General features: G+C 40.3%; 17 protein-coding genes and 5 pseudogenes across 20 annotated transcripts in view; 20 read left to right on the top strand and 2 right to left on the bottom strand.

Moving 5' to 3' along the window:
* The window catches only part of LOC122661179 (ammonium transporter 3 member 1-like), a 2,244-nt gene extending 416 nt beyond the window's left edge, over positions 1-1,828 (top strand). Inside the window, exons 1-4 of the mRNA XM_043856518.1 lie at positions 1-288; positions 391-676; positions 1,226-1,757; positions 1,806-1,828. The exon at positions 1-288 is cut by the window's left edge and continues 416 nt beyond it. Coding sequence (XP_043712453.1) covers positions 1-288; positions 391-676; positions 1,226-1,752 — 1,101 coding nt within the window. The 3' untranslated portion in view covers positions 1,753-1,757; positions 1,806-1,828. The remainder of the gene's footprint in view (positions 289-390; positions 677-1,225; positions 1,758-1,805) is intronic.
* Positions 1,829-6,304: 4,476 nt separating this feature from the next.
* On the top strand, positions 6,305-24,692 carry LOC122661391 (L-type lectin-domain containing receptor kinase IV.1-like). Its single transcript, XM_043856774.1, has 2 exons — positions 6,305-6,886; positions 23,158-24,692. The coding sequence occupies exons 1-2, from the start codon at positions 6,343-6,345 to the stop codon at positions 24,690-24,692; spliced, it is 2,079 nt and encodes a 692-aa protein (XP_043712709.1). The 5' UTR covers positions 6,305-6,342.
* Positions 24,693-26,550: 1,858 nt separating this feature from the next.
* On the top strand, positions 26,551-27,135 carry LOC122663375 (L-type lectin-domain containing receptor kinase IV.2-like; the record flags this gene model as incomplete). Its single annotated transcript, XM_043859052.1, has 1 exon — positions 26,551-27,135. A coding segment is annotated over exon 1 (585 nt), but the record flags the coding sequence as incomplete, so codon positions are not given.
* On the top strand, positions 27,121-28,580 carry LOC122661400 (L-type lectin-domain containing receptor kinase IV.2-like). Its single transcript, XM_043856782.1, has one exon. The coding sequence runs from the start codon at positions 27,136-27,138 to the stop codon at positions 28,558-28,560; it is 1,425 nt and encodes a 474-aa protein (XP_043712717.1). The 5' UTR covers positions 27,121-27,135; the 3' UTR covers positions 28,561-28,580.
* A 7,943-nt stretch (positions 28,581-36,523) lies between these two features.
* LOC122661392 (L-type lectin-domain containing receptor kinase IV.1-like) lies at positions 36,524-38,601 on the top strand. The gene has a single exon (XM_043856775.1). It carries the CDS (start codon positions 36,547-36,549, stop codon positions 38,593-38,595), a length of 2,049 nt encoding a protein of 682 aa, XP_043712710.1. The 5' UTR covers positions 36,524-36,546; the 3' UTR covers positions 38,596-38,601.
* A 2,341-nt stretch (positions 38,602-40,942) lies between these two features.
* On the top strand, positions 40,943-42,955 carry LOC122661398 (L-type lectin-domain containing receptor kinase IV.1-like). Its single transcript, XM_043856780.1, has one exon. The coding sequence runs from the start codon at positions 40,951-40,953 to the stop codon at positions 42,946-42,948; it is 1,998 nt and encodes a 665-aa protein (XP_043712715.1). The 5' UTR covers positions 40,943-40,950; the 3' UTR covers positions 42,949-42,955.
* Positions 42,956-55,305: 12,350 nt separating this feature from the next.
* LOC122661399 (L-type lectin-domain containing receptor kinase IV.1-like) lies at positions 55,306-63,720 on the top strand. Its single transcript, XM_043856781.1, has 2 exons — positions 55,306-55,492; positions 61,891-63,720. Exons 1-2 carry the CDS (start codon positions 55,421-55,423, stop codon positions 63,718-63,720), a joined length of 1,902 nt encoding a protein of 633 aa, XP_043712716.1. The 5' UTR covers positions 55,306-55,420.
* Positions 63,721-70,156: 6,436 nt separating this feature from the next.
* LOC122661394 (L-type lectin-domain containing receptor kinase IV.2-like) lies at positions 70,157-101,039 on the top strand. 2 transcript variants are annotated; one of them, XM_043856777.1, is made up of 2 exons: positions 70,157-71,866; positions 100,931-101,039. In XM_043856777.1, the coding sequence occupies exons 1-2, from the start codon at positions 70,185-70,187 to the stop codon at positions 100,971-100,973; spliced, it is 1,725 nt and encodes a 574-aa protein (XP_043712712.1). In that variant the 5' UTR covers positions 70,157-70,184; the 3' UTR covers positions 100,974-101,039. The 2 variants fall into 2 exon arrangements, with proteins under 2 accessions (XP_043712712.1, XP_043712711.1); XM_043856776.1 differs by lacking the exon at positions 100,931-101,039 and having other exon boundaries at positions 70,157-72,306.
* Positions 82,938-101,510, top strand: LOC122661397 (L-type lectin-domain containing receptor kinase SIT2-like). The gene is made up of 3 exons (XM_043856779.1): positions 82,938-84,860; positions 96,620-96,696; positions 101,499-101,510. Coding segments are annotated over exons 1-3 (2,001 nt in total). The 3' UTR covers positions 101,500-101,510.
* LOC122661393 lies at positions 89,063-91,162 on the top strand (annotated as a pseudogene).
* LOC122661395 (L-type lectin-domain containing receptor kinase IV.1-like) lies at positions 99,215-101,291 on the top strand. The gene has a single exon (XM_043856778.1). It carries the CDS (start codon positions 99,256-99,258, stop codon positions 101,281-101,283), a length of 2,028 nt encoding a protein of 675 aa, XP_043712713.1. The 5' UTR covers positions 99,215-99,255; the 3' UTR covers positions 101,284-101,291.
* A 3,812-nt stretch (positions 101,511-105,322) lies between the features above and the next one.
* Positions 105,323-105,817, bottom strand: LOC122663376 (ninja-family protein AFP2-like). The gene has a single exon (XM_043859053.1). The coding sequence runs from the start codon at positions 105,815-105,817 to the stop codon at positions 105,323-105,325; it is 495 nt and encodes a 164-aa protein (XP_043714988.1).
* Positions 105,818-108,166: 2,349 nt separating this feature from the next.
* Positions 108,167-109,253, top strand: LOC122663377 (annotated as a pseudogene).
* A 10,029-nt stretch (positions 109,254-119,282) lies between these two features.
* LOC122663378 (L-type lectin-domain containing receptor kinase IV.1-like) lies at positions 119,283-137,442 on the top strand. The gene is made up of 3 exons (XM_043859055.1): positions 119,283-121,362; positions 123,459-123,470; positions 137,431-137,442. Exon 1 carries the CDS (start codon positions 119,283-119,285, stop codon positions 121,302-121,304), a length of 2,022 nt encoding a protein of 673 aa, XP_043714990.1. The 3' UTR covers positions 121,305-121,362; positions 123,459-123,470; positions 137,431-137,442.
* LOC122661401 lies at positions 136,886-143,157 on the top strand (annotated as a pseudogene).
* A 460-nt stretch (positions 143,158-143,617) lies between these two features.
* LOC122663379 lies at positions 143,618-148,264 on the top strand (annotated as a pseudogene).
* A 1,260-nt stretch (positions 148,265-149,524) lies between these two features.
* Positions 149,525-172,045, top strand: LOC122663380. The gene is made up of 5 exons (XM_043859056.1): positions 149,525-151,272; positions 151,367-151,669; positions 171,142-171,244; positions 171,327-171,447; positions 171,603-172,045. Exons 1-5 carry the CDS (start codon positions 149,525-149,527, stop codon positions 172,043-172,045), a joined length of 2,718 nt encoding a protein of 905 aa, XP_043714991.1.
* A 290-nt stretch (positions 172,046-172,335) lies between these two features.
* Positions 172,336-177,471, top strand: LOC122663381. Its single transcript, XM_043859057.1, has 8 exons — positions 172,336-172,345; positions 172,772-172,867; positions 172,958-173,154; positions 173,279-173,402; positions 173,658-173,800; positions 173,937-174,060; positions 174,191-174,258; positions 177,106-177,471. Exons 1-8 carry the CDS (start codon positions 172,336-172,338, stop codon positions 177,469-177,471), a joined length of 1,128 nt encoding a protein of 375 aa, XP_043714992.1.
* A 5,071-nt stretch (positions 177,472-182,542) lies between these two features.
* LOC122663382 lies at positions 182,543-184,598 on the top strand (annotated as a pseudogene).
* A 2,257-nt stretch (positions 184,599-186,855) lies between these two features.
* On the top strand, positions 186,856-189,430 carry LOC122662414 (G-type lectin S-receptor-like serine/threonine-protein kinase At1g34300). Its single transcript, XM_043858037.1, has one exon. It carries the CDS (start codon positions 186,905-186,907, stop codon positions 189,422-189,424), a length of 2,520 nt encoding a protein of 839 aa, XP_043713972.1. The 5' UTR covers positions 186,856-186,904; the 3' UTR covers positions 189,425-189,430.
* A 963-nt stretch (positions 189,431-190,393) lies between these two features.
* Positions 190,394-198,738, bottom strand: LOC122662415 (probable magnesium transporter NIPA6). Of its 3 annotated transcripts, none has more exons than XM_043858038.1 (9): positions 198,454-198,738; positions 198,291-198,347; positions 198,102-198,192; positions 197,856-198,016; positions 197,631-197,758; positions 197,052-197,189; positions 192,239-192,331; positions 192,018-192,135; positions 190,394-191,075 (listed from the first exon to the last, which is right to left on the bottom strand). In XM_043858038.1, exons 1-9 carry the CDS (start codon positions 198,608-198,610, stop codon positions 190,951-190,953), a joined length of 1,068 nt encoding a protein of 355 aa, XP_043713973.1. In that variant the 5' UTR covers positions 198,611-198,738; the 3' UTR covers positions 190,394-190,950. The 3 variants fall into 3 exon arrangements, with proteins under 3 accessions (XP_043713973.1, XP_043713974.1, XP_043713976.1); XM_043858039.1 differs by lacking the exon at positions 198,454-198,738 and adding an exon at positions 198,417-198,433; XM_043858041.1 differs by lacking the exon at positions 198,454-198,738 and having other exon boundaries at positions 198,102-198,211.
* Positions 198,739-204,264: 5,526 nt separating this feature from the next.
* On the top strand, positions 204,265-216,149 carry LOC122663427 (proteasome subunit beta type-1-like). Its single transcript, XM_043859139.1, has 7 exons — positions 204,265-204,421; positions 204,506-204,613; positions 211,733-211,814; positions 213,380-213,509; positions 213,590-213,732; positions 213,820-213,906; positions 215,845-216,149. Exons 1-7 carry the CDS (start codon positions 204,372-204,374, stop codon positions 215,917-215,919), a joined length of 675 nt encoding a protein of 224 aa, XP_043715074.1. The 5' UTR covers positions 204,265-204,371; the 3' UTR covers positions 215,920-216,149.
* Positions 216,150-218,071: the final 1,922 nt, after the last annotated feature.

Below are 218,071 nucleotides of genomic sequence, written 5' to 3' on the forward strand. Positions count from 1 at the left end.
CTCGAGACGGCGATGGTGGCGCCGTATTATCCGATGGCAACGATGGTGTACTTTCAGTATGTGTTTGCTGCAATTACATTGATTCTCCTCGCTGGTTCTCTCCTGGGGAGAATGAACTTCAGGGCTTGGATGGTGTTTGTTCCCTTGTGGCTTACCTTTTCCTACACCGTCGGTGCTTTCAGTCTATGGGGTGGTGGTTTCTTGTTCCAGTGGGGTGTCATGGACTACTCCGGTGGATATGTGATCCACCTTTCATCTGGAATCGCCGGCTTCACTGCCGCTTACTGGGTTAGTTTTCTGAGTTTTGAGCTTTGACTATTGATCTGACCGGTCAGCGATTCTATGTCGTTGATGAATCAATTTTTGTCTCTTGTGTTTTTTAAATAAAAGGTGGGACCAAGGTTGACTAAGGACAGGGAGAGATTTCCGCCGAACAACGTGTTGCTGATGTTGGCGGGTGCTGGGCTTCTGTGGATGGGCTGGGCCGGGTTCAATGGTGGAGACCCGTATACGGCAAATACCGATTCGTCATTGGCCGTGTTGAACACGAATATCTGTGCGGCAACGAGCTTGCTGGTGTGGACGGTTCTTGATGTGCTCGTGTTCAAAAAGCCATCTGTGATTGGTGCTGTTCAGGGTATGATCACGGGGCTTGTTTGCATCACTCCTGGTGCAGGTAAGAATTTGGCATATTCTCTGCACAAACTTATTGTTCACGGTTGGATGCATTTCAATCAATTGTGGGTCCTATGACTTTCTTGGACCCATGATTGATGGACACAGATTAAAACGGATAGTTCATGATGCATCCAATCACTTGAACAGTCATTATATTTTTCTGTTGCGAGAGTGTTTGCTACCAGTGCAATTTTCCACCAAATGAGGATGGGAAATTGAAACGTTCGGTAGGATTCTGCACAAATTTTTTTTTTTTTCACCAAAAATGGGACCATGCGTCAACCTATCCACGTAAGCATTAATAGGGATGGAATTTTCACATTCTTGAGGGTGAACGGGTCATTTCACCTCCTTGTGTGTCTAGACACAAATTCCACATCACCAAGAAAAGTTATTTTTATTTTTTAGCAATGATGAGTAGTAGTCCATGATATATAAATCTTGACAAAAATCTTTTGAAACAACCATACATAATTAATTGATACCTATTAATTGGTTTAGTCTGGTTCTAAAATTAAACAAAAAAATTACTTTGGTGTGATTTTAGGTCTTGTTCAAGGTTGGGCTGCAATTGTTATGGGAGTGCTGTCAGGCAGTATTCCCTGGTTCACGATGATGGTGATCCACAAGAGATGGAGTTTGCTTCAGAAGGTGGACGACACTCTTGGTGTATTCCACACTCACGCCGTGGCAGGGACTTTAGGGGGTCTTCTCACGGGTATCTTCGCGGAACCAGTGCTGTGTTCGATGTACTTGCCGGTCACCAACAGTAGAGGTGCAATCTATGGAGGGACCGGTGGATTCCAAGTTTTAAAACAGTTCCTCGGAGCCCTTTTCATTATCGGTTGGAATTTAGTTGTAACATCTATCATTTGTTTGGTGATAAGGTTGGTTATACCTCTGCGGATGTCAGAAGATCAACTATTGATAGGAGATGATGCGGTTCATGGAGAAGAAGCTTATGCTTTGTGGGGAGATGGTGAGAAATTTGATTCCAGTAGGCATGGCTGGTACAAAGATGCTATACATTCTACTACATTGGAAATGGCAACTGGTGTCACTCAGGTGGTGTGACTTGAGTTGTGTGTGTGTGTGTGAGAGAGAGAGAGAGAGAGAGAGAGAGAGAGAGAGAGAAGGAGAACATAAATGGATCGAGTTTTCTTGTGCAAGGAACAACAGATTGTTGTTCATATATAGAATGGTGATTCTAATTGTGTGATTTGATCGATCTGAGGGAGATGATGATCGAAGATGTTCTCATTCATACGTGTATCTGTATAAAGAATGCATCAATTCTTTGGAGGAGAGTTTGTTTGTTCATCTTGAGAGATTTTGGGATTGTTGCAATTACCTATACTCGATTTATATGTTGACCCAAAAAAAATAAAATAAAAGAAAAGTCGATTTATATTATTGATGTCTTTTTTTTGGTAAATGAGTATGAGTTTATTAGGATAAAACATGCAAGCTCATGGTGGGGAGAATGAACATATCTCACACAACCATAGAGTGGAAATGGGCCAATCAGTCGTGCATGTTAACGACAGTGCCCTCCTAGCCAAGGAGTCAGCCACGCTGTTAATCTCCCGTGGAATACAAGTAAAACTACAAGATACAAAGAAAAAAGATAAATGTATGATATCTTCAACAATCGTCCGAATGTGTAAGGGAGAAGTTCCACCACCACTTGTAACATACGTAACCAGATTCAGATTATCTGTCTCAATCATGGTTTAAGTATAATCATTTGAGATCAACTCCAACATCGCCATCCGAACTGCAATAGCCTCACCAACCAATACATCTGAAAAGAATATTGAACTTGAGAAGGCAAATAAAGGCGTACCACAGTGATCTCTGCAAATATTTCCAACTCCAGATTTGTTTGTAACTGAGGATAAACTAGCATCACAGTTACATTTAACATAATCAACATGGGGCACCATCCATTAGTGTGACACTAGATGTGTCGATATAGTATTAGATGAACGAGCAGCAATTTGAAGAGACATTTACTCCTGGAACGCCTTCACTATAGCAGCAATAACTTCATTGGGATGCCAAACCTTTCGCCCAAACACCATATCATTACGTGATAACCACAAAAACCAGCAAATAAAACTAGAAAGGGTTATCAATGATCTGCACTCCTTTTTCCCCCTTGTGGAAAAAGATTTCCAACCTTAAATCCAATCAGAAATCGAAAGATGACAAATGGTTGGCGAGATAGAACCTAGAAGACATCCAAACCATACCACTCTGGCATAAGGACAACCCAAGAGAATATGTGAGATAGTTTCTCAATCACCACATCGACCACACAGTGGATCAACATTTACATTCCGTCTTGCAAGAGCATCTCCAGTTGCTAGGCTAGAGGCACAAGCCCTCCATAAAAATCGTTGTATCTTGGGCATGGTTCTACAACTCCAAATGGTTTTCCAAACACTTGAGTCTATTGAACTCCAAGAATGTAATCTGGAAGAAGTTGTACCCAATAAACGATTATCGTACTCCTTATTAGAGAGAAGATGATAGGCACTTCGTACTAAAAAAACACCATTCTTACTCCCCATCCATTTCAATCTGTCCGTTTGAGGAAAGATAGATCGATTAATCTTCATGATCGCACAGATTTCAGCATCATTAAAATAGGTTTGCAGCAGATCATAGCGCCAAGTTCTATTAGTCTGATCAATAAGATCAAAAATCTTCGAAGGTCATGATAAACCTGTTGGAGTTGTAGAGACTTTGTAATCCTTTAGTGTTGGCACCCAAGCATCATGCCAAATATCAATATTGGCACTGTCACCAACCCTCCAACATACATAGACCAGCAAACAAGACCCGCTTCCCCTCCATAATGCTTCTCCATCCCCAACTAGGATGATGACTAGCTGAGGCCCTCAAAAAATCAGTATGAGGAAAGTAGATAACCTTTAAAAAACAAAACAAAAGACTATTGGGAACAAACCATAAGCGCCATGCAGTCTTTGATAGTAAAGCACTGTTGTGAAGTGTAGGGTCACGAAAACCCAAACTACCATTCTCCTTTGATAAACATAGCCGCTCCCAAGATATCCAATGTAATTTAGGCCGTCCATCAGTATCACCCCAGAAAAAATTGGATGCCATTTGCCGCAATGTTTTATGGTATGAAGCTGGAAGTTTAAAATGCATACATGCATAGTTTGACATAGAAAACACCACAGACTTCAATAAGACTTCCTTTCCAGCATGTGTAAGAAGCTTAGACTTCCAACCTTGGACCTTTTGACGCACCCTAGAGGAGAGATCCTTCGAAAGTAGGGTGGGTTACTCCTACATTTTTTTTTTTTAAAATTTTGAAGTTGGTTTTCATTAAGAATGTAAACTGATCGAGCCAAGGCTCGCTTTCACCCTACAAAGAGTTAGACACGTGCCAAAACCAAGCTGAAAAACTACATCACGTGTTCTCGAGTCCGCCCTAACCCTCCCTGAGCCTGGGTCGGGCGGGGTTTCTTATTCACCTGGCCCTGGGTTGAGGCCTTGTGCCCAGCTCGGCCATGTATATACATAAAGAGGATTTAGATGAGAGAATCATGGAGATATTGGTACAAGGAGAAATACAAGGAAAGGTTGGCTATTGAAGATAATCAAATATCCATTAGGGTAAAAATCCTTATCACCTTTCCTTGTGTGAAGAGATTGAGGTTGTCTCAATCTTTGAGGTGTCTCTAGAGCACATAGTTCATGCATGAAGCCCTTGTCTCTTATAATAGGTATTGCACTGTGGACGTAGGAAAACTCGTCAAACCACATAAATATTGCTTGTTGTGGTTGTGTGAACCAGATTGATGTGTTTTTTTTCTTGTATAGTGGGTGTGTCACTCTTGGTAGGTCTTTTACCAAAACAAAAAAAAAAAAAAAAACAAAAAAAACTCTTGGTAGGCCTAACCAACTTTGTTGTAGGCGGGAAGTACACACAAATTGTCACAGGCCAAAATTGGGGTACCCCAGCCATTGGTGTCTACAGGTAGAGATTGATAACATTTTTCGGTTCACAAGATACAACTCAAGGCAACAGGGTGCATGAAGGGTGAGATACTGAGTGTTTGTGGATTGCATTTATTTTAGGTGACTGACAATGAGGGATGAAATTTTGCTGCTACAAGGTTACCAGCCAAAGAAATGGGATCTTAAAGGGTATTTTAGAAAATACTAAAACCTAGGAGGGTATTTATGAACCTAAACAGGAAGTGAATTATTCCATTTCCTTGGCTGCCAGCCTTGTAGCAAGAACACATTAGCAAAATTTTTTCCGTCATTGAGACTGTGTGTTTGAAAATTTTAAAGACTACTGATTCACCCCCTCAGTAGAGAAGCCTGGTTCAACCGCCTAAGAACTTTGGCTATGAGTTTGAGTTCTTTAATGGGGGTTATCTTTTATCTGTTAGAATTTTAATCCTATTGGGTTTAATATTCTAATATTATGGACTAATATTTAATATCCTAAACTCCGGCTAATTATAGTATTGTTCTAATTAAGGAAGTCATTGGGTTATATTAGGAATCCTATGTGGACTGGCTTTAGTGTGGGTAGATGGATTCCTATTGGGACTGTGACGAGTTAGACCCTATAAGAATTACTATATAAAGAGAGCTAGGTCCCCCTTGTACCCATCACAACTAATAATTCTCAATCTCTATTGAGGAGTGCATTCTGGACAGAGAGGGAGATATTCAGTGTTCATCATCCCTGTGCATACGGTATTCTCATCAAGCCAGTTACTTTGGGAATAGAGGGGAAACACTTAGATCTTAATTTGGTCTTTATTTTCTGCTGCAACCATCGTCATTATAGATGCAAAACAAGGTTAGTGGTTCTATCCCTGTTTTCTATTATTTAGTTGATTGTGTTTTTGAATGTCCTATGAAAATCTTGGCTTTTGGGATTTTGTCCCTATTCGGATCAAATTGATCTAACATTATTTATTAGCGGTCTACTACTGTACAGTTCAATTAATTATGTCTATCTCGTTGCTTGATTTTTTATTATTTAGTTGAGGGTCCTTTGTAGTCTTTATGTTAAGTTAGGTTTGCAGTCATGTAAAAGCTCATTAATATTGATTATAAAAGATTCGAAATATTTATTTGACTAATACTAAGTCTTGACATGTAACTGACAGGTACTAATCAACATATAGTTAGAGTACTAGAACCCTATATTATTATATGTTTCTCATCTCGTGGATCAGATAATACAAATTTAGCATGAAAAGGATGGTTAAAAAATTGAATGATTATGGAATTATTTTATAGTGACACCTAATGCAATTATACCTAATCATTTCTTAATAGCATAATAATTCGTTTTAGTAGTTATACTTTAATTAAACTCCAATGCTTTCCCACAACTTTAATCCTTTCTTCCAGATTACATTTATTCAAAGAAACCAAGAAAGTCAGAATACAACATGGAGACTAAAACAACAAATCGTTGTCATCTTCAAATTAAATATTCCATTCGTTCCACTTGGGACCAAGTTTCTAGCAAATTAATTAATTTCATATGTTTATAAGACCGAGTCCTCCTTAGCTTACAAAAATCTGAGAGGATAGTGAGCAAAGTTATATACTAAAACATTAGGATCGAGAAATAAGGAAACATGAAAGTGGCAAACAATGTTCTTCAACAAGTATGCATTACTGTTTCTTCTGTTTTGCAGATTTGTAGCATCACAACAAGAAGAAGAAGTTGTTGATTTCACTTACAATGGATTTGGAGGAGTAAACATGAGCTTGGACGGCTTAGCACAGATTACAGAAAATGGTCTCTTAATGTTGGTAAGAACCACTTTCACACAGGTGGGTCATGCCTTCTACCCTCACCCAATTTGGTTCAAGAATAATAATAATAATTCTTCCAGTGATAATGTTCTCTCCTTCTCTACTACTTTTGTATTCGCCATGTTCTCTGAATTATCAACAGTTGGTGGTCCTGGAATTGTATTGGTGATCTCTCCCTCCCCAGACTTCCCAGGTGCTTTCCCAAGTGGTTATTTGGGACTCTTCAATACAACTAACATTGGCAATTCATCCAACCATCTAATTGGAATCGAGTTGGATTGCCTCCAAAACGAAGAGTTTAATGACATCAATGGTAACCACGTGGGTATTGATATTAACGACTTGAAATCTGTTGAATCAGTTCCGGCATCTTATTTTAGTGATCAACAGAATCGGAATATCGACTTGAACCTCTACGGTGGACAACCCATACAAGTCTGGGTGGAATATGATGGTACAGGGAAGCAACTTAGTGTCACTTTAGCTCCGATTAATATCCCTAAACCAACAATTCCACTTTTGTCCTTGAACATTGATCTCTCCCTGACCATGTTAAATCCTATGTATGTGGGCTTCTCGTCATCTACTTCTGCCTTAGACGTATCTCATTATGTGCTAGGGTGGAGCTTTAAGATGAACGGGCAAGCCAAACAACTCTCTCTCTCCCAACTTCCTAAGCTTCCCCGGAAAAGATCCGAAACAAAATCGAGAATTTTTGAAATTGGATTTCCTGTGATAGGTGGTAGTTTAGTGTTAATTTCGATTTTCATCATCCAATTTATTGTAGCAAGGAAGAAAAAGTTTGCAGAAGTTCTTGAAGACTGGGAACTTGAATATGGACCTCGCAGGTTCAAATATAAAGATCTCTACATCGCAACCAAAGGATTTAGTGAGAAGGAGGTTCTTGGTATAGGTGGGTTCGGTGAGGTGTACAAAGGTGTATTACCAACCTCAAAAGCAGAAGTTGCGGTGAAGAGAGTGTCACATGATTCAAGACAAGGAATGAAAGAATTCATTGCTGAGATCGTGAGTATCGGTAAATTGCAACATCGAAACATAGTAAAACTCTTGGGGTATTGCCGACGTAAAGGAGAGCTCCTTCTAGTCTACGATTTCATGCCCAACGGAAGTCTAGACAGGTTCCTCTTTGATCAATCACCCACCAGAAAGACGAAATTATTGAGTTGGAATCAAAGATTTCAAATAATCAAAAGCGTGGCATCAGCGTTACTATATCTTCATGAAGAATGGGAACAAGTGGTGGTTCACAGAGATGTCAAGTCCAGTAATGTAATGTTAGACGGGGAGCTAAATGGAAGATTGGGAGATTTTGGGCTTGCAAGATTATATGATCACGGAGGCGATTTTAAGACCACCCATGTAGTGGGAACGTTTGGTTATCTTGCACCAGAATTTGCTAGAACTGGGAAAGCAAATCCTAGTGTGGATGTTTTCGCTTTTGGGGTTTTTTTGCTCGAAGTCGCTTGTGGTAGGAGACCTATAGGACCACAACGATCAGAAGATTGTGTGGTGTTGATGGATTGGGTGATCTCATGTTGGAGTAGGGGAACGATTCTTGAAACTGTGGATCCCAAATTGGAAATGAATTATGAGGTTGAGGAAATGGAATTAGTGTTAAAACTTGGATTGCTTTGCTCTCATTTCATTCCAGCTGCAAGGCCGTGCATGCGACAAGTTGTGCGGTATTTGGTGGGAGAGGTTGCGCTACCAGAGTTGCCATCTCTGACTCCAGAAGGTTCCGGTGACGTATCTACTTGGTGCCCTTATCTTGGGAGTACAATGAGTCTATCATCATCGACTGCTGATTCTTTACTCTCTGGAGGACGACGTTGACTTCGTCTAATTGCAGAGCCTTTTCCTTTCTTTCTTGATAGAATGGACTCCGGAGCAAGGTCCTCATGCCAAAGAAGTCCCACGTCTCTCAGCTTTATTTCTTTAATGTCTGTATTGTTAGTGGTCTACTGTTGTGAAGTCAATTTTTTGTTTTCAATGTAAAGTCAGGTTGCAGTCATCTCTTTTTCTTTTTTTCTTTTTTTTTTTTTCTTTTGGTAATGGTTAATAATCAATAGTGATGACTTAAAAATCTTTTTTAAGGTTCTCTTTGCTATCATTTTTATTTTTAATTTTTTGTATAAAAATATTTATTTTTGTATTGTTTGATAAAACTATTCTATCAGGGAAAAAAAAAAAACACAAAAAGGTAAAACCATAATATAGTTAAGACCCATTTATCAATCATGACCAAAATTATTTTTGGCGGATTATGGGGAGACTTTAATCAACACAAGTTCTATCTCAATTTTTGGGAGGATATTCCCACTATCAAGGGGTAAACTCGATGGTATTTTCAGTGTGATCAGAATTGCTGATCAACTACTATTACAGTTCTCCATTTTAGCATGGCGGTACAATTATCTTAATATTTTTTTTTCATCTGACATCCACAGTGGTTTCTATTAGAAATAACCTTTTTTTTTTGAATTTTCACCTTCAGTTTTACATAATGGACAAATAACCTTAAAACCATTAATACTGTGGAGGAATGGAAAGGTAGTGGGGCGACTTCAGGTGTGGTTCGATAGGGGCGGGTGATGGCAGGAACAGGTTGTAGGAGGAGAAGAAGAAGAAGATGTGGGTTGGCGGTGATCGATGGTAGGGAAAGAAGAAGAAGAAGAAGACAGGCAGATTGCTGGTACAGGTTGGGCCTCATTGGAGGGAGAAATGATGATGCTTCAACAACAGCTGAGATCGCCGATCTCAATTCCAGGAGGCGCTGCTCCTCTCGGCGGCGAGCACAGACTTCTCCCGCTTCCGTTAACCCTAGGCAATGTTGGTCTCAACTTGCAGTTTGCCGGAGATGGGTTTGGGCTATGGTTATGTTCTATAAGGGTACAATTGTCCATGGCAAAAATAGAAGGGTAATATAGTCATTTTCAAATGTTTAACTATACCTAACGGTTTAAACTTAGGATCCGATTCCTCTATTTCCAAGGCAGGCAGTACTTTCGTGCGCCCAACTTTGCCCAGCATACAAGGCGGGCGAAAAGTACCGCCTTACCCCCGCTCAGGCAGGGGCAAGTCGGTACTTTTCGCCACCTTGTATATGGGGCAAAGTTGGGCGCACGGAAGTACAGCCCGCCTTGGAAATAGAGAAGTCTCTTCCTTAAACTTAACGGTAAGGATTTATTTGTAAGCCTCCCAATCATCCAAGAGGTACACGTAAAAGGTGAAATTATGGGGAGTGTTTTGTTATTGTTTCAAACACCAGGGATGCATATAATTTGCTCTTAATTTAATACATGAAAAAGGGTTTTGTTTGTATGGTTTGGTAAAACCATTCTATCTGGGAAAAAAAAAAAAAAAAAAAACAAAAAGGTAATACCATAATATAGTTAAGACCCATGATCAATTGATCATGATCAAAAATTATTTTTGATCGATTATGGGGAGACTTTAATGCAATTTGGATCCTCTAATGCCGAGTTGTCCGGTAGGACTGTGTTGTCTACACACGGTGAGGCGTGCAATGATCGCCTTACCCCTGTCCAAGCGCCTTGCCCCAAATGGGGGTAAGGCAGTCATTGTGCGCCTCACCATGTCTGGGCAGCACGGTCCTGCCGGACAGCTCGGCAGTAGAGGATCTGAATCCACTTTAATGAGCACAAGCTCATAAGTCCCAAAATTGAGTAAAATAGTAATTTGCTCTTATTATTAGAAAGACAAAACCCCACTCCCCACCCTGTCCAGCGACCACCACCTCTCCAATGCCTCGTGCACAAGCTGCCCCTATGCATTGCATGTCACGACCCATATCAGCACCAGTCTCCCTTGTGCACCAGCCGCTCCCGATCATGGATCCACACAAAAGAGTGGCATTGGCAAAGAATCAGTTACAGGTGATGGCATTCTACGATCCCGTCACCGGATAAGTAGTCGCCCATCCTGATTCACCGCTATGCAAAGCCTTCATTGCACATGATGGTTTATTAACTAAAATTAATACAATATTCAGTAGAATAGTTTTCAATTGAAATTGAAATCCCTGTTTGGAAAATATATGCAGTTATGCACCGTCCCACCCCGCAATGACATGACATAACACAGCATGGCCGGCTTGCCTAGGCGCATGTGCACGTGTAAACTGACCCTGAACCTCCAACAACAAAGTAATATGGAGTAGTAGCTCTCCTTCCATGGGTTCCTATACATATAATTCCCAACCCTGTATTTGAGCCGGCCACTCTCCTTTTTCTTCCATAAGAATGTGGGATTAAAACAAATCAACCATATTGACTTAGCACAAGCAATTGCATAATGGTTGTGGGTGATAAAATAAAAGAAAAGACAAAAACAAGCTAAGATAGTTTTTTAAATATTTCATTTTGGAAAAAAAGAATACTATTTGATCGTGTAACCTTACATTCAGACACAAGGATAGTGAAATGACCACTTACCCCCATATTGGATGCTTGGTTCACAATCCCATTGGCCCGTGCTGGCCCAGGGACCACACGACCAAAGTGAGCTAGGTGAGCTATCTTCTCTGTCGTCTTATCCACCCAATTGTCTTTGATTCAAAAAGAAGGATTGCCAAATTTAGCATGAACGAATGATTCCAGTATATGCTTTTTTTTTTTTTTTTTTTCTTTTCTAAATTATACATTTTGATTAGCATGAAACGTTAGAATATGTATTCACATAATCATACTATTATTTTATGACGGCTGGTGTCCTGAGGCTGGGAGTGCGACAAGCCCATCGTTGACTCACCGAGCCATGTCATGCGTAAGAGTCTACAACTGTAAAGTCCAATTGGATAAATCATAAAATCAATTTATTCTCCTAGTTTGTTTTATTTTTTTGTTTTTTGTTCAGTTGAGGTCGTTTTTTAGTCTTTGTTGTCAAGTTAGGTATGCAGTCATATAAAAGCATGTTAATATTGATTATGCATTTGATTATAACCCAAGTGTGGCTTAGTTTACATTGAATGAGTATATTATATTGGGCTTCAACTAAAATGATCCAAACTAGCAAGCCAAGGCCTTTCTTGATCGGGTTGACCAAGCCAATCATGCCTAAGCAATACAGCTGTGAGCTTCATTTCTTAGAAAACATTATTTTGTTGTATTTATTAGTAATGTAATGTACGTATTGTTAAGATAATTTGATTATTAAGTATATTTTATCTTTACTTTATATTATTAACTTGAGGATCATTTTATTTCAAGAACAAAGTTTTCCTCTACCCATAGAAAATGTTCACCCACCATCTTAGGGTTCAAAAACCTCTCTTACGGTTTTTGTATGTTCCAAAATACCCTCCCAATACCCATTCCTGCCCTCATGCCCCTCGGTGAATGAGATCCCATTCACCGTGGGTCTTAGAGAGATATTCGGTCCTTATCTCATGCCCCACTTGAATGAGATCCCATTCACATTTGGCAAGCTACTCCTTACTTCATTGCTCAAGTTGTCTCGTGGGAAGCGCTTGACCGCCCTTATTAAAGATTTACATAATTATCTCTTTTGGAGTTTTGGGATTTTTTCATTCCATGTATGTGATTAGTTTTACTGGGTTAGGCCTTTTGTTGATGTCATTGCCGAAGGTGAAAGGTCGAACTTCGGAGAAAGTTTTTTGGCAGTATTCCAGTCTTTTATGTAACATCACATTATTTAAATTAATACTAACTTTGTTGACTTTTTACAGAAAAAAAAAGTGTTGATAAGTGATAATTTGAAATCTTTCTTCTATGATTACTAGGTTCTGCATGCAATCACAACATATAAATTACTTATTTACTTCGATATATTTTTTTATTTTAGAGAAATTGTGTTGAATCCTAATACTTGGAAACATTGAACATTCGAGGTATTAATCAATTGTTAAAAGATTAGAACCAACCAAGTATTAGATGAGTCGTATATATGTTAAAGAAATTTTTTTTTTGTATGCGAGTTGGTCCTCCTAAACCATATAATAAGTTGGTCCCAAACTTTTTTTATATTACCCCACATAGGGGTTGTAAATAAGATTTTTGCAACGTATAAATGTACCAACTAATGAGTTATTTTTATTTTTTGGGTAGAGCTAATGAGTAATTCGAGTAATTACACGATAAATAATAGCGATTATGTATAAATTAGATGTTAGGTTTTGGGTTTAAGCATAAGGTTGCTTAAAGCAATACACCCTGCATATCAAGTTTGGAATAATCAGGTTGCTGCCTCCCGCTATTATTTATAGGAAAAACTAGAATTTTAGTAGACTTATATTAAAACATATAAAAGGGTATAGAATATACCCAACATTAGACATACTTCTAATCATTAAGGTTGGAACTAACGAGTAAGTACAAATTAAACCTTTAGTTTAAGTTGCACTAAGTTTCCAAAAGATGAATTAAATAAGGATATTGAATTATTGATAGAGAGAACGCTCATTCTTCTTTCCCAAATATCTATAAATTAAGAGGACAAATGAATGACAAATTCTCAGGAGAATTCGAATGAAATAGTGATAGAAAAATGTTCTTTGAGTTGGTGGTGTGGTTTCTTCTCCTTGGGAGAACTATTGCTTCACAAAAAGAAGAAGATGTTGGTTTCACCTACAATGGATTCCGAGGAGTTAACATGAGCTTGGATGGCTTAGCCCAGATTACAGACAATGGACTCCTGATGGTAGTAAACACTACTAATCAACAGGTGGGTCATGCTTTCTATCCTCATCCACTCAACTTCAGGAATTCATCCACCGGTAATGCTTTATCCTTCTCCACTACTTTTGTGTTTGCCATTTGGAAGTTACTCAAATATGGTGGCCCTGGAATGGCGTTCGTGATTTCACCCTCAAAACAATTCTCAGGTGCATTGCCAGGAAATTATTTCGGCCTCTTCAATACCACCAACATAGGCAAACAATCCAACCATATCATCGCAATCGAGTTGGATTCTTTCCAAAACAAGGAGTTCAACGACATCAATGGAAACCACATTGGTGTCGATGTGAACGACTTGAAATCTATTGAATCCGCACCGGCCTCTTATTTTAGTGATAAAGAGAATGGATTTGTGAACCTGACCCTCATCGATGGTCAACCCTTGCAACTCTGGGTGGATTATTGTGGTGATGAAAAGCAACTTAATGTGACTTTAGCTCCTCTTAACATCCCTAAACCAACCACTCCACTTCTATCCTTGAAAATTGATCTTTCTCAGAACATCAAGGAACCCATGTTTGTGGGTTTCTCCACAGGTACATATGTCATGCCAGTATCCCATTATGTTTTGGGATGGAGTTTTAAAATGAATGGGGTAACAAGAGAACTCACTCTCTCCCAACTTCCTAAGCTTCCTCATCAAATAACACATAAAAAAGTTTCTCGGCTTTTTATTGTTACAATTTCTGTGATTGGTGCTGCTTTAGTGTTACTCTCGATCTTCTTCATCATCCAATTTATAGTGAACAGGAAGAAAAAGTTTGCCGAAGTGCTTGAAGATTGGGAACTCGATTATAGACCTCACAGGTTCAAATATAAAGATCTCTACATCGCCACCAAAGGGTTCAGGGACAAGGAGCTTCTTGGAAATGGTGGTTTTGGTAGGGTCTATAGAGGTGTATTACCAATATCCAAGACACAAGTTGCAGTGAAACGAGTCTCCCACAATTCTAAACAAGGGGAGAGAGAATTCATTGCTGAGATTGTCAGCAATGGTAAATTGAGGCATCGGAACATAGTAACATTGTTGGGTTATTGCCGACGTAAGAGACAACTCCTTCTAGTCTATGAGTTCATGCCCAACGGGAGTCTAGACAAATTCCTCTTTGATCAAACAACAACAACAAAAACGAGGTTGAGTTGGTGTCAAAGATTTCAAATCATCAAAAGTGTGGCGGCCGCATTATCCTATTTGCACCAAGAATGGGAACAAGTTGTTGTTCATAGAGACATAAAGTCCAGTAATGTGTTATTAGATAGAGAGTTAAATGGAAGAATAGGAGATTTTGGGCTTGCAAGATTATATGAACATGGAACTGACCCTCAAACCACCCATGTAGTAGGGACACTGGGTTATCTTGCACCAGAATTATGTAGAACTGGGAAAGCAAACCCTAGTGTGGATGTGTATGCCTTTGGGGTTCTTTTGCTGGAAGTTGCTTGTGGTAGGAGGCCCATAGAGGCAGAAGAAGCATCTGAAGAGCGTATGGTGCTGGTGGATTGGGTGATCTCCTGTTGGAGTAGGGGCACCATTCTTGATACTGTGGACCCAAAATTGGGGACGAATTATGAAGTGGAGGAAATTGAACTAGTCTTAAAACTTGGATTGCTTTGCTCTCACTACATTCCAGCTGAAAGACCTCCTATGCGACAAGTTATGAGCTATTTGGAGGGAGAGGTTCCTCTAACAGAGCTGACCTTGCTTGGTCTACGAACAGCCCTTGATGACACAACTTTTGTTCCTTCAAATGGTTTTGGTGGTGATGTCTCTATTTGGCGTCCTTATCCAAGTAGCGTAGCGACTTGGTGGTGGTGATTATCTTAATTAATTAGTTTTTATTTATTTATTTGCAAGTGATCCACTGTGATTTTATATAATGAAAGTTTGTTACAGTCATTGTTATGTTTTTTTGAATGAGAAGCCCACCCCCTAGTTTATTTTATTTGATTGTTATCTCGAGGTTCAATTTACTCTTTAGATCAATAATGTTTTGGCCGGGTCATATGTATTGACCGAATAAGATTACAATTTCTTAATTACACGGCCGCTTTGATGACAAGAAGTTGCACCTTACATTAATGTAAGACATTCAAAGGGTCTTTTATCATCCAAACGAGACTCATATATTTTTGTTTAAGAGATCCTTTGAATGGGTCCAGAAGTGGAAAGCTCGAACCTTTCACACTATATATATATATAGAAGATTCCACAAACTTAAATGGTCAGATTTGGATACTTTCGAATCCTCAAAACAAGGAAAGTCAGTGGGAAAGGATTAATGAGGTGTATTCAAATCTGATGTCAGGGAATCGTATCCTCTAATAGTTACCCGCTACTGCTGGATCTCTCCTTCTCTACTACTTTTGTGTTTGCCATGTTCTCTGAATTTACAACAGTAGGAGGTCCTGGAATCGTGTTGGTGATCTCACCCTTCCCAAACTTCCCAGGAGCTAGCTAGCTATTCCAAGCAATTTTCTTGGGCTCTTTAACATGACTAACATCGGCAAATCATCCAATCAAGTAATTGGAGTTGAGCTGGATACCCTACGTACAAAACGAAGAGTTTAATGATATCAATGGTAACCATGTCGGTATTGATCGATATTAACTAACGACTTGATATCTGTTGAATCTGCTCCAGCATCTTATTTTAGCGATCATCATCAGTATGTGAACCTGAACCTCTTCTGTGGACAACCCATACAAGTCTGGGTGGAATATGATGGTACACAGAAGCAACTTAATGTGACTTTAGCTCCGATTACCATCCCTAAACCAAAAATTCCACTATTGTCCTTGAACATTGATCTTTCTCTGATCATGGTAGATCCCATGTTCCTGGGCTTCTCATCGTCTACTTCTTCCATACACTCGTCTCATTATGCATGTGTTGGGATGGAGCTTTAAGATGAACGGCCAACCAAAACAACTCTCTCTCTCCCAACTTCCTAAGCTTCCTCCAACTGGAGCTGGACGACCAGATAGAAACAAAATCTAGAATTTTTAAAATCGTACGTATTTCCTGAGATTGGTGCCAGTTTAGTGTTAATGTCGATCTTCATCATCCAATATATTGTACGAAGGAATAAGATAAAGTTCGCAGAAGTTGTTGAAGATTGGGAACTTGAATATGGACCTTACAGGTTCAAATATTAAGATCTCTACATCGCAACCAATGGATTTAATGAGAAGGAGGTTCTTGGTATAGGTGGGTTTGGTAAGGTCTACAAAGGTATTTTACCCAGCACAAAACAAGAAGTTGCAGTGAAGAGAGTCTCGCATGATTCAAATTAAAACAAGGGGTGAAGGAATTCATCGCAGAGATCGTCAGCATCGGTAAACTACAGCATCGAAACGTAGTGACACTCTTGGGGTACTGCCGACGACAAGGAGAGCTTCTTCTGGTCTATGATTTCATGCCCAACGGGAGTCTAGATAAGTTCCTCTTTCATCATCAATCCACAACCAAGCCAACATTGAGTTGGAATAAAAGATTTCAAATAATCAAAGACATAGATAGGGTCGGCGTTACTATATCTTCACGAAGAATGGGAACTACAAATTGTGGTTCACAGAGATGTGAAGTCCAGTAATGTCATTTAATTAGACAAGGAGCTAAACGGAAGACTGGGAGATTTTGGGCTTGCAAGATTATATGATCATGGAAGTCATCCTAAAACCACCCATGTAGTGGGGACGTTTGGTTATCTTGCACCAGAAATTTTTTGGACTGGCAAAGCAAAACCTAGTGTGGATGTGTTTGCGTTTGGGGTTTTTTTGCTTGAAGTTGCTTGTGGTAGGAGGCCTATAGAGCCACAAGACTCGGGAGAGTGTATTGTATTGGTGGAATGGGTGATGTCAAGTTGGAATACTGGTGTGATTCTTGAAACTGCGGATCCCAAATTGGAAATGAATTATGAAGTGGTGGAAATGGATTTGGTGTTAAAACTTGGATTGATTTGCTCTCAATCCATTCCAGCTGCAAGGCCAAGTATGAGACAAGTTGTTCGCTATTTGGAAGGAGAGATTCCACTACCAGAGCTGCAATCTCTGACTTCAGAAGGTCCTTATAATCTTGGGAGTAGAAGGAATCCGCCATCATCGATTGCAGATTCTCTACTCTCTGGAGGACGTTGACTCTCTCTGATTATAGTTTTGATTTTAGCCCAAGTATTGTTCCCGGCCTAATTTACCATCGCGTGAGTATATTGGATGAATCAAGTTTAAACTTATATGATGCCAACTAGCTAGCAAGCCAAGACCTTTCTGTGTTGCATGGACTGAGCCAAGTCATGCCGAAGGTGAGAGGGGCTGACTACGTTCCTTGTGTTGGCCGGAATTGAAGCCGTTCCCCCTTTCGATTGGATGGTCATCGTCGCCAACAATAGTGAAGCTACTCGTAATGTGTGTCAGGGAATCGATGCAACGATCATCAAGAACTTCATTGGGCCACGTGCATACTGTGACTGTTCCTATCTCCAAGGGTCGTGTCTGGAAAGCAACATAAAAAATGATGTCTTCTTTTTTATTTATTGCTAATGTATTCTTTTTTTATGGTACATTTGTGCATCCGCTTCGTTATGCAAGCTGTGTCTACAACGAGTTTCCTTGGGATGTGGTTGTTACCCATTCCCTCCCCCGATTGGTCCCGCCTATGACATGTATGTCAGGATCATATGTCTCTCCTTGGTTTCTGAACCTTGTCAGTTTTGAAACCTTGTGTATCACATGTCAACTATCAGCGTTATGTTTCTTGTTTTCTTTCTTTTAGCGTTGGGCACACATGAATGAATACCCCTGCTTTCTACCAAATAAAAAGTTCTTTTATTTGTTATTGCTCTACTCAATTTCTACACCTGGTTGAGCCAAGTTCACGTACGAGAACGGCTCAGAGCCATTCAGATGGAATCCACCCTGTGGGACTCACATGGGTTGGATTCCATCTGAACGGCTTTGAATCGTTCTCGTACGTTCACGTACGTGAATGTGAGCCCAACTCCGCCTAGTTTATGTATTGTTGACTTGTGAGTCATTTTTTGGAGTTTGATTCCTCTACATGTACCAACAGGTGAACATACATGCGACCTATCCTATTTTTGCCATTTACAAGGGGAGGAGGGGTTTTTATGAAAACAAAATTAAAATATGGTTGACTTTGAGATGTATATGTTCACCTATTGCTACGTGATGTAACCGACTAGAGTACTAATGAGATTGGACCGTGTCTGTCTACAAGTACCGTCCAAGGCCCGCCACACCACTCACATGGAATCCGGTATGGGACCACTGGATTCCTTTTACTTTAGTTTAAACAATTTAATGAGGGGTATCTTTGGGAATTAAAAATCATTTTCCAAAACAGTCGTATTAATCCGTCTTCTTCCTCACGAGTTCGAGAAACAACCTTGGCAATCCGACACCAGAAGGACTGGCTTTCTCCTCTCAAGTCTTCCTGATGCACTGTTTTTTAAGCTTTAAGTTTGGTGAGATCGGAGGCTGGAGGAGGGGGAATGTTGCAGCCGTAAGGGGTGAGGTAGCGGGGAAGGGGATTTTTGCAGAGGGAGGCGGACGGGCAAGGCCGGCGGAGAGAGAGGGAGAGAGAGAGAGAGCAAAATGTTGTCCAGAATAGTAGAAGAGCCATAACAATGTTGATCCTGATAAAGCCAAGTTCAGGTGAGAGCTATTAACGGAGGACTGCTGCACATGATTGCACAAGAAAGCCAGAGACCAAACGGTGAAAAAACCAAAAAAACCAGAGAGTTGTCTCTGTTTTAGAAAGAAAGGTGTGGTTTCATGCTTTGATGAGTCATGAGGCGTCGGAAAAGAAAGAGACCAACTGATAACCACCACTTGGGTCTTGGGTCGGTCATTGACATTTGAAAGGTATAAAAAAATGTCGGAGTTGGAGTTAAACTGTATTGAGCGAATAAGAGATTCCCCAATATAGAAGCTCTTTATTCAGTTTCCTTCTCCTAATAAATTCCATACTTTATGCAACTTGTATCTCAAGACTCATTAAACCAACAGATTTACTTGGATTGGATTGAGCGGATCATCATAGCAATCGAATCGCATTAAATCCACAACTTACTCAAACCAAGATCCGTGGCACGATGGATACGACATACAAGGCCCTCAAATTCTACCTGTACTGTTTATGAAAATTCCTCCTGCACCAGCTCTCCCCAGGTTTCCTAAAGAGCACCCATACACATTCAGATTTACCCAGCCATCCAACGGCTTGCACCATTGATGAGACCGAAGAATAATAGGAATGTTCAATCACCATGCACACATCAAATCAACAATCCTGCGAATCGATCCTTTGAATTGAGGAACAAAAGGGGTGTGGCAGGGGGGGTTGCAGAGAGGGGTGTGGGGCGAGAGATACGCATAGGGGGTGGTTCATGATAGAGGGGAAGGCAAGAGGTGTAAAATAGAGGGGAAAAGATAAGACGGGAATAAAAAGAAATAATTAAGAAATTAAAAAATTTAAGAAATAAAATAAATTGGAGCCTTACGGACGAAGCCTGATGCCCTGGAAAAATATCATCGCAATTTGTCTACCCATCAATTTCCTCAATTCCCTCTAATAGAGGGAGGTGGACCCCACTCAGATAGTGTGTTCGGGTAGGGGGTAGAGTGGTCATTTCTGCCCCCTATTAGATGGAATGAGAAAATTGAGGAGCAGGCAAATTGAGGTGATAAAGATCTCGTAATTTGGAAATAACCAATCCTCTTTTCTCCATAAAGAAATTGTAGGAACCCAATTCTATCAAGTTTATCTTGCCTTGCTTTCATTTGTTAAATATATAATGTAGAGTTATAAGTAATAAACTAATAACCAACCAAACGATCTGTTAATTATGTTAAATGTAACTGTGATGCTAGTTTATCCTCAGTTACAAACAAATCTGGAGTTGGATATATTTGTAGAGATCACTGTGGTACGCCTTTATTTGTCTTCTCAAGTCCAATATTCTTTTCAGATGTATTGGTTGGTGAGGTTATTGCAGTTCGGATGGCGATGTTGGAGTTGATCTCAAATTATTATACTCATGTCATGATTGAGACAGATAATCTGAATCTGATTACGTATGTTACAAGTGGTGGTGGAACTTCTCCCTTACACATTGGGCGATTGTTGAAGATATCATACATTTATCTTCTTTCTTTGTATCTTGTAGCTTTACTTGTATTCCACGGGAGATTAACAGTGTGGCTGACTCCTTGACTAGGAGGGCACTGTCGTTAACATGCACGATTGATTGGCCCATTTTCACTTCATGATTGCGTGAGATGTGTTCATTCTCCCCGCCAAGAGCTTGCATGTTTTATCCTAATAAATTCATACTTATTTACAAAAAAAAAGAAAAAAAATTCACTTCCTATAATAACGCCACCCACTCCTACATCCACTCTATCTCAATAAAACTAACCACAAACACACAAACAAATAAACACAGGATAGTACAACTACTCCTCATAATTACTCTGTATCCACCTACCACTGGACAAGAGTGTAGGGGAAGGGAATATGAGTAATTTAGGAATTTACAATTAGCAAGGAAGAAAAGTAAAAGTTTGTTTTTCTAAGGTTATCAAAAAAAAAAACTTTTATGTATAGAAGTTTGAGTAAATATCGTAAATTTACGGGAGTGAGAATTTTTCCCTTTAAATTTCAGCATGAATGGTTGATTCCATCATTTCTTTTTTTTAATTATCCATTTGGATGGAAATTACAATATAAAATCAGAAATTCTTGAAGAGTTACATAAGATTGTAAAAAGAAAATTACATGGCCAAACTGTTATTTTATATTTGTTTCCATGTCTTGGTAGTTTAGTGATGCAGTCATCAATTATAAGGATGTCAACGGATATTCGAAAATCTATATTCGATCCGCGTTCTATCTGTTCAGTAGAATTCGAATCCATCTGAAAACTAATCGAATAGGAATATGATAATCCTCCAATTCGATCGATTATTATCCAATTCGTTTAACAATCCGACGGTAATAAAATGTCTGAAATATATCTTTGTGTCCGTCTATCCGATTAAGTTACCTTATTGAATTTTGTTTTCTTATTTTATAATTTTATAAGTTTAGATAATGTGGTTCTTTTTCTAGATTTGCTATTGGTTTATATATATATATTGTTTTATGCATTGTGATACATGGAATCACATATCTATTAAAATAAAGGAAAGTAGTTTTCTGTCCGGGGGTGTGGCCTATGCCATCACTCCCATGTGTCTATCTCTCTCCTCCTCAAAATAAGGGGTAGATGTGTCTTTTCATATGGGGAAGAGAGAGATAGACTCATGGGAGTGCTGGCATAGGCCACACTCCTGGATAGAGAACTTTCTCCCTAAAATAAATTCAAGATAAAATCAAAAGTAAGAAGTGTAAGAAAATCAAAGACTAAGAAGAGTAGAAGAAACCGTAGTTGTTGAACTCTCAAGTCTCAACCCTAACCCTCATCAACAAAATGGTAGAGATGTCAATGAATAGTAGGAAATTCGTATTCGTGTTCATATCCATTTAGGAGAATCCGTATTCAAAAAATCACTATCCGGAAACTATTTGATTAATCCGTCCGAAAACTAATATGATATTACCCGAATCCATTTGAATATAATCAAATACTAATATGATAATGCCACTATTCAACCAAATTCGATCCGTTTACATCCTTAATCAATTATTGCAGATTCCCTACAAGAGGAAGTATATTCTATTGGGTTTTTTTGTTTTAAGAATTGTGGCTTTTATTACAATTATGGCATTGTTTAAATAGAACAAGTTGTTCTTAGACTGGACTTCCACTTAGACTTTCTTGATCGTGTTGCCAATCCCTAGTCTAGATGACCCAGTCAATGACACGTGAATTCGGGTCAATTTTCACTCCTTGGTTTTGGATACCGTTTATCTATACCTTGCGTTCATCATGTTCTCTATCTGTTTTATGTATTTTGTTTTCTTTTGCTTGACATTGGGCACGCATGAATGAATAGTCATCTTTCTACCGAAAAAAAGAAAAACTTTAAATCTTTAATAATTATGTTTTATTTTATTTATTGGTGGTCCAACGTGAATTTAAATTATTGAAGTCTATTTCTACCCTTAGTTTATATTATTAACTTGCGGGTAAAGGTTTGGAGTCATCTAAAAGCTTATTATAATTGATACTTTGGGCATGTGGCATGACGACCTGCCTTCTTAGACCATTTTGACACAAAGACCAAATTAAATTAGGATGTTAAAGAGTGTTAGACCGAAAGAATACCGATTCCTTTTTGGATCACCAAAATATATAAAGGAGGACAATTAAATGAATGAATGAATGAATGAGTCTTAATTCGATCTTATAAAGTGATAGACAATGTTCCTCTGGTTCGTGGTTTCGTTTATTCTCCTTGGGAGATCTGAAGGTTCACAACAAGAAGAAGATGTTGGTTTCACCTACAATGGATTTAGAGGAGTTAATATGAGCTTGGACGGGTTAGCACAGATTACAGACAATGGCCTTCTCATGTTGGTAAACAACACTAATCAACAGGTGAGTCATGCTTTCTATCCACATCCACTTCACTTCAGGAATTCATCCACGGGTAACTCTTTATCCTTCTCCACTACTTTTGTTTTTGCAATTGGGAAAACCAAAATGGGTGGCCCTGGACTGGCATTCGCGATTGGACCTTCGAGAGAATTCCCAGGTGCTTTGCCAGGCAATTATCTCGGCCTTCTCAACATGACCAACAACGGCAAACCATCCAACCATGTCATCGCAATCGAACTGGATTGTCTCCAAAACAAGGAGTTCGACGATATTGATGGAAACCACGTTGGTATCAATATAAATGATTTAAAATCTATTGAATCTGCGCCGGCATCTTATTTTAGTGGTGGTGATCAAGAGAATCGTCGGTATGTGAACCTAAGCCTCGTCGATGGACAGACCTTGCAACTCTGGGTGGAATATAATGGTGATGAGAAGCAACTTAATGTGACTTTAGCTCCTATTAATGTCCCTAAACCAACCATCCCACTCTTGTCCTCCAAAATCGATCTTTCTCAGATCATCATAGATCCCATGTTTGTTGGGTTTTCCTCAGCTTCATACGTCTTGCCAGTATCCTATTATGTGTTGGGATGGAGTTTTAAATTGAATGGTGGGGAAGCAACAGAACTCAATCTCTCCCAACTTCCTAAGCTTCCTCAAAATACAAAGAAAAAGAGCCCTAGACTTTTTATTGTTGCATTTTCTGTAATTGGTGCTACTTTATTGTTAATCTCAATCTTCGTCGTCTTCCAATTTATAGTGAAAAGGAAGAAAAAATTTGCGGAAGTGCTTGAAGATTGGGAACTCGATTATAGACCTCACAGGTTTAAATATAAAGATCTCTACATCGCCACCAAAGGGTTCAAGGACGAGGAGCTTCTTGGGACCGGCGGGTTTGGTAGTGTCTATAGAGGTGTATTACCCAAATCCAAAACAGAAGTTGCAGTGAAGCGAGTCTCCCACAATTCTAGATTAAGGGAGAGAGAATTCATTACTGAGATCATCAGCGTCGGTAAATTGAGGCATCGGAACATAGTTCCACTCTTGGGCTATTGCCGACGTAAGGGAGAGCTCCTTCTAGTCTATGATTTCATGCCCAACGGGAGTCTAGATAATTTCCTCTTTGATCAAACAACAACAACAACAACAACAACAAAGACAAGGCTGAGTTGGTGTCAAAGATTTCAAATCATCAAAAATGTGGCGGCCGCATTATCATATTTACACCAAGAATGGGAACAAGTTGTGGTTCATAGAGACGTAAAATCCAGCAATGTGTTATTAGACAAGGAACTAAACGGAAGATTAGGAGATTTTGGGGTTGCAAGATTATATGAACATGGAGCTGACCCTCAAACTACCCGTGTGGTGGGGACACTTGGTTATCTTGCACCAGAACTTGGTAGAACTGGGAAAGCAAACCCAAGTGTGGATGTGTTTGCATTTGGGGCTTTTTTGCTGGAAGTTGCTTGTGGTAGGAGGCCCATAGAGGCAGAAGAAGCATCTGAAGAGCGTATGGTGCTGGTGGATTGGGTGATCTCCTGTAGGAGTAGGGGCACCATTCTTGATACTGTGGACCCAAAATTGGGGAGGAATTATATAGTGGAGGAAATGGAGTTAGTGTTAAAACTTGGATTGCTTTGCTCTCACTCTATTCCAACTGAAAGGCCACATATGAGACAAGTCATGCGCTATTTGATGGGAGAAGTTCCAGTACCGGAGCCGAAGTTTCTTGGTCTACGAACTGGCATTGAGCATGACACAATTTTTGTGCCTTCAACAGGTTTTTGTGATGTTTCGATTCCCTATCCTAATCTTAGGAGCTGCACAATGACTCGGTCGTCGTCAGTTGCAGAATCTGTACTCTCTCAAGGTCGATGAATCCAATGAATTTTAGTTTTTTTGTAGCAATTAATCCAAGTGAGGATTTTCTTTCTTTCATAGCTAGGTTCTCTTAGTTTTTATTGACAAATTAAGGGGTCCATTGTTAAGTTACATTGTTAAGTTTGTGGCAGTTATTGTTATGCTTTTGTAGTAGTCCCACCCCCAATCAAAATTCCTGCAGTAGGGGTGCAAGTTTGGCCAGGTGAAACCTAACCCACCCAAGGTCGTCCTGAACCCGACAGGGCCTGGATTGGTTTTTTTTTTCAGAGCATAGGCTAGGCTATGGTTGAAATTTCGAGGCCAAGGTTAGGTTCAGGTTGGGCCTTGGGCTGAGCCTGGCTCGGATTGACTCTGTATGTATAAATATATATATATAATATATAATTGAACATAATAATATCATGTGTATGGTCAAAACAGGGTTACCTGACCTTCCCTAGTCTCGAAACGAAAAAACTATGGATTACCACGGTCAATTAGGACCAACCCAACCTAGCTTGGCTCCATCTAGGCCAGACTGAGCCTGAGTTGCAATATCCCATCCTGACCTAGGGTTGGGAGAGGCTTGGGTTGAGCAAAGGAGACCTAGGACTGGGCTGTAGTTTCAAAATCTGCTCCTTGTTGTGGGAGAGAGATAGACATAGAAGGTGCTTGCATACACTACGCAGCCGGCCAGGGAACTCAACTCGATTTTTATTAGTGAGGGAAAGAATAATCATTGGAGCAAAATCTAAAAGAATAGTCTTGATTAGGTAGGGCGGTCGGGCAGTGGATAGGGCGGTCATTGTGCCTCTGCCTTTATGAGGAAACACAAAGGCAAGATGGTCAAGCGGCAGTAGAGGATCCAAATTGGGTTGAAGATTCGAAAATGCCAGCTTTTTTTTTCTTCTTCTGAAACAACCACTTCTCATCCGAAACAGTGTAGCACTCCCTTTATAAAATTCCTAAATATCTCCGATTGGATGGAGTTCATGGTTCGAGGTATCGAAATCGGATTGCTGGTATTAGGTGATACATAACAGTTTTGCTAATTGCCAATCATAGTACCATTCCGACACCGGATCGGCGACATGATATAGGCAAGGGGTAAAACATTTTAAATCCTTTTTTTAAAGAGAATTTAGGAGCAAATTTGTCTAATACGCTCGATCCATGTTGATACAGTATCGGTATCATATCGATTTTACAAGTGATCATAATCTGATCCCATACCATGCACTAAAATCATGTTGAGGTTAACCTTTTGGGATTGGTGTGTGGTTTGTGTGATAAAATGAAATGGTAAACAATATCCTTTTGAATTTTTTTTTTACCCTATGAATGTATCCAGGAGTAGAATGCTCCGACCCCCATGTTACGCGCCCTTAGTTCTGGTTTTGATGTTCTTTCTCGCTGTTTCTATGCTTAGAGGATCTGGATCCGATTTCCTGCTCCCTCCCCACTTGGATTTAATAAAACTTTTTTTCATCAGAAAAAAAAAAATAAAAATCGCAAGTCATTACATTCGGAAGGTGGGTCAACAGAGCTAATTATATATATGGGAATTTTATATATCATAAAACGAGCTAGGGTGTGAATACTTATTTAAGGCATGAATCTGAATGGTTACAGGACCCAGTGACCCAGCAAGTTTCTAATAAACCAAATTAATATTCAATTCATCCGACCTGGTCCCAAATTTCTTCATGAAAGGCTGAGTCGTCCCTCATAATACAGGAGAGGGATCTCTCTCTTACGAATTAGGATGATTTGGCCTATATCTATTCCGTGGTTGATGAAATCTTGTAATTCTACAATTACGAGCTTTCATTCTAATGAATAGACTTTTGATTACCAAAACAAAATAAGGAAAAAGATGAAATGGCAAATTATGTTCTCCAAGTACCTTCTGTTGTTTCTTCTCCTTATTAGCAGATTTGTAGCATCACAACAAGAAGATGTTGCTTTCGCGTACAATGGGTTTCAAGGAGTTAACATGAGTTTGGATGGCTTAGCTCACATTACAGACAATGGTCTCCTAACATTAGCAAACGCCACTTTACAACAGATGAGTCATGCCTTCTACCCCCATCCGATTCACTTCAGGAATTCCTCCACCGGTACTGCTCTCTCCTTCTCTACTACTTTTGTGTTTGCCATGATCTCTGAGATAACAACAACAGGTGGCCCTGGTATCATGTTCGTGATTTCACCCTCCCCAGAGTTCCCAGGAGCTTTGCCCAGCAATTATTTTGGCCTCTTCAACAAGACCAACATCGGCGCATCATCGAACCATATCATCGGAGTCGAGTTGGATAGCATCCAAAACCAGGAGTTTAATGATATCGATAGTAACCACATAGGTATTGATATTAACACCTTGAAATCTATTGAAGCTGCTACGGCATCTTATTTTAGCGATCATCAGTATGTGAACCTGAGCCTCATCAGTGGAGACCCAATGCAACTCTGTGTGGAATATGATGCTTCAAATAAGCAACTTAATGTGACTTTAGCCCCAATTACCATCCCCAAACCAAAAATTCCACTCTTGTCCATAAACATTGATATTCTACAGACAATAGTGGATCCTATGTTCGTGGGTTTCTCATCGTCTACTGATGCCATTATTGTTTCTCATTATGTGTTAGGGTGGAGTTTCAGGGTGAACGGACAAGCGGAAGAACTCTCTCTTTCCCAACTTCCTAAGCTTCCTCCAACAGGATCTAAAACAGAAGCTGGAATTTTTAAAATCGTATTTCCTGTGATTGGTGCTAGTTTATTACTGTTATTTTCTATCTTCCTCATCCTATACATTGTACGAAGGAATAAGATAAAGTTCTCCGAAGTTGTTGAAGACTGGGAACTTGAATATGGACCTTACAGGTTCAAATATAAAGATCTCTACATCGCAACCAAAGGATTTCATGACAAGGAGCTGCTTGGTATAGGGGGGTTTGGTAAGGTCTACAAAGGTATTTTATCCACCACAAAACAAGAAGTTGCAGTGAAGAGAGTCTCGCATGATTCAAAACAAGGGGTGAAGGAATTCATTGCGGAGATCGTCAGCATCGGTAAATTACAGCATCGAAACATAGTGACACTCTTGGGGTATTGCAGACGAAAAGGAGAGCTTCTTCTAGTCTATGATTTCATGCCCAACGGAAGTCTAGACAAGTTCCTCTTTCATCATCAATCCACAAAGAAGGCAACATTGAGTTGGAATAAGAGATTTCAAATAATCAAAGACATAGCCTCGGCGTTACTATATCTTCACGAAGAATGGGACCAAATTGTGGTTCACAGAGATGTGAAGTCCAGTAATGTCATTTTAGACAAGGAGTTAAACGGAAGACTGGGAGATTTTGGGCTTGCAAGATTATATGATCATGGAAGTCACCCCAAAACCACACATGTAGTGGGGACGTTTGGTTATCTTGCACCAGAAAATTTCTGGAGTGGCAAAGCAAAACCTAGTGTGGATGTGTTCGCGTTTGGGGTTTTTTTGCTTGAAGTCGCTTGCGGTAGGAGGCCTATAGAGCCACAAGCATCGGAAGAGTGTATTGTATTGATGGAATGGGTGATTTTATGTTTGAATAAGGGGACGATTCTTGAAACTGTGGATCCCAAATTGGGAATGAATTATGAAATGGAGGAGATGGAATTGGTTTTAAAACTTGGATTGATTTGCTCTCAATCCATTCCAACTGCAAGGCCAAGTATGAGACAAATTGTTCGCTATTTGGAAGGAGAGATTCCACTACCAGAGCTGCCATCTCTGACTTCAGAAGGTAATATTGACGTCTCTATTTGGTGTCCTTATCTTGGGAGTAGAATGAGTCCGCCATTATCGATTGCTGATTCTCTACTCTCTGGAGAACGTTGACTCTATCTGATTATAGTTTTAATTTTTTTCTGGGTTTCATGGACTGAGCCAAGTCATGCATAAGAAGCCTGGCTGTTAGCTTGATTTCTTTAATAAGTTGTCTTTTATTTATCTCTTTTTTGGTAAAAAGTTAGTCTTTTAATTATTATCAGTGATCTACTATTCTAAACTTCAATAAGTAACTTTCTATGCCTGGTTTATTTATTGTTGAGTTGTGGGTAGTTTTTTTGTCTTTGCTGTTAAGTTAGGTTTCCTGTCATATGAAAACCAGTTAATATATATCGATTATTGATGACTTGAAATCTTTCTTTTAATAATGATTTTGACATATGTATTTATGTAACCCAACAGGTATTAATCAATGGTTAGATGACTAGGACCCCTTTTTTTTTTTTTTCCATTTTCGGTAGTGAATGAAAAATTATATTAACGAAAAGGAAACAAAATACAACACATTAGTGACGAAAGCTAGAGAAGGAAAAATCCAAACAAAGAAACAAAACAATCTTCCAAAGGATGATACATCAGAATCAAGGGGGGAAGAAACAACTTCCAACCATAAATTAAGTTTCTCAATATTGCTTGGAGTGAAGATAGTACGAGGCAAATCTTTAGCGGTAACTCCGTCTAGAATTATAGAGGCAATGGCCATCAAAAACATCATCCTTTCCATAGCGCTCCGAAGATGCCTTGGGGTATTACAAAAGGAAGGTTGAAGAAGAAGGCATGATAATCTTTTTCAGATTAGAAATTTTTTTTCTCAAACAATACACATGACTGAATGATATAAATCTTATTTTCAGAGGAAGTAATTACTTTCCACATCATCATGGTTTGTCATTTTAAAAAAGAAGGAGACTATTAGACATTGATGGACCTAGAAGATTCCATCTATCGTTGTCTGATCGTGTAATGCCTACATCAGCATGGGGGGACAATGAGAGCACATGCAGGGACATCAACATAGATGCGATATTTTATTTCATGGAGGGCAAGGCTGTACTGTTGCATGCTACTATGTCTAGGTATTCTTTTCCCCTAAGAATATTTTCCCTTTGGCTCCGTTTGGTTGCAAGGGGAAATAAAGGGAAGGAAAGTGAAATTTTTTAACTAAAACATGAATCTTTTGTAAACATTACCTCATGTGATTATATCACTAAGTCCAAATCATTCCATATTTGGTTATTAAATATCACTTTACTTTGCATCTATTTCCCTTTGGTTTAAAAAGTAAAATAAAAATTACATGTAAAATGTATTATTATAAAATATGGTATAAAATTTAAGTAGTTTATACAATCACATGAGGTAATCATTACAAAAATTTCTTTTTAAGGTTTGAAAATTTTACTTCCCTTCTCTTTAATTTCCCTTGCAACCAAACGTAGCCTTTTATGTTTTTAAAATTTATGATCATTTTTTCGGATAGGCTTGGGAATGCTAGTATGGGACTGGGCTCAGTGTGATCCGGATGACCTTGACGATTTGTTGGTCATCACTAAACACCATTTAATAAATTGGGTTTCTTCAATCGTAAACAAAGTAAGCCCAAGGACAAATCTTTCCTGTTTTTCAAAAACTGTTTCGGGAAAATGGTGAAACAAATCACACTGTTTCAGGGTGCACATTGTAGTTAAATATGGGAGGATGAAAATCTTACGTACCCTCCCGTGGTGTATTTGTGTATATATATATATATTCCTCAGTGACTGATTGGACATCATATCGAGCTCATTTTAATATGAAACAACATTCTGTTCGACGATTTCAGGGTTGTGTGATCAGCTTGAGGCAGCAAATCATGAACATCCATAGGGTTATTTTGCCACAATTTGCATATCAACTAAGCTGTGGAAGCACTAAGTCACTCATCTCCTCTGGTATCCTATCGAGCTACTTGGTTTTTTTGAGGAATGAACTACTTGTTTGTAATTGGAACCGGTGGATGGGAATGATTATATATTGAATTAATTCTTAAGCAACTCTGATGATGATGCTAGTCATGAAGCTTTCATAGCAAACCTGACTACTGCACTATCTAGAAAACTCAAGGTAATCCTCTTCAACTCTCAATTATGATTTAAGAGATGTGAAGGCTTTAATGTGACAAGTTGGGGTCATGCCTGGCCCGAAAATCAAATAATACATTTCTAGTCCCCTGGGCCTGCAGCTGCAATCAGGGGCAGTAGGATGGTAATTTCATATGCTCTTATGTTTAGATGCAATAACCACGTGACTAGGTAGGGTTCTTTTTCCCTGTCAGACATTCACATGGTTTTATCAAGATAGAAATTGAATTCAGTGTCAAATTGAATGACCCTCTTGACCTCCAAAGCAACGGATTTATCGGGCTGCTCATGAGGTGGAGGTATCAAGAAAGGTAGCGGCATCAAGAAAATAATAAATTGGTGAACAGTAAAAAAAACCAAACGGACAAAGAACGTTAACCGATTGGCACGCTTCACATCTAGATACAAATCAATGCCTTTGTGCACACAAAACTATTCAACCGCTACTGAAATTGAAAATCATATCCAACCCATTGCTTTTGTGCGCATTTCTACCATGCTGATGCTAGGGTTAGTGGACTACATGACCGAACCAACTAATTTTAGGGAAATTTTCATGTACCTCCCCTGAGGTATCACTTAATCACAAAAACATCCGTCAATTTTGGGAAATTTCGCATACCTTTTACTTTTCTAAAAAGTTAACACATGCATCCAATCCGTTAGTGTAGGACTAACAACGTTAAAATTAATGGGTAAAATGACAAAAATACCCTTACAAGTTGGGTTTGAAAAAAGGAAAAAATCCTAACTCATCTTCCCCAAATCATTTCCTATGCAATACCTACAACTTATCTTCCGCAACTGATCTTCCCTAAATCGTGACTGAGAACATGGAAACCAAAGCACCTACACTTGGTGCTTACAGCTTATAGGTGTAACCGTTCAGGGCACACACAAAATGGATTTCAACAAGAATTTCTTGAACTGACGGACTAACACTTACAAGGAAAATCCAGCAACCCTCAAATAACGTTTCCAGAAATTTCTCAGGTATGAACACGGTGGCGAATCCAGCAATATTTTCGATAGTTGCATTAGTGTACTTAAATTAAAGTTAGTTTCTCTTCTTAAGCCCACAAAGGAGCACACCAGCTCAACCGGAACAAACACTTACGGAGCACAGATACAGTTTCTATAGGAACTAGGGTTACGAGCCTACAAGAAGGAATCTTGACCATAAACTTAAACCAAATTCATATTACCCAAAACACCATTACCTGCAACATAATAAGCTAAACCTTCTGACGCCCAAATCATCGAATGAGAAGGAAAAGAAAAGAAAAATCTTTGCAAGTTCATAGTCTTCTTAAATGCATAGAACCCGACCACAAACCTAAAGCTCTTTATTTAGTCGTGGATAGCTTAATCTCATGTTAAAAAAACAAAGCTAAATTAACGGAATCCAATCAATTTCGCAATACCAGAGAAGCAAATGCCAACAAGCTTCTTGAAATCTGAGATTTTATTTGTAGAGCAAGGAGCCCTAAACCAAAGCACAAGGGCATTACATGGATTTGGTTTCCATGTTCTTGGTCACGATTTGGGGAAGATGAGTAGTGTTTCCCTCTTTCTTCTTTCTTCTTTTTTTTTTTATTTTATTTTTTTTTTCAAGCCCAACTTATAAGAGCATTTTTGTTATTTTATCTATTAATTTTAACGTTGTTAGTCTTTTATACCAAGGGGATGGATTAATGTAGTAACTTTTTAGAAAAATAGGTGGCACGTATAATTTTCCAAGATTGACAGATGTTTCTATAATTACGTGAAACGTCAGGAGAGGTGCATGAAAATTTCCCTCAATCTTAATGAGGAAAAAACATAATGAAAAGTACAATTTTTTAATGTGACTCATCATTCATTCTGTGTCAGTCATAGATTTAGTGCATGATATCGGATTGGTATCGGCACGAATTGCCTGTATCGGACAAGATCCTTGATTCTCCTTTAAACATGGGTTTTTAATCATTTTACCCCTTGTACGTACCATGTTAAATCAATACAATAACAACATGGTATCGAGATCAATCACTTACAAAACCAATACATATCACCCGACACAGATTATACGATACCAATACCTCAATCCATGGTGTCGGCAACAACAAGGCTGTACGTGTTTGTTTGTCTGTTTTGTAAAGAGAAAGAAAATTTAGAATAGTCTGTACCGTTTACTTCTGCTTAATATTTTTCAACCGTATGAAATGCGCCGAGAGTTGAAAGATTCATTGTTTGAATTTTGAATTTAATTTTCTCTCACCAACACCAAAAATGTCTCGGAAAGAAGAGAAAATTTAGAATAGTCTGTACCGTTTACTTCTGCTTAATATTTTTCAACCATTTGAAATGCGCCGAGAGTGGAAAGATTCATTGTTTGAACTTTGAGTTTAATTTTCTCTCACCAACACCAAAAATGTCTCGTCGGCGAGAAAATAGGTTTTCTCACATGAAAACTACTGAGGGAGGACGGAGGTGAGATGGAGAGAGGAAGGAGTGTGAAGAAAAACAGAGAGCTGCAGGGAGAGAGCGCCCGCCATACAAGAAATTAAGGCTTTTAAAACCCTTATGGCGGTGACCTCTAAAGGTCGTGTCACCAACCACTAGAGGCGAATTTGGTGCATTCCTCGCAGGAAGTCTCTCTTTGTATAGAATCCCTCCCCCCTCCCCACAACACTTTCTATTTTAGTACAGAATGATGCTATGGGGAAGAAATACTTAAGACTGTAATTTTATTATGGTAATTTATAACATATAAGCTCGCTTCTAACCAAAAATAAAAATAAAAATGCACCTCTATGACCCAACTACTGTTATGTGGTAGTATTTTGGGATTTGGGTCCTCTGTAGTGCACCATTCAACGGCCAACAGTGTTTGTGCATGCAATCCAACATACAGGTAGGGTGCTGGGCTGCATGCCCAAGCACTGTGGGTTGTTGGATGTGCGCTACATATCATGTCACACTACAGAGGAGTATTTTGCTATCGGCAGTTCACTAATTCTTTTGTGGCAATAATTTACCATCCCCAAAATGTCACCACCACCTGAACTTGAACCATACCCCTGTCTCGGTCCGTGTTGTCTCGCTACCATTACAAGAAAAAGGCACTTGGCGTAGGAATAGCGGGGATATAGCCATATGCGAAATTTAGTGCGTTAAGTTCCACCTTTAAATGTATTATTTTCTCAGGACAAAGAATGTTGCTCGATCGCATGGCTCGGGTGAGGGCCAACGGGATAGTGCGCCCAACCATTAGACATGGGGGGCAAGGTGGTCATTTTGCCAATCTTGCGTGGTGTAGTAGGAACGTACGACCAAGCAGCGTTCTTTATCCCTATTTTTATTGTATTTCTAACATTAACAAATTAATCATATTTCAACAAAACTTTCAGACTTTATCATGATTCATGGCACATGGACATCTTCAGGTGATCTGAAAATTTTTTACTACTCAGATGGGAAGAGAGGCCTAGTTGTGCGTAAAATTTGGACTTTACCCTCCTTCAAGCAGGGTTTTATAATCATGATAAATTGATGAAATCATCCTGTTGATTCGGATTCCGATTGGATATGAATTGGTTAGAATCGATCTCAAGAACCCTGGAATTGGCTATTTGGTGTGAATGTTTTTATCCAAAATTAAGAAAATCGGGATCAATCTCAACCGATTCTAATACCAATTGACTGATTCCTATTCCAGTTCACAGCTTTTTGAAATCTTGCTTGCTAGGTATCTTTTATAAAGGCCGGATATAGGTTAGCTTTTAGAGCATATTTGGAAAATTGGGTTTTGACTAGGGTGAGTCGTCTGAGTCCAGTCAAATTTTGAAAAATCTGATCAAGAGTCGTGTAGACTAGGCCGGGGGAAAAAAATTACAAGACTGAGTCTTAAATGATCTAAGTCAAATAAGATTCAGTAATTTTACCCGAATCATGACAAAATCGACGAGTTTAATCGTTTTTTAAAAAAATATCATAAAACAAGTTCACTTAGAAATGGAGTTAACTAGATAGTAAATCAATAATCTTTTGTTTGTGAAAATAGTAAATCCATAATCTAAAACAATAAGAAAGCCTCAACTCCTTGACTCCCTTCTCTTGTTCATTGGTATAAACCAAACTGCATTGATATCTGGTTACTTGGTTTTTTTTCCCCATATTTTATGTATTTTAATGAATTTTTAATAATTTATACATATTTATTGTAATATAAAATAAAAAAAACGTGACTCATCTTGACTGGATTTGACAAAACCGAGTCACCAGGTTTTTTTAGAATACGAGTCGAATAAAAAAACTTGATTTTCTAATAATGCTTTAGAATGATATAAAGGATTAGAACGCCCTAATTATTTAGCCACAATTCAATTTCAATTGGCTAATTAATAATACCAACAAATTTTTGGCTAATTAATTATGAACCAAGACCATACCTAGTTGTTTTTACGGTCAAATCCCCCGTCAAACTGTTAGGCTAATGGGTTGTATAAATCCCATAAGATTTGTGTACGGACAGGTCAAATGTTCTGATTGATTTGACTATCCAGGACCTCCAGGTTGGACCTAGTCCTGCTAGCTAGGTTGTGCGTGTGCGCAAGTGCTACGCATTACCAAAACAAATGGGGTTCATTGGACCCAAAAACAAACAAAATGCTTCGCATTACCTCTATTTTTTTTTTTTTTTTTTTTTTTTTTTGCATCGCGTGGCTGGCGTGGCTCTTGCCCCTATCGTATCCCCCTATCCCGCAATACGTATCGGTTTTGTAAATGATCGATCCTGATATCATGTCGGTGACCTGGTAAGGATGAGGGGTAAAATGGTCAAAAAATGCATTTTTAAAGGAGAATCAAGGGCAATTTTTTGTCTAATCCATGCCGATACCGTATCGCTTCCTAGGTTGATTGATACCCACTCCGATATTGTGCACTAAAATCATGTCTGCGCCAATGCACCTAGACACAGAAATGAGCGAAAGTAATACACTGCGCCATGGAAAGGTGAATTCCACGAGGTCGATGCTTGGGCACATGCTCCCATTAGCCAGTGTGTGTGTGTAAGCTCTAGAGGCCGAGATAGAGATCTCTTCCCCCATCCTTTTTTTTAAGGAGAGTGTTCTCTGTGGGGGAGCGCAAGGGCCACGCGTGCACCACAACCAATGAGAGTGCGAGCACGGACATCTCGAGGGCGAGGTGGTCATTAGGCCCCCCCACGCCATTGTGTCATGGCGTGGCCTACACCCCCAAAAAACATTTTCCCCTTTTGTTTTGGGAAAAAGAACTCTGTCCGGGAGTGTGGCTTACGCCACTCCAATAGTCTATCTCTCTCCTCCCTATATGAAAAGACACATTTGCCCCCTTGTTTTGAGGAGAAGAGAGATAGAAGGATTCGGATCCTCTACTGCACACTGCCCCAACTGCGCAGACATAGGGCTGCGCGCAATGACCGCCTTAACCCTGCCCGAGCGCCAACGGTCATTGTGCACGGCCCTGTATCTGTGCGGCAAGGCCGTTGGGACAAGATGCGCCGTAGAGGAATCCGATGGGAGATAAACACATGGGAGTGTTGGACAGAAAACTACTTCCCCTTTTTTTTTTTTTTTTTGTAATGAAAATGAAGTCTAATCCTTCATGTGTGTGTGTGTGTTTTTTTGGTAGAAAAGAGATATTATTCATTCATCAAATAGTACGATCAACCTCTACCCTATGACTGCGTCCAAATCATGGTCAGCCTGCCTACATAGACCATTTATTCGTTTTGATTTTAAATCCTAATTAACGAACCAACTCAATTAGATTAGTATGTAGATAAAGAAAGAAGTCCAATTCCTCTTTCACAAAATTCATTAAATAAAAGAGAGGGATATGTGAACATGATCAGATCTTAATTACGAGAACAGAGAAGAATAACTGTTATACAATGTTCATCATCAAGTTCGCAGTTTTGTTTCTTCTCCTTATTTGGAGATCATCTGTTGTTGTAGCATTACAACAAGAAGATATTGGCTTCACTTACAATGGGTTTCAAGGAGTTAACATGAGCTTGGACGGCTTAGCCCAGATTACCAACAATGGACTTCTTATGTTGGTAAACACCACTAAGCAACAGAAAGGTCATGCCTTCTACCCTCATCCCCTTCAATTCATCAATTCCTCGACAGGTAGTAGTACTGTCTTCTCCTTCTCCACCACTTTTGTATTTTCCATGTTCTCCAAGTTATCTGCAGTAGGTGGCCCTGGAATGGCTTTCGTAATTTCACCCTCCAAAGATTTCTCAGGTGCCTTACCAGGCTCTTATCTAGGCCTCTTCAATACCACCACAATCGGCAATTCATCCAACCATGTCATCGCAGTCGAGTTGGATTCCATTAAAAATATGGAATTCAATGATATTGATGGTAACCATGTCGGTATTGATATAAACGGCTTGAAATCTGTTGAATCTGTTCCAGCTTCTTATTTTAGTGATCAAGAGAATCGACATCTGAACCTGACCCTCTTCGGTGGTCACTCTATGCAAGTTTGGGTGGAATATTCTGGTCCAGAAAGCCAACTTAATGTAACTTTAGCACCATTCGACACCCCCAAACCAACAATCCCTCTCTTGTCCTTGAACGTCAATCTCTCTCAATTCGTCGTAGATTCAATGTTTGTTGGCTTCTCATCTGCTAGTCACGCCTTCGAAGTAAACCATTATGTGTTGGGTTGGAGTTTTAAGATGAATGGGAAAGCAAAAGAGCTAACACTTTCCCAGCTTCCTAAGCTTCCTAGTTTTGGATCCAAAAGGAAATCTAAAATTTTCAGTATTGGAATACCTGTGATTGGTGTTACTTTACTGTTAATTTTGGTCTCCTTAATCCACCTTATAATTAAAAGGAAGAAAAAGTTTGCAGAAGTGGTTGAGGATTGGGAACTGGATTATAGACCTCACAGGTTCAAATATAGAGATCTCTATATCGCTACCAATGGTTTTAAGAACAAGGAGCTTCTAGGAGTCGGCGGCTTTGGTAGTGTCTATAGAGGTGTACTACCCAAATCCAAAGCAGAGGTTGCGGTGAAGAGAGTATCCTACAGTTCTAGACAAGGGGAGAGAGAATTTGTTGCTGAGATCGTCAGTATTGGTAAATTGCGGAATCGTAACATAGTAACACTCTTGGGCTATTGCCGGCGGCGTAAGGGAGAGCTCCTTCTAGTCTATGATTTCATGCCTAATGGGAGTCTAGACAAATTACTCTTTCATCAGACAACAACAGAGATGACATTAAATTGGAGTCAAAGATTTAGAATCATCAAAAACGTTGCGGCGGCATTATTATATCTGCACGAAGAATGGGAAAAAGTTGTGGTTCATAGAGATGTTAAGTCTAGTAATGTGTTATTAGACAAGGAGCTCAATGGAAGATTAGGAGATTTTGGGCTTGCAAGATTATATGATCATGGAACCGACCCTCAAACTACCCATATGGTGGGGACGCTTGGTTATCTTGCACCGGAACTTTGTAAAACAGGGAAAGCAAATCCCAGTGTGGATGTGTTTGCATTTGGGGCTTTTTTGCTCGAAGTTGCTTGTGGCAGGAGACCTATAGAGTCACAAGCATCAGAAGAATGTGTGGTGTTGGTGGATTGGGTGAGATCTTGTTGGAGTAAAGGTACGATTTTTCATACCGTGGATCCAAAACTTGGAATCCATTATGATGTGCAGGAAATGGAGCTAGTGTTGAAACTTGGATTGCTTTGCTCTCACTCAATTCCAGCTGCAAGGCCCCGTATGCGGCAGGTTGTGCGCTATTTGGAGGGGGAACTACACCTATCCGACCTGACATTGCTTGTTCTAAGCAAAATGAATAATGGCACAACTTCAGTGACTCCGAGAGGTTCTGGTGATGTCTCTGTTTGGTGTCCTAATCTTGGGAGCGCAATGACTCGGTCATCATCAGCTGCAGAATCTGTACTCTCTGGAGGCAGATGACTCTATTGAATTACAGTTTGAGTTTGGGTCACAACCCCCAGTGACATTCCAAGTCATTAATATGTTCTCTTTTATTTGTAAGTGATCTACTTGGTCTTATACTTCTTTAGTATTTATCTTGGACACAAATCTAATCTCGAGGCAGAATGTGCATTTGGAAAATTATGGATGGAATGTGACTCTATGGCTGTTGTTCTTGCCATCAAATCAAGGCAGATTTGTGATGTAAGATTGGATTTTTCTTCAATCTCTCTTACATGGCTTCTATTGATTGTAAGATTTCTCACTGCTATATAGAAACTAATCTGACGGCTGATTTCTTGGCTAAGGAGGCAGCTAGCGAGAGTATTCTTTTATGATTGATTTTCCTTCTCACATTAAGTAAGAGAGATTCAGCATAGACTTAGATATAGTTTTTCCAGGTAATCTAGTATATATTTTTGTGGTTTCAATTTTTCCGACTGTTAGCCATGCCGAATGTGGGAATTTCCAGATTCCTTTGTTCATGTATGCATTCGGGTATGCCGTATGCCTGGATGTTTTCTTGTATCGCCTTGTTTTTTCTCTTTTAATATACATTTTTATGATCTGATAGCCAAAAAAAAAAAAAAAAAAGCTAGTCTACCTTTATGTTAATTAAGTTTGTTTCATTTATAAGTTTTTGAGTGTTCTATCCATCCCTCCTTTCTTTTATTTCCTTGTTATGTTTAGGGTAATCTCATTTTGGAGAAAGTTTATCTTAACCTTGGTGAGGGGAATGAGAATCAGAGGACTGGGGTGCTATAATTACTTCCCCTAGGAAGTGAAGACTATTCCAAGAGAGGTGTGTGAGGGTGAGTGACATCTTATCAAATCACATAAATCCTTGTCTTCGTTATATGATTGTTTGGGATTTCCATTCTTTTACTACGTCATTTTAGGTTCTCCCTCGTGTGAGTGAAAAAAAAAGAATATGTGGGTCACAGTCTCCAAAGAATAGTCTTAATTAGCTTTTGAATATGTTCTGTGCCGTTTCCAATGCGAAGTCAATCGTGTTATTTTTTATTTTATTTTTTTTATGGTAAAACAAAAACCTTAGAATTAGATAAACGAAATATGTACATAGTGTTTGGTTTGCGCATATTTAGCCAGGTTAAGCGCAATGGCTATACAAAAATTATCTCGTTTTTTGTCAAAAGAGACATCATGATCTAATTACTAACATATATCAAGTCATTAACGAGATACCAAGGCCAAGGGGATGTTGTTGGAGATGGAAGAACATCAGTGATCTGTTGGTTGGAACACCACACTTCTTTTATCTTCAACCCTATGCTAGTAGCATGATCCAAACCAGCCCTATTACTGAATACTTCAGGTTCCAAAAAAGTGGTAGCTATTATATATCTTGCAGCAATTACCATAAAACCTGTCATCTAGCAAAATAACATATGACCATCCTGCCAAACTTACCACTTCAGATCGTCTACCGTGCAGCTGCCCGTAGCAGTCTGGTGCAGACTAAGCTATGCATGCAATGACCATCTTACCCTTGCTTAGGCAAGGCGTTTGGGCAGGGGTAAGGCGGTCTTTGCGTGTGCGGCTCAGTCTACACCGCATAGGCTACTACGGGCAGCGTGCCGTTGAGGATCTGGATCCCAAACTTACTCTTGGACTCTTGGGCCTGCCATTCAGGGGGACAGGGTGATCATTTCACCCACCCCCATGTGTCTAGACGCAGCATATTTGGCCAAAATTAATAATAAGTAATATGTTTGTGGCAGGGAACCTGAGGAGAAAAATTCAATGTCTGTGAACGAACATGAACGGCAACTCTTGTTCTTTTACAAGGATATGATGATCCGTATTCGTCAAAGACCGCAAAGAATAGTCTTAATAAGCTTTTTGATAGTCTTCGTTAATTTTAACGTCCAAGTAAAATTAATTATCCATTTCAACTCAACCAAATGACACGTATGGTTAACTTTGCATTGGAAACGGCACAGAACAGATTCAAGTAAGATATCATTGCCGGCCACCATTCAATATTTTCTCGAGTCCGAAGTCCAAACTATTGTCTAAATTGGCAACTGCGAAAAACTATTCTACAATGGGGAAGCAGTTTTCTGTACGGCATGTGTCTATCTCTTTCCTCTTTAAAGATAGACATACACATTCCGGAACTAAGAACTTTTTCCTTTTATAATTTCTCCGGTCCAAAGTCCAAAACTATGTTCCATCAAAAACAAAAAGTCCGAAACTATGGTCTAAATCGGATACTGAAGAAGACTTGAGTTTTCCCTCACAATCTTTAGATGAAAGCGAGAGATATTTAATTTCCAAATCAGGGGAGAACAAAATCTAGTGGCAAACAAAATGTTCCCCAAATGGATTCTGCTGTTTCTTTTCTTTAGCAGATTTGTGGCCTCAAAACAACAAGAAGATGTTGATTTCACCTACAATGGCTTTCGTGGAGTCAACATGAGCCTGAACGGCTTAGCCCAGATTACAGAGAATGGCCTTCTAACGTTGGTAAACACCACAAAAGGAAAGGTGGGTCAAGCCTTCTACCCCCAACCGGTTCGCTTCAAGAACACGTCCACTGGTAATGTTCTCTCCTTCTCTACTACTTTTGTATTTGCAATGTTCTCTGAGTTAACAACAGTAGGAGGTCCTGGAATCATGTTGGTGATTTCACCCTCAAAAGAGTTCCCTGGTGCTTTCCCAGGCAGTTATATTGGTCTCTTCAACACCACTAACATCGGCAATTCATCCAACCATGTAATTGGAGTCGAGTTGGATTGCCTCCAAAACCAAGAGTTTAATGATATCAATGACAACCACGTTGGTATTGATATAAACGACTTGAAATCTGTCGAATCTGTTCCGGCTTCTTATTTTAGCGATAAAGAGAATCAGTATCTGAACCTGAGCCTCATCAGTGGAGATCCCATCCAACTCTGGGTGGAATATGATGCAACAAAGCAGCAACTCAATGTGACTTTAGCTCCCATTACTGTCCCTAAACCAATCATCCCACTCTTGTCCATCAACATTGATCTTTCTAAAACCATAGTGGATGATCCCATGTATGTGGGCTTCTCATCATCTTCTTCTGCCTTGGAAGTATCTCATTATATGTTGGGGTGGAGCTTTAGGATGAACGGGCAAGCAAAAGATCTCTCACTCTCCCAACTTCCTAAGCTTCCTCGAAATGGATCTAAAACAAATAAATCTAGAATTTTTGGAATTGGATTTCCTGTGATCGGTGTTAGTTTAGTGTTAATGTCGATCTTCATCATCCTTTTCATTGTTCGAAGGAAGAGAAAGTTCGCAGAAGTTCTTGAAGATTGGGAACTTGAATATGGACCTCACAGGTTCAAATATAAAGATCTCTACATTGCAACCAAAGGATTTAATGAGAAGGAGCTTCTTGGTATAGGTGGGTTTGGTAAGGTTTATAAAGGTATTTTACCAACCTCAAAAGAAGAAGTTGCAGTGAAGAGAGTTTCGCATGATTCAAGACAAGGGATGAGGGAATTCATTGCTGAGATCGTGAGTATCGGTAAATTGCAGCATCGGAACATAGTGACACTCTTGGGGTATTGCCGACGTAAAGGAGAGCTCCTTCTAGTCTACGATTTCATGCGCAACGGAAGTCTAGACAAGTTTCTCTTTGATCAATCAGCAAGAAATTCAAAATTGAGTTGGAATCAAAGATTTCAGATAATCAAAAGCGTGGCATTCGCGTTACTATATCTTCATGAAGAATGCGAACAAGTTGTGGTTCATAGAGACGTCAAGTCAAGTAATGTGATGTTAGACAAGGAATTAAAGGCAAGACTAGGAGATTTTGGACTTGCAAGATTATATGATCATGGAGGTGATCCTAAAAGCACCCATGTGGTGGGGACTTTTGGTTATCTTGCACCAGAACTTTCTAGAACTGGAAAAGTAAACCCTAGTGTGGATGTGTTTGCGTTTGGTGTTTTTTTGCTTGAAGTTGCTTGTGGTAGAAGGCCTCTAGAGCCACAAGGATCAGAAGAGTATTTTGTATTAGTGGAATGGGTGATCTCATGTTGGAGTAGAGGAGCGATTCTTGAAACTGTGGATCCTAAATTGGGAATGAATTATAAAGTGGAGGAAATGGAGTTAGTGTTAAAACTTGGATTGCTTTGCTCTCATTCCATTCCAACTGCAAGGCCATGCATGCGACAAGTTATCCGCTATTTGGAAGGAGAGATTCCACTGCCAGAGCTTCCATCTCTGACTTCAGAGTGTTCTGATGACTTTTCTATTTGGTGTCCTTATCTTGACAGGGCAATGAGTCAGTCGTCATCGATTGCAGATTCTCTACTCTCTGGAGGACGTTGACTCTATTTGATTGTAATCCAAGTATGTTGCCTAATTTGTGTAGGATGAGTACATTTATGTAGGAGTTTTCTTATTCACACCTTTTGTAACTATGTAATTAGATTAATATATATTATAAGATATTTGACTTAGGTGAAATACTTAATGAGATTTTATGTGATCCTTCTTTTATAGTAAACAATCATGCTTGTCATGGAAAGGATTGACATTGACAATTGTTATTTAATGGAACCATTTCTATATATAATGCACGAGACTGAGAATTCCTAAGTACACACCAACAAGGCAGGGCCTTACCTGAAATCAAACTTGTGAGCTATTCCGGCCTTTTGAATACTCGGCAGACCCAATTTGAAGTTCTCCCGGTTGATGTCCATGGCCAGAATCTATAAGGATTTTTTTTTTTTTTTTTTTTTTAAAACAAAAAAGAGAAAAATTCTCATTTTCAGAATCATCATTTTATTAAATTTTATGTTCGAGTTTGAATTTTTCTTTTCAGTAATTACCTTTCCATCATCAAAGAGAGCAAGAGCGATGGCGAGAAACAGATGGGGTGGGCAAGGGCAGGGAGAATGGTGGGGTAGCAAAGAGGGGGAGGGCAAGGCAGGGTTGCAGTGGTTGGAGACGATGGTGATCACGACGGTCAAGGTGGGACTGTGAAAGTGATGTTAATCAGAGGGGTAAAGTTGGAAATAAAATCATTTTGGAATAAAACTAACTTAAGAGGCACCCCAAACCTCCCTTTTCAAAAAACTAGTAAACGTGTATGTGGACATTTATTAGGTGACCAAGAGAGAGAGAGAGAAAGAGAGAGAATGCATACACCTAGAGTCGGGCAATAGGAAAAATTGGTTGGGTTGACAAGGCTCGAATGGCCCAAGGCCGCAATCTCAACCCAACTGAAATTCTTTAAGGCAACAACTGGGCTGTTGTTTGCTCATTCTTAATTATGGACATCAGGTTTTTTCCAGTTTAATTATCTAATCGTAAATTATAACTATAAAAGATGTGGGTAAAAAACTGACCATGCTGAGTAGTTGTAAGCATCAATGAGCATCCGATTAGTCATTCAAAATAGATGCAATTGTGTCATGGTGTAACCTCTCCCAAACCCATATTCGAAACACCCTATGCACGGGAAGTTGATGGCACCAGCTTTCTATATAAGATCATAGTTCAAGAGGGAAAATTTTAAGAATTGGCTTAAAAGACTTGCATGAAATGCATGGTTAGGCCTTTGTAGTCCATTCAAATCGAAACCACCATGACACAAACATTATTAGTGCAATATCTATTGTACCTGGAGAGGGAGAGAGAGAGAGAGAGAGAGAGAGAGATTATTCAAATTGGAGACTGGAACTCATTGTAGAACATACAAATAGGCATAGCTCATTTGAAGGAAATTGGTAATGATTCTAGTTCCAGAAGTATTATTGAAGCCAAACCTCATACCACAAAACTATGAATTTCCACTTGTAGGACAACATTTTTTCAGTGGATCTCCCAAACCGGAGTTGGTATGCCAAGTTGTCCGACCCGTCGGTTGTCCTGTTTGATGCTACTCCTGACTCATTTATTCGTTTTGATAAGGCAAGATCTCAAGTTTGCGAACCGAATTAAAATTATCAAGACACAACTTGAAAGAAGATATAAGGTAGATAGCCCATGAAAGAAGATATAAGGCGGCAGATAGCTCAAGCAGAAGCCAGTACAACCATAGCAAAAGGTGTATCAAATGTGTAAATTAAAAAAAATGTCATTGTCATAACATGCATTGCCCATTTCACAAACTTAGCTACACCAACATCAGATCCATCTTCTAAAATTACAAATTTTCACACAATCCAATAACCTAGTGCTGCTCCTTCAAGGACAATTGCTACCAATAAGGTTATGCATATCTTTACTACATGCAGGAAATGTTGAAAACATATTTCCATAGAATTTAGCATTGGACATCAAGTTTGTTTGCTGATTCAACAATGAGGTGTTCCTCAATAAGAGTATCAACATATAACAAATCATCCTCAATGGTCATCATTATTTGCAACTCCTTTATACCGTATCCAACAGGCACAAGCTTAATTGTAATTGACAACACAAAAGGCAATTAGTTTTCCTAATGTATCTTCCAGAATCTCAAGCACAGTTTAGAGCAACACAGAAAACAATAGGAAAGACTGGACATCGATCTGGATTATGGAACAGAAGGAAACAACATACATGCTCCCCAGGACGTCTGAACAGCTTCTGACTGTTTCTTCAAGTTTTTGCTTGTAGATTTCATCATCCCAGGGCTTTATTTCCGAACAAAACAGAGAATTTTCCAACTGATGACAGGAACATAAGAAAACTTAGTTTAGGTTTTACATACAAAACAACAATCTGTCTAGTTAAAGCTAGCACCCACAGATTTGCATTACCAGATGTTATTCACTTCCCATATATATACATGATTTTAAGCAAATATATTATATACAAATGGGAGAAAGAGTACAAAATTTAACAGTTTTAGTTTCTCAAAGCAAACCAAACATCCAGTAGAAAAAAGGGGGAGTGGGGAGAACTTAAAAGATGAAATAGAAAGGAGGAATTATAACAGACTAATGACTACAACGTATCTCATTCTTCTTCCCAGCTACTTTGATAGCTGTAGCACGTTCTTCAGCAGTTTTTTTCTTCCTCTCCTATCTCTTCCCCAAAGAGATCCACGTCATCATCATTGTCCTCAGCAGCTGGAGCCTGAAAACAAAGTTTCCTTATGTGCCAGAGTATTGTAGAAACTTTTTTTTGCAACTTAAGAAATGGAGTACCAAGTTAGAGATAGAGAGAGAGAGAGAGAGAGAGAGAGAAAGTTATTACAACCTAGTTTTAAAGTTCGAAATAGTTCAGAGGGAGCAAAGAAACCAAAAAATTATCTCTAAAACCGAGTAATTAATTCTTCTCTTTCTCAAACCCTTTCCCTCCCTTATTCCTCTTATCTCATAGGCAAACTCAGTTGTGCCTAAACTAATCGTATAGATAGTACATAAGGTCTAAAGCCAGCCATAGAACTGGGGTGTAGGACATCATGCTCACAAGAAGTATACCATTCCTGATTTTGACGTTTTGTGGCTTCCTCCTCGACTCCTTGTCCTCCCTAGGTTGTGTTCTAGAAAAAACAGAGGATGCCAATGGCGTTAAACCTGGCTACAATTGAGGAGGTGCAAAGAGCCACTTCTAATTGTTGTTGTTTGTGTCTTTTTTTTTTTGAAAAAAAATATTATAACGACCTTGAGTTTTTTTTTTTCGTCGATAAATTTCATATTTATATGCATTTATCTGTAAGTAATTATGATAATGCCTAAATTTTCTTTCTATACCCTGTTGTTCTTTTTCTTTCTTTCTGTCTTTGGCAGTCAAGGGCTTTAGGTCTTCTGCAGGAAGAAAGAAATAGACAGGGATCAGTATGCCTACAAGGTCATTGAGATACTCGATCCAATGCCCTAGAACATTCGAGATATATCTGCACCCTAAAATATATAAAATCCCATATCATCTTCTCCAGAAGCACTGTACGTGTAAAATGCAATTGTATTATTTTAATATAAGATGGACTGGCCTAAATAGGTGCTATTGTAAACTGCAAACTTTTTTCAATTTATCAGCTGAGAAACAAATGGTAGTTCAGAAGGTCTTACAAAACAAAGGCAGGGGTTTAACTAACCAATGTAATTGGAATAAGAGTACATAAGTTGTTCGACAAAATACATAGTAGCATTTACTATTGACCCATTAGTCATTAATTCAGAAAGCTCAATACAAAGCATTGTACGTCATATATCATTAGCATTTACCTGAACAATGTATTAACTCGAAATCCATTTATGTATCAAGACAAGAGGAGGGATTAAAAATATTAATAAAAGATTTGGTCTTCTTTGTGGCTACTTTTAGGCCCTGCCATAGAAGGCTACAAAGAAACATACATTGGTCATTACAATTAGAACACATAGCCATCACATTCTAACCACCTAAGCTGATTACTCAAAAATAGAGATATGTAATAATCAAAGGTTAAAGGAAAGACCCTACCAGCTAGCACACAGGTGGATAAGTAAATTTTACAAAATGGTCCTGTTAAAAAATTTTCAGGTCAAAAATTAAGAAACTTACCTTCCTCTCAAAAAATACAACAAAACATAACGAAGGGACTCCAAATCATCTCACCGGCTTTGCTCTGGATACACAAAATTAGGAATCATATATTTAACTTGAATCAAACTAACAAACCAATCTTTTTACTTACCAATGCCCAGATAAGTCTGTAGCTGGCATAACGGGCAGTCCCACCCATTAAGTTTTTATTTTCCCTATCCAAGCATAAGAAAGGAGAAAGAGAGTTGCTATGTCAATCATGGCCCAGGCATTTGAATCAAAAGAATATTATGGCCACTCCCAGTATCATATATATAGTGTGCGTTGTGAGGTATATAAGTAACATAAGAGAATAAATAACGTCACATTAGTCAATCACATGCCCTTGGACATTAAACACCAGAAAGCTTGAAATTAGAAAAGTTCAATATATAAGAAAAGAGAAACAAAACTAACCATTTTAAATTTCCCCACTAATAGTTTATAAAGGTATTTATTATTAGTCATGAAAAATATTTTTTCAAAAAAATCCATCAATCCATCAACGTACATAAACAAAACAAACAAACTCAGTCTTATCCCAACTTACTGGGGTTGGCTAATCCATCAATGTATATAGATATCTAATAATACATAAACTACTATATATAGTAACAACATCCATTCACGTATAGTTAAACATTAATGTGCAATCCAATAGATTAATTATCTTCAAGAAATGTGGAGAAGGAAGGCCAAAAGCAGCAATAGTCAAAGAAAATATCCATTAATTTTTTTTGAAAATCAAGTAGAAGACTCTCCTCTTGGATCCATTAGGATCTAGTTATTAATTTTAGCCATATTCCAATTGTAAGTTGTCTTTTAAGTTATTGTTACATTATTAATAGTCTAAACTAAAGCTAATCTTATCATTATAGCTCTCCATAGGCATTATTGTTTAGGCAACAAAACTGACCCATTTTGCTTGAATACATGTCAATGGATAGGTTTCTCAGTTACATATCAAACAAAGCAACATCCTGTTAATCACATGTCACTAAGAAAGTTATAAAAGAGATGGAATGAATTAGCTTGTACTGAGGTCCATCTATTTGGATTTTAATTGATGGTAAGAATCTGGCCAAGTCAAGTCTATACAAAGGCTAGTATTTAGGGGGAAAAATGATAAGGGGAAGTCTATTTAAAGTTCTAACTAACAACCCCCCCCAAGAAAACAAAAGGGTCTATAAGCTTGTTGTGTTAGATTAAGTACTGCAGAACAATTACTACAATGTTGCTGTCGTGTGTTCCATTTACATCTCTTGACAGTGAGATGCCCTCAAGGTCTTCTAAGTCTATGTTCAAAGATCTATTAATGTGAATCAAATGGATATATGTATCTTTTCTTCCTTTCTCTGTATCTCAACAAACAAAATTTGATAAAAAAAAAATCCCGTAATTAGCTTAAAATATGCAACAAAAGAATAAAGTGAGAAACCAACCGAACATTGAAATCCAGTCACGATAAAAGCACGATATCTGAAATTTAATCATTGGTGAAAGATAACATATCAGATCATTAAATTCATCATTTTAGATGACCTTAAACCATATTCGACCCACAAAATGGAGGAATTAGAATGAAAAAAAGATGAGAAATGCCAGCTTAAAACTAAAAAGATTGGTGAAAATCTTATCAGATCAGGGGTGAAGAAGATTGAATGTCGGATACAGAGATCGCCAACGGAATCCAACAGAAACCCCTCCAATCATCAATCAATTTTCGCTAACGTGCACCGGCCAAACCATGAAAATCAGTATAAGCTCTGAGGAACTTTCTCAGCTTACAATTTTGCGCTAACACGCACTAAGAGCAAGGGCCAGGTCGTCGTCGTTGTGCGAAGATGCACATTCTCTGTGGAGCATTAGCCTGGGATATCACTACGGTCAATCAGGAACAACCAAACAGAGAGAGGGATGGGCAAGGGATATCATTGTGGTTATTCCTACCTTGTGAGTTGGATGTCCCTCACCTCTTTCAACAGACTCTTTCCATTCTCTGTTTGTTTTTCCTTCTCATCTCTTCTACAAATCAGCCTCCTTTAAACATTAAAAAAAAAAAAACAAAAAAAAAAAAAGAGAGAATAGAATAGGGCAGAGAGAGAAAGAGACTTGTGGCACTTGTGGCCTTAGGGATGAGTGCTAGGGCTTTGGGGATGTTCGTGGGAGCATCTGTCAATCGCTGAGAGAAACCAGGTGGGATGAGTGCTAGGATTTGCAAATGGGAGTGGGAATGTCGGTCCATTGCGAAACCAAAAATGTTTTTGACTAATTTCGTGAAAGAAGATATTAAGAGGTGGGATTTTGTGAGGGAAGGCGACAGATCGTAAGAGGGAGAGAGAGACTGAAGGGTTCTTCTATTTGAGAGAGAGGGAAGGAAGGTGACGGTTTGGCGGGAAATAGGTTTGTGGTGTGTAAGGGTATTTTGGACATTTGAACATATTGACAAAAGATATTGAGTAAGTACTTTTATAGGATACATAAATAGGTATCCAAAACCTATTTTTCACAAATTTAGGCACTTCAGATGTAATTTATCTTTAATTTAATTGTTTATTGTTTAATGTTGCAATGACCAAAAACAGTCTATACTCATTTAAGACACCACTAACTTTTTTATAGATCCCATCCAAAAAAAACACTTTCTTATAGATGTATATCAATTGATTAATTTGGTCAAATGAAAAGGTTCGTAGTTGTGTGACCAATATTACCACATCAACATATGAGATTGGGATAGTTAAGTGCGTTTTACAAAACCACCGGATAACTACCTTAATGACTGAGGTATTGTAGTCTTCCCAAAGTCCCTGATTTCGGTAAGCAACACACAACTCACCATCAAAGAGTCTGATCTGAGTAGAGGTGAAACAGGGCCGGGTTGGGGTGGGTTTTTTAAAACCCCAGCCCAACCCTAAGTCCTCTTAGCTCAGCTCAAGTCCAACCCAGTCTTAGGTTGGGTTGAGATATCTCAGCCCAGGCCCAATTCTATCGGGCTCAGTCCATCCCAGCCCAGCCTGGCCCTGATTGATCCTAATTAGGTTGGGGTAGGCCGAGTTGGTCTTGATTGACCCTATTTTTGTGATCTTAATTGACCCTTCTTTTTTGTTTTTTCCATTTGCGTCCTCCTATGCATTAAAATTTTGAGAAACATGTGATTGGGTTTTGGTTTGTTTCACACTCAATTGACCATTAAATTTTTTTTTTGGGTTAAAAACTTAGTCAATCTTAAAATATTAAATACTTTTATTCAATAGATAATTAGACTTTTATTTTTTTGATAAACCAATAGATAATTAGATATGTAAACACTAAATTGTAAAGCATAACCTGACATAGGGTTGGGTCGGGTCAGGCTTAGCCCGAGGCCTCAACCCTGGCCCAGCCCAACCCTAACTCCGGGCCTCAAAATCCCAATCCTAATCCGTCCTTAGGGTTGAAAAATCCAGCCCAAGCCCTGTTCGGGCTCAGGGCGGGCTCAAACCGATAGAGGCAAACTTACACCACTAGACCTTAGGGGGATCCCTAGATCCTCTATTTCTGAGTTGCCCCTACTTCCGTGCACCCCACACACAGCAAGGAGGAAAGACCGTCTTATCCTAGCTCAGGCAAGGGTAATGCGGTCTTTTTGCCACCTTACTGTGTTTGGGGCACACATGGTAGTAGGGGCAGCTCGGCAGTAGAGGACCCCGACGCGATCTGAGGGACTACCGAGAAACCAAAAGCACTTGGGTCATCATCCCCATCGAACACTGGGTGACATATAATGCAGCTTTGCTGACGTCGACTAATTTTCATTGCACGTCTGCCAATTCAAATTTCCTGCCGGTAACAGCTAGTTTTTGGAATATTAACAAAACTTGCAAAAAACATACATGAAAATGCAAAAAACAATGAAGGCCAAATAGGAATTTCCCCTTTAAATACCTAGAGATTGACATCTAAGTAGTGAGAGTTGAAATTTGATGGAAAATGCAATGGAATCGGAGAGAAGGGGATTCTTTCAATCCTAGCTCTCTATTTGGAATCTTGTTATGAAAACCCAATATATGGGGCCAAATGCTGCGAAACAATGGGATGATTGAGGCCTAGCCAAAAAATGTGCTAGGGTCATTTCCAATTCGCCTCAAGGGTGCTGTTGAGGGTTCCCCTGGTTACCATTTTTCCCAATGTTTTCCATGGAGTCATGAGGATTCTTGGTCGAGACTCGAGAGTCAAGACCCTTCATCGTATTTTATCCTTAATTGGTGGAGCCAAGTGGTTTCTTCTGATTCATTTTTTCGGTATTGTAAAACGGTATTGTTTCAATAAGTCATAGGACTTGTTGGTGGGATCTTTATCTTCTCAGGTTCTTTGTCTGGTACAGTTCGTCCGGTTCCTCTCATAGAGGGCAGAAATGATCATCTTCCTATCCGAACACACTGCCCCTGGTGGGATCTACCCCCCTCTTATTAGAGCCATGGAAAATTTAAGGAGAATATTCTAACTAATAGGTTTCATGTTTTTGCTCCCCAGTGACTCATGTTTTGAGCATCTCAAGAAAAGATCTTAGTCTTTACTAAGAGTCCCTAAGAGAGAAATAAAGAGATTATCTTCTTGTTTTGCAATTTCTTCATTTGTTGTGTAAACTTAAACTCATGCAAAACTGAGCCTAACCTTCTCCAACGTCCTACATTCTTCACGAGTTTTGAAGCCAAGTTTCCTTCTTTTCTTGTTTTTTTACGTCACTCAATTTCATCCATTGTATTGTAAGATATCCTCCGAAAACTGAGGGTATGTCATCGTTGTCTGTTTGTGAGGAAGTTGTGACATGGTGTTCGTATAGTTTACGATGGGGCTTTTTGGTATATTAAGTTAGTGAGTTCGTCTAATTTCCATCTATGACTTTTTGGGATTTTTTTTTATGGCTTTTTCCCTTTTTTTTTTTTTTATTTTTCATGTTCCGTTGACATATTTCACGCTTTTCTTCTTCAATTGTTTTTTTTTTTTTCATTTGATATGGGTCTCTCATGATGTTTTCATGGTTTTTATCTGTGGATTTTTATATTATTCATTTTCATTTGGCTTTTTATGTTTTTTCACTTGTTAATTAGGCTAGAATTGCATATTGGAGTATTTTGATAATTTTCTAAATGCACAATTTTGTTTTTATTTTACCAATGCTCTAATATTCCAAAAATTGTTGAGTAGTGAAAGCCAATTTCCCAACAACTCAGGATTCGCCTGCCTGAACTAATCAATGCTCTAATATTTTGAAAGGGAAGGAGAAAACCACTCGGTTGTGCAGCACACGTCGTTCCTACGCCCTGATACGGACAAGTAAAATGACTGTTGCACCCGCTTGAACCCAGTAAATGACCAGGGGTGCTTGTCATTTCACACATCCCTGTGTCAAGGTTTAGAGGCGGCGTGTCGACCGATTGCATTCTTCTTCCATTTAGAAAATAATATTCCGTTGATTATTGAAAATAATCTGTTGACCAAGGATCCAAACTTAGAAGTCCCGGCCACCAATTTTACCTGACTCACAAGGCATCGTTTGTTGTTTGGTCGTTGTTTCCGTTGCCATCGCCGTCGGCGTCGGCGTCGCAATTCAATTAGATAATTTTAGTAAAAAAAAACATGACCGGAAGTATCTCAAGTCCACCTTCTGAATAGAGAATTTAAGCATGGGTTAGAAAATTCAGTTGCGTCGACGGTCTTAGTTTCCCAAGTTGTTCAAATTTCAAAGTAGTATTATTAGAGTCAAACGAAGACTCAGAATAATGCGGTAATAATTATTGGAACAGATTTAGGTCACAAATCACTCTCACCCTCCCTTCAAAGACCATTCATTCAACTTGATCCTAAATTTTTAAAAATGTTATCCCCTGTTGCGTGTCAAAACCTCTGTCGTCCGGTTCGCCCACGGGTGAGCCTGCAAAAATAGAATGAGCGCAAGAGAGTCGATGTGGCTCCGGCCTAGGATTCTTTGATGCTCAAGTCAGGTCTCCAGTGCAACTGCGTAACAGCTTAGAGAGAAGTGAGATGAGCGTTTGAGTTCCATACCTGAGTATTTATAGAATGGGGTGAGACGGTTGGAGGAGTTCTTGTATGGTAAGAGTCCTCTATTGGTAGGACTCTTCCACGCGGAGCGGAGTGGAGAGTCATTTTCGGGGTCAGACTCTCACTAAGGTAAGAGTCCTTATTGGAGAGCGATTCGGGATCTCGTGGGATCGTGGCTTAATCCTTATCCCGTCATTCTCGGGTTGTGCTGTCGTGGCACCGCGATCCCTGATGGGGCGTTATGGTAGCTTCTATGGAGGGCTCGGCCCTGGGCGGCCATGGCCTCAGTGCTCGACCTCGGGCGGCCGTGACCTCGGTGCTCAACTCCGGGAGGCTGTGGCCTTAGTGCTCGGCCTCAGCCTCGGCGTATGTGGCATGTAAATTTCCTCCGGTCATGCGGGAGCTCGACCGAGTCGTGGCACTCTGTCTATGGCTGACTTGTGTGGGCTCAGCTCAAGGCTTGGCAGGCCTGAGCCTCGGCCACGTTGGGGAGATCGTTTTCTTGCTTTGCGCCCGGTGTAGAGCCGCACACCGCGTGCTCGGCCAGGCGAGAAATGAAATGTCGAATCTCTCCAGGTGAACGGTTCGGCCCGGCCTCGGACGGCTCGGCTCGGACCTGGGATTTGGTCTCAGCACATCCACGTGGTGACCTCTGGTTGGTTAGGAGATCTATGACTCATCACCCCCCCCCCCCCCACCCAAAAAAAAATAAAAAACCAAGTTTCTAAAAAACCAATTAAATCAAGATGTTGGCAGAAAGAATACTGACAAAATTTCTAGAAGGAGATCAATGATATTCTATGTTAATAGTGAAACCTGCAGTAATTATCATGAAATTTTTTTAGGGTAATGAGAGAATGCATTGGGGCATCAATATGGATGAGAGATTTTATTTCACGGGGCAGAGTGGTAAATTTGAGTAATCCTTTTTATTTTTTTTGTAGAAAATTCATGTAATCGTGTGTTTGGACACAAGGGCCAGACAACCAAGCATCATTCTTTTCTCCATTTCTTTTATGGGAGAAAGATTGACACAAGGAGATGCTAGCGTACGCCACACAGCTTGGTAGTGTTCTTTCTCTCTTTTCATGAGAAAAAGAGGGATGCTTGGTCACTTGGATCTTGTGCCCAGATATACGAGTGTGCGAAACTACCACCTTACCCCTACGAGATAAAAAAATCTCATCCATGTTGATGTCTTTATGCGCATTCATTGCCCCCCCCCTCGAGTTGGTGCAAGGGCTATGCAACCAGGTAGCGATCTCTTGCCTTTTTTTTTTTATTTATGTCATGGGAAAGAGAACGCCACCCGGTCATGCAGCACACGCTGCTCTTACACCCAGACACAGGGTACGTGAAATGACCACCGCACCCCTGGTCTTTTCCATCTTTCCAATGGGGTGCGGTGGCCATTTCAAGTGCCATTATGTCTAAGCGCAGGGGTGGTGTGCGTTGCATGATCAGGTGGCATTCTTTCATCTCTAAATAAAGAAAGTCAAGATCAGTTGCGCCCTGTGTTGAAGCTAGTGCAATAGATACTAGCCCCCAAGAAGTTTTAAGTTCGAGACCTCTTGTCCCTCATCTAATCTTGGATTTCTCTCTCCTCACAAAAAAAAAACCTAATTATAAGGAAATGAAATTATTATTATCACAAGGGTTTGTTAGTTATCCAAATGTCACAAGACACCTATTCAGTTACGTGGACAGATAATATGCTCATTCGGATGATTGGATAGAAAAAACATGATCTAAATTAGCCATATATCAAATTTGAGACTTTTGTTTAATCAAATATCCCTCCTTGTATTGGAGACAAATAACCAATAATAAAAAGAAAAAAAAAATACATTTTGTACATTTGATAATATGAAACGGCCATGGGACCACCACCCTCGCTCTGTCCCACACACCAAAGTCACAAATCACTTCAGCAACTTGGTCACAAGTTTCTTTTTAAAGACCAATTAAACAATGATGTTGATTAAAATTTTTTTTTTTTTTTTGATAAGTCAATGATGTTGATTAAATGCCGATTCCACTGTCACAAAAAACCCTTAAAAGGGAATTTGAAATGAATGAATGATTTATAAGTTATCACTCTAAGGCGACTGAAGAAAGACTAAAGTGATAGACGACAATGTTCCTCGAGTTCATGGTGTACTGGTTTCTTCTCCTTCGGAGATCATCATCTGTAGCATCACAACAAGAAGAAGTTGTTGATTTCACCTAAAATGGATTTCGAGGAATTAATATGAGCTTGGACGGCTTAGCCCAGATTACAAACAATGGCATCCTCATGTTGGCAAACACCACTAATCAACAGGTAGGTCATGCTTTCTACCCGGATACAGAAACGGATTTCGGCTATTCATTTACATCCCTACTTTAGTTTAATCAAATACCCATTCCTTGTATTGGAATCAAATAACCAAGAGGGGAAAAAAAAAACATTTTATACATTTGGGAATATGAACAATCATGAGACCATGGACTTGGGTCCTCTGCAGCGCACCATTCAATGGCCTGTAGTGCTTGGGCACGCAGCCTAACACCCTGCCACGCAGTCCAATACACAGGCAGGGTGTTGGGTTGCATGCCCAAGCACTATAGGCCGTTGGATGTGCGCTACACTCCCTGTCACACTACAAAGGAGCCCAACGCATGGGACCACCACCCTCGCTTGTGCCACACACTAAAGTCACAAATCACTTCAGCAACTTGGTCACAAGTTTCTTATTAAAGACTAATTAAACAATGATGTTGATTAAATTTTGTTTTGGGTAAGTCAATGATGTTGATTAAATGCCGATTCCACTTTCACAAAATATCTTAAAATGGAATTTTTGAAATGAAGGAATGACTTATAACTCTTAGGGGACCGAAGAAAGATTAGTTATTATAAAAAAAAAAAACTGAAGAAAGACTAAAGTAAATATCAAAAAAACTGAAGAAAGACTAAAGTGGTAGACGACAATGTTCCTCGAGTTCATGGTGTACTGGTTTCTTCTCCTTTGGAGATCATCATCTGTAGCATCACAACAAGAAGAAGTTGTTGATTTCACCTACAATGGATTCCGAGGAGTTAATATGAGCTTGGACGGCTTAGCCCAGATTACAAACAATGGCATCCTCATGTTGGTAAACACCACTAATCAACATGTGGGTCATGCTTTCTACCACGATCCACTTCACTTCAGGGATTCATCCACCGGTAATATTTTATCCTTCTCCACAACTTTTGTATTTGCCTTCTGGCAATTAGAACAAAAATTTGGTGGTCCAGCAATGGCGTTCGTGATTTCACACTCAAAAGAGTTTCCAGGTGCTTTCCCAGGCAATTATATTGGGCTCTTCAACCCTACCAACATCGGAAATTCATCCAACCATGTCATCGCAATCGAACTGGATTGCCTCAAAAATTGGGAGTTCAACGACATCAATGCAAACCACGTTGGTATCGATATCAATGACTTGAAATCTCTTCAATCTGCACCTGCATCTTATTTTAGTGATGAACAGAATCGGTATGTGAACCTAACCCTCATCTCTGGAAAACCCTTACAACTCTGGGTGGAATATTATGGTGCAGAGAAGCAACTTGATGTGACTTTAGCTCCTATTGATGTCCCTAAACCAACCATCCCACTCTTGTCCTTGAAAATTGATCTTTCTGAGTTCATCATTGATCCCATGTATGTGGGCTTCTCCTCAGGTACATACAACTTGCCAGTATCCCATTATGTTTTGGGTTGGAGTTTTAAATTGAATGGTGGGGAAGCAAGACCACTCAATCTCTCCCAACTTCCTAACCTTCCGTATCATAAAACACATAAAACGACACCTATGCTATTTATTGTTGTATTTTCTGTCATAGGCGCTACGTTATTAGTGTTAATCTCCACCTTCTTCATCAGCCAATTTATAGTGAAAAGGAAGAACAAGTTTGCCGAAGTGCTTGAAGATTGGGAACTTGATTATGGACCTTACAGGTTCAAATATAAAGATCTCTACATCGCCACCAAGGGGTTCAGGGACGAGGAGCTTCTTGGAACTGGTGGATTTGGTAGGGTGTACAGAGGTGTGTTACCCACAACCAAGAAAGAAGTTGCAGTGAAGCGAGTCTCCCACAATTCAAGACAAGGGGAGAGAGAATTCATTGCTGAGATCGTCAGCATCGGTAAATTGAGGCATCGAAGCATAGTAACACTCTTGGGCTATTGTCGTCGTAAGAGAGTGCTCCTCCTAGTCTATGAATTCATGCCCAACGGGAGTCTTGACAAATTCATTTTCGATCGAACAACTACAGAGACGATGCTGAATTGGTGTCAAAGATTTCGAATCATAAAAAACGTGGCATCCGCGTTATTATATTTGCATGAAGATTGGGAACAAGTTGTGATTCATAGAGATGTGAAGTCCAGTAATGTTTTATTAGATAAGGAGCTAAATGGAAGATTAGGAGACTTTGGACTTGCAAGATTATATGATCATGGAACTGACCCTCAAACCACTCATGTAGTGGGGACACTTGGTTATCTTGCACCAGAACTTTGTAGAACTGGGAAAACAAATCCAAGTGTGGATGTGTTTGCATTTGGGGTTTTTTTGCTAGAAGTTGCTTGTGGTAGGAGGCCCATAGAGCCAGAAGAAGAATCTGAAGAGCGTATGGTGCTGGTGGATTGGGTGATCTCCTGTTGGAGTAGGGGAAAGATTCTTGATACTGTGGACCCAAAATTGGGGATGAATTTTGAAATGGAGAAAATGGAATTGGTGTTAAAACTTGGATTGCTCTGTTCTCACTCTATTTCAACTGCAAGGCCTCATATGCTACAAGTTATGCGTTATTTGAAGGGGGAGGTTCCTCTACCAGAGCTGACGTTGCTTGGTCTACAAACAAGTTTTGGTGATGTCTGTATTGGCCATCCTTATCCTAAGAAGAGCACAATGACTCAGTTGTCATCAATTGCAGAATCTAAACTCTCTGGAGGTCGATGAGTCCAATGAATTTTAGTTTTTGTAGCAACCCAAGTAAGGCTTTTCTTTCATAAATTCACTTAGTTTTTACTCATAAGTGGTACCTAGCTCCATTGTTAAGTTTGTCGCAGTCATTGTTATATTTTTGTTTTATTTGAATGTTATCTCAAGGGTAAATTTAATGTTTAGATCAACAAAGTTTAGGGTCATATAAATGCTTGTAACATACTTGAAATTCCTTACTGAATAGCTAGTAACTTTTGGCATATACGTTAGATGGCTAATTGTCCCCGGTGGGGGAGACCGGATCGTGTCTTTGTATAAGTACCGTCCAAGGCCCTCCAAGGGCACTCACATAGAATCCATTTCGCCTGTGGGTCCCACTGTGGATTCCATATACTGGCCCTGGAGGGCCTTGGAGGGTACTTGTACAAAGACACGATCTGCACTCCCCGGTGGGGTGGGGGGGGGATCTTGGGATGCTGATAGACAATTTAATTAATTCTTTGCAACTCCTATAGATTGTAGAATGTAAGAGACCTCAGCAACTATAAATCGGTATTGTTAAACAAACCGCTCTGAATCATCTGTTTCAAGGATATGCCTTTCTTCTCCTTTGACCTTTCTCAACAGTAGAAATCTTTCCTGTGGGAGATAGAAGAGACTCTTGTCCAACACACAGTGTACATGACAGTGTCTGTGTGTTGGTTGTCATTGTTGTCAACACAATGCATGTGTAGTGTTAGTTGTCAATACAATGCATCTTAGTGGAGTATAGGTAGCCGAGGAGCAGTAGATGGCTATGAGTGAGTATAGGCATGTCCAGCAGTGTAATAGTGTAGCAAGACACCTTCAGTGATGTGACACGGATTACAGTGTTATAACCGCGTATGGTCAAAACATGGTTAACTCAATCCTGCGCGGTTCCATCCCTTAGCGGGAGCTGCTCTATTTCTCTCTGAGATTGTGGATTGAATGAATAACCAGATGAAATGAAGCATTAAGCATAAAGAAAGAGCAAAGAATGAAAAAAGGTTGCGTTCTCTTTCCAATATATAATCACGTATGGTCAAAACATGGTTAACCCGACCTTATGTAGGAATAAAATGACCAAAATAGAGTCTGTCAAGTTCAATCAAGGCCAACCCACCCAACAGGGGCCCAATCAGGGTCAATCAAGGTTGGGCTGAGTTGGGTTGTGCCTGGAAGGGCTGTAGTTTCAAAAAATCTGGCCCAGCCCAGCCCAGCCCAATTAGGTTGCACCCATAAGCCGCACTGTCTATGTCTCGTTTGGTATGGTATGGCCTGGGATCTGCATTTATGCATTTATGAATTATGATATGGCCGCACTGTGTATCCCTGTTTCCTGGCTGTGTGATGAGTTAGAGGCAGCAAATCAAGAACTTTCACATGGTCACGTTTCTACAATTAGCACATCAACTACCAGGTTGTGGAGTCACTCACGGATCTCCTCTTGTATTCTCTCGAAATACTTATTTTCTATAGAGACAGGTGGGAATGATTTTCTATTGCTTACCTTCCAGATCCAGGTATGTGCACGAATCACCCCTACGGTTCTCTTTAGAACTTGCTGGTTAGAAATGGTTGAAGCGACCGAGTCATCTTGATATTGACTGGGGCGATTCCAATTAAATCTGATTCTATACATACTGAGTCTGGTCCAGTGTGGATGATTCACGGCAAATCTAATAAATGATTCTTACCAAGTCTTACCAATCCTCAACCCATTTTAGAATCGAATTGGAAGCAATGAAAACAGGTCCTCTGCAACCAGTTTCAAGTTTTAAAAGCATAGCTTTGAATCAAAATTTGATTGGCCAACCTGTATTCCTTTGGAGATTCGAGTTCTTCAAATTTCAAACTAGGTTTTAGGAGTCAAACGAAGAGTCATAATAATCGGATAATAATTATTGTCGCAAAGTCACAAATCACTGTTAGCCTGCGTTCAAGGCCATTCACAACAAAATAGTGCTCTCACCCCTTTTGTTGAAATAGACTCCATCTGGATGGGTCTGAGGTCGATTGCTTTGACCATTAAGTTGCCTAGATTTACAAAATCCATCTGATTAAAGCATTAAACATAGGATTAAATGATTTGATGGTTGGACTTTCCAATATGGTCCAGTTCATAATTGTGTTTTACGCTCAAACTCTTTGAATGATGCTTTTCAGATCTCTAATCTTTTCTGGTTATTCCTTATTAAGGATAGTGATAACTAGGGGTGCAAGTTTGGCCCTATCGACCCGAACCTGCCCTGACCAACCCTGAGTCTAAACAGGGTCTGGGCTGAGATATTTGGTCCTGAGGGCGGGTTAGGGATGAAAATTTCTGACCCTGAATCAGGGTCGGGTTGGGCCAGGGTTGAGGCTTTGGGCTAAGCCTGGCCTAACTCTACCCTCTTTTAAGTTATGCTATAAAATATATATTAATATAATATTAATATATATATATATATATATATATATATATATATTATAAACTTTAAATGGCACCCAAATTTTATTATATAATATACTATATATGAAGATAATAGGTGATATAATACATTTTATTATAGTGTTATTTTACGTAAAATTGATAATTTTCATCCCGATCCATTTTAGCCCATGCATTTCTTTTCCCTCCCCATGATCAGGGCCAATCAGGATCAGCCCGACCGGACCCTAAGGATGGATCAGGGTTGGATTTTTCAGGCCCTAAGTCAGAGTCGGATCGGACTAGGCCCAGCTAAGGAGATTCAGGGTTGAGCTAGGGTTCTATAAAACCCGGCTCAACCCAGCTCTATTGCAACCTTGTGATAACTATCTTAAGATCCAGCTTCACTATCTTATATTGGAAAAAAATACAAAACTAAAAATAGTAAATGTAAAGCTCTAAATAAAAAAGAAAGTTGAATTGTTATTGTCACAAGTGTTTGTTAGTCATTGGAATGTTATGAGGCATCTATTCTGCCACTTGGAATAAATGTTGTATTCATTCTGACCATTGGAATTGAGAAAACGTGTCCAGATTAACCATATGTCTAATTTTAGAGTCTAATTCTTTTTGGTGGATAGTTGACTTCTCAAGTATGGTGCACGGGGGCACTTGCAAGGATAAAAATCTACCTCACCCCATGTGTGTAGATGTAGTCTGTGCCACGTGGGCTGCGGTGCAGAGAACATCGCCCCAAATCAATAATACAGTTGGGAATATGAAAGGGGCATGGGACCACCCACACATGACTATGCGACACCCTAAGTCACTAATTAATGTCGGCTTGCTTTCATTGACCGTTTTTCCAACTTTATCGCTTGTCACAGAAACACTTTTTATTTTTTATATTTTTGGGTAAAGTCTGAAACACTAATTACACGAAGATGTTGATACAAACAATACCGACTCAGACCTTTTTAATTCAACTTGGTCCTAAGTTTCTTAAAATATCAATTAAACAATGATGTTGAGTTCCCACTTCCACAAGAAAAATCATTGAAGGGTGGAAAATGAATCAATGAATGAGTTGCTGAGTTTTAGGAAGACTGAAGAAGAAAAAGTGATAGAAAATGTTCTTCCAGTTCGTGGTGTGGTGGTTACTTCTCCTTGGGAGATCTGCAACTTCACAACAAGAAGAAGGTGTTGATTTCACCTACAATGGATTTCGAGGAGTTAACATGAGCTTGGATGGTTTAGCACAGATTACAGACAATGGTCTCCTGATGGTAGTAAACACCACTAATCAAGAGGTGGGTCATGCTTTCTACCCTCATCCCCTTCACTTCAGAAATTCATCTACCGGTGATGCTTTATCCTTCTCTACTACTTTTGTATTTGCCTTATGGAAATCAACAAGATTTGGTGGCCCTGCAATGGCGTTCGTGATTTCACCCTCAAAAGAATTCCCAGGTGCTTTGCCAGGCAATTATGTTGGTCTCTTCAACACCACCAACATCGGCAATTCATCCAACCATCTCATCGCAATCGAGCTGGATTGCCTCAAAAACACAGAGTTCAATGACATTGATGGAAACCATGTTGGTATCGATATCAATGACTTGAAATCTCTTCAATCTGCACCTGCATCTTACTTTAGTGATAAAGAGAACGGGTATGTGAACCTAACCCTCACGAGTGGACAGCCCTTGCAACTCTGGGTGGATTATTCTGGTGCAGAGAAGCAACTCAATGTGACTTTAGCTCCTATTAACATCCCTAGACCAACAATCCCACTTTTCTCCTTGAAAATTGATCTTTCTCAGATCATTTTGGATCCCATGTATGTGGGCTTCTCCTCAGCTACATACGCCTTGCCAGTATCCCATTATGTTTTGGGATGGAGTTTTAAATTGAATGGTGGAGAAGCAAGAGAAATCAATCTCTCCCAACTTCCTAAGCTTCCTCATCAAAAAGGACATAAAACGAGATCTAGGCTTATTATTGTTGCATTTTCTGTGATTGGTGCTACTTTAGTGTTTGTCTCCATCTTCTTCCTCATCCTATTTATAGTGAAAAGGAAGAACAAGTTTGCCGAAGTGCTCGAAGATTGGGAACTCGATTATGAACCTCACAGGTTCAAATATAAAGATCTATACATCGCCACCAAAGGGTTCAAGGACAAGGAGCTTCTTGGAACTGGTGGATTTGGTAGAGTCTACAAAGGTGTATTGCCCACAACCAAGACAGAGGTTGCAGTGAAGCGAGTCTCCCACACATCAAAACAAGGGGAGAGAGAATTCATTGCTGAGATCGTCAGCATCGGTAAATTGAGGCATCGGAGCATAGTGACACTGTTGGGCTATTGCCGTCGCAAGGGAGAGCTCCTACTAGTCTACGATTTCATGCCCAATGGGAGTCTTGACAAATTCATTTTTGATCAAACAACAACAAAGACACTGAGTTGGTGTCAAAGATTTCGAATCATCAAAAACGTTGCAGCGGCGTTGTTTTATTTGCACGAAGAATGGGAACAAGTTGTGGTTCATAGAGATGTAAAGTCCAGTAATGTCTTATTAGACAAGGATCTCAACGGAAGATTAGGAGACTTTGGACTTGCAAGATTATATGATCATGGAACTGACCCTCAAACAACCCATGTAGTAGGAACACTTGGTTATCTTGCACCTGAATTTTGTAGAACTGGGAAAACAAATCCAAGTGTGGATGTGTTTGCATTTGGGGCTTTTTTGCTTGAAGTTGCTTGTGGTAGGAAACCCATAGAAACAGAAGCATCTGAAGAGTGTATAGTGCTGGTGGATTGGGTGATCTCGTGTTGGAGTAAGGGCACCATTCTTGAAGCTGTTGATCCCAAATTGAGGATGAATTATGAAGTGGAAGAAATGGAGTTGGTGTTAAAACTTGGATTGCTTTGCTCTCACCCCATTCCAACTGAAAGGCCACATATGAGACAAGTCCTGCGCTATTTGGATGGGGAGGTTTCTCTGCCAGAGCTGACGCCGATTGGTCTAAGAACAGCCATTGATGGCACATCTTTTGGTCTTTCAAAAGGTTTTTCTGATGTCTCTGGTTGGAGTTATCTTAGGAGCGGTTATCATCGGTTGCAGAATCTGTCTCTCTAAAGGTCTATGACTCCAACCCGGCAATGAAGTATAGCAATCCAAGTGAGCCTTTCATTCTTTCATAGATTCTCTTAGTTTTTATTGATAGGTAATCCACTGTATAACTAAGTTTGTTGCATTAACTATTGTGTTTTGAGTGTAAAATCTTGTAACATTGATCTGTAATATTTGAAATCCCCTGTTAATGCTCTATTGCCAGGGGAAAAAAATCTTTGGATGGTAATTAATAGACAATTTAATTCTTTGTAATTCGTATAAATTGCAGAATTTAAGAATTTTCAACACCTATAAATGGATATTTTTAAACAAACCGATATGAATCCAAAGATAGGCCTTTCTTCTTCCTCTGTTACGGACCCATACCTACCCATCCTTAGCCCTTCCTCAGTTCCAAAAACCATCTTTACCCATCTTCAACAGAAGTCTTCTTGTGGGAGGTAGAACAGACTCTAAACCAGACGGATTGGCTCCAGTAGACTTAAACAATGTGCTTCCATGAAAATGGTAAAAAGTTTAGCACAGACTCTGTCCTTCATAGGGTTCTATGTCTTCAAACCAGTTGAACCCTCTCAATACCTCTTAGCGGTAAATGATAGTGTCTGCTGTCAAATTTTTTGGGAGATGGTTTGCTACACGGGTAGTGTGCAGTTTCTTTTTCCTTTTTTTTATTTTTTATTTTTTTGTCTTTTTAGGTAAATGCCTTGGAAGAGGAGCATTCAAAATAAGGGTGGCATGAAACATTTTAGAGGGATGCCAGCATGCAATTTTGAAATTAAACTAACGTTGAGCAAATCATTTATCCATTTTTTTTAATTTATTAAAAAATTCTCTTTATTGAAAGCCACATTTCCTAGAGGGAAGGAAGAATCTACTCACCACCAGTGATAGTGATATGACCTTAATGATTGAACTCGTATATCATCATAAACAATTCAACCATCTATTTTGGGACTGATGGTAGTGGTAGTATATTCCTCCGACAAAATAGGTGAAGGAAATTTCAGTAATTTCTATATGATAGAAGGTTCCCTGAAAGGTAGTGTGGCCTTTGCGCCAATGTGGGGGCCAATGGGAACATGCACAGATGCATCAATAGGGGGTAGGATTCCGCCTTTCATGGTGGGGAGGTGGTCATTTCGTGTCTTTCTGTACTTCGGTGTAAGACTACATGCCTTTCAAATTCTTTTCAGGAGTACCCAAAGCACGAGGCTTCTGCCACTATATTGTCTGAGGAGAGTCATAATGTTGGCAACCTTATCCTGATTTCACAAAGAAGTTTTTACTCGACTTGAACCCCGCAACTACTAGGTCACAATGGAGCAACCTTACCGTTGCACCCTCTATTATTAAAGAAAAAGAATGTTACCTGGTCACATGGAGCCTAAGTCCAGACATAGAATGCATGAAATTACCACCCCACCCCTCCCCCCATGAATTAAAAAATAATAATTTCATCCATGTATATGCCCTTGCGTGTGCTCTCATTGGGCCCGACGATGGTGTAGGGGCTATGCCACCAAGAAACAATCTCTTGCCCTTATCATTATTAGGGAAAAAGAAGGCTTCTAGATTGTTGACTCATGCGCTAGTGTGGGGTCCAGTGGGAGTGTGAACATAAGTGTCCAACAAGGGTGGGCTCTCGACTGGAGACGAGGTAGTCATTCCACCCTCCCTGTTCCTAGATGCAGGGGCCATACAATCTGGGGAGAATAACAAGACGTTTATCTATCAGATGGAAAGTAGGGATAGTCGAAACGATGACCTTTCCTTGGACTTTGGCCAGCACTCTACTGCACTGGAAGCTACCAACCACGCCAAGAGGCGCTTCCCAATATCAAACGATTGAACAAAAATATATATAGACAACCAAAAGATGCATGGAAATTCATGAAGAGATATACCATTTACATTTAGGTTACATGGTTAAATTTGGACTTGAAAATTTTGGCATGATGTCCTATCTTTTGTATTGAGACCTTCTGGCATATCTTCTTCTCTTGTGATTGGGTTAAACATATCTGTGCAGCTGGTCCTTTGGGTTTGAGGATAGAATTCATATCATTCTCCTCCTTGAGACATTTCTACATTTCTACCCTCCTAAGTCACAAGCTTGATAGGCCTTCTCTCATTTGGTGTTTTTTTTCTATTTTTATTATTATATGTTATTTTATTTGAAATACTAGAAACAATTGTGTTTTTAATTCTGTTAAGTCTAATCCTTATCTTGTGTTAAGAAGGATAGAACAATGGATGTTAGATCTCAATGTTACCCCCCTCCTTCTAATTTGGATGCACTTTTGCCTACTACCGAGTCTATAACTGATACAACTAGGCTTGATTTACCTACTCTAGACTTTCTTATTTTGTTATGCGCAGGGTTTGATTCTAGAGATATAAGATGTTCTGGATGGGTTTTTGGCATTTTGTTAGGTGGCAAATTCATTTTGTTGACTGCAAGTTCGATTAAAACTAATCATGAATTGGAACCAAAGTTGTTTGAAATCATCAACGATTTTGATTGCACCGCATTGAGAGGTATGAAGCTGAAAGAAGTTTGGTGCTCCAACAAGGTGCTACCTGGACTTCTTCCAACTCCATCCCATTCTCCTCGGCCTTTTGAAATTACTACATATTTTTTGCAGATTTTGGATGGGGTAAAGATGTCCCTTTTCGGCCCGTGACACACCCTATTTTACTACCTGGTTCAGATCTTTTGTTCAATATGCCGGTCGCACTAATGTTCCTTATGTCTTTAAAGAATGTACTGCTTTGCCATCTCTTTAATTAATATCAATCTCTATATTTTCATCAAAAAAAAAAAATTTCTATACCACACAAAAAGTACACAAGACTATAAAATTTTCCTAAACATGCAAGACCATAAAAAATCTTTTTCTAAATTAAATTATAAGCCATAAAATTAAGGAGGCAGTTTCCCGTAATGCCATGCCATACCCATAGTAAATAGAGAATCCATTACCCATGGGTTTTTTGTGTCATGGGATGAATATGGGGAATAGTAAGCAAAAACATTATTGAAGATGACATCTTCAATAAGAGCAAAGTAATAATAACATTAGATATTTAGCTAAGTAGGTGAACCCTATTTATCAATAAAAAAGAGTAGGTGAACTCTACTCCCACTTTCTACTAAATTTATTGGCCACCCCAAAATATTATAAACCATAAAAATTTTTCTTTTGAATTATTAAGTGGGGCTCAAAAAAAAACACAGAATTATTAAGTGGGCCTACCGAAGACCATCCATGACCAAGTTCGATGAGTATGAAAGCCCCCATTTTTCTTAGAAGCCCTACTTACTAGTGGAAACCCTAACTCTTTTTTTTTTGTTAACAGGAAACCCTAACTCTAGTTGTAGCTTTCCAATACTTAAATCACAAAGGCAGGGGGGTGAGTTTATTTTTTCTCTTTTGCCTTGTAAAAGTCTAACATGGCCCTTTTCATCACAAAAAAATAAAAATAAAAAAATTCTAACATGGCCCGTTTGGTGGTTGGAATAGTCACATCAATTTTCTTGGGTGGTTGTCTTGGAAAAAATTTTGCAGCCACTCCAAAAAAAGAAGAAATAATTCATTTTTCTTTTGGTTTCATAAATACCCTTCTAGGATCTAGTATTTTTTAAATCAGTCTTCAATTTTGTTGGGTGGTCGTTTTGGAAAAAAATTTGCTGCTACCCAGGTTGCTGGAATGTTCCTGCTATCTGGATTTGCAGCCAAAAAAACGAAATAGGTCACTTTTCTTTTGGTTTCATAAATATCCTCTTATGTTCTAATATTTTTCAAAGTACTCTTCTAGATTCTGTTTCCTTGGTTGTGAACTGGGTAAGGATGTCAAAACCAAACCAGAATTGAATACCGAATTGAATTTTTGGTTTGGTTTTGGTTCTAGTATACGAGTATTTATTTTGGTTCAGTTTGATTACGGTTTTAGTTCAAAAAAACAAATCGAACCGAATAACCCACTTAAATCCAAAACCTTATATGAGCTTTTGTATTTCCCCTTTATTATTTTACAGTTTCACTTTAACTTATAGTTCAAGTCTTCAAGAGTTTTACTTTTACAACTCTGCGCTAGTAAGGTCAATGTGAGAGTGAAAACGTCTTTGTGTGATTTGCATGTGTTATAGAGTTGTTTTGTGTCACTTGGTCACTCCTTCAATAGTCCAAGACTCCAACTCCTGCCTAATTCGATTGCCTCATTCTGTTATGTTGTGCCGCGAAGTACAAAATTGTACTCAAATCACTACGAAGGTCGTTCTGTATTCTCTAGCTTTCTCTCTGTCTCTGTGCTTGCCTTCTACGATTTTACATTTGTTCTTATCGACTACAACTTCCATCTAATATCAATAAGCCTAATGGAACCGTATTGTAGAATCAAATTGAAACTGTATTGTAGAATTAAATTGGAATTGTAACCAAATCAAACCAAGCAGGTATGGATTCGATTTCCAATACTAGAACCAACTCGATTCTCAATTTGGTTTTGGGTCACACTATCAATCCATGGGACCGAATTGAAACAGAACCAAAATCAAACTGATTGACACTCTTAGAACCGGGTAACAGGAGCATTTCTGCAACCTCGTAGCAGCAAAATTTCGTCCGATCGGCCATCCTATGACAGTGTAACCCAATGTGGCCGCATTGGATTCTTTCCCCCTTTGCTTTTCCATAAATTCATTCATTCCAAAGTATTGCCAAGACTTTTCCTTCTTTTAAATCAAAATAATTTATAGACAATAATCAAAGTCAATTAATCATAGAGAAAGCAATAAGTAAATTTCACGATGGCGGTCGATGCCGGCGTTGATATAGAAAGTTAGAGTTGAAAAAAAAAAAAGAGGAAAGAAAAGGAAGAAAGAACGGTAACCTGTCTCTACCTGATATGGAATTTCTCTACCCCTCCCCCATCCCCATGATTTTAATATTCAGATGGTAAAAGTTGAATGGACCGAGTAAACTCAGAAACAACTGGGGCCAACTCCGATTAAACCTGATTTTATGCTATTGAATCTGACCAAGTTCGACCAATTAAGGGCGGGTCCAAATGATTCCAACCGAACCGATCATCCATAAAAGCTTTTGGCCAATTTTAGAACACCTTGATTTAATCAATGGCGACCCAATTCCAAAATGCTTTAATATAGATCGATGGTGGAGGGATTGAGATTCTCTCCAATGAGTGCCCAATGAGGCATCCAATGGCTGGGCTTGTTACCACACATCCTGGCACACATAGAGCTCCTCTCCAGGGAACCCAGTGCCCAGAGGGCATCCAACCATTGGGTTATGCCGCACACATCCTGATGGCTGATTGGGTGCATGCCGGGATGTGTGCAGTACAGCCCAACCCTTGGATGTCGCTTGGGCTCTCCTGGGTGCTGCGCTCCTTGGAGAGGAACCGGATCCCACCCAATCAGCCAACCTTTGGATGCTCATTCGGCACTCCCTGGGTGAACTCCTCATTGGAGAAGATCCGGATCATCAATAGACCAAACCTTGCACTCTCATCAAAAAAAGGGCGAGAGATACATCCTAGTTGAACAGCACAGTGCTAGTCTGCATTCAATGAATCCAAATTTGACTTTAAGCTTCAAAAGCTGTTGAGCTGTGAAATCCAGTTTTCCTATCTACTTAGGAATTCTTCTCCTGAAATAAATCCATTGATAAAATATTTTGGACATACTATTCCGTGGATTATTGAAAATAATCAATTGAGCACTGGGGACCTGGATTGAGGTATTGGTATCGGATCGGCTAGATGAATTGGATCATATCAGGTATCGGTTGAAGCTGAGACCGATACCTAGCCAATCCTAGATCAAGTATCAGTAAAGAATAAAAAAATCAATTTTTAATGAAAAATAGGGATAAAATTTTCTGATCCAGGCCGATACCAGCCGATCCAAATCGATATCAGTATATCTCAATCCTTGTTGGGGACTCATACTCTGAAGGGTCGGTCACCAATTTTACCCAATTCACAAGTCATCCTGTGTTAATTGATAGAAACTCAGTCAGGTATTTTTAGTCAAAAAAAAACACAAAATTGAAACCAAGTAGTTTTTAGATTTTCTAGTTTAACACGAATCCTTCTTGATTGAGAATTTAAGGTCCCGTTTGATGGTTCAATTGTTACAATCATCCAAAACGATCCAGTGTTATCAGTTGTGGTTTTAAATCAAATGCCATTCCAGATTTGAATTTTTTTTTCAAATTTCATAGTAGTATAGAAGTCAAACCTAAGAGTCAGAATAATGTGGTCACATGACTGTCGCTCCTTAACTCACAAATCACTATCAGCCTGCCTTGGAAGACAACTCATTCAACTTGCTTCTAAAGTTTTTAAGAAAACAATTAAATCGGGATTGACAAAGTTCATAGAACCAAAGAGACCAATAAGTAATGAATTTAGTAGAACAAAGAAAATTGAAGTGGCAAATAATGTTCCTCAAGATGATGATCCTGTTCTTCTTCCTTCTCCTTGGGGGATATGTTGCATCACAACAAGAAGACCTTGGTTTCACCTACAATGGCTTTCAAGGATCTAATATGAGCTTGGACGGCTTAGCCCAGATTACAAACAATGGCCTCCTTAAATTAGCAAACACCTCTATCCAACAGATGGGTCATGCCTTCTACCCTCATCCGATTCACTTCACCAATTCCTCCAACGGTACTGCTCTCTCCTTCTCCACAACTTTTGTATTTGCTATGTTCTCTGAGTTAACAACAGTAGGTGGCCCTGGTATCATGTTCGTGATCGCTCCCTCGCGAGAGTTTCCAGGAGCTTTGCCAAGCCATTATATCGGCCTTTTCAACATGACCAGCAACGGAAAATCATCAAACCATGTGATCGGAGTTGAGCTTGATTGCTTTCAAAACTTGGAGTTCGACGATATCAATGACAACCATGTCGGTATTGATATCAACGGCTTGAAATCTGCTAAATCTGCTCCAGCATCTTATTTTAGCGATCAACAGAACAAGTATGTGAACCTGAGCCTCATCAGTGGAGACCCAATGCAACTATGGGTGGAATATGATGGTACAGAGAAGCAACTGAATGTGACTTTAGCTCCGATTACGGTTTCTAAACCAAAGATCCCACTCTTGTCCTTGAAAATTGATCTTTCTCAGTTCATGGTAGATCCCATGTTCGTGGGCTTCTCATCATCTACTTCTGCCGTGGAAGTATCTCATTATGTGTCGGGATGGAGCTTTAAGATGAATGGGCAAGCAAATGTTCTGTCTCTCTCCCAACTTCCTAAGTTTCCTGCAAGAGCACGATCCAGAACGAACGCAACAATTTTTAATGTTGGATTACCTGTGATCGGTGCGTCTTTGGTGTTTATCTCACTCTTTATTATCCAATTTGTAGTGAGAAGGAAGAAAAAATTTGCAGAGGTTCTTGAGGACTGGGAACTCGATTACAGACCCCACAGGTTCAAATATAAAGATCTGTACATAGCCACCAAGGGGTTCAAGGACAAGGAACTTCTAGGAATTGGTGGCTTTGGTAGAGTCTATAGAGGTGTATTGCCCACATCCAATAAAGTAGTTGCAGTGAAGAAAGTCTCCCATGATTCTAGACAAGGGGAGAAAGAATTCATTGCCGAGATCGTCAGCATAGGTAAATTGCGGCATCGAAACATTGTATCACTCTTGGGCTATTGCCGGCGTAAGGGAGAGCTCCTTCTAGTGTATGATTTCATGCCCAATGGGTCTCTTGACAAGTTCCTCTTCGACCAATCGTCGAACATATCGACGACACTAAGTTGGAGTCAAAGATTTCGAATCATCAAAAGTGTGGCATCTGCATTACTGTATCTACACGAAGAGTGGGAACAAGTTGTAATTCACAGAGACGTCAAGTCCAGTAATGTTTTGCTAGATGAGGAGCTGAATGGAAGATTAGGAGATTTTGGACTCGCAAGATTATATGATCATGGATCTGATCCTAAAAGCACTCATGTGGTGGGGACTTTTGGTTATCTTGCACCAGAACTTTACAGAAGTGGGAAGGCAAACTCTAGTGTTGATACTTTCGCATTTGGGGTTTTTTCTCTCGAAGTTGCTTGTGGTAGGAGGCCTATAGAACCACAAGCATCAGAAGAGTGTCTTGTGTTGGCAGATTGGGTGATCTCAAGTTGGAGTAGGGGCTCCATACTTGAAACTGTGGATCCAAAATTGGGAATGAATTATAAAACAGAGGAAATGGAGTTGGTGTTAAAACTTGGTTTGATTTGCTCTCACCCTATTCCAACTGCAAGGCCAAGCATGCGACAAGTCCTACGCTATTTGGAGGGAGAGGTTCCTCTGCCAGAGTTATCATCTCTTTACCAATCTCATGACTTGAGTTTTGCGACTTCAGAAGGTTCAAGTGATGTCTCTGTTTGGTGTCCTTATCCTGAGAACTCACTGACTCGGTCATCATCCATTGCAGAATCTATACTCTCTGAAGGACGATGAGTTTATTGGATTATTGGTTTGAATGTAATCCAGACTAGCAAGGTAGGGACTTTCTTGATCATGAAGGACCAAGCCAATCCCATCATGCCTTAAGGCTAAGTAGTCCAACTGTAAGCATTAATCCTTTAAATTAGTTCTCTTTTATTGATTAGTGGTCCATTGTTCAGTTAAAATAATTAAATCTTTGTATACCATATATATGTTTCTTTCATTTTACTGTTCATTTGGAATCGTTGTGAATTGGAGGTGATAATTATTGCTTAATTTGTGGGTCATTTGATTTTGTTAAAGTTGGTTTGGGAATCATACATAGAACTCTGTACGATCTAAACACTTCTGATCAACAGCTGGATGTGAACCACTAAAATAGGAACATCTCACTTATGCACACCGTAAACCCACCACTGGTGATGGCAAACAATAAAAGCCAGAACAATCATAAGGACTCATTTAGTCAATTTCTCTGTTCTTCCTACTTTTCTTTTCGTTTTTTTGGTGGGAATTTAGTAATTTGAGTGCAAAGTTTTTTCGGTTTAATTTGATGTTTCAATTGTTGTGGTATATTATTTAAAAGAGAGAGGGTTCTTTGAGCAAGCGGCATACACACACTAATGAGGTGTGATAAAACGATATCATGTGTTAGAAAGGAGCGAGGTCATTTCATATGAAAAGAGATACACACAGAGTTGCTAGCATACTGATGAAGATGTTGGTGGAAGGCATTAAATGCCAACGACCAACAACCATCCACCATCTACCCTCCCCCCATTTCAAACGGCCATTTAAAAAAAAATCCAAAGAGCCCTTGGTTCTCCCTTCACCTTCTCTTAACTGCTCTCATACCCTCCTCCCCCCCCCCCCCCTACCCTCTCCCTTTAAATATGTTATGTATTTGAAAAAAGTATTATTTTTTTTTCTACTATTTTCATATTTGGTTGTACTTGAAGCCCCATTGAGAATGTTAGAAGTCCTCTAGTAGTGAAAGTGTTTCACACTTGGGTTGAGAGAGTCTCCAAGAGACCCGGAGTTGAGTGGTCCTCTTTGACCTTCATTTTCTTGTACTTATTCCTTCACTTTAGTAATACAATCTTTCTTCATTTTCCTCTTTTTGTGCTATTTAAGCGGCATCACATACCCTACCATAACGGTATGCTCTCTCACATGAGGTAATGAAATGATCACCCCACCCCTCTTGGATGCCTGTGTATGTTCTCCCATTAGTCCATTTTTTAAGTAGAAGTCATGAAACCAAGAAAACAAATCAATGTAAATCAATGTACAATTGGAGAGGAAAGGATGAAAAATCCTCATCCACGTCTAATAGAGTATAATAGTCGACAAAGCCAACTTTCTATTTTTTATGTTGATCAAGATAATTTCCACTATTAAGAAGAATGCTCGCATTACAACGGGCTTGGCCTACGAATTCCACCAACTTACCTATACTCCTCCTTCATGCATATTACATGGCCATTAAATCTACACATACTAAAATTAAAATCTTGGAGATACGACGAGAGACAGAGACGGCAGAAAAGGATCCAAAAACCAATGCCAAACACAACGTCAAGAAGTAAATGGTACATTACACCTGAGGTATCCAATGTTTGACAAAGTTATACTTTAAATACTTGAGGTATTTAAAGTAAAGCTTTGTATCTTTTTAGAAAACTGACGTTTAGGCATCTTTTTGGAGTAGTTTTGTTCTAAAACCATTTTTATTTTCCAAAAGTACCCCTTCTCAGCCCCACTCCCACCCCTGACCTAACCACAATCATTACAAGAAAAAGGGTCATTTACGACAGAATTTTTATTGTGGAACTTTTTTTCCGTCCTAATAAGTGTTATTTACAATAGAAATATAATTCCATGGTTACATGTCCCATCTTTCCTGACATTTTTATATTTCTGTGGTTACAAATTTCGTAGTGACGAAATTCGTGGTACCGTGGTGAATATTTATATTATTACCACTGAACGATGGAATTTAATTTTCATGCCAAAAGATGCTACATTTTCGTGGTATATAATATAAATGTCCATCGTATATAAGGTAGTTCTAAAACGACAGCAAACGTAGCAGGTCCCATATAATTTATTATATACCACAGTAATTATATCCGTCGTATATAAGGCTCTTATACCACGGATTTCATAATCCGTCATATCTAATGTTTTTTTATCCCATAGAAAGGAGAGTGTGTGGTATATAATTTTTTGTACCCGACGGAATATTATCCGTCGTATATAGGTAACTTTATACGACAGTACAAGTATGCCGTGGTATATACATGCTAAACTGACATACAACAAATTTCCGTCGTAAAAACTTACGACGGCAGTCCATCCGACGGTTGTGCGACGGATTTTTACCGTCGTAAATACTTTTTTTTGGGACGGAACAAACCTTTTGCCCTGAAAAATTACCGTCGCAAAAACTTTGATTTCTTGTAGTGAATCGTACCCTACTACTACTGCCATTGTTGTTGTCGCCACTGCCACCACCAATACTGTTTCACCCGCCTAACACCTCCTCCCTCTCCCTCCCCAACATTCTCCTCTGTTGAACTTACAATTTCTTGTCTTCAACCTTGAGCGGAAGCTCCCAATCTAGCAAACAACAACAACTAAGACTTATCCCAACTAAATGGGGTCTGCTACATAAATCCGAGTAAAGGCAGAGTATAAATAGTAAAAGGAAAAAGAAATGAACAAAACAACTTCATCAACAACTCAACAAAATCCCACCTACAGGGGGTTCATGGATCATTGCCCTCCACTCAGCTCTATTTGAGGTCATACTTCAGACAAGACCTAGACTATGCATGTCTTTCCTCACTATTTCTCCTAGGGTCATTTTAGGCCTACCCCTAAGGATGTCAATTGGGACGGTTCCCGGTATTTGGGACGGGACGGTACCAGTACCGGTACCAAAAGTGCCAATCCAGTATGGTCCCATTTAGCTAACAGGACCAAACCTAGATCCCAATCCCGATTACTAGCGGGACAGGACGATACCGGTTCTTAAACGATTCTAGGCACTGTAGAAAAATGTAGAAGAAGTTTAATTGTTTCTAATGAGGTGGGTTTATTAGTGTTGTGGAATTTTTTCACTATCATGAAATCTAAGTTGTCTACTGCTTTTTATAAAGCAACTTAAATTATGAAATCATAGTTTTACTTCTTCAACCTCCCTAAGATCACATGTCATAAGCTTCTCATTTTTTAAATCTAAAGAAGTCCTACAAAATGGAAGAATCCTGTTGTGTTTCCTCTTTGATTTTTCCAAACAGAACTCTATTTATCACATATGTCACATGGTAGTATGGTACGAAGTAAGAAATGCAAAAAGGAAGAACCTGGTAAATGTAGTTGATCGAGGGAGGAGGGAGTAGTACTGTAGCAGGTTCTATGAGGAGAGACTTCACGCTAAGGCTGTTGACCTGTTGTTCCTCTTCGTATTCAAAAGGCAATTAGTGAAACCCTAATTAGTCGTAATTCTTATACCTTATTATTATTTTTTTTTAAAAAGATCTTATATACTCTTTCTTTTTAAACGGTACTAGTAGTTTCGGTACCATCCGGTACCTAATTGGTATTTCGATACTGGTACCATTGGGAATCCCGTCTCAAAACCGTACCGTCCCATTTATCATTCGGTACCAAATTCAGATACCAGTACCATCCCATTTACTAATGAGACGGTCCGGTACCGGGTTTTAGCGGGATGGTATTGGGACGGTTCCTAGTTCCAGTCCCAAATTGACACCCTAGCTCTTTTAGTTCTTTCAATAAGAGTCAGATCACTCCTCCGAACTGGTGCATTCCAAGACCTCCTTTGAACATGGCCATGTCATCTCAAACGGCTTTCACGGCGCTTATCATGTATTTTGGTAACTCCCAAATTAGCTCTAATATGGACATTCCTAACTTTATCCTTCCTAGTTTTTCCGCACATCCATCTCAACATCTTCATTTCTGTTACAATTAGTTAATCTATATGACACTTCAAAGATTGACCTTAGATCGATCTGGATACCATCAGCTCGAGTAAAAGTGTTGATATTCCTAAGACCGCCTTTCAAATTAGATATGGTCATTTTGAGTTTTTAGTTATGCCCTTCTGATTGACTAATGCACATGCATCATTATGGATTTGATGAACAAAATTTTCAAACCATTCTTGGATAAATTTTTTTTTATGTTTATTGATGATATTTTGGTTTATTCCAAAAGCTATGAGGAGCATGGGCAACACTTGAGAATCATTTTACAAATTTTGAAGGAGAAAAATTGTTTGCTAAATTTATTAAATATGAATTCTGGCTCAAAACTGTGGCATTGTTATTTATAAGGAAGGAATATCTATTGACACTTCAAAAGTTGAGGCTGTGGTGAATTGGGGAAGGCCAAGCAATGTGACAAAGATTAAAATATTTTTGGGGCTTGCAAGTTATAACAAGAGATCTGTAGAAGGATTTTCTTGCATTGCAACCCCATTAACCCGATGAACTAAAAAGAATATTAGATTTGTTTGGACATATGAAAATGAGAAAAGCTTTCCAGAATTAAAGATTCTCTTGACTGTTGCACCTACTTTGAATATTCCTACAGGTAGTGGAGGATTTGTGACTTTTAGTGATGCCTCACTTAAAGGGTTAGGTTCTGTATTGATGCAACATGGGAAGGTAGTGCATCCAGGCAGCTGAAGAGTTATGAACAAAAATTATTCGACCAATGATCTTAATTAGCCGCAACAGTCTTTGCTTTATACATGTGAACACATTGTTTGAATGGTGAGCAATTTGAGATATACACAGATCATAAAAGTTTGAAAAAATATCTTTTCTTTCAGAAAAAATTAAATATGTATGTGGCAGAGGAGATCGATGGATGTACTTGTTGAAGTACTATAATTGTACGACCCTCTACCATTTGGGTAAAGCAAAGTGGCAGATGCTTTGAGTAGAAAATCTATTAGAGTTTTAGCTCATTTGAGATTAAAAAATGGCGGCCACTGAAAGAAATTAAAGATTGGAGTTTGGAATTTCAGATGAAAGATTTCAATGTTACTATTGCTATCCTGGCTGTGCAACTAACTCTTATTCAGAAAATTAAAGAAGCACAACATAGTGGAATTTTTATCCTGTCCTGTTCCCTGCCCGAACAGGACCGTCCAGTCCCCTCATAGGGGGTGCAAAATGACGACTTAACCTCCCTCGGTCAGTGTGTTCTGGCAGGGGGTTAGGTTGTCATTTCGCACCCCCTATTAAGGGACTGGACGATCCTGTTTAGGCAGGGAACAGGAGACAATAACGATTCCAACATAGTGACCCTCATTTTGACCATTATGGGGTAGGTAGGAAAGGGATTGAAACCAGATTTTAAAATTCATAATGATGACACATTGAGGTTCAGAGGGAGACTTTGTGTCAAGTTAATGTCCCCCTCAAAATCCCACGTACCATGGTTAACCATTTTTTCAATGAATGAATTCAATGTAACTTCTTTTAGGTTCCACCACTTTATCCGAGGGCAAATAAGCTACCTTTACTTTTTTTTTTTTTTTTTTTTTTTTTTTGGTGAATAATAGTTTTATTGCAGAGAACAGGAAACACTCCTCAAAGCCGAAGTAACATCTTCAGACAACTAGGGATCGGAATTAGGCCAAACCATCCTTCCCGAAACGGATAGGGCCCTCCTGGCAAGGCAGTCTGCTAAGGAATTAGTAGCCTTTGGAATATAAGAGAAAATACATTCATTAAAGTAGGAGGAGATATGTCTAATATCCTCCACAAGAGGCAAAATACTAAAATCAGCAAGTTTCGAAGGATCAAAAAGGGAAGAGACAACGCCAAGGTTATCACTCTCCACCGTGATGGTAAGGGTTCCTTCAGAAACAGCTTCCAACAGTCCCTCTCTAATCGCCATCGCCTCTCCAATCAGAATATCATCAAAGGGAATGGGATGAGAAACTGCAATGCAACACCTACTCAGATGGTCCCTGATCACGAACCCAATACTGCTTCTCTTCGAACCTTGTCCAAATGAGGCATCACAATTCAGCTTAAAAGCACCAGGGGGAGGAGGAGACCAAACCGCCTGCGCAGGAATTCGAGAAGGGACTTGAGCGGGCTGGGAGCTATTAGTGGCTTTCAAGAACTCATCACACGCCCTATGAGCAGCCTGAATGATCTCCTCCCCATATCAGACTTTTGCACAAAAAAGGAGGTCATTCCTAGAGGTCCACAGATACCAAAGCACAAAACAACAGAGGGCAGTTATCTCCTTGAAGGTAGCCTTTCCGCGGTCAGCAAGGGAGCTCCAACCTTGAAGGAATTGAAATAAACAAAGATCATCACCACCACGAGCCAATAGAGGATGCAAGTTACAGCCGAACCAGATGGCTCTCGCAAACGTGCAGTGGAGGAGGATATGGTCAACAGATTCCTCATGAGTACCACATCTTCGACAACAAGTATCGACTGGGATTTGGCGGTGGTGGAGAGCCGCAGCTGAAGCCAAACCCCCTGCACACGCCCTCCAGAGAAAGGCTTTAATCTTGGGGAGGGTATTACTCGACCAAATCAACTTCCAAACTGTTTTCGGCACCAAGTCACAAGAATGAACTTTTGCAGAAGAGGGCTTGGAAGAGTCTCTTTCCACTCTTTGGTTGGAGAGGAGGTGATAAGTGCTCTTCACTGAGAAATGCCCATTCTTTGTTGCTCCCCATTGCAAGCAATCACTTCTAGGACAAAGACTCAACTGAATTCTTTTAATAGCTTCTCTATCACTAGGATGAAAGAATTTAGAGAGAACGTCTCCTTCCACTTCCTACAAGAGTGATCAATCAGCTCCTCAACCAACTTAGGCGGATCTGTCTCCATAGGGGGGTACTGGAGACAAAAATTAGGTAGCGAAGGTACCCAATTATCTGACCAAATTTGGATATTTTCACCTCCACCAATTTTCCAAATCAAACCATCGAATAAGACCTTGCGCCCCTCTAGTAAACTCCTCCAGGCCCAAGACGGTTGTGCCCCCAATCTAGCCCCCAATCTAGCTGAAAGGAAGTCTCCCTTGGGAAAATAAATTGCCTTCATGAACCTCCCCCACATTGAATCTGGTTCCCTCCATAATCTCCAAGCCATCCTCGAAAGAAGAGCTTTATTCTGTAGGTCTGGATCTCCAAGCCCCAAACCACCCTGATCTTTAGATCTACATAATCTGCGCCAAGCAATCCACCTAATCTTCTGTTTATCTAAACCATCCCCCCAATAGAAACTCGTGGCCGCCTTATGAATCTGAGAGTGGTGAGAAGCCGGTAGCTTAAAGTGTGAATTAGCATAGTTTCCCATAGAGAGGGCCACAGACTTCAACATGATCTCCTTCCCTGCATGTGATAACAGACGGTTCTTCCAACCTGAGAAACGACGCCCCACCTTATCTGCAAGCTCTTGGAAGAGTACTGCCTTAGACACCCCAAAGTCTGTAGGCAAACTAAGGTATCTAGAAGGCCCCTTAGTGTAAGAAACCCTGAGGATGCGAGAAAACCATCTTCTAAACCGCATAGCCACATTAGGACTAAAGGAAATTGAGGATTTTTTGAGGTTTACAGCTTGACCACTCGCCTTGCAATAGAGATCCACACAGTCTTTCAAGTTGTACACTTCCTCAAGCTTCACTTCTGAGAAGAGACAGCAGTCATCCGCAAAGAGCAAGTGTGTCATAGGCTCAGTTCTATTCTTGACCCTGATTCCTCTAACCAGACCCTGTCGCTTTGAATGGGCTATCACTGCACTTAAAGCCTGCGAACACAGAATAAAGAGAGCTGGGGAGAGAGGATCACCTTGACGAATGCCTCTCGAGGGGACCACCTTCCCCCTGACTGCCCCATTGATAATAAGGCTATAAGAAACCGTTTTAAGGCAGGCCAAAATCATATTCACCCATTGAGTACTGAAGCCTAATTTCAAGAGAACTGCTTCCAGAAAATTTCACTCTACACGGTCATAAGCTTTCTTCATATCCAGCTTCAAAGCCAGAAATCTCTGCTTCCCCTTCTTTTTTTGATTTATGTAGCTGAAAAGTTCATGTGCCATGAGAATGTTGTCGGAGATAGACCGGCTTGGGATAAAGGCAAACTGGTTAGGAGCCACAATCTGGTCCAGAACACCTTTCAATCTAGTAGCCATAATCTTCGTGATGACCTTTACTTACAATCCTTCAAAGTGAGACATATATTCAAGATGTCATTTCGTTTCACTATTGAATTAGTATCTCCCTCAAAGTTCCCAATCTTTCAAGTCGTTCAGAAACCCCTGAAAACTCTTGGGAGAGGGAAATGTCAAAAGAAAACAAGAAAGTGTAGAAACTGGTGAATTACTAATGCCATTATCACTTTTTAAGAGAAATACATTGTTGGTGGGTGTAGGTGTGTTGGTTTGTGTTCTCTTTCCGCATCTAATAAAACAAGGCAAGTTTGATTATCTAATATCAGAGATTAGAACTAGCAGGTCTGAAGGCGCTATTGATTCCCTCAAATAGATTATCAAATTAATTTCTCTAGTCACGGCTAGTTTTTTTTTTTGGTGAAAAGTCTCGGCTAGTCGGTGCACAAAAAATATACAATTTGGTATTAGACCATGTTATAATTATAGTATGGGAAAAAAATCTCTATTTGGTGGTGTTTCATTCACCCTCTCATAGGGCACAGCGAATTCGTGAAATGATGCCTCTGCCCCCTAGGTAGATTTTCAGATGTGCTCCCCATTAGCCCAGACGCTTGTGTAGAGACTATGCGACCATGTAGAGATCTTTTGCCCAGTATAGTATAATGATAATAAACCTAAAACAGTTGACATGAGAGGGATTCAGTATTGGATCCCCCATCCCGACGACTACAACTCAAGTTCACAGGTCCACGTACGTGGAACATCCTTGGGACCCATCTCCACCCACATGGGATCCACTGCCTCCTCTGTGGGTCCTCTGGATCCCATGTGGGTGGAGATGTGTCTCAAGGATAGTCCACGTACGTGGACCTGATGTGGGCTTCTTCGCGGCTGGCACCTACACTATTTTTTTGGTAACCCACCTACACTTCTTAATCTGTAAATAAAGTAATTGAATGCCAAGTAGTTTTCTGTTCAGGAGTGTGGCCTACGTCAGCACTCCCATGTGTCTATCTCTATCCTCCTCAAAATAAGAGGGCAGAGGTGTCTTTTCATATGGGGGAGGAGAGAGATAGACTCATGGGAGTGCTGGCGTAGGCCACACTCCCGGAAGAGAACTTTCTCCCTTCAATGCAATGTGATACAAAAGTTTTGTTCATGAGGTGCGCTAGTGTGGATAAAGAAATATTGAGCAGTACAAAAATCAAGAAAAATAAAAACAAAAATATGTGACTCATGTAAAATTTGAGAATGATTTGAGAACATATGTGTGAGAGGCAATCACTTGTTCTTTTTGTTTTCTTTAATATGCCTTTTTCCTTGTAAATGATAAAAATAAGGCAGGTGATTACCTTCCATGCGGAAATACATCCACACCTACCTAAAGAAAACTTGACTCGTAAATTTTTAGTTTATTTACTAATTTTTCATGAAACTAAAAGGTGTTTTAAGAAGAAAAAAATTGATTAATTTTTTCAATTTGAATGCGATGTTACAGTTTTGCTCACGAGGTGTGCCGGGGTCAACTATCAAGGCGGAATTATCATAGAGGAAAAAAGACCCAAAAAAAAAAAAAAAAACAGATGTGGGTCAGTTCTCATTTCAGAAAACAAAAAAGCAGTTCAGCTCTCATGTAGTGTCAAGGTCAATTTAAATTGATAGATAAGAAAAGACAATTTGTCTGGGTCCGAGACGTACTGGTTGGACCATCATGGATCTTTATCACCTCCAGTTTGCTGATCGGCCTAGTTCCCCAGTTCCTCTAACAAAGGGGGGCTGAAATGACCTCTCTACCCATGCCCAAACACCTTGCCCGGATGAGATCCACCATCCCCTTATTAGAGGAACTGGGGAACTGGGCCGGTCAGCAGAATGGAGGTGATAATTTTCCGGACCACCATCGCAGGCTCAGTTCTGTAAAATCAAATGCACGCTTCGAGACTTTGAGTGATACTTTGCAATATAGTTGGACCCTTGATAAAGAAAACACGATCTAAATTAGCCACACATCACATCAAATTTCAGAGTTAATTTAAATCAAATTCTCTTCTTTATATTATGCATTTAATGTCCATATACATAATTACATTATTCATTTATTCTTGACTCTAGACTCTAGACTCTAGACTCCAGAGTCCTTCCTGCCTTTGAATGGAAACAGTTGATTTAGATAAAATTAAATATAAAAATGGACGGCAGAGATTGGTGTTGTGATTCCTCTAAACTTCCTTCCACCTTCCGTTGGTTGTTACATGGACCAACCAATGACATTTAATGTACGGAAAGATTGGAGACAAATCAAAGAGTCGAAAAAGACAATTGGGGAATGTGAAACACCCTCACATGACTATGCCACACCCTGCTTGGTACGATACAAATCAATGTCAGCTTGCCTTGATAGACCATTATTTTCAACTTTTATCATAATAAAGTTTCTGAAACAAGACAAGAATGCCGATTCAGGAAAATTAATGAATGGTTGAGTCTTCTTAGGAGAGACTGAAGAAGAAAAACAGAAGAAAAAAGAAGAAGAAGAAGTGATAGCTAGACAATGATTCTCGAATTCCTGGTGTGGTTGCTTCTGTTTGGGAGATCTGTAGCATCATCAGAACAAGAAGATGTTGGTTTCACCTACAATGGATTTCGAGGAGTTAACTTGACCATGGATGGCTTAGCTCAGATTACAGAGAATGGACTCCTAATGTTGGTAAACACCACTACGCAACAGATGGGTCATGCTTTCTACCCTCATCCCCTTCACTTCAGAAATTTATCTACCGCTGATGCTTTATCATCCTTCTCTACTACTTTCGTATTTGCCATTTGGAAGTCAACAAGATTTGGTGGTCCTGGAATGGCGTTCGTGATTTCACCCTCAAGAGACTTCACAGGAGCTTTGCCAGGCAATTATCTCGGCCTCTTCAACACCACCAATATCGGCAACTCATCCAACCATGTCATTGCAATCGAGCTGGATTTCCTCCGAAACCTTGAGTTCAAGGACATTGATGGAAACCACGTTGGTATCGATATCAATGACTTGAAATCTCTTCAATCTGCCCCGGCGTCTTATTTTATAAGTAAAGATGCAAAGAATCGGTATGTGAACCTAAGCCTCACTGATGGACAACACTTGCAACTCTGGGTCGAATATCATGGTAAACAGAAGCAACTCAATGTGACTGTAGCTCCTATTAACATCCCTAAACCAACAATCCCACTCTTGTCCTTGAAAATTGATCTTTCTCCGATCATTGTAGATCCCATGTTTGTGGGCTTCTCTGCAGCTACATACGCCTTGCCAGTATCCCATTATGTGTTGGGATGGAGTTTTAAATTGAATGGCGAAGCAAGGGAACTCAATCTCTCCCAATTACCTAAGCCTCCTCTGCAAAAAAGTCATATAAAGAGAAGACCTAGAGTATTTATTGTTGCATTTTCTGTGATAGCTGCTACTTTTGTGTCTATCTCTATCTTCTTCGTCATTCAATTTATAGTGAAAAGGAAGAACAAGTTTGCCGAAGTGCTTGAAGATTGGGAACTCGATTATGGACCTCACAGGTTCAAATATAAAGATCTCTACATAGCCACCAAGGGGTTCAAGGACAAGGAGCTTCTTGGAACTGGTGGATTTGGTAGGGTGTACAGAGGTGTATTGCCCACAACCAAGACACAGGTTGCAGTGAAGCGCGTCTCCCATAATTCAAGACAAGGGGAGAGAGAATTCATTGCTGAGATTGTCAGCATTGGTAAATTGAGGCATCGGAGCATAGTAACACTCTTGGGCTATTGTCGTCGCAAGGGAGAGCTCCTTCTAGTCTACGATTTCATGCCTAATGGGAGTCTTGAAAAATTCCTCTTCGATCGAACAACAACAGAGACGATGCTGAATTGGTGTCAAAGATTTCGAATCATCAAAAATGTGGCAGCCGCGTTGTTGTATTTGCACGAAGAATGGGAACAAGTTGTGGTTCATAGAGATGTAAAGTCCAGAAATGTGTTATTAGACAAGGAGCTAAACGGAAGATTAGGAGACTTTGGGCTTGCAAGATTATATGATCATGGAACTGACCCTCAAACCACCCATGTTGTTGGGACGCTTGGTTATCTTGCACCAGAACTTTGTAAAACTGGGAAAACAAATCCTAGTGTGGATGTGTTTGCATTTGGAATTTTTTTGCTTGAAGTTGCTTGTGGTAGGAAGCCCATAGAGCCACAAGCATCTGAAGAGTGTCTGGTGTTGGTGGATTGGGTGATCTCATGTTGGAGTAGGGGCACCATTCTTGATACTGTTGACCCAAAATTGGGGTTGAATTATGAAGTGGAGGAAATGGAGTTAGTGTTAAAACTTGGATTGCTTTGCTCTCACTCAATTCCAACTGAAAGGCCAAATATGCGACAAGTCATGCGATATTTGGAGGGGGAGATTTCTCTACCAGAGCTGACACCGCTTGGTCTAAGAACAGCCATTGATAACACATTTTTTAGGGCTTCAAAAGGTTTTACTGATGTCTCTACTTTTAGTTCTCTTAGGAGCTGTTAACATCATCGGTTGCAGGTTGCAGAATCTACAATTCTCCAAAGGTCTATGACTCCACTCCATTGATTGAATTATAGCAATCCAGCTTTAATTCTTTCATAGATTATCTTTGTTTATATTGATAAGAGGTCCACTGTATAACTAAGTTTATTATCTTGTAACATAGATCTGTAATGAATTGAAATTCCCTCTTTAGATGTTAATACACAATTTTAATTCTTTGTAAATCCTATAAATTGCAGGATGTAAGAAACTTCAACACCTATAAATGGATATTTTTAAACAAACCGCTCTGATTCCTCTGTTTCAAAGATAGGCCTTTCTTCCTTCCTCTCTGTTACGAACCCATATCTACCCATCCTTGCAGTTCCTCGGTTGCAAACATCATCTTTAGCCATTTTTAACAGAAGTCTTCTTGTAGGAGGTAGAACAGACTATAAACCAGAAGGACTGGCTCCAGTGGACTTAGACAATGTGCTTCCATACAAATGGTAAAGAGTCGAGCACAGGCTCTGTCTTATTTGGTATGGAGTGTCTCCTTTGTTTTTGTGGGCTCTATGCCTTTTCTGTATTTGAACTCTGTCAATACCTCTTGGTAGTAAATGAAAGCATCTGTTGTCAAATTTTTTTGGTGTGTTAAAAACTTTTGATTATCATTAGGTGAAAGTTATACTTCACCCATGGAGAAAGAAGAATTCTCTCACAAAAACACCACTGATATGAGCTTGTTATTGGAACCCTATATCCTCACAAACAACCGCCTCTTATTGTAGAGGGTCAAAAACCCCTCTATAATCCAATCAGACAAGACTGATGGTAACGGTGATCAGATTCCTCCTTCACAATGGATGGAGGAAATTTTTTATTTTTTATTTTTTATTTTTTTTTTATGAAATGGGTGAAGGAAAACTTGGTTGTCACTATCAAACTCCTCCCCCGAGTTTTGAATAATGATAATGTCTTCTCTTACTTTTAAAAGATTTCATCAACCGTACCCTAATTCCTAATCGTTAAAAAACATCATTAAGTGATGATGTGGCATTTACAAATTTTCTAAAACCTCATAATACCCTTAATGTTTCTTTCTTCTTCTTCTTTATTAAAGTAGAATTCTGTGAATTATGTTCTTTGAGGGGATTGTTGTTTCCAATTTGGTCGCAGCTATTCAAGGGAGGGAGAACTCTTATAATGGTATGACTCTTGGTGAGAATTCAATTTCTCCTCAATCTCCCAATTTGACGCAAAGTGGAAAAGATAAGGATACATTTTTAAATGTTGGAGAAGTTCATGTAGTTGATTCCATTAAGCCACCTTCTTCTCATCCTACGCATGGCGGAGGAATGGAGAACTCGCTGGCTTTTTCAGGGGTGCCGGATTTTGCAGTTGGCGGAGGGCTTGAGAGGAGAGACATTGAGGTTGGGGAGTCTAATTTTAATGAGGTAGAATCAGTTCAAAGATTGGATTCTCATGGGTCGGATTGTGACCAATCTGATCAAGAGGAGGTGCAAGGCGGGTGGACTCAGGTGTTGGGTCCGAAAAATCGTGATGGCCGTAGGAATGCCCCTCGAAGTGGTCGTGTGGGTTGCCATATGGCAACTCCAGTTATTGGTAGAACTCAGACGTCAAAAGAAGGCAAAGCCTGGTGTTAAAGCAGTCGACACGGCAGTAGAAAAACCTCTAGTTGAAAAGGAGACCGCATCTCCCTTTTCACCAGAGGAGGAGGCTCTTTTGGCCCGTGTGGCTTTTGATTAGCCTAGTATATATGCTGAGATCCCCTGACGATCAAATAGGACAAGGACCCCCTTGGTGCACCTCGCAGATCCTCCGTAGCCTTGTTTTATTACTCTTCTCGGGTAAGGGAGTGGCTTGAAGCTTTCGCCAATATGGTTTAGGACTGAGTCCCCCTTTGTAAGCTTTAGCTTTCTTTGCCAGTATTCTGTCATAGGCTTGTTTGCCCCCTTTTATATTTTTAATAAAATTTCTCTTTTCTGAAAAAAAAATAAAAAAATAAAAAAAAAAGGGAGAATGTTCTCTGTGCCGTGATGCAACTTGCGCCTAGGCACATGGACAGCCTGTGCAGGGGGCAAGGTGGTCATTGTGCCCACCCCAATGTGCCTGAGCGTAGGTTGCGCTACGGCACAAAGAACAATGCCCCATTCTTTTATGTTAAAACATTATTACAGAGAGGTATTTATAAGGTTAAAGGAGCCCACAATCCTGAGATCTCAATAATCGTAGAAAACTCAAAATCCTAAACTGAGAAGAAGTGTGATTGGAAAGAGTTCCAATTAGAAGGTATATCACATGTGAGAGGACTCCAAATAATAGAAGGTAGGTTGCAAGTTGTGAACAGATAGAGATCTCTGTCTATTATTAGGAGTCCTCTTTGAAAGGATACTGGCGATTCTTGCTCCATCTGGTAGCTAATTGCAATACAAGAAACAAGGTCTATGGCGGCATTTTTAAACAGTGCAGTATACAAAAAATATGCCATCGAAAATACATAACAACATTCAAATTTTCTCCGCAAATGTGCAGTTAAATATAGTGCCGGAATTGAAATACAACATTGTATGCATGCAAGTAACTGTGTATGTTCACTATCGCCGACGTTTTAAAACAAAGCCGTTAAAATACATAATACAACAGCAGTCATTTTAACACTGCCGTAGTGTTATAAAAACCACTAAATATAAAATTTTCAACAACATGTTATTATAATGAAAAATTTACTTAGACACCCCCTAAACTATAGCCATTTTGCTTATTATCTTCAAAATTTTCAAATAATTATTTGAACACCCCTTGCAGTTTACCATTTCTTTCAAGTAGGTCTAGTCCGTCACTTGAACAGATGTGTCTGGTTGCAGCCTGCGCTCCCAAGTAGAGAACAATCACCCTATATATAATCAAACTAATTTATGTATCTAACTCACTGGATTTTTCTGTTACACCTCTACAATCATCTCTTTAGTTACATCAAATTAAAAGTAAATATTGTCAGATTTCAAACTCTCTTTGTTTCAAAACGTATAATAATACACATCGGCATTGGACATTAACATGTTTTGTAAAGAAGTCATAAACAGTGGAGCTGTGGAAGGTGCGTGAGTTCAAAAAGTCCTGTGAGAAGAATCATATCACACCCCCAACCAAAGACTACTTACCCTTATATATTAATCATCAGAACTTTGAATATAATTAGGTGTTCCACTTCTTTCCTCACTCTTCAGATGCATGCAAGTCTTCCCATTAGTGGTTGCAATTCAACATAAAACCTACTCCACACAACTAGTGACTCTGTAGGTCCTCTTTCTTTCTTAACTTTTAAGCTAAGTTGACGACTTAGTGTGCAATAATCCATTGACCACTTAAAACACGATGGGTTTGTTGACCACTCAAAACACGATGGACATGTTTTTCTGTTAGCACTTGGCAGAGCAAGAGAAAAGTCCCCATTCAATTCCCCACAAGTGTGTTTAACTTCTTTTTTATATCTTCTTCATTGTATACTCCTTTTCTGCCCAACATCTCCCAATTCTATAATAATTTTGGTTAAAATTAAGATTCTTCTTCGGATGGGTCCAGGAATCGAAAGCTACCATGCACCTTTCAGTGTAGAAGTCTCATCAAGGTCTCACACTCCATTTATTATTACATAATTTAGAAGGTATCCCAATTCACAACGGGATCCTATTTCGATGCCCCACAATGGTTGGTCCGTCTAAATCTAATAACTTATAGGTGAAGAAGGTTTTTTTTGTTGGAGAGCATGGTTCTTGTGTCAGTGTGGGGCTAATGAAAATGCATACGAAAGCATCAATAAAGGTGAGATTTTTGCTTTAATCGATCGATTTAAAGTTTGAACCATTGGATTATCCGGTTAGCACACATTAAGGGAATATGAAACTCCAAGGGGACGAACCAAGCCTATATGACAATTCCACCACTCCCTAAGTCATAAATCACTACTACCCTGCCTTGACACAACATTTATTAATCAGTCTATTTGGTCCAAAGGTTCAAACATACGAATTAAATTCAATCCATCCGACTTGGTGGTGACAATTGTTCCTGGCAAAAACGATCCTAAGATCTTTATAGAAAGAAGGCCAAGTCCTCTCTCACAAAAATCTTAGAGATCGAGCAGAGAGTACGAAAAAATAAAGTGGCAAACAATGTTGTTCAAGTGTGTGCTGTTGTTTCTTCTCCTTATTAGCAGATTTGTAGCATCACAACAAGAAGATGTTGCTTTCACCTACAATGGTTTTCGAGGAGTTAACATGAGCTTGGACGGCTTAGCCCAGATTACAGAGAGTGGCCTTCTAACGTTGGTAAGCACCAAAATGGCACAGGTGGGTCATGCCTTCTACCCCCATCCGATTCACTTCAGGAATTCCTCCACCGGTACTGCTCTCTCCTTCTCTACTACTTTTGTGTTTGCCATGTTCTCTGAGTTAACAACAGTAGGAGGTCCTGGAATCGTGTTGGTGATCTCTCCCTCCCCAAACTTCCCAGGAGCTTTTCCAAGCAGTTTTCTTGGGCTTTTTAACATGACTAACATCGGCAAATCATCCAATCATGTAATTGGAGTTGAGTTGGATACCCTACAAAACGAAGAGTTTAATGATATCAATGGTAACCATGTCGGAATTGACATTAACGACTTGAAATCTGTTGACTCTGCTCCAGCATCTTATTTTAGTGATCAACAGAATCGACCTCTGAACCTGAACCTCTTCTGTGGACAACCCATACAAGTCTGGGTGGAATATGATGGTACAGAGAAGCAACTTAATGTGACTTTAGCACCGATTACTGTCCCTGCTAAACCAACAATTCCCCTCTTATCTTTGAACATTGATCTCTCTCTGTTCATGGTAGATCCCATGTTTGTGGGATTCTCATCATCTACTTCTGCTTTAGACGTTTCTCATTATGTGTTGGGTTGGAGCTTTAGGATGAACGGGCAAGCAAAAGATCTCTCCATCTCCCAACTTCCTAAGCTTCCTCTAATAGGGCCTAAAACAAAATCTAATATTTTTAACCTTTGGTTTCCTGTGGTCGGTGCTGGTTTAAATGTTGTCAATCTTCATCATCCAATTTATTGTAAGAAGGAAGAAAAAGTTCGCAGAAGTTCTTGAGGACTGGGAACTTGAATATGGACCTCACAGGTTCAAATATAAAGATCTCTACATTGCAACTAAAGGATTTGATGAGAAGGAGCTTCTTGGTATAGGTGGGTTTGGTAAGGTCTACAGAGGTATATTACCCACCACAAAACAAGAAGTTGCAGTGAAGAGAGTGTCACATGATTCGAGACAAGGGGTGAGGGAATTCATTGCTGAGATCGCCAGCATCGGTAAATTGCAGCATCGAAGCATAGTGACACTCTTGGGGTATTGCCGACGTAAAGGAGAGCTCCTTCTAGTCTACGATTTCATGCCCAACGGAAGTCTAGACAGGTTCCTCTTTGATCAATCACCCACCAGAAAGACGAAATTATTGAGTTGGAATCAAAGGTTTCAAATAATCAAAAGCGTGGCATCAGCGTTACTATATTTTCATGAAGAATGGGAACAAGTTGTGGTTCACAGAGACGTTAAGTCCAGTAATGTCATGTTAGACGGGGAGTTAAACGGAAGACTGGGAGATTTTGGGCTTGCAAGGTTATATGATCATGGAGGCGATCCTAAGAGCACCCATGTGGTGGGGACGTTTGGTTATCTTGCACCAGAACTTTCTAGAACTGGCAAAGCAAACCCTAAAGTAGATGTGTTCGCGTTTGGGGTTTTCTTGCTGGAAGTGGCTTGTGGTAGGCGGCCTATAGAGGCAAAAGCAACAGAGGATGAGTGTATTGTGTTGGTGGAATGGGTGATCTCATGTTGGAGTAGAGGAAGGATTCTTGAAACTGTGGATCCCAAATTGGAAATGAATTATGAGGTTGAGGAAATGGAATTAGTGTTAAAACTTGGATTGCTTTGCTCTCAATCCATTCCAACTGCAAGGCCATGCATGCGACAAGTTGTGCGCTACTTGGAGGGAGAGATTCCACTACCAGAGCTGCCATCTCTGAGGCTGAGTCAGAGCGTTTTTGTGCCTTCTTCAGAAAGGGGTACCTGTGATATCTCTATTTGGAGTCCTTATTACCTTGGGAGTGCAGTGAGTACGTCATCATCGATTGCAGATTCTTTACTCTCTGGAGGACGTTGACTCTGTTATGAGTTTGATTGCAAACTAAGGCATGGCCTTTCTCTTCAAGCCGGAATAGTAAGCTTATGGACCATTGGGATGACTGAATTTCAATTTAGATCTTCTATTGCCGAGCAACTCGGCAGGCAGGACCCTACTGCTAAGTCACAGTCTTACTTCTACTCGGACAGGACGCTCGAACAAAGGTAAGCAGGTGGTCATTTCCTGCCTGTTTTGCTTATGCTTGTAAACCCTCTTATTCATGAGAATTTGTCTTTATAGCTCTATTTCCCTGCTTCTAAGGGTCATGGCCCACACGGCCCACCTGCTTGTACAGTTTTTTTTATTTTTTTTTAATATATATTTTAAGACGGAAGGCTTCTCTTGATAGGATGGACCAAGCAAAGTCATGCCAAAGAAGTGCCTCTGTTTCTCTGTGAGGTTTAGTGGATTAATTATTTATTCAATAAGTTGTTTTTTATTTGTTACTGGTTTCCTACTTTTATTTCTACATTTCTACCCTTAGTTAATTAATTTATTGTTGACGCGAGGGTCATTTTTGGTCTTTATTGTCTTTTATTTGTTAGTCTGTCATTTAAAGTTTGTTGATATGAGATCGGATTGCCTTAGAATTTGTTTATTTTTTTGGATGGTTTTGAAAAGTATAGTGAGACTGTTCATAGCTGAACAGGACTGTTCCTCATTGGAAAATTTTTTGTTGCTATCCGGGTTTGCAGCTAGGGGTGTCAAACGGTCGGTTCGGTTCGATTTTCAGTCGGGTTGGATCAGTTTCGATTTTAGAATGAGTGAGATTAAAATCAAACCATTAAGAAACTTGGTTTTTGTTCGGTTTCGATTTTGATCCATTGTGGTTTTGCTTTATTTCGATTTTTCAATATTGGGTTAATCTCGGTTTAGATCGTTTTGTTTTCGAGTTTGAACCACAATAAAATCTTACATTCATAATTTATAGTGAAAAAATATTCGATAAAAACATTTTAATTCACCTACCTCAATTCAAAATAAGTAAACAACCATGAATAAGAGAAGTTCATGTTGTAATTCGAACAAAGAAAAATAAATTGTAAGGGGAAGAATGAAAGATAACTAATATTTAAATCAATAAATAAATTGAGTTTATAGTGAAATCATTATTTCAAATCATATAATTATTTAATATTAATTGTAAAAGAAAGATAATTAATATTAAAATCAATAAATAATCACTGAGAAAATAACTAATATTGAAATCACAAAATGAACCCTACGATCAAATCATTTATGTGACAATCCAATTAGTCTTGTGATGGAAGAAGCATTGTTACAAATCAATTTCACACTATATGCATTGCACCATAGAGAGGTTGTGTTAGAAGATAAGGAAGATACCTTTCAATTGACATCCTAAAATTCTACAACAATGTGAAAGGGTACCAACCAATTGCACTAACAATTACCTTCCTCATTTGAAATATTGAATGATATAAAATTCAGCATGAATGGATGATCATTGGCTTTTTTATTACTCATATGGATGGCCAAAAAACACTAGAATATGGTATTCATAAATTTAAAATTATCAATTATAATAGATTTATGGTTAAATGGTAATCGAATCATTATTTATTTTATACATGTAACCATTAATTTCAGGCCAATTTTGACGGTTTATGTATTGTATTCTATAGTTTGGATTGTGGGACTCACTCAACCTAAAGTGCAACTCACTCATGCAAGACCACATTTGAATCAAATTCTTCTTTTCTCACCTTTCATATATAAAATATATATATATATATATATATATATACTTCCTTCTAGGCCTCTATATTGCATAATAGAAATATGGGAAAAAGATCTCTACTAGTGGTGTTTCCTATATCCTCTCATAGGGCAACGTGAAATGACGCCTCTACCCCCTGTATAGACACCTAAACGCACTCACTCATTGGCCTAGATACTAGTGTAGAGACCATACGACCTAGTAGAGATCTCTTGTCCTAAAAATATATATAAGAAAATAGATAACTAGCCGTAGAAATATGGTCATTAGAATAGAACTGTAAGAATATAACTGTTAAAATTATAATCGTTGAAAATTAATGATTAGTTATATTATGGCTTAATAGAATCACATTTTTTCTAAGTTTTAGATAAACAAAATTATTAGTTATATTATGGCTTAGTAGAATCACATTTTTTCTGAGTTTTAGATAACAAAATTTCACCTTACTTGAGAGTACAGTTTTAAAGTAGAAATTTTTTTTTAACAAAAGCTATAGTTGAATCGCAAGACAAAACCAACACCACAATATTTTACAAGACACTTTTCCTGTATATTTTACATTTTACAAAAAACATTGAAATGTTTCGAACTAATGAATCTGAATTTTTCTCATGTAAACTATTATTTACAATTTTTCATGGAAACAATAGCGGTTTTAAGAAGAAGAAAAAAACTGATTGGTTTTTTGATCTCAGTCATGGTTTTAAAATCAGGAATCAAATCAGTGAATCGGCCGATTCAAATCAGAATCAGCTAAACCGATCCCAATTTTCAATGCTTGCTCCTAATCGTTGCTTTATGAATCGAAATCTGATTGGCCCAATCGAAACAGGATCTAGGGATTCTTACTCATTTTCTTTTTAATCCATCTTGAATCTAATCGATTTATGATTCACAATAACCAATTTTCATCATAAAAGTAAAATAGCTTAGATTCCTTATTCCTAAACCAATTCAAGTCAATTTGGATCTGATTCAAATGGACATCTTCTCTGACCCATTTTGTTTCTGATTCCGAGTTATAATACCTTGATCTCAATAAAACATTAAATTTTGTCAAACTGAATCGATTTGTGTCTATGTCGTCATGACTCTCAAAATTTCTACCAAACCCAAAAAATAAAAAAAATAAAAAAAAAAACCTCTCAAAACCACCAAAACAAAAGAATGCAGAATTGCAGATAGTGATACGTTTTGCTCACGAGGTGTGCCGGTGTGAAGAAGGAAACTTTGAAGAGAAATAACAAAGACAGGAAAGCAGAGAGAGAAGAAGAGAAACACAATGTTGTGGCTCAGCTCTCATGTGCTGTCAGGACTCAGGATCGATAAATATTGAGAAAGTAAAAAAGGCAATTTTTCTGGTCCAAGAATTGGAAAAATATTTAATATCTAAGTTATCTTATCTTAGTGGATACGTCAGATTCCACCTTTCATAGTTTCATAGGAGAGGATTCCACTCCGTCTTGAAGGGTTATCACGCCATCGTCACCAAATTCACCAAATCCATCACATGTTGTTGATTCGACTCGATTCAATTGGTAGTCTTATGTCAGGGGAAGGGGGAAAATTAAATGAGGCAGATACCAAGTGGTTTCCATCATATTCATTTCCACTTGACTAAATTGGCCTTCATAGACCATTTTTTTAACTTGGTCCTTAAATGTTTCTAAAAAAGATCAATTAAACAAAGAAAGGTGAAAGAAAGAAAGAATGATGATTCTCTATCACAAAAATCTAAAGCTTTGAGAGACAATGTTTCTCGAGTTCGTGGTGTGGTTTCTTCTCTTAATTGGGAGATCTGAAGCTTCACATCAAGAAGAAGATGTTGGTTTCACCTACAATGGATTTAAAGGAGTTAATATGAGGTTGGACGGTTTGGCACAGATTACAGAGAATGGCCTCCTTATGTTGGTAAACACCACTAATCAAGAGGTGGGTCATGCTTTCTACCCTCATCCCCTTCACTTCAAGAATTCATCCACCGGTAATGCTTTTTCCTTCTCTACTACTTTTGTATTTGCCATTCATAAGTTAATCAGATTTGGGGGCACTGGAATTGCGTTCGTGATTGCACCTTCAAGAGAATTCACAGGTGCTTTGCCAGGCAATTATCTCGGTCTCTTCAACTTGACCACCATCGGCAAACCATCCAACCATGTCATCGCAATCGAGCTGGATACCCTCCGAAACAAAGAGTTCAACGACATCGATGGAAACCATGTTGGTATCGATATCAATGACTTGAAATCTCTTCAATCTGCTCCTGCGTCTTATTTTAGTGATGAACAGAATCGGCGTGTGAACATAACCCTCATCGATGGACAGCCCTTGCAAATCTGGGTGGAATATTATGGTACAGAGAAGCAACTTAATGTGACTTTAGCTCCTATTAACGTCCCTAAGCCAACAATCCCACTCTTGTCCTTCAAAATTGATCTTTCTCAGATCATTTTGGATCCCATGTTTGTGGGCTTCTCCTCAACTACATATGTCATGCCAGTATACCATTATGTATTGGGATGGAGTTTTAAAATGAATGGGGAAGCAAGAGAACTCACTCTCTCCCAATTTCCTGAGCTTCCTCGCCAAAAAAGACATCAAAAGAGTCCTAGGATTCTAATTAATGTTGCATTTTATGTGATTGGTGCTAATTTAGTGCTAATCTCGATCTTCTTCATCATCCAATTTATATTGAAAAGGAAGAACAAATTTGCCGATGAAGTGCTTGAAGATTGGGAACTCGATTATGGACCTCACAGGTTCAAATATAAAGATCTCTACATAGCCACCAAGGGGTTCAAGGACAAGGAGATCCTTGGAGCTGGTGGTTTTGGTTGTGTCTACAGAGGTGTATTACCAATTTCCAAGACAGAAGTTGCAGTGAAGCGAGTCTCCCACAATTCTAAACAAGGTGAGAGAGAATTCATTGCTGAGATCGTAAGCATCGGTAAATTGAGGCATCGGAGCATAGTAACACTCTTGGGCTATTGCCGTCGCAAGGGAGAGCTCCTTCTAGTCTATGATTTCATGCCCAACGGGAGTCTTGATAAATTCCTCTTCGATCGAACAACAATAACAACAACAGAGACGATGCTGAGTTGGTGTCAAAGATTTCGAATCATCAAAAGCGTGGCTGCGGCGTTATTATATTTGCACCAAGAATGGGAACAAGTTGTGGTGCACAGAGACGTAAAGTCCAGTAACGTGTTACTAGACAAGGAGCTCAATGGAAGATTAGGAGATTTTGGGCTTGCAAGATTATATGATCATGGAAGTGATCCTCAAACAACCCATGTTGTGGGGACGCTTGGTTATCTTGCACCAGAACTTAGTGCAACTGGGAAAGCAAACCCTAGTGTTGATGTGTTTGGATTTGGGGCTTTTTTACTTGAAGTTGCTTGTGGTAGGAGGCCAATAGAACCAGCTGAAGCATGTGAAGAAGAAGAAGAAGAAGAAGAAGAGCGTGTGGTGTTGGTGGATTGGGTGATCTCGTGTTGGAGTAGGGGCAGGATTTTTGATACTGTGGACCCAAAATTGGGGATGAATTATGAAGTGGATGAAATGGAGTTGGTATTAAAACTTGGATTGCTTTGCTCTCACCCCATTCCAACTGCAAGGCCATGTATGCGACAAGTTATGCGATATTTGGAGGGGGAGGTTTCTCTACCAGAGCTGACACCGATTCATGATTCATCTAAGAACAGCCATTGATCAAGACACATCTTTTTTACCTTCAAAAGGTTTTAGTGATATCTCTATTTGGTGTCCTCTTAGCAGTGCAATGACTCAGTACTCATCATCTGCCTCTGTTGCGGAATCTCTCTAGTCTCTCAAGGTCGGTGACTCCAATTAATAATGGCTTTACTTCTTACATATGATATGTACATACTCTTTAGGTTTTTTATTCACCAGTGGTCGTTTCTGGCATTCACAGTTATGTATTGAGTAAATTATTGAGAGGAGTCATGTTTATTGATGTCGGTAGGTGTGGTGTAGCCTAGCCGTATAGGTAAGTAACACTTTAACAACTACCACTAGACCCAGACTTGGTAACAAACTAGCTAGAGAATCCTTTGCCTTGCACTTGCATAGAAGTGTACTGTGGCCTGTCTATCTTCGGCATTAATAAAAAGTCTCTATTGTGCGATGCATATCATACGGTACAACAGAGGTCAGTACGAGAGAGGATCTGAACTCGCTCCCACTAACATGGCAGAGCATAGGGCCGCACGGTCTCTGACTAGGTTTCCCTCATCAATTGGGATCCTCTCCTATCCTGTGCAGCCTCACACAGGCAAGGGTGAAACCCTGTGTGAGGCTGCACGGCGACCACATAGGCAGGTGGCAGCAGAGGATCCAAATCCATCACTCATTCCCTCCCCTCTTTCGTTTTTAAGGTTATTATCTCTGTTATCTATTGTCTCTATTATATCTTTCTTATTAGTTCTTGGTGGGGGAAAACTTTGTCTTAACCGATCCAACCGAGTGGACAAATGGTCCAAAACCACCCGCCTTTCTTGTATTCTCACTCTCCCATGTATTGCGAATCCTTTCCCCTTTTTCTATTATATTTTTAGGGAATAGATTCGTTGGTCGATGGACCATAAGGATTTGAGGGCTTGGAAGAAAGAGAAAGCAAAAAAATGGTATTTTTGGGAGAAATATTCAATTTCTGTGGTCAGGTGCTTTAGACCAAAAAAAAAATCCTCTCCAATTCCCCAATGGTGTAATGCAGTGCACTACGGGGTGAAGAGGTCGACACCTAGCAGGTGCGACATCCAACAGTACAAACTCATTGATCTAGTTGTTTTTTTTTTTTTTTTTTTCCGAACTCGACATCATTGGATGTCGCATCTACTAGGCGTCGACCTCTTCACCTCAAAGTGCACTACACTGCAGTACTGCACCAATGAAGAATTGGAGAGGATTTAAATCCTCCAAACTACGGTGTCATTTACCTGGTCAGTGAACGATAAACTTTTCTCCTTTTTCTGTGCATAAGAAGAAAAGCTCAAATAGGAAGCCAAACTTTAAGTTCTATCCATATAGAAGTTTATTATTCCATACCAAAAAAAAAAAAAGGGGGGGGGGCCGTTCTATGTGCCGTAGCGCAGTCTACACCCAAGCACATGGGGGTAGGCACAATGATCACCCTGCCCGCTCATTTGCAACATTCATACATTGGATCATTCATACATTGGATTTGTTTTCCCTTTCATTTCCATACGCTTTAAGTATTTTTCCAAGACAGAAATTGGGAATCAAAGTAAATTATTGTGAACGTTCCTAATGAGTGGTGCTGGCATTTAGGAGAGACAAAGGAGGAACGGAGAAAGAAAATGGAAAGAAAACAGGTGAAATGTGGTTCACATTTCAAACGGAGCCAAGGTCAATAAGCAAAAGATCAAAAAGGAAAAGAGAAAGCAAAAAGTAATTTGCCAATGGGTCGTCTTCTGGGTACCCACGTCAAGAAAGAAAGTTTAAGTGGGGAAATTAACTGAGTTTTTCTACACCCACGGAAAGTGGGGTAAGAAAGTGAAGGACCGAGTTTTTTCACACCCTCGTCTCCCTTGATCGAGTGGTTCAGAATTCAGATAGTGTTGAAAGAAGTATCCCACACACAGTTCATAGTCTCGGATCGGTAACGGTCGAAATCAATCCCAATACCGATCTGATCCACTTGTATGGACAAGGGTTAAATAAGTTTAAAAAAAAAAAAACATATTTTTAATTAAAAAAAAAACAAAGACAAAAGTGTCATATTTGCCCGAGTTTGGGCGATCCTGATCCAACCGATACCGGGATTATGAACACTTTGATCCCACAAGGAATGGATGTATCATGGGCTTTATTGATGGACGTACTTTTTTGAGCCCACAATGTAAAAAACAATTTCGATCAAAAATAAGATATAATTTGGGAAAAATTTAAGGACGGCCTTGTGATTCTGGTGCCCAGACACTACCTCTAATGAAATAAAAAATCTCATTCAAGCAAATCTCTCTGTGCGTGCGTGGGAGAGATCTACTTGTGGGGGAAAATTAGATCCCACCTAACTTAGAGAGTAAAAAAATAAGGTTTCAAATAAATTTGATGTGTCAAGAAAAAAAAAAATTCCCAAATGAAAGTAGTATGGAGTGACCTAATGAGTCAGTCTCCTCTCCTCTCCTCTCCTCTATGACTTTTATCATCCTTAGCAACAAATCAATGTCAGCCTACCTTTGTAGACCATTCAACCGATTTGATCTTTAAGTCCTAAGCTAACTAACTCAATTAAAACAGTGTATTAAAAGGAAAGGAATAAGTGAATGCCCATATCTTAGAAGAAGAGAGAGAAACAACTGGTATACAATGTTCCTCAAATTCGCGGTTTTGTTCCTTCTCCTTGGGAGATCTGTAGCATCACAACAAGATGATCTTGGTTTCACCTACAATGGATTTGGAGGAGTTGACTTGAGCTTGGATGGCTTAGCTCAGATTACAAACAATGGCCTTCTAATGTTGGTAAACAACACTATGCAACAGAAAGGTCATGCCTTCTACCCTCATCCGCTTCAATTCATGAATTCATCGACAGGTACTGTTTTCTCCTTCTCCACTACCTTTGTTTTTGCCATGTATTCTGAGTTTACCACAGTTGGTGGTCCTGCAATGGCGTTTGTAATTGCACCTTCAACAGATTTCTCAAGTGCTTTACCAAGCATTTATCTAGGCCTCTTCAATAAGACCAACCTCGGCAATTCATCCAACCATCTCATAGCAATCGAGATGGATTGTGTCCAAAATTTGGATTTCAATGACATCGATGGTAACCATGTCGGTATCGATATCAATGACTTGAAATCAGTTGAATCTGCTCCGGCTTCTTATTTTAGTGATCAAGAAAATCGATATGTGAACCTGACCCTCTTCAGTGGACATGCCTTGCAACTTTGGGTGGAATATTCTGGTGAACAAAGGCAACTTAATGTAACTTTAGCTCCAATTGAAGTTCCTAAACCAAAGATCCCCCTCTTGTCCTTGAACATTGATCTTTCCCCAATCATATTGGATCCTATGTTTGTGGGTTTCTCCTCAACTACTGCTGTCATAAAAGCACCTCATTATGTGTTGGGGTGGAGCTTCAAGATGAATGGGCAAGCAAAAGCTCTGTCTCTGTCTCAACTTCCTAAGCTTCCTCGAACAGGGCCTAAAACACAATCTAAAATTTTTAACATTGGATTTCCTGTGATTGGTGTTAGTTTAGTGTTAATTTCAATTTTCCTCATCCAATTTATTGTTGCAAGGAAGAAAAAATTCGCAGACGTTCATGAAGATTGGGAATTTGAATATGGACCTCAAAGGTTCAAATATAAAGATCTTTACATTGCAACCAGAGGATTTAATGAGAAGGAGCTTCTTGGTATAGGTGGCTTTGGTAAGGTCTACAGAGGTGTATTACCCAATTCAAATGAAGAAGTTGCAGTGAAGAGAGTATCACATGATTCAAGACAAGGGGTGAGAGAATTCATTGCTGAGATCGTCAGCATCGGTAAATTGCAGCATCGAAACATAGTGACACTCTTGGGTTATTGCCGACGTAAAGGAGAGCTCCTTCTAGTCTACGATTTCATGCCGAATGGAAGTCTAGACAAGTTCCTCTTTGATGATGAATCAACAAACCAGACGAAATTGAATTGGAATCAAAGATTTCAAATAATCAAAGGCGTGGCATCTGCGTTACTATATCTTCACGAAGAATGGGAACAAGTTGTGGTTCACAGAGATGTAAAGTCCAGTAATGTCATGTTAGATGGGGATCTAAACGGAAGACTGGGAGATTTTGGGCTTGCAAGATTATATGATCATGGAGGCAATCCTAAAACCACAAATGTTGTGGGGACGTTTGGTTATATTGCACCAGAACTTGCTAGAACTGGGAAGGCGAAACCTAGCGTGGATGTGTTCGCTTTTGGGGTTTTTTTGCTTGAAGTCGCTTGTGGTAGGAGACCTGTAGATCAGTCATTCCAAGCATCATCAGAAGAAGAGTGTATTGTGTTGGTGGAATGGGTGATCTCAAGTTTGAATAAGGGGGCGATTCTTGAAACTGTGGATCCCAAATTGGAAATGAATTATGAAGTGGAGGAGATGGAATTGGTTTTAAAACTTGGATTGCTTTGCTCTCAATCCATTCCAACTGCAAGGCCATGTATGAGACAAGTTGTTCGTTATTTGGGGGGAGAGACTCCATTGCCGGAGCTGCCATCTCTGAGTCGGAGCGTTTTTGTGAATTCAGAAGGTACTGGTAATGTCTCTATTTGGTTTCCTTATCATCATGGTAGGAGTGCAATGACTCCGCAATCATCGGTTGCAGATTCTCTACTCTCTGGAGGACGTTGAATCTATCTGATTATATATCGCCAAGTTATTTTGTTATGTGTCTCGAATTCATGTACCCATTTCAAATATTGACTCCAGCCGGTTACCCGTCTTGTTGTAGAGTGAGTTGAATTTGGGGTTTTCGTGGTTTTATTTTCAGAAGAGAACAACAGCGCCGGTTTTGGGTGTTTTGAGAGATCTCCACATTGTAACTTTCTTCCATTACATAGGGAAACATCTTCAGCTGCGTCCGTGGACGTAGCACGTTTTTAATGGTGTGTGAACCACGTTGAATCTTTGTGTCATCTTCATCTGTTTTTGTTTCTGTTTGTATTTCGCTTGGTGTTTGTTCTAACATATTTGATTGAAATAGCCCAAGTATTAATTCCTAATTTACATTGTTTGGGTATGTATATTAGATGCAAACTGACATGCCTAAGAAGTCCGGCTGCGAGCTTTAATCGTTGATATTAAGTTATCTTTTATTTATGGATTAGTAGTTAAACCAATTTTATTGGTAGAAGTAGTTAAACCAATTATGTCTACTTCTTTGCCTGGTTTGTTTTATTTATTGTAGTTAAACCAATTTGGATATAAATGTTGGATATTATTTGTTGTTCTTGGGGTGGGATAAATGGGGTTTTGATACACGAGTGAGGCATTCATTGTTAGTTCTGTCGGCTGGTTGCCGTCGTCTCTGAGAGGAGTTATATTAGAAAGAGAGAGAGGGGGGGAGGAGAGAGGATGGGTAACTACGGTTAGGTTAGGGTTGGATGGCTGAAAGTCATGACTCAAATCTGATCGTCGGATTTTATCTGTCATGTATCGACAATCTAAGGGGGAAATAGATAAAAACCTGAAAGGGGTATATTAGTCATTTGAGGGCAAACTTAACCAATACCGTAACACCTAACTAACAGAATGAGAACTCAATGGGTGCAACTGAATAATTTAAAAACACAGGGGGTCACTCTGTATTTATTACAAACCTTAGGGGGTGGTAATGTAATTTTTTCTTTTTTTAATTATCCATTTGGATGGTGAAGAAATAATAATATATAAATTCAAAATTCTAGAAGTAAAACTTACATGAGGTGGTTAAAAAAGGAAAAATCTTCCCCATGACACCGCCTTCTCACATGGATTTTTTATATTTTCTCATGTGGATTGTATCATTCCTTATGCCACCACTGGTGTGGCATGGGAGATTCTCCCCCACACTAATGTCACGGGGAACTTTGTAAAAACCAAAAACCTATACATTATATAGAAAACAAAATGATAAAATAAAAAGAGCAATCAAACCATCACAATACAAGAATATATTTGGTTCGACAATGTGCCTATATTCATAGGGATGTAAACGGATCGGATTCGGATCGGATACGGATCGGATGTGATCGGAGACGGATATTCCCTGGCCAAATACGGATACCTCTAAACGGATTCGGATGCGGATCGGATTCGGATTTTCGACCATCCGTTTATATATCTGCTTTGTGTAACCCGGACCTTCCTCCCCCTAGCGGATACAATTCTCTCTCAATCCATATCTCTTAGATCATGATTCTTTTTTCATCATATTCTAGAACTTGTTTAATCTTCAAAAACCCTAAAAATCATTATTTATTTAATTTTTTATTATTAAGTATTCGGATTTTTTTTCGGACGGATTTTAATCGGAGTATTCGGATTATTTTCCGGATATCTCTAAACGAATACGGATGCCCCTAAACGAATACGGATGCGAATTCGGATTCGGATTTCGGTTATCCATTTACATCCCTATATATTCATGAAGAGATGAGAGTAGTTGCACTAGCACTGGAAAATGGATATAAGCTCTCTTCCTCATGCTTCTTTGTGTAATTTACAAAGATTTTCCCGTAACCACCCCCCCCCCCCATCACTAACAATTTAAAGGGAAATATCTACCCTCAACAATAATTTCTCATGTTGTACTATTTACCTCTCATGTGGTTTTTTTTTTTTTTTCTCTCCTATCATAACCTTATGGATCCCATGTGGATTATACTATACATAATGCTACCATTGGTGTGACGTGGGAGATTTCTCAATACTAGTAACGTGGGGAATCATTCCCTTTTAATAAAAGGAGGAGCATTCTCTATGAGAGAGTGTGGCCCATGTGTGCACACGGGGGCCAATGAGAGTGTGAGCTGAAGCATCATGGGAGTGGGATTTCCACCATTCATAGGTTGCGGGGCAGTCATTTGACCTCTCACTGTGTCTAGGCGTGGGCGGTACACTCCCCCACAGAAAACTATTCTACTTAGAAAAAAAAACTGACTCATAGGATCATTCCATCAATGATTGTAGATTCTCTACTTTATAGAGGACTTTAATTATATTTGATTACGAATTTGATTAAAATCATTTACCATAAATAAAAAAGATGAGATTATAATCCAAGTGTGGCCTAATTTATTTACAACGAGTATATTAAATTGCGCTTAAACTTAGATAATGTAAACTAGCCAGTCAAGGCCTTTCATTCTTCTTTTTTTTCGTATTTTTGTGTGTGTGTGGGTGGGTGGGGGGGTGTGGAGAGGGTTCCCTACACTGGTCGAGTGCAGTTTCAATCAAATAAGGGAACCCCTTTTAGAATTTGACTAAAGAGGAGGGGCATTTATGACATATCACTCTCTCGCATGAACATTGATATGTGAGGGGTGTGCAATTTCATTTTTGAACTGATGTTATGCTATTCTTTGCAAATCTTTTTTTCCTTTTTTCTTTGAATACATAATATCAACTTGGGTAAAAGATTTGTACAATGCCAGTTTATTTTCAAAATTGCATGCAACACTCCTCATAAGACTCAGATTATTGTACACCACCACCACCCCTGCAAAATGTCTCATATATCCCGTCTATTTTTAATATATTCCCATAATAACCCTCCTCCAAGGCATAAAACTGCACACTGTCCTTGTAGCAAACCCTCACCCCCATCAACTTTATTGCAAAAATGATGAGAATATGTACAAATCAAAGAGCTAGGCACCCTCCCTGCAAACTAAGGACACACTTTACTAGAGGAAACAGGGGCCATGATGACCATTGGAAGAGTAGAGGAGAGTGTTGTGGTGCGGCTTACGCCTTACGCCACAGTGAGAGGAGAGAGAGAATCAAGTAACTCAGGTTATCTTAGGTTGGGTGGGTGAATGCCATAACTCAAATCTGACTATCAGATTTAAAACTGCTAGGTGTCAGTTTTGTAAGGGATGGGGCTCCTCTGTAGCGCACATCCAACGGCCTACAGCGCATGGGCACGTAGCCCAACACCCCACCTATGTGTTGGTCTGCGTGCCCAAGCATGCAGGGCCATTGGATGGTGTGCTACATGCCATATCGCGCTACAGAGGACCCAATCCCTTTTGTAAGAGGAAACTTGAGAGGAATTGGGAGATGGGAACTTAAGAGGATTCCATCTGGCACTTCAGATTTTCATCCTCTCAAGTGCAGTGCATTGCTCAATATATCTTTAAAGGAATTTTTCTCCTCTCAGGTTCCCTGCCCGGTCAGGTGCGTAGGTTCCTCTCATAGGAGGGGCATAAATGACGACCTCACCCCACCCGGGCAGTGTGTTTGGGCAGGGGGTGAGGTCGTCATTTCCGCCCTTCCTATGAGAGGAACCTGTGCACCTGATCGGGCAGGGAACCTGAGAGGAGACCGATCTTTAAAGTGCATTAGACGATTGCCAATGTACTTAAGAGTATAAAAGTTCAATGCACAAATGTGCATCAACCGATGCACTGCACAGTGTACCACATTTGAGAAGATAAAAATTCATGACAGTTATGCTCACGATGTGAAGGTGCCGGCATTAAGAAGGAAAGATAGGGGAGGAAACAAAGACAAAGACTTTATCAAACAAAAAAAAAAAAAGGAAACAAAGACAAAGAAGAAACTAAGGATGTGGCTCTGCTCATAGTGTGTCGAAGTCAACAAAAAACTGATTAAATAAAGGGTGAGTGGTCGCGGTACGTACTTTGAAATAGATTTGCGGAACGTTCTTTTCTAGTGACCATTGATTTCACCAAACACAATCTGAGTCGTTGAACGTCTTCTCCCAGTTGAACCGAAAACCGGCTGTCTTCAGTTTTGAATTTGTTTCTGAGTTCCTTTGTTTTTTTGATCTCTTCCTCTTCACCTCCATCCTCCTCAGACACTGTAACTCCTTCCGTTTCCTCCGTTCTTCTTCTGTCTCAGTATGCAACGAACGGGTTCTGGGCAAAGGCGCAACAGGTGGTGGAGTAACATCATCATCTTCCCGCAAAAAAGTCGTTAACTCAGCGACCGAAGATGAACGTATGAGCTGCCTCTTCTCCTTGGGGTCTACCTCAAAGCAACCACCTAAAGAAAGCCCAAGATTCAGTTCGATTCCTTCACCATCTTCGGTTTCAGCCTCAATTTTGATCGACCGATTACTCACAGACGTGAATCTCTTCAACAGATCTATCGGGTACCCAGCCATTGGTAGAGAGAGATGCTCGATTTCACTGGGTTTACCTCTCATTGCTTCACCCATGGTTTTGAAACGAAGAAAGATAAAAACTATAAACACTTATTTTAATCCTTTCTCCACCTATATAGTGATTCTTTTATCAAATTCGAGAAACCCAGATGCGAAGTGTTGCGTGTGAAAACCTCCAGATTCTTGGTTCGCCCTGGATGAACCTGCAAAAACCAAGCAATGAGCGCAAGAGGGCCGGTGTGGCTCCGGCCTAGGACTCTCCGATGCTCAAGTCGGGTCTTCAACGCGACACAGAATGTGTAGTAAAAAGCAAGATGAGGAATAGTGCTCCATACCCGGGTATTTATAGAGTAAGGAGGAGATGAGACGGTTGGAAGAGTCCTAGTATGGTAGGAGTCCTTCTTTCGGAAGGTTCTCTCGCGTGGAGCGGAGTGGAGAGTTATTTTTGGTCGGACTCTTATTAAGGTAAGAGTCCATGTAGAGTGTGATTAGGTGTTCTTGGCTGGGATCGTGGCTCGGTCCTTATCCCATGATTCTCGGGATGTCTTGGCGTGGCCCGGAGATCCCCGGTGGGGTGCTATGAGAGCCTCAATGGAGGAGGGCTCGGCCTCGAGGTCGGCCGTGGGGTCGGCAATGGAGGTCGGCAGGGGAGAGGTCTCGGCCGCTGAGCTCGGCTGCAGAGTCTATGGTGACCCGTATAATCTCGGCTAATCAAATAAATGACATTTCGCTCCAGGCCGGCTTTGTCCCGGGTGACTTATCGGAGATGGGATTACGGCCCAATTTCTGCGCGGCCCAACTCGGTTCTCGGGCGAGGTCGGGTCGGCCACGTGGCTTGCTAACCTACGATAGGTGGGGTGTTTTATGCCTCATCAAGAAGCTCCAACACGAAATGTCATAACAACCAGAGAAAACTAGCATAATGAAGCCATCACGAGACACACAAAATAAATTTACAATATCCCCATGTTGGGATACAGAAGGTTTAGATTACTCTGAAATGACTCTCCCTCAGTAAAATCCCCTTCGCCTAATTCCAACTTATTTGTTAGAACCAGAGAAAAACACCACCGACGATGGAGGAGAAGCCATTAGAGAGAGATGGATCGAGGAGATGAGAATAAAACCTAGTCAGGGATTAATGGAATAAGAAGAAGAATCAAGAAAATTGTACTTGATGTGGGTTTCGATGATCTCCAGAAGAACTCGAGAGGTCGCAGCTCACAGTCGCAAGTTTCGCAACCTCTCGGTTTCTTCAATCAGGAGAGAGGCCAGGGACTGCAGGGAGAGAGATTTCCACCAGTTATCACGGTGACAGCAAGTCTAAACAAACTCATACATTTGTACGGTTTAGATTTTGCTTAGTGAAATCGACGGTATGAGAGAAGAACGTTCCCCAAGCTAATTCACAAGGCCGTACCGTGACCTTTTTGCCTTAAATAAATGCATGGAAAGAGGAAAAAAAAAAAACAAAAACAATTTGACCCTGACTTTTTTTTTTTTTTTGTTTGGTAGAAATTTGACCCTGACTCATCGCGCATATAGTGCCGTTGAAGAAAGTTTTTTGGTTTTTGCGACGGTATGAGAGAAGAACGTTCCCCAAACTACTGCACAAGGCCGTACCGTGACCTTTTTGCCTTAAATAAATGCAGGGAAAGAGGGAAAAAAAAAAACATAAACAGTTTGACCCTGACTTTTTTTTTGGGGTAGAAATTTGACCCTGACTCATCGCGCATATAGTGCCGTTGAAGAAAGGTTTTGGTTTTTTTGGTAATGACCGTTGAAAGAAAGTTAGAGAAGGAAAAAGAGGACGAAAAAGACATACAATTATTATTCAAATCATTGAAGAAGAATCCGAAAACTTGAAGAGTCAACACGCCATTGTTAGGGTCCAAGAATTGGAAGTTTTTTCTTCCCAAGGTGGGCCCACACTACAGTGGGCCAACACGCCACTTGTTAATCAATTACATCCCATATTAGTCGGTCACATTAATATTAGGAATTTAGAATCTTCTATGTATCGGGGGCATGAATTTAGGTTCTCTTTGTATATTTTTTATTTTTAATTTTTATTAATTTAACAAAAATTATTTGTAAAAATCATTTTTGATGAAAACATAAAAGTTGTTTGGTAATCACTACTCAGAATAGATTGTAGACAAAAATATATGTTTGGCATATGTACGTGCATAATAGTTTTTTGAAGTGGGTGGTGAAAAGATGCCACATTTACCCATCTTCTTTCCCAAAACATAAACCCAAAACCGAGTAGTTGGGTATCAATCTCTTTGGATTTTTCTTATTTTATTTTGGGATTTTGGGTTTAGATCACCCATCTATGTGCGATTTAATCCCCTAAGATCTAGATCCGAAAGGATTTTGCAAATCAAAATTAAATTAAAAATGTTCATTTCCACCCAAGATCTCATTTTTATTGTCAGCGACACTCTCAAGTTCCTCGACCAACAGAAACTCGACGGTTTTCCGGCAAATGCTGACCTCTCACGGTGCTTTCTTGTCGGCAACAGTGCCAGGGGAATCTGGCCCACCACGCCGCATGTAGAGCCGGAAAGGTTGAATTACGGCAGGTGAGGGTGATCGGGCAAATATCGATACAATCCTTCTTCGGCTGTGAGGTAATAAGGTCAAGAAGAGAATCTTCTTTAACATTGTTGAATCTGTTCTCCTCTTCCTCCAGCAATTCATAGTGAACCGTTGACGCTAACCAAACAAAGCTTTTTCTTTTTCTTTTTCTTTTTGGAGTTTCTTGTGTCTTGTTTTGGATTTTTCTCCATTTTTTCCTTCCATGCCCCAATAATTTTTTGGTTTGGGGATTGGAATTGTAACTTTGAAAGTTTGTTTCTGGGCGTTATTGCGCTGATTGTTGTAAAGTGTTGTAAAGATGTTTTGAGAATTCCAGGCCCTCTTTTCCCTCCACCTCTCTATCAGCCAAACAGGTCCGATCATGTTGATGGTTTCATTGATGACAGATCCTTTTTGAGAAAGGGAGGAGGTAATTAATAGATTCTAAACTAAATTCTGCGTTTTTGTTACACTTCTGAATTCTGATCCGTAGAGTTAATTATCGGGAGCAGTAGTAATTCTTGAGATCAGATTGAAGAAGATGCCCATCGTGTCGTTGGCTATGACAGATTGGCTGTGGAAGGGGTTCTTGCCTGAAGGAGAAAACAGAGACCATGAAGCTGTGAACGCGACGGGGCCGAGGGCGGTGGATATAAGTGGAATGGAGTATCCGGAGACAGTGGTGGTGGTGGGAGGATTTGATCCGTTGCAGGATAGGCAGAGAGAGTTCTATAAGTGGCTTAAGAGATCTGGGAAAGAAGTGAAGCCGATAGAGTATCCAAACGCAGTTCATGGGTTTTATTTGTTTCCTGAAATACCTGAATCTTCTCTGTTTATGAATGAGGTCAGGGATTTGTTTGTACTGCAGCAGCAGAAGAAGAAGAAGAGGAGGTTCATATCTAATTAAACAAGGAAATGACGTTCTTACCCTTCTATTTTGAGACCTATGAACACGTGCTCAATAAAGTCTCCGAATAAATGGTCAAAAGTGATTTTTGGTCAAAAACCATAAACGGCTTTTGATCTATATTTGTTTTTTGATTTTTTTCAATGTTTTTTAAATAGAAACAGGCTCCATAAACGATACCAAACGCAATCAAAAACGTTTTTTTAGGTAAAAATCAAAAATAAAAACTATACCAAAGATGGCCTTAGTCGATTGATGTCGGTCTTGGACACTTGAACACGTGCTCAATAAAGTCTCCGAATAAATGGTCAAAAGTGATTTTTGGTCAAAAACCACAAAGGGCTTTTGATCTATTTTTGTTTTTTGATTTTTTTCAATCTTTTTTAAATAGAAACAGGCTCCATAAACGATACCAAACGCAATCAAAAACGTTTTTTTAGGTAAAAATCAAAAATAAAAACTATACCAAAGATGGCCTTAGTCGATAGATGTCGGTTTTGGACTCTTGGTCGATATTAATATAATATCGATCTGTATTGATCCGTATCGATCCTGAATCGGGCAAACATTGAATATTTGCATTGATAATTAATTAGGTTGGCAAGATTTACAAAATCCATCAGATTAGAGAAGAACAGATTATATGGTTTTGTGGGTTGGACCATCGGAGAAGGTTAAGTGCTAATAGTTGTACGTTCCAAACTCAAATTCTTTCCAGTTTCCTTGCTAAGAAAAAGAATATGAGAGGGGAGATCATGGTTCTAGTGCATGGTATCGGATCGGATATCGGTCACTTGCAAAATCGATATAATACCGATACAGTATTGGAACGGATCAGTTGTATTGGACAAAATTACCCTTGAATCTTTTTTAAAAAATGGATTTTTTGACCATTTTACCCCTTGTTCGTACCGTGTCACCAATACAGTATTGGCACAGTATCGAGATCGACTACATACAAAATCGGTACATATTGCCCGGTGAGATTGATGGGGAGAGAGACCTTAGGATGTTGGTGGGCAGATGTCTTTGTATTCCGTTGATTGTATAAGTGTGTTGATTCCAAAGGGCCTTTAAGAGGCCATAGCGGCCAAAGACCCCAAGAAATTTTTTAAGGGCCATATGGGTATTTTGATAAATATCTTGTGTAGGGTTTTGTTATAAATTGTGGTGAGGTTTTTTTCTCTCTAATCAATCTAGAGAGATGTGAGGACAAACCGTTGTAATTAACTCTATTCTTATTGATAGTGAAGCAGATTTCATCTCACAGTAGACGTACGTAATCTTGCCTAACCACGTAAATCCTTATATGCATATGCATAGTATTTTTTTATTTATTTATTTATTTTATTTTGTGATTTCCATTCATTTCTTCATCGTTTTAGGTTCTCATTTGCCTACATAGATCCACCTTTTTCTTTTTTTTTTAACCCGAATATTCTTTGGGACCCAGGCTGGCCCCTAGGCTTTTATTAGAAACAAATAAACTGAAAGGAAACAAGAGGGGGGGACATACCCGCCTTACCCCTACCCCAAATCAAAAAAACTCTCACAAAGCAAACACAGCTGCTCCAAAGAGCCTTCACCCGACCCACCTGGACACATTAGCCTAGTGTCTAATAATCGGCAATCCCATCGCATCTTCGCGGACAATCTGTCTCAGCTCATAAGGCAGATTTACCTCCCCATAAAAAACTAAATTCCTCTCTCTTTCGTAGGCTAAACTCGCCAAGCAGTCTGCAGCTCTGTTTCCCTCACGATAGGTGAACGAAACCGTGGATCCCAGAGAGTTAACCAAATCCAATGCCTCTTGAAACCAGTACCAGCATTCCTAGCTACCATGAGTTCTCTTCGCAATGCTCACCACTGTTGTCATCGAGTCGGAACTGGCCTGAAACTCCGTAAAACCCAAGCTTTCACAGAGTTTCAATCCATCTCTTAGAGCTCTTAGCTCAACAATCATGTTCGTGCATTCGCCGTAGAACGTGGCAAAGGCAGCAACTACTCGACCTTCCATGTTTCTAATTACACCTCCACCCCCTCCCAACCCGGGATTGCCTTTACAAGCCCCGTCCACATTAAGTTTAATGGCCAAGGTGGGAGGGCTCCATGATATAGGGATTGGTGGTTTCAGCGCTTTGGGGCAATGCTTTAAACCAAAAAATTGGAGAGTAATATCTTCTTTGAACGAAGGGGACTTACCCAGTGATAAATTGAATGGCATTTCAGCAATCCACCTTCTTATAACCTTCACGATGCTGCTAGCAGTTCGCCCTTTCTCCCCATGTCTTCGGTTGTTTCGTTCCTTCCATAACTCCCAGACAATGATAGAGGGCAGCAAGCCTATGATCATACCATGTAAATTACTATCAGTCGCATGGTTGTGCCAATGTAATATACAACATCGAACATCTTGCAATGGAATTAGTTCCACATCACATAATTGTGAAAACAAATTCCAGACTCTGCTTGCCGTTCCACCTGCAACCAGCACATGAGATGTTGTTTCATTCCTTGGTTGACCACAACACTGACACTTCGATGCTAATGGCACCCCCATCCTCATGATCGCATCATCTGTGGGTACCCCTCCACACATAATCTGCCAGGAGAAAAATCCCACCTTGGATGGGAGTGTCCGGTTCCAAAACCATTTAGCAAATGGCTTGACACTTGAGCTTTGTCCTACTTCATTCCATATCGACTTAGTTGAGACTTTGCCATCTTCCAAAGGGGTCCAAATCAGGTAATCCTCCTTGTTAGAAAGAAAGAACATACGGTTCATTAAGCTATTGAACATCGAATCGGAGTCGATCATGTTGATGATCTCCATGTTCCACGTTCCACGTTCCACGTTCCTTCTCCAGTTAGCACTTCATTAACACGAACGGATAGGTATAGCTGCAGCGCCCCATCTACATAATCCATTAGCGCACCTCTCCCTAACCAATTGTCCAACCAGAATAACACTTCCCCTTTCCCCAATAGCCACTGCGACTTGGAAAGAATGAATTCCTTGTGGTGTATCGCCTTCCTCCAAGAAATGGAGCCGTTTACCTTAGAACCAGCTAGCGTAAGGTGTTCATTTTTAAGAAACTTCGCCTGGAAGAAAGTACACCACAGCGAATTTCCAGAAATGGCTCTCCATAGGCCCTTCAAACGCAGTGCACAAATCATGTCTTCTAATCATCGTAACCCCAGCCCGCCTTCAGCTATAGGCACACACACTTTGTTCCATCCCACCCAATGATGGCGCTTTCCCCATTCTGAGTTACCCCACAAAAAGTCGGCGCAGACTCCATTGAACCTCCTAATCACCGTTTTAGGGATATCCAAGGTGGAAAGAATGTGTATCGGCATAGAAGCCAATACATGTTTCAACAAAATTACCCTTCCTCCTACATATAAAAACTTTCTTTGCCAGCCTGCCACCCTCCTTCGCAATTTCGCTAGGACATCATCAAAGTAGCTTACCCGAAGCCGCCCCGTATAGAGGGGGGCGCCTAGGTAAGTGATCGGCAGCCTCTTTCTAGGAAACCCCGTTATCATTTCTACCATGCGACACCTATGAGTCGATGCCTTCTCACTCATGACAAAACAACTTTTGGACTTATTAATCATCTGACCAAAAGCATCTTCATACCTGTTTATAAAACCACAAATCTGCTTCAGAGAAGATTTAAGACCCCTAGAAAATATAATCGTTTCGTCTGCGAACAGACTGTGCGAGATGCCCGGGCAGCCCCTGGGGAGTCTGAAGTACTCCGCCCTACCCTCCACAAACAGCGACCTTAAACCACGACTCAGCACTTCCTCTGCAATAATAAAAAGGGCAAGTGACAAAGGGTCACCTTGGCGCACCCCCCTTGAAGATTTAAAAAAGTCTGATGGACCCCCATCCGTAACAACAGTGAACCAGCAATTTTCAACCGTCTTCTTTATCAAATTTATCCACGCCGTCGCAAAGCCAAATTTGTTTAACACCTTATACAAAAATGCCCACTTCAACCGATCATAAGCCTTTGCCATATCCAATTTCAGAATGACGTTGCCCCCCCGTGTCCTTCTGTTGAGATCTTGTGCCACCTCTTGCACCAAAGCAATGTTGTCATGGATAATTCTGCCTTGTGTGAACACTCCCTGTTCCTCGGAGATAATACCAAGAAGAATTGTGGAAAGCTTTGTTGAAACAACCTTGGCAATTATCTTGTACGAAAAATTGCACAAGCTAATCGGCCTAAAATTAGATATTGCTTCCAGGTTCTCTTTTTTGGGGATTAGGACCAAGTTGTCAGAAGTGTAACACCGTGGCAGGACTCCCCCCGTAAAAAATTCCTTGACCGCAGCCCAGACCTCATACCCGACAATGTCCCAACAAGCTGTGAAGAAATACCTTGTGAACCCATCCGGGCCTGGAGCACTATCTACAGAGAGACCAAAAACAGCCGCCTTAACCTCCTCCATCGATGGGGGCTCCATAAGAAACTCTTTCTCTGCCGAAGTCACTAGAGAAGGGATGTGTTGCAGCAGATCCTCGTCCTGTTGACAGTTTGACAGTTTGACAGTTTTGAGAAGCAAACATGTCAGTAAAAAATCTCACCGCCTCATCTGATATGTCCTTTAGATTGGAGAGCCAAATTCCCTGACCATTCTTAATTTTATCTACACCCCTCCGCATCCTGCGCATCTTGACCGTGGAGTGAAAAAAATTTGTGTTTCTGTCCCCCTCCCTGAGCCAACGGATCCTGGATTTTTGCCGCCAAAAGATTTCCTCTTGTAACAAAACATCACTGAGGGCTTTAGAGGCTTCCTCCAATTCGCTCCTAGTTGCCGGATTGGGGGAAGCTCGAGTTCTATTTCAGCCATACAAACCCTGTCCTCCGCCCTTCGGACATTCTGATGTATATCGCCAAAAACCATTTTATTCTAAACCCACAACTGCGAACGGAGCGCCTTTAGCTTGAAATATAAAGAGTGAAGGGGTGTTCCCGAAACCAGTGCCACCCAACTCTCTCTAACACAATCCATAATGCCAAGGTGTGAAAGCCACATCTGTTGGAATCTAAACGGATTGAAGTGCGGAGCCACCTGCTCCGCGCAGTCTAAGAGGATGGGGGCATGGTCTGAGCACACCCTGCTCAAATGCATTACTTTGCTCACCGCAAAATGATCTAACCAAAGTCCATTGAAGCGAAAACGATCTAGACGCGCCACCACCTTACCCCCGCCACTTTGGTTATTGGACCAAGTGAAGGAATTTCCCAGGAAGCCCCCATCTGCAAGACCTGCATCATTCACAAAGTTCCCAAATTCCTCAAGGGAAATAGAACATGCTGCTCTCCCCCCAGCCTTTTCCACCAGGTCTAGTATGGCATTGAAGTCACCTCCCACCGCCCAGGGAAGATTGGAATGGCGCACATCCTCCCAGAGATCTAGCCAGAGCTGCCTCCGCTCCATCGCAGTGCATGACGCATGCACAAACGTGAACATGCACTTCTGCGATCCCTGAATGGAACACTCCAACGACACAAACTGCACGTGCTCCTTCACCACCCTAACCTGTAAATTATTCCTCCAAAAAACCCAAATTCTCTCACCCTTGTCTACTCCATTAAAGCATACTGACTCCATCCCTATCCTCCTCATAAGCCGAGATGCCTTAGAAAATTGAATCTTTGGTTCTGCTAAGGCCACCAAATCCAGGTTCTCCATATCGACCAAGGCCTTCAATCGCCTCACCGTTGGCTTGTTCCCCACTCCCCTAATGTTCCAAAACAAGACGATCATTGTACACACGACGAGGGGGGGATTCGGTCTCATGGACCTAGTAACCACTCCTTGGTGCCCCGGGGGTGCCTGATTGGACGTGCCATTTTCATGCTGCTGGACTGGATTTTGTGGGGTATCCTTCGATCCCTGAGAACCCTTCTCCACCTGCGCGCAAGCCATGAACGCTCTGAAGCTTCTCTCAATGCCCTTACTGGCTTCCCTCAAGTCCTTCAACACTGTCGCTCGTTCTTGCACCACACCGGCGTTTCCAATCCCTGAATCATCCTTAGTGGCGGGGGGTCCCTTCCCCCTGTGAACCTGCTTGTTCGTACCATCAGACCTCAAAGGACCCTGCCTGGTCCACCCGCGAACATACGATTCCCCTGTGTAATATGGTTTCCTCAGCCCTTCTTGTTGGGATTGGCGTGACATATGGTTTTGGGAGATACGTGTGTGTGTGTATGGATGTGGGTAACATTGTCAATGTATGATAAATAGGGGATTGGGATCATGCATTAAAATATGTTAACATAATGAGAAGTCGCCACCTAGGGTTAGGGCCTAGGACCCATTAAGTGTAGCCCTACTCGTGGTGAGCGGAATCGGGCTACGTGACTTCATATGGTCCGACCAAAGGTTCGGGTAAGGGGTCAGGTTACGAGTGTGGGAAGGTGTTAGGCACCCACCTCGCCCGGCCGAAGCCGGTCTCTCTGTGTTAGATGCTACATAAGGACGAATGTTGTTTCTCTCTTATTACGGGGATGGGGGATAGTATGAACTACATTCAGATGCTATGAATTGAACTAAAGTATAATAAACTACATTATATATGTGAAAAATGCGGACTAAAACGGTAAAATATGAAAGGACTACATTGGATCAACAAAAATGCAATGATTATACCTGTATGGTTGTATGCCCCTGGCTCAGGGGAGATGGACAAATGGACCGACTGCTTCTTTCTTGGCAGAGTAACGGCTCTTTCGAGTGATTTGGAAAAGAGTAAACAGACAGAATAACGTCTGTAACAAGGGAGTTTCGATGGTTATCCATGCACAGACGGGATACCAAGGCTAAGGAGCCAAAGCGCTCTATACTCAGAGGGACAATCGAAGGATCTGTCCACCTCAAGAAAACTTCAAATACTCACACACTCATGAGAGAAGGAGGAGAAATGAGGGTGAAAAGGGAGACAAAAATACTAGGAATCACTTGGGGAGGGTCTCTCTACCCAAAGTTCCTTGGGAAATGTGGGAGGGGACCCTCCTATTTATAGGGAGGGACATTTTCTCTCTCCTGGCCGAAAAGTCCTCCACGGCGCCGTGGGGGGCTTTTCCACGGCGCCGTGGGTGACGTCAGCAGGCTGATGTCACACCCCCTCATGGCGCCGTGGAAATCCGGTACACCTCCCCACAGTGCCGTGGAAAGGTACCCACGGTGCCGTGGAAAGGTGTCCACGGCGCCGTGGGAAGAGTCCACGGCGCCGTGGGCGCGCAGTGCCATTTTTCCTTGTTTTTGGGCCTAAAATGGGCCATTTTGTGCTCAGCATGGTTCTTGGTCCTATGGGCCAGGTATCTTTGGGTCTGAAAAGAGGGGGGGTGCGTCGTCCATCGTCCATGTCCCGTTGTCATCATCGCCAATTAGGGGGTGACAAAAATCAGTGTCTACACCCTGCCTTCCTCCTCTGATCCCTGATCCCCTTTAGATACATATTCATTGCCTTCGAGACTGTGCACCGAACGTGTCCCTCGCCAAGGCCCTAATCTCTCTACCACGCGACCCGTGGGTCTCCACCGTTGCCCCACTTCTGCTAGAGACGTCCCCGTAGGGATCTCGCCGGTGCCATATCCACCGATCCTCCTTCCTCCCCTTGTGCGCAGGCCGATGGTGGCTCCTCTACAACCAGATCTTGTCGCCCCAGCCCCACGCTGTCCGCGATGCCCACTGGTGCCATTAGGGCTTGCAAACCTCCACCATCGTCACTGTTCCCACGTTCCCCCACACCCTGTTTGCATGTTTCTTCATGGGGACCAATAATCTGCTTCTTTCCAGCCTGCTCTTCCACCTGGACTTTGTGACAACACTCAACCACATGCCCTAATTTGCTGCATCCCATACAATATGAAGGCAACTTCTCAAAGACCACCCTCTGATAAAAACCCGAAGCACCGCAGCAGATCCAAATTCGCTCTGGCAACGTGGATCGCAGGTCCACTTCAACGCATGCCCTCTCCACGATAGTCCTTGAACAACCTGATGTTGCATCGTCTACCCTAAGCACCTTACCCGTCACTCCAGCCACCGAGAGAAAATAGTTCCCTTGATACAAACTCACCGTCTACATAGATCCACCTTTCAATGTCTTATTTGAAATAAAATAATAAGGAAAAAGTATCTCTCCTCCTTAAAACAAGGGGGAAAAGGTGTCTTTTCACATGGGGAGGAGAGAGATAGACTCGTGGGAGTGTTGGCGTAGGCCACACTCCCGGATAGAGATCTTTTTCAGGTCACCAACTTCTTTGACCTTCTGGCACTGGGCAAGCATCAGCCCCCATACATGGTCTTACGACTTTGCGGAGACCTGTGTTTTTGGTAAACAGTCGCCCGGGCCTGGTCACTGCGACCGGGTGATTCTCTTCTTCATCCCCGAAACGAAATAAGTGAGGGCTTAGTTGACTTTTTGTTTTCTCCGAGGCTTTCTTCGAGTTGGAAATGAATCAAACGGATGAGGATAAACTCCTCGGAAAAGATTTCAAAATCATCACAAACCTCCCCTTTTTCTTTTCTATTGCAATTTCTCGATTATTATATGATGATTTATTCACTTTCCATATATATAAATAGAAAGAAATAGACTAGAAAGGACATCTCTTATGTCAATGACTCGCCTTGTTCTGGCGCGCTAGCCGTTGTATATAGTCGGGCCCTTGCTTGGTTCTGGCGCGGCCTTACTCTCCGTTGGGCGGAAGGACTTTCTTCTTCGCTTATGGACTTGCTTGGTTCTCGCTTGGCCGGCCGGGTCTAAAGACGACCGTAGGAGGGTCCATTTGACAACGCCAACGTCGTAACTACTCGACACTCTGCATACCACGAGACGTACGCAGACCTTGACCCAACAATCTCGATGCTGTCTTCGTCTCCCTTTTTCTATATAGCTAAATCAACTTTAGTAGAAAAAATATAATTACAAAACCAGCAAGCGGACCCTACTCCATCACATGGACAAACCGTCGGAGAACAAGGAGGACCACTCCCCTCACAACAACGGACCTCAAGAAACTAAACTGGCCAAAGTCATACAGAGCAGCCACCAAGGGGAATAGGATGGATCTAATTCAAATCTGGCAACAATTCAAAAGTCACAAGGGTATGTTACTTTTCCAAACATCACAAGACATATTCTACCACATGAATCTTTTGATAGATAGACATGACATGGTGTAGATTAGCAATATGTCAAATTTCATTGTGTAATTCAATCAAATATCTGTTATGTATTAAATACATCTCATGTATGTCCATGCATATGTACTAGTACTATAGCCATTACAGTGAATTCTTTTAACGCTAACAGAAACTGATTCTTTGTTTCTACCCCCAGTCAATACCCCTCTCCCCACTTCACATTTAACCAAAATTTTATCGTCCTCATCTATAAAAAGGAAAAGAAAGATAACAAAAGATGAGAGGGGGTGAGAGTCTGGAATCATTGGATGGATTTTCAGAAGAAAAAAGAAATGTAGTAGTAGATTTTTACTTTTAACAGCGTTTAAAATAGAGAATGGATCATTTGCACGTATCAACAAGTGAAAGTACATCTCAGAGCCAATCACATTTTAATTATGTTTTCATAAAAACCCCTCTCCCCCTGTAAATGGCAAAAATAGGACAGGTGGTTGGCTCTCACATTTACGTTCACCCATTGGTATGTTCAGCGAAACCGAACTCTTAAAAATCCGCCGCTAAAAAAAAAAAAAAAAAAAACGCAGTTCCAAGTACAGATGACTTTGAATATTTAGATAGTTGGAAGTCAAATGATTTATATACATGTTTTAATATGAAATGGCCACGGATTCAACTTTCAACTAATTCATAGTTCACAAATCACTGTCAAGCTTGCTTTCATAGACCATTTGTGTTTTTTCAACTTCGTTCGGAGTTTCTGAAACACCAATTAAACAAGATGTTAATAATAGAAAAAATGGCCACTCCTCTTTCACAAAAATCTTTGGAGGAAGACAAAAGTGAATTATATTGACAATGTTCCTCGAGTTCGTAGTCTGGTTTCTTCTTCTCCTTTGGAGATCATCATCTGTTTTTGCATCATCAGAACAAGAATATGTTGGTTTCACCTACAATGGATTTCGAGGAGTTAACTTGAGCTTGGACGGTTTAACTCAGATTACAGACAATGGACTCTTGATGTTGTCAAATGAAACTAATCAACAAGTGGGTCATGCGTTCTACCCCGATCCACTTCACTTTTTGGGGAATTCATCATCCACCGGTAATAACTCTCCTTTATCCTTCTCCACTACTATTGTATTTGCCTTTTGCGGGATCAGATTTTTTGGCCCTGCAATAGCTTTTGTGATTTCATCCTCAAAAGAATTCCCAGGTGCTTTACCTGGCAATTATCTCGGCCTCTTCAATACCACCAACATCGGCAAACAATCCAACCATGTCATCGCAATCGAGATGGATTGCCTCCAAAATGCAGAGTTCAACGACATCAATGGAAACCATGTTGGTATCGATATCAATGACTTGAAATCTGTTGTATCTGAACCAGCTTCTTATTTTAGTGATGCAGAGAATCGGTATGTGAACCTAAGCCTCACCGGTGGACAGCCCTTGCAACTCTGGGTTGATTATAATGGTACAGAGAAGCTACTTAATGTGACTTTAGCTCCTCTTAATGTCCCTAAACCAACAATCCCACTCTTGTCCTTGGAAATTGATTTTTCTCTGATCCTCATGAAAGATCATCCCCTGTTTGTGGGCTTCTCCACAGCTACATACACCATGCCAACATCTCATTATATTTTGGGATGGAGTTTTAAATTGAATGGGAAAGCAAGAGAACTCACTCTCTCCCAACTTCCTAAGCTTCCTAATCATAAATCACATAAGGCCAGAACTAGGCTTTTTAGTGTTGTATTTTCTGTGATAGGTGCTACTTTAGTGTTTATCTCCATCTTGATTATCCAATTTATAGTGAAAAGAAAGAAAAAGTTTGCCGAAGTGCTTGAAGATTGGGAACTCGAATATGGACATCACAGGTTCAAATATAAAGATCTATACATTGCCACAAAAGGGTTCGTGGACAAAGAGCTTCTTGGAACTGGTGGATTTGGTAGGGTTTACAGAGGTGTGTTGCCCAAAACCAAGACAGAGGTTGCAGTGAAGCGAGTCTCCCACAATTCAAGACAAGGGGAGAGAGAATTCATTTCTGAAATCATCAGTATCGGTAAATTGAGACATCGGAACATAGTAAGACTCTTGGGCTATTGCCGTCGCAAAGGAGAGCTCCTTCTAGTCTATGATTTCATGCCTAATGGGAGTCTTGACAAATTCCTTTTCGATCGAACAACGACAACAACAAAGACGATGCTGAATTGGTGTCAAAGATTTCAAATCATCAAAAGCGTGGCAGCCGCGTTGTTATATTTGCACGAAGAATGGGAACAAGTTGTGGTGCACAGAGACGTGAAGTCCAGTAATGTGTTATTAGACAAGGAGCTAAATGGAAGATTAGGAGATTTTGGGCTTGCAAGATTATATGATCATGGAACTGACCCTCAAACCACTCATGTAGTAGGGACACTTGGTTATCTTGCACCAGAACTTTGTGAAACTGGGAAAGCAAAGCCTAGTGTGGATGTGTTTGCATTTGGGGCTTTTTTGCTGGAAGTTGCTTGTGGCAGGAGGCCCATAGAGTCTGAAGAAGCATCTGAAGAGTGTATGGTGTTGGTGGATTGGGTGATCTCATGTTGGAGTGAGGGCAAGATTCTTGATACTGTGGACCCAAAATTAGGACTGAATTATGAAGTGGAGGAAATGGAATTAGTGTTAAAACTTGGATTAATTTGCTCCCACAATATTCCAACTGCAAGGCCACGCATGCGACAAGTCATACGCTATTTGGAGGGAGAGGTTCCTCTACCAGAGTTGCAATCTTTTGTGCCTTCAGGAGGTTCAAGTGATGTCTCTGTTTGCTGTTCTTATGCGATGACTCGGTCATCATCTATTGCAGAATCTGTACTCTCTGGAGGACGTTGAGTTTGTTGGGTTATAGGTTTTGAGTGTAATCCAAGTATTGTCTAATTAGATAGAATGGGTACGTTAGATTGGGCTTTTGGTTGGTTTATATGATGATGTAGACAAGCAAGTTCAACTGTAAGCTTTTAAACCTTTAATAAGTTTTCTTTTGTTTCTCAGTGGTCCGTTGTAAAGTTACTAATTAAGTCTTAGGGAATTTCTTTTCCTTTGGTTTCTTTTCTGTTTTTTTTTTTTAATAATAAATAATAACATTATAAAAGGAAACCGAAATATAAGAATATATCGAATGGGACAAAATCATCTCACATCTCACACCGTCCATGGACTCGTTTAAGTGGCCGTTTGGTGTTTGTTTTGGGTTGTATTTTTACCTTTCACACTCCATGGACTGTGTGAGATGGGTTGCAGTGGTTACCTGTAAGGAAAGGGGTTCAAATTCTACTTAAAGGAGTCGAACTTGAAGGACCCAAGAGGAGAATTGGGATTTCACTAATGGGTTGTCTATGTGAGGATATGGTCAAGCAACACGGCAGCACACTGATTTTCACAGATGCAAGGGCGATGCTCACAAACAACCAATGCAGAGATGCAGCAGCTCTAATACCATGTAAATTGATAAAATCTTACTCTACGTACTCAGTGGTAAGGGTATAAATACAAGAATGTGATACCCCCTATAATGCACCCAATATTCCTCGTACCCTCCTAAGCCATTCAATATTCCACGTACCACCCTTCAATATTCCACGTACCACCCCTGCTTTACACCCCAAATGCCAGATAGGCCCAATCCGTTAAATACCACCGTTAGATGCCAAAATTTTGACCATTTTACCCTTTGCTCCATTTTCTTAAATCTGAAAAGACTTAATTACCCTTACTTATTAGTTGCCCTAAACTAATTGAAAATGACCATTTTACCCTTTGTTTTATTTTTATAAATGAAAAGACCTAATTGCCCTCATTTATGTATTACCCTAACCTAATTTGAAAAGACTATTTTACCCCTAAATACTTCTTCCTAAAAACCCCAAAATACCCTCATCTTCCCCAAATCATCATCTTCTTTTACATACCCACCACCACCACTGCAGCGCATGGTCACGTAGCCCAACACCCCACCTGTGTGTTGGGCTGCGTGCCCGAGCATGTAGGGCCATTAGATAGTGTGCTACATGTCATATCGCGCTACAGAGGACCCAATCCCTTTTGTAAGAGGAAACTTGAGAGGAACTGGGAGATGGGAACTTAAGAGGATTCCATATGGCACTTCAGATTTTCATCCTCTCAAGTGCGATGCATTGCTCAATATATCTTTAAAGGAATTTTTCTCCTCTCAGGTTCCCTGCCCGGTCCGGTACGCAAGTTCCTCTCATAGGAGAGATGTAAATGATGACCTCACCCCACCCGGGCAGTGTGTTTGGGCAGGGGGTGAGGTCGTCATTTTTTCTTCTCCGATGAGAGGAACCTGTGCACCTGACTAGGCAGGGAACCTGAGAGGAGAACAATCTTTAAAGTGCATTGGACGATTGCCAATGAATGTAAGAATATAAAAGTTCAATGCACAAGTGTGCACCAACCGATGAACTGTAATGTACCACATTTGAGAAGATAAAAACTCATGACAATTATGCTCACGATGTGAAGGTGCCGGCATTAAGAAGGAAAGATAGGGGAGGAAATAAAGACAAAGAAGAAACTAAGGATGTGGCTCTGCTTATACTTTGTCGAAGTCAACCAAAAACTGAGGAAATAAATGTAGGGAAAGAGAAACAAAAAAAAAATAATTTGACCCTGACTTTTTTTTTTTCCTGGTAGAAATTTGACCCTGACTCATCGCGCATATAGTGCCGTTGAAAGAAAGTTAGGGAAGGAAAAAGAAGACGCAAAATACATAAAATTAGGGGCAATTACTATCACTATCCTACACTTAATCTATATTTATTTAAATTACTTCACCTTAAATTTTTTTTCTGAAAGTACCCTGTTTTTAAATTTTTACATCTCCTTCTACCTTTATATTTTTAAATGCTCAGATTGTCCTTCCTTTTCACCTAGTTACTTGCTAATCTATTTAACCTACCATCATCTTCTACTTTTTACTAAAAAGAAGCACCCACCCACTTCTTCTCTCCCGTTTTTTATTCCATTCAGTTTTTTTTTATTGTTTTTTTTTCAATTTTTCTATTTAATTAATTTTTTATTCGACATTTCATTCTCATCGTTCTTCAAACAGATCATGGTTCTAAGTATTGGTATCGTGTCGCCCGTATCGGGCGATGTACCGATTTTGTTAGTCATCGATACCAATACCATGCTGATACCGTATCGGTAGCACAATACTGACAAGGGGTAAAATGGTCAAAGAACTCATTTTTTAAGGAAATTCAAGGGTAATTTTGCTCGATATAGTCGATCCAGGCTGATACTGTATCGGTATCATATCGGTTTTGTAGGTTATTGATACCCGTTCTGATACCGTACACTAAAACCATGGAACAGATCGACTCTCAACAAAAATAGTAAGAAGTAAATTGAATAAAAAGAGAAAAAGAGAGAAGAAGTGGGGTGTTTTGAAAAGAGTCCATTTATTCCATGGTTTTAGTGCACGGTATCAGAATGCGTATCGGTAACCTACAAAATCGATACAGTATTGGCTTGGATCAGTTGTATCAAGCAAAATTACCCCTGAATCTCTTTTAAAATGAGTTATTTTTTTATCATTTTACCCCATTTTCGTACCGTGCTACCGATACAGTATCGACATTGTTATACCCGCACCCCGGATCATAATTAATTTTTATTTTTCCCCGTGACGTGTGGTTATCACTGCCACGTGCTGGTGAGCTGTTCTCACTGGTGGTCAAACCCAGTTACAAATTATTGACCATGATACGGGCTTACCATTGACACCATGGCAATGGAGAAGTAAGTTCTAGCCCTTAGCTTATTTATTTATCCTTTTCCTCGATGCCCTCGAAGTGCGGGTCAAGATTTAGACCGCCCGGGTTATTTTAGTTGAGTTGGGAATATTCTATTTGTGGGTCCCACTTATTTAAGGGAGCGTGTGATGGGCTTATAATCCCATGGTGGATGGACCCATCCCCAAGTGGGTTCTTTTTTTTTAAAACCAATGGGTCAACCCATTTAGCTATTGACCCATTTAACTTAAAGGACCCAAGGCCCATTTTCTATAAATAAGACAAAGGGGGGGGAGAAGGATTCATTTTCATTTCTTCTCCCATCTAGCCTAAATCGTGGAAGAGAGAAAGAGGAGAGAAAGGAGAATGAAGAAAGAAGAAAGAAGGAAAGAAGAAAGAAGGAAGGAGAAAAGGAGGAAGAAGGGTGGAGAATCTTGGTTGGAGGTTTGAAGATCACTTCTTGGAGCCTCAACATGGAGCCTTCTACCTTGGGGTGGGTAAGCCATTCAATCCCATCTCTTTTCTTCTATTTTGGGTTTTGGGGTTTGGGAAATGGGAGAAATTCGACCTAGGGTTCTCTTGGAACCTAAGGAATCGATGGAACCTCTAAACCTAGATTATGGTGGAGTTATTTCACTCCATTACAAGCCCTAAGCCTAAGTAATCTCTTTCCATTTAAGAAATTTAAGGTTTCTACCATATTATGTCCTAATTTAGGTTCTCTTTGTTTTCTCTTAAATCCATGGGATTACATGGACCTAATGAGGTCTTAGAACCCTAATGGACCTAGGAGGAAGCTTTCTTGAAGCCTCCCTACCTTTAAACCCCTTGGAAAATGAATCCCTAGTGAGAAACCCTTCAATTTTCGGTTCTGCGGTATGTGGTTTTACACTCGGATTCGTTTTTGAAACCACACTCGCAACCGACCTTGACTAAAACTATCCTAAGCCCCTGGTTAGCTAGGATTTACATGTGGTATTTTAGACCGCAAGAAACCACCCCGAAATTACCTCCCGAAAAGGCCCTCGTGAAGGTCGGATTTACACTCGATTTGATTTTCGAAACCACATCTGCATCCGACCTTGACTAAAATTGTCCTGAGCCCCTGTGAAGGTCGGATTTACACTCGGTTTCAATTTTCTGAAACCACATCTGCAACCGACCTTGACTGAAACTGTCCTGAGCCCCTGGTTTCCTAGGATTTACATGTGGTTGCAGAATTTGGGCATGAAACCACTCCTGCAACCACTCTACTTCTGAAACCTTATACTTAAATGATTTATGGGAGACCTTTTGGGGATCCGTCCCTTTACTTAATTAACCCTATTTTCACTCTTTATTTAGGTTTAAAGTTTTCATCTTGTGACGTGTTACTTGATTTCGGCGACAACTCATAACATCGGGGCATAACACATATTGTGAGTGGGTTTGGTTGTTTGGGTTTGATATTATTATTGCATTGTATATTATGCCATCATTATAAATTATTAAGCATGCTTGCGCATATTGCATACTTTTATATATGAATGTTATGATGTTAATTGGAGATGCTTTACTTTGATGGGTCTCGGTGCCGGTGGGTGCCGGTGCCGAAACCCTGGATAATATATATATTTATGAAGAAATTATGTTGAATGTCATGTTGAACTGTATGCGCCGTGCCGTGCTGGTAACAGGGCACTAAACCAGATGAAAAGTTGATGCGCCCGGATTACCTCTCGGGACGATAGGACTTGCATGTAGCTGTGGCTAGGATTTTACACCCTTATGCTACGACCCTTACCAACAGGGGTTTAGGTGTTGGGTAATCGTACACCGGATTCCGTGGAGGTGGGAGAGGCCGATCATGGTAGTATTGGTTATCGTGGGTCCGCCACCGAGTGGTCTTGGAGGCTTCGATCGGCGTAGGTCCCAGGTGACAATTGAGGTTTCATTGTGGCGATAAGTTAAGTGACCCATAGTGTCTCCCGAGTTGTCACAGATAGCATATGCCATTGACTTAGTTGTGATGTTAGGTGGAAAATTTACTTAACATATGCATGCATCATTGGACTATGTGAATTGTGTGTTTGTGCATCCCCATCCCCTCAGGCTCGGTGGAGAGCTAACCCCCTCGTGTACACAATTTTTAGATTATGATGCAGTGACGGAGGAGCCGGAAGGCGTGTTAGAGGAACATGGCAACGGGTGTCCTTGTGACAATTGTGCCTACGGGCCGTGAGAATTCTAGGGACTTGTTCCCCTTTTGTTTATTTTTGGGCTTAGGCCCATGTATAAACATTTTGTTATACCCTTGTTGATCATTATTAGATGGTAATGAAAAATGGATTAACTACGGTATTTATCATCTAGGCTTTGATCATCTTGTAACTATTAATTTTATACGCTTCCGCAAAACTAGTGATCATTTGGAATGTAATATTTCCCTTTCGCACTCGATATTATATTGTTTTAATATTAGTTATGATGTCGTTGGGACACTGTGTCGGTGATCCTGGCAGCTTAGTAGGATGACAAGCGTCGTCCTAGTCACCCCTTATAATGTATTTTATCCCTTGTTGGGATGGGGGCGTGATGCAGTGGTATCGAGCAATGATGCTCGCACCGACCACGTCTCGCGGACTCTTGATTTACTCTCCACAATTAGGTTCTAAACTAAAAATCTTCAAGAACATAAATGATGGTGTGCGACATAGAGAAGGCGATTGTGGTGAAACAAGAACTTAGAAGATAATAGGTAACATGGAACTTAGGACTTGAACCATAGGCGTAAAGCTACAACTATATAATTGCTTGGTTGAGCCTTAAGTAGGTCATAAATGGGTAACTATATGTTATAATTCATAAACAATAATGAATCAATCATAACCAAGCACAATTATCAACAATGATTTAAATAAGAGAGAATTAAGCAAATACATAGAGATACATATAAGATTAATTATAAATATTCAATTATTCCAAATCTTCTTGGGAGGCAATCATATCCTTCCCATTTCAACATTCATGATTTCATCTATTCCAACAAAGACATATGATTCTATCCGCTCAATCAAAAGATACTTATCTAAACACCATGATTGTTCCGATTTCTCCTTCGGCATAACTGTGTCTTTCTCAACTCAAAATGCAAGATCTCATCTGTTCCAACTCAAAACATTTGATTCTGTTCATCTCAGATTAAATATATAAGTCTACCAATTCTAAAAAGTCCCGTTGTTCATCCTAAGACAAGAACTAGAAGAACTGATCCGGGATAACTTTAATTGTTGAGAGAAAGCTGAGCTAGACATTTGCACCACCGACACCACCACGACCAAGAAAGGTGTCGATGTCATCTACCCCTCTCTCAATACCCTCTAGGCGCCAAGTCTGATTGGAGAGTTGCTTCGTGACCTCATCGAAGCCATCCACCACTCACGGAGTTCAGCCGCATGATGGTCGTCGAATGTCAATACCTCCCACTTGATTAAGGTATAGGGATTCCTTCTAAGTGAACAATAGGTCCTTGCTCCTCCAATGGACACGTTGATAACGCCGGCCAACTATGCTGCAATGAAGGCTATAGGAACCCCCTTGACACATGAAACAACCTATAGTTTTGTGTGCCTCGTGTTCTCTAGATCCGATTTGCATAGAAATGGCGAATGAGTTTCGTAGTATGGTTCAGAAGGTTGAGAATGTTGGTCCACCCCAATGCCTCGAATCTCCGCCCCACCATGGAAGCTTTGAGATCATCCAACACTACATCCCGCCCTTCCACTATATTTTTTAAAGCGGAAGTAGTCTTGGTAAAGCTCGGGTCCTCTATCTTTTGAAACCATAGTGGATCTAGGACAGTTGGTGCAACTTGTTCAACACATGCACGCTGTGTTCTTGGAGCCATTGATTGTTTTAACTTGCACTAAAAGCCAAGATTGATAGCAAATTTGTACCTTGAATGCTAAGGCCTAAGTAGATGATCAATGTAAGGTTGTGAAGTTCAAAACCTAGTCCTTGATTTTCCTTCCAAAGCAAATTAAATTTCAGCAGGATTCTTAGGCTAGAAAATTTTGATTTTATCCAATTGTGATCTAAGAAGTTAGGGAAAAAAGAAAAGGCATGACCATTATGTGAATGACATGATAAATAATGAAGATTCATGGTCATAATATGCCTAGAAAGTAATGCTTTATGCAAAACAGCGAGTTCAAGCAAAATATGGACTTATTTGATCTTGAAACATGCTATAAACTTTAAAGAAAATTTTTTAGATTTTGTGATTGGAAGTTTGAATCTTGAGAAACAAGTAAAGTTGGCTTGTGACCACTCAAAGGATGTAAACTAAGCCCTATCTAGTAAGACCGATTCATACATGGCAAAAGAGAAGAGGAAAATTCGAGTAGGTTTTGGTTTTTTCCAAAATCCAACCTAAATCCTTGAGTTAGATGCCAAGATCGTATGCAAGCCCTTGTATAGGTTGCTTATGGTGAGAAAATGGTTAAGATTAGATTGTGAACAGCCTACTGAGCAAAAGAAAGCAAAACCCCAAGTTTTATAAACCTGAAATCGATTTTGGGGTTTCTCCTTGAGAGAAATCAATGGGAGAGAGAGAGAGATCTTACCCGAATGCGATTGGATGTTGTTGAGGAGTAATTGGGAGCACTAAAATCCACCAAGGAGTGAGGAGAGAGCAAGTATGATTGCAGTTGGGGTTTCTCCGGAGCTTTAGAGTTGTGTTTTGAAGGAGGAAAATAAACCTCTAAGTCGTGGGTTTTAAAATTTTAATTTTTGGGCCATGCGGTTTCATCCGTGGATTCAATTTTGTGAAACCGACTGAGAATCCATGAATTTCTAATAACAAAATTGGTTTCGTGAAAGCTCGGATTTACCGTGGTTGCAACTTATCGAAACCACACCTAAAACCGCCCAAGCCATAAAGGGTTTTCTTGCCTGTCTTGATGAACCAACCTATGTTAGGCTTTTATTACCTCTATTTGATGTTTCCCTCGCCCCTCTTGTGGCATATCTTACCCCGGTAACTTAAGCTTTATGCTTGACAAATAAAATTATAGAAGTGAAATGTCTACAAGATGTGGAAATTGTATTGTGACAAGAGCATATAAGGGAAATGAGACATGATAACCAGAGGAAGATGTTTGGAGTGAAGAGAAATGAATAAGATCAATGCACATGTAAAATCCATGTGAGATTCCTAATGCGTGGATGTGAATAATGAGATCAATGTGAACAACATATACTTTTGGCGACTTTACATCCCAACCAATATCAAACAAACAAGTTATTGGATGAAAATACCCCAACAAAAGACAAGAATTATTTATTTGAGGAAAAGAGGAAAGATTCTAAGGATTTTTATTAACGATCATGTATACAAGAGAATATGCTTGAAGATAAGACAATGTGATAATTTTCTATGAGATTTTATGGCATGTAAAAGAATTAGATTTGAACTTGGAGAGTTTTCCCAAAATATTGTGAATTGATGATTTTACTATAACTAAAACCTGAACATAATCCAAGTAAAATTCAACTATATATGATAAACCTAGCAACAATCTCTAAAATGCTTGCAAAGACTTGAAATTTATAAAAGATGCAATAATCAAACAAGGATCCAACAACTTAGTGCCATCGATCAAATAGGACTTGATTACACCCCAAAAACCCTAGTTTCGGCCAATCAATTTTGGTATGGATTTGGTGTACATGGCTATGGGATTACAAGCAAAATCAAGACATGATCACAACTTGAGATGATTCATCCCAAATCTAAGAAAAGAGAAAGTAGAAATGGGAAGAAAGCCATATCTTGAACAAGTGAGAGTTAAACCTTGAGGCTTAAGATTACGAGAAAACCACCCGAGGAAGCTTGAACGGAAGTCCCTGTAGAGCTTTTTCTCCCTGCGGTTATGTTCCTTTCTTTGGAGCCAAAAGTGAGTTTTAAAACTCGCGGCTCTGTTATGTTAAATTTCTCGCAAATGAACGAACGAGCGAATCCACTTATCGTGAATCCGCTCCGCATAAAACTTGAAATTATCATTATAAATCATGCGGATCAACGAATGGATCCACACTCATGCATCCGTCCGTAAATCCATTTGACTTAAACCCTCTCGGCCATTGAGACTTTTGAGATTGGACAAACGAACGGATTCGCATTCCACATCCGCCCGTTAGTCCACTCTCCCTATTTTCGCGGAGGGGCCATGAATGCACCCAGAGGCTGACGTCGCTCGTGAGTCCACCCGATTTCTTTTAGGATTTTTAGCTTGTTTTGGAGACCTTTGACTACACTTATATGTGATGATTATGTGCCTATACCCTAGATCGGACACCCCGTTGTGTGACCCATTTGTAGGAACCACCTAAGTCTAGTCAATACCTTGAATTGAAAGAGGTTAGGACTTGTACCCGATTGGGCCAGCTAATAAAAAGTAGCAGGCATTGGTAATCGCTGTGACTCCTCTCTTACATAAAGGAAGAAGAGTTACCTTTGAGGATAAAGACCTTCGATCCTATGAATTTAAAGACCCGAACCTTATGGATAGAGAAACCTAAACCTATACGGTAGAGACCCTCAATGGGGTGCGTAGGAAAGGAAAGTAATAGACTGGTTTATTTGAGTAAGCCATGAAGGTCACGTGTATTTGGAAGTCATTCATAACACCTCAAGCTAGTGACGACTCTATTTGAACTTTACTTGGTCCATCCAAACCTTGTTTAGACTCATAGAGAAAGTCCTACACCGTGATTTGACTTTCCAAAAAAAAAAAAAAAAAGACTTAGTGAACCGTACTCGAGAACTTCTTGTTCGGTGGATTGACCTAGATGACAAATATGTCCATAGGGATTTGAATGTAATTATTGAATCTATGCCTACATATTGGTGTGATAAATATATATAGATATCCCTTAGAACCTTGGACTTGTGTGACTAGAGTGATTCTCTGGTACTACAAGTATGACCTTACATCGACCTTGCTGTGTAACTAGTTGGTGCCCTGACCTTGGTTGACCAAACCTTAGGGTAATAAAGAATAAATTTAATGACCGGATAGGTTAAATTATGGAGACTCGCTTAAAGAGTTGACTTGGACAAAAGCTAGTAAAGGTTGTTGGTTCTCGAAAGAGGACTGATGTGGACTCTTTCCTGTGGGATAATTGTGTTATAGGTTTAAAGGTTGTGAAAGCTAAAACTGAAGGATGTAACAAAACCTTCTCCAACGACAGGATATGAATGGGGTAATGGATCACCAAATGCGTTCCCTCCGTCTTGGGAGTGAACAATAGGAGATTCCATCAATATTCCAAATCATTCTAAAGTTGGGTTAGGTAATGAGACAACCAGGATGTGAAAGCCTTGAATGTGAACCCTATGTTGGGACATGGACAAGTTAAATCCTGTAACCCAAGACTGACTGAGTAGTGAAGGCTAGAATGGTATCACCCGATCTGGAAGATTTAGGGAACTCTGTTCCTTGAGACTTAACTTAGTAGTTGGAACCCTGTTTTCTAGGGTTATTGTGAACCACACCCCCGTGGTAATGTGACCTGTAAGGAAAAGAGAATTGTGGAACTCGACTTGCTGTGCCATGTAGGCACCGCCTCATCTTGACCCGACCTTTGACTTAGTTCAAGATGTGGGTGACTTGGGATGTTGTTATCCAACAGTCCTTATCACTTGAGACCCTAGTGCCTCAAATTTCGGGACGAAATTTCTTGTAAGGTGGGGAGGATGTTATACCCGCACCCGGATCATAATTAATTTTTATTTTTCCCGTGACGTGTGGTTATCACTCCACGTCTTTGGTGAGTCTGTTTCACCGGTGGTCAAACCCGATTACAAATTATTGACCATGATACGGCTTACCATTGACACCATGGCAATGGAGAAGTAAGTTCTAGCCCTTAGCTTATTTATTTATCCTTTTCCTCGATGCCCTCGAAGTGCGGGTCAAGATTTAGACCGCCGGGTTATTTTAGTTGAGTTGGGAATATTCTATTTGTGGGTCCCACTTATTTAAGGGAGCGTGTGATGGGCTTATAATCCCATGGTGGATGGACCCATCCCCAAGTGGGTTCTTTTTTTAAAACCAATGGGTCAACCCATTTAGCTATTGACCCATTTAACTTAAAGGACCCAAGGCCCATTTTCTATAAATAAGACAAAGGGGGAGAAGGATTCATTTTCATTTCTTCTCCCATCTAGCCTAAATCGTGGAAGAGAGAAAGAGGAGAGAAAGGAGAATGAAGAAAGAAGAAAGAAGGAAAGAAGAAAGAAGGAAGGAGAAAAGGAGGAAGAAGGGTGGAGAATCTTGGTTGGAGGTTTGAAGATCACTTCTTGGAGCCTCAACATGGAGCCTTCTACCTTGGGGTGGGTAAGCCATTCAATCCCATCTCTTTTCTTCTATTTTGGGTTTTGGGGTTTGGGAAATGGGAGAAATTCGACCTAGGGTTCTCTTGGAACCTAAGGAATCGATGGAACCTCTAAACCTAGATTATGGTGGAGTTATTTCACTCCATTACAAGCCCTAAGCCTAAGTAATCTCTTTCCATTTAAGAAATTTAAGGTTTCTACCATATTATGTCCTAATTTAGGTTCTCTTTGTTTTCTCTTAAATCCATGGGATTACATGGACCTAATGAGGTCTTAGAACCCTAATGGACCTAGGAGGAAGCTTTCTTGAAGCCTCCCTACCTTTAAACCCCTTGGAAAATGAATCCCTAGTGAGAAACCCTTCAATTTTCGGTTCTGCAGTATGTGGTTTTACACTCGGATTCGATTTTAAACCACACCCGCAACCGACCTTGACTAAAACTATCCTAAGCCCCTGGTTAGCTAGGATTTACATGTGGTTTCAGACCGCAAGAAACCACCCTGAAATTACCTCCCTGAAAAGGCCCCTGTGAAGGTCGGATTTACACTCGGTTTCAGTTTTCTGAAACCACATCTCGCATCCGACCTTGACTAAAATTATCTGAGCCCTCGTGAAGGTCGGATTTACACTCGGTTTCAATTTTTGAAACCACATCTCGCAACCGACCTTGACTGAAACGTCCCGAGCCCCTGGTTTCCTAGGATTTACATGTGGTTGCGGAATTTGGGCATGAAACCACTCCCGCAACCACTCTACTTCGAAACCTTATACTTAAATGATTTATGGGAGACCTTTTGGGGATCCGTCCCTTTACTTAATTAACCCTATTTTCACTCTTTATTTAGGTTTAAAGTTTTCATCTTGTGACGTGTTACTTGATTTCGGCGACAACTCATAACATCGGGGCATAACACATATTGTGAGTGGGTTTGGTTGTTTGGGTTTGATATTATTATTGCATTGTATATTATGCCATCATTATAAATTATTAAGCATGCTTGCGCATATTGCATACTTTTATATATGAATGTTATGATGTTAATTGGAGATGCTTTACTTTGATGGGTCTCGGTGCCGGTGGGTGCCGGTGCCAAAACCCCGGATAATATATATATTTATGAAGAAATTATGTTGAATGTCATGTTAAACTGTATGCGCCGTGCCGTGCTGGTAACCGGGCACTAAACCAGATGAAAAGTTGATGCGCCCGGATTACCTCTCGGGACGATAGGACTTGCATGTAGTGTGGCTAGGATTTTACACCCTTATGCTACGACCCTTACCAACAGGGGTTTAGGTGTTGGGTAATCGTACACCGGATTCTCGTGGAGGTGGGAGAGGCCATCATGGTAGTATTGGTTATCGTGGGTCCGCCACCGAGTGGTCTTGGAGGCTTCGATCGGCGTAGGTCCCAGGTGACAATTGAGGTTTCATTGTGGCGATAAGTTAAGTGACCCACAGTGTCTCCCGAGTTGTCACAGTAGCATATGCCATTGACTTAGTTGTGATGTTAGGTGGAAAATTTACTTAACATATGCATGCATCATTGGACTATGTGAATTGTGTGTTTGTGCATCCCCATCCCCTCACTGGCTCGGTGGAGAGCTAACCCCTCGTGTACACAATTTTTAGATTATGATGCGGTGCGGAGGAGCCTAAGGCGTGTTAGAGGAACATGGCAATGGGTGTCCTTGTGACAATTGTGCCTACGGGCCGTGAGAATTCTAGGGACTTGTTCCCCTTTTGTTTATTTTAGGCGTAGGCCCATGTATAAACATTTTATCGTATACCCTTGTTGATCATTATTAGATGGTAATGAAAAATGGATTAACTACGTATTTATCATCTAGGCTTTGATCATCTTGTAACTATTAATTTTATACGCTTGCAAAACTAGTGATCATTTGGAATGTAATATTTCCCTTTCCGCACTACGATATTATATTGTTTTAATATTAGTTATGATCATGCGTTGGGACACCGTGTCGTGATCCTGGCGGCTTAGTAGGATGACAAGCGTCGTCCTAGTCACCCCTTATAATGTATTTTATCCCTTGTTGGGATGGGGGCGTGACAGACATGATATTGGTGACTAGCAAATCAGTATGTATAGTCCGATACGGGTGATACGATACCAATACTTAGAACCATGATCTGTTCGAAGAAGAATAATGAGGATGAAATGTTGAATAAAAAATTAATTAAATAGAAAAATTGAAGAAAAAAAAACCAAATTGAGTAAGAAACGAGAGAGAGAGAGAAGAAGCGGGTGGGTGCTTTCATTTTTTACTATTTTAATGATTAAAAAATAAAAAAAAAATAGAAGATGAAAAGTAGGTTAAATAGATTAGCAGTTTACTAGGTGAAAAGGAAGGGCAATTTGAATATTTAAACATATGAGGGTAGAAGGAGATGTAAAAGTTTAAAAGCAGGGTAATTTTAGAAAAGAAGTTTAAAGTAGAATAGTTTTAATAAATATAGGCTAAGTGTAGGATAGTGATAATAATTGCCCCATAAAATTATTATTCAAATCATTGAAGAAGAATCCGAAAACTTGAAGAGCCAACACGCCATTGTTAGGGTCCAAGAATTGGAAGTTTTTTCTTCCCAAAGTGGGCCCACTACAGTGGGCCAACACGCCATTTGTTAACTAATTACATCCCATATTGGTCGGTCACGTTAATATTAGGAAATTAGAATCTTCTGTGTATCGGGGGCATGAATTTAGTCAATAGATGTCGGTCTTGGACTCTTGGTCGATATTAATACAATATCGATCTGTATTGGTCCGTATCGATCCTGGATCGGGCAAACATTGAATATTTGCATTGATAATTAATTAGGTTGGCAAGATTTACAAAATCCATCAGATTAGAGAAGGATGGATTATATGGTTTTGTGGGTTGGACCATCGGAGAAGGTTAAGTGTTAATAGTTGTACGTTTCAAACTCAAAATATTTCCTGTTTCCTTGCTAAGAAAAAGAATTTGAGAGGGGAGATCATGGTTCTAGTGCATGGAATCGGATCGGATATCGGTTACTTGCAAAATCGATATAATACCGATACAATATTGGAACGGATTAGTTGTATTGGACAAAATTATCCTTGAATCTTTTTTAAAAAATAGATTTTTTGACCATTTTACCCCGTGTTCGTACCGTGTCACCAATACAGTATTGGCATAGTATCGAGATCGACTACATACAAAATCGGTACGTATCGTCCGATGAGATTGACGGGGACAGAGACCTTAGGATGTTGGGGGGACAGATATCTTTGTATTCCATTGCTTGTATAAGTGTGTTGATTCCAAAGGACCGTTAAGAGGTCGTAGCGGCCAAGGACCCCAAGAAATTTTTTAAGGGTCATATGGGTATTTCGGTAAATATCTTGTGTAGGGTTTTGTTATAAATTGTAGTGAGGTTTTTTTCTATGTAATCAATCTAGAGAGATGTGAGGACAAACTGTTGTAACTCTATTCTTGTTGATAGTGAAGCAAATTTCATCTCATCGTAGACATACGCAATCTTGCCTAACTATGTAAATCCTTATGTGCATATGCATAGTATGATTTTTTTTTTTTTTTTTTTTTTTTTTTTGTGATTTCCATTCTTTGCTGCATCGTTTTAGGTTCTCGTTTGTCTACATTGATCCACCTTTCAATGTCTTATTTGAAATAAAATAATAAGGAAAAAGTATCTCTCCTCCTTAAAGCAAAGGGGCAAAGGTGTCTTTTTACATGGGGAGGAGAGAGATAGACTCATGGGAGTGCTGACATAGGCCACACTCGCAGACTGAGATATTTTTCCTTTTTTTTATATAGCTAATTAGCTAAATCAACTTTAGTAGAAAAAAAAATAATAATTACAAAACCAGCAAGCGGACCCTACTCCATGACATGGACAACCCCTCGGAGTACAAGGAGGACCACTCCCCTCACAAGTCACAACCACGGCCGTCAAGAAACTAAACTGGGGGGTAGGATGGACCTAATTCAAGTACATATGACTTTTAATATTTAGATAGTTGGAAGTCATATGATTTGTATAGATGTTGTAATATGAAATGGCCACGGTTTCAACTTTCAATTAATTCATAGTTCACAAATCACTGTCAAGCTTGCTTTCATAGACCATTACTTGTTTTTAAAACTTCGTTCCGAGTTTCTGAAACACGAATTAAACAAGATGTTAATAATAGAAAAAAAATGGGCACTCCTCTTTCACAAAAATCTTAGCTAAGGCGACTGAAGAAAAACAAAAGTGAATTATATTGACAATGTTCCTCGAGTTCATGGTCTGGTTTCTTCTTCTCCTTTGGAGATCATCATCTGTTTTTGCATCATCAGAAGAAGAATATGTTGATTTCACCTACAATGGATTTCGAGGAGTTAACTTGAGCTTGGACGGCTTAACTCAGATTACAGACAATGGACTCTTGATGTTGGCAAATGAAACTAATCAACAAGTGGGTCATGCGTTCTACCCCGATCCACTTCACTTTTTGGGAAATTCATCATCCACCGGTAGTAACTCTCCTTTATCCTTCTCCACTACTTTTGTAATTGCCTTTTGGGGGATTAGATTTTTTGGCCCTGCAATAGCTTTTGTGATTTCATCCTCAAAAGAGTACCCAGGTGCTTTACCTGGAAATTATCTCGGCCTCTTCAATACCACCAACATCGGCAAACAATCCAACCATGTCATCGCAATCGAGATGGATCGCCTCCAAAATGCAGAGTTCAACGACATCAATGGAAACCATGTTGGTATCGATATCAATGACTTGAATACTGTTGTTTCTGAACCAGCTTCTTATTTTAGTGATGCAGAGAATCGGTATGTGAACCTAAGCCACACCGGTGGACAGCCCTTGCAACTCTGGGTTGATTATAATGGTACAGAGAAGCTACTTAATGTGACTTTAGAATGTTAGGTACTTGACCAATACGTCAAAAGCTCCGAAGCTGATGGAACGCGTTAAATTAAGCTCTTTAACCTATCATATACTAGGCTGACCCAATCTAGTGCCCATACACTATAGTGGGCCCCATTAGGCACATAATAGACCACCACGCTTCCGCAGCCGTCGTCCTCGGCGGCTCTCACTCTAGGTAGCTTTCACTCTGGCGGTAGGTAGCCCTTTCCAAACGACTTCACTCTGCTCCAAGATTTTTGCCTGACGGCAGGTAGCCCTTTCTTGACGGTTTTCACTCTACTTTAGGTAGCCCTTCTCCTAGGTAGCCCTTTCCGTGACTCGAACCCTTGACCTGGTGTCCAGCTTTGATACCAAATGTTAGGTACTTGACCAATACGCCAAAAGCTCCGAAGCTGATGGAACGCGTTAAATTAAGCTCTTTAACCTATCATATACTAGGCTGACCCAATCTAGTACCCATACACTATAGTGGGCCCCATTAGGCACATAACAGACCACCACGGTTCCGCAGCCGTCGTCCTCGGCGGCTCTCACTCTAGGTAGCTTTCACTCTGACGGTAGGTAGCTCTTTCCAAGCGGCTTCACTCTGCTCCAAGGTTTTTGCCTGGCGGCAGGTAGCCCTTTCTTGACAGCTTTCACTCTACTCCAGGTAGCCCTTCTCCTAGGTAGCCCTTTCCGTGACTCGAACCCTTGACCTAGTGCCTAGCTCTGATACCAAATGTTAAGTGTACGGATAATCTAAAATAAAATAAGGAAAGAGAAGAGAAAAAATAGAAATAGAAAGAGGGAGAGAGAGAAAATAGGGGATGAGTTTGGGTTAATTAGGAGGAAGCCGATCCTCTTGACTTTACGGAGGAAGTCATGCCTCTTTCTCAATAGAGAACTTTTAGGGATTCAATTCATATCCATTCACTTCATATGCTACCTATTAAATAGGCTTAAAAACAAGTAGTTATAAATCCTACAACTCCTCCACAAAACCACCCACGTACAATACAACCCCCATTATCTTTTAACTCCTTCCCATTAATTATATATAAATAACTACTAATAACTAAAATCTTAATTATTAAAAATATTCTAATTATTAAAATAAAGGCACGTAACATTCCATCCCTCTTTGAATCGTCCTTGTCCTCAAGGACAATGAAATTGAGGAAGCGTCCGCCAGGATCCCATATCATAATAGGAAAAAATCCCAATGAATGAATAATGATTGGTTATCTCATGACACGTCGATCTCATTGAAGGGAATGTTATCACCTTGAAGGAAGCAGAGCATGAATTGCATTGCTTGAGATTCTTCTTCTGCTTCACTGTCTCCTTCTTCATCATCGTCTTCTTCTTCTTCATTTTCTCCTTCTTCATCATCTTCTTCTTCTTCTTCACTTTCTCCTTCCTCAATTCCGCCAAACTTTGTTGAACACGTTGATAAATATTAACCATCTCGTTGGAGATCGTCATCATGTCCCGAATGGATGAACGCATGATCTCAATGATCTCAATCTTCGTACCCATGGCCGCAGGATCAATAGGCTTTGAGACCAAATGATAAGTGCACGGATAATCTAAAATAAAATAAGGAAAGAGAAGAGAAAAAGGGAGAGAGAGAAAATAGGGGATGAGTTTGGCTTAATTAGGAGGAAGCCGATCCTCTTGACTTTACGGAGGAAGTCATGCCTCTTTCTCAATAGAGAACTTTTAGGGATTCAATTCATATCCATTCACTTCATATGTTACCTATTAAATAGGTTTAAAAACAAGTAGTTATAAATCCTACAACTCCTCCACAAAACCACCCATGTACAATACAACCCCCATTATCTTTTAACTCCCTCCCATTAATTATACATAAATAACTAATAATAATTAAAATCTTAATTATTAAAAATATTCTAATATTTTTAATAAAGGCACGTAACATTCCATCCCTCTTTGAATCGTCCTTGTCCTCAAGGACAATGAAATTGAGGAAGCGTCCGCCAGGATCCCATATCGTAATAGGAAAAAATCCCAATGAATGAATAATGATTGGTTATCTCATAACACGTCGATCTTATTGAAGGGAATGTTATCACCTTAAAGGAAACAGAGCATGAATTGCATTGCTTGAGATTCTTCTTCTGCTTCACTGTCTCCTTCTTCATCATCGTCTTCTTCTTCTTCACTTTCTCCTTCCTCAATTCCGCCAAACTTTGTTGACCTCGTTGATAAATATTAACCATCTCGTTGGAGATCGCCATCATGTCCCGAATGGATGAACGCATGATCTCAATGATCTCAATCTTCGTACCCATGGCCGCAGGATCAATTGGGTCTGAGACCAAATGATAGGTACTTGACCAATACGCCAAAAGCTCCGAAGCTAATGGAACGCGTTAAATCAAGCCCTTTAACCTATCCCATACTAGGCTGGCCCAATCTAGTGCACATACACTATAGTGGGCCCCATTAGGCACATAACAGAAAATGTTAGGTACTTGACCAATACGTCAAAAGCTCCGAAGCTGATGGAACGCGTTAAATCAAGCCCTTTAACCTATCCCATACTAGGCTGGCCCAATCTAGTGCCCATACACTATAGTGGGCCCCATTAGGCACATAACAGACCACCACGCTTCCGCAGCCGTCGTCCTCGACGGCTCTCACTCTAGGTAGCTTTCACTCTGGCGGTAGGTAGCCCTTTCCAACCGACTTCACTCTGCTCCAAGGTTTTTGCCTGGCGGCAGGTAGCCCTTTCTTGACGGCTTTCACTCTACTCCAGGTAGCCCTTCTCCTAGGTAGCCATTTCCGTGACTCGAACCCTTGACCTGGTGCCTAGCTCTGATACCAAATGTTAGGTACTTGACCAATACGCCAAAAGCTCCGAAGCTGATGGAACGCGTTAAATCAAGCTCTTTAACCTATCCCATACTAGGCTGGCCCAATCTAGTGCCCATACACTATAGTGGGCCACATTAGGCACATAACAGACCAATGATAAGTGCACGGATAATCTAAAATAAAATAAGGAAAGAGAAGAGAAAAAATAGGAAGAGAAAGAGGGAGAGAGAGAAACTAGGGGATGAGTTTGGCTTAATTAGGAGGAAGCCGATCCTCTTGACTTTACGGAGGAAGTCATGCCTCTTTCTCAATAGAGAACTTTTAGGGATTCAATTCATATCCATTCACTTCATATGCTACCTATTAAATAGGCTTAAAAATAAGTAGTTATAAATCCTACAACCCCTCCACAAAACCACCCACGCACAACACAACCCCCATTATCTTTTAACTCCCTCCCATTAAATATACATAAATAACTAATAATAACTAAAATCTTAATTATTAAAAATATCCTAATTGCTAAAATAAAGGCACGTAACATTCCATCCCTCTTTGAATCGTCCTTGTCCTCAAGGACAATGAAATTGAGGAAGCGTCCGCCAGGATCCCATATCGTAATAGAAAAAATCCCAATGAATGAATAATGATTGATTATCTCATGACACGTCGATCTCATTGAAGGGAATGTTATCACCTTGAAGGAAGCAGAGCATGAATTGCATTGCTTGAGATTCTTCCTCTGCTTCACTGTCTCCTTCTTCATCATCGTCTTCTTCTTCTTCACTTTCTCCTTCTTCAACATCTTCTTCTTCTTCTTCACTTTCTCCTTCCTTAATTCCGCCAAACTTTGTTGAACACGTTGATAAATATTAACCATCTCGTTGGAGATCGCCATCATGTCCCGAATGGATGAACGCATGATCTCAATGATCTCAATCTTCGTACCCATGGCCGCAGGATCAATAGGCTCTAAGACCAAATGATAAGTGCACAGATAATCTAAAATAAAATAAGGAAAGAGAAGAGAAAAAATAGGAAGAGAAAGAGGGAGAGAGAGAAAATAGGGGATGAGTTTGGGTTAATTAGGAGGAAGCCGATCCTCTTGACTTTACGGAAGAAGTCATGCCTCTTTCTCAATAGAGAACTTTTAGGGATTCAATTCATATCCGTTCACTTCATATGCTACCTATTAAATAGGCTTAAAAACAAGTAGTTATAAATCCTACAACTCCTCCACAAAACCACCCACGCACAACACAACCCCCATTATCTTTTAACTCCCTCCCATTAATTATACATAAATAACTAATAATAACTAAAATCTTAATTATTAAAAATATCCTAATTGCTAAAATAAAGGCACGTAACACTTTAGCTCCTCTTAATGTCCCTAAACCAACAATCCCACTCTTGTCCTTGGAAATTGATTTTTCTCTGATCCTCATGAAAGATCATCCCCTGTTTGTGGGCTTCTCCACAGCTACATACACCATGCCAACATCTCATTATATTTTGGGATGGAGTTTTAAATTGAATGGGAAAGCAAGAGAACTCACTCTCTCCCAACTTCCTAAGCTTCCTAATCATAAATCACATAAGGCCAGAACTAGGCTTTTTAGTGTTGTATTTTCTGTGATAGGTGCTACTTTAGTGTTTATCTCCATCTTGATTATCCAATTTATAGTGAAAAGAAAGAAAAAGTTTGCCGAAGTGCTTGAAGATTGGGAACTCGAATATGGACATCACAGGTTCAAATATAAAGATCTATACATTGCCACAAAAAGGGTTCGAGGACAAAGAGCTTCTTGGAACTGGTGGATTTGGTAGGGTTTACAGAGGTGTATTGCCCAAAACCAAGACAGAGGTTGCAGTGAAGCGAGTCTCCCACAATTCAAGACAAGGGGAGAGAGAATTCATTTCTGAAATCATCAGTATCGGTAAATTGAGACATCGGAACATAGTAAGACTCTTGGGCTATTGCCGTCGCAAAGGAGAGCTCCTTCTAGTCTATGATTTCATGCCTAATGGGAGTCTTGACAAATTCCTTTTCGATCGAACAACGACAACAACAAAGACGATGCTGAATTGGTGTCAAAGATTTCAAATCATCAAAAGCGTGGCAGCCGCGTTGTTATATTTGCACGAAGAATGGGAACAAGTTGTGGTGCACAGAGACGTGAAGTCCAGTAATGTGTTATTAGACAAGGAGCTAAATGGAAGATTAGGAGATTTTGGGCTTGCAAGATTATATGATCATGGAACTGACCCTCAAACCACTCATGTAGTAGGGACACTTGGTTATCTTGCACCAGAACTTTGTGAAACTGGGAAAGCAAAGCCTAGTGTGGATGTGTTTGCATTTGGGGCTTTTTTGCTGGAAGTTGCTTGTGGCAGGAGGCCCATAGAGTCTGAAGAAGCATCTGAAGAGTGTTTGGTGTTGGTGGATTGGGTGATCTCATGTTGGAGTGAGGGCAAGATTCTTGATACTGTGGACCCAAAATTAGGACTGAATTATGAAGTGGAGGAAATGGAATTAGTGTTAAAACTTGGATTAATTTGCTCCCACAATATTCCAACTGCAAGGCCACGCATGCGACAAGTCATACGCTATTTGGAGGGAGAGGTTCCTCTACCAGAGTTGCAATCTTTTGTGCCTTCAGGAGGTTCAAGTGATGTCTCTGTTTGCTGTTCTTATGCGATGACTCGGTCATCATCTATTGCAGAATCTGTACTCTCTGGAGGACGTTGAGTTTGTTGGGTTATAGGTTTTGAGTGTAATCCAAGTATTGTCTAATTAGATAGAATGGGTACGTTAGATTGGGCTTCTGGTTGGTTTATATGATGATGTAGACAAGCAAGTTCAACTGTAAGCTTTTAATCCTTTAATAAGTTTTCTTTTGTTTCTCAGTGGTCCTTTGTAAGGTTACTAATTAAGTCTGGGGAATTTCTTTTCCTTTGGTTTCTTTTCTGTTTTTTTTTTTAATAATAAATAATAACATTATAAAAGGAAACCGAAATATAAAAATATATCGAATGGGACAAAACCATCTCACACCTCACACTGTCCATGGCGTGTGGACTCGTTTAAGTAGCCGTTTGGTGTTTATTTTGGGTTGTATTTTCACCTTTCACACTCCATGGACTGTGTGAGATGGGTTGCAGTGGTTACCTGCAAGGGAAGGGGTTCAAATTCTACTTGAAGGAGTCGAACTTGAAGGGCCCAAGAGGAGAATTGGGATTTCACTAATGGGTTGTCTATGTGAGGATATGGTCAAGCAACACGGCAGCACACTGATTTTCACAGATGCAAGGGTGATGCTCACAAACAACCAATGCAGAGATGCAGCAGCTCTAATACCATGTAAATTGATAACACTACAAGAAATCCTATTTTTTCCGACGGTAAGAAATATGGTCCGTAGCCAAATATCATTTTCTACAACGGTTAATATAGTAGCGTAGCAGAATATTATTTTCCGAGACGGTTTATAACTATCCGTCGTGGAAACTCTAATTGGGCAACGGTGTGTATTTTCTCCCGTGGAATTGTATTTTTGCCGACGGTTAGAAACATGGTCCGTAGCCAAATATCGTAGCAAAATATTATTTTCCTCGACGGCTCTAAATTATCTGTCATAGAAACTCAAATTGGGCGACGGTGTATATTTTTCCGTCGTAAAAAATATATTTATAATGACGGTACTATAAAGTTCGTCATGGATTACACATGTATAACGACGGTATAAGTCTTACCGTCGCCAAAATAGATATGTTTAACGACAGTACTAAAGATACCGTCGCCCAATTGCCTTAAATTTTTAGCTGGCTCCTGAGTTTCCAGCTTCCCGCTTTCTTCTATCCCATTCCCTCATGAAACAGCTCTCTCTCTCTCTCTCTCTCTCTCTCTCTCTCTTTAGCCAACCATCTCTACCCCATTCTCGCACGACAGAGAAGAGATCAGCGGTCAAGCGCTAGCTCCTCGAAGTTCTATTCCTCACCGTCATCACGAAATCGAAGTGGAAGGCTTCCCTCTGTTGATTTCTAGCCTGCTGTCATTACTGCTGGCCGGAGTACCTCCTTTTTCCGATGAGTTTTACATTTTCCGATCTCAAACCTGCCACCAACAATTTCAGTGTTTCAAAAGCCTCTCTCATCGTGAAACCCTAACCTCCAATCGGACTCACACCTCTTTGATTCCCTAGCCGCAACCCCTTCTCTACTATCGCTTCCCCCATCTCTCGCAACCTTCCCACTCCCTTCTCTCTGTCCGCCTCCCCCTCGAGCGGGTGGCTACGGTGCAACGAGTTCTCTCTGGTTTGTCTCTTTCTCTCTCTCTCTCTCTCTCTCTCTCTCTCTCTCTCTCTCTCTCTCTCTCTCTCTCTCTCTATTTAAGGTTGAGTGCAATGTTTCCATTTCACGGTTTTGTTGAGCTTTTTTTTTTTTTTTGGGGTTTAAAGCTTTGTATATGTTTAAAGATATAAGTATTTGTACAGCTTAATTTTTTCTGGGTTTAAAGCATTTGTATGTCGTTTAAAGCTATAAGCATTTCTGGGTTTAATTCTTACTAGTGTCTAAGAATTGAGTAGATTAGCATTGGTCCATTAGGGGGAATGGCAGAGATGGTTTTGAGCAAAAGGTCTTTAAATGGTTTTATTTGTGATTTTGGTTTAAAAACATTAAGCCATGGATGAGGCACTTCCCAAAGTCCTCTATTTCTAAGTTTTTTGTCCTCTTGCTCCACCCGGTTGTTAAATCAAAGTAGGAGGTATCATTAATCTGTGCAATACTTGATTATGGCAGTAGGCTTAATTGTGAAAATACTTGATCCATAACCTGAAAAATAATAATACTAATAATTAAATGAAAATTTGTTCTTCCTTAGCCCTGAAATTAACTGTAACTTGTTTAGAACCTCTTGAACAACTGTTGCCTCATTATATAACAGTGCCACTTCAATAATATAATCGGCAACGGCATCATTGATGCTTGAAGGCTAATTACTTAGTAGTAAATGAGCCAAGGGTTCACTATTTCCTGATCTCTAATAAAGAAACTGAAATCATTGTAGTACAATCTTATATGTTTTACCTGCAGATAGAGATCAAAGTAACAAGCATTCAATTAATGGACAATAATATATAAATATAGTTTGTATTAATCATATATATCTGATCACCCGCCATAGGAGGTGCAATCTCTAATATGATCCTTAATCTTACGATAATACCAAACTGCCCTAGTCCACCTAAAACTCCATAGAAAAGTTCAAAATTTTTCTCTTTTGAACAAGTCACAAAATCTCCTCTCTTCCTTCACTCATAAAAAACTCCAAACAAGTCAAATCTCCAGGTAACCCAAAATTAAAGATTCATTTATTTAATATAATTCCTTTTATTCTAGGTTCAAAAACAACAAAGTACGTAATCACCCACAAGGTAGGACGCAAGACCGTAATTGGAAACTATTGATATTTGATAAATCGTAACTCAGATGGGGTGGGGAACAAGGTCGAACAGGCCTCTAAGATGGATGAATAACTCCTTTAAGTGTGATTGAGATCCAATGGTTAAATTAGGAAATATAGACAAAGTTCTGAAATTAGTAAGTAGGTTCGGAATTAGTAACTGACTAATTTTCAATAGAACTAACTAGTGGATGTGGTTCAACTTCTCGGTCAATGGAAGAATACTAGTGGTGGAGGAACTATCCAAATAATCTCAAAGATCTCACTGGGCGATTGAGAAATATAAGGAAGGAGAAGTTTCAGCAATAGACCTCCAAGAAAAGGTCGAACTCACAATATATCAAAGAACACAACTCCAAAGTAGGTTAAGGAACAGTTGTAGGGATTAAGCATCACTACAAGAAATATGATTTTTCGCGACGGTAAGAAATATGTTCCGTAGCCAAATATAATTTTCAACGACGGATACCATAGTATGTTTATTTCATGTATATCTCCTTTTAGAATGTTTTTTCAAGAATCTCTTAATTGCTTCCTAACAAAACGGCTATGTAATTTGTCTACCTTGTTATACCAACTATGCATGTTGTCTCATTAGACTCGTAGTCTTATTGAATGTAGTAACTATTATTTCTTTCAAGATTTCAAAATTGATATAAATTAGAAACATTTAGTATTTCATGTATGGTTGGGGTTTTATTGGATCCGCTTTGCCTCACCACACCCTATATTGAGATGGATTGGGGCGTGATGAGTTTTTGTTTATAATTTAGTGGTGACAGGTTGGTTTGGTTCAAGACCTAGGATATGGTGGTACAGGAATGACTAGCCACAAATAAAAAAGAGAAAAGAAAGAGAAGAATAAGAATACTTACAAGAGGGGGGAAAATCTAACTTCCAATTACTTACAGTCACCAATAATTTGTTTCCAATGTTACCTGAAATTTGCATAGTCAACATTACCGTAAAGGACCCAGAATCAAGTCCATAAGAATCGTGTCAAATAAATTCTGAGAAATGCACCCAAAGTCAGTGGAACCAATAGCCTCGCTATGGTCTAGAACAGCAGGTCTGTCAATAACCCTCCAAAAGAGCAATATCAGTAAGATCTGTTTGCAACTCTCATCACAATGCATATTACGTGTGAGGAATGGGTTGCTAAAATTACAAGTGAATCCGACAGTTAGATTGGGAAAAATCAAGAGGTTGTGATGACTAAAATTAGAAATATAAGGTTAGAATCAGCAGCAAACAGCAACTTAAGTGAAAAAATAGCAAGCCTTAAAATAGAAATTAAGGAACAAATTAGTATAGTAAATAGAAAGTAGCTGGACAGAATTAGAAACGAAGCCAATAAGGCTCTGTATGGCAATGTTTCTATTCTAAAAAATCGATTCTAGGTGGGGGGCCTGCTGTCGATCCCTTTTGCCATTTCTAAGGATGTGTTTGAGAGAATTAGAGTTGGATGGAAGGTGTATGGCATAGCTCGTAAAGCTGGTGAACTCCAAATTCCAAGTTCTAACTATCAGTTCATCTCATGTGACCTCTTAGACCCAATTCAAACTACAGAGAAGGACTCTTTGCTTGAAGATGTAACTCATGTGTATTGGATCACTTGGGCAAGCCAATACCCATTGGATTCCCCTGAGTGTTGTGAACAGAACAAAGCTATGATGTCCAATGCTTTGAATGCTATTCTCCCTAAATCCAAAGCATTAAAACATATCTCCCTTCAAACTGGAGGTAAGCACTATCTCTCTCTTACTAGCCCTTCTAATAGTAAACCAATTCTTTACTATGAAGATAGCCCAAGAGTTGATGAAGGTCACATCTTCAACTACATTCTTGAGGATTTGTTGATGGAGAAACTAGAAGGGAAGGTGGCTTGGTCAGTTCACAGACCAGGATTGCTTATTGGGATTTCTAATAGAACTTATTATAACTTCATAGGTGGGCTTTGTGTCTATGCTTCAATATGTAAATATCTTAACCTTCCCTTCTTATTTGGAGGTTCAAAAGAGTGTTGGGAAGAAGTTTATATTGATGGTGCAGATGCAAGGCTTGTTGCTGAACAACATATTTGGGCATAAACAAATGAAAATATCTCATCTACTAAAGGTCAAGCATTTAATGTCACGAATGGTCCAAGCTTCACTTGGAAGGAAATCTGGCCTGCATTTGGAATAAAATTTGGAGTGAAATTGATTGAAGAAGAAATGTTTTCACAGGATTTACGGTTTTCGGAATTCATGGCTGATAAGGGAAGTATATGGGAAGAGACTGTGAAGAAGGAAGGTCTGAGACAAACCAAGATGGAAGATCTAGCTAATTGGCCTTTCATGGATATCTTATTCAGATGCTCACACAAGATTTTGCTGTCACCGGAAAAGGCTAATAAGCTTGGTTTCACGATGATGTCCAAAATATAGTTGCAGTCCTAGTATATGTGGCCCTTACTATTATTAACCTATTTACTAGATCAATAAGAGATCTATTTTTCTTAATAATAGAGACAGTCTTAATTACCAAATTATTATCCAACATAAATGAGCCATTGTGAAGAGCTTTGGTTCAACCATCAAGCTAGGTCCTCGCTAATAAAAGGGTGATTAATTAAGGTGGTCAACTGCTAATATATCTGAATGAAGTAACATGTAACAGCACAATAGTTCTGCTATGGATTTGGCATAGGATCCATAGTTGTGAAGGCATCGCCTAGGCGCCTTGGACGCCTTGTTCGCCTAGTTGGTGTCACCTTCAACTTTGGCCCTCTCCACCGCCTTGGGTCGCCTAACACCCATGACAGCTATGATAGGATCAGGTGGGATTCCTGTTTCATAGCCTTCATCCTTTTTTCTCCGTTGATCAAGTAGATCAGGTTAGTTTTCTGTAACTTTTCTCTACATTGCACAAGTTAATTCTCCCTTTTATCTTGATTCTACTTGTTTTACTTTCATACTTTTCATTCATCCAAAAAAAAATCATACTTTTATGCTAATCGGTTTCAGCCTTACTTTACCTTTATTTCTATTCTGTGTACCTTGGTTCTTATCCTCATCTTAGATCTGTTTTAAACCTACAAAAAAGCTATTGATTTCGATCTAAGTCTTTGTTTTTGGTTTTCTTATCTCAAGTTTGATTGCAGACCACTGATAAACCATGCCCAGGAGTTGGATTGGAAAGTCAAGGTATCCAAATTTCTGACTTTCTTCACAATATAAATTAGAAGTCAACAAATTCATAGAGTATGCATTTTCTAGTATTGCAGTAAGAAATCGGATACTATGCCCATGTGTAAATTGCGTAAATCAACTACGCATGACTAGAGATACAGTGTTAGAACATTTGATAGTTGATGGAATCCTATGGAATTATACGAAATGGAGTTACCATGGGGAAGGTTCATCTTCACATATAATTCACCATGTTAACACAGTGGTACATGAGGAAGGTGAAACATATGATGTTACACATACTATGTTAAATGAGATGCGTGGAATAAATACAAATGAAGAAATAGAGGATGGTGTCACCAGTGAGTGTACAGAGGGTCGGAGTACCGTCGATGATAAATTTGATCGATTGATGGAAGATGCAAAGAAGGAGTTGTATCCAGGATGCGTGAAGTTTACCAGACTACCAGACTATCCTTCATTCTTCGTATATATCACATAAAATGCCTTTGCAAAATGACCGACAAAGCATTCACAATGCTGTTAGAGTTGTTGCAAGAGGCACTTCCCGAGCCGAATACTTTACCAAAAAATATGTACGAAACAAAGAAGATCATCAAGGACTTGGGGCTTAATTACAACAAGATTGATGCGTGCCCAAATGATTGTATGTTGTATTGGAAGGGACAAGAGAAAGCCACGACTTGCTCCAAATGTGGTACTTCAAGATATACATCAGTAGATAAGAAAATCCCGGCTAAGACATTACGCCATTTTCCATTGATCCCAAGGTTGCAAAGGTTATACATGTCGTCTAAAACCTCATTTAACATGAGGTGGCACTACGAGGGTCGTACAAATGATCAAAGGTTACGACACCCAGCTGATGGGCAAGCGTGGAAAGAGTTTGATAAGTTGCATCCTACTTTTAGTGAGGAGCCTCGTAATATCAGACTTGGATTAGCTAGTGATGGATTCAACCCGTTCAAGTCAATGAGTGTAAAGTATAGCATATGGCCTGTTGTTGTGATGCCTTACAATTTGCCACCATGGATGTGCATGAAGCCAGAGTATCTCATGCTTACTTTGCTTATTCCTGGACCACGACAACCTGGCAATGATATAGATATATATTTACAACCATTGATAGAAGAGTTGAAAGAATTATGGAACACTGGGGTTGTAACTTACGATGCATATAAGAAGGAGAAGTTTAAGCTAAATGCATGTTTGTTATGGACCATTAATGATTTCCCGGCTTATGCGGTATTATCGGGTTGGAGTACTAAAGGTGTTTTCGCTTGTCCATGCTGCAACAAGAATACTACTTCTCATTGGCTTAAATATGGGAGGAAACACTGTTATTTAGGTCATCATCGATTCCTTCCCCAAGGACATAGATTTCGACGTGATAAAAAGAGCTTTGATGGCTATGAGGAACATGAACTACAACCAAAGCCACTATCGGGTTACGATATTTTGGAGGAGCTGGAAGGTGTTCAGTTTCCTTTATTTGGGAAAGATATTATTGACAAGCATGGGAAGAAGAAGAAGAGGCGAAGGAAGTTAAAACAGCCAAAGCTTCCATTTAATTGGAAGAAGAAGAGTATATTCTTTGAATTTCCATACTGGAGATCTAATCTAATCCGTCACAATTTAGACGTGATGCATATTGAGAAGCACGTATGTGATAGTATCATTGGCACATTGTTGGATCTTAAAAAAAAGACAAAGGATAACGTGAAGGCACGTTTAGATCTAAGAGAGATCGAAATACGATCAGTTCTTCACCCAAAGTTTATTGAAGGGAAGGATAAAATATTCATACCTCCAGCATGCTACACAATGTCTACTGCTGACAAAGATTTGTTTTGTTCCGTTTTAAGGGGTGTAAAAGTTCCAGATGGCCTTTGCAGTAATATCTCACGGTGTGTGCAAGAACGTAACATATTAGGAATGAAGAGCCATGATTGTCATATCATGATGCAACAACTTCTTCCGGTAGCATTGCGTGGTGTGTTGCCTAAGAATGTTACCATTATATTAATACAATTATGTGCATTTTTTCGGGATTTGTGTAGTAAAGTTGGGAAAGAGGAGGACTTTAAAAGGCTTGGTGAAAGTGTAGGCATAACACTTAGCAATATGGAAAAGCTTTTCCCACCTTCATTCTTTGATATTATGGTTCACTTGATTATTCATTTAGCCCATGAAGCTATCTTGGCTGGTCCAGTACAATACCGTTGGATGTATCCAATAGAGAGGTTAGTGTGAAATTTTTGGCTTAAAAAGTGAAGCTACTAGTGTAGGTTTCATATTATGATCATTAAATAATGTCATAAATTTATTTGTGTTTAGGTTCCTTAAACAACTTAAGGACTACGTGCGCAATCTTAGTCGGCCAGAGGGATCAATAGCAGAAGGATACATTGGGGATGAGTGTTTGACTTTCTGCTCTAGATACTTTGAAGGTGTGGAAACAAGGTCGAATAGAGCGATAAAAAATGCAGGTTCAACAGAACTAGAACATCCAATCTCTATTTTCTCAAGAACAGGTAGGCCTGTAGGGAAGTGTAAGATATTACGACTAGACATTCAAGAAAGGGACCAGGCTCATCGGTACGTGCTAAACAACTATGATGGATTAAATGAATACCGAAAGTAAGTATTACTGTAGACACTGATTTTTGTCACCCCCTAAATGGCAATGATGACAATGGGACATGGACGATGGACGACGCACCCCCCCCCCTCTCTTTTCAAACCCAAAGATACCTGGCCCATAGGACCAAGAACCGTGCTGAGCACAAAATGGCCCATTTTAGGCCCAAAAACAAGGAAAAATGGCACTGCGGGGAGGTGTACCGGATTTCCACGGCACTGTGGGGAGGTGTACCGGATTTCCACGGCGCCATGAGGGGGTGTGACATCAGCCTGCTGACGTCGCCCACGGCGCCGTGGAAAAGCCCCCCACGGCGCCGTGGACATCTCCACGGCACCGTGGAGGACTTTTCGGCCAGGAGAGAGAAAATGTCCCTCCCTATAAATAGGAGGGTCCCCTCCCACATTTCCCAAGGAACTTTGGGTAGAGAGACCCTCCCCAAGTGATTCCTAGTATTTTTGTCTCCCTTTTCACCCTCATTTCTCCTCCTTCTCTCATGAGTGTGTGAGTATTTGAAGTTTTCTTGAGGTGGACAGATCCTTCGATTGTCCCTCTGAGTATAGAGCACTTTGGCTCCTTAGCTTTGGTATCCCGTCTGTGCACGGATAACCATCGAAGCTCCCTTGTTACAAATGTTATTCTGTCTGTTTACTCTTTTCCAAATCACTCGAAAGAGCCGTTACTCTGCCAAGAAAGAAGCAGCGTCGGTCCATTTGTCCATCTCCCCTGAGCCAGGGGCATACAACCACACAGGTATAATCATTGCATTTTTGTTGATCCAATGTAGTCCTTTCATATTTTACCATTTTAGTCCGCATTTTTCACATATATAATGTAGTTTATTATGCTTTAGCTCAATTCATCGCATCTGAATGTAGTTCATACTATCCCCCATCCCCGTAATAAGAGAGAAACAACATTCGTCCTTATGTAACATCTAACACAGAGAGACCGGCTTTGGCCGGGCGAGGTGGGTGCCTAACACCTTCCCACACTCGTAACCTGATCCCTTACCCGAACCTTTGGTCGGACCATATGAAGTCACGTAGCCCGATTCCGCTCACCATGGGTAGGGCTACACTTAATGGGTCCTAGGCCCTAACCCTAGGTGGCGACTTCTCATTATGTTAACATATTTTAACGCATGATCCCAATCCCCTATTTATCATACATTGACAATGTTACCCACATCCATACACACACACATGTATCTCCCAAAACCCTATGTCATCAATACCCAAACAAAAAAGGGCTGAGGAAACCTTCGTTAAGGAGGACCGCGGTACTTACAGTAGCGACTTCACTGGGGACTCGGTGGGCAAATGTCCACCCGAGGTCAAGCTCTCTAAATAGGTGCTATCAATAAATGACAGAATGTTCTCTCTAAACTTTTATAAGAAAGAAAAAGAAAAAAAAATAATGATAATAAAAGAATATAATAAAAAAAATATATACAAAACAAAATACAAAAAAATAAATAAATGAATGAATAAATACCATAATATATTTGTCTGGCTAACCCTTGTGTGTACTAACCGCATCATGCATAGTGCTCGAAGTGAAATCAAACGGCGAGGGTACTCCCTGTCGTGCCTTTACCCCCGGGGAGGTGAGGCACGTCATGCTAAGTACTCTGAGATCGGATGATAGCCGCCTCCTGTACCACTTTCTTGCACACATACACTGCATGGAAATTCCTCTTACCCCCGTAGTTAGTCGTTGGACCCCATGAGTAGTCATGGGTAATTCGCAGAAGCTACAGCCCTTGATATTTATCGACGAGTTTAGAATCACCAATGAGGGTATTCACTAGTGTCGTGGAGTGCTCGCCACTCAAAAAAGGCACTAGCTCGATTACTCGAGTTTGTGTGACCTATTCTCCGTGTATATCAAAAGAACCACGTGCCCACAATTCGCGACCACGAGCGATAGGTATATCAGTTCTGTCAAGGGTGGCCTTGTTCTGTCCTATGGAAGCCTACCCATTACATGCATCATGTAGGAAAATAGACCACATATGATTAGGGTACGACACAAACTAACCTTTGTTAGTCGAAGAAAGACCGAGTTTAGGTCATTTGACGATTAACCTGGTTTTGATATGAGGTGCCACCAAAGATAAGGAATTCCATAGTCCCACGATGGTCCCTCAAAGAAAAATGGAAGTCCACTTCCATATAATGGAACCTTACATGTCCCTCAAAAAAAAAAAAGAGAAGGCACCTCATCCTGACTCCAGGCATAATCATCAATAACCCGGTAACTAGGATCTTTCTCTTGTTTGTTTTTTATTGTTGTGTTCGAAAATGCTTTGGCAATGACGGCATTCGAAGTTTGGTCTCAGAAGGAGTCTGCTGAAACTCTGATGACCACTCCGATTACTTGAGTCGAATAAAATAATAAAATGAAACAAATGTTATAAAATACCAAAAAAAAAATAGATAAATAAAATAAAATTCTTCTTTAGCCTTCTTAGGATCTAAACTAGGTATTCTTCTCTCTTTCGTAGAAGCACGATTCCGTCCTTATCCATCTGGGTCCGACGCGATGGAAGGTTGACTCGAGCCAACCCACCATTCTCCTCAAGATCCCTAATTCCTTCTCAGTCTTCTAGTTCATCTTCTGAGATATCACTTGTGAGTAACATGAATCCTCCGGAGGTTCACTTGTCTGAATGTCACGTCGAAGATCGAGTGGATAGGTTGCAAGTAGACATGGCCAAAATGCACACATACACTGCATGGAAATTCCTCTTACCCCCGTAGTTAGTCGTTGGACCCCATGAGTAGTCATGGGTAATTCGCGGCGAAGCTACAGCCCTTGATATTTACTGTACGAGTTTAGAATCACCAGCGAGGGTATTCACTAGTGTGCTGTGGAGTGCTCTGCCACTCAAAAAAGGCACTAGCTCGATTACTCTGAGTTTGTGTGACCTATTCTCCAGGTATATCAAAAGAACCACGTGCCCACAATTCGCGACCACGAGCGATAGGTATATCAGTTCTGTCAAGGGTGGCCTTGTTCTGTCCTATGGAAGCCTACCCATTACATGCATCATGTAGGAAAATAGACCACATATGATTAGGGTACGACACAAACTAACCTTTGTTAGCTGTAAGAAAGACCGAGTTTAGGGTCATTTGACGATTAACCTGGTTTTGATATGAGGTGCCACCAAAGATAAGGAATTCCATAGTCCCACGATGGTCCCTCAAAGAAAAATGGAAGTCCACTTCCATATAATGGAACCTTACATGTCCCTCAAAAAAAAAAAAGAGAAGGCACCTCATCCTGACTCCAGGCATAATCATCAATAACCCGGTAACTAGGATCTTTCTCTTGTTTGTTTTTTATTGTTGTGTTCGAAAATGCTTTGGCAATGACGGCATTCGAAGTTTGGTCTCAGAAGGAGTCTGCTGAAACTCTGATGACCACTCCGATTACTTGAGTCGAATAAAATAATAAAATGAAACAAATGTTATAAAATACCAAAAAAAAAATAGATAAATAAAATAAAATTCTTCTTTAGCCTTCTTAGGATCTAAACTAGGTATTCTTCTCTCTTTCGTAGAAGCACGATTCCGTCCTTATCCATCTGGGTCCGACGCGATGGAAGGTTGACTCGAGCCAACCCACCATTCTCCTCAAGATCCCTAATTCCTTCTCAGTCTTCTAGTTCATCTTCTGAGATATCACTTGTGAGTAACATGAATCCTCCGGAGGTTCACTTGTCTGAATGTCACGTCGAAGATCGAGTGGATAGGTTGCAAGTAGACATGGCCAAAATGCGGCAACTCATGGCACAACTAGTTCAGTCAGTCAATGAACTATCTAGGGGCGGATCCATAGCTGGACCAGCAGAGCAAGAAGTCCGAAAAACTAACCCCGCAACCCTCAAGACTCCAATCATCATACCAGTAGAAGAAGGGGAAGATAGCCACCCTATGGACCCTCCTGAGACTGAAAGGGAGAAGAAAATGAGAGAAAAAGTAGCCGAGTTGGAAGTGGTTGTCAAGGGCAAAGTCAAAGAAAAAGATGAAGAAGACCTGGTGTTCTTTCCCGAAGGGAAAATCCCCGAAGATTTCAAATGGAAATTAGATAAGTTCGACGGATCGGGAGATCCTAGGGCTCATCTCAAGATTTTTGCCACCATTGCCGATCATGGGGACTTTCTCGAAAACCAAATGGGACAGGCGTTCTTATATTCTTTGGCCGGATCTCGCTTTGAGGTGGTTAACCCTTGACTTGATCACACCCAAACCCAGTCATGGGCCTCTCGTGGTTAAAGCCTTCACTAAGCAATATTCATACAACACTCGAGATGGATATTACTCAAGAGAATTGGAAACCTTGAGGCAAGAACCAAGTGAAGAGTTCTCAAACTACATCATGCGGTTCGGGAGAAGGCCGCGAAATGTGGAACCGCCCTACCGAGGAGGAGCAGTCGAGATATTGTTAGAAAATCTGTATGGGGAGTACCGTGAGAAGATATACTACCAGCACATCAAAACATTTGATGCTCTTATGACAATCGGGAAGAAGATTGAAGATAAGATCTTTAAAGAAAGGCAGAATCAAGGTATGACCCGTGAAGCATCAGGAAGCTATTCGGCAAGGAAAAGCCCAAGAGCCAAAGGAGGAAATATTGTAGGGACAAGCAGCCAGGCGGCAGAAGTCCAGGTGGTAGCTACAGGATCCACCCCTCTCGTGATCTAAACTGAATCGAAGCACCAGGAGGAATTTCAACTTTGAAGGAATGATGCCCTTGTTGTTATTCACCAAGCTCAAGAAACAGGGAATGATCAATTCCGTCCCTCCTAAGCCTGTGGATTTGAACAATCCACCTACCGGTATAAGCCCAATCAGATCGTCATTACCACGACCAACAAGGCCATCATACGGATAGATGCCTAGCTCTTAAGCATGCGATCCAGGACTTGATTGACGAGGGTAAAATCGAACTTCAGAAGAAGCAGCCGCCAAATGTCACCACAAATCCTCTACCTAACCATGGAGTGAATATGCTTCAAGAGGGTGCCGAGCAAGCAGATCCTACTACCTTGATTCATCCAGTCGGGAAGAGGAAGCTAATGAAGGCACACGTCTATATAGCAATGTTGACTAAGAAACTCAAGGAGGAAAAAGAACCACAGATTCGACAAGAGGTGTCTCAGGAAGTGGATCGGCCCGATTCCCCTTTCTATCATCCAAAGTCAGAAGGTGCCACATGGGTAGAATACCAGATACCTGCATGGAAAATCTCACAACCATTGGTGAAAGGGACCTATTCCCCAGAGTCGTCTATGGGATCAGTGAACATGCTGCAGGAAGAGACACCATTCCAAGATCCTACCACATTGATCCAACCCATCCCGTGGTATTCAGGAAGAGACAAGCAGTCACGGCAAGCACGGGCAGATAGGATGCAGATTTGCATTTATTGCGCCCGAACCAACTGTGACGGGAATATCCAAACAGGCGGGCAACCATGTAACCAAGGTAGAGGTATAGCATCCATCAACCGGCTTCGAAAGTTGGATTTCTTGGAGTATGGATTAGAGGGTCTCGAGATAATGACACCTTTGTGCAAGTATGGTTTCTCCTCATCCGAAATATCTCACCTGGTTCCTGAAGAAGAAGAAGGGACTGAAATCACCAGAGTTACACCTCAGCTCCTTAAAGCAGTCTCAGCATTAGCTATTGGACAAGCTCTGACCAAAGAAGTCTCTCTTGCCCATATAAGGGGAGATATTGACAACAGCTCAGATGAGGAAGACGACCAAGATATCCATGAGGGATGGATAGAGTATGCCGAGCAAAGTCCGACGATGGAGGACGAAGGAGTAGAAGAGATGGATTGGGTAAATAACATCAGAAACGATGATAATAATGACCCTACCGGCCTCATTCAACCCGTATCATCAGATGAGTATGAAAGCAGAGATGATGAGGAGATATCATCTCCAGAGGTTCCCAGAGGCGATTGGACGGTGTCCAGAGAAGATTTTGAGCTTTGGAACATGAGCGTCTTCTATGAGGTCGCAGATATACTCGACGTTTCCACCCATACTCAAGAGATCCTGTACAAGGCTACTTCTCTATTTCCAGATCTGGTGTGTAGTAACTTCGCAGCACGTTGTGAGAGCTTGGTGATGCCAAATGAGAGCGATGAACTCGCTCGAACCCTCCATGAGCTAAAAAATATGACTTGGTTAGTCAACGCTTTGGCCTGTGATCTGTTCGGAACTCCCCCAGAAGACCTGGTCTTGTATTCAGATTCATTCTCCTATCCATATCCACCCCGAAGAAATGAAACCTGGGACGCATGGATCAATGATATCAGCCTCAGGGAATTTCAGAATGACCCCACCAGAGGTATCTTTCCTATAGACATCGATGATGAAGGGGAAGAACCGTTGGAAGAAGAACAATCATCTGAAGAAGATGAAAGTGAGCAAGAATCTGCATCAGAGGAATCCAATGATGAAGTGTCCGAAGGGGAAGAAGAAACGGAGGATAGGGAACCTTGGCAACCAAGGACACGTCTGGAGAAGTATGAGAACATTTGCGGACCCGCACCATGGGAATTATCATTCCGGGTGAACAAGATCCACCGGGATATAGATAAAATCCAGGAAACACTCATGAGGACGGTGGTCTTGGATGATAAGTACCAGGAGGAGCTTCGATACTAGAATCATAAAGAACAGTGGACACTCCCTCAAGCAATTCGCCATTTGGAAAACTCTGTAAAGTTAACTTTGGCCTTGACACAAGACCTATGTGGGACTCCTCCCCCATCTCCGTATCAGGGTGACAGAGAATACCGCGCATGGGCAAGAGCACATGATGATTTCTATATGTGTCATGTCAATGAGGGAGAAGCGGTAAATGACCCAATAGGGAATATCCACCCAGTTATTTCAACCCCAGAAAAGAGGTCCAAAATTTTAGTTTCTCAAGGAGAAAAGAAGGATCACAGCTTCTATAAGTCATTGGCGGAAGCAAGGAAGATGTACCAAGCGGCTTCGAAGCCTTTCATACCATTGGCCAATTGATACCAGAAGAACCCCATACAGTCCAAAGAAAGTTGCTTCAAAGCGAGAAACCCCTGTCGGAATCCTAAATCAAGCCCGAAAGTCTATCGTGGCCTTGTCGATGAAGGAGGTAAAACCCGAATTTGTCCCAAGGGTCCTCTTATCATCACCGATAGTGACGAAGAAGATGGGGACTTTTGCCCATCGGTTGGTCATTAAAGAAAGAGAGTCGAGGTGGTGGAAACCAGGAGTGGCCGAAACTTCAAGAATAAAGAGTTGAAAAGTGGAAAAATATCGGTCTAGCCAGTCCACAGCAGCTTGTTGAGCCGTAAAACCGAGTACTAGACCAATTGAAGAAAGCCCAAGCCAACATCTCAATGGGGTTTATTAATGGCATCACCAACCCACCGAGAAGTCAGTTCCGAAAGCTCTTACCAAGGTTCAAGTGCCCATATAAATGGGGCCTGAAGAGTTATCTCACATAGTGGGGGCCACTTATGCCATTCACTACTCTTTTTCTCGGAAGAAGATTTACCCCCAGTGAGGAAAGAATCACAACCGGGCACTTTACATTACGGTGGAATGTAACAAGAATCAGTCCCCGTGTTCGATAAACAATGGATCCGCCCTCAATGTGATGCCCTCAAAGCAACGGATGCATGGGTTTATCTCTAGACAAAATGAAGTCGCCCATCAAACCATCGGGGCATACGACAATTCCAGAAGGGAGGTGATTGGGATTCTTACCACCAATGTCAAGATTGGACCAGCCCGCTTTACCATAGACTTCCAAGTCATCGACATTCAAGCATCCTTCAATATGTTGCTTGGAAGACCATGGTTACATTCAGCGGGAGCCCTAGCATCAAGTCTTCATCAAAAGCTGAAGTTCATATATGATCAGAAAGTGATTACCATCTTTGGAGACCCGGAAATGGTACACACTTTGGCCAACATTGAAGTAGGCGGTTCATCCTCGCAAGAAGTGCAGCTGGGCGGGTTTGAAATCGGCCACATTTGTACTACCTCTGCAAGTGAAGAAGACCAGAGTCTAGGGAAATTCCTGACAATATGAAGCGAAGCCTCTGTAAAGATTATGAGAAAGATGAAATATTTCCCTGGATTGGGATTGGGTAAAAACCAACAGGGGGTACCAGCGTTCCCGGAGATACCAGCCAATGCCAACCGTTGTGGATTAGGGTTTAACCCAAAGAACCCAAGGAAGAAAACCACAGATGGAAGAATAGTACGGCAAATGGTGAGCCATATTTCAAGACTCGAACGGGTACTTCGTGAAAGAGGGAGAAGACTTCCCTTATCGTGGGAAATCCGGAACCATGGTTCAATCAAGAACAGGCTAACGTCTACCAGGACTTGAAATATTCTTTAAGAATAAAGTAGACCTGGATAGCCATGGAATTGGATCAAGCCGCAAGAAGGAAGTCACAGGGGATCAAGGGATCGGCAAACTGTTTGAAGTAGCAGTGATCATTGAAGAAGAAGAAGGACTGGCACCACATCTTCTCATACAACCTCTCCAAGGATCCATAGCGAATTGGGCCAGAATGATGGAAGATTTCCATATTAACAAATCTGAAGTTGTAACCAGCTCTAGTATAGTCCTGTCTAAGTCTATCTCGAGTCTCAGATCTCGAGTCCGGTGGAAATGTCCAAATCCATTGGGTCCGCTCGTACTTTTCCCCTTATCATGAATGAAATTACGATTCTCGAGTATGTTTCTTCTTCTTCTTCCTATTCTTCTCGATGATGATAATGTCTTAGAACATCGTAATCTGTTAGAACAATTGGGGCAAAGAAGAGCTCAACCCATCCGAGAGGATACCCACCCCGTAAATATAGGGACCGATCAATGCCCTCAAATAATCAAAATTGGTGCTTCTCTCAACAATAACGAAACATCCCAAATGATCTCTCTCCTCAAGGAATTTGAGGAAGTCTTCGCCTGGTCCTACAAGGATATGCCCGGCATCGATCCAAAGATTGTACAACATGAATTACCCACATATCCGGAGGCTTGCCCAGTCAAGCAGAAGTTAAGAAGGATGCGGCCGGAATGGAGTGAGAAGATCAGGGAAGAAGTAATCAAGCAATGGAATGCGGGATTTCTTCAAGTAACTCAGTACCCTCAATGGTTGTCCAATATTGGCCCAGTCCCTAAGAAAGATGGGAAGGTCGAATGTGTGTGGATTTTCGTGACCTAAACAGGTCAGCCCGAAGGATGATTTTCCGTTACCCCACATTGACATTTTGGTAGACAACACGCAGGCCATGCTCTCTGTCCTTCATGGATGGTTTCTAGGATATAACCAAATTAGTATGTGCCCGAAGGACAGGGAGAAAACTGCTTTCACCACACCCTGGGGCACGTTTTGTTACAAAGTAATGTCTTTTGGGTTGAAAAATGCTAGGGCAACATATCAAAGAGCGGCCACGGCTATCCTCCACGACATGATACACAAAGAAGTAGAGGTATATGTCGATGATATGATAGTCAAATCTATTGACCGACAAGGCCATGTTGCGGCTCTCGAAAGTTCTTTGAAAGAATCAAAGAATACAAGCCGAGGCGAACCCTCGTAAGTGTGTGTTTGGGGCCAAAGCAGAAAGTTACAGGATTTCTTGTCATGAAAGAGGGATAGAAGTGGACCCCGACAAGATAAAAGCCATCACGGAAATGCCACCACCCGGACAGAAAAAGAGGTACGAGGGTTTTTGGGCCGCATCCAAGACATCACAGATTCATATCTCGGTTGACATCCACTTGTGAACCTATCTTCAAACTCCTAAGGAAGAAAGAGCCGAAAGAATGGAACGAGAAATGTCAAGATGCCTTTATGAAAATCAAAGAGTATCTACTTTCTCCTCCTATACTTGTCCCTCCAAAGTGTTCGGTGAACCTTGCTCCTATATTTGTCAAGAGGGAGAAACAATGGTCGGATCAATGATGGCCCAAGTTGGCAAGGCGGATGGAGAAGAGCATGCAATCTACTATGTGAGCAGGAAATTCATCGAGTATGAAACTCGATATGCCCCAAAGAGAAAAGACATGTACATCTCCTGGTTTGGGTAACTGCGCACCGAGGCACTATATGGTATCACATCCCGTCAAAGTTGATCTCTCGTATGGATCCCATTAAGTACCTCTTCGAGAAACCAGCATTGACAGGAAGGATGGCTAGGTGGTTGTTGCTATTATCGAATTCGACATAACTTATGTCTCAAAAGTCTATGAAAGGGCGAGCAATCTCGACCATCTAGCAAGCATTTCCCTGAGCATGATTCCCGAGCAACAGAGGACCTCTTCCCAGATGAAGATTTGTACTCCGTGGAAGCCGACCAACTAAGGGGTGGCAATCGTACTTTGATGGAGCCGCCAATCAAAAAGGATTTGGCGCAGGGGTGTTATTGATAACCCCAGAAGACTTTTACTTGCAATGGCCTTCAGATTGGAATTTAGTTGTACCAATAACATAGCAGAGTATGAAGCTTGTGCTATTGGGTTAGAAATGGCTCTGTCTGTAGGAGTTGACAAAATTAAAGTTTACGGGGATTCCTCTGTGGTGATCTGTCAAACACAAGGAAAGTGGAAGACTAAGGATGAGAAGTTGAAGCCCTACCAAGTCTATCTGGAACAACTGACGCAATGCTTCAAGGAAGTTTCTTTTGAGTATCTGCCCAGGGATAGCAATCGGTTCGCCGATGCTTTAGCCACTTTGGCGTCCATGGTAGAATGTGATACTCGAGACAAGATCCAGCCCTTCCTAATAGAAAGAAGGACTTGCCCAGCATATAGAGAACCAGTCAACACGCTCACTGAGGATGGAAGACCTTGGTATGCTCCAGTGGTCGACTACATCAAGGAAAGGAGATATCCGAAAGAGTTTTCAGAAAGAGAGAAGAGGCATTTACGAAAATATGCCACTCAGTTCATCCTCCAAGGAAACTTGTTGTATAAGAGGTCTTATGATGGTATCCAACTATTATGTGTGGATGAGGATCAGGCTCAAATCATTATGGAAGAAATCCATCAAGGAATATGTGGACCACACATGAATGCAAGGATGCTGGCCAAGAAAATTCTCAGGATGGGATACTATTGGGCCACTATGGAAGCTGAATGTGCTACCTTCGTAAGGCAATGTCATAAATGCCAGATATTTTCCAAAGGCACTCATTAAATGCCCCTTGGCCATTTTCTACCTGGGGAATTGATGTGGTTGGAAAAATAACTCCAAAGGCTTCAAATGGACATCAATTCGTGTTAGTCGCCATCGACTATTTCACAAAATGGGTAGAGGCTCAATCTTATGCAGTCCTAACTTCTGCCAAGGTGGCAAAGTTCATAAAAGAGAATCTCATCTGCAGATACGGGGTGCCGCAACAGGTGATTTCAGATCAAGGCCTGCATTTCAGGGGAAAAGTGGAAGAACTCTACAACCAATTTGGCATTAAGAGGCATAAGTCTACTACTTACCGACCACGACTAATGGAGCAAGAGAAGCAGCCAACAAGAATATGAAGGTCATATTGCAAAAGATGGCAGTATACACACAATGACCGGCAGAGAAACTTCCACTAGCTTTATGGGCATATCGGACATCTATCCGAACCTCTACCGGAGCTACCCCATATTCTCTGGTATATGGGATGGAAGCCGTATTACCGGTAGAAATTCAGGTCCCTTCTCTTCGAGTCTTACTCGATAGTCAATTGCCAGAAGGAGAATGGGTAAGGGCTAGGTACGAAGAGCTCAATCTCCTAGATGAGAAAAGGATGAAGGCCATGGATAATCTCAAGAAATATCAGCAAAGAATGGCTAGGGCATTCAATAAAGGTGTCCGCACTCGGAGCATTGAGGAGGGAGATTTGGTCCTTAGAGAGCAGTGAGCTCCAATCCACGACCCAAGAGGAAAATTCCGACCCAATTGGAGTGGACCCTACAAAGTCAAGACCATATTGCCAAGACAAGCGATCCAACTCTCTGATCTTGACGGAGAAGATCTTCGGGGTCTGGTCAATATGGACCAACTAAAGAAGTATTTTGTCTGAGATATGTGAAGCAATTTGAACTACGTTAGACCTGATTCCTCCGAAGGGATACGTAGGCAACTCGATGTATTCGGGTACGGTCTCGAAAAGAAAAAAAAAAAGAAAACAAAAGAAAGAAGAAAAAAAAAGAAGGCATTGAATCGGTTTCCTCCCATAAATTCCGCCAGCCAGCGTCCCTTGCACATATGGGTAAATCTTGCCATTTGGCCTTCCATCCTTGACCTAGCTTAGGAGTAAAAGTCATCTAGAGCTGGTTATTCACAAAGGATTTATTCATTCAGTGTCGTAAAATGCTAACCCAATCCTTGATACAGGTAGCATGAGAGGACCAAAGAAAGAAGGACTCGACGAGCAGTTGCGTCAGTGGACTCTCCGGATGAATGTGGACGAGCCTACACTCCTAGAGGATCACCATCTGATAGTATTGGGAAGGATCGGTTGCTTCAAGCTCCATCATGATTTACTAAGGGAAGTGTCGAAGTGCTGGAACCCCCAATTGCACGCGTTCCACTTCAAAAAAGTCTGGCTGGCTCCGACCATTGAAGAATTCCGGACTTGCATGATGTCACCCCCTCGAGGAAAGTCGTTCCTCCCAACTATGAAGAAAGAACAGCTCTTCAAAAACTTGGGAGATTTCTTTGCCATGAATAAGAAGGAGTTAAAGCAAGTTCTCAATTATGACAAGGTGGATGCGTTGAAAGTTCTGAAGATCTTCAACAACAATGGATTTGAAGAAGAAAGACAGATCCAACGCAGAAGGTGGGCATACTGATTCTGTATGATTAGGAGGTACTTGTTAACATCTCCAGGAAAAGGCATGTCGCCAATAATTGCAGAAGTGGTGAGGCAAATTGAAGAAGGATGCGATATCGCTCCTACCATTTTAGCAGAAACATTCAAAGGGTTTGATACCATGAGTCAGTCTCAGAAATACGGTACAGATTGCCTTCATGGATCTCCGGCGGTATTCCAAATGTGGTTGATGGAAAAACTAAAACTGGTCACACCAATTCCATGTCCTCACCTCCGGCCTATGCATTATCAAATACAAAGGGAAAAGTCGGAATTCCACAAGGTCCAAGACTGAAAACAATATTTGGAGGAGAGAGATGTCCAAGAAATCCAGTGGAACTGCCCTTGGATGAAGGCCGAGAGAGAAAAATCAGAAACATCAGGGAACAATTATGTGAGATTCATGGGTTTAACTCACATCAGTTTTTATATCACTTCCTTAGTATCTCCGAGGTAGGAACAACCTAAGATGGAAAATTTTAGAACCCCAGAGACGTGACACAAGAAGTGGTGATGCTATTATCCGAAAAATGTTACAAATAAGTGATATCAATGGGATGTTCCTATCTTTACTTGTTTGTCTGTCTTTTCTCAATTTCTCTGTCCTTGCTCATGTAATGGAACCATTTACCAATGGAATTTGTGCTTCTAAGGAAAGGGATGGAGTCTCATGTGCATTTCAAAGAAAGAAATATCCAATGAATTCATAAACAATTCGTTTGTGTACAAAAAAAAAGAAGAAGAAGAAACGTGTACATAAAAATTGCACCAGTATCCATACCAAAGTGTATAAACAAAAAAGAGTAGGGAAGGAAAATAAATGTACATAAGTGTAACAATATTTCCAAATAAAAAAAATAATAAAAAGAGGAGCGGTCATGACTCAGGGGAGTAATCGTCAACATCCAAGCCTCCCCCCTCTCCGCTTTGGGATGCTATCAAGGCATCCCTCTCGACCTCAGCCCGCGTAAGGTTGAACTGCAGCTGATCATTTGTAAGCCTGAGTCTCTCAATCTCTCTCTGACAATGGTCGAGCTCAACCCTCTAAAAAAAAAAAGAGAGAGGAAGAGAGAGAGAGGAAAATCAAAAGATAAGTAAGAAATAACAATAATAAGAAAATTGAAATAAAAAGAAAAAAAAGAAAGAAGGGGGGGGGAGATGAAGCGTTACCATACTATGGCCCGCGTCCACACGCGAGATGATCATCTCATCCATGCTCGCCATCATGCGCCTCATATCGGCGTATCGGCTCGCATCCACCTAAACATGATAACCACCCAAGATGTCAAAAGTTTGAAAAATAATGGATGAAGTTAGTAAAGTCTGATGTGCTTACCCCATCATAAGGAAGAGGGAGGCCTAGGTCCGTATCTGCAGCCCGGGGGGTGGTACGATGACCTCAACCATCCAAGGCTCGTGGTGGCGAATGAACCACGAACGATACCCTGGGATGTGGTCGTCTGGACTAGCAATTCGCAGGGCTGGAACCTCTCTAGAAGGCCCGATACCTGACTCCACCTCCCCTACTCGGGAGGCGCGAGAAGAACTCCCACCACCATAGACCCCTGGAATCATGGGGCGACCTGGAAACTGTCAAGAGAAGAAACACATCAGAATAAAAGATAGATTAGCAATCTGAGGAGAAGAGGGGAAAATGGAGGAAATCTTACCTGAGGACCCTCGCGGGTGAGGGGGACGCAAACTGTCTCTCGGAGAAGGAAGTCGGTGTAGTCCGTCCCGCTAGCACCAACCCAATCGCGGGCTCACCAACCCTCCAAAGGCTCGATCTCATCCCGATCCATCAAGGTGGCCGATGGACCCGAGCAGGAGGAGGGCAGGGCACCAAGCGAGCCTCGAGACCACCGCAAGGACACTCGCTCTCCCAAGTAAAAAGCAAACCCCCATGGGCCCTCAAAAAGGACCCTGCGAGTGGAGAGAGCTGAGGCCCTGTCAAACATATCCGACTCTAAAATCACCTCCCCCAAATAAGGACGGAGAGAAGCCTGTCAAGAGAGACACCAGATCAATGCAAAAATAAAAAGAAAGAGGAGAAAAGAGAAAATAAGATAAACAATCACTTTAAATTTACCTCGGTCGGCTGCAGCTCGTTCAGGAGGCCGCGAATGGACCCAAGGTCCTTATGGCGACCGCTCCTGAGCAAGTGGGACTTACGCCATCACGTAGTCCGAGGAAAGGTGGTTCCGGGGTCATCCCCAGGTCTGAAAGTAGGGACCCAAAATCGAAGGATCTCATAGCTCCACGTCTGCAATAGGCAATCATAAATGAGCTCAAAAAAAAAAAAGTAAGAATAAAATAAAAACAAAAAAAAGAGAGGAAAGAGAAAAAGGCAAAGTTAAGAGAACTCACCCATAAGACATAGCAGCATCCGATCAGGTTCGGTGACCCCACAACCAGATAATCTAACATATCTAGGAAGTAGGCGTACGCCGAGCCCCCCCAATCGTAGCCCGCGGCCACGTCAAAATGATCAAAGAAGCGAACATATGCAGCGTCGGCTGTCACCGTACCCGTCCTATCGCTGAAGATCACCTCCGCCAGCAAGAATAGGAGGAAGCATCGAGCCTGCTGATCCTGAAGGACGGACGGCGACTGGTCTGTAACAACCCTCTCATCCCAGCTACCCCTCAGGACCGACGCGGGGATCTCTCTCCCTGTAACGGCAATCCCCAACTGCTGCCTGTAGTACTCCAGGCACTCTGATGGCTCTGCCGAGGCTATAATCCTCTCCTCCGGAGTCAGTGTCACGGGTAATCCGCCAAAGGGGAGTCCCGTGATCATGTAGAAATCTAAAGGGGTGACCGTCGCCTCACCAAAGGGAAGGTGAAATGTATGGGTGCTCGGCCACCACCTCTCCATCAGAGCCCTCACAGTCGGACTGTCCAACTCGCGAGCCAGGGACGAGGCAATGTGCCCCAACCCGATCCGAACAACCCGCGACTGTACCGCTGGGCAAAGTGTGCGGTACCACTCTGAAACTGCCTCCAGCCCACAATATTTCTTGGGCAAAGGAAGGGAGCTGCCCTGCAAAGAAAAATAAGGCAAATGGTTAGCCGAGATAGTGAGGACAACAATTAAACAAAAAAAAAAAGAGAGAGAGAAAGGGGGAGAGGATGTAAAAGAGGCGTTACCTTGATTTGCGTGCCAAAGGCCACTTAAGGTGGTATCTGATGGCCTCACTTTGATTTGCGTGCCACTAGGTGCCTAGGAGGGTATCTAGAGGCATTACCTAGATTTGCATGCCAAAGGACACTTAAGGTGGTGTCTGACGGCCTCACTTTGATTTGCGTGCCACTAGATGCCTAGGAGGGTATCTAGAGGCATTACCTTGATTTGCATGCCAAAGGCCACTTAAGGTGGTGTCTGATGGCCTCGCTTTGATTTGCATGCCACTAGGTGCCTAGGAGGGTATCTAGAGGCATTACCTAGATTTGCATGCCAAAGGACACTTAAGGTGGTGTCTGATGGCCTCGCTTTGATTTGCGTGCCACTGGATGCCTAGGAGGGTATCTAGAGGTGTTACCTAGATTTGCATGCTAAAGGACACTTAAGGTGGTGTCTGACGGCCTCGCTTTGATTTGCGTGCCACTGGATGCCTAGGAGGGTGTCTAGAGGTGTTACCTAGACTTGCGTGCCAAATGACACCTAAGGTGGTGTCTGATAGCCTCGTTTGGATTTGTGTGCCACTAGGTGCCTAAGAGGGTATCTAGAGGCGTTACCTACATTTGCGTGCCATTAGGAGCTTGGGGCAGAATCTAGGGGCATTACCTCTAATCTATGCGATGAAGTATGAAGCTAATATAAATAAATGCATAAATTGAAAGGGAAAGAGTAAAAATACTGACCTGGCCCCATATGGAGCGACAACCATGGCGGGCCGTGTCGGCCAGGGTGACCCTTGAAAGATACCATGCAGCCCGTGCATCGCGATCAGTGGTACCGAGTAGTGGCTCCCGGTGAGACTGGCGTCCTCGTCGGCGGAAAGACATGGTGTGAGCAAATAAACAGGGTTTGAAGTCAAAAATAAAAAATAGCAGAGTTTCACAGCAGAAATGGGAGTGAAGGAATGAGGGAGGGAACCCTCTATTTATAAATTCTCTATCGCGCCCACGGCGCCATGGAATTCTCCACGGTCCCGTGGAACAGCGGCCCACGGCGCCGTGGAGGATTGCCCACAGAGCCGTGAAGTCTGGCACGGTGCCGTGCACACGGGGCCGTGGACCCAAAAAAAAAAAAATAAATAAATAAATATAAAATAAAATAAAATAATAATTTTAAAAAAAAAAAAATTTATATATATATATATATATAAAATATCCCCAGTGAAATCCCTCAATACTAACTTTCGGTCGAGTGGTGCCTTATCACCCTCCAGACTTGATGGTTTCGGTCGAGTGGAACCTTATAACCATCCAAGTTTGACTTTTGGTCGAGTGGTGCCTTATCACCCTCAAATTGGATCTTCGGGCCGAGTGGTGCCTTATCACCCTCCAGACTTGATGGTTTCGGTCGAGTGGAACCTTATAACCATCCAAGTTTGACTTTTGGTCGAGTGGTGCCTTATCACCCTCAAATTGGATCTTCGGGCCGAGTGGTGCCTTATCTAGATCTTCGGTCGAGTGGTGCCTTATCACCCTTCAGACTTGATGATTTCGGTCGAGTGGAACCTTATAACCATCCAAGTTTGACTTTTGGTCGAGTGGTGCCTTATCACCCTCAAAATTGGATCTTCGGGCCGAGGGGTGCCTTATCTAGATCTTCGGTCGAGTGGTGCCTTATTTAGATCTTCGGTTGAGTGGTGCCTTATCACCCTCAAAATTCTATCCCAGTGGAGTCCCTCATATTCGATCTGGTAGGCCGAGTGGTGCCTTACCTAGGTCTTTGGTCGAGCGGTGCCTTATCACCCTCAAAAATTGTTTGAGCAATAAAGATTTGGTTCTTCCGAGTTTTTCTTTTGAGGATTATCGAAAGATTTCATCGCGATTAACCGCCTGCTTTTAGCAACTCTGCCGCCTTTGACCAAAGCGTCGCAGATACATGCTCTTAGTGACAAAATTAGTTGGTCTTTTGTCTTTACCCTTCTACTGCTAAGCACAAGCCTCGCCAAAGAGGGGCAAATCGTAGACACCGATTTTTGTCACCCCCTAATTGGCAATGATGACAACGGGACATGGACGATGGACGACGCACCCCCCCTCTCTTTTCAAACCCAAAGATACCTGGCCCATAGGACCAAGAACTATGCTGAGCACAAAATGGCCCATTTTAGGCCCAAAAACAAGGAAAAATGGCACTGCGCGCCCACGGCGCCGTGGACTATACCCACGGCGCCGTGGACGCCTTCCCATGGCACCGTGGGTACCTTCCCACGGCACTGTGGGGAGGTATACTGGATTTCCACGGTGCCATGAGGGGGTGTGACATCAGCCTGCTAACGTCACCCATGGCGCCGTGGACATCTCCACGGCGCCGTGGACATCTCCACGGCGCCGTGGAGGACTTTTCGGCCAGGAGAGAGAAAATGTCCCTCCCTATAAATAGGAGGGTCCCCTCCCACATTTCCCAAGGAACTTTGGGTAGAGAGACCCTCCCCAAGTGATTCCTAGTATTTTTTGTCTCCCTTTTCACCCTCATTTCTCCTCCTTCTCTCATGAGTGTGTGAGTATTTGAAGTTTTCTTGAGGTGGACAGATCCTTCGATTGTCCCTCTGAGTATAGAGCGCTTTGGCTCCTTAGCTTTGGTATCCCGTCTGTGCATGGATAACCATCAAAGCTCCCTTGTTACAGATGTTATTCTGTCTGTTTACTCTTTTCCAAATCACTCGAAAGAGCCGTTACTCTGCCAAGAAAGAAGCAGCGTCGGTCCATTTGTCCATCTCCCCTGAGCTAGGGGCATACAACCATACAGGTATAATCTTTGCATTTTTGTTGATCCAATGTAGTCCTTTCATATTTTACCGTTTTAGTCCGCATTTTTCACATATATAATGTAGTTTATTATGCTTTAGCTCAATTCATAGCATCTGAATGTAGTTCATACTATCCCCCATCCCCGTAATAAGAGAGAAACAACATTCGTCCTTATGTAGCATCTAACACAGAGAGACCGGCTTTGGCCGGGCGAGGTGGGTGCCTAACACCTTCCCACACTCGTAACCTGACCCCTTACCCGAACCTTTGGTCGGACCATATGAAGTCACGTAGTCCGATTCCGCTCACCACGGGTAGGGCTACACTTAATGGGTCCTAGGCCCTAACCCTAGGTGGCGACTTCTCATTATGTTAACATATTTTAATGCATGATCCCAATCCCCTATTTATCATACATTGACAATGTTACCCACATCCATACACACACACATGTATCTCCCAAAACCCTATGTCATCAATACCCAAACAAAAAGGGCTGAGGAAACCTTCGTCAAGGAGGACCGCGGTACTTACAATTACATATCAATGTTCTATTTACAATATATTTATATTTGATTGAACTTTATATTTTATATGTTTATGAGAAAGTAATAGTTCTTAAGAAAATTATGTACATACTTCTAGGCTCCACAAAGAGAAGTTGCAAAGATTAATGGGTCGTAAATCTCGCCCACATCTTATTTCGACAAGACATGCTAAGGAGTTTCCAGCTTGGTTCAATGAGCATGTAAGTGCAACACATTTCAATTGTTTGGGAGCTAGGTTAGAGCCTATATCTTCTTAGATGTGGCTTAATATTGTGTCATCAGATCTTGCATCTACGACAGAATGGGGAGGAGGTGCCTCATCATATCAGATGGCTTGCTCGAGGTCCTAACTTGGATGTGAGAAGTTATAATGAATACATCTATAATGGCATCAAGTTTCGTAGTAAGTCACATGAGAAGCATAGGAAAACTCAAAATAGCGGGTCCTTATTACGGCAATTTCAGAAGATTACTCCAGTTCAAGAGATAGACATCCTATTGAAGGAATTATCACGTATTATGGTTTGTTGAACAAAGTAGTTGAATTGGAATATGCAGAGGATCTCAAAGTAATATTATTTCATTGTGATTGGGCTGATAACAGAAAGGGAGTAGAGGAAGATGAGTTGGGGTTTGTACTTGTCAATTTTAACCATTTATTGTATAGTAGTCGAGATCAGCTTGCCGAACCATTTGTACTTCCATCACAAGCAAAGCAAGTGTTTTACATTGTAGATTCTCATAGGCCTGAATGGCAAGTTACCATGAGGCCTAAAAGTAGGGATATTTTTGATATGGGACAGCAGGATCCGGATCGTGATGATTTAGATCAGACATATACACAGAGTACATTACAATATAGACAATATGTAGAACATTCAGAGGATGATGGTGATGCCAGTCTTAGTTGGGTAAGATCTGATGTGGAAGGTATTATAATTGACACCCCCATCGGATTGATCAATTCAATGGAAAGTTCAGATGATGATATATCAAATTGATTGAACATTATAATCAAGTAAGTCGCATATTCTTTGAGAAATAAATGGAAATGTACTGACTTAAATGCAATGCGTTCTTTATTCCTTCACTAACATTCAAAGTCCAATATCCAAGAAATTCTATATCAATTTTTAGTCTTTTAGTGACATAGATTAAGCTTCTTCTCTTTTTGATTTGATAAACACAACCATAAGTTCCTCTTTCTCCAACTTGGATAAGTCTTTCTTTCTATTTTTTCTATTACTTGTTTATTTTTATGGAATGCAAGGAATCAAATCATCCAAATAAAATGAATACAGGTTGAATTATAAACCATGCTCAGTTGAGAACAAACTGGTTTGAGAATGCGTAGATACATCACCATAACACTCAGCCACAACATTTTATGTTTCAGGCTCCAGCAAATGTAACCACACAATTTTACAGCAGAGAGACATCAAATTAGAGAGATATTTAAAGGTCTTATTTCTCTATATAAGGGATAGATAGATTGAGCAATTGGATCATCATCTCCCAATTCTATATCGATTTTTAGTCTTGTAGTGACATAGAAAGACTTCAGATTTTTTTACTTGATAGTGGGTCATATCCGTTGCTTACATTAATGTATACTTCACACCAAAAGTCATGTAATTATGGATTAGTTACTTTCATCAGTTTACACTATTGATATTGTCATATAGAAAATTTATCTGATATATGATTTGAGTTTATTGATTTTGCAGGAGTGAAACAGGGAAGAATCATGAGTCAGGATGATTCGACCCAGCCTCCTGGGTCGGAGGATTGGACCCAGGAGGATAGTGGCGCTACTACTCCGGGTTAGTCAATTGTAATGTTACTCTTTAAATTTGATGTCAAGTATTATTGTTACAGATGATTAATTTCTTCTTATGTTGGGCCATTTACAGTTCGTAGGGGAAGAGGCAAGAGGGGCAAAACAATGGCAAAAGACATTGTAAACATGCCTAGTGGGGAAAAAATTTGTATTGGTGTAAACAAGTATGGCCAAGCAAACTCTACAAGGACAGCCAAAATAGCTACTTGGATTGGGTTGTTAGCAAAAAACACTGACTTGTTACCATTAACGTACCCTGATTGGCGAAAAGTGCATAAGTGTACAAAGATGATGCATGCGCCAAAGTCATGGTATTATTAATATCAGATCCATAATTTGTATGGCTTACATAATAATAATATGATAACTAATATCTTCTTTTTTTTTCTTTTAGGAGAAATTTGACATACCGGAATCTAGCCGGAGTTGGATCCTAGAGAAACTTTGTGCTCGATGGGGGGATTACAAATCTCTACTGAAATCTGAACATTTTAATAAGTATGAGACGGATTCAGAACGTATGCAAACATTGATCTGAAATGTATGTCTAAAGAACAATGGGAAGCTGTGTTCAAGATGTGGGGGGACAATAACCATTTCTCTCTTTTTTGTGGGTACTGTCATGTCTTTCTCTACTGGGGAGCCGATCTATATAGAAGCAATACTAGAACAGACTCACTCGGGTTCGTAAGTTTTTGGTGCTTTGATGTTTTGCTATTTGAACTCCTCAGATGTTGATACTTGGAACATTTTCTAAAAAATGAATGGAACAGAGGGTTCTTACTTCCAACCACTTTCTTGGAACCTCCGTATGAAGGTTGCTCTCGATGCTGCAAAGGGGCTTGCATTTCTTCACAGTGCTGAGACAAAAGATATATATCGTGATTTTAAGGCTTCTAACATTCTTCTAGATTCGGCATGAAACCTGTGAAATCACATTTTGCTTATACTTTTCAATATTGATGCATTTAATTGATTCAAATGTTTTTAATGATTTTACTAGACCTATATCTGCTAACACTAAACCTGTTTTTGGAAAATTAAAATCACAGAGCTACAATGCAAAGCTTTCTGATTTTGGTTTGGCTAAGGATGGTCCAACTGGTGATAAGAGCCATGTGTCTACTAGAGTCATGGGGACCTATGGATATGCAGCTCCAGAGTACCTGGCTACAGGTAGACAATTTATTTGTCTTTGTTTGCCTCCATATTTGCATGTCATGTGCTGTTTTGAAACAATTTCGAACTCATGTGGACTTGTTTGGCTTCTATGCATTTTATTCTCTGTGTTATTATGCAAGTGCAGCGGTTGATGCACTGATTATAAAAGTGCTCACGAGAAAAATAGAACTGTTGTGCAATGACCTTGTTTTGGTTACTAAATGTCTCCTGCTTCGTTCGCAAACTAGACTTGGTTGTAGATCTTGGACTTGACCTGCTCTATCGATCTAAGTTGATTAGACCTGTTTTTCTATGTTAAGTCCTAATTAGTGTCCTGATAGGCTACTTGCTATAGCTGGTGGCAGTTCGCTTTCTCATTTTTTAAACTAGTTTTAGGAAATCCTAACCAGTATTTGATTGAGGCCAAGGTCCTTTTCTTAGTCTACAAATAAATTGCAAGGCTACTAAGTCAACCCCACATTTTATGGAATAGAATCCCAGTCCCCCCCCACTTCTTTTCTGTGAGTGCTGCGAGGGTTTGCAGTGTGGCTTGGGCAGATTCTCAGCATAGTTATTAAGGCGTCGCTATGGTGTCGAGGCTCCTTGGTTGCCTTGGACTCCATGGCGGATGCCTTGCCGTCATGGCAGTGTCGCCTTAAATTTTGCCCCTCTAAAATGCCATGGTCGCTTTCCCGCCTTGCTAACTATGATTCTCAGATTCCTTGTGGATTCCAGGCATCTGAACTTGCAAATGGATTCCTGTTCCTCTCTCAGATAGAATCCCAATACCCCCACCCCCTCTCATTTCTGTGAGTGCTATGAGGGTTTGTAGTATGGCTTGGGTAGATTCTCAGGTTCCTTGTGGATTCCTGTTCTTCTCTCCCCTTCTACAATCTTCTACTTTCTATTTATTTTCCAACATGTCAGGTTAGTCTTCTGCCTATTTCCTACCCTGCAGCACCTCTGTTTTCATTCTTATCCAGTTAACTTCTATAAATCATATCTTCTTATTTATTCATATGTTTACTCAAAAATTTCATATCTGAGATTTATTCGAAGTGCTCTCTTGTTTAGTCAATTCCATATTCTTTCCTGTTGTTTGGAGATCAGATTTGCCATTACACTCTTTCTTACTACACTAGACTTATTTATTCTAGATGCGATCGAAGAAGAAGAGAAGGATGAGTCGATCTCGGTCCTACTATGGAGTTTCTTTGTCTTTAAGAATCTAATACGAGCCTGGTCTTGGCGTAGTAATTAGGAGTCACTTATGATTTGTTTATTCAAGATCTGTATGGAATTAGGTCAAGTATTATTCCACTTGAATTTCGAGAGTTATTTTACTGTTTTAGATGGAATAGGAGTCTCCATCACCAGTCGATAGCTTAGTTTTTGTTTTCGATTATGGACTTTAAGTTTTGGGTTTGATTTTTGTTAGTCCATATTGGAGTCAAACTGCCCACTCAATTCTATAAATAGATTTAAAGGCATAAACCCCCCACCCCCCAATAAGTTTATGAATTATATTTCAGTTTTCTACTACACATTGTCAAATCAGTACTTGCTCTGAGTAGATTCTTAGGTTCAACTTGGTAGATGCCAAAGGGGATTCCAGGTGAATTCCCGACCTGTTATATCTCTTCAATTTTTTAACTTAATTTATCCCAACAAAAGACTAGTTTATTCTAGCATCTAAACAACTGTGGCCCCCCTATTCTATCAAGTTTTCCTACTAGTTTGCTGTGCTAATTTCCAGAATACTTCTTATTGTTGTCTCAGATTTGGTATTCAACTTTATGAATAAAGTTTTCTGGATACCTAATATCTTATACTGAGTTTGAACTGTTGGAACACTAGTGCAGGATCTACAGCCCTATTTTCCTAGTAGTACTGCTGAGTTGGAAGCATTGTATGGTATTAAGACTTGATTCATCTGAATGGAAAACCCCAGCCCGACTCAATTTTATAATTAGATGACATGGGGCACAGTTGCGTAGAGAATGACTGCTACTTATATGTCAGTACCTCCCAACTTCTTGGGAGTTCATTCCAATCCGTAGTGCAGACCTAGTTTCTTCTATTGGTTTGGCATGAAGGGTAGTTTTTGAATTAATCACTATGTTTTTAGGAAGAAGCTTATATAGCATGTGGGTTTGACATCTCAGAGTCTAATCCAACAGTAGAATACGCATGGCCAACTCATCTTTTCTTAAAGTTTTTTTCTTCAAAATCTTAGGGAAAAAATAGAATTGATTGTTTCTCTTTTTACAAGAGAAAATGTCTACACAAGCATCTTTAATAGAATGTGGAGGTGGAATTGTGCTGGAAATGCATGATCTCTCTCTCTCTCTTCTTTGCGTGTGGTGCTGTGGGTATAGTGTTTCCTTGGCCTTACCTATTCTGCAAATCTTAGTTTGTTTGGTTACACTTGATCTCGAAGTACTGAATATTTTAACTGTAATGAGGAATTTTTGGCTACATGTAGCTCGTATTTTGATTTTGATCTCAGGTTGCAATTATGTGTCCTTTTGATCTTCAGTTTGATTTTCTTCTTTTGATTAGGTGCAGCAGTTGATGCACCTGATTTTCTTCTATAGGTGTATTTAGGATATCAAACTTCTTTCAAAATCCCATTGTCTTATTCCCTAAAGTTCAAGAGAGTTTTCAAAGTTATAATTAAAGTGCTTTAGTATATATGGTGGAATTTCTACAGGAGCATTGGGTAATGGCTCTTTCCAGTTTATACTTTATAGCCCACCATTTCCTCTTTTTCGAATGTACGCACATCAGTGCATTAGTGTGGTGGAATTTCTGACAACCAAAGGCATATATATATTAATGTAAATGGGGCAGAAGATGCAAAACAGATTTCTTCTGGGGACTCATCCGGAGCAGGGTGATCCTAGACAAACAATCAATGGAAGAGGTAAGTAATGTTCTTATTAGAAGTTTGAAGTGTGGTTCAAATCAATCAAGCATGTTATTTGCATGCACCTTACTAAAGATACTTGAAGCATCTATATCTAACTAACTGTCTATCTATCTATAAATGTTTGTCAGTCCATCAAGGCATCTATTTACTTTAGTTTGTTGGTTTGTGCCCCTCCAGAGCAAGACAAAACTGAAACTCAAGCTCTTGAGGGATCTTCAAAAGTTCCAATATTGGTTCAAATAATCACAATGGCATGGATGGTGGAATGCAGTCAGTTTCATCTATTGATGATGGAGAATTTCATCAGCAAACAGGTTTACCTTCTAAGGAGGCCTTGGCCTAGAACAAGGGACAACCAAATTCAAAGACAGCATCAAGTGGAAGAAGTCAAGACTAACTGGTTTTATTCAGAAGTAAATTTTTATGCAACAAAAAATATATGGAAATTGTACTTCACAAAATTTGAACATGGAAATGGAAAATTATCTGATTGATAAGCTGCATAAGTTTCCAACTTTTTCTTCAAGAAATCTCTCATGTTGTGATATCCTAGAAAATAAACATACTATATAGATCAGTTTTATCATATCCCCTCTTCTTCTTCTTACCTACAGTTATAAGTACAGCTCTTATTAATCTAGTTTCTGCTCTTGTTTTCTATCATTATTAAAGGTTTATAATTGTGATAATTGGGAAGAAAATGGGTTAAATTTGTTTCAGTTTGATTGTTGTTCATACACCTGGCGGTACCCCTATTTTGGGTGAATTTTTGCTGCAAATAGGAGACCTCTCCTAGGGGCATCTAACCCTTAGATTAAACTGAGGTTTAGATGTTTGTTCCCCTTCTAATATTCGATGATTTCCTTTCCCTCCCCCCCCCCTTCTCCTTAAATGTCTCTTGAGGATAGCCTCTATTTGAAGCACTTGCTTGGGTGTGAAGATAAATGTATCAAAACCCTTTTCTCCTTTGATGGTTGAAGTTGCATATTATTATAGTTTTTATTTGTTATTCCTTCTTTTCCTTCTTAGTGTTAAGATGATGATTCTTTTTTTGTCCTTCAAAGGATTTTAACTTATATGTAATTTGGTCATTTATGTTTCCTTCAGGTGCAATGAAATTAGAAGCTAGAAATTTGAAAAGATGAAAATTGGAAGGAGGACGTACTAGATTATGATGTTCCTGATCTACAATGTCGAGAGCAATGGTGATGAAGTATTTTTATTGCAAGGAGTGCTAGAACTTTTTCTCTGTGTAATTTTTTTTTTGATGTTTTGGTTAACAACTTTGGTGGAGAGTGGATTGAAAGTGAATTTTAAAGGCATCCGTTTTAGTTAATTTTGTGTGCTAATAGAATGTAATGCATTATTAATGCAATGTTTAATAGTTTTTGTTTTTATGGAGTGAATATTATATATGGATGTAAACTACAGGTGAATATTATAATGGAATGTAATGCATATTAATGCAATTTTTTTTTTTTTAAAAAAGGCTTTTTGGCGACGGTAAATATATTACCGTCGTTAAATATGTATTTTCCCCGACGGTTAAATGAAAACCGTCACAAAAAATATATTTAAATACTGACGAAACCCATAAACGTCGCCAGAAATGGTATTTTTAGCAACGTAACAATTAACCGTCGCCATAAATACATTTTTAGCGACCAAGTAATAAACGCACAAAAGATGATTTTGCTAGACGGCACTAGCTTTACCGTCGCGATTTTCTCGCGACGCTTTAGCCGACGGACTGGCGACGGTTAGATTTTACCGTCGGCGTTATTTTGGGCGACGAAAAATTATGTTTTGCGACAGTTTATTACCGTCGCGGAAAATCATTTTTCTTGTAGTGTAAAATCTTACGCTACGTACTCAGTGGTAAGGGTATAAATACAAGAATGTGATACCCATACAAGAAAAGAGAGATACATGGAAAGAGATATACAGGGACACAAAAGGCTATGTAAAGAATGAAAATATTCACAGAATGCAGCTAATATGCACAGAATATACAACTAACAATAAGAAATGCGATAAAGAGTTTGTATAATTGACATGTAGAAACCCTCGCCATCAATTTTCTCCCCAAACTTATTAAGAATAACAAATTCCAAAAACCGATATGTGTAAGGTTGTAAGCCTTATTTGTTCCTATCACAATGGTCCCCAACATCAGTTTTACGACACTGTCTCCATTTCTGCCATTTTTTAGATTTTAAATTTCCTAAAAGGTAATTTTTACAAGGGAAATTATTGTTGTAACCATGGTCGGTGAATAAAAAATCGTACATTTTTATTTTAGTATAACGTATTTTTTTAAGGGAAAAAAATCTCTACTTGGGGATCCGACTCCTCTCAGGGAGCCCAGTGCCTAGGGACCAAGGTTCGAAAACTCGGGTCTCGGTACCAACTCGGACCCTTGAAAAACCGAGTCGAGTCGAGATCTCGGCGAGATCTCGCCGAGTTGTTGCATTTTTTTTTTTCTCGACTCGAAGCCTCATCTCGGTGGGTTTTAGACCTAGTTTGGGTCTGAAACTTGGTATTCAGCCTATTTTAGGCCATTTAAACACAATGGCACTATCAGATTTTGCAAAAACTAAGTCCAAATAGGAGTTTCAGTTAGTAGGAAAGCAGGACAGACACTTACTTATGCTAGAAACCAGGACAGACACAGGACAAATACACTTATTTATGCCTAATATCATTTACTTGCATTTACTTAAGATATTATTCATAAATAAGCAAATACCCCCTATTTGAATCCAATAAAAATAGTTAAAAATCAAATTCCAAAAGAAAAAAAGTCAACCCCCCAGTTCAAGAACAAAACTGAATTTTCACGGAGGTGCAATTTTCAAACTTTCTATCATGAATCGATTTTGATAGCATTCGTGCACACAATTAAGTTTGATCGGTACATAACTCTTTCAATATAAATCATATTTTAGCAATCTTGGATTTGTTGGAAAGCTTTGTTTTGAAAGCTTTCCAACAAGTTCAAGATTGCTAAAATCGATTTATATTGAAAGAGTTATGTACCGTCAAACTTAATTCGCAGTATTAATGTCACAAAATCGCTCCGAATGGAAATAATTTTTGGACATCAAAACAAATGAATATTTTACCGCACTTTTGGTTTTTAGCAATGTTTTACCATAATAAGAATTATGGAATTTTTAGATTTGAGAAAAACCCCAGCATTAGGAAGTTGAAAATTGCACCTACCACCGAAAATCCAGTTTTTGTTCTTGAACTGGGGGGTTGACTTTTTTTCCTTTTGGAATTTGATTTTTTAACTATTTTTATTGGATTCAAATGAGGGGGTATTTTCTTATTTATGAACAAATATCTTAAGTAAATGAAATACAAATACAAAAGCATTTACTTCAACCACGTGCCCTAATCTGCTTCTTTCCAGCCTGCTCTTCCACCTGGACTTTGCGACAACACTCAACCACGTGCCCTAATTTGCTGTATCCCATACAATATGAAGGCAACTTCTCAAAGACCACCCTCTGATAAAAACCCGAAGCACCGCAACCGATCCAAATTCGCTCTGGCAACGTGGATCGCAGGTCCACTTCAACGCATGCCCTCGCCACGACAGTCCTTGAACAACCTGATGTTGCACCGTCTACCCTAAGCACCTTACCGGTCACTCCAGCCACCGAGAGAAAATAGTTCCCTTGATACAAATTCACCGTCTACATAGATCCACCTTTCAATGTCTTATTTGAAATAAAATAATAAGGAAAAAGTATCTCTCCTCCTTAAAACAAGGGGGAAAAGGTGTCTTTTCACATGGGGAGGAGAGAGATAGACTTGTGGGAGTGTTGGCGTAGGTCACATTCCCAGATAGAGATCTTTTTCAGGTCACCAACTTCTTTGACCTTCTAGCACTGGGCAAGCATCAGCCCCCATACATGGTCTTACGACTTTGCGGAGACCTATGTTTTTGGTAAACAGTCGCCCGGGCCTGGTCACTGCGATCGGGTGATTCTCTTCTTCATCCCCGAAACGAAATAAGTGAGGGCTTAGTTGACTTTTTGTTTTCTCCGAGGCCTTCTTCGAGTTGGAAATGAATCAAACGGATGAGGATAAACTCCTCGGAAAAGATTTCAAAATCATCACAAACCTCCCCTTTTTCTTTTCTATTGCAATTTCTCGATTATTATATGATGATTTATTCACTTTCCATATATATAAATAGAAAGAAATAGACTAGAAAGGACATCTCTTATGTCAATGACTCGCCTTGCTCTGGCGCGCTAGCCGTTGTATATAGTCGGGCCCTTGCTTGGTTCTGGCGCGGCCTTACTCTCCATTGGGCGGAAGGACTTTCTTCTTCGCTTATGGACTTGCTTGGTTCTCGCTTGGCCGGCCAGGTCTAAAGATGACCGTAGGAGGGTCCATTTGACAACGCCAACGTCGTAACTACTCGACGCTCTGCATACCACGAGACGTACGCAGACCTTGACCCAACAATCTCGATGCTGTCTTCGTCTCCCTTTTTCTATATAGCTAAATCAACTTTAGTAGAAAAAATATAATTACAAAACCAGCAAGCGGACCCTACTCCATCACATGGACAAACCGTCGGAGAACAAGGAGGACCACTCCCCTCACAACAACGGACCTCAAGAAACTAAACTGGCCAAAGTCATACAGAGCAGCCACCAAGGGGAATAGGATGGATCTAATTCAAATCTGGCAACAATTCAAAAGTCACAAGGGTATGTTACTTTTCCAAACATCACAAGACATATTCTACCACATGAATCTTTTGATAGATAGACATGACATGGTGTAGATTAGCAATAGGTCAAATTTCATAGTGTTATTCAATCAAATATCTGTTATGTATTAAATACTTCTCATGTATGTCCATGCATATGTACTAGTACTATAGCCATTACAGTGAATTCTTTTAACGCTAACAGAAACTGATTCTTTGTTTCTACCCCCAATCAATACCCCTCTCCCCACTTCACATTTAAACAAAATTTTATCGCTCTCATCTATAAAAAGGAAAAGAAAGATAACAAAAGATGAGAGGGGGTGAGAGTCTAGAATCATTTGATGGATTTTCAGAAGAAAAAAGAAATGTAGTAGTAGATTTTTACTTTTAACAGCGTTTAAAATAGAGAATGGATCATCTGCACGTATCAACAGGTGAAAGTACATCTCAGAACCAATCACATTTTAATTATGTTTTCATAAAAACCCCTCTCCCCCTGTAAATGGCAAAAATAGGGCAGGTGGTTGGCTCTCACATTTACGTTCACCCATTGGTATGTTCATCTCAGATGACTTTTAATATTTAGATAGTTGGAAGTCAAATGATTTATATAGATGTTTTAATATGAAATGGCCACGGATTCAACTTTCAACTAATTCATAGTTCACAAATCACTGTCAAGCTTGCTTTCATTGACCATTTGTGTTTTTTCAACTTCGTTCTGAGTTTCTGAAACACCAATTAAACAAGATGTTAATAATAGAAAAAATGGCCACTCCTCTTTCACAAAAATCTTTGGAGGAAGACAAAAGTGAATTATATTGACAATGTTCCTCGAGTTCGTAGTCTGGTTTCTTCTTCTCCTTTGGAGATCATCATCTGTTTTTGCATCATCAGAGCAAGAATATGTTGGTTTCACCTACAATGGATTTCGAGGAGTTAACTTGAGCTTGGACGGCTTAACTCAGATTACAGACAATGGACTCTTGATATTGTCAAATGAAACTAATCAACAAGTGGGTCATGCGTTCTACCCCGATCCACTTCACTTTTTGGGGAATTCATCATCCACCGGTAATAACTCTCCTTTATCCTTTTCCACTACTATTGTATTTGCCTTTTGCGGGATCAGATTTTTTGGCCCTGCAATAGCTTTTGTGATTTCATCCTCAAAAGAATTCCCAGATGCTTTACCTGGCAATTATCTCGGCCTCTTCAATACTACCAACATCGGCAAACAATCCAACCATGTCATCGCAATCGAGGTGGATTGCCTCCAAAATGCAGAGTTCAACGACATCAATGGAAACCATGTTGGTATCGATATCAGTGACTTGAAATCTGTTGTATCTGAACCAGCTTCTTATTTTAGTGATGCAGAGAATCGGTATGTGAACCTAAGCCTCACAGGACAGCCCTTGCAACTCTGGGTTGATTATAATGGTACAGAGAAGCTACTTAATGTGACTTTAGCTCCTCTTAATGTCCCTAAACCAACAATCCCACTCTTGTCCTTGGAAATTGATTTTTCTCTGATCCTCATGAAAGATCATCCCCTGTTTGTGGGCTTCTCCACAGCTACATACACCTTGCCAACATCTAATTATATTTTGGGATGGAGTTTTAAATTGAATGGGAAAGCAAGAGAACTCACTCTCTCCCAACTTCCTAAGCTTCCTAATCATAAATCACATAAGGCCAGAACTAGGCTTTTTAGTGTTGTATTTTCTGTGATAGGTGCTACTTTAGTGTTTATCTCCATCTTGATTATCCAATTTATAGTGAAAAGAAAGAAAAAGTTTGCCGAAGTGCTTGAAGATTGGGAACTCGAATATGGACATCACAGGTTCAAATATAAAGATCTATACATTGCCACAAAAGGGTTCGAGGACAAAGAGCTTCTTGGAACTGGTGGATTTGGTAGGGTTTACAGAGGTGTATTGCCCAAAACCAAGACAGAGGTTGCAGTGAAGCGAGTCTCCCACAATTCAAGACAAGGGGAGAGAGAATTCATTTCTGAAATCATCAGTATCGGTAAATTGAGACATCGGAACATAGTATGACTCTTGGGCTATTGCCGTCGCAAAGGAGAGCTCCTTCTAGTCTATGATTTCATGCCTAATGGGAGTCTTGACAAATTCCTTTTCGATCGAACAACAACAACAACAAAGACGATGCTGAATTGGTATCAAAGATTTCAAATCATCAAAAGCGTGGCAGCCGCGTTGTTATATTTGCATGAAGAATGGGAACAAGTTGTGGTGCACAGAGACGTGAAGTCCAGTAATGTGTTATTAGACAAGGAGCTAAATGGAAGATTAGGAGATTTTGGGCTTGCAAGATTATATGATCATGGAACTGACCCTCAAACCACTCATGTAGTAGGGACACTTGGTTATCTTGCACCAGAACTTTGTGAAACTGGGAAAGCAAAGCCTAGTGTGGATGTGTTTGCATTTGGGGCTTTTTTGCTGGAAGTTGCTTGTGGCAGGAGGCCCATAGAGTCTGAAGAAGCATCTGAAGAGTGTATGGTGTTGGTGGATTGGGTGATCTCATGTTGGAGTGAGGGCAAGATTCTTGATACTGTGGACCCAAAATTAGGACTGAATTATGAAGTGGAGGAAATGGAATTAGTGTTAAAACTTGGATTAATTTGCTCCCACAATATTCCAACTGCAAGGCCACGCATGCGACAAGTCGTACGCTATTTGGAGGGAGAGGTTCCTCTACCAGAGTTACAATCTTTTGTGCCTTCAGGAGGTTCAAGTGATGTCTCTGTTTGCTGTTCTTATGCGATGACTCGGTCATCATCTATTGCAGAATCTGTACTCTCTGGAGGACGTTGAGTTTGTTGGGTTATAGGTTTTGAGTGTAATCCAAGTATTGTCTAATTAGATAGAATGGGTACGTTAGATTGGGCTTTTGGTTGGTTTATATGATGATGTAGACAAGCAAGTTCAACTGTAAGCTTTTAATCCTTTAATAAGTTTTCTTTTGTTTCCCAGTGGTCCGTTGTAAAGTTACTAATTAAGTCTTAGGGAATTTCTTTTCCTTTGGTTTCTTTTCTGTTTTTTTTTTTTAATAATAAATAATAACATTATAAAAGGAAACCGAAATATAAAAATATATCGAATGGGACAAAACCATCTCACACCTCACACTGTCCATGGCGTGTGGACTCGTTTAAGTAGCCGTTTGGTGTTTATTTTGGATTGTATTTTCACCTTTCACACTCCATGGACTGTGTGAGATGGGTTGCAGTGGTTACCTGCAAGGGAAGGGATTCAAATTCTACTTGAAAGAGTAGAACTTGAAGGCCCCAAGAGGAGAATTGGGATTTCACTAATGGGTGGTCTATGTGAGCATATGGGCAAGCAACACGGCAGCATACTGATTTTCACAGATGCAAGGGCGATGCTCACAAACAACCAATGCAGAGATGCAGCAGCTCTAATACCATGTAAATTGATAAAATCTTACGCTACGTACTCAGTGGTAAGGGTATAAATACAAGAATGTGATACCCATACAAGAAAAGAGAGATATATGGAAAGAGATATACAGGGACCCAAAAGGCTATGTAAGGAATGAAAATATTCACAGAATACAGTTAATATCCACAGAATATACATCTAACAATAAAAAATGCGATAAAGAGTTTGTACAATTGACATGTAGAAACCCTCGCCATCAATTTTCTCCCCAAACTTATTAAGAATAACAAATTCCAAAAACCGATATGTGTAAGGTTGTAAGCCTTATTTGTTCCTATGACAATGGTCCCCAACAGCAGTTTTACGATACTGTCTCCATTTCTGCCATTTTTTAGATTTTATATTTCCTAAAAGGTAATTTTTACAAGGGAAATTATTGTTGTAACCATGGTCGGTGAATAAAAAATCGTACATTTTTATTTTAGTATAACGTATTTTTTTAAGGGAAAAAAATCTCTACTTGGGGATCCGACTCCTCTCAGGGAGCCCAGTGCCTAGGGACTACCCAGGGGGCGGCATCTAAGGGCTGGGTTCATATCCCGGCGCATTCCCAATCAACCATCCGGATGTGTGCGACACAGCTCAACGGCTGGATGCCCTCTGGGCAGTCCCTGGGCCCTGGGTTTCTTGGAGAGGAGCTTAATCCTCTACTTGGTGGTGTTTCCTACGCCTCTCATAGGGCACCATGAGATAAATGCCTCTGCCCATTGATGTAATAGGCTTGGAGACCAATTTGCAAATTTTGACTTAAGTTTAAAAAACCAATTTGTATACCCAACATTTAGGAGAAAAACAAAATTCATTTTCATCACACTTCCAGTCTTCCAATGCATAATATTTTTTTATGAAAATTAATTAGGAATTAAGAAAGCAAAGAAGAAATAGCATATGCAATAACGTTCACTGAGGCTGTCAACCTCATCTTTTAGTCTCCTTAGCCCCTTCTTTTCTAGAGAGACCATGGGCTAAACTACGAACACGTCTCAACTGTTTTTTAATTACAAACGGACTGTTGCATTTAATAAAACACTTCACATCAAACAACGCATGAAAGCGTTCCCTCCATAATTTCGGGAGCATTCGGGCCAACAATGTCCATCCTGTTTCCTTAGAAATAAGGTTAGAGTTGCCATTAATTCAATACAATCTATAAGAGAAGAAGAAGTGGTACTGGATGGGAATGACCCGCACCCCCAACCCTAGAGCTCGACATGTGGCCAAGGTGTTGTTCGGAGGATGAGGACTGATGTGCACCACTGAGTTGAAAATTTTCTTTCCACAGCATGTGCATCTAACTCGATGATGTGCACCCATCCTCACCCTCCGAACAACATCTTAACCACATGTCAAGCTCTTAAGGTGCATCGAACATCTTCCAGGGTAGAGGAGCTCGATCAATCCCCATCCAAAAAAAAAATTGTTTGAAAAATCAAGAGTTCAAAATAATATTTGATAATTTTGACCAAATAAAATAATAATTGATAATTGATAACCAACGAACAGTCAAGAGTTCAAAATAACGTGAAAGCCTGCAGGACGGAATGTAGACTTCCCTTTGACAACCCTCAGTCATCTCTCTCCCATTTTTTGATTCTCTCTGTGGGAAAAAAAAACAAACTCAGAAGATAGTATTTCTGGTGCTGCTGTTAGAGGTCCTCTGTATGTATGTGAGTTACGAGAGAAAGGGAGGGAGAGATGGTGAAAGCCTGTACTTCAGTTCTAATTCTGATCTCTTCTCTGTTTTCTCTTCTATTCACCCTTGTCCTTGCAAACATCTCACCTGGAACAACCCTTAGACCCTCCGATTCCAACACCACATGGACATCTCCAAACAATACTTTCTCTCTGAGTTTCATCACCATCACCTCACCCAACCCACCTTCCTTCGTCGCTGCAATCTCCTACTACGGCATTTCAGTCTGGAAAGCCGGCGGCTATTCCGGCACCGTCGACATAGATGGGTCCTTTCAGTTCCTCCAAAACGGCAATCTCCGTCTTGTCAACGGCAATGGCAGCGTCATTTGGGAATCCGGAACCGCCAATCGCGGCATTACAACTGCGACACTCGATGATTCAGGTAATCTCTCCTTGAAGAACGACTCTGTTTCTGTTTGGTCCACTTTCGATAATCCAACGGACACAATTCTTCCGACCCAGAATTTCACTACTGGGATGCTTCTCCGATCTGGGTTGTACTCGTTTAATCTTCTCGATACGGGAAATCTTACACTTAAATGGAATAATAGCATTGTTTATTGGAACCCAGCTTTGAATTCTACTTATGCGAACTTGACTTCTCCTAGCTTGAGCATCCAAGCTGTTGGAATTGTGACGCTTAACGATCCAACGTTTTCAACCCCTGCTATTGTGGTTTATAGCAGTGATTATGGAGAGGGAACAGACGTTCTTAGGTTTCTGAAATTGGATTCTGATGGGAATCTTAGGATTTACAGCTCTGCTAGGGGTTATGGTGTGGAGTTTGAGAGATGGGTTGCTGTTGCTGATCAGTGTATGGTTTTTGGGTATTGCGGTAACATGGGTGTCTGCCATTATAATGATATGGCGCCTGTTTGTGGTTGCCCATCTGAGAATTTCGTATTTGCAGATCCGAATGATACCAGAAAGGGGTGTCAGCGGAAGATGAAGCTTGAAGATTGCTCTCGTAGAGCCACTATGTTGAAACTGGACCATGCCCAGTTCCTGACTTACCCTCCTGAGCTCTCATCCCAACTCTTCACTGTGGGGATTTCTGCTTGTTCGTCGAATTGCCTTCAAGGGCCCTGCACGGTATCCACATCCCTAGCTGATGGAACTGGAGAGTGTTACATTAAAACTTCAGACTTTAATAGTGGGTACATGTCACCGGCACTTCCTAGTACTTCTTTTGTCAAGGTTTGCAGTCCAGTACTTCCGAACTCGCCTCCAACTGAGGCTGAAAGAGGAGAAAGGACATGGAAGTTGAATCCATGGGTAGTTGTGGTTGTGGTTGCTGTTACTCTTTTGGGCTTGACCCTTCTAGAGGGTGGATTGTGGTGGTCGTGTTGTAGAAAAAGCCCGAATTTCGGGGGATTGTCAACTCAGTATGCACTTCTTGAATATGCTTCCGGTGCACCCGTCCAGTTTAATTATAAGGAGCTCCAGCACATTACTAAGGGGTTCAGGGAGAAGCTTGGAGCCGGAGGTTTTGGGTCTGTACACCAAGGGATTCTTGCCAATAGGACGGTGGTTGCAGTGAAACAACTTGAAGGGATTGAGCAAGGAGAGAAGCAGTTCAAGATGGAGGTTGCAACTATAAGTAGTACTCACCATTTGAATTTGGTGAGGTTGATTGGTTTTTGCTCCGAGGGTCGTCACAGGCTGCTAGTTTTAGAGTTCATGAAAAATGGGTCCCTTGATAATTTCCTCTTCACTTCAAAAGAGCCATTAGAAAGATTGTTGGATTGGAAGGCTCGGTTCAAAATTGCACTTGGGACTGCAAGGGGGATCACATACCTCCATGAGGAGTGTCGAGACTGTATTGTCCACTGTGACATAAAGCCAGAAAATATTCTGTTGGATGAGAATTACAATGCTAAGGTCTCAGATTTTGGCCTTACAAAACTTATAAATCCGAAAGACCATAGGCACCGAACCTTAACAAGTGTTAGAGGGACTAGGGGATATTTGGCACCAGAGTGGCTAGCCAACCTTCCAATGACTTCCAAGTCTGATGTCTACAGTTATGGTTTGGTGTTGTTGGAGATCGTTAGTGGACGAAGGAATTTCGAAGTCTCAGAGGATACAGGTCGGAAGAAATTTTCTCTGTGGGCATATGAAGAGTTTGATAAGGGAAATGTTGAGAATATTGTTGATAAAAGGCTGACTGAACATAGGTTGGACATGGAGCAAGTGATGCGAGCAATTCAGGTTAGCTTCTGGTGCATCCAGGAGCAGCAGTCTCAGAGGCCAATGATGGGGAAGGTGGTGCATATGCTAGAAGGGATTAGTGCAATTGAGAAACCACCAGCACCAAACACCACAGCAAAAGGGTCTGTGAGTGTCACCAGCATGGATAACAGTTTTGCTGTCAATGTCCTCTCCACTCTTGTAACTTCAGTCCCAGCTACCTCCTCATCTTCCTCACTTCAAGCCATGGAAATTTCATCATCCCCTACAAGTATGAACACTGAAATAACTTCATCGCCCCTACTACATCAAATTGAAGTGAGCCCCTAAAATCACGATTATTTGTGTAGTTTCTGTGATATATATAGTGCTCAGTTCTTAATTGTAAAGGGATAACCACCATTAGGTGTGATGTTTTACAAGTTACATGTAACAAAGTTTATTTAATTAGCTCATTACTCTCTGTTCATTGTCAAATTCATTCTCTGCAAGACTGCTACTATTAATTGTAGTTGCTATTGCTACAACCTTGCTTTCAACCCTAGAGTGAGACTCATTCACCACAAGAAATTAGGTTTGACTCAAATTCTTTTTATTTTCCATCTTTTTTCTTTACTTCACAATACAAATATATATCGAAGGGAGAACTAGAAGTTGTAAAAACAAAACTGTTGAAATACAACCATTGAAAAAGAACCATTGAGATATATCCGTTAGAATAGAGCAATTGAAATATAACTATTGGTAGTCATGAAAATATAATTATTGAAAATTAATAACTAGTGACATCCAATGCTACAGATCCCATGGTAAAGGATTCCAGCTTCACCATGGTTGATGTAACCAGATCCTACTTGAATTGTTATTTACAAGCATATTTAGAGACTTCTTTAGCCTCCTCATTACACTTGCTACTACAGCTTACATAAATTCCACAGGCTGGAAACATCCAACAGCAAAGGGAAGAAGGTCCATGAGTATTAATCAAACTAGGGTTCATCAGTTGCACCAGTTCTAGTGTATCAATCTATTGAAGGTAAATTAGAAAGCCGGCAAAGCATCATTGAAGGAAATTTGGGAACAATTCTACCTAGGTAGTAGATAAAAATTAAGGACAACGTAACCCTGTTTCTTCATGAAGTATTACTTAAGGGAAGGGAAATATTTCAAGTATATATGAAAAATTAACAACAGAATAACTAAGAAATCAGAATGAAATGCCTGACCATCCATCCAAAAGGTGGAACTCTCGCATTTTCTAAACAAAGTAAATTAGACAGTCAAGAATGAACATCAAAATTGAGTAACATTATGAAATGATTGAGTTTCAGGTTAATCGACCACGAAAATATTAATCATTCTACTTTCCACACAAAACTACATCTTATCATATCCCATGATAGAGACCACATTCGGAAATGCACAATCATTCTTTTCCACTTTCACTATAAAGGCTGGGATTAGCTCATTACGCAAACCAGTAACTAGACTCGTACAACAAAAGAATCAAATGGATCTAGTGTAAGACCTCACAGAAAACTGAAGACCATCCCCAGAAAATACAGCTAAGGTTGCTACCTGTGCTGCAACAGATAACCTGCTGTCAGTTGCACAGTTGGCTGTATTCCAGAATAGCACAAACATGACCACATAAACTTGGCTTGCACAAGCACACAGAGATCCCAGAGCTGCAATCTTAGAGTTGCTGAGTGGATGAAGAAATCAAACATTGAACTGCCAGTTTCATCTCCCAATATATACAATGATACCGTAGGCTTTCAGCAACTACTTTTGTGCTTGCAAGAGCGCCACCAGCAGGTTGTATTCACTGAACTTGGAAGCTCCAAGAAACACATCTAAGTGAAGTAGTCATGTCGAATAATGGTAACAAAATTTGGGGACAGCTCATCATCGTCCTTCTGCTTCCATAATTCTCCATTGCCTTGCCATGATATTTTTGGTGAAAGTGGTGAATATGATTCTGCAGGCATCACAAATCGGATATACTTTAGTGTTAGTGCAATAGTGCTACAAAATAGAAGACTAGAATTTACGTAGGTTTCTATCAGACAGTGAAACCAAGGAGTTAAGCTAGCCATTTATAAAATTAAAAATCTAAGTAGGCCTTTTAGAGGTATGTACATTTTTCTTTTTTTTTGGGGGGGGGTGTTTGGAAGTGGGGTAGGGGAAAGGGTAGGGGAGGGTGAATTAGGAAGAAAAAATTACTTGTCATCTATCCCAAATTACAGTCATCTATACCAGAACAAAACCCTACAACAGAGGGATTTTGAGAAGATACAATCAACAGTTAGTGGATCAGCTCCTCAACATCATCATCATTTTAATTTCAACTCCCAAAAGTTTACGTATTAGCTTACATGTCAGCAATTGCAAAACTTCCTCTGGAGCTCAGAAGACATCCTTCTCGGTGGATAACATTTAGAATTTGGGTGTCTTTAACAACATTATCCCAATTATACAAATAGAGTTCAAGAGATGGAACTTCCAACTTCATCCACATCGTTGTCATTGTGCCAAAGCAAGCCACAGTGGTGACCAGCCACCTTGATGCCTTGTTGAGGCAAAGGCATCCGAGGCGAATGCCAAATGTTATGTCCCAGGCCATAGTAGCTCGATTATGGAAACTTGCAAATCATCAGGTTTTGAGTCTGGCCGCCTAGGCACGGGTGACGGATCACCTTGGGCCTTAAGGGGGCCTTGTTGCTTAGGCAACACCTTAACAACTATGTTCATGGAAAGGCGTAGATTGCCATCTTTCTTCCCCATGATTAATAATAATGCTAATTTGATGAGATCTCTAAGATGTACGCACACACTTGGACATGTGATTATTACATACATCCCATATAAAGCTTCCACCTTTTTGCAAGGTGTGCTTGCTGATACACATAATTATGCATACCTGTAATAGGGGTTGGATCTGGTTCTCTGGTACTGTGCAATACAGTGGTCCCAGAGAACACAGTGACAAGTCCACAGAGTTCTGATACTATACTGCTTGCACTCTGACCAGACCAATCCTACAAAAACCAACAATCTAAATAAAGGGTGGCAGAGGCTGCAGGAGTGTACGAGCATGTGCATGTGTGGTGTATATGCATTTTCCAGAGTACAAATCTATACCTTAAACATTATGATACTTGCCAAAATTGTGAGAGAACTGAACATAGCATAATATATAGGGGAAACAACGGCAGTGTTGAAAGTATCTAATGCCTGCAAACATGCCAGACTAGATCATCAGTTGCATAATATTTCATATCAACTCTGGATTCTGGTTCAAGCAAGTGCAACATTAAATTGATAGGACAATCTCTGATTGCAATCAGACCATGCACCGCACATGATAAGCATGTAATATCTTTATAATCTAAAAAGGAAAATAAGAAAAGCTTCCAGAAAGAAACAACTTGAGCATAACCAAGATGCCAAAGTGAGTCAGAAACCTGTAAAACAATCAACTGCTGATCAATTCATTACCGACTATTACCTACCCAAAAATAAATATATAGTAGCCAAAACAACCTTAGCAGATTTCTATTTCAACACGGAATTTGGTCCAGGACAAAGTGTAACAGTGAATGCCTTTAATATGAGACAAGGCTTTAGAGGTTAGCAGCAGACCAGGAATCGTGTAGGTGGTCCCCAACAGCTGCAATAAGGGATTGTTTATCCAATCGATTTAGGTTTCCTATAGAACACTATCCATTGTTATGCTGATTAAAATTATTTTCAGCAAATTCTTCAGGTTATTTTCAGGAGTAATTGAAAGCAAATTTTCAAGGTTATGCTTTGGAGTCTTTGAAGATGAAACTAGGGTTCTTTTAGGAATACTGATGCAGTTCAGTTCAAGGAGGAAACCCAGAACATGCAAACAAATTACGGGCAGGAAGAATGCAGCCCACAATTCTGGATTGAACCAGAATCTGGTCTTGTTCACTGTTCACATGGGTATTGTTCACGTGAGTACTGTTTACATGGACACTGTTCACATGGCATTGATACTTTGACTGAAGATTCTGCTGAAAAGTTTTCAATGGAGGCTGTTTTATAAAGTTCTTATTTTTATGTTATTAGTTCCTTGGCTAAGAAGCATTGTATTAGTTAGTAGTTTCTATTTTTGGACTTTCTATTTTGATACATTCTAGAGATTCTCTCTGCTAAGAGTTTCTAAAGAGTTATTATTTTTATATTTTCCTTTTTTGAATAGTACTGTCTACCAAGGGAAGGTTATAGTTAGTTTCTACTTTCAGTCTTTGGGTCTTTTATTTAAACAATGTACTACTATAATAGATGAGAGGGTTGAGAAATAAAGTTTGTTTTTCTTTGGTTTAGTGATGAATCTCGACAGGTAACCCCAAGGGGTTAGCTCAGTTGGCAAAGACCAACACCTCACAATTAAGGGGTCTGGAGTTCAACTCTACTTGGGGCGCAACCTACCAAAAAATAAAATCTCGACAGGTTAGTGGTGAAGCTGTAACACCTCTTGATGGTGATCCCAATTAAGAGGTCTGGAGTTCAACTCTTCTTGGGGCACAACCTACCAAAAAATAAAATCTCGACAGGTTAATGGTGAAGCTGTAACACCTCTTGATGGTGATCCCAATCAGACCCTACTGTGGTGATTCAGTAGGTTGGGTATGATGGTGAATCCATTCCCGCAAACCAGGTGGTAAAGCATTAGTCATATCATTGTTATTTCTTCTTTCATATGCATAGTTGTCACGGCGTCTAGGTGGCCCAAGGCATTGCAGGGGGCCTGAACGCAAGGCCAAAGCTACCAAGGCACCTGGACGTCTAGGCAGCACCCTGACAACTATGTCCATATGTAAAAAAAAAAAAGTGTTCAAGAATTCTGTTCTTAATACTGGTGTATCCCTAAATGCAATCCTATTGTGATTGATCTCTCGCTGGCTTTACTGGTTCAAGATCGATTCTGCATTAAATACTGAAAGAAGAAGTAATGTAAGGTTAGATCAATATTACCCACAAGAGTGCCTAACAATCCCAGCAAAGTAATCAACTATCAGCAGCTAAACAATGCTGCCGCAGAGCACAGTCAATCGGATAATTAGCAATCTCAGAATTATTGGATATGACCAATGGATGGGCCTAACCTTGTAACCAAAGAGAGTCCAATAGAAGGGATGAATTTCTAAAAATTATCAAGGTTCTAAGACTCGGGTCTCGGTGGCATCTCGGCCAAGCCAGAAATCGAGTCAAGCCGAGATCTCACCGAGATCTCGGCGAGTTGCTGCTTTTTTTTTTTTTTGACTGGGACCCCCAACTCGGTGGGGTTTACACATATTTTGGGCCTGAAACTTGGTATCCAGCCTATTTCAGGCCATTTAAACACAATGGCATGCCCAGATTTGCCAAAAAAACAAGTCCAAATATGAGTTTTACTTTGGAATCCTACAAATAGGTGATGATTCTTGGACTGTTGGAGTTGAATCTTCACTTTAGCACTTGAATCTCACTTCAAACAATGCAATCCACCCAAGATTTGAAAGAAAGAGGAAGAAATTTGAGGGAGAGAGCTGTTTGAGTGTTTTCCCCTTTGTTTAGAGAGCTATGGACAGAACTATTGACATTTCCGAGTTCTGTCCATTGCCCTCTTTTAATAAAAATGGGCACATGGGTCAAATGGGCAATTAAAATGGGTAAAAAACCATGTTCTAACCCGATACCGAGATCTCGCCCGGCGAGATATTGAACTTTTAAAACTAAAAAAAAACTGGAAATGTGTACCGAGACAATACCGAGATCTCGCCGAGAAAGTGTAATTTTAGAATACGTATGGCATCTCGTCTCGAGATCTCACGAAACCGAGAAACTCGGCGAGATCTCGCGAGTTCTCAAACCATGAAAATTATAGACCAAACTAATGGTCGGATGTGGAGATATCAACAGGTCACCAAATTAGAAACTAAACTTAGAAGTTTAGTGGATAAATACCAAACCAAACAGTTTTCTGTTCAGAATTGGATCGAGTGGGGTCCTCAAGGTGCTGAATTACTCCTCCAAATATCAGCCTAAGAAGATGGAAGGGTGCTGAGATCTGATGAGAAGAAGTTGCAGCAGAGTTATTGGTTGGCTAGGACAACCGCAGGGCTGACAGGAGATTTCTGAGATCCCAACCAGTAGGCTTCAGATCAGGCCTTCCTTATGATCAAGTGAAGGACTTGGCCAGGGAAATAGATCCCCAGAATAGAAACACAATAGGGCCTCAAGTTGCAGAGATCAGCAAGCTTGATTTCAGCAATACAATAGAAACTAGTCTGCTTGCAGGTGAGATTGATCTCACAAAACAGTAGCCTATCTCCAGCAACTCTGTAGCTATAAGGAGAGCTTCAAAGTGATTAACAATTCCAAATAAGGGGCTCGGATTCTCAGTTGCAGGTTAAGGAATCAAAATAGAAGCTAAGAGAAGAGAGGGGAGATCGAGTGGAAGAAGGGGGGATGGGGATAGATGGGTATCTCAGCCTGGGCATCTCACCCTTCTCAGCCTCTCTCAGGACAATGGTTTGCAAGCAGGAATATAATTCTTCATTCATAAATCATAGGGAGGCCTCTAGGGGCCATTACACTATATATAGGCTCAAGGATTGAACCTAAATTAGAAACAATGAAAATGGCAAGTCTCTAGAAGATTTGAGACTTGTATTACAAGAAATTAACTTGCTAAGCCTAGACTAAACAAAAGGAATCCTTCTAACAAAAGGACTAACATAGCAAGGAAACAAAATCCTTCTAGAAGCTCCAATATCTTGCTTGCTGTCTAGGCAGAATATCCCCCATGATTTGGGTTTGAGGGACCCATAAACCCCCAGCCCGATTGGGCTGGCCTTATGGCCCTGTGGTCTGGTCCACTAATTGATGTGATGGACCAGGCCTGTGACTCTTTCGGCAGGTGTAATGCTTGCCAAAGAATCGATCTACATCAAGAAGGGAAGAAGAAGCTAGGTACATAGGTCAGGAATGAGAAACTTAGATAGAAAAGAGGGTAAACCTTGGACTAAGAGGGAGTTACAAAGGTTGGAGACTAGTGAAAAATACGGGAGGAAGGAGGGTGAAAGTGCTAGTAAGGAGGGTAGGTAAGTAAAAAAACAATTATGGTGTTTAAACACCTTTTCTTGGAACGAAAGGTTGGCAGGAGTAGGTAGAAGGGTTATGGTAAAGAGATTCTGAGACAATGGAAGGTAGCAATGATTTCTATTCAGACCAAGTTAGAGGTACTTGGCAGGAGTTTAATTGGAGATGCATCAAGTTGTAGAAGTCCAGATTGACTGTACCTGACTACCTGCAATCAATAGGAGGCTAGGAGCAGCATATGCTTCTAATTCAGTGAGAAATGTGAATTCAATTGATGGCAAGATTTTCAGTTTCTGTAATGTTCAGAACTGTTAGTAGAATGAATAGACCAATGTAAATTAGACGAGGCTCCCACAGAATATTGGGGCTGAATTCAACGTCATCGGGTTTATTCATTGAGGTTGTGCTTGGAGCGTTGGTCAAGTGCTCACTTGCTGAACGCTTGGTCACGGGTTCAAGTCCTGGAAACAGCCTCTCTGGAAACAGGGGTAACGCTGTGTACATTTGACCCTACCCAGACCCTGCTAAACGCGGGAGCCTTGTGCACTGGGTACGGCCTTTAATTTTTTATATATCAGAATGAGTAGCTAAACCTTACTCTTTTGTGTGCCAAAAGACAATTTTTCGAAAACCAAGTGAATCCAGCACTCGGTAAAAGAGAAATTTTAATCCCATACTAGTTTTTTCCATGCTAGCAGAATAATGTATATCATGTTTCTTTTTAACATAAAATTCTTCAACCAATTTAAGTTTTGAACAAAATCTTCAACGATTTTCATGAACAACGCATGTCATTCTTTTATTAACACTAAATGCAACAAGTCTAAGAGGAAGTACTAACCATGTTTAGATAATTTAGCTGAGTTATCATACATGTTAATGCAACCATTGCAAATATCCATGTCTGGAAGTATGCAACCTGGCTATTACCCTCCAATGTGAGTTTTATTGCAATGCCTAGAGCTTTTATACTCATTACCTGCAAAAGAGGGGAAAAAATCGTAACTGTAAATATGGGGTCCATTTCATGAAAGAAGCTAAAGTACCACTCTATAGTAAGAAAATCAGAATTGGAGATTTGAAGCTCATCAACTGAAGCCTCATTGTGAACACTTTCTTAATTTAAAAACATACAAGAGAGAGACACATTATCACAACTCCAATAATATATGTTTCACATACAAACCATGTAATAGTCAGGAACAAGAATATGTGATATTGTCTGATACCAATCCTTGCGGGTTCATGTTAGATTCATTTTTTTATTTGGGGAGAGGGGGGAAGGGGGGAAGGGGGGAAGGGGGAAGAGGTTTCATGCCAAACAGTCCATAGTGAAAATAAGAAATATTGTACAAATATTTAACAATAAGTTTGAGATTCATATTGTGATTACTCCAGGCAAAAGGTTGTAACAACTTACTGTCAAAGACCCAATTATGGAGCATGTGCCAATGTAAACCATTATGTTACTCTGCCCATAGCGTGGAGCGCAATACAACATCAGTACCAGCACAACAGCTATTGCTGATGCTGTATAAAAAAGAAATACTGCCCAGAGCACATCAAATCAATCAAGGGAAAAGCGAGAAACAAGAGAAGATTAGTTAGAGAACAGGACAAGGATAAGAACTTTAATCAAACATACCAGGTTGGGTCGCTAAAACCCAGATTTCTTCTACCGAAGTCAGAGTGCTCTCAACGGGTGCGTGAAGAACAATCACTGTGGATCCCACTATGCAAAGAACACACCCCAGAATCCCCATCTTCGTCAGCTTCTCCTTCAGTAAGATATGTGCTAGGACAGCACTGACCACAAAAGCTAATCAAATCAGACCCACTTGGTTTTTCAAATTTCAGCAAAAATTAAAAGCCAAGAAAAATTCAATCTTACCTAACAATAATACTCAACGCCCCAAGGGGTGTAACAAGAACAGCAGGGGCAAAAACGTAAGCAACAAAGTTGGCGATCTCTCCAACAATCACTGCCATTATTTTCCGAATCTATACCAATTAAACATTTAATTCACCAACAATTTAAAAAAATATATCTAAAAGCTTCAATTCAACTTTTTAAACTTACTAGTAACCATTCCCAACCACCAAAGCGGCTCTAACAGGTAACCATACCCACCAACACCTTATAACCAACAAAATCCACCAATCACTAAAACCTCAAAGAAATCGAAAACCCGAATATTAGGATTACCATTTGCAGACAATTCATAGCAACTTATTCCACTTACTGGCACGAAGACCCGAAGCACCGGCCCTCTTCAAACCCTTCTTCTTGATAATGAAGCTCGAACCAATGAAAACACTAGAAACCACCGCAAGAATAAACCCTTTCAGATTATCGGAGGAAAGAGTAGTTCCTACGTACTCCAACGACGACATTGCCATCGATCATTGGTTCTGAAGATTGGTCATTTACTACGGAAACCAACTGTAAATTCAACACTCAGAAGAGTTCAAGAACAGAGATCTCAGTGGAATCGATGCCAAAAAGAAAATTGAAACCCTAGAATAGAGTTTTTTTCCGTAGGATAGCCCGAAAAGAGCAGTCGCTCACAGTTTCAACTATCTTTCTCTGATGTGAACAAGACAACAAGTCAACAAGTCAAAACGTCGTAGAAAGAGGGAAATTGTAGCTTCTCTCACCTGCCAGTCCACGAGCAGGTGACGCTCGTTGCGAGAGTTTAAAATTTTCTCATTTTCTGTTAATTTTCAATTAATTCCCAAATTCTCAGCCAAATGAGCATGTTCGAGTATGATAGAAGAGGCTTCTTTCCCGGGAAAGTTATCTCCTCCAGTTTTCTGTCTGACCCATTTCCCCAGTTCCTCTAATAAGTGGCGGTGGATCCCACTCGGGTAGAGTATTTGGACAGGGATAGCGTGGTCATTCCAGTCCCTTCTTGTTAGAGGAATTAGGGAACTGGGCCAGGCAGGGAACTGGATGTGATAAAGATCCTCATTCCCGCAGTCCCTCCTGCCTTCGTTAACCTGTGTAGTGTTCCTGTTCGTACGGATCCTCGCTAACGCTGATTGAGGTCACTGACCATGGATTCTGATCTGATTCGAACCTTGATCAACAGTGTCGATGGACTTCGTATCAATCATGTGGCTTTTGGTTCCGGATCCACAACCAAAAATTCAAATTAGCCCGAGTTTTTAGCACAGTGTAACGTTAGGATTCTTTCACAGTGTTTAATTTAGGGATGTACAATCTATTCTTGGTCAAGTTGGGGGTGAGAGAAACATAGGGGGACGCTCTGTATTTTATACAAATCTTAGGGGGTGGTAGTGTAATTTTTCCAATATTTTTTTCTTGATTTTCTTTGATGTAACCAAAACAATTAATGAAAAAAAAAACCATTGAAGAGCAGTTTGATTTTACTCCTACCCTTCTTCATGGCACAGTAATGGTAGAGAGACATTAAATGGTACAAAGGGTTTGATTTTACATTTCTATCTTTCTTCATGGCACTTCAATCTATATAGTTAAATGATTCTAAATTAACTTGAAAAATCCCTTTTTACCCTTTAAATCAATATCCTTTTGGAATAAAATAAACGGCAAATAAAAGAAGGGGAGAAAGTTCTCTATCCGGGAGTGTGGCCTATGCCAGCACTCCCATGAGTCTATCTCTCTCCTCCCCATATGAAAAGACACATCTACCCCCTTGTTTTGAGGAGGAGAGAGATAGACACATGGGAGTGCTGGTTTAGGCCACACTTCCATAGAAAACTACTTCCCTAAAAGAAGGTTTCAAATGCCAAATACGCCAATAGAGGTGTCATTCGGACACTCCGAATAAATATAGGGGAATTGAGGTTCAATCCTATAAAAACTTAAAACCAATGAGTCAATGACCATATTGGTAAAAGAGGATAAAAAAAATTCAATTACAAGTCATTTGTAACCTAACTGAATTACAACTAGACAAACCCCATTGACAATTGTTCCCGTAGCAGCATCCGTAATGACTCCAAGTCTCCAACATTACATGGTTATCAATTTCCTAGGAAACCATCAAAATTCAGTTTAATATAAGCAACAACTGAAGCTACCATAATTTCATGGATTTGGCTCCTCTCCAGGGAGTCCATCGCCCAGGGACACCTCCAACGGCCTAGCTACCGCGCATGATGAGTTGGTGTGCGCTGGAATTCATGCACGACAATCCAACGGTTGGATGTGTCCCTGGCACCCCGGGCGATGTACTCCCTAGAGAGGAGTCAGATCCTAATTTCATCACGCTCTCTACAAAAGGAATCAAGTTCCTCTCCCTGACGCCCCATGGATGGTGCAAGATGGAATGGAGTGGATACCTATTGGGCAAGGGATCTAGACTCTCTACAAAGGAGTTGTAGCTGATAAGTTGAGACCAATCATGGAACAAAAAGCTGGTGGGATTATCTATAAAGATAGGATCAACAACTACCCAACATGCAAATTTTGTCTCGTTCTTTTGCAGTACTAAGAGAAACTACAACTCTTCACCGAATCGTTATCACCTCCAATTCCTGTCCGCTCCAATTCCCTCCAATTCCTCACATAGGAGTGGAAATGACCACCCTACCCCCTGCCCGAACACACTCCCCAAGGTGGGGTAGGGTGGTCATTTGTGCTCCTATGTGAGGAATTGGAGGGAATTGGAGCAGGCAACGAATTGGAGGTGATAAAAAGGTCTTGCATTGCTCTCCTCCCAAATACATCAATTCCCTAATGTTAACTGAAGAATATACTAAAAGCTTCAATTTGCAATTTTAGAGTTTCACACCCAGGTGTACGTGAAGCTAAATTTTGTCTTGGTTGGGGTTTTTTTTTTTCTAGTCCCATTTGTGAAGGGGAGTCTCAAAGCATTAAACTGCTATCACTAAAAGAATTGTGCCTCGGAGGGATTATGAGAACATGTAGGGGTGCAAGCTTGGCCATTGAAACCGAAACCACTTGCAAAAATGGGTCTAGGATTTTCAGCCCATGGGTTGGGATTTTCAGTCCCGATATTAGGCTTGCTAGAACTGGGTTGAGGTTTTAGATTGAGTCCAACTTGGCTCTGTGTATATAATTTGGGAAGAATGATGTTGCTTAATCTCGTGACCCTTAAACCAATGCGCGGGCAATGAGGGAACACGAAGGGGCATCGATCAAGGGGGGATGATCGTCATTTCAAAGGGAGATGTGTCTAGACGCAAGTTGGACAGACAGGCAATGTTCTTTTTCCCATATAATTATAATTAATTATTAATTTTTCCCGATAATATAATTAATTATTAATAAGTACATATAAAAAATAGTTAATATATGCAAAGTTGCAAACTGCACAGATAGAGTTTTACCCAAAAAACTGCAAAGGTAGAGGCCATTAATTATCATAAATTGTATTTAATTTTAAATCTTTTTTTTGGGTAGAAATTTAATATTAAATCACTACAATGCATATTTAAGGGGTTAACGAGGTCCATCCCGCCCCATTTTGTAGGTTTCAAGCCTGGGTTGGGTTGAGCATGGGGCCTAGTGGTCGGCCCATCCTGGCCCGGTTGAAGCAAACCGAGTCTTTCTCCCCCTGGCTTTCACTTTGGGTTAGTCATCTATTTTATCACCCGAGAAGAACTGATTCATATCCTAGATGAATTTTTTCATTAGGGTAAATGGCATATAAGGTCCTTACCACACAAAAAAAAAAAAAAAAAAAAAAAAAAGGCACCTAAGGTACTTAACATTCTATGAAATTGCAGCAAAGGTGTCCCTTCACATATTATGTTTGAGGTACCTAAACCAAGATAACGTTAACCAAATTAATAGTTTTTTGTATTTACAAGTTTACCCTTAATATAACCTAACTATTCTTCTTCCTGTAAACCAATAAACAACTTTGTTCATCTTCCTCCTCCGTTCTGCAACTTCTCACTCACTCCCCTGTTCCGTCCTCATCTCCCATCTTAACGAATCTTCTTCCCCACCCCCAAAAACTCCCCTGTCCCATCTCCATCTCCCACCTCTGCTACCCTACTTCTACACCCCTTTCACTACCATGTATTGCCCTCACCCCCACTTCTAAATTTGGTATTTAGCTTTTGCTGCAACCTAGCTGGTAGGGCATGGTCAACCGATCGTAAAAGCATCTTAGTTTATTATACCTCAAATTGTACATAGGCCAAATGTGCTCTATGTCGGGGGCACAGGCTGTGCCCAGACACATGGGGTGGGTGAAATGACCACCCTGCCCTCCTGAATGGTAGGCCCATGTGTCTGCGTGCAGGCTGCGTTACGGCACAGAGAACATCAGCCCTTGCACATATTACTGCACAGATGGAAAAAGTTTAAAATCTTGCATTTTTTTTGGATCGTCTCTGCTCTGACCATCCTGTTAGCACATAAGCATAGTGCCTGGTAGTTCCAGTTAACTCCCCCCCCCCCCGCCCCCAAGAAAAAGGAATAGTTCCAAAGCTCTTGAGCATAAGTGCAATAAATTAGTGTGTGAATAGTTTCTTCTTTTTGGAAAATTTTTCATATTGTGACTTGAACAAGGAGAGACGAACCCTTTTAATTTCCAGATTCTTCTCCCTTCAAATCTTTCTCTGATTTTGACTTGTTTCAATAATGTTGGAACAATTAGCCATGATCCTATGCCTAAGCCTTTTTGAGATCCTCATGGGTAGAGAATTGATACCTAATTGTTAGATTAATTTGATCCGAATAAGGACAAAACCCCATAAGCCAGGATCTCCATAGGGTGTTCAAGAACACAGTCAAATAAATAATAGAAAACATGGATAAAACCACTAATCTTGTTTCGCATCCATAGTGATAATGATCGCATCGAAAAATAAAGACCAAGATCTAGGTGTTTCCCCTTTATTCCCAAAGTAACTGGCTTGATGAGAATACCGAATGCACAGGGATGATGAACATTGAATATCTCCCTCTTTCTTGAATGCACTCCTCAACAAATATTGAGAATAATGAGTTGTGATGGGTAGAGGGGGGGGGGACCAAGCTTTCTTTATATAGTAATTCCTATAGGTCCTGACTCATCATAGTCCCAATAGGAATCTATCTGGTCACACTAAAGCCAGTCCACATAGAATTCCTAATATAACCGAATGACCCCCTTAATTATATCAATACCATAATTAGCCTAAGTTTTAGATTATTTAATATTAGTCCATAATAGAGAATAATAATTATATTCTAAATAGAATTCTAACACTAATTACCTATTTCCATTAAAAGAGCAAAAAAAAAAAAAAAAAAAACCTTGAAGAATTTCCTTCGATGAACCACAAATGGGAGGGGATACCTTCAGTCCAATTCATTTATTTTGCACCAGGCTTAGGAGCACACTGGTGTGAATATTTGATCTTTGTTTGTTTGGATAGGTTTTGAAAGACCCTTAGTGGCACATTTTTAGACTATTTGAATGTTGAAAATCATTCCCTTTTCACATGAAAAGTTTTTCATCGAATCAAATTTCTAACAATTTATAATTGTCAACTGTAGACTGTAAACAAATCTATATTGATCTATACGGTGCAATTGTGAAATGATACAAGAGAGATGAGGGTGGGGAAGGAAAAATGGTAGAAGTAGGGGGTGGGACAGGGGAGTTTTGGGGGTGGGGAAGAAGAATCGTTGAGGTGGGAGAGGGGGGCGAGATAGGGGAGTGAGTGAAGTTGCAGTACAGAGGAGGTATAGGGTAGTGATGGGGGTGGGGAAGAAGGGTAGCAGAGGTGAGAGATGGGATTGAGCTAAGGGAGAAGAATCATTTTGGTGGGAGATGAGGGCAAGACAAGGGAGTGATGAGTGAGGAGTTGCAGAACGGAAGAGGAAGATGGACATTAATGTCGTTTATTGGTTTGTGGGAAGAAGAATAGTAACGTTACATTAACTATTAAGGGTAAAATTGTAAATTAAAAAAAAATTATAAATTTGATTAATGTTATCTTAGTTTAGATACGTCAAACACAATATATGAAACATTGGGCACCTCTGCTGCAATTTCAAAGAACTATAGGTACCTTAGATGTCATTAACCCTTTTCATTAAGAAAAACATAGAATTCCTCAACAAGCAAAGCAGAAGCAAAATAGAAAGACAAGGAGTATCTGCAGTTCCAGTTTTATCGCCCTAGTTCACATCGTTTTTCTCTGTATTTCCATGGCTTCGAAGCAGCAGGCGAACTGGTCTCCATACGACAACAACGGAGGGTAAATTTTCATTCATGGCTTTCGTCTTTTTTTTCTCCCTTTTCCCCCTCTTCTCATCTATATTTATTTTTTCTTCGTCTGCAGAACATGTGTTGCGATCGCAGGGGCTGATTATTGTGTAATAGCCGCTGACACTCGAATGTCTAGTGGCTACAATATTCTCACTCGAGATTACTCCAAAATATGCGCACTGTACGTTATTCTCTCTATGACTTCTCGATCTGTGATTTTTGTTCTGCTTGTTATTTTTGTCATAATTGAAGGCCTTGGAGTTGCTTACCACGAAAGAAGAATAGGGTTTCTTCGTATCTATATTTTGATATTGCTCATTTTCATAGAATGGTTGTGGATGAAATACTTGTTGGGACTTGCATATATCCTCTTTTGGTAATAGATATAGGGCATACCATAACAGTGGGGCGGCTTTTGTGTTTTTTCTAGTTGAGTTGATTGTTGTCAACCCGTCAGAAAGGAAATAGAATTTGAGTTACCTGAAGAGTTAACTGACTTATTTGCTGCTTTTGACCGTGAAGTAGGGGTCGTTTATTCAACTTTTGATCTCAGCTGAGGTGGAAGTGAAAGAAGGAAACCAAAATGAGGATGTAGTTAGGATCATGTGAATATGAGCAGTTGATTAGGGGTATTTAGAAGCAAGCTTTTTATTGATTACATCTGCCAAGGTAATTTTGTTGTAGGATACTAAGAATGTCGCTATTGTTGCTTGTGAGATAATTCAGATAGGAACTGTAATGACTTCCACTGCAGTCAGTCTTGAGCTTAGGAAGGCAGCAGCATGTGCACATTTTTCTGAACCCTTTTTGGTAGGAGTGACGAGCTTTGGTTAACTCACAGTATAAACTTGGCCCATGATGAACTGTTGGCACCAGTCCCACATTTTCTCTGTGGACCGAGGAGAAGGGGGGGGTTCAACGGGAAGAGGATTGTACCATGAGAGAAACAAGGAGGTCAACCTGTTTCAAATATACAACAGGGATTTTGGCAATGCAATGTAGTTGGACCCTAATGTCAATCCGAATGAATCAGCCTTTTAAAGAGGAAGCCATTCTGTTATTACGTTGATGCATAATTTCTACGAGAGGCTGAATTAATTTCAGGATATAGGACTTTTCTATTAGAATGGGTTCTTCAAAAGGATCTCCCATTCTTCTATTAAATGATCTGCTTTTCCCTGAATACTGGGGATCAAATACCCACAGAACAAAGCCTTATCCCAACTAAATGGGGTTGGCTACATGGGTCCTTGCAAAGCCGAAATTAAAACAATAAAAGTAGAAGAAGATGGTGCAACAACGACATCATCACCTCAGCGATATCCTACCTAAATGGGGTCGGCTACATGGTCCTTGCCCTCCAATCAGCTCTATTCAAAGACATGCTTGAGACTAGGCCTAAACTATGCATGTCTTTCCTCACTACTAGGGTCGTTTTAGGCCTGCCCCTGGATCTTTTAGATCCTTCAATCTGAATCAAATCACTCCTCCATACTGGTGCATCTCAAGGCCTCTGTTGAACATGGCCATGCCATCTCAAACGACTTTCACGGAGCTTATCTTGTATCGGTGCAACTCCTAACTCAGCTCTAATATGGTCCTTCCTTACTTTATCCATCGTAGTTTTTCTGCACATCCATCTCAACATCCTCATTTTTGCCACACTTAGTTTATCTAAATGCCGCTTATTAATTTCCCAACATTTTGCCCCAAATAACATAGCCGGTTGTACAACTGTCCTATAGAATTTTCCTTTAAGCTTTAAAGGAATATGATGACCACACAACACTCCGAATGCACCTCTCCACTTAATCCATCCCACTTTAATTCTCTATGACAAATCATCCTCTGTCACCTTCTTTGCTTATGATTGGACCTAGATGTCTAAATTAATCACTTCACAGTATCTCTCTCTCTCCCCAATCTTCACCATTTCTTTATCCGCTTTAGTATCGCTAAAGTTACACACCATATACTCTGTCTTCATTCTACTTGTCTTAAAACCTCTTGATTCTAAGGTTGATCTCCATAACTCCAACTTAGCGCTAATCCCTGCTTTTGTCTCATCTACCAAAACAATATCATCAGCAAAAAACTTACACCAAGGTACCGCTTCTTGAATGTTCCTGGTCAAATCCTCCATGATAAGCGGAAATAGATATGGGCTTAAAGCTGATCCTTGATGTAACCCAATTGTTATTGGGAAATAACTACCTTAACCTCCCATGGTTCTCACACTAGTCACCCGCCATCATACATGTCTTTAATTGTATCCACATACTTACTCGACACCCTTCTTCTCTCTAGGACATGCCATATTAACTCTCTAGGGACTCTGATACTCTATCATAGGTTTTTTCTAGGTCAATAAAGATCATATGGATGTCTTTCTTGCAAACTCTAAATCTTTCCATGAGCCTCCTAAGTAAGTAAATAGCTTATGTCGTAGATCTACCTAGCATAAAACCAAATTGGTTCTCCGAGATGGTAGTTTCTCTTCTCAAGTGGGCTTCAATAACCCCCTCCCATAATTTCATAGTATGACTCATTAGTTTTATGCTCTGTAATTGTTGCAACTTTGGATATCGCCTTTATTTTTGTAAATCGGGATTACAATGCTTCTCCTCCATTAATCTGACATTTTCCTTGTGCTCATAATCTTGTTAAATAGATTGGCTAACCAAGTTAAACCACAAACTCCTAAGCTCCTCCACACTTCTATTGAGACCCCATCTTGTTAAATGGATTGCTTATTGGCTTCATATAATTCAGAAAACACTAGTTTTCTCGAAGCCTCTTGTTCATATCTCTCATCAAAAGGTGCTCTTCGATAGTGTCTCTCTATAAGATCCCCCACTAACCCAAGTGAGCATTCAAATATCTTGTTCTTTAATTAGTTTAATCTCGTTTTTTGCAGAAAACCAATGTTTGAGATGGGATATAGACTTGTTCTTTCTACATCAATTAGTGTTCTCACCTCTTCCTTTTTCTGAAGAAGAGTCTAATTTTCATGATGAACTTTATCACTTCTGGAGTTTGTCATTTAGAGGCAGTAACCAAAAGATTGAATCCATTAATCAATTAACTACGCCCAATATGCAAATATCTTTTGAAAATACCATACTTGCACAGAAAAGGGCTCTAGGTGGGTCAACTTGAATTCATCACCTTTTCCATTCAGCAAGTTGAAGCATGTGGTGAACCAGACTGTTCATTAATGATGGACCTGCCGAATTGGAAGCTCTCTGTAACCACCATTACCTTTGCTTTTCGCATAGTAATACCAGCTGGTGAACTTTCAACAATTAATCTGAAAAAAAAGAACTATAAAAAGGGGGGGGGGGCTTCATTTTGCTATTCTTTGGGGTGCCGTTGGCAAAAGTTTTTTTTCCCCCATTGGGATAAATTTTTCCATATGAAAATAGGACGATATGGCAAGCAGGAGGATCCATTTTGAGGTTCCACCTTACCATGTGCAACAGTCCCAAGAAGTTCATGTTCATTTCTTGACCTATTTACTGACAAAACACTTAGTATGAACCAAGAAGTTCATGTTCATTTCTATTTTCTAGACCTCTTTACTAGCAAAATACTTAGTAGGGAAGTGGTGACTGCAAACTATCGGATTTCCTTCAACAGTTAGATATAAGTAGAAATACAAAACTCATATTGCAAGTGTAGGGAAGGGCATCTGCAATATCTGCGCACTGGTGGGTGCAACTTGAAGCCTGTGGTCGGTGGTGGCTAAAGAGTTTTTTTTTTTTGATAATGCAAAATATGCACAACAATAACAGAATGCTGAAGCTCACATCCCAACCGAAGGGACTAAGCAATATATGGTCCCATTTACTAGGAATCCCTATTAGCAACCCCCATGCCAGCTCATGTGCTAAAGAGTTAATAGAAGTCATCCTTCACAAGAAAGAAATTCCCTTGCTCACACGAAGCACCAGCTTTTCTAACAAGGGAAAGGTAATGCTGAGGCCCTCTGGAGAAGGCTTGCAGCCACTGCATTGCCACCTGAGAGTCATCTTTTATAGTTGCATTCATCTGAACATTAACAAGACAAAGTTCCAGCCCTTTGGGTGATTACCTTCAACTCAGCAATTTTGGCCCAATATTTGGTGCAGGGAAGTTCTCTGAAGGACCATGCTATCTTGCGGACGACTACTAATAAGGAAGCTTTCGTAAATGAGTTTATGGGAAGCGAAGAAGAGATGAGAATCTGAAACCCATTGTTAGCAGGAGTCTAAGTAATTAGGGTGTTGGTACTATCCGTAAGTTAGTGGCAGGTCTAAGTGAAGTGGAGATGGTGGAAGGGCAATACTGGAGAAATGGAAAAGAAGTCAAACTGGTAAATTTCCAGTGAAGTCCTGTGCAAGGTTATACAACTAAGGGATGTGGAGAGTTGGCGTTTCCAGGAAGATTGGTTTGGTCTGAGAACTCTTGTCTTGATGTAGTCTTTTTGATGAGATCTGAGTATAGAGAAGCTGGTGACAAAAAGACAATCTGATAAATGGAGGGCTTAGAACTCTTTTACTGGGTTTGATGAGGAGTTAGCTAAATATCTATTCCTGCATTAACTTTTAGGAGGAAGTGTGGGTGGTAATGCAAGCCTTGGTATATGTTTGCAACCTGTTGGTTGCGGTTTCAAAACTTGGAAACAGTCTCTCCTGTGAAACAGGGGTTAAGGCTGCATACGCCCCTCTCAAACCCTGCAGTAGCGAGAGCCTCGTGCACTGGGACACTCTTTTCTATGCAAGCCTTGCTATATGCTTGGGGCAGAACTATGATCTCAGATATAGGCTGGGTGGTATGGGATGGCACTACTCTTGTATTTGGCTAGATTCTAGAACATTTGGAAAGCAAGCTGATTATAAATAAGTATATCCTCTTTCTAGGTCGTTGAAAGGAGATTGAAGTGGGATCTGGTCCATTTGATTGTGTAGTCACCTTTATTTGAAGACATTCAATGTATTATCTTATTTCTAGATTCAATCTGTCAGATGTATGACATAAAATTGATTTGGATTTTTTTTTCTTTTCTTGAGGGAGAGGGTTATTTACTCATATTTGTTGTACCTCTTTGCGTGGGTCATATATTTTTCAGGTATTTCTCAATGAAGTTCCATTTCACACACACACCACAAAGAGTCTTAGGATTTCCTACTTGCCCAATATTTTCTTTTTAAAAAATATAGTACTGCAGTCTTTGATCATGCTACTGGTTGAAGAGTTTCAATTTCGCTCAAATAACTTGAAGGTTTGATGCTTTTGTGCCTTCCAGGAGTGAGTCTAGAGTCCTTTTTGAGTGACTATAGTAGTTTATCTCTTCACCTTAATGCAATCTGAGTTTGGTAAATAATCAGAAATTTTAAGGGGCTGTGATGAAGACTTAGAGGGGGCAGGGATACAAAGGAGATTAGTATTTATTGAACAGGACAGACTAGGAAATATCACAATTAAAAATAAACAAAGAATTGAAGATGAAGGGAAGGGTATTTTGGTAAAGAACAAAATTTGGCGACGAATGAAAAGGAGGAATTAAAGGTTGTCTTCAATCTCAGGATGGAAAACACAGGGGTAACAAACCAGCGGTGACCCAATCCTATTCCAGATGATGGAACTCCCTCATTTGATCACAGTATGATTTCCTGCTGATAACCCTCATGAATGCAACCGATAGACACCCAATCAGCAAGTGAAGAAGAAGCATTCAAGGTCTAAAACTAAACCTGACGGTAAACACAGGTCAAGGTTTGGTCGATGGTTTGATTCTCCCAACTGGCTGAGTTGTTCGGACAAGAGCCTAGGGCTAGGGTCACCCCTAGAGAAGGAACTGATCCCCAGATTTGAGGCCAAAGGAACAGAAAGAGAGATTGAGTACACTCTGTTTAGCCTAGTAACATCCTAGACAGGATAATGGTTCTGAAACAGAAAATAGAGGCAAAACCGTTAGCTCGGTTGGTGGTGGCTCGTTGAGTGCATGCCCCGGAGGTCAAGGGATCGACTTTCCTGGATTGCATATTGTGCCAAAGGCACCCCCCCTCCTCCCCCGGCAGTAGTTGTAGATTGTTGGCTTGTCTTAGCCTTCCCTTGTTAGTTGGCCTATGGACCGTTGAGTAGGATAGACCAAAAAAAAAACAGAAAATAGAGAGGGATTGTACCAGGAGAGAAAAGAGGAACGACAGCCAAGCTGCCCAGGCCACGTTGGCACACTTGAAACCAAAACTCAATATTCATTCCATTTATCAATAATATCCATTGATGGGATGACATGGTGTTGTTTAAATAAGAAAACTTCTAGTTTTTCCGTAGTCTTCCACACGAGTCAGGTGAAAGTATAGAGATATGGCATTAAGTAGCATAAGACGTTCTTGGTTCTTGAAGTTGTCAAATTCTGAGTCTTCCAAGCTCATGTAATTTAATATTGAGCCTGAGCTACCTCATGGGCCAGCTCATGTGCATAATTGCATAAGAGTCGATTAATTAACAGAGGATATTGCTCTAGATGGTGGAATATGATTTGTAGGTGACCCCAATTACTTGGGGTTAAGTCTTACTGTAGTTGATCTGACAGAGCAAATGCTATTTTGAGATGGCTTAAGTGTTGGGTTTTCTTCGATTTTTTGTACAAAAGCAAATTAGAAATATGTTTGCATTCATCTAAGCTTTAAGAAGGTTGTGATTTAGTTGAAAAATGTGAACACTAACACCATCAATATCTCTGGATCCAAAAAACAATTTTCACCCCTTGCCACTTGTACATTTGCTTTAGCTTGTTTGTCTTGCTATGGTGGCTACCTTATCTCCCTCTCTCTGTTGTTTACCATGAGCTAAAAAAGGGTATGCGATTCCTTCTCTGGCGGATTTAAGAAAAATCCTTTGATCCAGCTAGAACAGCTGGTAAGGGCAGTGGCTAGTTGTTGCCATGTTTGGATTGGAGGGAGGAGGGTTGGATTGGGAACAGGGATTGAAGGGATTTTTTTGGAGGTGGAGTTCTATGCACAAAAAAACAAAAATAATAAATAAATAAACTGATAAATAAAATAATAAATCCTTCGATTGATCCCAGCTGGAATACTCCTAACAGCTGTGGAATGTTGGGCATTTCCAGTTGATTGTCCAAACAGTCATATCCAATCTGATCATCTAGTCCAACTATCCATGAAAGCACTCCTATGATGACCATGGAAGTGTAATGTTGTTTCTTCAGTTGTCACTATGCCTTGCTTAGAATTATTTTCATTATGTTGAAGTTCTATCATTTTTTATGATCTTTATCTTTTTGACCTTGCAGAGCAGACAAATGTCTAATGGCCTCTTCTGGGTTTCAGGCTGATGTAAGAGCTCTACAGAAGGTTTTGACAGCTAGGCACTTGGTAAGTGATAGAAAATTCTAGTGCATATTGTTTCAAGTAATAGTTTTACCTCTATCAAAATCTGAAATACGAATGATGTCATCTATTGGTCCTTTGATAATTTATGCTATTAGGGACATGTTTTATACAAAACATGCGGAAAGCATTAGATACAGGACCTTATAATGTCAACGCCGTGATTGTTTTGTGTTAATGGTCCTATCGGATTATGTTAGAGGAAAATTGATGTGCCAAACGGATTGGTTGGGTTATACATCCTCAATCATTTGGCTTATTTGTTAATTGTGTCGGTTTCTTGTTATGTCAAACTTCCCTCAACCCAAGCCCCCTAACTTCTAGTCATGTTCATGGTGTTGGCCAGAAGTAGGGAATTGTCCCCTATAATTTTTTGGCTTCTTAACTAAAAAGATTACCTTTACACTAGTTCTATGTGGAAAGTGCAATACCTTATAATGTCAACGAGATTGTTGTGTGTTAATGGTCATATCGGATTATGTTAGATTAAAGTTGATTTGCCAAACGGATTGGTTGGGTTATACATCCTCAATCATTTGGCTTGTTTGTTAATTGTCAGTTTCTTGTTATGTCAAACTTCCCTCAACCCAAGCCCCTAACTTCTAGCCATGTTCATGGTGTTGGCCAGCAGTAAGGAATTGCCCCCTAGAATTTGTTGGCTTCTTAACTAAAAAGATTACACTACTTCTATGTGGAGAGTGCAAGGCCTGATATGACAGATTTAGATATTGAGGGATTCAAACAACCATTTTCTTTGTAAGATTAATGTGAAAATCAAAGGAAAAAAATAAGGAGTCCTCTGCTATGTGGTCTCTATTATTATTATTATTTTATTTTTTTGATGAATTCCATTTTTGAAAGGAATGATTTACTTTTTATTCTGGGAGTGATTATTCATAGAAAATTGTGTCTAGATACACTCAATTTATGGTAATAAACCTGTGGTTTTAGTCATAGTTGTCACAGTGTCTAAGTGACCCAAGGCGTTGGGGGCGCAAGGCAATCAAGGCGTCCGCCTAGGCGACCAAGGCGTCCGAGGTGACCAATGCGCCTGGATGCCTAGGCGACACCTTGACAACTATGGTTTTAGTAGAAATGCTGGGATAATATATTAAGATAGAATATATGAATATCAATCTCTTAATGATTTTGGACATGTGTAAATGAATTTTTTTGGCTGATTTATATGTTTGGTTTGAAATTTGGAGAGGAAATGCCTATTGTGTATTGTTATCCTCCCTGAAGAGCTTACAAGTTAGCTGTCCTGTTAGCGAAGAGTTCTGTTACATCAACTGTCTCTGTGTTGGGAATCTAAACCCTTGACTTTCTTAACTGCAAAACTACTTGCTTTTCAATTTCTGGAGGAAAAGTTAGAGGTGTGATAATGGAATTAGTAAGGATGAGATTATAATTTTTCGAATCCCAAACAGAAAACCTTCGAAGTCAACTTATATGCTGCATCTAGTTTGTGGAGATTGCAGTTTTGATGACCTGAGAGGATTTGTAACTCTATGGACATTGATTGTTGGTTCACTTTTTCTGTGACATAGATCTATCAACATCAGCACAACAAGCAGATGAGCTGCCCTGCAATGGCTCAACTGCTCTCAAACACTCTGTACTACAAGCGTTTCTTCCCTTACTATGCTTTCAATGTCTTGGGTGGTCTTGATGAAAAAGGTGGGAGTATTTGCTTTTGAAGTTTTTTGGTACATCTTCAATCTATGTGAACTTATGGTTGCTCCAAAATAATCTTTTAGGAAAGGGTTGTGTGTTCACATATGATGCCGTTGGATCATATGAAAGGGTCGGTTACAGCACTCAAGGTTCTGGTTCAACACTCATCATGCCTGTTTTGGACAATAAGCTGAAGACTCCTAGTCCTCTCCTATTACCTGCCAAGGTTATGGCCTGACTTTGATTCCTTGGTTAGATGTCTGTTCCTAATTCTTCTTCTACTTGTAAAACTCAATACCAATAACTTTTGCAGGATGCCGTCACTCCCTTGTTGGAATCAGAAGCAGTTGATTTGGTGAAAGATGTTTTTGCATCTGCTTCTGAAAGGGATATATATACTGTAAGTAGTTATATTCATCTGACATTTCTGTTCTTTCTCTTTCCCCCCTTGTAAAATCTACAATATAAGTGGGCATAAATCATGGTATTTTAGGGCATTCAAAGGAATTTACTTGACATGCAAGGGGTTTGAGGACCATTAACCTAATTATGTTTTGTCAAGTAGCAGTGATAGCCACTGTATCTCTTCCATAATTTGAATGATGCAGTTGATATTGCTATTGCTTTGCTAAGAAACCTTGAGATTGAAAGTTGACCTGGGAGTTATTCAAGGTGCATGACACCATGATGATGGGTACGGATTTATTCAATGCTCCACCATTTAGTTGGTAATGTAGGGCTAGGTCATTGAAGTCCTAGTCTACGGTAGGATCATAGGTTTCATTAAAAGGAGGCTTAGAATGTAAGTCCATCAACAGATTAAAGTCTATCGCAGGGTAGGAAACAGGTTAAATAACCACAAATTCAATAGTCACTAGAAATAGCAAATAGGTTGTTAGGATGAAACTGATGTTCCAGTCGAAGGTTGGATACTGAGACACTTGTAGAAATAATCAAACCTGACCAATGTATTAGACTCAATTTACCAATGTATTATACTGATAAAACCTGGCTGGATTGGTTGGCTAGTCCAAGAGTTGCAGCCACTTGAAAATCTCTGCAGAATTTGTCACTAACAGGGAACCGCAAAGATGAATATTTGATCGTCAAGTCTTCTTCTCAATGGAACTTGATGGCCAGATCTTCAAGGTTCTGAACAGCAAGTCCAACAATACTTCCAGGACTTCGAATTTTACTCAGTAACAGGTTATCCACAGAACAATAAAATAGAAGATGAATAATAAAACAGAAAATAGAGAAGGGGATAGATGGTTTGAGTCTCTCACTCGCACCTAGGCCTCTCACAGCAACCATGGCTAACAGCCAAGTTTTTTTTTTCATTCATTAATTCGTGGGGGAGTCCCAGACTCCTTACATGTTTATAATAGTAGCTGCCCTATGGAATGATTTAATGACCAAATATGGAATGATTTGGAGTTAGTGATATTGTCATATGGGGTAATGATTACAAAAAATTCTTTTTTAAATATGAAAATTTCACTTCCCTTCCCTTTAATTCCCCTTGCAACCAAACGGAGCTTAACAGAAAAATAGAAACTAACTACAAAACAAACTTTAAAAGATCTTGGCAGCAGCATCTTTCTTCCAACGCAAGCTGACATGGGCCCACAGAATAACCTCCTAAATCATTCCCACAAAATGCTGTCCATATGGGCCCACGTCACTGTTCATGTTCATGTGAACAGTAACATGTGAACAGTGTTCCGTGAACAATAACCTCCTTGAACTGCAGAAGTTGGACTTTCTGATTATTGTGGTTGTGGGAAACGGATTATTAAAGAGAGACGATGGATAGTTCCTCCGCTGCAATCAAAGATTGAATATGATGCAACATCTGATGGCAAATTTTATTGAAACTCACAACATTGCCTTGTTCAGTATTCTTCTCCATTAACTGCTTTAGGAACCTGCCTGTGTTTTTGGTTTTTATTCACCAATTGCCTTGTTCTAACCTCATTTGAAACCTAGAAATATCATATCTCAGAATCATTAGAGGGGGAGGGGGGAACCAAAAGTCAAAACGTTCTGAAATTTTCATCTTTTGCATCGCTGGGGTTGGTTGCTGGACAACAAACTCTTAAAAATATTATGTACTAGATTATTATTTTGGCAGGGGAATTCTTGCTATGCATCTGAAACAATATTTTGAGACCTGGGGGTTATCAAAGGCATTAGATGATGAAGACACTTAGCCTTCTATTGTGGTTCATCTTTATTGATATTATAAAGTTCATGGAGGAGATCCATGAAAGTTTATGATGTTTGCTTTTACGTCCCTTGCTTCACTTTTCCTTATCTTTTTGTGCATGTGATGCAGGGTGACAGGTTAGAAATAGTTGTTGTAAAACCAGATGGTATTCGACGTGAATTTTTGGAACTTAGGAAGGATTGATCACTTTCCTGCTTAACCGCTAGAAAAACTGTGAAATGCAGAAACTACTTGGTAAGGTGATTCTTCTGCTGTTCCCATGGCTGATCAATTTCCTATTTCTAGCTTGTAGTGGTAATGCACTTTGAATAGGTGAATTTTTCTCCTTTTTAAAGTGTTGCTCTGGACAATATATGTTCGAAATGAATTTCTGTACTGAAACTTGGTGAATATCGGGGATTTGAATTTTTCCATATCTCTTTTCAGCTGTATTCATATAGATTTGGGTTTATATTAGAAGGTTGAACAGATTTTTAAGGGTTTTGGTATTGTTGAAAGTTTGAACTCCTGCAGAAAGAAATTTTACCGACTCTTTTCCTTAAGCAATGAATATGCCACCTTCACTGCGGAATGCCTATTTAATTGAACTTAGATTTTGTTTGTTTTATTGTAAAATTTTTTATAATACAAAATTGTATAAGGATTAGAAAGGGAAAAAATAATTTACTGAAATTCAATAAAAAAATTATCTAGGGTCCTAGTGAAGTATAACGCTTCACTATTTGCCACTTCGTAGTTCATGGATTAGTCCATGTGATAGAAGAATCCACACACATCTCAATTGCCAAGTTTTAGTACATAGTAAGCAAGCAAAGAAAGTTTTTTTTTTTTTTTCTTGTCAGAGTTAGCAAGGAAAGTTGCTCATAACTCTGATTCAAAGTTTTAGTAAAATTATTGAAATAACATCACATGGAGGTGAATATAAAATACAGAATGATGTCTTTTGTAACGTTAGCTACTTATTCCACTCATTTTAAGCTGAAATTGTACCGATGAGTTGTTTACCTGGTCTTCTATTGCATAGACTAACCCATTAACTGCCATTTGGCAAATAGTGAAGTGTTATACTTAACTAGGTATAATGATGGGATAGAAAACCCTATTTAAAATTCAGGATCTTCTTCCAATATAGTGATATCTTCATAATTGGTTTTTCACCAAAAAAAAAAAAAAAAAAAAAACTTCATAATTGGTAATCTTGATTCTCATGGTATCTTGGCTAATGAAACATGTTTTTTCCATTTAAAAAAAATACTCTTACCTTTTTAAAACAAAAAACCCTACTTGTTCTGACATGAAATTTAACTGATGATATGGGTTTACTATATGTGTTGATCAATTTCATAGTTTTGCGACATGAAACGTGACCTAAAAGATCATCGAGCGCCATGCATTCTTTTCCCTTATTGTGTGAAGTTCGACATTAGTAACAAAAAGAAACTTCATTTTTTAGGTAAAAAGTTTCGTGCACAGCTGGGCGTGGTGCACGACTGTTGGATGAAGATGAGAGGGATATGCACTGTATACGATCATACCCATCCAGCGATTGAAAGTATGACTATATATCATGCCGGCTGTGTACAAAAACTCTCCACCAAAAAGAAACAAAAATACAAGAAATACAAGTGTAAAGTTCGACATTGCCCATAGAGCCCATTCAACCACAATAATAAAGTTTGACATTGCCCTTAGAGCTTATTCAACAACAATAAAAATAAGGAATCTTTTGATTTTAGGTGAAGAGAAATTCACCCCTTTAGTCAGCCAAAACGTCAAGAAAGATAACAAAATTAACTGATTGGACCAAAAGGGCACAAGATATCTTGGATCTGATGCATGTTGAACTGAAGCCACAATTCAGAGAGAGCCCTAACATCATGTGAGAGGGCCAAACTCAGAAAAATAATTTTATTTTCTCACCTAACAATCCCAATAAGCGTTGGCATTGGAATCATAATCCTCTTTTTTCATGATTTGAACAACAATTTTGTCTTCTTCATCGACCGAACCATATCGAAGAACTCGTCCATTGCCTTTATAGAAGATCCCCTGTAACCTTCTTCATCTCTAATGGCGTCCTTCAACATCTCCTTAACCTCACTAGCCCTCCTCCTCATCTCCTTCCCTCTGGGGTTTTCACCGCCAGACATCACCAACTCAATCACCTCTCTTACATGCTCATGTCTAATGTCACTATGGCTTCCTCTGGCAACCTCAACACACACCCCAACCTCTTCCTCCAATAACTTACTATTGGAGAACTGGTCTGCCGACAATAACCATACAATGAATGGCACCTCACCTCTCTTAATATACCAAATGCCATGGTGCCCTT

The sequence above is a fragment of the Telopea speciosissima genome, chromosome 5, assembly GCF_018873765.1.
Source record: "Telopea speciosissima isolate NSW1024214 ecotype Mountain lineage chromosome 5, Tspe_v1, whole genome shotgun sequence".
In the NCBI taxonomy this organism is placed as follows: domain Eukaryota; kingdom Viridiplantae; phylum Streptophyta; class Magnoliopsida; order Proteales; family Proteaceae; genus Telopea; species Telopea speciosissima.

What these genes read in the sequence shown, in the direction of transcription:
- LOC122661391 (XM_043856774.1), top strand. Translation starts at nt 6,343, where the DNA reads ATGTTCTTCAACAAGTATGCATTACTGTTTCTTCTGTTTTGCAGATTT. An exon ending in AGTTCCGGCATCTTATTTTA is followed by an intron (nt 6,887 to 23,157) that starts GTGATCAACAGA and finishes ATTTTAGTGGTG; the next exon opens with GTGATCAAGAGAATCGTCGG.
- LOC122661400 (XM_043856782.1), top strand. Translation starts at nt 27,136, where the DNA reads ATGCAACTCTGTGTGGAATATGATGCTTCAAATAAGCAACTTAATGTG.
- LOC122661392 (XM_043856775.1), top strand. Translation starts at nt 36,547, where the DNA reads ATGTTCATCATCAAGTTCGCAGTTTTGTTTCTTCTCCTTATTTGGAGA.
- LOC122661398 (XM_043856780.1), top strand. Translation starts at nt 40,951, where the DNA reads ATGTTCCCCAAATGGATTCTGCTGTTTCTTTTCTTTAGCAGATTTGTG.
- LOC122661399 (XM_043856781.1), top strand. Translation starts at nt 55,421, where the DNA reads ATGAGCTTGGACGGCTTAGCCCAGATTACAAACAATGGCATCCTCATG. An exon ending in CAAACACCACTAATCAACAG is followed by an intron (nt 55,493 to 61,890) that starts GTAGGTCATGCT and finishes ACTAATCAAGAG; the next exon opens with GTGGGTCATGCTTTCTACCC.
- LOC122661394 (XM_043856776.1), top strand. Translation starts at nt 70,185, where the DNA reads ATGTTCCTCAAGATGATGATCCTGTTCTTCTTCCTTCTCCTTGGGGGA.
- LOC122661397 (XM_043856779.1), top strand. Translation starts at nt 82,938, where the DNA reads ATGATTCTCGAATTCCTGGTGTGGTTGCTTCTGTTTGGGAGATCTGTA. An exon ending in GTCTAAGAACAGCCATTGAT is followed by an intron (nt 84,861 to 96,619) that starts AACACATTTTTT and finishes GCCATTGATCAA; the next exon opens with GACACATCTTTTTTACCTTC.
- LOC122661395 (XM_043856778.1), top strand. Translation starts at nt 99,256, where the DNA reads ATGTTCCTCAAATTCGCGGTTTTGTTCCTTCTCCTTGGGAGATCTGTA.
- LOC122663376 (XM_043859053.1), bottom strand. Translation starts at nt 105,817, where the DNA reads ATGGGTGAAGCAATGAGAGGTAAACCCAGTGAAATCGAGCATCTCTCT.
- LOC122663378 (XM_043859055.1), top strand. Translation starts at nt 119,283, where the DNA reads ATGTTCCTCGAGTTCGTAGTCTGGTTTCTTCTTCTCCTTTGGAGATCA.
- LOC122663380 (XM_043859056.1), top strand. Translation starts at nt 149,525, where the DNA reads ATGACCGACAAAGCATTCACAATGCTGTTAGAGTTGTTGCAAGAGGCA. An exon ending in TGGATGTATCCAATAGAGAG is followed by an intron (nt 151,273 to 151,366) that starts GTTAGTGTGAAA and finishes ATTTGTGTTTAG; the next exon opens with GTTCCTTAAACAACTTAAGG. An exon ending in GGATTAAATGAATACCGAAA is followed by an intron (nt 151,670 to 171,141) that starts GTAAGTATTACT and finishes ACATACTTCTAG; the next exon opens with GCTCCACAAAGAGAAGTTGC.
- LOC122663381 (XM_043859057.1), top strand. An exon ending in CTAACATTCTTCTAGATTCG is followed by an intron (nt 173,801 to 173,936) that starts GCATGAAACCTG and finishes TTAAAATCACAG; the next exon opens with AGCTACAATGCAAAGCTTTC. An exon ending in TCCAGAGTACCTGGCTACAG is followed by an intron (nt 174,061 to 174,190) that starts GTAGACAATTTA and finishes ATGCAAGTGCAG; the next exon opens with CGGTTGATGCACTGATTATA.
- LOC122662414 (XM_043858037.1), top strand. Translation starts at nt 186,905, where the DNA reads ATGGTGAAAGCCTGTACTTCAGTTCTAATTCTGATCTCTTCTCTGTTT.
- LOC122662415 (XM_043858038.1), bottom strand. Translation starts at nt 198,610, where the DNA reads ATGGCAATGTCGTCGTTGGAGTACGTAGGAACTACTCTTTCCTCCGAT. An exon ending in TGCTTCGGGTCTTCGTGCCA is followed by an intron (nt 198,348 to 198,453) that starts GTAAGTGGAATA and finishes GTTGGTTATAAG; the next exon opens with GTGTTGGTGGGTATGGTTAC. An exon ending in GCGTTGAGTATTATTGTTAG is followed by an intron (nt 198,017 to 198,101) that starts GTAAGATTGAAT and finishes TTTTGTGGTCAG; the next exon opens with TGCTGTCCTAGCACATATCT.
- LOC122663427 (XM_043859139.1), top strand. Translation starts at nt 204,372, where the DNA reads ATGGCTTCGAAGCAGCAGGCGAACTGGTCTCCATACGACAACAACGGA. An exon ending in TACTCCAAAATATGCGCACT is followed by an intron (nt 204,614 to 211,732) that starts GTACGTTATTCT and finishes TTGACCTTGCAG; the next exon opens with AGCAGACAAATGTCTAATGG. An exon ending in GGGTGGTCTTGATGAAAAAG is followed by an intron (nt 213,510 to 213,589) that starts GTGGGAGTATTT and finishes ATAATCTTTTAG; the next exon opens with GAAAGGGTTGTGTGTTCACA.